General features: G+C 51.8%; 1 protein-coding gene across 1 annotated transcript; it reads left to right on the plus strand.

Annotated features, from left to right (window-relative positions):
- The first annotated feature begins 52,699 nt into the window (after positions 1-52,699).
- On the plus strand, positions 52,700-174,765 carry RBM19 (RNA binding motif protein 19). The gene is made up of 25 exons (XM_041729239.1): positions 52,700-52,849; positions 56,210-56,392; positions 57,844-57,969; positions 58,724-58,762; positions 59,064-59,259; positions 60,398-60,663; positions 62,288-62,368; positions 67,936-68,014; positions 70,095-70,166; positions 70,863-71,066; positions 72,372-72,502; positions 72,883-73,001; positions 73,422-73,518; positions 75,089-75,199; positions 77,141-77,341; positions 78,622-78,751; positions 87,037-87,206; positions 89,709-89,769; positions 92,378-92,457; positions 94,995-95,050; positions 98,040-98,156; positions 143,148-143,253; positions 154,494-154,614; positions 173,548-173,660; positions 174,222-174,765. The coding sequence occupies exons 1-25, from the start codon at positions 52,814-52,816 to the stop codon at positions 174,228-174,230; spliced, it is 2,904 nt and encodes a 967-aa protein (XP_041585173.1). The 5' UTR covers positions 52,700-52,813; the 3' UTR covers positions 174,231-174,765.
- Positions 174,766-286,023: the final 111,258 nt, after the last annotated feature.

The following is a 286,023-nucleotide window of genomic DNA, read 5'->3' on the forward strand; positions in this document are numbered from 1 at the left end:
GGTGTCCTCTGTATCCCCTAGAATGGATAGCAAGCACAGTGGCATCTTCCCCAGGTAGGAGTAACTCTTCTTGTGGGCATTTGCCTGCATTCTATGAGCTTTCAGTAGGGTGGTTTTGTTTCAGTAATTCCAGACCATCACGAGGCAGGTTCCATGCTTAGGTCTATAGGGTGACCGTACAGGAGCTGTGAAGAGCTCACGCTTAAGAATCCCATTATTTCCTCCATCTGAAAACAGAAATAGCCTCTTACTGCTAGAGTCCTAGTGGACATTAGGTAGCATCATGGTCCGTGATAAGCAGGCAAATGCCAGATCCTTTCATTAGGATGTTTGGAACATGTAGTTCATACCACCACTGCTTCAAAACCAAAAACAGGATATACTTGAGAAAGTGACCTAGCTCCAGAAGTTAAGGCATAAATGTTGAGTGTTTATAACTCAGAACTTACAGAGAAGGATTTTGAAGGGAGGGAGGGGGGAATAGGTCCAGGAGGTGGGGCAAGGGGGGAGGTGCAAGCACACATCTGGGGGAGTTACGGTTGCTGGAAGGGGCAGCTAAAAGGCCACCTTGGTTAGGTGGGGACTCGCCCCGCTGCAGTGACCCTTACATCCACACTTCCTGCTAGCCCATCAACCAGGAATACAATTTTAAATGGATAATATTCTAAACAAAGGATAAAGCAAACCCTATTACAGAGATGGATAAAACTAGAAGAGGTTAAAATAACAGAATGAGGGTAGAACAACTCTCCTGGTTAGGTTAAGACCCTAGCTGTTTGCTCCGGAAGCGGCCGGCACCCCCACTTGCTAGAACTTCTCACACTGTTAACTGATATGCAGAACCCTCCCTGGTGTGTGGGAGACAGTGACCCCTTCCTCAGGGTTCCATCGCCAGGGCCTAGCGTATCCTCACTGTGCGTTTTTCCTTTTTCCTATTTGTGGTTTTAGTGAGACCCCCTAAAAGCAAATATCTCTGAATGGGTAAGTGCATTTAGAAACCGACGTGAACCATTAGCTGGGGGTGGGATTGGGGGTGGGGGGTCAGTGGTGAACTCGTGATAGGACATAAGGAGAAGATGAGTGGGACATTTATAAAATCTAGCTGGAAACTAAACACTATCAGCTGGAGTGAAATGTGTCTGCCTGGGTCTCCCCTTCCTTTATGGTCTTCAGCTCCCATGTGACCAACCCTTAAGGCTCAGAGCCCCTGGACGTCTTCAAACTAGGGTAGGCTTGACTCCAGAAGGAAAGGATTTTTGCTCATCTGCTGTCCCAGGGTTAGAGTTGTCAGCAAAAGACTGCAAGAGAGCCGCCTTCCTAACTCCCAGCTGAGCAGGACCCTCCACCATGGTGCCCTCAGCATCCCAGAGTGAATGGGCAAGTCACCCTCTATCGAAAGTAAATAAGTGAATAAATACAGGGATCTGCCCCTAAGCAGTTTCCTTGTTGCTGCTTCCCTCCTCAAAAATCTCCTTCCTGGCTGAGATGCTGTACCTGCTGGAGTCATGCTCTATTTAAGGAATGTCTTCCACTGGGACTGGTAATGCTTCCAGGGGGAATGTGTGGGGCACCTGGACTGGTCAATGCCAAAATGCAAAGGAAGGGAAGGCGTGTTGGGCATGGTGGTCAAGAACATAGTAGGCTGTGGGGTCAGAGGGCCGATTTAAACCTGTCTCCACCAGTTCCCAACGGTTTCTGGTTGTACTTTCTATCCCTGGACCTTCATTTTTCACTTCTGCAAAATGGCAATGGTAGTACCACAAACTAGTGTTTCCTGTGGTGGTTGGATTCCATAAACTTCTCCCATGTGCTCAGACACAGGTTTTGGAATTATAGTATTAAATTATTCCTCCTGTGCTCAGCATTTGCCACTGTGAGTTGAAATTAAAGAGGAAATACTCAGAGTCCTATAAAATGGGGAGGACATGGTTCTCCCCTGAGACCATCGTGAGGATCGGGTGAGGTTTGCTAAGACCTAGTAGTGCTTTATGCAGACCTCACCATCTGCAGACCTGGACTTAAACCCTGGCTTCCCACTTGCTGTGTGGCTCTGGCCCAGGACTTCCCTGGCTATGCCTCAGTTTCTTTGCCTGTAAGATGGAGATCCTAGGACCCCAAAGTGCTGCTGTGAGGGTTTGAGGGGATGATGCTTGGCATGTGATAAGGACCTGAGAAACACGAGCTGCAGTGATATGCATTCTATGTCTTGAGGATAATACAGAACAAGGTGTTCATGAAAACAAGTTGGGCATTGTGATCATTGTGCATCTGGCTTTCTACCTTTCTCTCCAGGGCTTTCCACCCCCTCCCCGTTCTATCCTATCTTTCCTTGCTCTCCACTCCTCTCTGGAGAAGAAAGGACTCTGTCTGAGAAGGTCCCAGCCCATCTGTTTCAAAATTCAGGGAAAGATGCCAAACAGCCTCCCCAGCTGGGGCCTAGCTGCCTCTGATAAGGATGAAGAGAGGTGAATTCTGAAAATTAAACAAATCCTGGTGTCTTTGAAAGGTCACCCAGCTCTGAGGTTGGCCGTCCCGTCGGTGACAGACTACAGGGCCAGCCAGCTGGAAGAAGGGAACAGAGGTAACCTGCGTCTGGGGCAGCCAGACAGAGAGGGTCCCAGATGCTCATGCCTGCAGGTAAGCAGCCCAGGAGATGGGGGGCATCTTCTGTGAAGCTGGCTGTTTGCAGGTGCCCTCAGAGCATCTATGTGCAAGTGCCAAGATTAAAGGAATTGTCCTGGAAGAATTCACTTTCTAGTGAATTCACTTTTTCTAGTAGAAAGTTAGCATTCATCTGCTGCTGGGCAGTACTAGAAAAGTGCTATGTCCAGAGGTGGACTTCTGATTCAGCGGTAACAGGAGGGCGGTGCCAGGGGTCCCACTGACCTTGCCAGGATCTGCATGAGACACAGTAGTTGTTGATCTCTGGCATTGGAGGCGAGGCAGTTGGGGCTGTGCTGCCTGTTCCGGCAGCCTTGTCTCTGTATGGGAGGTTAGAGGATCCAGTCTATGAGCCCTGTGGTCCCAAGAGGTGAGGGGGGCAGGACGGAGGCCACACCGGGAGGGCAGAGAGTTGGGAGCCCAACTCTTGGATATGATGTATTGAAAGTGTCCCATGAATGCGGGATTATGAGACTGGAAGCGCAAAGAAACGTACCTGTCTTCTTTCATCCAATCCTCATAGCCGCCCTATGTGAGTAACAGTTACCTCTCTGATCCCCCATTTGACAGATGGCAAAGTGGAGGCTTTGGATCCTGGATCTCCCACTCCCCAGCTGTGTAAGTCACAGCTTGGTGACTTCCTCCTGAGATACACACCACTGCCTCCCCATCTCTCAGGCCTTTCCCTTAAATGTAGTGGTTGAGGGTCCCCATTCCTCTGTCATCACCACCACCCCCCTACCCCAGCATCTGGACGGAAGAGCGTCTGTTCCTGTTGTGGACTAGATACATATAGAAACTTTAACACTCAGGGTAGCTCTTCCCACCCCAGCCATGGCTTTGGGAGCTATCAGCCTCTCACCAGAAGGAAACACAAACCTTTCCCTTGGGCACCAGCCACCAGTGCAATGGGTCAGAACCACAGGGGACATGGCTCTCTGGCCATTTATTTCTTGTTTCCAAAGTTAGCCCCTTGAAAAACCACCCAGCTGAGCCCTGTCCAAGTGCCAGATCCATGGTATAATGAGAAATCAGTGGTGTTTAAAGCTATAGAGTTTAAGAATGTTCTCCAGCATTCATTGGTTTGCCATCACCAGGCTGGAAGCTCAGATGTTAGGATTTTGTTCTACTATATCCCTGGGTCTAGAGCATGGTACCTGGCACTCGGTTACTGGTTTCAACCATCTATTAAGATATTGAAGCGTTCAAGTAGGCATGGTTGTCTTCACCACATCGCCGATTCCTAGGCAACAAAATCCCTGCCCTCCTATTGACTAGCAATGACTTGTGTACGTTGTTTATCTGTAGTTACCTATTCTTAATAAGGGTGGATAAATGATCGTGGCACAAGGCAGGGTGACTTGAGAATGTCCTCACACTTATCTCAAAGGCAAGATGCTCTCCCACCTGCCCCCGGAAAAAGGGCATACTTCTCAAATTCAGGACCCAGTGGTCTCCGTTGGTGGACTGCATCCCCATTCATTTCTTACTCTGGAAGCTTTCAGCTTCCAGTCAGTACTGCACAGATATGTTCTCCATCTGTCCATCCAGCAATGGTTTCTGCTGGAGGTGGGGTTTCTGTGTTATGGCTCATCAGCTGTGGGTCCTCTTGGGAAGATCTGAAGGGCAGTGGTTTCTGCTCCCTGCCACACCCAACCCCCCCCCCCCCCACCCAACACCGCCATCTTCCACCCCATGAGTACTTTGGAGAAAGAGGCTTCTGCTTGGCTGCGAGCAAGAGGTGGGCAAGCAAAGATATGCCCAGCTTCCCCCAGCATTGCCTCACCTTTATCTGCCCCCAGCCTCGGATCCCGGCTCCAGTTCCTCGCTGGCTGCGCCTGACAAGCTTGTACGCTCGCACTTCTCAAAAGCAGTGTCCACTTTGGGAACAATGTTGGAGCCCAAGAGCAGCCACTTCCTTTGACAAATGCCAGTGCTGACAGCTAGATGCTGTTTTACAAACCCTGGCCTCCTGCGGCTCCCCGGGTGGTGCTGGGTAGAGCAAGAAGACATTCAAAAGCAAGTCACTCACCAAGGACAGCAACACTTGCTGGAAATGTGTGCACATGGGGTGGGGGGGGCAGTTAGTGCTAAGACCTGGCAGTCCTTGCTGTCCTGCCCTTGTCCCTAAGCAAGTTAGCACACTTCTCTGAATTTCCTTGTCCTCACCTAAAAAACAAAGGCCATGATCTTGCCGTGCAGTTATATTGTTGCTTAACTGATTACCGTAAACTTAGCTTCAAATGATAAATGTTTACTGGCTTCTGTGGGTCCAACCGTCAGGATATGGCAAAGCTGAGTCTGCTGGAACTGGGTCTTCTGAAAGTCGAAAGACTTTCTCCTGAAAGTCAAGTGTTGGCCAGGACTGCAGTCCCACCCTAAGGGCTCCAGTGGTATAGGATCCAATCTCAAGCTCTGGTGGTGGCAGCAAGATCCATTTCTTGCAGGTTGTAGGACTTGCTGGCAAGAAGCTGTCCTTGGTTCTTTGTCACATGGGTCTCCCCCCACCATATAGCCACTTGCTTCATCAAAGCCAGCAAGAGGGAATCTGCTAGGTTACAGGAGGTTGTAACCTTCTTTGCTATCACGGTGTGGCTTCCTATCTGCTATGCCCTGTGCTACTTGTCAGAAGCAAGTCATAGGTCCACTGGTTGGCGGGGAGGGGGAGCAGTTTTATAAGGGTATGAAAACTAAGGTAGGGTTACTGAAGACCATCTCTAGGTAAAACATGTAGTGTGGGGCCTGGATGGCCTCTTCACTACTCCTGGCATTCAGCATCCCAGCAGGACACAGATAACATGCTCAAATGAGATCCCTTCATGAAACTACCCCCCCCCCACTGTCAAAGGGCCTGGAAGAGAGCATGAAAGCACAAAATGAGGTGGTGGTGAAGTACTGTGGGACTAGCAGCACAGACCTCATTACCACCCCTATGCCTGAAGAGGCAAGGGGATACTACAGGCCCCCAAAATTCATATATTGAAACCTAATTTCCAAGGCCAGGGTGTTAGGATGTGGGACCTTTGGGAGATGATTAGGTCGGAGTCCTCATGGGTGGGATTGGTGCTCTTATAAAAAAAAAACTCCAGAGAGCCCCCTTTTTCTTCTGCCATGTGAGGACACAGAAGACAGCCTTCTGTGACACCAAATCTGCGAGGACCTTGATCTTGGATTTTCAAGCCTCCAGTGCTAAGAGGGATAAATGTGTGATGCTTAAGGTCCCTAGTCTGTAGCATTTTTTTAGAGCAGCTCAAACAGGTGAAGAGAGAAGGGGGAGCAGTCCGGAGAGGGCTGCCTGACTAACTGTAGCCTTTGGTGGAGGAGATCCCACTAGCCAATAGGCAGCCCAGCAAGGGGAGAGGGTCTGGGGGGAGAAAGCGTCTCTATTTTCCTGTTCCTCCTTCCAATAGCAGAGTCCCACGGGAGCAGGGAGCCTGGTTCATTGACCCTCACTGGTCAGCCTCCAAAGAGGTGTAGAGGGTGGCTTTTGGGGCCGACAGCATATCCTGCAGTTACCCATACATACCAGGCAATTTCCAAGGCAACTGATTGTTGAAGTTGAATGCGTGTTTTCTGCTTCCAAAGATTGGAACACCTACTCGATTCTTGGCCCTAGAAGTCCAGAGGCCAATACAGCATAGCTGATGGTCTAGTTTCAGAGGTCAGCTCAGGGCCCAGGTCTGGCCCAGCACCTGTTTCTGCAAATAAAGTTTTATTGAAATACAGCCACACTCATTTATTATCTCGTCTGATTGTTTTCACGCTGCAGTGGCAGTTGTAGTTGCAATAGAACCTGCATGGCCCTCAAATCCTAAAATATTTACTAAGTGACCCTTCACAGGGTAAAAAATGTCCACTCCTGATTCGGTGGAGAAAACATGTTATGATTAGTAAAATAAGTTTTTGGGAAGTTGGGTAGGAAGAAATTAAACACGATCCCTGTTTTTAAAGGTAAGTACGGGATTGATAGTGTCGGGTATCTTGATTAGCTAGAGCACAGCATGAAAGCCCCTAAATGGCACTATCTTTTTCAGAGAATCTCTGAAATTCCCTTTGCATTCTGCTTTATTTTTAGACTTTAGTTTTGTTGGCTGTTTCTTTTGCTTCTGCACAGCAAAAGAAGCAGCCAACCAAACTAAGACAACCTACAGAATAGAAGATATTAGCAAATGACATAGCCGATAAAGGGCTAGTATCCAAGATCTATAAAGAACTTATTAAACCCAACAGCAAAGAAACAATCCAAGTCATGAAATGGGCAAAAGACATGAACAGAAATTTCACCAAAGAAGACATAGACATGGCCAACAAGCACATGAGAAAATGTTCCTCATCACTTGCCATCAGGGAATACGAATCAAAACCATGATGAGATACCACCTCACACCAGTGAGAATGGTGAAAATTAACAAAACAGGAAACAACAAATGTTGAAGATGTGGAGGAAGGGGAACCCTCTTGCACTGTTGATGGGAATGTGAACTGTTACAGCCACTCTGAGGAACCTCCAGAGTTTTCCAAAGTTAAAAATAGAGCTACCCTACAACCCAGCAATTGCACTACTGGGGATTTACCCCAAAGATACAGATGTAGTGAAAAACCAAGACACCTGCATCCCAGTGTTTATAGCAGCAATGTTCACGGTGGCCAAACTGTGGAGGGAGCCTCGGTGTCCACCGGAAGATGAATGGATAAAGATGTAGTATATGTATACAATGGAATATTACTCAGCTGTTAGAAACGACAAATACCGTTTGTTTTGACGTGGTTGGAACTGGAGGGTATTATGCTGAATGAAGTAAATCAGTTGGAGAAAGACAATCATATGGTTTTACTTATACAGGGAATATAGTGAAAGGGATCATAGGGGAAAGGAGGGAAAATGAGTGGGGAAATATCAGAGGGGAAGACAGGATATGAGAGACTCCTAACTCTGGGAAAGGAACAAGGGGTGGTGGAAGGGGAGGTGGGTGGGGGGATGGGGTGACGGGCATTGAGGGGTCACGACGGGATGAGCACTGGGTGTTATGTTGGCAAATCGAACTCCAATAAAATACACAAAAAAGGACTTATTTTAGGGGGAGGCAGAGAATCCTAAGCAGACTCCCCACTGAGTCCAGAGCCTGACATGGGGCTTAATCACATGACCCTGAGATCATGTCCTGAGCTGAAACCAAGAATCAGACGCTCAACCAACTAATCCACCCAAGTGGCTTACATTTGTTGTAGAAGATAAACATAAAACAGGTACATAGGGAAGACACATTCAATCCTAAAAATCTACTTGGTGCATATACAGGTGCTCTCCCTGAATGCTTGGCAATAAGAATTAGAGGCCCAGCAAAATCCAAGAATGCCTTCTGAATTCAGTGAACTTCTATTACCAAAGCTTTATTCAGTGAATTCCTCTTGCCATAGCAAACTCATTCTTATCTAATTCCAATGAAGATTGTAATTATTTATTCACTCAACAAATATCTGAGCATCTTTTCCAGGCAGGTACCAAGGTTAGGTGCTGCAGATATTTGGAAGCTACAATCATTCATTCCTCTGAGTTTGGACCTTGATCTCAGAGATGACCCACTTCACAGCAGGTGGACCAGGACTGTCTCCCAGGCTCCTGACTCAGCTGAGTGCCAATTACTGACTAGGTGTGAGACCCAGGGCAAGTCACTACCAACCCTCACTTTCCTTGTCCTCCACAAGAAGACTACCATTTCTCACTTCCTTGGCTTTGGAAGACAGGAGATGGGAAGCTCCATATGAGGTCCCCAGAGTGCTCAACTTCAGAGGCAGAAAGTAGAAGCCTGGTTGCCAGGGCCTGGGTGGGGGTGGGAAATGGGGAGCTATGGTTGAATGGGTATGAAGTCTCCATTTTGCAAGGTGAAAAAGCCCTGGAGATGAATTCCATAATGGCTATGCAACAGTGTGAATGTATTTCATGCCGCTGAACTGCACATTTAAAAAGACTGAGAATGCACTGAGGGGGACACTTGACGGGATGAGCACTGGGTGTTATTCTGTATGTTGGTAAATTGAACACCAATAAAAATTAATTTATTAAAAAAAATAAGACTGAGAATGAAATAGGAAAGCTTTTATGAATGCTGCTGCACAAAGAGAGGGGTACCTTCTCGCTCATGGCTGTCGGGCTTTGCTGCCACCCACAGCGGACTCTTGAACCCTAAGCCCTTTGCTCCTCACAGCTGTCAGGCAGCCTCCCCAGCCCGGCTCATCCATCATTCGGTCCCGGCTCTCATCCATCTCCCCAAGGCCATCCCAGGGACCACATTCATCTGTCAGCTACGCCGATACCATCCACATATACTCTCCTACCTCCGTGACCCTCACTCCTGCCCTTCCTGTCCTCCAACTGAGCAAGATGCAGGAGAGCGCATTCTAGCAGGTGCCACAGCAGCAGACATGGGACCACCCTGCTTGGAGTGGATTCCACCACCCCACCCCCGTCCTGCTTCTGGAGACTGGGATTCTAAGGCAGTACAAATGATGGATGTGTATGCCAGTCTGCTGAGGGGGGGGGGGTCTTGTTCAAATGCAGAGTCTGAATTGGGAGGTGCAGAATGCCAGGCCCCATCTGGATCCCTCACAAGCTACCAGGTGATCCTGATGCTGCTGGCCAAAGGGCCACCACTTGAGAAGCCACATCTGAGACACTACCCAGTGGCCCCCTGATGCCTGGCCACAGGTGGTTGTCTGAGGACTCTGGGAGGGAACTCAGTTGGTGTTAAGGATTTTGCTTGAGAACTTTTGGTGAAAGCCCAATCAATACAACTTGAATGAAACTGGAGTGTAGGGTGGTGGTCTTCAATCCATCAAGCCTATTGTCATCCATCTTGGGGAAAGATGGGTATTTTAGTGGAATTTGAGAAATTTCTTTTTACAAAGGTAATTGACAAGGAAATTGGGAACAAGCCTTCGTTATAGAAAAAAATCCGAACGACATAAGCAGCTACTTCCCAATCCAGGATGTGGGGGCTTAATCTCCTCCTCCTTCCTCACAAATAAGAATATGGGAAGGGGTGGAGAAATCTGGTAAACACCACCTGGACCACATGATCAAGGTTAACACCATCCGTGAGGCAGGTGGCTGATGTGATGTGAAAGGTACTTCACCTCTGTGCTGTGGTCTTCCCAGTAACCCATAACGCCCATTCACATCATGAGAAAACCTCAAACTCCAGGGACATTCAACCAATCCCAGATCAGAACTCCTGAAATCAGTCAAGGTCATGACATAATAAGGAAAGACTGAGGAGCTGCCATCGATGGGAGGAGACAGGATGAGTAAATGCAATGTGGGGTCTTGGATGAGATGTTGGCACAAAAATAAGATACGACTGTGTAGAAAGTGGTGAAATCAGAATTAAGTTCAGCTGGTGGTTATAAACCAACATTGGTTTCTTAGTTTTGATGAATGTCCCCTGGTAGTGGAAGATAATATCTTCAGAGGTAGGGCATATGGGAGCTCCCTGTGTTATCTTTGCAACTGTTTTTTATAAATCTAAAATTGTGACAACATTTGAGAAGTGATTTTTTCCCCCAGATGGAAATTAGCCTCTGATACTGACAGCAGCAGTATAGCTTGGAAGCAGTGTTGAGCCAAGGAGGTGCAGTGGGCTTAGGCACAGAGGTGGAAAGGAAACATTTTATCACTTACATTGACCTCAGTTTTGCCCTCCTGCCCGCTCTTCTCCAAAATACTTCTGTGCCAATCATTGGCACTTAGTGGGGAGTGGAGTAGAGGGTTGCAGTGGGCATAGCTGCCTCAGTACAAGCAATTGCAAGGTACATTGTCTATAAAGAATGGAAAAGCAGCAGTAAAGTTGACTAGCAGGTGATCTTTATTATAGCTGCATGCTGGCCATTCTAAGCAGTCACGCTTGTTTTTTAGCTTGTTAGGAAAATATTAAATTTTTAGTTGAAATTTTAATCAACACACAACTTTTTACTAGGTTCAGGTATACAGCGTCGTGATTCGGTATTTTCGCACATGAGATGATCCTCTTGATAGGTCTAGTTACCCTTTGTCACCATACAAAGTTATATCATTGACTATATTCCCTATGCTGTACATTTTATAATTGGAAGTTTGTTCCTCTTAATCCTTTTCACCTATTTCACCTGCTCCCTCCCACCCCAACTCCCACCCCTCTGGCAACCACCAGTTTGTTCTCTATACCTGAGTCCGCTTCATTTGTTTATATTCCACACATAAGTGAAATCATATAGTAATTATTTTTCTGTCTTATTCTACTTAGCAAGGTATCCTCTAAGTCCATCCATGTTGCAAATGGTAAGATCTCCTTCTTACAGCTGGGTAATAGTCCATTGTGTACACCACATCTTCATCTATCCATGGACACTTGACTTCCATAATTTGGCTATTGTGAATAATGCCACGATGAACATAGGGGTATGTGTATCTTTTCAAATCGGTGCTTTCATTTTCTTTGAATAAATACCCAGAAGTAGAATTGCTGGATCATATCATAGTTCTACTTTTAATTTTTTTTAGGAACCTCCACACTGTTGTGGCTGTGCCAGTGTACATTCCTACTAATGATGCAGGCGGTTTCCATTTTTCTACATCTTCACCAGCACTTATTGTCTTTTTTATAATAGCCATTCTGACAGGTGTGAGAAGATCTCATTGTGGTTTTGATTTGCATTTTCCTGAGGATGAGTTATGTGGAGCATCTTTTCATGTGTCTGTGGCCATCTGTGTATCTTCTCTGGAAAAAACGTCTATTGAGGTCCTCTGCCCATGTTTTCAGTTGGGTTTTTAGTTTGTGTGTGTTGAGCTGTAGGAGTTCTAAATAGTCATACTTTTGATCCAAAAATTCATCTCGTAGATGCTGAAAATTGAAACCAACGTCAATTTCTGTCTCTGTTAATACCAAGGCCAAGTGAAAACAAAACAGACCTCAAAAAAAAAAAAAAAACTAGCTACTGGTTTGAGGACATACTTGCCCCTAGACAATGCGGCTGGACAACTGACATGACCATTTGCTCACCAAAGTTTGCACCAAATCCTTACCTTGTTGTCTCCTTGCCTGGAGACATTACATCATAGACTGTGCCTGATCCCAACCATTCCCTGCCCTACAAGACCCACCTTAAAACAATCCAGCCCAACCTTTAAAATCCTATAAATACTCCGTCCCACTTTCCATTCTGAGACACTACCAATATGGTCAGGGAGAGGTGCTCTCTTATGGCAGTGAGTCTAGTGACTCCATTCTCTTGACCTACAACTTTTTTGGGGGGGTCAACTTGGGAAGTCAACCGAGGTATCATATGGAAAGAATACCACACATGCCCAGAGATCAGTGAAGATGTTCACATGCAGAATGACTAGCAATGGGGAAAGTTGGTACCTAAGTGTCCATCAAGGAAAGAGCAGGTAAGTAATCACTCAAGGATCTGTCACAGGATGAAATGCTAACCGAGCTATACATATTGAGCTGAAAACCTTCTTCCCCATCTAGAGATGTGCTACATAAAAATCACTATCTTTCAAAATGTTATATAAAAAATATGTAGAAAGTGATCCTCTTTTCAAAACATCCAAACTATCCAGATATAGTCAAATGTTTATATTTGAAATATAAAAATGCATTGAAAAAACTGGAGAGTTAACTCCAACTCCTTGCAAGGGGGAACTCTAGGAGGGGTCAAGGGAGACTTTTGCTTTATTATATTAATTTGTATGGCTTTGGGCACCTGGTTGGCTCAGTAGCTTAAGCCTCTGCCTTTGGCTTGGGTCATGGGATTGAGCACCCATATCAGGCTCCCTGCTCCAGGTGAGTAGTCTGCTTGTCCCTCCTCCTCTGCTCTTCCCCATGTGTGCTCACTTGCACACTTTCCTCTTTCATAAGTAAAATCTTTAAAAAAAAAATTTGTATGGCTTTCTCTTTAATTATACAATAATGAAAATGTTCTTGCTGGTGGTTTTGTTTTACAGATTATCTGCTTTCTCTCCTGGTCTGACAGCTAGTGTGTCCCTAGCTTATCCTCATCCCACATGATCCCAAGTGTGAGTTATGACCTGGTTGGACACCTACCTTGAGCATGACCATGAACATGGTCCTCCACTTAATCCTCATGAGAGTCCTAGGGAAAGAAGTAGCTATCTCTACTTGAACAAGGGGAAAACTGAAATCCGGAGCTTGAATTTTTTGAAGGTCTACTACCATTTTCTGCCAAAACAAGCACTGTAGAGACAAGCGTGAACCCCCAGCTCAGACCATGGCTGAGCTCCAGCCTAAGAAGTCCCCAAGGTAATTCCAAAGTTACCCCTGTCACCTCCCCCACCCAGTTGCCTCTACAAAGAGCCCTGTCTGACCAATTATGGCACCAGCATCTTGCAGGCTTGTTAGAAATGCAATTTAATGTCCCCTGCAGCCCACTTGGGCTAGGGTCTAACTCAGCCTCTGACATTGTAGTAGCTCAGGGACAGGTAAGGAGGCTGCCAAATTCTGGGGCATTGCTGGACAGAGTTCCTGGCCAGGGCCCTAGGAACTGCACACTCTGTTCCAGGACCACTTTCTGAAAACAGTACCTGAAGGAGCCTAGGAAGGCTGGGTGCTAAGCCAGCAGAGAGAACTTGAAACTCTAGTTGATGCTTGAATGGCCAGGCCTGGGGAAGGAAGGTTGAATCTAGTAACTGGTCCCCAAGGGTGTGCCACAGCTGTCTTGTGCTTTGGCTGAGCAGTCTACAAAGCAAAGGAACCTGGTCGGGCTTATTCCTGGCCCTGAGCCCCAAAGTCTTTACGGATTTAATTCAGAGACTTCTCCTGGTTACAACCTTGGAGCATCAGCCTAGAGCCAATGGCCCTTCTGTTGGACTGGGCTAGATCCTCATTTCCCCAAGACTCAGATCGCATAGTTCATCAGCCTCAACATCAAAGACTCGGTCCCAAGTTCTGGAAATTTTCAGCCCAAGTGTCTTCAGTTTATCATGTGAGGAGGGGAGGCTTTGTGGACTGAAAGACCAGTACTTTCCAGAGTGTGTGTCCCCAAAACGACTGTTTTTTTAAACCATGAGCATCGTTTGTAGCTAAGAGAGCATGGAATCTAGAGCCAAGCGGCCAGGGTTCAAATCCCAGACCCATCATTTGCCAGTTGTGTGGCCTCAAGAAAGTTCTTGAAGCTCTCCATGCCTCCACCCCAACTTTGAAATGGGGATGATGATAGCAACCATTGCATGATGCAGTTACTAAGAGGAGATGAGCAAATATTTCCAAAGTCCCAGAACACTTACCAGGGGCCAGACCCGTATCATCACCCGGGGAACCCCTGTTGCCACTCTGTGTTTACACTTCCTGTGATGCACTTTTTGTTAAGAATATCAGTATGATAGGGAAGGCGATTCAAAGTAAAAGCTCGGACTTGTATTTCCCTGATGACAAGTGATGTGGATGTGATGAGCTCTGGATGTTATATGCAACTGCTGAATTACTGAGAACTACATCTGAAACTGATGATGTACTGTGTGTTTGGCTAATTGAGTTTAAATTAAAAAAAAAAAGAAGTAAAAGCTCTCCCTAACTACCACTGATCCTGTTTCCCCACAATAACCAATGTTAAGAGTCCTTTGTATTCTTCCAGGAAAAAATTACCATCCTTTAAGTGTGACAGTTAATGAATCCCCATGTTTTGGAAATGAAAGTATTTGCAGGGCTTTCAGTGGGATAAACAACTTCATTTACTTAGCATTTGCTCGCTACTCAGGCATTGAAACTCCTATCTTAAGCCACACGACTTTATGATCCGAGTCCTCTGATTGTTCCATTTCACAGATGAGGAAACTGTTACAGTGACCAAAATGTGCAAGATGATTCAGCGAGTAGTGCAGTAACAGCTGCCTTCCCAGGCTGTTTTCAGAGAGGTAGGGTGACAAGAGCAAGAAGTATACAGACTCTGAGCTTCCTGATTCACACGCCAAATTCTCCCTAGGAGCTGACTCTGGCTTCTCTGCAGCAGCAGGTGGGAGTTTGAGCTGCCCTGGACCCTTCTGTCATCAGTTGTGAAATGAACCCATCACCCTTGACAGAGCACTTTGAGACATTGCCATCCTCGTGGGGCCTCATGTCTGCAGACCCCAAGACAAGACTCGTGGGCATGGGATTTATTAATGGATTGTCCCCCAGAAGAGGCCTGTAAGGGAGAGGGGGGAGGCAAGAGAGGGAGGGAGAAGGTGGTCCAGCAAGAATGTGATTTCAGGCAGACTCATTCTGATCCTGTGGGGGTACTCAGCACATTACATCCCTGAATGTGTCCTGACTCCTGGCAAGGGCCTGAGCTTCTATACCTTCCATGGGTCACTCACTGCCTAAGAACTTCCTCCAGAGAACATCAAGTCCCAGACACTTCCCTCTCTGCCAACAAAGGCAGAGAAACTCCAGGCCTTGCTGCCACTCTCTTCCTGGAGTGGTGTAGACACAAGGTACCAGACGTACAAGAACACAGACGTGGGTAGATGGGGACACAGGCAGGATAAAGGTATCTAAAGGGACCAGGGTGGAGAGCCAGTAGGGTCAGCTCCACGTGGTGATTCTCCTTCCTCCCATTCTTTGGCACCCCACTCTTCCGTTTGATCATAGGTTGACCAGAACCCCCTCCCTGCAGACTGTTTCCCTTCTGGCCACAACTGCCCTGGCCTCTGGGACAAGGACCTCCCCTCCAGATCTCCCAGGCTCCTCTTTTGTGAAATGAGGTGCTAGTTCCACTGGAATACACAATTTTTTATTTACCTCTCCCTTTAAGCACAGCAGAAGAAACTTTCCTCCCAACTGCATATTACAGAGATGCTTTAACTATAAATAGAAGAGGAGACCTGACCGTTTTCACGTACAGACTCATTGATCCTTGATATCCTCCCTCCCTCCCTCACCCACACAGATAACACTCAGGCTTCATGGAAAGAGGCACCCAGGGGGCTGCTGGAGGTAGTGTGAATTGTTAGCAGCCTAATAAAATCTCCTAAGATTCCAAAATTATGTGGCCTCTGACCCTCTTCTGAAACTCTATCCTAGCTAAATAGCAGGAGCAGTCACTACTCAGAGAACATGGCAAGGATTTTGACTGTAGCACATTTTATAACCTTAAAGGAAAAAAAAAGCCCCAAACTGGTGTGACCTGCACGTCTGTCGGGGCAATGGCTAAGCGATGATGTATCCACGGCATGGAGTAGTACGCAACTCTTAAAAAGAAGGAAGTCAATTCGTGAGTCTTAACTTGAAACATGTCCAGGACACAATGTGAAAAATGTGTGTTGCAGCATAATAACATGGTGGGATCCAGCTTTTGCAGAAAGGGAACCAAGGGGCATGTATTCTCTGGAGTATGGAGGGAGTGGAGAAGTCCCCCCCGCCCCGCCTCGGATGGTTGCTCTTGGTCAGCTCTGGGTAATAGGGCACACCCCTCTGCATGTCCGTTTTCCTTAAAGACCTATCCTCCTCACTATTCAAAACTACAAAATTGGGTATTAAAACTAAAACCTGTAAGATCTGCCAGTGAAGGAGGCAGAGTGGGGAGGGGCAGCTTTGGCCTCTGGTTTGCCCCTCTGCCCTCAGCCTGTTCTCCCAGGCTGGCTGGTGCGTGGCAAAGCTTTGCCTCCCCCTCTGTCACCCCCTGGGCCCTCCCCAGCTGCCCTCCTGGGATGTCTCACGTTGACAGGGGCCATGCTGCCCCCCCAGCCCTCGGCAGGCCTGCTGCCCCGGCCCTGACCCCAGCTCTCCGAGAGGTTGAAAGGCCACAGTGAGATAACCCAGCTCTGCGCCCCCACCCTGCAGAAGGTCAGTTAAAAAGCATCGACGTGGAGGGAACCCCGTTGGCCACCTATCCAGGCTTTCTTCAGAGCCTCCGGTGGGAACAGCCCCTAGGTGCTGAGCCCTCGAATGCTTGTTAGGAGCATGGGCTCTGAGGCAAGGCACCTGGTATCCCTGGGAGTTTGCTCATCTGTGAAGTGAGGAGGATGACAACAGTACCTTCCTCAATGTTTTAATCTTCCCGATGACATGTCATGTGTAAGTGTCAGATTCTGTGTGTGCATATGTGTTCATGTATTATCTAGCCTCATATATACATACGTCCTTATATATATTCTTTCCTATAAATACTTGTCCATCTTTATGTACATATACTAATTTACGTAGATGGATGGATAGATACACGCACTCAAAGATACGTAGATTAGAGCAGGGCCAGTATTAAGTACACGCTCTTTGGGGAAGTTGTCTTCGAGGTAGATGAGAGTTCTGACGTTAGACTCAGTCTGCACCAGGCTTCAAACCCCAGCTCCACTGATGATAATAGTCTCCCAAGATGATTGCCAGGGGGTGGCTGGGAAAGCATTCCCTATTGCTACCCTTTCTGAGAGCTAGTAGTGTCAGAGGGAAAATGTCCCTGCAAAATTCAGGGCCACTTGGATAGATTTCTCCAACAAGGGAAGATGTGCACGCAGGCCTGTGTGGGGCAGGGGGTGGTTTCTGGGCCAGAGTCTGGCCTTGGTCTTCCGAGGGGATGGACAAGGAGCCGGCTCATGTCTCTGCCCACAGCACAGGGCAGGTTCGCACCGTATTCCGTGTAGTGTGAGCAGCTGCTCTCAGGGTAGCCTACCTGGTGGCCCCATCAGGGCGTCCTCGGGGGAGGACTGTAAGTGTGCTGGCAATGAGGTGGGGATGGAGCTTTGGGGGACCACGGGGAAGCTCACTGACCCTTCTGACCTCCTGGCAAACAAAGGCTTAGCCTTATCGATCTCCTACCCTTTTGCTTAAAATGAGAACATTAGCAGATCAGGACCATAGAGTAATAGAAACAACAAAATTATCCATTAATGGTTAAGTAAAAATTCAATCAACTAAAACTCTTGGCTTTGTACCTTATTGTGCATTTAATCCTGCCTGTGGCCCTCGTGACCTTTTTAATCTCCATTTTTCACGAAGGAGGGCAGCAGACCCGAGAACACTCTGAAGAGTGGCCACTTACTGAGCACCCATGGGCACCAGGCACCATGCTCTGATAATTCGATAGCAGGATCAAAGATCGGCTGTCCCCAGTGCTCAGATGGGAACACGGAGGTGCAGAGAGGTCGAATCCCCTGTCCAGTGCCTCCGGGAGAGCATGAGCTAGAGCTGGGATGCAAACCAGTTTCTCAGGCTCCAAACCCCTTTCTCCATGGGCAAAGGGCTGCTCAAGCTTGAAGGGTGTGGGGGACCCCTTGTGGCTAACTTTCGCCTCGCTTGAAAATGATTCCACTAAGGGGGACTGGTTGCCCAGCAAGGAGAAGGGGAGGTTGGCAGGAGGGGTTGCATTCCCTCTATGCGGAGGGAAAGGGAGGCTCCTGTGAAAGCAACTGAATTATTCCATCTCCGCATCAGTGAGAAGGTAAGAGATTCACAACAACACAGATGTGCAACGTTGTATACTCTTCACACGTTAAACCAATGTCATGTGGTCACACCTGGATCATAATATGAATGATATGCAATTCTTCATGTGTTTCGCTCTTATTTGCATTTTCCAAATTTGATAAGCCTAAGTGCTTTGTTTTTCTTCTGGAGGAAAACACTGTCCTATGAAAAAATTCTTTTTACTAGAACACCTGGGTGGCTCAGTGGTTGAGCGTCTGCCTTTCGCTCAGGTCATGATCCTGGGGTCCTGGGATGGGGTCCTGGGATGGAGTCCTGCATCGGGGTCCCTGCAGGGAGTCTGCTTCTCCCTCTGCCTGTGTCTCTGCCTCTCTGTCTCTCTCATGAATAAATTATATATATATTTTTAAAGTTTTTACCATACTCTTGTGGGGGAAAGCCTCAGCTTCAGGACCTCAGTCTACCTACCTGTAAAATGAGATGACTAGATACATTTTCAATAACTCCATTATGTCCCATCACTAGACATACCACTCATGTTTTGGAATGTCCTAGAAGTTGAGTACACCCAAAAAGGTCTTCCAGTGGGGGTGGTGGAGGGTCGTGCTGTCTATGGCTCATTTCAAACCCCTTCCCTCCTGCTTCTACCCCCATCTGTCAGAAGGGCAAGTCACTGGCCATGTGTGCTTCCTCAAAGTCCATCCATGAGCTGCAGCTAAAAATCCCCCAAAGTGGGGGATGTTGCAGCCCCCACAGGGATGAAATCTGGGGAGGGGGTGAGAAGTTTGAAAGCACCTCATGCATTTTAGAATGCCCCCCCATGGGGTGGTGTCACACCCACTGCCTCACATGTGGCAGGGCAAGTGCCCTTCAGAGGCTGACAGGGGTCGCTTCTGTCACCAGCCCCATCCTCAGGCTAGCAGCCAGCCCGTTGCTGTAGCCAACAAGCCCTGCTGGCTCTAGCGTCTTCCTGCCTCCTGGAGAACCAGCCTTTCTAGATCTGTAGATGGGGTTTTGGCTCCTCTAGCCTGTCGCCTCCTTCTGCGGGAGCATTCTAAGTCAATTCTGCGATCTGTGTTAGGACACACAGGAGCTGTGGTAAGGATTGTGTGTGGGTGTTGAAAGCCCGGCCCTAACCGCAGCTCTGCCGCTTGCTGTTTGTGCAATGTAGGGCACTGCCTTTTCCCTATTATACCTGGGAAGACCCCGGGGCTCAGGCAGGGCAGTGATTCACCCAAGGTCACACCGCTGCCAAGTGATGGAGTAGGGGGTTTGAATCCAGGTTGGTCTGGAGCAACTCAGATTTTTAAATGTGCACTCCTGGCTTTCCTCCCACTCTGCTACTTCTGCTCTGCATCTTCACACAGGACCCCACCTTAAATGCAAAAAAGCAGGCAGTCCAGGTTACATTAGGCCACCTGGGTGGCAAGGCCCTGGCATAATTTGAGAGGTTCAGGGAGATCCTGTCCTACGCCCTCCTTGATCTCTCTGCGGACTGATAGCTAGTCCTGGGCTTGCGAAGTAGTTTGGTTTGTGGACCACAGGGCAAAATCCTAGACACCTCTCAGCCCTCCTAAACCAAATTCTATATATATAATTATATATATAAACCCGTTATTTATATATTATATGTTAACATATATGTTAAAACATTATATTACATACATAATATATATTATATAAATTATATATTTCTATATAAATGTATTTATACATTTTATATATAAACAATATATAAAATGTATAAATATACAATAAAATGTATAAATACATTTATATATTAATATATTACAAATATTTTACATATATCTTGCATACTTAATATATAAAATATATCGCATATATAGTATTACATACATAATACATATTATCTCCTCTTTCTGTCTCTCCCAACTCTCTTCCCCTCTGTCATCCAACCATCTCTCCCTCCCCAGTCCCCCCTACACACATCTGTGCAGTGGGGGGGGGGGGCTGCTAACACTCCCTCACAGGTGTGTCTGAGAACTAAAGGAGCTGATGCAGGACGCCTGGGTGGCTCAGCGGTTGAGCATCTGCCTTTGGCTCAGGGCCTGATCCCAGGGTCCGGGGATCCAGTCCCACATCAGACTCCCTGCAGGGAGCCTGCTTCTCCCTCTGCCTGTGTCTCTGCCTCTCTCTGTGTGTCTCTCATGAATAAATAAAATCTTTTAAAAAGATTTTTAAAAAAATAAAGGAGCTGATGCATGTGAAGCACTTAGTAGGTATTCATCCATCATTAGGAGCACCTGATGGCCCTCATCACCATCACTACTGCCCCTAAACACTCAACAGTGATGCTGGCTGCCTAGGCCAGAGCTGGGCCTCGGACCCCAATCTTCTTCTGACCCTAGATACGCTGCTCTGCCCTGGGCTCCATGACTCTTCATGACATGGTTTCGAGTAGAGGGAGGGGCATCAGCACAGAGATGGGCACAGAGGAAAGAGAGCTTCCTAGAGGCCTCTGAGCCCACCTCACCCAGCCCCAGTGCCCTCTACCCACCGAGGCCTGGCCCCACATGGCTTCCTTGCCCACTGAAAGTTTCCACTGCCCTGACTCCAGGCCCAGGTGGGACTGGAGCAGCCCAGATTGGTACATGTGCATTCCTGGCTGTGTGAGGAAGAGCAGGGACACTTGGAGTTGGGGTGGGGGGTTATTGCTCCTGAAATAACTCCAGAGTGACAGCCAGGGCAACAGGCAAAAAGGAGGCTTCCAAAAGAAACTATGCCCAACTCCTCCTCTGTTCACTCGAAACTGGCAGAGGGAGACGAGCCCAGATTACTCTCTGCAGAGCCAGACAGAGGCCAGGCCCTAACCTCCGCACAATGAGGGCTTGCCACCTAGACTGTGTCAGAGAAACCCCAAGCCCCCGGATCAGCCCCAGTATACACTAAAGGGCTCAGCAGCTAGAACCCAGCATCTCTCCCCTAGCAGCTGACTCCCCAAAGAGGGAGAAGGGGGTGAGGGGCAGGCCATACAAGCAGCTTTCTGAAAGTTCAAATCTTTCTCTCACTCACTAGGGGGCCTGGGCCAGCTTGGTTTACCTCTGTGTGCCAACCAAAGGGGGGAGGGTCTTTCGGAAGGAAGGAGAGAAAAGGGCTGCTTCTTCTCTGATGGTGACTTCAAAGAGAGTATGTGGTCTAAGGTGGTGCTTATGGAAAAATGGAAGTCTCACCCTTTGGGATCCCAGAGCATAGACCTCTTGAATATCCGTGTTCCTTGGCGGGGTGGGGTGGGGGGGCTGCTGGGAATCTTCATTTTCTCAAAGTGCCCCTCTCCCCAGGTGTTTTTGAGTTACCAGGTAGTTCCCCAGCAACTCTTATAGTGGTTCCCAGAGTGTGACCCAAATGCCAACAGCAGCTCCTGAGAACTTGCTGGAAGTGCAGGTTCTTAGACTCTGTCCTAGCCCTGCCGAGTCAGAGACTCTGGGATAGTTGAGTCAGAATGTCAGTGCAGGTGGTTCCAAAACACTCCATGGGATTTCTCCATGGGCTCCAGGTGTCTTCTCTATTCTGGAACCTGGGAGGGGCTCGATCCTGCTTCTCTTCTGGGACAGAAGTTCTTAACCTGCTCCTGGGGACCCTAAGGGGATCCCCTGACCCCCGTGAAACTGCACGCAAATGTCTGTGTACACATGCCCATGAGATGCTTATCTGCTGAGAGACCCCCTGGCTGGTACTGCACACCCAAAGGGACCTGTGACTCCCTCCACTGCCAACAAATGTTTGGAACCGCTAAACCTTTTTAAGCTTGGAACTGTGGGCACTTGGAGCTGGACATTCCTTTGTGACTGGGCCGTCCCCCTCTAGATGCCAGTGGGACGTGTTTCCTAGTGATGCTGTAACAAATGATCACAAACTCAGCAGCTCAAACATCACAGATTGATGATCTCACAGTTCCGTAGGTCAGAAGTCTGACACGACTCTCCCTGGGCGAAGATGAAGAGGTCAGCAGGCTGTGTTCCCTTCTGGAAGCTTGCAGGGAGAGTCCACCATCTTTGCTCTTCCTGCTTTTAGAGGTGACACACATTCCTTGGCTCATGACCCCTTTTTCCATCTCCAAAGCCAGCAACATGGCCCTCTGAATGTCACTGGAAGCCCCACCTCTGACTCTCTTCTGCATGCCTCTCTTCCCCATTTGAGGAGCCTTGGGATTCCATTTCCTCATCCAGATAATCCAGGATAATCCCCCCATTGTAATGTAAACCGATTAGCAACCTTCACTCCATCTGCAACCTCCACCAGCCTTTACCATGTCACATACCATACTTGCAAACCTACAGGAATTAGGACATGAACATCTTTGAGGGGACCACTACTCTGCCTACCACACTAGATACCCCCCAAATTGTGACAACCCAACATGGTTCCTGATTGGCAAATGTCCCTGGGATTGGAAGCACCTGGGTGGCTCAGCAGTTGAGCTTCTGCCTTTGGCTCAGGACTTGATCCCGGGGTTCTGGGATGGAGTCCTGCATCAGGCTCCCCGCAAGGAGCCTGCTTCTCCCTGTGTGTGTCTCTATGAATAAATAAATAAAATATTTTTTTTTAATGTCCCTGGGGTTAGGAGGGGATCACCTAGGTTGAGAACCACTGATTTCAAGGTTTCTTAAGCATCTTAAAGCTTTGCTTCTGACGGTCATGCTCTCTAGTGAGTTCATTAAAGGGGCATAGAATCGGGGGCAGGGAGGGGGTGGAGCAAATAGTATCAACTCCCAGAACCTTCATGACCCTCCTGTGAGGCCAATGGCACCACATGAGCAAGCGACATAACCAGTATAACCTCCAGATCCTCATCTGTACCAGAGCTATGTCTGGGGTTGTGGAGATTAAAGCAGAAGATATAAGGAAGAGGCTCCCACACAGCGGCTGGGGAACAGTGATGCTGAATATTGGATGCTGAGGGAGATTTCCTCAAATGGACAAATAGTATTAACTGTGCTCATCTTGGGGTCCCCCGAGTCAGAGCCTAAGACAAAGGTAATTTGGGGAAGTGATCCAGGGAGCTGGAGCAGAGGGCAGTGTGGGGAGGGACCAACAGGTAAAATGAGAACCAGGGAAATCCACTTAAAGATGTGTTACTGGGGCACCTGGATGGCTCAGTTGGTGAAGCATCTGCCTTCGGCTCAGGCCATAATCCTGGGGTCCTGGGATTGAGCCCCACATGAGGCTCCCTGCTCAGTGGGTCCCCTTCCTCCCTCCCTCTCTCTCCTGGACCCTCTACAGGGTCCCCTACATGTGTTCTCTTGTACTCTCTCTGTTAAATAAAATCTGTTTTTTTTAATGTGCATTATTGATCTGGGTGCTATTAGGGACATGGGTCAGTCCTACGTGGGTACCAGTGAGGAACCGTATAGAACACGCCTCAAATGTTTCCATCTGAGACATGGGAGACAGATGTGGAGAGCATTTATCCACCAGCTCCTGACCTGATGAGTCAATGCTGGTTCCAGAGAGTGTTAACTCCTGAACTCTTCCTGGTGTGTGCAGGTGTCCAAACGGCCCAAGGGCATTTTCTGGGGGCAGAGGAGCTCAGAGCAGAGAAGGCGAGGTTCTGAGTGGCTGGTTTCCCTGGCAATGGAAGGTTGGGATAGAAAGGGAGCTGGGAAGGGAAAAAGGGCTAACAAGTTGCAGTCTTTCTTGCACAGGTTAGGGTTTCGCCTCGACTCTAGGGAAGCCTGGGTCTCAATTCCAGCTCTGCCTCTGGCAAGCCTTGTAACTTTGAGTAAGATTACACCCCCCCCCCCAACTGGCCCTAGAGCCAGTTTCATAGTGTTGTCTCAAGGGTGAGGTGAAATCACATATGTAAAGTGCCTAGTGGAAAGAATTTAGTAAGAGGAAGTTCCTACTATGGAAGCGACCCAGATATACACATTGAACCCCATTTTGGGAAAGTATCTACTTCCCCTCTCTTTTAAAAATGTCTGCAAAATAGACCAAAGTGTCCTCGCCTTAAAAATGGAACTAATAATAAAACCTAGCTCGTAGGGTATAGTGAGGCACGAGTGAGGGAAAGCAGGTAACCCTGCAGACGGGTCGGGTATCCAGCACATATCATGTGCTAAATCTCGACACTATTAGATGAAACCCTGCAAAAAAAAAAAAAAAAAAAAAAAGGGTTCGCTTCAGAGAGCTGAGGGACTGGGGCCGGGTTTTGTATGTGAGCCCAGAATGAGCCCAAATCAGAGAAGGACTTTGCGCCAGACCCTGAGGTGATGGGGACGTGTGTCAGGAAAGCCCGCGTAGAACCTCACATCCCGGGGGAAATTGGGAGCCCACGCGGTACCTACACTGGGGGTCCAGCTGTGTATAACGAAGGACATGTGGGGACACACAAGGAGGCCTCTGTCACTAGAAGGCCAGAATCCCAGTCCCTGCTCTGCTCCACCTTTGCTGTGTGACCTTGGCTGGGTTCCCTTCCCTCTCTGGTCCAGGGGGCCCATCTGAATAGTGAGACTGTAGACTACAGAACAGCCAAAGGATCTCCCAGCTGGACACTTCGGGGTCAGTTTTCTTCTCTCTCACCCCCTATCCATCTCTCCTTCCTCCTTGGATGCTACTCTGAATCCTGGAGGGTCTTGTACACCAGGAGCCTCGGGACTATCAGGATTACCTGTCCAGTGATTGTCACCTGGCTCTCTAGTCTTCACTGCTGTCTGTCCAATGGGACTTGGTGCTCTGTGGACCTGGCCTCCCTGCCTCCTTTCACACTTGATTTCCCTCCTTACCTCATCACCAGCTCTTGGCTGGTTCTGCTCTCTGGGTAATAAGATACACTTGGGGAACCTGCAGGGATGTTAACAACCTCATGACCACTTTTAAGATAGCATCTGAGCAGACCTCCACCTGGCCTGGGGGACGTCACCCTGCCTTCCCCTTTCTCTGGAAGCTTGCTGCAGGTAGGTGTATTAATCTGGCCTTTTAATTTTCTGTGTTTTCATACATCTTGACATCAGTGGGAGGCCTGGTCTGGGAGAGACTGTCCCTCTGGCCGCCACTGATTCCTAGACAAAGTAAAGGACTGGCTCATAAGTTGCCTTTGTATGCAAACCAACCAATCCAGAACTCCCCACCCTGGGATCCCATGCTCTGGGCCACTGTCCTCTTAGTGCTCTAATCACCCCGGGGCCAGGTACTAGATCTCTAGGACCAGCCACGATGCTCTAGAGCCCCTTCAAAGTATTCAAATGAGCCAATCTTACTTAAGTCGGCTTACCCTACCTCGCCTTGCCTTTCCTAGAAAAACCGTAATAAGGGTTCTTACCCCTGACTGCCCCCGCCTCCTGACCCACCCTGGTGCACCCTCTTATGGGCCCGTGTGCCACAGCACCCTTCCTGCTTCCAGTATCTGTCCGTAAAGGTTTCCTCCTTCGTGACCATCATCTCTGTGTATGTGTGTCTTAGCACCCAATTAAAACAAACCCAAGTACATTCTTAAATAGGGTGCATCAGCACCCACTGGTGATCCAGGACAGGACCTGATGAATGCACACAGCCTTCAGCAACACAGCAGAAGTCAACTCCATTCCCACTTTTATTAATTAATTATTAATATTTAATAAAAAAAATTATTCCCATTCAAACTTTTGGGTTACCTGCAGGATTAAAATCTCTCCTTGGTGCTGGTATGTTACTTTACTTCAAACCAGAAAAAGTATTATTTGAGGGAACACGCTAGTCTAAAAAAAAAGTGTTTCTTCCATTTCATAAGCAGTGAACCTGTTTATTTACCTAAATCCCTGAGGATTTAGTTAACTATTCCTAAGCGAATGGTCTCACTATGCCACGTGCTGAATGTCACGGTCCAGAAGCTTCTTCAAAATCACTTAATGAAATACATCCTGGGGGAAGGGTGGGGGAGACATGTTCATTCTCTCTAACACAATCAAACTAAAAACTCAACCACGCTAATATTGGGCAAAACGTTTCCTAGGGTTTGTAGTACAATCTCCAGGGTCAGGATCTGTTATGGGCTGAATCATGTCCCATCCCCACATCAGAATATGACTGTGTTTAAGAGCTGAAATCTTTAAAGAGGTTAAATATTAAAATGAGGCCATTCGAATGTGTGCCGATCCTGACTGGTGTCCTCATGGAAGAGGGGATTTGGATACAGACATTCACAGAGGGAAGACCATGGGAGGACACAGGGAGGAGGAGGCTGTCCACAAGCCAAGGAGAGTGGCCTCAGGAGGGACCAGCCCTGCTGACACCTTCATTGTGGGCTCCCAGGTTCCAAAACAGAGAGAAAACGAATTTCTGTGCAAGCCCCCCAGGCTGTAGTGCTTTGTTGTGGCAGTCCCAGCAAATGGATACAATATCACACACCTATTCCAAACACGGGGCATTTCAGACAACTTGGCCCTTTTTTTTTTTTAAGGTTTTATTTATTTATTCATGAGAGACACACAGAGGCAGAGACATAGGCAGAGGGAGAAGCGGGCTTCCTGCAGGGAGCCTGATGCAGGACTCGATCCCAGGATCATGCCCTGAGCCAAAGGCAGACTCAACCCCTGAGCCACCCAGGAGTCCCGGCCCTTTTTAAAACAATTTTTTTTATTTATTTTTTTGAGGCAAGGGAGGAGGGGCAAAAGGAGAGAGAATCTTAGGCAGGTTTCACACCCAGCGCAGATCTCGACATGGGGCTCGATCTCATGACCTGAGCTGAAATCGAGTCTGACATTTAACCGAACCCCACCCAGGAGCCCCACAACTTGGTCTTTTATAACCAGGGCTGCCCAATCACCAAACCAAGGCTTTGGACCCTGGAAAGGGAGGAAAAAAGCAGGGGTTCTGGAGCCGGGGGCGTGGTTCCATCTCTGACGGGCTCCTTCTTCCCTGGCTCAGTGCCCCACCCTCTGGCCCGCGCTCCTTGGCATCCCCTCCCAAACAAACTGCTTTCACTCGATTCCTAGCCTCAGGGTCAGCTTCTGGGGGAGTCCAGCCCAAGACACCTCCCCACCCAGGAATCTGTGTCTTTGATCTGTCCCGAGTTGGAGCTGAGGTCGTTTTCATGTGTGTGATGTGTTTGGCCGGGCCCACCTCAGCCACGGCTAATATTAGGAGAGGACAGTTGTCCAGGTCGCAAACCAAGCTGCCCCGTGCCCAGAGTGGCAACTTCCCTCTGCAGCAGAAGGCAGGCTGCCATCCTGGCTCCTGTCCCCTTTCAAACAGACAATGTACCTCTGGTTCTTGGCATCATGGGACCCGTGCCTGGGCAAGAGGTCGGCACAGGCTTGCCGTCTTGACACTCACCCTCAACACGTTACATTTTGTGCGGCAGATTCCTACTCAAATTCCATTCAAAAGAGGGTGACCATTAGCCTGTAGAGTCTTACGGAGGAGAGGGGATAAACTGGGATACCCCCAACATCTAGACACGTGGAGATTACGAAGGTGACACATTTCAAAAAAAAAACAAAAAAAACAAAAAACCCCTACCTAAAAGTTGAGAACAGAAAACCAAGTTGCTGTCAACTTTCTCAAAGCACCAGGCAGAAAGGGAGGGGAAAAAAAATTCATCAGCTTGCCCATGCATGGGCGGTCCTCAACCAAGATACATTTCCTTTGGCCGTAAGATTGTTTTATGGGCTGTTTTTGGAAAAGAAGTAAAAGAAGGTTTATTGAAAATCATCATCAGATGCTTCCAAGAAAAGTCAGACCTCTGACCAGAGTGGGAGGCTGTGTGGCCTTGCCTAGCCATGAGCAGCCCCGGAGCCAGGGGCGGGGAGGGGAGTCTGGCCAGCTCCGGCTGGGGCCGGCTGAGCCCAGGGCCGAGGACCACCCCGCGCAGGGCTGCCCTGCAGGACTCACAAGTGGCTCATTCTCTCTGAGACAGCCGGGCACCGGGCTTGGGAGGAAAGGTGGAGACTGTGTATCTTGGCAAAGCAGAGAGAAGGGTCTGGGAGATGGTCCTTTCAGAAGAAGGTCATCTATGCGTCCCATCCTAGGAGAAGGAGTTGATTCAGGGCGAGCTTCGAGGAGTGGAAACTTGAAATGTCGTCAGAATCTGAGTTGGCCCGACTCTCTCTCTAGAGCAGGGAGAGCCTATGGAGCAGAAAGATGGCCAGGGTGCGAAATCTGGACGCCAGGGTCCCTGTGACTTGCAGACAGGAGTTGGAGAGCAGGTCCGGGGGGACAGGGCCTTCCCCTCGTGCCCCATGTGACCCGGACACAGAAGAGGTAAGCACCAGGGAAACATCTCCCCATCTTCAAGGCTGGGGCTTGGATCAACCAGAGCCAAACTACCATTTTCTGATATATTAGGAGGGGGATTAGGTTTAGGTAATGTCTGGAAAATGCTTCCTGCTGGTCAGTTTATCACCACATAAATAGTACAAATAGACTCTGTAAAGGCATGTCACGGGCAGCCTGTAGGGAAAGCATATTTTATTAGGATCCTTATGGATTCGGTGGTTTGAGCAACAGAGTCTCAGCTTGGGGACCATCCTGGTTTGATTTTATTTTTTTAATACATTTATTTTTTATTGGTGTTCAATTTGTCAACATACAGAATAACACCCAGTGCTCATCCCGTCAAGTGCCCACCTCAGCGCCCGTCACCCAGTCACCCCCACCCCCCACCCACCTCCCCTTCTACCACCCCTAGTTCGCCTCCCAGAGTTAAGAGTCTTTCATGTTCTGTCTCCCTTTCTGATATTCCCCACTTATTTTTTCTCCTTTCCCCTTAATTCCCTTTCACTATTTTTTATATTCCCTAAATGAATGAGACCATAGCAGCAATGTCCATCCCTGTTTTAGTGCTGAAAGTCCTGTATCCCAGGAAACCCCCCAGACCTGGGAAAAGAGATTCGGCGGTTAGTCATCCCTACCACACATATGTGTGTACACACCACCTGCCCATCCCTGATCTTTTCAAGAATATCAGTGATTCAATTGCAAAAAATTTGTCCCACATTCCTTTTGATCAGCCTGGCACTGTGCTGAGCCCTGTGCCCCATAAATGTGCCATACGTGTCCATGTGCCCCTGCCCACACCCCCTTTATGCCTGATTCACCCACCCTGTAGCTGCTATAAGTCCAGCGGGTGGCTTAGTGCAACCATCCTGGAGAATTGGCCTTGACCGAGTCAAGCCACTTCACCCACAGACGGAGACCCCCCCCCCCCCGCAGGCTATACCACCCCTCACTGAGAACAGCCAATAGCTGATATGGGGGACAGCTTTGTGCTTCAGGTTATGCTCCTGAGCCCCCCTCCCCCGAGGGTCAGGCGGAAACCAGACTTCACCTGAAACCATACCCTGGCTGGGCCCCCTCCCCTGCCCATCCTGCTTCCCTCCCTCTCCACCCATCTCCCGTCTCCTATCCCATCCCCCAAACCCAGGGCCTCTGGCAGTAAATCAAGTGCTCCTGAATCCCTGCCTCAGACTCTGCTTCTACAGATCCCGACCTGCGGGGAGGCACACTGCTGGGTACACCCTCCTCTGGTAGCCTCTTGCAGCTGTGCCCTTTGTGTTGCCATCACCAGAGCCTCTCCGGGATGACACAAAGCCTGCTCCCTGCCCTCCCTGCCTCCACCCTGCCCCCTGCAGGCCACTCTCCTCTGAACAGCCAAAGCGAGCTCTGAAAGGTGGTCTGTTCAAGTTCTCCGCCACTGCTTCTGGGAACGGAACACCCTTTCATGAAACAAAAACGCTCAAGAAACTAAGGAGGGACGCCTGGGTGGCTCAGAGGTTGAGCGTCTGCCTTTGGCTCAGGGTGTGATCCGATCGAGTCCTGCATCAGGCTCCCTACAAGGAGCCTGCTTCTCCCTCTGCCTGTGTCTTTGCCTCTCTCTGTGCGTCTCTCATGAATAGATAAATAAAATCTTTATTTTTAAAAAAGGGGATTTTTTTTTTACAATTTTTTTCTTGTAATCTTCTGATTACAAGAAACCCACAGTGAGCATCAGACTTAATGACAAAAGACCAAAAGTGTGCCCCTAAAGATCAGGAGCAAGACCAAGAGGACTACTCCTGCCACTTCTGTTCACATCCTATTGGAGGTTGCAGCCAGAGAATGGGGAAGAGGAAGAGGGAGGGGGAGAAGGAGGGGTGGGCAACCAGCCTCTGCTGGGAGAGAAAATGATCTGCGGCACATGCAGGGTGAGGACCAGATTTGTTCCATTTACTGATTTCTGTAGCTGACTCAAAACATCAATATGTCATCCCCAAACGTGGAGCAGGAAAAAAATGCACAGAAGTGGCCCTGGGAACCAGGAGTGCACATAGAGGAGACCTGCCGCTGATGAAGATACTTCCTCTGAAAGCCCTTCTCTGATTTCCACTATATATGTGTCTGGCATAGAGAAGACATCTAATATATATCGAAAGGACAAAACAAAAACATTTCTGTGACTTTGCATTCCTCTTAAGTTAAAATGGAAAATCTTCGCTGTGGCCCCCGTGAGGTCTAGCTTCTGCTCATCTTCCCAGCTTCGTCTGGTACTGTTTCCCCTCTTGCTTGCAGCACTCGGCCCCATCACTCTCCCTCCAGTGCCCCACGTTCTTCCCGCCTCAGGGCCTTTGCAAGCGCTGCTTCCTCTCCAAGCATGCTGCCTCCACTGGGCTCTTACTCATTGCTCGGGCCTTGGTTTAATGCAGTGGTTCTCAACTGGGGGGCATTTGCCCATGTCTGGAGACATTGAGCGATGGTCAAGGATTCTATTCAGTGTCCTCCAATGCCCAGGACAGCCCCCACAACACGGAATCCTTCAGCCCCAAATGTCAATAAGGCCAAGATGGAGAAAATCTGGCTTAATATCAAAGTGTCTTCACTGATCACCTTATTAACTGACACTTTTCCTGTTATTCTCTCATATCTCATAATATCCCCTGCTAGTCTCTTTTTTAGGATGACTTGACACAATTTGGACCAGACCCACAGCAGACATCCCAGGATATTGGGGGAGATACTCCGGATGCTTCTAGAACAGACTAAACAGCCCCGCTTCTGTCAGATTCACAGGAGCAGGAACTGACACCGGGGTCTTATGCACATGATTTATTAAGGAAGCGCTCGGGAGGAGTCAGTAGGCGATGCGGGGGAAGCTGAAGCAGGGACAGAGAAGCAGCCAAGCCAGGATGAGGTTTCAGCAAAGCCTCGGCTTAGCCTGATCCTGTGGGGAGCTCAGGAGTGTAAATTATACTTCTGAGCTTGTCCCAATCACTCGAGACACGGAAGCTGAGCTTTCACACTCCCGCGGCAGCCAGCAGCCAGCTAAGGGTCACTCCCGAGTGGTGCTCGGGGTGTGTCCTGTCTGCTGCCACCGCCGCCCTCTGGACTTGCAGCCAGAGCAGCAGGAGCCTGGAGCAGGCTCCAGAGACAGGTGCAGCCACGGGGAGCAAAAGCCCCCAGAAGCCGGAGGATGCTCCTAGATACACAAGAGAGGGAAGCTGGACGGAGCGCTGATGGTCCAGATCTGCTGGAAACCTGGGGGATGGGGTTCAAATGAATAGCCTCTGTAACTTCTTCTGGTCGCAAGCCCCGTATCCTTTTCCCCAGGGGCCAGCATAAAGGGACAAGCATTGGTGAGCACCTCCCATGTGTCTGTCATGTGGCTGTCATGTGGCTCAGTGGGCACTATTCATAACCAATCCTCCGGGTTTTTGCTACCTGCACCTCTCTCATCATGAAAGGATACAGGCTTCTCTCCCTTTCCTGTGATTGATGTTTCTACAGAGGTTGTTCATAAAAAGAACATCTGTACATCAACCCACTTGACTTAATCAGCTCAGGGGTGCTTCTTCACTCCCGTGTGAAACTGCTCTGTGTTTCACAGAGTTAACCACTTCCAGAATGTCTCTTCAGGTGTGGACGGTTGGGGGGATGTTTGAGAACTTTCAAAAGTCGCTTCCAAAATTCTATGTGGATGTGCGCTGTCTGCAGAGAGGACCTGTTGTTTCATTTGATTGTCTCAGGACCCCAAACAAACCCGAAGATCGATGTTCTCGAGGAGAGAAGGTTCTGACTTTCTATTGTGGGAGGCTTATTCATTTGCTAAGGCTGCCATAATGCAGTGTGGGTGGCTTACACATCACAAGTTTATTGTCATGGTTCTGGAGGCTGGGAGTCTAAGATTTAGGTGTTGGCAGGAGTGCTTCCTTTGGACACTGGGAGAAAGAATCTGTGCCTTCCTTGGGTCTCCCTGGCTTCTGGTGGTTTACTGGCAGTCTCTGGCATTCCCTGTCTTATGGATGCTTCACCCCAATCTCTGCCTTCATCTTCATGTGGTGCTCACAGGTGCTTGTCTGTGTCCAAATTTCTCCGTTTTATAAGGATACCACTCAGATTGGATTGGGGGCCTGCCCTACTCTAGGGTGACCCCATCCTAACTGATTCTATCTGCAGTGACCCTATTTTCAAATAAGGTCACATCCTAAGGGACCAAGGCCAGGACTTTGACATGAGAATGAACTCCTGGGAGAGAGAACGAGGAGGTAAGAGTGGTATAGGGACTGGGGTATCCAGTCCCTGAGGGCAAGCCACTGGCCACTGCTTATCAGGAGCTCATAGGCATCAGTAGAAAAGCCCCCCGGGCCACTGGGCAGCTCTATTTTCCTAAAATCCCTGCGGACTTACACACTGTCATTTGTAACCTTGATTTCCTAACATCCTCTGCCCTCCAAAAATTAAAAATGCCCTCACCATCAAACCACTCCCAAGAGCATCATCCCTATGGTAGCGAGAGGACGCAGTCCTATGATGAGAACTTGAGACTTTGAGGCTTTAACTACCAGTGTGCAGTCCTGGGCGAGCAACTTAGACTCTTCATGCCTCAGTTTCCTCATCTGTAAAGTGGAGACCATAACAGTGCTGGCCTCGCAGCATTGTTGCAAAGTTTACATGAGTTCATACCTGCAAGCTACCTGCCTTCCTGCCTTGCCTGGTTCCTCACAAGTGTGTGATAAATAAAAACAAAGCTAAGCAGTGTCTGTGGAGGAGTCAGTAACTGGAAGGGAAGATGAGGGAAGGTCTGAGGGGCTAGGAATGCTCTGCTTCTCCACCACAGGTATGTTCCATTTGTGACAAAAATCAGGGTGCTGGTGTGTGTGCCTTCTCCTGTCTGCATGTTCTACTGTGCTAAGAGATTTAAAGCTGAATAAAGGTGAAATGACCTGCCACTGGTGGTGGTTCTTTTTTTTTTTTTAAGATTTTATTTATCCATTCATAGAGAACACACACACACACACACACAGAGAGAGAGAGAGAGAGAGAGAGAGAGAGAGAGAGAGAGAGGCAGAGACACAGGCAGAGGGAGAAGCAGGCTCCATGCAGGTAGCCAGATGTGGGACTCGATCCCAGGTCTCCAAGATCACGCCCCGGGCTGCAGGTGGCGCTAAACCGCTGCGCCACCAGGGCTGCCCCACTGGTGGTGTTTCTGAACTAAATCTGTAGGAGAAAATGGGAGAATGCCTGGTTTGAATGAAAGACCTGGTGATTTTTGCATTGGGCCCACTGAGGAGAAGCCCAGCCCTCCAATGTGGGCAACCTCCTAGGTGGGTAAAAAAAAAAAAAAAAAAAAAAAAAACCTGGCTGATTCCTGACTGCTTGACTTCCCAGCTCCAGATATCAGTTTCTCCATTGGTCAAATGGAGAGAAATAATTCTTGCCTGATCCCCAAGTCTGGTATGGTTCTCCATTTCACTGATGGGGTAACTGGCCCAAAATGGTTCATTACAAATTCACAGGCACTGAAGCTTTAGCAAAGATGCAGACTCTGTCATTCTCTCCCAGATCTGGCTCTGAGACTACGAACAGCCTTGACGGCTCAGCAACAACAGCTGGTTCTCACTGGCCACCAGGCAGTGTTCCAAGCACTTTGGGTTTCTTATCCTCCCCATTTTGCAGAAAAGGAAACTGAGGCACAGAGATCAAGGGTCACAGAAGCAGAGTTCATGCTCCTCACCCGCTGCCCTCAGGGCCTGGCCCCCTCGGTTAGGTGGGTCCCTCCCCGCTCCCCATGCACCCACCCTCCACCCCCCCCACCCGGCCCTTCCCCTCCCCCACCCGTGCGTTTAGCCAGGCTGGGTCCTTGCCAAGTCTGGGCTGTCACAGCGTTCCCACCTTTGATCACCAGTCAGCGTTCTTGAAGTGCCGAGTCTCCCAGATGTTGGCCTGATCAAAGGCAGCTGTTGCCTGGACCCTCCCGAGAGCACAGGATGGTAGAGCACGTAGGAGAGGCGAGAGGGTGGGAGGGCCAAAGACACAGTGAGGGATGGAGCCGTTCTGTGGGGGGCAGGGCCCTGGGCGCAGTGGGGACGACTCCACCCCCCCAGGGCCCTGCCCTGTCACTGAGGGTCTGGGTAGGACCCGGGTCCAGAGAAGCCGATGCCCGCACCCAGAAGCCATCGGCTTACCCTTGAAAATGCTGGTGCTAGCTACAGGGGCCCTGGCCTCAAAACCAGATCCGAAGCACATCCTCGGAGATTCATGCAGAGGTTGCCAGTAGCTTTGATAATGACAGCAATTCCCTTCTGTTACATGACTCGCCCCATTGACTCCATCTTTCTATGCAGGTCCTTAAGAGCTAAATTTTATGTTTACAATTCATTAAATAAAAGACAGAACATGAATCAGCATGTACAGGATAATCCTGTGAGTTTTTATTTTTTTTTTTAATACAGTTATAGGAACAGAAGCAAAATCTAGAGGAACCTATACTAGAAAATCGACAGGGGCTGTGAAGTGGGCTGGGAGAAAACATGCCATTTCACTTTTTTATCTTCATTCCTCGATTCCACAAAATCTGTGGGCCATTTCTCCAATAAAGGTACCTAAGATTTATTAAATGTTTGCTGGATTCCAGAAACTGGCTTATCTCTCTATCTAGCGTCATTAGTATGTGCTGTTTGTGACAGGAATAATAAGACTGAAGCAAAATATAAAATGGTGCATATATTTGGATATTCATTTTCTGAAAGATGTGATGTAACCATATAAAAGATAGATGGGGGAAACAGACAAAATATAAGGCTGCAAAACCCCCGATATACACAAGGAGCCCCCAGAACCTCTACCTTGACTGGCCTGCAGAGAACCCCACTTCCCTGTCTTGTCTCATTTCCCCAGGAGTGAAAAAGAAATGAACAGTGTGCCAGAAGGGCTTATGCCCCAACCCCCAGAAACCCCAAGGCCACGAACTCTAATGGAAGAAGAATAATGGCAGATACCTGACCCCTCCCCACCCCCCCCCCCTTTTTTTTTTGAGTGTGTGATCAGTGCCAAGCACTTTGCTGGCATGTTCTCTGACCTTCAACCACCATCGTAGCAAGTGGTATCATCCTGGTTTTACCAGGACACAGAAGGACCAGAGACAGAGGTATGAACTGATGGTTAAATTTTCAGAAATTCTGTGAATCTGCCATTACTAAAAATTATGTTGCATAAACTTAAATAAAGTATATTTTAAAACAAAGGAAATGCTCAAAACTCACCCCATCTGAACTGTCTTACACTGTTTTACTGTTATCTGTGCTCTTGGGGTGGCTTCTGGCTAAGTGGAAATACGGCATAATGGGTGCTACTATGTTATCTTTATAAATCCACATTCAGAGGCATCAAATATACATAAATCAGCCATGGTGGGAGTGTGCATGCCACGGAAATTGGTGAATGCCACATATCGGTGCTTCCCGCCCCCCCCGCCCCCCAGGGATCATTGTTCAACATTTACCGGTACACACCGTCCCTAGTGATAAAGTCAGGACTTGAAATATATGCGAACAGAACCTGTGCTCATAACACCTGCACTGGGGGCTCCATGCTGTCACTTAAGCCTGGCCCCAGAGCCACCAGGTACCAAGTCTTCCAGCTACATGAAGAGATTAAGTGCAAGTTTCGTGTAAGCACAGAGGAGACATTCTGTTGAGAAGGAAAAGCACATGAACGGAATCCTATTCTATTGATGCTACAGGCTTTGAACAAAGGTCCCATCCCTGCCTCCCGTCCTGACTGGGGGATGGATGGTGGCTTTGCTGGGCACATAGCCAAGAGCCATGCAACGCTGATGAGAATCGTGGCTTCCTTTATTGAGCACTTGCTGGATGCCAGGGCATGGACCGAGCCCCCTAAAGGACCTATCTGGTGTGTTCCCAACAACAGGTGGTTGGACATTCAAAGCTGCTTAGGAAAACACATCCACATTATTTTTCTATTTCCTCCAGGCAAGGCCCAAACACGACCTGAATCATCCGCCTCCGGAACAGAAAGGCCTAATTGTTCTTGTTCACCAGATGCACTGTCTACCCTCAGTCCCCAAACATGCTGGTTAAGACATAAGAGCAGCGACAGCAGGAGGTCACTGGTAGTGGTTTGGAGCCACATCCCCAGCTGTGTGAGCCACCAGCTTCCCAGGGTCCTGGGAACTGTGCACAGCCAAGCGGTTCAAAGTTAGATCCGCCTTGTCACTCCCCTGCCCCAGATCTTGCCGTGGCAACCCGGAGCTCTCTAGTGAATGTCCAAACGGATTCTCAGGTCGAGGTCTGACGTGGCTGGATTCATGTCTGTGTCTCTAGCTGAAACTCTCGTGGTTCCTTCTGTTGTCCTCTGTAGCCCCAGCAGACCAAACACCCTCAGGTCCTCAAGTGCCAAGCCCGCCACGCCTCTGCCCTGCACACCTAGGTTGCGCTTCCTCCCTGGAGCTGTCTGATCACTCTCCCCACTCCCTCCTTCCCCTTCTTCCAGCCTTAATTCTGGTGTCCCCCCCCCCTTCACTTCCTCTCGGTTTATCTCCACTGACCAACCTCCTCTGTGGCCTTTGGGTTCCCCTCGAGCGTCATCTCTGCTGGGCCTGCCTCACCCCTCATCACCCCAGATCACACGAGTCCCCTTTTCTGTCTTCCCCTAAAGAATATATACAATTGGGCCCTGAGCATTTGCCTTTGACTCAGGGCGTGATCCCAGGGTCCTGGGATCAAGTCCCACATCAGGCTCCCTGCATGGAGCCTGCTTCTCAATCTGCCTATCTCTCTGTTTCTCTCTCAATGTGTGTCTCTCATGAATAAATAAATAAAATCATATATATATATATATATGTGTGTATACACACACACACACACACACAATTGGAAGGTAAGGACTGCGTGCCACCATCCTGATCACCACTATTTACTTACTGCCAAGTGGAACCCAGCTTCACCACTTATGAGCTCTGTGCTCTTAGCCTCATCTGTGAAAAGATACAGGTGTAATGGTTTGGCTTAAAAGGGACAAAAGAGCTAAGCATGTAAAGTGCTAAACATGATTAACATCCTTCAATAAATGTAGTGGTGTATTTGCGTGTGTGTGTGTGTGTGTGTGTGTGTGTGTGTGTGTTGATTCTGAGGACTTGTCAGCTGAAAGGGGCATTCTCTCAAGGATGGAAGGGGAGACAAATGGGCAGCGTGGAGGTGCCAGCTGGGTAGCCCACCACTCTGCCTCAATGTTCCCAGAGCTGGAGTCTCCCCACCCCTCCATCCTGGCCCGCTAAGCACATGAGACCAAAGAGGGGCTGATCAATCACCAGGACTTTAAAGGCAGTCGGCTTCCATACCCCGTGTCCTCCGATGTTTCTCTTAGCTACATGCTAACACCCGTTTGTTTAGAACTCGCAGCAAATACATCTCGGAGAGGACTTTGATCCCTGGCAGCTGTGTACGTGTGAGTGAGGCAGAGTCCCAGGGGCAGAGAGAGCCTGGAAAGAGGGCGGGCTGGGCTTGCCTCTCTCATGCCCTCTGAGCTTGGCACTCCATCCAAGCCCCACCCCAGCACACTGCCTTTGGAGTCAGAAACAAGAGCAAAAGTTCAAGCTCGGAAGTCAGAACATCCTGGGTTCAACAGAAACTCTACATTTTCTGACTGTGTGACCTTGGGCAAGTCACTCAACCTCTCTGGGTATCACTTTCTTCATCTGTCCAATGGGCATAATAACAGCTCTTGAAGTCAGTAGTTTATGTCGAAAAAATAAGATCGTGCACAAAAAAAGCACCTGGGGTAAGTAGGAACTTAAATGTTTGAGAAAAAGGCAGCACAAGAGTGTAATTAAAAGCACAGGGTGAGGTGCCAGGTGGTGCCACTAGTGTCTGACCTTGAATAAGTCCCTTCCCCCTTTAGAACCTCAGTCTCATATATAAAATGGAAAATAGGGATCCCTGGGTGGCGCAGTGGTTTGGCGCTTGCCTTTGGCCCAGGGAGCCATCCTGGAGACCCGGGATCGAATCCCACATCAGGCTCCCGGTGCATGGAGCCTGCTTCTCCCTCTGCCTATGTCTCTGCCTCTCTCTCTCTCTCTCTCTCTGTGACTATCATAAATAAATAAAAATTTTAAAAAAATCTTAAAAAAAATAAAATGGAAAATAAATAGTACCTGCCTAATAGGGAATGTGGAAACTAAGGCAGCACCTTCAAGTGCTTAGAACAGTTCCTGGTACATTGCACACACTCAGTAAACATGACCTCTGCCATCACCGTTATCTGTGGCACCGGCGTGGTGTGATGCTGTGTCGCCACCAACATTACCCCCATCTCTGAGCAGATTCCTATCAAGAAAGGGTAGCAGGAACAACGAAGAAGCACCCAGAGCTGTCTCACTGAAGGAGACCATGTGGGGAGGAGCCCTGTGCTATGCTGATCCCATGAGGACAGATGATGGATGGGCCATGGGGTCGTTTAGCTTAACTTTTACTGTTTTCTCAACCTGGAACAGAGGAAGCTTTCCCCTCCCAATGATGCAGACGTGACATCAGGTGTGGACTTCCACGAGATAGGTAGAGAAAGCCACATCTTTTTCCAGCCTCATTAAGACGTTCCCATTTCATGGAGAATACTTCATCGTGAATATGAGAGATGGTGAGAGCAGGGAGGTCTTGATTTTGTTCCTGTCCCTCTCCTTCCAGCAGCAGAGGCAGCAAGTCAGAAGAAGGTCTTCTCAGGTGGCTCAGGGACTATTGTAAGGAAGACCTGCCATGCCCCTCTTCGTCCCCACCATCATGATCCAAGCTGCCATCACCTCTCACTGGACACCTGCAGCGGCCTCATTTATGGGCTCATTGTACAGAAAAAACCCAGCACCTACTCTTCTTCAGTAATAGGACTCTGAGTTCGTCAGGAGTGGCAACACTGCCCCCTGGAAAGACGATTTCCCAGCATCCGTTGTAGCTGGAGTGAGCCACGGGACTGAGTTCTGAATGATGGTAGGTAAGTGGAAGCTGTTGGTGGGGTGGACTTCTGGGAAGACCTGTAAAAGCACCTGATTCTGTTAGCAAGGACTTTTACTCTTCCCTCTTTCCTCTTCCTCCCTGTCTGGAATGTAGACACGTTAGCTGGAGCTGCATAGCAACTTCTTTCCGACGGCTCTTCCGTTTTCAACAAATGTCACCTCCACCTCATGGTCCCTTATGGCTTCCCTAGCTCCTGCCTTTGTGTCTCCATCCCAACCAGATGGATGTGGCAAAGGGGATCCAGGGACCATAAACAGACTGCCTGCAATCCAAAAGTAACCCAAGGACTTGACTGATTGATTCATTGACTGATGATGGACTGGCTCACAGATGGATTTGGCTCACAGAATTTTTTTTTCTTACTTGATTAGTTCCAACATTGGAAGGCTAAGACAGTTCATGTGAAAAATCTAAATTTCTGGCTTTTCTTGAAAAGTCAGAAGATCGTTCAATATTGGGGCTACATGTCCACGTGCCGACATCTGTAGGAGCCAGGTGGGAGCTGCCCCCACTGCATGACCCATTTATGCCCGTGGAACTACCTTAGCCCTTACACAAATCAGCGTGCAAATGAGTGTGCGTATGGCGGGGGCGTTGACCAATTTTATATGCTAGAAACATATAGAATTACAGCTTTTTTTAAAAAGATTTTATTTATTCAGGAGAGACAGAGAGAGAGGCAGAGACATAGGCAGAGGAAGAAGCAGGCCCCATGCAGGGAGCCCGATGTAGGACTCGATCCCGGATCTCCAGGACCACGCCCTGGGCCGAAGGCAGGCGCCAAACTGCTGAGCCACCCAGGGATCCCCATGAATGAATTTTTATATCAGACACAAACACACATTTTAGAAAATTATTATGCATCTATGCTTAAATAAGTGGTATTTGTAAAGACTAAAAAAATTTAAGGCTTCAAAAGGGTTAAGAAGAAAAAAGGATTGTCTCTCTCCCATGCAGTTCCCTTCCCAGAGAAACAATTGTGGCTTCATCTCCTAGACACAGACTACAAGACAAAGGTTTGAATGAAAGTCCTTTGTTTGGTAGTTGACCCCCAGAAGCACTGGTTGGGGGGTGGGGAAGCAGGACGGAAGAAAGAGAACAGATACCCAGATGGGAATGAGCCCATTGCTGCTGGAAGTGACTTTGCCATTTGGCACCGCAGGTAACAATGTCTGGGGCCCATGACCCCTTTAAGGGCTCATAGAAAGGTTTTAGTGTTAATTTTTTTTAAATCGGGAGGGGAAAAAATGAACATTACAATAATGAATATATAAAGTAGTGAAGATAGCCTGCATTCTGTTTATACCAACAGTCATAAAACATTACAATAATTGTATGACTACCATGTTACAACATGTGTAACTATACACTATACATATAAGTTGCATACTCTGTTATACATGGATGTATATAAATGCAACTGCATATATGTACGTGTGGTTACACAGGTACATATTACATGTATAACATAGTTATATATACATACAATATTCGCATCCTTTATGCACAGGACATATGCACATATATACACACACACACTCACAAATGCATACACACACATATATATTTTATGAGGAAAGACTCCCCAAAGACAAATGTGTCCCAGTCCTGCAGGAGTCATGGGTCCTGATATGGCCCTGCTACATCAGGACAGCTGGAGTTCAGTCGAGCTGGAAGGGTCTGGGAGACTGTAGAACACACCGGAGTTGTCCCTTTCACCGAGGGATGAAGATCTGAGCTATTTATGAAACTACTTCATCATGATCCCATGAGCCCGGCTGGTGCAAGTGTATTGGTAGGAAGCCCTTAGTGGGGGGATGAGGGTGGGGGGGACAGGAGATGTGGGGTTGCAGTAGAGGGCAGGGTGTCAGCGTCCAGGGAATGACGTGGGGCATTGACAGCCTCTCTTATAAACGTCACAGTTGCCAGTTTCTTAGACACCTTTCTGGAAGTAGTCTATGCACACATAGGCGTGTGTGTGTGTATTTTATACATCTTTACACAAGTGGTAGCTGGATAAATAATGTATACACATATGAAGCCATCATCAAGATACAGTAAAAATAAAAATGTGCTGAATGGGGTTTTAGCCAAAATGGAATCACACTCTACATAATAATTTGAAGACTGCTCTTTCTCTCCAACTAACATATATTGAACATCTCCTTATGGCATTATTTTCATGAGTTCAGTGGATTCAATTGTGTAGATAAGCCCTAGTGTTGAAAAATCTTTTTTTAAAGTTTTAAACAATTCTTGACTGTTGGACATTTCTATAGCTTTGACTTTTCACTATTATAAACAACACGTACTCAAAACTTTCATACACGTGTTAAGATTTTTTCCTTGAAATGAGCTCCAAGAAATGCAACTGCTGTGAAAAAGTCTCCTGATGTGGTTTCCAAAAAATCTTTTCAGAAAATTGTACCATTTTGTCCAACCTTTTCCAGAATATTATGAAATGCCCATTTCCCAACACCTTTGCTTAAAGATGGACTATATTTTTATAATATACATTTAATATATATTATTTAATTAAATATTTAAATATATTAAAATATAATAAAATTAATAAAAATTAAAATAATATCTATTTTAAAATATTATTATATTTTTTTTATTTTTGCCAAGTGGGAAACTATAAGGTAATCAGTAAAGATATGTTCAGGAAAGTTCCTAAAGCATCAATGTGCAGTATATATGTTGCCTTTGTAGAAGACAAGAAAATTCACCAAAATATGAGGCTGCCCTGGAAAATGGGAGATCTTGGCCAGTTAACTGCCTATGCCAGGCACAGAGAGAGGATGCTGGTTATGATCCATTGTCCCCAACCTCTGCCCAACTGAGCCTGACCTGTGTAGACCCCATCACACAAGATTCCCGCATCGATTCTTCACCTGCCAGTTGGGTTCAGCCCATGGGAGGCATCATCAGGCAACAGGCAGGAGACTAGGCAGCTAGGTGTCCCCCATAACCAGTGTGACAATGTCAGCAGACACTGGCTGTGTCTGTCTCGTGTGCTCTCAGCTCCCCTCTAAGCAGCCCTGGGCAGCATCCTTACCCTCTTAGACCTGCAGTCCGAATGGTTCTATATTATTTCCCTGTGGCTGCTTTAACACATGCCACAAATGTGATATTTACAGTTCTGGAGGCCAAAAGTTGTAAATCAGGATTGCTGGGTGGAAATTGAGGTGTCAGTGGGGCCATGCTGCCTCCGGAGGCTCTGGGGGAGGACCTGTGACTCCTCTCTTCCAGCTTCGGATGGCTGCCAGCAGTCCTTGGCTTATGGAGGCTCTCTCCAATCTTCATGGTGGGCGTCTTGAAATCTCTGCTCCATTTCATATCACTTTCTCCTCTGTTGGTGTCAGATCTCTGTCCCTCTTCTAAGGGCACATGTGACTTCATTTGGGTCCACCTAGAAAATACTGGGTAATCTCCTCATCTCAAAATCCTTAATCACACCGACAAAGGCACTTTTTTCTTTTCTTTTCTTTTCTTTCTTTTTTTTTTTTTTTTTTTTTGCCACAAAAGGTAATCTCAGGTTTAGGGATTATGGCATTCATGTGTAGTGGGGGGGGCCACTTCCCAGCCTTCCATGGGCTCCCGCTGTCACGGGTCCTGGTACCCTGGGATCCTTGGCATCTCCTTATCCTGCCCAGAACTCTGGAGATGGCCCCTACAACCAAGTGTCCTCCAAGACCACAGTGACATTGCCCCTGCTTGCTAACATGACCAGCACAGTATCCTTACCTTCCTCCCCAGACAGAACTGTCTCTCTCGCTATATGCCTTTAGACACTTCAGGCTTTCTTTAATTGCCTCTGGGTTCAAATCCACTTATCCAGAAATACTTAAGGACAAACCATAGCCAGGAGCTAAGTTCAGCAGGGTTCTATCTTCCTAATGGAGTGAAATCAGGAATAAGCCCCATCCATTGTGACCGTATCTCTGCTGGTCCTGCAGGCCTGTGGGCAGTGTCCTGGTCCTGCAGACTTCCAGCTGCAGAAGATTTTGTCCTTCCTGCCCTGCCCTGCTCTGCATGGGTTTATACGTGATCCTCGTGCGCCCCCTGCTGATCGATCTCTGGAATTGCAGGCAGCCCTCCTAACAGCACAGGACCCGCTGAGTGAGGATGGCCTCTCAGGCAAAGGACAAAGGCCTCCGAGGGCTGTGGGACACCGCCTGCACTTAGCAAGAGCTCTAGGAGACAAAAACCTAACACCAGCAAGGGGAAGCGTCAGGCTTGATCCTGGCCGTTCAAGGAGCAGCTTCTATGCCATATGCCATAGTGGATAGAACTTAGGTTCTGATTTCTTGCCTCCTACATCCTGACTCAGTGAGCTTGGCTGAGTCGCTTCTCCTCTCTATGCTTTAGTTTCCTCATCTGCAGAATGGGGATAGTAAATGTATCACATCGCTGGGTTATTGTGAGGTTTAAATGAGCCAGTTAATCTATAAAGCTCTTAGCCAGTGCCTGGCACACGGAAATATGATTTTGTTGCTATGACTGGCAGCCTGGCTATTTTGTCTCCAGTCCTCACCACCTCCCTGAAAGTGACTCCAGTTTACTGGCCCTGGTTTACAAATGAAAGACGAGATTCAAAAAGGGGTGGTTGACTTGCCCAAGATCACACAGTAAAAAGTGTCAGAGATGGAGATGGTACCCAGATGTCTCCACCTTCTATGTCCCTGCTTTTCCAGAGCTCCATGGCATCCTCTTCTTGCTCTGATTTTTCAGAGGTCTCCTCACACTGGAAAAGAAGAGGACATCTGCATAGACAGAAGCACTGTTTACTCCAAAAAAAAAAAAAAAAAAAAGATCCAGGAGGGGCAGGTGGGCACAGCATTTGGTTTGGCCGGGCAGGGCCCCTCTGCTCATCCAGAAGAAGAGAGATCAGATGGACTCTGCAGAAGGGAGTGTAAATTAGCAATGCTTCTGAGGACAACTGATGTTCTATATTAAAGCCTTAGAGGGATCCCTGGGTGGCGCAGCGGTTTAGCGCCTGCCTTTGGCCCGGGCGCAATCCTGGAGACCCGGGATCGAATCCCACGTCGGGCTCCCGGTGCATGGAGCCTGCTTCTCCCTCTGCCTGTGTCTCTGCCTCTCTCTCTCTCTCTGTGACTATCATAAATAAATAAATAAAAATAAAATAAAAAAAACAAAGCCTTAGAAATGGGGGCACCTTGGTGGCTCAGTGGTTGAGTATCTGCCCTCAGCTCAGGGCATGATCCCAGGGTCCTGAGATCAAGTTCCACATTGGGCTCCCCGCAGGGAGCCTGATTTTCCCTCTGCCTGGGTCTCTGCTTCTCTATGGGTCTCTCATGAATAAATAAAATTTTAAAAATGTCCATGCCCATGCTTGCACAAAATATTTATCTGAAGCAATTGGCAAACTGTGGCCCACAAGCCAAATATTGCCTGTGGCCTGCAAGCTAAGAATGTTTTTTATATTTTCAAATGGCTGACAAAGTGAACAGAATGGCAATGCCTTAGAACCAGTAAGATAAGTTAAGGCCAGGGGTTAGCAACCTGGCCCACAGGCTTATCAATTATATTTTATTTGGTTGTTGGTTGTTTTTGACACAGCTACACTCATTCATTTACATCTTGTCCATGACTGCTCACAATGGCAGAATTGAGTGGTTGTGACAGAGACCTTAATGGCTCTCAAAGCCCAACATGTTTACCATTTGGCTTTTTTTTTAAAGGATTTTATTTATTTATTCATGAGAGACACAGTGAGAGAGGCAGAGGGAGAGAAGCAGGCTCCCCATGGGAGCCCGATGTGGGACTCGATTCCAGGATCCCGGGATCACGACCTGAGCCACTGAGCCACCCAGGTGCCCCACCATTCAGCTTTTTAGAGTAAAAAGTGTGCCAGCTGTTCACTTAGGAAATCCTTACTGGAAAAAAAACCAAAACCAAAACCAAAATAACACCCCCCCCCAAAAAAATGGGCACACTTTCCTATGAAGACTTCTAAAGGCAGATGGAAGGTGACTGGCCTGGGATGCTATGGGCAGGGGGCAGGGGTGCGTGGACCATGGTACATTAGGGGATGCTGTTGGGATGGAGGAAAATCTGGACTAGGATGGGAAAGGAGCAAAAGAACTGTTCCAGATGAATTGCAGGGCCAAACGGGCCTTAGCCAAGCTTGTGGAGAATTTTGAAGATGGGCTGAAAGTTCAGTTGTCACTAATTAGGGCAAGGAGGCTGAGCCTTTACAATCCCTCACATCAAGCAGTCAGTGGATTGAGATCACGCAGTTCGATGCAGAATCCTGAGGCAAGGCAGCTCCCTGCAATCGGGAAGAGGCTCTGCAAACAGTCCTTCATGGCAGGGGGCTTCCCATCATCCACCATAGTGAGCAAAAGCAGACATAGTCCCTGCCCAGTGAGGCTTACCTTCTAGCAGGGCAGCGGTGTTAAATCTGTAAGCAAGCAAACACTTACGTAATTACAAACAGCTGGGAAAGGCAGAGGGCGTGCTCACAGTCAAAATTAGGGGGGACCTGATGTAGATGGAGATGTCCTCTTGGGCTGAGGTGTTTAAGCTGAGGCTGAAGGGATGAGCTGGATTGGTCAGATGAAGAGTTGAGGGGCAAGCTCAGGATGTGCAAAGGCCCTGGGGTGATATGTTAGTGTCCTTGGGCTGCTGTAATAAATGATCAAAATGGTGGTGGGGGTAGGGCACTCAGAACAACAGAAATTTATCCTCTCACATTTCTGGATACTAGAAATCCTAAACGAAGGTGTTGGCAGGGTCATGCTCCCTCTGAAGGCTGTCGGGGAGGATCCTTCCTCACCATTTCCAGCTTCTGGTGGTTGTTGGCAATTCTCAGCTTGTGACTGCATCCCCCAACCTCTGCCTCTGGCATCACAGAGTTGTCTGTGTGAGTGTGTGTGTGTGTGTGTGTGTGTTCATGTGGCCTTCTTGTAAGGAGACCAGTCATTGAGGTTAGGGCCCACCCTAAATCCAGGGTAACCTCATCTCCAGATCCTTGACCTAATTATATCTGCAAAGACCTAATTTCCAAATAAGACCACACTCACAGGTTCCAAGGCCTTCTGTATATTTTTGGGAGAGCCACAATTCAACCCCACAATAGGTGAGAACAAGGTCTGCCCATCTGAGAAGCAGAAAGTGGCCAGTGTGGCTGCAGCTGAGTGGGTGGGGAGTGGCGGTCTGTGGTTGGACCTTGTGGGACCTTGAGGCCAGTCAGGAAATGAATTCCCTTTTCAAACCAGCCTTTTGATCCTCTGTATATGAGACAGAGGCATCTGCCCATGACACAGCTAAAAAGTAAGAAAAGAAAGGATGATTCTGGACTTAGTCCCAGATCATCCTGTCTTGGGCCTGCAGGCCAGGTTTAAAGAGGCATTGGAATCTGGAGGCACCAGCACCAGGAAGAAGATCCCAAAAGGTTTTTCCTCCTAGAATGGGTTCAGTTTTTCCCCAGTCACCGACTATTTGAGGAATGATTTGTGATTTCTGTTGTGCTTCCAGGTGAATCTTTATGGTTCACTGCCAAGGGTGGCAAGGCTCAGCTGCTACCTGTCACAGGTGCGCTACCTGATGTCCACACAGGTGCAGCTGAGGGTGGCTCCCACCTGGTCTTCTGGCCATCGGCATTCCTCACAGTCACTGCGCAGCTTCCTGGGAGTAAGGGGATACTCTTCTGGGCAGGGGGTTCCGGGGTGATGGGCTGACACCCATGGAGAATGTCAGGCAGTTACACATAGGGTAATAGTCTCCAGCACCTCCCTCGCTGCCCCTATTTCCTGACCCCAGGGAAAGGGCACAGTAGGGGAGGAGCAAGAGGAGCCCAGCTTGAACCTGGCCTTGATTTCTATTAAGTGATCTTGAGCAAGTGTTTCCTTCTTTTGTGGTCTTGGTTTCCCCAAGTGTCAATGGATAGGAGAGCCATGGCCTGGGACTTGTGTGACCCTATACAAACTAAAATCAATGGCCTCTAAGCCTTTCTAAATACTGGCAAATTTTCTAAAAGCCCATGGATGATTTATTAATGACAAAGGGAAAAGCATTGCAGAGGAGGAACCTGGCACACAGCCCTTCCCCTGTGTTCCCTTCACCAGCTTTGCAACAAATCGGCAGCACAGCTCGAATTCAATCAAGGGGAAAGTGTTAGTCCAATCAACCCTGAGGGACAGTCTACACCATGACTGACCTGCAGCTTTCAAAACTATCACGGGCACCAGAGGTACAGAAAGGCTGATTAGATGCTACAGAGTGGAGGAGTTTAACATGACATGACAAAGGATGGCAACACCTAATCTTGGGCTGAGTTATGGGCCAGGGAAACAGTGGTGATTGAGACACTTGTTGCAATTTGCATATGCATTATTAGGTAAAAAGCATTGTATCAATATCGGGGCACCTGGGGGCCCAGTCGGTTGAGCCTCCAACTCTTGATTTGGGTTCAGGTCATGATCTCAGAGTCCTGGGATTGAGTCCTGCATCGGGTTCCCTGCTCAGCGTGGAGTCCTCTTGAGGATTTCTCTCTCTCCTTCTCCCTCTGCCCCTCCCCCTAATTGTGTGTGCACATTCTCTCTCTCTCTAAAATAAATCTTTTTTTAATCCTTTTTAAGATTTTATTTATTCATTAATGAAAGACACAGAGAGAGAGAGAGGCAGAGACACAGGCAGAGGGAAAAGCAAACTCCATACAGGGAGCCCGATGCAGGACTCGATCCCGGGTCTCCAGGATCAGGCCCTGAGCCAAAGGCGGCACCAAACTGCTGAGCCACCCGGGCTGCCCCGCTCTAAAATAAATCTTTAAAAAAGTATTGTATCGGGGATCCCTGGGTGGCTCAGCGGTTTGGCGCCTGCCTTTGGCCCAGGGCGCGATCCTGGAGTCCCGGGATCAAGTTCCGTATCCGGCTCCCTGTGTGGAGCCTGCTTCTCTGTCTGCTTCTCCCTCTGCCTGTGTCTCTGCCTTTCTCTCTCTCTCTCCCCCCGCCCCTGTCTCTCATGAAAAAATAAATAAATTTTTTTAAAAAATAAAAATAATAAAAATAAAAAATATTGTATCAATATTAAACGTTCTGAGTTTGACTGCACTGTGGTTATGTGTCAAATGTACGTAAAGTGTTTCAGGGTGAAGGGCCATGATGATTACAAACGGTTTTGTAATAACAAGACTATAGAGAGAGACAGAAGTCAAATGAGGTGAATGTCAATACTCAGTGAGCCTGGTGAGGATACACGGGTGTTCCTTGCACTTCTCTCAATAAAACATATTTTAAAATATAGTGAAAATGTACATTCAGGTGCTCGCAAATGCTGCTCTGTATACACATTATCATGTTTTACTTTCACCACACACCGGGTACTACCATTATCCAATTTTATAGAAAACGAACTCTGGGACCAGTAGTTTGCTGGAGACCCCCTAGCCAGTATGCGGCAAGCCATGATTTGAGTCCAGGGCCACCCTCTGGCTGAGGCTTGGGGTTTTGACACCTTCCCTGTAGCACCTGCCATGCTCAGCTCCCAGGGGCCAGGCCATGCTGTTCCCTGCCTGCAGACTTCTCACTTGCTGTTCTATGCTGTCCTCTCTGCCAGAAGGTGCTCTCTCCTTCCCACACCCTCTCGTGCCCTTTCGAGTCACCCCCAGGAGTGACTTAGATTCCCCAGCCTCAATCAGGTCCCCTGGGGACTATACTCCACTTCTTAGAGTGCTCACTGCACGTGTAATTAGTCCAACGTCAGCTCCTCCCTGAGCACAGGGAAATGCCTGTTTTATTAACTGCTGTAGCCCCAGTATTGGGCACAAAAGTCACTCAAATATTTGCTGGACTGCATTAAATTAAAAGGTGTCAGGATCCCTAGAAAAGCTGCTACTGGAAGAAACAGGAATGCTCAGAACAAAAAAAAGGGGCGGGGTATCAGGGGAAAACTGAGGAAATCCAAACAAAGCATGGACTTTAGTTAATGACAATGCGTCAATATAGGTTCAATTGTGACAAATTGTAACAAATATACCATCGCAATGCTAACCGCAGGGGAAATTGGGTGCAGGGTATATGGGGACTCTAACATTTCACAACCTTTCTATAAACCTAAAATGATTCTAAAATAGTTTATGAAATATTTTTAAAGGTATTTTGAAAATTAAAAGGATTTGGGAGGTATTTGTAGACATGAAATAATGGCTAAGACATATTCTAGAGGGCAAAAAGCAAGGTGCAGAAAAGATTTTTGTTTTGTTTTGTTTTTTTAAGAAAAGTCTCTCTAGGGCAGCCCGGGTGGCTCAATGGTTTAGTGCCGCCTTCAGCCCAGGGTGTGATCCTGGAGACCTGAGGTCGAGTGCTGCATCGGGCTCCCTGCATGGAGCCTGCTTCTCCCTCTGTCTCTGTCTCTGTCTCTCATGAACAAATAAATAAAATCTTTATTAAAAAAAAAGAAAGAAAAAGCTCTCTATGCATGCTCGCTTCTTTTTTTTTTAATTTTTATTTATTTATGATAGTCACAACAGAGAGAGAGAGAGGCAGAGACACAGGCAGAGGGAGAAGCAGGCTCCATGCACCGGGAGCCTGATGTGGGATTCGATCTCGGGTCTCCAGGATCGCGCCCTGGGCCAAAGGCAGGCGCCAAACTGCTGTGCCACCCAGGGATCCCTGCATGCTCACTTCTACATGCAGGTCAGCAAACTATGTTTTGGGCCAAATTGGCCAGCCACCCGTTACTGTATGACTTCACAGCTAAGAATGACTTTCACATTTTTAAATGGTAGAAAAAAAATATGAAAAAACGAATACCATTATGGGACCCAAGAAATGATATGGAATTCAAATTGCAGTGTCCATCAATACTGTTTTATTGGAGCACGGCCATGCACATTCATGTATGTCTTATCTGTGGCTGCTTTCCTGTGGCAACAACCACAAGCTTGGCTGTCCCCAGAGAGAGAGATGAGAAGTTCCTAACAGCGGTTTCCTGCAGGAAGAAGAACAGATTGGATGGGGAGGCAGGAGTGATGGTTGCTGGATGTATGTTTGATCTCTTAAAAATCCAATTCATTTACCAAAAGAAATTTTGAGGGCAGCCCGGGTGGCTCAGCGGTTTAGCGCCACCTTCAGCCCAGGGCCTGATCCTGGGGACCTGGGATCGAATCCCACGTCGGGCTCCCTGCATGGAGTCTGCTTCTCCCTCCGCCTGTGTCTGTGCCTCTGTGTGTGTGTGTCTCTCATGAATAAATAAATAAAAATCTTTAAAAAAAATAAATTTTGAGAAGGAAAATGGGCTTCTCAGGGCCCAGGGGATGGGGCAATGTTGAGACATTTTAAGTAGAAAGGAAGATGCCCGAAGGCATTTTGGGTATCTATTACTTTACCGTGTAGAAGCACTTTCCAAAGGTCGGTCGGATCGTGGTGGGCAGAGGGCCTTCTCCTCCGGGGAAGGGAACTCCCCCCAGGATCCAGACACGGCTTTCCACAGTCCCCAATACACTCGTGGAGGCCTCAAGTGGTGCTAGCTTTGACCTGCCTGATTGTTAATCCTTGAGGGTAATCAGAGAGGCCAGCCTGGTGGTATCCAGGTGCCCCAGGATTATATTTGCTGGGAGAGAAAAGAAAAGGCAGGAGACAAACAGGCAAGGCAGGAGAGCAGGAAGACTAATAATGTTACAAGTGACTGTTTATTAAATGCATGGGGATACATAGCCCAGGAGTGGTCCCTCTGTCCCCAACATGTGGCGACCATATTTTCCTGGCCCAGCCTTGGGACGTGCGGATTGGCAGACAGCACTCCATTTCTTTTAATACCTTTGAAAGACCTTCTGATTTGTGAATTTCTTTAGGGAAGGCTACATGTAGTTGCACATTTTAATAAAGGCAGTTCACGAAAATAATAAAATAAAAGTACATGAAACCAGGATTGGCCGGGCAACCCGCACTTGGCCCCTCATAAAAGGCTAATATCCCGGAGCTGCCTTATAAAGCCTGCTCCATCCCGTCCTGACCAGGGTCTCTGAGTGAAAAAAACAACCCCCTAATTGTCATTTAATTAAACAGCACTTTCATGAATATCAATAAATATCTGTCGAATAAATGAATGACACTGAAACACAGTGACCCCTTAAATCATCTACTCTAGGCATGAGGGTACATTTTCACGTGTGTACGTGTGCTTCCCTCGAATAGATTTTCTGCAAGAGGTGGAGAGGGTGAAATTCGATCTTCCAAGTAACCTACCATAAAGCAAGTAAATCTTGACGTAGGGGGTTGAAGAGTGTCCCCCAAAGAGATCTATACCTCCATGCCCTAACCATTGGAACCTAGGAATGTGACCTTAGCTGCAAAGGGTCCTTGCAGATAGAAAGCTGGGTCTTGATATGTGATCATCCTGGATTTGAGACGGGCTCTAAACCCGGTTAGAGAGGGGCGCCTGGGTGGCTAAGTGGTTGGGCGTCTGTCTACCTTTGGTTCAGGTTGTCATCCCAGGGTCCTGGGATAGAGTCCCACGTCGGGCTCCCTGCAAGGAGCCTGCTTCTCCCCCTGCCTGTGTCTCTGCCTCTCTCTGTGTGTCCTTTGTGAATAAATAAAGATCTTTTTTAAAAATTTCAAAAACAACAACAACAACAGAGGAGAGGGAAGCGGATTGGACTCACTCTGGGGGAGCGGCATGCGGGGGAGGGGAGGATGCAGTCACAAGTCAAGGGACACCTGGGGCCACCAGGAGGCGGGCCAGGCAAGGAAGGACCTTCCCCTACAGACTACCAGAGGAGCGCAGCCCTGCTGACACCTTGATTTGGGGTTTCTTGCCTCCAGAACTGCCAAAGAACACATTTCTGCTGTTTAAAGTCACTGTATTTCTGGTAATTTGTTGCAGCAGCTGCAGGAACCCCATGAACCTTATAACCTAGCTCTTAAAACCGCTTAATACTCCATCCGTCCCAGCCCTGTGACTTTGAGCAAGCTGGATGGGATCTGGTTCCCGGTCCACTCGCCCGGCAGACCCGATTTCCAGTGCACACATCCTGATATTTGCAAGCGATGCTCAGACGCTGCTTCCTGGCGCCTGGCTGCCGCTCCGAGGCTCAGGCCCCGCACCTGTGCAGGGGAGGCAAAAGCATCCCTAATGCATCCTCCCTTCTCAGGGCAGCTTTAGGACACACTAATAATACAGAATACAGGAGGAGGCTGAAACGTCTTCGCAGAGTTCACCGGACTCACGCCCAGCCCCCCCGCCCGTACCCCGGGCCACACGCAACCTCCCGCCAGCTTTGGGAACCACCGCCGCCCCCTGCAGACTGCAGCGCTGCACGTGTTTCCCCGGGCGCGGCCCAACAGCCCGCGCCTGCGCAGAAGGCAAGCGCTCAGGCCCGCCCCTTGGGGGGTGTGGCTTCCTAGGGTCGCTCCGGTTAGGCCACGCCTGCTTCCGGAGGGAGCGTGCTGACGTCCGGAGCACGTGATCTTGTTCCGGCTCGCCAAAGATGGCGGCGCCCAGGGCGGGAGCGTGAAAGTTGCTGGTGGAAGCCGCCGCCGGTCCGCGCTGGAATCGAAGCAGCAGGGACCGTGCGCCATGTCGCGACTGATCGTTAAAAACCTCCCGAATGGGGTGAGTGCAGAGCGCGGAATCTGGGATCGGGGCCGGCCAGGAGCTGGGGACTAGGAAAGAGATGGCTGGAGAGAATTGAGGGGCTTTGGCCCTTGGGAGGATTCCGGGCGCAGTCGAAACCCAAGAGGGGCAGGGTTCTCGGCAAATCCTTATTTGACGGTCGGGAGAGCGGGTAGTGGCCGCTCAAGGCGCCCGGAAGTACCTGGCTCCCATCGCGACAACTCTTTGGGGGGCCCCCGTGCCCCGCGTGTGCTGAATGGGATGAGAGACCTTCCGGACTCCTCAGGAGCGTCTCTCGTGGGGGGCAGTGACGACACGAAGCTGTTTCTGCCTTATCGTGGTTTTTAACTTTTCTCTCTTGTGGGAGACCTATGACGGGATCTTAAGGATTCAAACAGTACCCCCAAAAAGAGTGCAAGCCCTACGGTAGTGTACGAAATGAGAAGCGAAGCCTTCCTCCGTGCTAGCCCCGGGCTGCCCTCGGTCGGTCTCCAGGGGTACCCATCTTCAGTGACCTGCTTTTAGGACTCCTCCTCGGTACCCCTCCAGGTCTCAGCAGTGTGCTTTCTCCTCGGTTTCTTGCTCCGTTTACCCCCAATGAGTGCTGACCCTCCCCCATGAAAGATGAGGAGCCCGATCATCTATTCTTTCAGTCTACTGTATTACTGTTTTTAATTCTTCCATTATTTACCCCCAAAGAGTAGACTTTCAGAATACATTATGATCCACCCGTCTGCTTTAGGCAGTGTCTCTTGATGCCTCGCTTTGATGGATGAGGATTTTAGCATGGCTACCCTCTTCTTCCCCTTCACTTCCATCTCATTGGGCTTCCTCCCTCATTGGAATGACTCTCTTACCATTGTGCGTCTTGTCTGGTGAATGAAAGAATTAATTAAGAAAAAAAAAAAAAAGACAGTAGTAGCAGCTACCATATGAGAGCCTACTATGTGCCAGGCGCTGTACCAGTTGCTTTCTGTAAAGTAACCCAAGTAATCCTCAGCAAAACCCTACAAAGTAGGTTCCGTTTTATTTATTTAAAGATTTTACTTATTTATTCATGAGAGACGCACAGAGAGAGGCAGAGACACAGGCAGAGGGAGAGGCAGGCTCCACACAGGGAGCCCGACGTGGGACTCAGTCCCAAGACCCAGGATCACACCCTTGGCCGAAGGCAGCACCAGCCCGCTGAGCCACCTGGGCTGCCCCCAGTAGGTTCCATTTTAATGATGAAGAACCTGAGCAACAGCAAGGGAAAGTGACTTGCCTAAGGTCACACACAACTGGTAATTCGTAGAGCAGGGATTCATTGAATTGAACAGTCTATGTCTAGAATTTGCATTTCCGACCCCTACACCCTACTGTCTCTCTTGTCATGGTAGCATGCACTCTTTCTTAACTCTTTTCCGATGTGTATTTAGCAGTAAGTACTCATTATATTGCTGACATTGTAGACAGTGGGGGATAAGACTCAATCCCCACCTATATGGCATTTACAGTCTAGCAGAGGACACCAGATCACTATGATGTAAGGAGCAGGGATGGAAGCATGACCCAGTGCTGTGTGAGCACAGAGGGCTTGGTCACCTGACCCACCCAAGGAGTCCAGGAGAGGCTTCCTGGGGGAGCTGATCGAACTGAGAATGAAGAGAAGGTAGCCCGGGTCTGCTGGGAAGATTTCATATGGGGAGACAACTCATAAAGCCTCAGAGGTGAGAAGCAGGGAAGGTTGCAAGGCATTTGACAAGAGATAGTGCTCAAGGGGTCAGTCAAGATAGATCATGGAGAATCTCACATTTTACCTTAGCTGCTTATTCTTGAGCCTTTGGCATTAGGAAGTCACCAAGAGGTTCTTGACGGAGGAATAATGGGGTCAGATTTGAGTCTGGGGGCTCCCAAGTAATGGGGAAGATGAATTCACTGCCTTTTATGTATCTGAGCTGAGTCACAGATCTTGATTCTGTAGACCTTGGGTAGATCATTCATCCTGTATGAGCTTCATTTTCTCCTCTGTAAAATGCGGATAATAATTCCAGACTCATAGGGAGATACAAAGTTTTAATGAGCAGAGTTTACTAAGAACATGCCTCAGAAAATGTGTTTTCCCTTCCTACTAGGCTGCCAAGGTCTCTAGTTTCTTGAATCTTAGACTTTATTTTAGCTACTTGTGGGGTTCTTGGTGTCCACACTGCTACCCACACACAGATCTCCCAGAAACTGTTTGGAAGACTCACCGAATTGAGGAATAAGGCTGAAGTGAGGATGGGGGGATGCCAGGGGCCAATTTCCATAATGTTGGGTCCCTTGATTGAATAATAATAATAACGTTAATAAATTAGTTTTCTAGTGCTACTGTAAGAAATTACCTCAAACTTAGTGGTTTGAACAATAAACATTTATTATCTTACAGTTTAGGAGGGGAGAAATCCTAAAATGAAGGTGTTGGCAGGGCTGCCTTCATTTTGGAGACCCTGGGGAGAATCTGTTTCCTTGCCTTTTTTCAGCTTCTCGATGCTGCCTGTGCTTCTTGATTTTTGGCCATATTCTGAATGGTCAAAGCCAACAGCGAGGCATCTTGCAGTCTCTTTCGTTCTGTCTTTTAAAGTTTGTATTTATTTATTTGAGGAGAGAACATGAATGGGGGTGGGGGGGAGAGAGAGAGAGAGAAGCAGACTTGTTGCTGAGCAGGGAGCTGGACATGTGGCTCAATCCCAGGACCCTGAGATCGGGACCTGAGCCGAAGGCAGAGGCTTAACTGACAGCTCCCAGGTGTCCCCTTGCAGTCTCTTTCCGTCTTCAACATCACATTGCCTTTTCCAGTCCTGACCCTCCTGCCTCTCTTGCATAATGGGACATGGACGTTGGATCCGCCAGGATAATCCAGGATAACTTCCCCATCTCTAGATCCTTAACAAAATCACATTTGTGAAATCACTTTGGCCATGTACAGTCACATGCTCACAGGTCCCAGGGATTAGGACATGGACGTCTCTCAGGGTACTTCGCTATTCCCTCTACCACAGTGAGCAAACAAGTATAACTTACCACATTCGTTCATTTGTGCATTTATTCTGACATCATCAGGTATTGGCTCTGGGGCAGCCACGGTGCTGGCCTCCTTACATCATGGGTCTCTTTATCCTCTGAACAGCCCATACCATAGGATGATTTCATTGCAGCCATTGGTGAAGTAAGCCAGGCAGTGTCTGAGCCAGAGCTGGAGCCAGCCCCGCTGCAGAGCACACTGTGCCCCAGCCTTGTCTGACTTTGCCTTCAGGGAATCTCAGGGCCCTGGGTCTCCTTCCTGCCCCCTTGGCTCTGAGAACTCCTTGCTCCTCCCTCACTGCACCCCTTCTATTGTAGATGAAGGAGGACCGTTTCAGGCAGCTGTTTGCCTCCTTTGGCACATTGACAGACTGCAGCCTGAAGTTCACCAAAGATGGCAAGTTCCGTAAGTTTGGCTTCATTGGCTTCAAGTCAGAGGAAGAGGCCCGGTCGGCACTGAACCATTTCAACAGGAGTTTTATCGACACTTCCCGGATCACGGTGAGTCAGTCTTTGCCCACTGTGACAGGGAAGCACCAGGGACTTCTGGGGAACAAAGGAAGCCTGTGGCCTGGCTGAGGAGGTGTCAGGAGAGCTTCCTGGAGAAGGAAGTCCCATCCCTGTCGCTCATGTACATTTCTTTTTATTATTTTTTAATTTTTTCTCGCTCATGTACATTTAATGACTTGGTAAAACATCCGTAACGCTTCGTTGAGAAGAGAAAACCAGATGTTAGACAAGTATGTATCACGTGATCCCATTCACACAGAACCACATTTCTTAATTTATACGTGTGTGAAACACAGAAAGAGCCATGCAGAAGGATTTTTACCAAAACATTAATTTCTCTGTTTGGGTAATAGGAATTGGGGTAAAAACATTTTTTTTTCCCCACTTTCCTTTTACTTGTCTGTTGATTTGGGTTTTGTACTTTGGGCTCTTGTCATTGCTACAGAAACAGCAGAACTCTTTTGAAAGTCTAGAAAGGGGAGTGGCCAGAAGTGCAGCCCCTTTGGGGGGGAGGAGCGTTTTGAGGGAACATACCAGCTCAGGCTTGACCTCGAGCACTTCCAGGCTTCTGAGTTGTCACCCGCCTCTCATTGCCCTGGAGCCCGTTCTCTGGGGCTAGCTGAGCTCCATGGGGGCTAGCTGAGCTCACTCCATGGTAATTATGGTGATTCCGGAAGCTGTTAGCTTAGCCTTGCCTCGTGCCAGACCCTGTGTCAGCCACCCTAGGGGCTAGATGGCTGAGAACTCCCACTCTAGGGCCAGCCTCTCCCCCCCTGCGCGCCTCCCCCCCAGCCATCTCCACTTTGTTACCTTCTCCCAGGGTGCCTGGCTGGGGCAAGTGACTTCACATTTCCCATCTGAGAAGTGGGGAGGGTCTTGGCTGCTCCCTCCTGCTGTTTTGGAGGCTCCATGTATTCCTGCTTGCAGAGGACTCCTGACTGCCTGGTGTGTGGAATTTGTTGCTAAGTGTAGTGACTGTAATGACTTTAGGGACTGGAGGCCAGTGGAGGCCAACAATTGGACAGTTAGGGTTTGAGCTGCGCAGGCTCACCTATACATGGATTTTTTTGTAAATACATTTTCTCTTATGTTTTCCTCAACGTTCTTTTTTCTAGCCTGTTGTAACAATATAGTACATAATACATATGACACACAAAATACAAGTTAATCAATTATTATTGGTAGGGCTTCCAGTCAATAGTAGACTTCTAGTAGTTAGGTTTTGGGGGAGTTGAAAGTTATGTACAGATTTTTAATTCCACAGGGAAGAGGTCAGTGCCCCTAACCCCATGTTGTTCAAGGGTCAATTATAATTTGCTTTAACTGACTCAACTAGTAAACGACAGCTGCCTTTTTCAAAAGCCCAGCTCTGAGGTGCTGAAGGGTAGCACCTGTGCTGGGCTGGTGGCAAGTGTCCTTATCACTCTCTCTCTCCTGTGCAGGTGGAGTTCTGTAAGTCATTTGGGGACCCAACAAAGCCCCGAGCCTGGAGCAAACATGCTCAGAAAACAAGCCAGTCTAAGAATCCTTCAAAAGACAAAGACTTCGTCCCCACAGAACCTAAGAAAGTATGTACGTGGTTACTCCCACTTGCATCCCCCAGGTCAGCAAGGCAGTCACCCCTGTGGGAGGAGGGGGGAAGACAGGGCAGTGGGAACGGGAAGGACCAGAGACTCCCTCGCAGATAGTTCCTCAAAGATACAGATGCAATGAAACGCCGGGACACCTGCACCCCGATGTTTCTAGCAGCAATGTCCACAATAGCCAAACTGTGGAAGGAGCCTCAGTGTCCATCGAAAGATGAATGGATAAAGGAGATGTGGTTTATGTATACAATGGAATATTCCTCAGCCATTAGAAATGACAAATACCCACCATTTGCTTCAACATGGATGGAACTGGAGGGTATTATGATGAGTGCAGTAAGTCAGTCGGAGAAGAACAAACATTATATGTTCTCATTCATTTGGAGAATATAAATAATAGTGAAAGGAAATAGAAGGGAAGGGAGAAGAAATGGGTAGGAAATATCAGAAAGGGAGACAGAACATGAAGACTCCTAACTCTGGGAAACAAACTAGGGGTGGTGGAAGGGGAGGAGGGCGGGGGGTGGGGGTGAATTGGTGACGGGCACTGAAGGGGGCACTTGACGGGATGAGCACTGGGTGTTATTCTGTATGTTGGCAAATTGAACACCAATAAAAATTAAATTTATTAAAAAAAAAAAGATAGTTCCTCAAGATGGCCCCTCCCCAGACAATGTCTTCTGTCCCCCCTCATTGTTCATCTGTAATCCTCCCTGTCTGTGCCTTCTGTTTGCAGGATGACAAGACAAAAAAGGTAGCAAGTGAGCTGGAGAAGGTGAGCGAGTGTGTCCTGTGGACCCAGAGGGGAGGTACCCAGGATGGCACTGGGAGGGCTGTGGCAGGCTCAGATGGAGGGAGGCAGCCTGGCAAGCAGAGACATGCCTCTCGTCTTCCCTTGCCACATCTCTGGGGCTTTTTAGTCTATTTATGTGATGACGAGTGTGCCCAGCTGATCCCAGGGGTCCTCCAGAGGCTGGCAGGAGAAAGGAGCTTGGGGTAGGGGTAGTTAGAGCAGATGCCCTCGCTGAGCCTTCTCTGCCTGGTCTCCCTTCTCCCCACTTCCCCGGTGCCACCAGCTGAAGGAAGACACTGAGTTCCAGGAGTTCCTGTCAGCACACCAGAAGCGGACACAGACAGCCACTTGGGCAAATGACGCCCTGGACATTGAGCCCTTGAAAGGGAAGAGCAAGCCTCCTGCCAGTGACTACCTGAACTTTGACTCCGACTCAGGACAGGAGAGTGACGAGGAGGGGACTGGGGAGGACCCAGAAGGTGAGGGCATCCATGTGCACCCTGTCTGCCTGAGTATGTGCCCCTGTGTGTGTCCTGGCTTGTGGATGTGACCTTGGGCCCTTTGGTGACAGACCCAGGAGATGACGTGAGACACTGTCCTCTGTGGGGGCAATTATTCAACCCAAGATATGCCCTGACCCATCCTGGTTCCAGTCAGTCAGATATTTATTGAGCTCCTGAATGCCAGGTACTACTTTGGGCATTGAGGATGGAGCACAGTGAGCAAAAGACAAAAGAATCCTGCTCTGCATGGAGCTGTCATTCTAGTTGGGGGAGAGAAACAATACAAAATTAAGTCCACTATTTAGGATGATATTTAAAGATGAGCACCATGGAGAGAAAGCAAGAAAGGGGGTAGGAGGGCTCCCGGGGAAGGCCTCTGAGGTGGGGAGGAAGGGGGCCTCTGTCCTGAAAGGGGCTCACAGCATAGTGTGGGGGCAGAGAGAACCTGAGCAGTTGCAGTCCAGAGTAGGAACTGCTCTGGTTGTGGGTCACTTGTAATTTTGCTTGAAGGTGAGAGAAGGGATTTAATGTGAATTTTATGCCTGGTTAAGTTTTTGTGCAAAACTGGGGTCCAGAGGGCTCACTGGGAGTTGGTGGGGTACAGCAGGGGAGAGGCAGGAAGGGGGGCATTGCAGGCCAAGGGGAGAACATGGCCAGGACACACAGGAAAGGGCAGTGCAGGTGTCTGAGGGGGCCCTGCATGGTTTGGGGTGGCTGGAGAGGAGGCGCTGGAGCTGGGGGAGAAGCCAGTTAGCTCACACGTGCCTGGTGAGCATGGGTGTCCTGCAAGCATCTGCAAACCACTGGAAAGTTTTAGGCAAGGAGTGACAATCCTGTCTGTGCTCTCAGAATAATCACATAGGCTGCAGTGGAAAGAGCAGATTGAGGAGGGCAAGTCTGGTGCAGGGCACTAGTGGGGAGCTATGGAGCTCTCTTGACTCATGTGAAATACCAGAACTCCCAGCAGTTTCACCCTGATTAACATTACATATCGGCAGACCCACGGCGGGTGTTCGGTGCGTCATGCCACTCGCGGTGGCTCCGCCATGCTCTCTGCCTTCCAGGCCTCTGCCCTCCCCTGACTGTCACTGACCCCAGCCTCCCTTTTTTGCAGATGAGGATGGCCACAAACCCAGGGCAGCCGTGCACAAGGAGCTGTCCGACATGGATTACCTAAAATCCAAGATGGTGAAGTCCGAGTCGCTGTCATCCTTGGAAGAGGAGAGTGAAGATGAAGCTGTGAGCTGCGGGGGAGAGAGTGGGGCCGAGGAGGAGGCCCCTGGCGCTGCACCCAACCAGCAGGACAGAGGGAAGCCAGTGGCCGGCCCAGAGCAGGGTGCCCCATCTGGGAATGAGATACCAGGGGCAGCCCGAGCTGAGGTGTGTGTGGTGGGATGCACAGTGACTCTTGGGAGGTGGTGGGAGGAGGGGGGACAGCTGTCCTCATCCTCACTCACCTTTCCTGAAGGCAGCTCAGCAGCTCAGCGACCTGCCTTCAGCTCTCAGCCCTGCCCTGTGCTTGCTGTGTGACATCAGGCAAGCGCTTCTCCCCTCTGAGTTTATTTTCTATGTGGACTTGGACAAGCCACCTCCTTTCTGGAGCTGTGGGGTGTTAATGAGCTGCACAAGGGACCTGGGTGTAGGATGCTTTGTGCTTAGTAGCAGGGTAGGCAGGTGTGAGCCACAGTTGACCATAGTAGATGGAATGAATTGAGTACTTAACTATCTGCTGGGCTGTCATTTGTTATGAAATCTTATGACAGCTTTCTGGGGAGTGGGGGATTCTTGTCCCATTTTACAGGGAAGGAAACAGGCCCAGCAAAGGAAAGTGTGCCCAAGGTCACAGCTGGGAAGTATTGGGGTCAGGACTCAGACCAGGCCTGCTGGGCTCTGAAGTCTACATTACAGATGTGGGTGCTGCCTTTGGGGACAGCTATCTTTTCTCCTGCTAGGGCGTCCTCTCCCCTCAGACACGGGGCAGGTCATGTTTGGGTCCCCATCCCCTCACGTCCCTCTTCTCCACCTGGCCCTCTTCAAGGCTCCAGACATCACTGCTCTCTTTTCTCTTTCCTTGGCACCCTCCCTCCTTGATTTTCAGCCCCTTCTCTTTGCCACAACCTGTCCTTATCTCCTAAAAATATGTATTTCAGAGAGGTAGTCGAGTATATGGCGAAGTCAGAGAGCTATGGGTTCAAAATGCCAGCTCCAACACAGAGTAGCCATGGGAGCCAGGGTGAGGTGCTTTGCCTCATGCTGCTGATCCTCATCTAGGATGACAGCATGGCAATGGCCTCCGTGTCCGGTTTCTAAAACCCCTGTGCCTAACCATATGCTGGCATTCAAAATTTCAGAGTTCGGGAAGATACCTCAATGCCTCGTGCAGTGTATGTAGCACCCTCAGCGGGGTCTAGGGCAGCACCCCATGATCAAGCACATGTCTATTTCCACAGCGAAACCAGAAACAACCACTTGTGCTACAATGGGTAAAGGTAGATGTTGGTTGTCTCACATCAACTCAGCAGATTTTGCTGGTCAAGGACTCGAAGTCAGGGCAAGTTTTGTTGCCCAAGGAATTATAGAAAATTTAGATTTTTTTCAGAGCTATTTGGATTTCAGAATTATAAAGACAATCCTGAACCCATACCTCTCCAAGGTGGTTGTGAAGATTTAATAGGCTAGGAGCATTTAGAAAGTGCTTTGGACGAGTGTCTGACAGCTATCTTTTTAGGCCTTAACAGAGTTAAGGCCTAAATCAATGGTAGCAAGTATCACGATACCTCAAAGCTCCATCCGATACACCCTGCCCCTCATAGCCTGAAGCCCCTGTTAACACACTCTTACCTCCACCTCCAGCCATTGCACATCCTTGGCAGGCATAATGCTTGTCAGCATTCCCTGGTTCACGCTGGCAGCAGGTGCCTCACTGAGATATCTGGCTCTGCCTCCTCCTGCATCTGTACCAAGGAACTCACTGTGGCCATTTCTGTTCTTCACCATCATTCAGGCAGACAAACTGGCAAACCAAAAGGAACCGACCACCCCCTACACTGTGAAGCTGCGTGGTGCCCCATTCAATGTCACAGAGGTACGTACCAACAGTGCAAGAAGGGCAAGGCGATCCTGGGAGAATAGGAGGCTCTGCCGCATGGGGGTGGGGTGGGGTTTTAGGATTGTTGAGGACTTGAACTAGAAGGGATTGGAGTCAAAAAGGTGAAGTAAGATCTCAGGTGTTGTCAGGGTCAAGAAACAGGTGGCTCTACAGAGACTGAGAAAGACTGGTCCTATACATGAGGAGCAGAAGATGCTCTCTGGACAATTTCTAGGGGTGCTGGGGTGCTCAGTTGGTTAAGCATCCTGACTCCTTATCAGCTCAGGCCATGATTTGAGTCCTGAGATCAAGCCCCACGTCGGCTCTGTGCTCAGCGTGGAATCTGCTTGGAACTTTCTCCTTCTTTCGCTGCTCTTCTGATCCCCCCGCTCCATGTTCTCTCCATCGCAAAACTAAATATATCTTTAAAAAACTTTTTTTTTTTTTTAAACCTGAGCTGGTAAACACTTAGGGCTTTGTGATCAATATAGTCTCTGTTGCGACTACTCAACGCTGATGTTGTAGCATTGAGGCAGCCCTAGAAGATAGGTAGACCAATAGGCATGGTTGTGTGCCAATAAACTATTGACAAAAACAGGCCATGGGCCACATTTGGTCTGCATATTGTAGTTTGCTGACTCTGGGTTTATACAGCAGAGAACTTTTTAATTTACTTCCTTGTGAAAGTAATAAGTTCAGCCTAGAAAATTTTTTAACAGCTAAATAAAGAGAAGTGAAATTACCTATAACTAAGATGACCATATAAAATGTCTTCCAGCTGAGTTGTGAGAGGAGTGCTGACCAGATAGGGTGCCAGAATGTAGGTCTACTTCCTGCAAGTGTAATCCCTATAGCCTACTTCCTACAAGTGTACTTCCTATAAGCCTACTTCCTACAGGCAAAAGCCCTTACAGGCATACTTCCTGCAGGTTTAATCACTGTCCCAAGCAAAGTGGAGAAAATCCTCCCGCCAACCCACACACCCCCATATCCCACTAAGTGACAACCAATAATAAATTCTGAGTATATCTTCCTAGACATTTTCTTCTTTGTATATAAACACTAACTTTTGTCTTCTAGTTTTAAAAATCATTCCTGTAGGAACTCTTTTGAACCTTTTTTTCCCTCTATTATCACAATATGTTAAAAATATCTTTGAATATTGAATTTTCAGCTACAACATCTCTGTTCATGTTGTGTGTTATTTCTCGCTCTAAGCACATTGTGATATATACTCACCGGGTCCTATAAGGTGGAGCATAAGGCTTGTTTCCAATTTTATGTTAATAATAACGTTAATAATGATTAATAATTCTGCTAATAGTAATGCAGTCAGCATTCCTTGAGACGAGGTGAGAAGATTTTTATTTTTTATTTATTTTTTTCTGTGAAGGTCAGTGCAGATTTTAGGCTTTGGGCACCATTTGGGGTCGGGAGCACGTTTCTTCGTTTCTTCTTTTTTTAAATACCCTTCAAAAATGTAGAAACCATTCTTAGCTCACAGGGTCATACAAAAGCAGGCTATAGGCCGTATTTGACCTGCGGGCCACAGTTTGCCAACCCTTGCTCCAAGTAAATACTTTATGCAAGGGCACACACAAACGTTCTCAAGGCTTTGATACAGAGTGTCAGTTGCCCCCTGGAAGCATTGCTAATTTATACTCCCTTCAGCAGAGTATGAAAGTGCCCACTTCTGCGGATCCTGAGTGTTCATCTTTTGCAATATGACAGGTGTAAATGGTGTCTCATTTTAATTTATATTTTAAATTATTGGTGGCATCGATCATTCTTTCACATTTGTAAATCACATGTACATCTCTGTTTAAAGTGCGTGGCCAGGGACACCTGAGTGACTCAGCAGTTGAGTGTCTGTCTTTGACTCAGAGTGTGATCCCGGGGACCAGGATCAAGTCACGCATGGGGCTCCTGTGGGGAGCCTGCTTCTCCCTCTGCCTGTGTCTCTGCCTCTCTCTGTCTGTGTCTTTCATGAAAAAATAATAAAATCTTAAAAAAAAAGAAAAAAAAAGGTACCTAGCCATATCTTTGTCCTTTTTTCCCTCTTGAAGTGTTCATCTTTTTTGATAGTCTGTATATTTACTAATGTTTAAAAATTAAGCTAATCAGTTAATCCACATAGGCAGCATTTGGGTCACACCAAACTATCCAGTTAGCTGGTAAATTAGAGTCCTTCTGGAAAAAAAGAAATTCACCTAGCCACACTCTTCTGTACGTTGCATCTTCTACTTGATGGTACATCCTGGGGATCTTCCATATTAGGACATTCTTTTTCATGATGCATTATATTCTACTGTTTCAATGTGTTACACTTTAGTTTCAATACCAAACATGCAGAAAATCATGCTTTGTTTTTTTAGAGGTTTTATTTATTTATTTGAGAGAGAGCAAGAGCACGAGCAGAGGAAGGGGCAGAGGGAGAAGCAGGCTCCCTACAGAGTTGTGAGCCTGACGTGGAGCTCGATCCCAGGACCCTGAGATTATGACCCGAGCCGAAGGCACTTAACCAACTGAGCTACCCAGGTGCCCTGAAAATCATGCTTTAATTTAAAAAAAAATAAGTAGATACTAGGTGGCTTTTGCAAAATTAATTCATAAAAAATAGTGACTTTTTCTCTCTCCGTGAACAAAAACAAAATGAAATAGAAGAAAAAGTTTGTATATAAACCAGAAAGAAAACCTACCTTTAGATAGTTTGATGAATATTACATGTGTGTGTGTCTGTGTGTGTAGGGAGGCTTTATAGATACTCTAATAAAAATTTTATAGGTTCTGTATAAAGAAAACTTTAAACACCAGTGAGGAATTTAAAAGAATACTTACATAAAGGGAAAGCTGTACATTTTGAGAATGTAAAAGATGCTAATTCTTCTCTAATTGTGGATAAATGAAGTTCAGTTATAGTTCATTAGGATGGGGGCATGTCCTAGAGCACTGTGGAATATCGTGCAAGAAATAGAGCCTTTCCCTGCAAGGTACTACAGCAATTAATATAGTCTGGTTCAGGCAAAGTCGTGGACAGGTTGATGGAGTAGAATAGAATCCAGATATAAACTATTTTTTATTAGCATTTACATGAGGATTATGGGGAATGTTCCATATCAATGAGAAGGAGAGAGATTTTTTTTTCTTTAGTAATGGGACAACCTGTTAACCTTTTTGAAGAAAGAAAGAAAAAAAAAGATGGCTCTCTGCCTTACCCCTTATAGCAAGATAAACTTCAGATGTATCAAAAGCTTTAAAAAAATAAGACTATAAAAGTTACAAGAGAAAAGCATTGGTGAATTTACTTATAATATTAGACTGAAGCAGGGTTCCCTGAGCCGTTTGCAGAACTTGGCCATAAGGAAAAAAACGGACTGATTGATGACACAACAGTTATAACTTCTATAAGATAGCAAGTGTCATAAAGTTGAAAGACCACAGACATTTGTAACCAAACAGCAGGCAAAATCTGGTTTCTTTACAAATAGATCAATCGATATTGGGACCTGTGACCTGACAGGAAAAGGGACCACAGGTTGGAGGTCTTCTAAGGAAGACAATTCGTATGGCCAGTAAAACTGCTTGAGTTCACTCATAGTTAAAGGTCAAAACTGGAAAATTACATTTTGCAAAAATTTCAAAAGCTCAGTAATACTTTCATGCACTCTTGGCAGAAGTGTGCAGTGCAGCTTTTTGGAGGGCAATTTGGAAGCATCAGTCAAAATTTAGAATTTCCATACATTTGACCTAGCAATTCTAATGCAAGAAATTTGTTCTATAGGTGAATGAACCAAATACACCAAGATTTCAGTACAAGAATATTCACTGCTCTTGTGTTACTGTTGTATTTGTGACTTAACCTTTCAATTTGTGTCATGTCACTTATAAACACAAAAAGCAGTAAACAGCCTTTATACTTCATCACTAGAGAAGTGGCTAACTACTCTAGTAGTTAGAGAATTTGATAATTTGACATTTAAAAAAAATGGAGGTAGGAACAGGAAAAATTCACAGCTTTATTGGACTTCTTCCATTCGTTGTGTAGTTGGTGGGTCTCAGCTGGGGATGGTTGGCCCCCTCTAGAGAAAACTTGGCAATATCTGGAGGGGTTTTTGATGGTTGCAGCTGAGGAGGGGTGCTCCTGGCATCCAGGCGTGGAAAGTAGAGATGTTGCCAAATATCCTACAATACACAGGACAGCCCCTTACCACAGAGTGATCAGGCCCAAAATTTCCATAGTGCCCAGATTAGAAAACTCAAGGTTAACTCAGGTTTAGTTATCTTGAGTTAACTAAAGTGTGGCACATTGGAACAGTACAATATAATGTGCCATGAAAAAGAATGTTCTGATACGGAAGATCCTCAGGATGTTCCATCATACGTACAATGTACAGAAGAGTGTATGGATAGATGAATTTCTTTCCGGAAGAAGATGCACCTTACATCATATGCTGGATTTCTCAGTAGGCACATAAAAATGAGGAAAATATTTTTTTGGGAGAATTTGATAATTTGACATTTAAAAAAAAATGGAGGTAGGAACAGGAAAAATTCACAGCTTTATTGGACTTCTTCCATTCGTTGTGTAGTGCTTGGATTTTTATGGTTGCCTGGATAGTCTAAGCTTCCCCAAAGGACTTACGCCAGTATACAGATGAAAAGGGGCCTCCTACTTTCATTTTTAATAAAAAGCTAATAAGAGTGAACTGGGTGTTGGAATTAGGAATTTTGTTTTCTTATTTGGCATTTGCTAACATCGTATATATCTGTGTGTTTCTGCATATATAAAAAAAGTGTTTAATCACCTTCATGTCCAAAATAGAAAAGTTCAGAAAATCTGAGACCATCTACAACAGCACTTTTTTTTTAATTTCATATATTTTTTATTTAAATTCAATTAGCCAACATAGTACATCGTTAGTTTCAGATGTACTTTTTTTTTTAGTGTGGATTTTTTTTAATTATTTTTTTTAGTATGGATTTTTTTAAAATTATTTTTTTAATTATTTTTTTATTGGAGTTCAATTTGCCAACATATAGCATAACACCCAGGGCTCATCCCATCAAGGGCCCCCCTCACTGCCCGTCACCCAGTCACCCCCACCCCCCGCCCACCTCCCTTTCCACCACTCCTAGTTTGTTTCCCAGAGTTAGGAGTCTCTCATGTTCTACAACAGCACTTTTGATTGCTGTGTCTTACCTTCATGAAGTAACATGGACAAACATTCATGCATTCATGAGAAATGGCAAAAGCAGTTAACCCCAAATATATAAAAAGGTCCTTAGGAAAAAGAGATCAGAACAATGCCTGAAAATGCCAATTGGAACATTACTATTTTATATATAGATCTGTATTTTTCACTCCTCCAACTTTTAGTTCCAAACTCATCTAAGGTAGTTTTATTTCATGTTGAAGAAAAGATTTGTGTTTAGCAGTGAGAGAGAAGCTGAAGGGTGAAACGCTGTGGAGGCCTTTCTGAATTCAGAAACTCGGCCCCTATCTCTTCATTAGGTTGCACTTATATTAGTGAGTTGATAAAAGAGGGAAACTTCTCTTCTTGTAGAAGAACGTTCTAGAATTCCTGGCACCCCTGCGACCAGTGGCCATTCGGATAGTGAGAAATGCTCACGGGAACAAAACAGGTAAGGCCTGGGCTGTTTCGGGTGGGTGTGTGGAGGCAGAGAGCAAGAATGGAAGGTTGGGCAGCTGCCTCAGGGGGGATGTCATATTGGTTCAGGGCCGCTGTCATATTGGTTTTGTGTCCCCTGTTTTGTGAACCCCTGTGGAGGGGTTCAAGCACTTGGGACAAGTGTCTGCCTCTGGCAGTCTCGTATGTAGCTTTCTGCTGCTCCTCTCCTCTACCCCCCCCCCCCCCCCCCAGCCTATGCTCATGCTAGTGGATTCACCAGTTCTGTTTAAACACATGTCCCTGGGCTTGGGGCTGGCTGGGCCAAGTCTGTGGTCAGCTCTCCCAACGGGCGCACTCTGAAATGCTGCACATGGGTGGTATTGCCTCTGCTGCCCTCTCGCCCACCTTTCCCAGTTTGATGGCCAGCCTAATTCCTAGGCTTTGGAGGGGTGGGGACCATGCTGGAAGGGAAGGTCTGAGCTTGGAGCACTGGAATCCTACCTGTGCCTACTTGCTGGCCAGGTGGGAAGGCTGCAGGACATGGAGCAGCAGAACTGGTGCCCCTCTGAGAACTGCACCAAGGACCTCTGGCAGGGGGAGGCCAGGCAGCACTGGGCATGTAGGGTGTCTTTGGCAAGAAGATTCCTACATGGGCAGAGGGGTTGTAAACTGTGGAAGCTGACATCTGGGGAAGAAAGGGTGCCTACTTTAGGGGTGGTCTGGTCACCTTTGAGCATCTGCGTTTCCTTCCCAACTCCCTGAGCCTGAAGCCCAGTTTACCAGGCAGCTCCATTCAGCCAGTCCATGTGTTCTTGCATACTTACCTGAGTGCAGTAAAGGAAGGGCTCTGCATCATTCCAGCGTAGCCACTTACCGGCCCTGTGACCTTGGATGAGGGACTTGGCCTCTGTTTCTCATCTGTGCTTGGGGCAGTGCTATCTTGTTGCGTTGCGAGGATTCAGTGAGTTAATACACAGCATTTAAAGAATGCTGAATGCCTACTGCATACTCTCTGAAAGCTGCTCTTGGTGGTGGTGGTGGTAGAGGTGGTATCCCCGGTTTCCTGGTACTTTGGAGACCACAGGGTAAGCAGGGATTGGCCAAAAGGAGCAGGAAGGAGCATATTGGAGCTGTCAGGGCTAAGAAAAAAACCGTATTAGAGGCTCGGGAGCTGGAGGGAGCTTGGCATGGGAACAGAATGTTTCTGAGGAGCAACAGAATGTCCCCTTGGAAGAGCCTAGACCTGGGGCCTTTCTAATGATCATGGACTTCAGTGTGGATGTAGGAGGCACAGTTGGATATAGAACAGTCCCCTGGCTGGTGACAGAAGGTTCCTGCGGTGGGACCCACCAGGGGCAGGTGGTCTGGGTCGGACTTTTGCAGCTATCCAGGGAAGGATCGATGATGGGCTGGACTGGAGTGTGGCAGACAGGGAAGAGGATAGAGGATGTTTATGGAGATAGATGAGGTACTTACCTTTGGGAATAGAGAGGAAGGAGGAATCCTAGGAGGGAATAAATAGCCTTATGATAGAGCCCTGGCCCTGTGGGCTTTGGACCAGGTTACAGCACTGCCACCTCTTAGCCATGATGCTCTGCTGCCTGACGGGGTCGAGGGCCTGTGAGTTGAAGAATGTGAGGCCTCCTGTGCTCTAGGAAACAGTCCCATATACTTGTCTGTGTGTACACCGGGGCCATCAACAGAATCATTGTTGAGATAGCCACTCGGGTGCTGAGCTGGTCACAGTACTTCAGCCTCGGCAGGTCTCTCCAGAGAAGGCCATGGAGGGGAGGAGGTGGTTCAGGTGGGGTGAGGGTGAGGCTGGAAGGGAGCTGATGGCCTCCTGTGTTCCTGACTCCTACGGTCTGACACTTTAATCTGAAAAACCAGACTTTGGGGTCCCAACGCTCCCTGTAAAAAGTGTGGCTGGGGGGAGTCAGGGAGAGTCCACCTGTATTTTGGAGACTTGGCAAAAATAGGGGTTTTCCCGCACTTTCTGCTCAGATTCCCCCAAACACCAGCGCAGTGTGGGTGTTCCTGTGTGACTTCCACCAGTGTCTGCAGATTCTACCTTTGTCATTGTTCCTTTTCAGGGTATATCTTTGTGGACTTCCGCAGTGAAGAGGAAATAAAGCAAGCTCTGAAATGCAACAGGGAATACATGGGTAAGGAACCAGCCTCTGCCTAGTTGCAGGGCTTCATTCACTCATTCATTTACTTTGTTATGTTTTTATGGAGGGTCTGCTGTGTGCCCAACACTGGTCTAGACCCTAGGGATACAGAAAGCGTAGTGAACCAGGATCTCGGCCTCCCAGAGGTCAGAATAAGCTGAGATAGACGGGGGAGAGACAGGCAATCATCAGATGGGCCCAGACTGGAGCAGGTGCATTTTAAGACAGGATTGTGCCTACTTGGGCCTCACTAAGAAAGTAACATAGAGCAAAACCCACAAGAGTAGCAGGAGCAAGCTCTGGCTCTGGGGGCAGTGCACAGAGATAGTTCATCAACGGTATGAGGCAGGTCTCCAGGGTTGGCTGTCCTGTGAAACCTTAGCACAGGCAGAGCCAGGGAGTGTGCCCTGAGGGGTAGAGGATGCAGTACAGCATGTGGCCCAGGTAGCCAGGTAGGCTCCCCCAGGATTGAAGCTGAATGTGCAAGAGGAGTGAGATTTGGGGAGGGGGCCCTTCCCGCTCAGGCCCATCACCAGCCCTGACCTCCACCCTGGTAATAGAACTGGGTGCCAGCACTCTCACCTTGGGTGTGGCACCTGGAAGGCAGTGAAGGAGAGTTTGGACCACCACCCAGGAGTCTCTGGCGAGTTCCAGGCCTGCCCTGGAGCCCTGATTCCTCTCCTCCTGCAGGTGGACGCTACATTGAGATATTTAGGGAAAAGAATGTCCCCACAACCAAGGGGCCCCTGAAGAATAGTGCTAAACCCTGGCAAGGCCGGACCCTCAGGGAGAACGAAGAGGAGGAGGACCTGGCCGACTCCGGGAGGCTCTTCATACGAAACCTGCCCTATACCAGCACCGAGGAGGACTTGCAGCAGCTCTTCTCCAAATTCGGTAGGGACGCTGCCTCCAGCTTAACATGCATGTGCACCTGTAGCACATAGTGTGTGAGCAGGTGGCCTGGGTTCAAGTACGGTACGCCTCCCATCAGCTCCTGACCATGGGCAGATGGTTTCCTCCTCGTCTCTGTTCTGTCACCCACAGATGGGGCTGATGGCTCCTGAGCTGCTGTGAGCACTCCCATGTCATGGACATAGGGGGTTAGCAGGGCTCCCCGTGTAAGGTCGTGTCAGAGGCATCATGTGCTGTCTGAACCCATTGGCTCCTCACTCTCACTGTCTGAACTTGGAGCAGAAAAGATTTAGAGACATTCTGCTGATCTAGTTCCTGCTATCTGAACTCTTGCTGCTCAGTGTTTAAGTCCAGTGGCTAGAGGCACGAACATGACAGGGCTCCTAGGTCTGAGCTCTACCACCTGAGAGCTCCACTCTCCCAACCAAGTGTCCCAAGTGGATTTGATAGCAAGGGTCATGTTTGTCACAGTCGCTGCCATTGCCGTGTCTCAGGCGAGAATGGGAAGGCCTGAGGTTCAGCTCGGCACTCGAGGATGTGTGTGTGTGTGTGTGTGTGTGTAAGAGAGAGAGGTTGGGGCTGTTGAAAGGAGGTCTGGCAGCTTTGGGATCCCTCACTTCTGTTTAGAGGCCAGCTGTGGGTCGTGAGGATCTGAGCTTGCTTGAGTGGCTGTTGTGGGGGCAGGGAGGCCCCTCGGTAGGATTCTCCCAGCCTGTGGCTGTGGGTTTGCACAGCTGCCTGGGTGAGGGGATGAGCAGTGGCCTCCAGTTTTCAATGGGGGAGGAGAAAGACTGGGAGGGGTACGGGCGCTCCCTGGTGTTGAACACCAAGGCCAGTTCAGAAAAGCTGTACCCAGCACACACCTCTAGGGCACTAACTGTAGGACAGGCGCTGTTCAGTACGTACAGGTACTGACTCATTCATGGATGTGCTGGCACCTGCTCTGTGAGTTAGGCCCTCTTAGGATGCCATCATACAGAGGAGAAACTGAGGCACGTGGAGGCTGGTAGTCTTGTCCCCGGCCACACGTGGTGTGGTAGCTGTTGGAGGCAGGATCCAGCCCAGGCACCTATACTTTTAGGTAGACACATAAAGGATTGCGGAAGGCCACTCTTGACCTTTGAGGTAGTCTCACAGCAACTGCTTGCCACCTTGTTCCGTGGGCTAGGTGGCTGTGACCATCCTGGAAAGAGCAGCTCTTATGTGTTAAAACCCATTGCCTGATGAGTGCCCAGCACTCAGGCCCAGTCCCAGTCCCTGAGATACTGACACCTGTCCTGTTCTCAGGTCCCCTGTCTGAGCTTCATTACCCCATCGACAGCCTGACCAAGAAGCCCAAGGGCTTTGCCTTCGTCACCTTCATGTTTCCTGAGCATGCTGTGAGGGCCTACGCTGAAGTGGACGGGCAGGTGTTCCAGGTGACTGCTCAGGGTTGGCGGACCATGGCTGGTCCCAGGTGATGGGGAGAGGAAGTGAGCCTACATGTATGGGAGCCCACATTTCTAAGCAAATGCACATGGAGTGTGAAGCCACCACCTTATCGGAGCTGGTGAAGGGTAGCTCTCCGAAGGCAGGGCCCTTCAGCACCTAGGACAGCACCTGGCACATAGATGCTCAGACTCTGTCAAAAGAGCAAATAGGCTCTATGTTCCCAGAAACACCACTTGGGAGAGAAACTGGAAGGAGAGTTTGGACCTGGTCATTTTAAACAGCCATAGTAGGATATAAGAAACTCTTCTTTTTTTTCTAGTGTTACCTCCCCCTTCCTCACTACTCCCTTCTTATCATCCCGCTCCAGGGCAGGATGCTCCATGTGTTACCATCCACCATCAAGAAAGAAGCTAGTGAGGACACTGATACCCAAGGATCATCTTATAAGAAGAAGAAAGAATCTAAAGACAAAGCCAACAGCTCCAGGTCCTTACCAGCCTCTTGGCCCCACCTCTCCAGCTGACCGCATGCTCTGGTTCCTTGGGTTCACCTCTCATCCATGACCTTGCTGAGCTCCACTTTCCTTTTCTGTTTAATGGGGGAGGGATCACAGTGGTGCCTTACTTTCTTGATATTGTAAGAATTAAATGAGTTAACATAAGCAAAGTGCTTAGTGCACAAAATTAGTGCTTGTCAAATGTAAATGTCAAGGATCATATCATCATTGCTGACATCTCCAGGCCCTGGGTACTTGGCCTGCGCTAGGTAAGTTGGCAGGAGGAGAAGTCTTTGGGGGCTTAGAAGGACAGATGATGATGAGCTTATTTCTTTGATGTTTTGCATCTGAGAAAATACTCTGCTCATTCAGCCTTGGTCTGACTTCCCTGTTCTGCCTCTGCCTCTCAGCTCTCACAACTGGAACACGCTGTTCATGGGCCCAAACGCTGTGGCCGACGCCATTGCACAGAAGTATAATGCTACCAAGAGTCAAGTGTTTGACCATGTGAGTGGGCATCCCGTCTGACATGCCTGGCTCTGGGCTGATCACAAGGGGAGAAGGAGCAGGGGAGGGACCATTGTTCTGGGGTCATTTATAAGCTCTGGGCCTCAGGCTGAAGGTGTGACCATCCTTGGGGTCTTCTCTGGAAGTACCCTGTCCACACTCCAGGCCTGCTTCTACTGGGCTTGTGTGGAGCCAAGTCAGAGAGACTCACCTGGGCAGTGCTCCTCACCACAGCCCATCGAGCTAGGTCCTCTTGCTGTCCCACTTTCCAGATGAGGAAACTGAGGCCTAGGGACACACAACAACTTGCCCAGGGTGACACACCTGGAAAAAGGCAGAGATGGGATGACACCAGGTCTGACCATGGTGCCTGTGCCCTGAACCCTGTCACATACTTCTCCAAGGGTTGTTGCAGCCAGTCCCTTGCCTGGGGCAGCCACAGTCTTTGAAATGAGGAAAGAGGAGTCTGCCTCTCTTCCTGTCAAAGTTAAACTCAATTCCTGCTAACTTTTCCCATCCAGCTCTCCAGCCTCCTCAGATCACACAGCTTCTTTAAAATGCATGGGTCTTTAGTTACACCATTGCTAAGTCCATCTTAGGCAAAACCTCGGAGTATGTTTTCCATCCAGTCAGCAGAGGATAGCCATGGTTTTGGTCCATAAACTGCCGACCCATTGTCATTTACTCCTGCCCAGCACTCATAAAGTCCACATTGTTCATTAGAACTAGAATATGTGCCCCATGTGTATTTGCAGACATTGTAGTGGCCACGTTTCTTAAAAAGCAGAAAGAAACAGGCGAGATTCATTTTGTATTGTTTTATTTAATTCAGTATAGCCAAAGCATAGTCAAGATATCATTTCAATGTAATACACAACATAAAAGATGACAAGATATTTTGCTTTTTTTTTTCATCATAAAGTATTTGAAATCCAGTGCATGTTTTATACTCTGAGCACTTTTTGATTCAAGTGTGCCACATTTCATGTGTTGAGTGGCCAGATGTGGCTCATGGCTACCATGTTGGGCAGCTCAGCTCCAGGCCTTAACCAGTTAGGCAGTGTGCAGATCCCTCACATACCCCACGCAGAAAGTCTTGTTCTTTTAGAGGCTTCCAGAGAAGGAAGATCCCTCACATACCCCACGCAGAAAGTCTTGTTCTTTTAGAGGCTTCCAGAGAAGGAAGACACTGGCACGTAAACAAGCACAGCATGCCAGTGATGGCAAGGAACGTTAAGCTGAATAGCAGGCAGGGTGTGAGAATGGGGGTCACTAGTCAGAGTAACCTCTAAGCAGAAATTGAATGGAAGGGAGGGATCGTGGGGTAAGCACCAGGCAGAGGTCAATGAATGCAGAGGCCCAAGGTGGGGATGAGGTTGGCCTGTTTGGCTGGAATGGAGGGTGAGAAATGAAGTTGGAGAGGTAGATCCAGGGTTCCTGATTTACTGGGAGAGACACAAGCTGGAGCCATGAGATCACAGTAGGTCCATGAGGGGCCTTGGTGGGGGAGACAGGTGACCTGTCACCAACCTACCAACTGACAGGGCCTCTCCCCTCTCCCCTCCCACAGGAGACCAAGGGCAGTGTGGCCGTGCGTGTGGCCCTGGGAGAGACGCAGCTCGTCCAAGAAGTACGGCGCTTCCTCCTTGATAATGGGGTCAGTCTGGACTCCTTCAGCCAGGTGGGTACCAGCTCAGCAAGCCACCAGGTGCTAGAGAGCCGAAGGTAGGGCTTCTGATCCAGGACATGCTGGTGGGTTTAGGATCAGGCCTTTCAAGGATAATTATTACTAATCCCTAAATTATCTCTAGAGAAAATGTCACATGGGCTCAGATAAGGGCCCATCTGACACGGATGGTGTCTGTTGGAGGCCGTGTGCAGGCGGCTAGCTCACAACTCGCAGCTTTCGCACACAGATGACAGGGGCCCCCACACAGCCCATGCCTGCTGCCCCATGCCTTATTAAGAGCATCCATGATCTGACGGGGAGGGGGGGTTTGAACCTTCCTTGGACCAGGTAGGAGAGAGGTCAGGACTGCTCATTCTCCACCAGGTAGGAATTTTGATTAATGGATGGTTAAGTCTTAGTGGGCCTGCTGAGACCACCTCACATCCTCCCTTCTCTTTCACAGGCTGGGAAACTGAGGCCCAGAGAGAAGTTAGGGGTAGTGACTAGAGGTCTAACGCTGAGCCTGTGGCAGGAGTCTGGACTAAATTTCGGCTTCTGACTCCTGAAACTCCTCAGCTGCCAGGCCCCCGGTTTTACTGCAAGTAGGCAGTTGGGATGGAAGTGGTGGTAGATATGTTAGGTAAAGATACTGACAACTAACACTTACTGGGACTCACCAAAGTGTTCCTCTAAATTTGTGTCTCAGTATTCATTTCACTCATGTGACAACCTGGGAAAGCAGCCCTACTGTGCTCCCATTGTGGCCCATAGAGGCACAAAAGAAGCCAAGACACATGTTCTGGGTCACACAGTCGTGGATCAGAATGCAGCCCCAGAGCTCACACCCCTGACCACTGTCCTCTGTGGCCTGAGTTGCACCTGAAGCCCACTGAGGCCCAGCCCTTCCCACCTACAGATGGCTTCCACCTCACCTGCCTCACTCAGTCCTCATAGCAACAGTGAGGCCTAGAGGATGGGTATTACCTCCCATTTTGCTGCTGAGAAAACAGAGGCCAGGGTGCAAGTAGCTGAACCAGGGTTTCAGGTTGGATTCCTAGCCACGCTGAGACTTGTGCTCAGATGCTCCATATGCCTGGAGTTCTGCTGTTCTGTCTTGCCTTTTGTGTACTCCTCTGCTACATGGTTTTTCAATAATCTGTGACGTTTACAGAGTGTGTATACAATGTGCACGTGGCTCATATTGACACACATAATTAAATCCTTACTTGCAGTGATCCTGTCAAATAGGTGTTGCCCTTAGTTAGATAAAGGGCTGAGGCTGAGTTAAGTATGTGTCTCGGGGCCTTATATCTAATGTCTTGGTTGGGCTTCTCGCTAAAGCAGACCCTGAGACGGAGGTTCAAGTTCATGTAGTTTACTGGCCAGTGCGGAGAACACTGATAAGAAAGGTGTACGGGAAGGAGACTAGTGTAGGGTATACTTATTACAGTAACTGCTGATACAGTGCAGGGGCTGAGGTCTGTCTGGGGGAACACTGCAGAACTCACTCCTCATGCTTGTCCCACCCAGAGGACGGGGACGGTCCGAGTCCTGAGTGCCTAGGCTGCTCCCATGGTGTTAACTTCTCAGCCCTTCCCTCCTGCCCCATGTGTGGCAGTAAGCTCTCCCCAGTTCCAGGAAAACGCTGTTGGCACTGAGATGCATTGACAGTCTGGGTGGGTCCAGTGAGGGCTTTTCACGAGCACTGTTAGAATCTGCTGTGGCTCAGAAGTGGAGGGGCTGAGACTTGACCTAGGCTCTAGAGCTGGAGCCCTCACGCCTTGTCTCTACCCCTGGAGTGCCGTGCCTGAGAGACTGGGGTTGTGGGGGCTCCCTCCCCAAGTGCCTGGTACTTGAGAGGTTCCAGGTGTAGAGTCAACCACAGGTTGGTGCTGGGGTCAGACTGGGGATCCTCTCTCCTGTTGCCCATGTGTATTGATTCCTACCCTGCAGGCCGCGGCCGAGCGAAGCAAGACTGTGATCCTGGTTAAGAACCTCCCAGCGGGCACCCTGGTGGCTGAGCTGCAGGAGACTTTCGGCCGTTTTGGCAGCCTGGGCCGAGTGCTCCTGCCCGAAGGCGGCATCACTGCCATTGTGGAGTTCCTGGAGCCCCTGGAGGCCCGAAAGGCCTTCAGGCATCTGGCCTACTCCAAGGTAGGGCTACTGGGGCCCTGCTCAGAAGAGGGCCAAGGGGGCCGATTACCGGCAGGCAGCCTTAGTGCAGACCTGGCTGGTGCGTTGCTGTGTACAAACCAGCCTTCTCTGACATGGTCTAAGTATGACCCCACCCCTGAGAACACCTCAGGACAGGAGCACGTGAGAGGATTGCTCTAGACCTCCTCCAGGAAGCACGTTTGTCGCCTCACTATGGCTTCCCTTGGCTTTCCTTTCCTGTGTGAATTGGAACCATCATTCTTGGAGCTCCTGATATCTAGGATTTACAATAAGTACAAAGTCACTTCTGGAAGAGGGCTGTCCCCTGTTTCCTGATAAAGAGAGAAAGAAGTTATGTGTACATACACATCTATAATAGTGTGTTAGTTTGTTGTGGCTTCTCTTACAAACGGCCACAATGCAGAACTGTATTGTCTCATGGTTCTGGAGGCCCAAGGTCTGAAGCCAACTGTCACAGGGCCCTGCTCACTCTGAGGGCTCTAAGAGATCCTTCTCTGCCTCTGCCATTTTCTGGAGGCACCAGGTGTCCTTTGACTGGTGGCTGTGTCTATCCGGTCTGTGTCTCCATCTTCACATGGTCTTCTTCTTCTGTCCCCGATCTGACTCTGCCTTCCTCTTGTATGGACACTTGTCATTGGATTTGGGGCCCACCCAGATGCTCTCATCTCAAGATCCTTCACTTAATGATACTTACAAAGATCTTTTCTCCAAATAAGGTCCCATTAACAGGTTCTGGGCTTTCAGATGTGGATGTATCTTTGCAGAGGGGCACCATTTGCCCACAATGGGTAGCTTCTCTTTATCAGACACTTTAACACTCCGCAGACTATTTATCAATGTTGGTTTGTCCTGTTTTTAAAAGGAAAGACTCTGTACATGCACATGTGTGCCTGCCTTGCCTGTGGTGTAAGGGCAGGGAGGGAGAGAATGTGTGTTTCTGACAGCCCTACTACACCTCCTCCCGGACATGTACTTCATCAGTGATCCTGCTTCCCCATCCCACTCCCTTCCATTCCCCAATTGAGAAAACACAAGCAGATGCAAATGTGCCCAGTGACAACAGATGCTTAAGCCTGTCCCCTGAGCCCCAAGCTGCAGCAAGGGGGCCCCTGTGGTGGTGGTCTCTGGGATCACGCAGCACAGAGTTTGCCAGTCTGTGCTGGCTCCATTCCCTGGGGGGAGGTGCCCATACTCTCTGAGCCTCAGGCTCTTCCTCTGCAGAAGGAACTGAGAGCCCTTCCCCTGCCCGGTCTCTACAGTTTCACCACACCCCCCTGTACCTGGAGTGGGCTCCAGTGGGCGTCTTCTCCAGCTCAGCCCCGCAGACGAAGGAACCCCAAGATCCACCAGCAGGACCTGCAGAAGAAGACAGGGCGGAGCCAGAAACCTGTAAGAGCTGAGATCAGGGTGTCCTGGGGCAGCGGGCAAGCTGAGGGAGGGGGGGTGGCAGGGCTGGGTACTACACTAAAATCTATCAGATGTTTGGTTTAAAGTTCTTGATTTGTCCTGGAGATCAGCGCATCTCAAACTCTTGGACCTTATAGCCAGGTTAAATGTCCTTAAAATCGGAGCATAGAAATTATGGGCATTGCATAAAGGAGCCAACTTTTCAGTTTGTCTATTAAAGGTGGAAAAAGACCCTGAGAATCTACCAGTAGGATTTAGAACAGAGCAGGTAGGAGCCTTCTTATTTTATACATCCACCAGGATGCCTGGCCAGTGAGGGCAGCTGGCAGAGGGGAGATAACTTCTCTGGGTCCTTGGAATGGCACAATGTCCCCTGGCCACGAATGACTGCAAGGGCAGGCCAGGGCAGGGCAGGAAAGGGTCGCTGAGTCAGGGACAGGGATGACCCACCCCCAGCTAATGCTTCACATTTGGGGGCGGAGGGGGCGCCATTGGCACGGGGGCAGCACTGTTCCCCCTTGCCAGTCATTTTGCACCTCCAGCCTCTGCCCACTGAATGTTGGGGAATGCCCTCAGTGCTTACTGCAACCTGAAACACCACCCCGCACTCCCTCAGTGTTCCCCAGATGCCCCCTAGGGGGCGAGAAGCGCTCATTGTAGGGACCAGGACCATATCCTAGAATCTGAGACCTTCAGAAAAGTTTTGAAAAGCCCTGGACAGTCCTGTTGTCCAGCTGTTAGGACTCTGCTCCTCCACAGTATCCCCCACTTTCCTTCACAACCTCCCATAGGGTTACCCACATATTAAAATATAAATTGAAAAAATAAGTCTCCCATCTACCATTTCCATCCTTCCCAGAAAAGGTGTCTCACAGCAAAAATGGGGCAAGCAGAATTCTCAGATTAAAGAATAGACTTTTCATTGAACAGAACTCACTGTCTGTGAACCTCCCTGGGCTGTCTGCATGTGTCACCTTGTCGTGAGTCTGTGAAACCTTCAGGACTAGCCCAGTCAGCACAAGGCACTTGGGAGCCCCTGGTCTGGTATCTTTGTTCCAATCAGGGAGGGCAGTTCTTTCGTCTGCATCTTGCAGCTCTGGGAGCCTCCCTGGTCCTCAGGGTTACTGATTACTGGTGTGAACCTTGGAGAATCCTTCACTAGCCCCTGTTGATGAATTAGTTTTGTCCACAGATTGGATCAGGATTCCTTCAAAGCCCACTTTGGCCACCATCAAGAAGAATTGTCTTGACACAGTCATGTGTTTTTCTTAACTAGCCATCACCCCAAAATCATCAGCTGCCTTAGTGTTCGCCTCACTTGCTAATCCTGAACTTGAACAGTATCTTTTGGCCAAAGCCAGTCCTCCTTTTAGGTGCATAGATTTGCCACAAGGGAGGGCCCCTTTCCCACCTGCTTTGGCAGGACCACTAAGCCTGGTACCATGTGGCCACACTCGTTTGCACATGTCCTGGTGTGGCCCCTCGCTCTGGTCTTCTGTAACACTTGTCACGGTTTGTACTCTATTCATTTGGTTTTCTTGCTTCACATCTATCTCTGGCAGTTGACAAACCACAAGGGCAAGGAGTGGCCGCCTCGCTGGCTACTGGGTGCCCTGTCCTCTATGAGGTCCCAGGTATATAGCCTGGGCTCGACTATGTGTAGATGGAGTGGGTGAATGCAGGAAGAAGGGTTTCTGCACCTGTCTGTGCCTGCAGGAGTTGGGGCTGGGTTATCTGTCTTTGTGTCCCAAACTTCCAGCACACAGTAGGATCTTAGTGATAGGGGGCATGTGCTCCAGCGTTCATCCCTTGTCAGAGTGGAGCGGAGGTGGTACCAGCACCCATGACAGTGACAGTCACGGCTCCTGCCGTGGGTACCAATTGATGCCTACACCACGAGCTACCCCTTGCTTTGTTCTAACCCTTTCCTACTTCCTGGAACTGCGTTGTGGACAGGCTCATTTCCTTGGTGTCCATCTGCTTGACTGCCTGTTAGAAAGTCCATTCCACAAGGCAGGTACCTTGCACACTTGCTCACTGCTGAACCTCAGTACCCAGCAAAGTGCCTGGCACCTGGTAGGAGAGCAGTGCATGGTGCTAAGTGGACCCAAGGACATTTACTCCATGCCTGGCCCTGCACTAGGGACTTTGGGTTCCTCTCTGTGCAGCTCAGAGCTTCTGGGGAAGTTGCCATCTTCCTTGTTGTCATCTCAGCCCTGTGGCTGGGCAATCCACTGTCCTCTGAGGCTCAGTTTCTGCATCTGTAAAATGGGTATGATGACCATGCTGGTCACCAGGGCGTTGGTGAGAGTGTGGTGAGGTGCTGTAAGTAAAGCATCGTTACTCTGCTCCTTTTGTGCATTTGGCAGCAGAAACTGGAGTGGATAGCCTGGCATTTAGCTGTGAGCACCAGCATATGCTGAGTGGGGGTGACCCCAGTGGGTGCCAACACAGACCCTCTTCCCCTGAAGAGGCCTGGTGGGGGGACAGATAGGGTTGGGTGGAGGTGGGGCAGCTGAGATATCTCACTCCTAGTAGGAGTGGGCCCTGCGTCCAGAAATGCTCTGGAGCTCACCGAGAGGAGGCTTTGCAGAGACCACGTACCTGAGTCTGCAGTTAAGAGTGCTGTGTGCCCTGTTTCACTGGGCCTGTGTGGCCATGTTGAGAGCGTCCCAGACAGACTCCCTCTGACAGGCTCTGCCTCGCAGGGCTGATGGGATTCACACAAAGGAGGCCACGTCGCTGGGCAGAGGGGCTCGGCTGCAGGCTGGATTTCAGACGGGAAGCTGTGCGTGTCTGGACTGATTTCAAAGCCTGCTGAGTCCCCCATCACCAGGTGAATTCCCACAGAGCTCACCTCCTGGGCCTCTTTTTGCCCTTTCTGTTCCTTTTCTTCCACAGATCGCATACTTAGCCCCCGCCCCAGCCTCCTGGGGCCTTTCCTTTTCACCTGCTCCTCCCCCCACACCCAGGCTTCCACCTTGTTCCTGAAGCTTCCGGATCCCCATCGTGCATGGGGACTCAGTCAGCCCCCCAGCCCCGAGACTTTCTTCAGCCCTGAAGGAAGGGGGTGGGGAGTGGAGTGGATGGAGCTTTTATTTTTCTACCCCTCCCTTCCTTTCTGGAAAGCTCTCCGTTCTCTGTACCAGTCTCAAGGGAGGGGGACCGTGTGTTTTATCTCCCCACAACCAAGACCCTCACCTCCAGATAAAGGGCTCAGAGTCGGGGGAGGTCCTGGAAAGCTGCTTGCAACTGATAACGGTCTTCTCTGCTGTCAGCTTTCGGCGCCCAGAGCTGGGGGGGTGGGGGGGGGAGCCACAGTAAATTCTGCGGCCTGATTATAATAAAGCCCCATGTGGTGATGCGTGACTGGGTTTTATTGTGCTAACTACAGATGGAAGCACATTCTCCTCTGCCTGCCCCAGCCCCCTCCAGCCCACCTTGCTTTGAAATCCTGCCCTCCCACCCCCACCACGCACCCCCACCCTCTGGCCTAACCCTGCTCTCCTCTTTACTTCTTCCCTCTTTCTCTGATTCCTGGTGATTTTGTTGGCAAACATCTGTTTGAGTTTCAACAGGATCTCATTTTTTCTTTCTTGTCTTTGTCTCCCCACTCGGGCCAGGAGCAGAAGTGCTTTTAAAAATGACCTTTGGCTTTCGCTGCCATGGCACTTGGCCTCCATGCCACACCTCTCTGGACATGGATGTGGGCCTGGGCCCCAATAGAGCCTGGCCTGGATGCTCTGGGAGCAGGAGCCCTTCCCAGGGATGTGGCTAGCAGGGACATGGTCCCCCTAGACACTGAGGTGTGGTATGGGCAGCCCACCCTGCAGGGAGAGACCTATGGGCTTTGGATAGCCACTGCCTCCCTCTCTTGGCTGCGGGGTTAGGGGTCTGTGACATTTGCCCCCAGATTTCGCATCAAGGCCTGGCTGGGTAGCATGTGCAGTGTGGACAGTCGGGGTGATACTAAGACCAGTGAGACTATTCTAGATCACCATAGGCCCAAGCACTGTATTTTTTTTTAAGATTTCATTTATTTATTCATGAGAGAGGCAGAAACAGAGGCAGAGGGAGAAATAGGCTCCCTGCGGGGAGCCCAATGTGGTACTCGATCCCAGGATGCTGGGAGCTGAAGACAGATGCTCAACCACTTAGCCACCCAGGCACCCCCACCCCCAAGCACTGTTCTGATAGCCTTCTATGCTCTAATTATCGTGATCATCCTGCAAGGGGGCCCTCTTAAAGTTATTCCCTGTTTTAGATCACAAAAAGGAAGCACAGAAATGTTTAGTGACTTGTGAACTACAGGGAGAGCCAGATGCACCCAGAGCCACCAGCCCTGATGTCTTATACACTGAGCTATGACCCCACAGCTCCTCTTGGTCACACTAAGTGTCATTTGTGGGATGCCAGCTGTGTTCCAGTCACATGCCAAGTGCTGGACGTAGCCATCATCCACGAATATTTGGGAGTGTCTGCTCTGGGCCTGGTGTAGGGAATGCAGTGGTGACAAGTCAGAAGGGGTCCCATCCTCAAGGAGCTCCCTTGCTCATTGGGGGACACAGAGAAGTGAACAGACAAGGTGATTTCAGAATGGGATAAGGGATTTGAGTTGAGCCTAGGGGAATGTGAATGGTGAGTGGCTGGACCTGGGCTGGAGACCTCTGGAGCTGGAGTGGACAGGAAGTGCTCTGAGGGGAGGACACTGAACTGAGACCTGATGAGAAGGCAGGTCTAGAAAGAAGATGAGAGCAGAACAGGCAGAGGGGGCGGCAAGTGCAAAAGCCCCGTGGTAGGGCTAGATTTAGCGATCAGAATAGAGGCCTGTGCAGCTGTAGTGGGGGAAAGGGAACAGATGGGACAAGCTAGCAGGCCAGAGACCAGTGCTCAGGGGAGACCAGTAAGGTAGCCACTTGGTCATCCAGATGAGAGGTAGTGATGCCTTGCACTGGAGATCCTGCGTGCAGATGGAGTAGTGGACACTTGTATTTCCAGACAACCCAGCAGAGTGCAGGTATGTGCACGCATCCATGCATGAGCATGTTTAATTCCACATTCTAGATGAGCATGCTGAGGTAGGGGTCCACATAGTCACCCAAGCCCACACCACTAGTGCGTAGCATCACCGGGACTCTGACCAGGCCACTCATTCCTAAGGCTTGTTGCATTTCACAGCTCTGTGCTGTTCCTGGCTAGTCTCGGCCCCTTCTCAATTTTTCAAGCCCCTTGTTTTCAGCAGATCTCAAGACCAGCCCCCTTGTCTTGTTAGTTCTCCCAGCATCCCAAGGGCAGTTACAGGTGCAGGCAGGTGGTTGCTAGGGACACAGAGGTTTATAGAAACAACAGGCACCTCTGAGCTGTTGGAGGATGGCCAGGCCACATTTAATCATGTCTTTTATTTCAAGCTGGATGTTCCTCCCGGATATTGGGGGTCAGGGCTGTTGGTTGACCTATTAGCAGTTGGAGGAGCCAGGTGATCCAGGCCAGCCGTGCACCTGGGGAGGAAATAGGTCCCGGCCGCCCTTGTTCTTGCCCGGGCAGGGGCCAGGGGCAGCTCTCTCGCCATGATAAGGATCCATCTGCTGTTCCTGGGGTGCCAACCCTAAGTGTAAGCTCAGCTCAGCTCTGCTCTCACTAAACCCACACATCACATCTCTTGGGCAGGTGCTTCTGACCTTTTACATAGCTCTTTGAAGCAGGGCAGCCACTGCTTGTAGGGCAGGGAGGCAGGCTGGGGTTGGGTTCCCCTAAGCTGCTGTGTCCTGGTGAGGCTTTGAACCCCCAGGACACTGGGGACTGGCTGGGTTCTGGGCCCTTGGGAGGGCTGGCAACCTGGGTGTGGTGGGGAGGAGTGTGCAAAGGTCCAATGAGCTGGTTGGTTTATTGGTTGACCACTGCCTAGTACAGAAGCTGCAGGCCATTGAGTTAGTTGCTGAGATTTAAACAGCATGGGTTTTTCTGTCAAAACATGGATTTTCAGCTTCTCTTGGAAGACCTGAATGCAGGAGTGCACCAAGCTGACCTCCCATGGCAGCAGCTGGCTGGTATCAAGAAGGTGCTGCCCCCTGAAGCTAGCCATGAGCCTCCCTGATCACCATCATCCTCACCGCTGTTTTCTCTTTAAGAAGAATTTCTTTCTTTGGTCTTCCAAACCTCTCTCCCAACCTGAAGATCCTTAAGATTGATGGTGCAGATGCAGCAACCTCCAGCATTGCCCACTTTTTGTTACGTGGCTACCGTGGTCATTAATGAGACAGTCCACCTGGGGCATGGAGCCTGGTGCCTGGCGCGTGGGGGGGAGAGGGGAGTCTAATCAGCCTTCCCTCCCCCCTGCTTTCATCTCCGAATTGGCAAATGCAAGGAGTCAGTGGGGTGGAAATGTCATTCCTGGCTGAAGGTCATGGTGTTCAGCGCGATTGAAGCTCTCATTCAGAACCCGAAGTCTTAGCTACTTTGCATAGCTTTGCTTCCCCATCATTAGCAATACTTTGTCCACCCTGCTTTGCTTTGAACATTTGAGTACAAATGGCCACACCATGGAGTCCCTTGTTGGGTAAATTGTGTGAGTTTCTTGGGTGGGGGAGGAGCCTTTGTGTTGATTTCTTCTTTTTTGTCCTGGAGTGAGAGTCTGGGTTCTGGGTTCACCTCCAGGGGAGCAGGAGGGGCAAAGGCTGTCTGTTCAACTGATGTGAAACAGACAACATTATCACTGCCGCCCGTCACCATCGGGGCTTGAAAGGGTTTTTTTAATGACAAAGCGGTTGAAGCTTAATTAGGACTTGCAAGCTTTAAGCTTGCCTCAGAAGGGGCAGGGGAGACAGACATGAGACGGTTAGAGTACTCGGCATGAGGGTGGGGAGCGGGCTTGGACCCCCGGAAGCCTGAACTGTTGGAGTGCAGGTGTGCTGGAGGAGAGGGCTGTGTCTGTCAGCCTAGAGCCGGCTCGCAGAGCTGCCTCCGAGGGGCCAGTGTCGGGCAGGATGTGGCAGGTTTGGATCCGTGCAGAGGGACAGGCCCCCCGCTCAGAACCACACGGGTGCAAGGGTGCCGTCTCATGACCGCTTTGTAGAGCCTCCAGGGTGGGCTTCAGTTTCCCCAGGGTGTGGAGGAGCTTCAGAAGCTTGTATGGGGTGTTAGGATACCCTGGACCCCGATTATGTGACTTGGGGAGGTTGACCTGAACTGCACACATTTTGTCACAGCAGGACTTCTAAGAGGTCAAGATACTAGGCACAGTTTTCCGACGCTTCTGTCACCTGCAGGTCACCACGGCTGGCTTTGAGTAACAGCCACGCACACTGGCCTGCTGATGCACAATCTCCTGTTTGCTCTTCCCTCTTCCTAAGATGCTTTTCCTTCTGAATAGCCGTGGCAGGAAGGCTCTGTAATCCTGTTCTCCAGAAACACCCAGGAGCACATTCAGTGTTCCCTTCCAGCTTTTGCTCCCTGCACATATCTCTCAGAAACTGTATGGAACCTGATTGGGCTCATGCTGTTCATTGTTTCATGTCTTAACTTTTCTTGTGATTTTTATATCCTAAGTGTCGCTCTGTGTTCTCACACATTCTTTGGAAACATCATATTTAATGAACACATATCCCAACTTTTGGTGGCGCTGCATGTGTCCTAGTGTCCTTCTTATGAGTATTTACTGGGCTTTTTTTATTATTATTATTAATTTTTTACTGTCATGCACAACTCTGAATTTATGTTGTTGGGTATAGTAAGGCACGGTCTTAACGTGTATGGCTACTTGAAGTTATGTATGTTGGGAATTCTGATTGAACATAACATCGCTGAAGTTCGTGGGGTATTTAGAATGTTCTAAGTTTTGCTCCCATTCGGTAATTTTTCAAAAGTTTTGAGTCACATTTTAATTTGAGAGTTCACTCAGTCTTGTTTTTGCAGAAAAGTAACATGTTACAGAAGTTTGTGGTTCAATAAAACAGTTCACGCAGTAATTTATTTTGAAGTTCAGATTAGCTGGGTTAGTCCAAGGCTCAGACTTCTGGTCTGTCTTTCACATTTCTTTCTCTTTAAAAGAGGCTGGAGGCAGGACAGCCTTGTACCTTCCCCATTTTCCCCTGTTGCCCCCAGAGAGGGACTAGAGCCCCGCACCAGCTGGGAATCAGTACCCCTTCCCAACGTTGCCCGCACAGTGGTGGCACCACTGGTCTAGCAGGTTCTGTGCTTTAGGCCCCTGAACTTTAATGGATTTGACATTTAACAGATTTGGTTTTTTTTTGGGGGGGGGGCTGTGACAGACAATGAGACCCCAGAAGGTGAAAAGCCAGCAGAAGGAAGAGCTGAGGACTGTCCAGCAAAAGTGGAAGAAGAAGAGGAAGAAGAGGAAGAGGAGGAAGAGAGCCTCCCTGGGTGTACTCTGTTTATTAAAAATCTCAACTTCAGCACGACGGAGGAGACCCTGAAGGGAGTGAGTGATGGTTAAGAACGGAGGGTGGGTGGTGGGGCGGGGAAGCCCCTCTCCTGATGTGGTGTCTCTGCACATTCTGCCTGTAAATCTGGTTCGTGCTGATACGGGGCTTCACAACCAGCCACCAGCCACTTGACATCCCTGTTGGGCTGTCCCGTAGGCATCTCACCCAGGGGTTTGAGTCGTGGGCAGACTAGCCTGGGGGCTGGGCGGGGCAGCCACAGACATGGAAGGGGACACGTCAGGGCGACTAGGGAGGCACATGCAGTGTGAAAGCTGTAGTCTGCGTTCGTTAGCATTGTACATTCAGAAAACAAAGCTCCCCCCTCCCATTGTTTCTGTGATGTTAACTACCCAAAAGCAAATGTTAGCACAACCTTCTGGCCTGATGAGAGCGTACAGAAGACACAAGAATGAGTATGGGGCAGCGCTGCCTGTAATCCCTGGATAGGGTGTAGGTTTTGCATTCTTGGTAGAGGGAGGGCAGAGGGTAAAAAGATAGGCATCTCCAAGTAGGTATTTGGGAAATGTCAAGCGGGTCCTACACTGAGTGGGGTTGGGGGACGTTGGGAAGGAATTGGCCAGAGATAAGGAAATGAGGCCTCCAATTCCAAAGGATTAGGGTCTGTAAGCTCCCCCCGCAGGTCTGAGAACTGCTACAGGGAGACTCTTCATTTCTATGAACTGGGTTTGACACCTTTTTTTTTTAATGAGTAAATCAGCAATTATTAGCAGACTGACAGCCATGGATTGGTTCTGAAAAAACAAGATGGCCATAAGGATTGAACTAATTGATTTCTTTTTTTTTTTTTTTTTTTAATTTATTTATTCTTGAGAGATAGAAGGAGAGACAGAGCCAGAGACACAGGCAGAGACACAGGCAGAGGGAGAAGCAGGCTCCATGCACCGGGAGCCCGACGTGGGATTCGATCCCGGGTCCCCAGGATCACGCCCTGGGCCAAAGGCAGGCGCCAAACCGCTGCGCCACCCAGGGATCCCGAACTAATTGATTTCTAAAAACTCTTTGGAGTTCCAGAATCCCACAGATGGATTCAAGAGGGAGAATGGGGGTCTGCAGAATCCCAGAGGCAGGAAGGTGGTGGGTCGGTAGGCGGAAAGGAGGTCAGCCTGCAACGGGAGGGAGAGATTGAGGTGTCTCCTCTTTGGGGAGGCAAGAGGTCAGAGCCTCCACCCTGAGGCCATCTGGCTAAGTCTCTGTGATGTGACCATCCTCCTGTGGACCAGAAGAGTGGCCATGGCAGAGGGGCACCTCAGCCAACACAGCAGTATCTTAAGGGCAAAGATTCACTGTCTGGAGCAGCTGGAAACCCACCCTTGGATTTATCATTGGCTGCTTCCTGAATCTGTTTTGGTTCAGTTTGAGTTTGCTTTTGTAAAGAGGCACGCCCTAGCTGTGACGGATTGCTTCGACTAGGCGAAAGCAGCTTGTAGCTGGTGTTCATTTCCAGTGTGCTGGCTCTTCTGGGTCTGGTACGGGAATGTCATCAGGAAGATGCACCCAGGCTTCAGACTCATGAGCTGGGAGGCACAGCCAGGATGATGTTGTCCAGGTGCCTCCTGCATAGCTGTGAGGACTGAGCTTCAGGATGTCCAGTTACGGTCCCAGGGCCATAAGCCCATTGAAAGCTCTGCAGGAACAGCATCCAGCCCACAGGCCCCTACGACCTCATGGTGCCACTGGGTTAAGGTCAGACTGCCTGCGTGTGGCCAACGGTGCAACCCTGGGCAAGTCCTTTGTCCTGTCTGTGCCTTGGTCTCGTCTCCTGTAAAATAGGGATGTTAGGAGAATCTTCCCATGGAGTGATTTTAAAGATCTGTTTAGGACGAGTGAGATAGTCCAAGGGTCAGACCTTCAGATTGAGAGAGTCCCTAAGCGTCCGTATCTTTTTTTTTTTTTAAAGATTTTGTTTATTTATGAGAGACAGAGAGAGAGAGAGAGAGAGAGAGAGAGAGAGAGAGAGGGGGGGGGGGGGCAGAGGGAGAAGAAGGCTCCATGTAGGAAGCCCGATGTGGGACTCGATCCCCGGACTCCAGGATCATGCCGCAGCTGAAGGCAGCGCTAAACCACTGAGCCACCTGGGCTGCCCAAGTGTCTGTATCTTTTTTTTTTTTTTTTAGTTTTTTTTTTAAATTTTTATTTATTTATGATAGTCACACACACAGAGAGAGAGAATGGGAGAGAGAGAGAGGCAGAGACATAGGCAGAGGGAGAAGCAGGCTCCATGCACCGGGAGCCCGACGTGGGACTCGATCCCGGGTCTCCAGGATCACACCCTGGACCGAAGGCAGGCGCTTAACTGCTGAGCCACCCAGGGATCCCCAAGTGTCTGTATCTTAAGCACAGTCTGGGTATCGACTCTGCTGTTACTCCCTCCATCTTGGTGCCTGTGGTCACATACGCAGCTTCTTTCCAGATGCTCCTGTACTTGTTGCAGGATTAGCCTAGAAATACTGCTGATGCATGTTGACATTCCTTTCCAGGTGTTTTCCAAAGCAGGGATGGTGAAGAGCTGCTCCATTTCCAAGAAGAAGAACAAAGCAGGTATTCCTTAGGAAACTGCCTTCAGAAAGGATAATTCCAAAAGAACCTGTGGCTCTGGGTAGGGGTAACTCTTGCTTGCTGATTTTGAAGGCCCTCTTGGCCTGAAGCACTGTCACCCTCAGAGGCAGCCATGCACATCAGGTTCTTCTGAGTTTAGACTCTGCCACCTTGGACTGTCCCATGGTCTCCGAGCAGTACTTTTGATGTGCCACCAGTGTACAGTGACACTACCATAGCAGAAGCCTTGCCTTTCCCCTAGCACCTCTGGGCTTTGGAAGTTTCTTAGAGAAGAGCAGGAAGAGACCCATCTCAGGCCTTCCCACTTCCCTTCCGAGAGAAACAACCCAGACATAGAACCTTCTGGAACATTCCACTGAGCCATGAACCATGTATCTCCATGGCCTATGGGTGCCTACACCTTACAGATGCCACCCTCATCTCTCCGTTTGGCCTCTGGTATTATCATGAGGCCCCGGGCCCCTGCTTGTCTCTTCTCTAGCCCTGGCTCCCTACATATGATGGACGGGCCATGCGTTCTTGCTCTTTCACAGCTGTTCCATCCCATCCCTTCCACATGGCAGGATTTGCAGGGATGCCACGTGAGTCAGCCAGAGCTGTGTCCTGGCACAGAAACAAGCTGGTGGGTACAGCATTGGGTGATGAGGGACTGGAGCCCAGCACAGGCATCTCCACATAGCATAGAAGTCCAAGATCAAGGTTTTAGCAGATTGGTTCCTTGTGTGGGCTGGGAAGAGCCTGCCCCAGCCTGTCTCCTTGACTTGTGAATGGTCTCTTTACACTCATGGGGTGCTCTCTTGGCTTGTGCCTGTCCTGTGTTCAGATGCCCTCCGTCCCCCTTCTTAAAAAAACACCAGTCATATGGACTCAGGGCCCAACCCCAACAACCTCACTTTTCACTTGATCACCTCTATAAAGAGCCTTTTTCCAAAGGTCACATTCTGAGATGCTGGGGATTAGGATGTCAACATAGAAATCTAGGGGGCACTATAACATCCTGTTCTCTGGGAGCCACAGAGCTAGTTTGGGAACATAAGAAAGGCAGTTAAGTACCAAGGAAACAATTTGAGGGCTTGCTTGCAGGAGCTTCAGGAAAGGAGGTGACCCTTGACTTCCAGGCGGCCAGTCGGGCCGGCAGAAGTGCTGCCCAGCCCGGGGCTGCCCCTGTGGGTTACAGACTTGCTGGGCCCCTCTCTGCCACCAGACCTATGGAGCCTGCCTCCAGCCCTCAGGAGTGCTCTTCAGTGTACTTTAGAAAGAGTTGCCTGGTCTTTCAGTGTTGCGAGCACCTCTCTCGTGCGCTCTCTTTCTTAAGAGCTTGTGTTGGAGAGCCCTGCTCCACCAGGCTCCTCCATCAGAGTTGGAGGGGACTAAACAGCCTGTATACCTGGGAGGGTTGCTGCAGGTCACGGAAAGCACTCTTCACACGTGGTGGGTCTGCACAGCATCAGTGATTGGGTGATGAACCAGACTTTCCGTAGCTGCCTTTCACACAGTCTTACATGCTTTCTAAGTGTCCTGTGTACGCAGACACCACCCACCACCACCTTTAATCTTGACTCCTCCCAGGGAGAGCTTTCCAACATCCACTCAAGAAACCAATGGTCAGGGTTGTCACAGGGTGGCGCTGCCTGGCTGCTGACAGTTCTGTCATAGACTCTCTTCTGTGGCCCACAGAGAGAGTCACATTTGGACAGTTCATGGACTTCCTTACTGCCTCGGGGCCTCATCTGATATAGCACATTTCCATAGTGAATGGAAATGGAAGCAAGAAGCCCACTTGGTTGGGGCTTGAGTCTTAAGAACATTACAGTCGATGCAAAGATGGGGCCAGTGAGCAAGTCAAAGGTGATGAATCTTGCTTGTCATTTGGACCCATCAGACTTGAGCCAGTCTTCTGAGTTCAACTGTGAAAAGAAAACCAAAGAATAAAATAAGTATATCTGTATAATATGCAGGGAGGGGAGGAGGCGTGTGTCACCTTCTGTGACATAGGTCAAGGCGTAATCAGACAAATGCCCTCTACAATACCTGCTCCCCTGAATTATACAGTTGTACATATATACAAACCAGAGAGGTTTGCACGATGCAGCCCCCCTCCTCATCGGAACTTGGTATCTGAAATTCAGGAGCAGCTGTAATTGGATGGCCAGTGTTAACTGTAAAGAGTAAGTCTTTGGTGCATTTGGCTTTCATGCATATATTCATTTTCTGCATAATGTGTGGAAGAGGAGGACTGCCTAGGTAGACGTTGTGTCGCTTGTCATAGCGATGGTCATCCCTGTTCATTCCTTCTCCCTCCCAAAGGTGGAATTCTATTACGAAGTTAATTATCATGTCAATCATCTGTTAATTAATAGTCAACTGGGCCTCAGGTGACAGCTATATAACTTTGTTGGCTGGTTCTTCAAGATGACTGGTAATACATGTCGAGCCAGGAGTGGAAATCTTTTTGGGAATGAAGGAGAGGTGTGAGGAAGGGAGAAAAGAGTGGGCATCCAGGGGCCTGCTGAGACCCTTGCACTTGGGCTCATGCTTTCTTCACTTTCCTGTCCACCTGCCTCACCCCTCTGATTTCTGCCTCCTTCAGGAGAGCTGCTTTCCATGGGATTTGGATTTGTGGAATACAGGAAGCCAGAGCAGGCCCAGAAGGCTCTCAAGCAGCTCCAGGTAAGGTGGGGATTTCGGCTGAGGTCCCTGGAGGCACTTGGTGGTGCCTGGGGGGGGCTGACTGTCAGCACTCCTGAACTTGAACAGGAATGCGGATTAGGCCATATTTTCCTAGGCCTTTCACTTCCTCTAGTTGTCTAGGGAGGAGAGAACCGTAGCCTAAGAAAAATTGAGACCCATTCTCAGCACTCTGTCATCACTATAGTGTGTTCATTAATTTCCATCTCTGTGCCAGGTCTCAAGGAGACTGGCAGAGCAGACCTCTGAATAAATACACAAGACCAGGTCATGAGAAGCACTTGGATGGAAATAAAGAAGGCACTGTGATGGGTTGGGAGGGCTAATTTGCATTGTGTGGTCTGGGGAAGCCTCTTTGAGGAGGTAAAAATTGACAAGAAGGATTCAGCTACCTAAAGATCTAAAGGGGGAGCAGTCTAGGAGGGAGGAACAGCACGTACAAAGGGACTGAGGCAGGGCTGCTAAGGTAGGAGTAAGCTTAGTATGTTTGAGAGGCAGGAGTTGGTGTGGGGTGGTTGGTACCTAGACCTGGATCTTGTAGGCCATTTAAGGACTAGAATGCAGTATAAGGCAGTGAGATTCTGGCAGAGTGCTTGGAGCACACTGGTTTATGCTTCCGGACGGTCTCTGCAGCTGCTCTGCAGAGAGCGGATCATAGGGAGGCAGGTGAGAGAGCATTGAGTCGTCTAAGCAGGAAAGAGTGTTGCCCTGGGCAGGGGTGGAGGCAGTGGGGACAAGGGAGCCAAACTCCGAGGTGTCTGGACATGTCCTTTTCAGAAGTGCAAGATCAGACTGGGGCCCTCGGTAGCAAGAGGGAACCTGAATTGGGGCTGCAGGGAGCAGGACAGCCTGGGATTTGCACCTTCCCAAAGTGAGCCAGGCCTGTGCTTGAGATGGTGTCCTCAACAGTCTTGCCCTGGTGCCCTACATCCCGAAGGCATTGGGTGGTAAGGGACAAGGAGCATTGCCCTCCCACACACTTATCTGTCTCTCTGCAGATCCGCTTGTTCCCCTCCAGCACTTGCCTTTCCCTCGTTCTGCAGCCAGAGTGCTCATGACCAGGCTTCTAGGACAGGCTTCTAGACCCAAGTCTCTGGAAGGGCTCCAAGGGGTCCAGGGGCCCTTTAAAGCCATAGTCAGAATGTCATGTGTCTGTGTGTACTGCACAAAGGAGGACATGGTCTGCCTGGCATGAGGCCAAGCAGTGTGAAGGTAAAATAAGAGTTGAATCAGGCCAAGTTTACAAGCCAGGGCATGGCAGGCTGCACACCATACCCCTGCCCTCACTCTCTCCTTGAGGGGTGCGCCTGAGCCAGACCCAGCTGGGCTGTTTGCAGTGTGGAAAGGATGCCCAAACAGGGCCACCTCCCTATCCTAGCAGAGCTTCCTGTGCAGGGGGAAGGCTTCAGGGCTATAGGAAATGTAACCCGGCCCTTAGCCAATATGTTTTTGTAGAATTTTGATGACCTTGGCTCAAGGCAACTTCATGAGGGGCTGAGTTGGTTTTGGGTAGGATGATGGGGAGGGGACCCCTTCAGGGCTTCTGCTCTCTTCAAAAGGCTCTCTGTTCTCCACCAGGGCTTGTAGACTCATGCCCATGGGGGCCAGTGGGGGCAGGCAGTGTAAGGGGTAAAGAGGCAGGCGTCACCCAGAACAAAACCAGGTGCTTGTGCCCTGTCTAAAGGAGCAGCGACTTCTTGGCTTCAGCCATTCATTGCCTCGTGGGGAGGCAGGTTACAACAATACCAGATCTCTAGGTTTTGGTTTTGTTTATTTTTTTGTTTTGTTTTGTTTTGTTTTTTTAAGAGATGCCAGAAATGCCACTTTGTTATTAGATGCCATCGAGGCACATAACTGAATTTTAGCTCTGCACGTTTAGTGCTTCATTCTCTGCCACATGATGCTGGATTCTATAATAAAACCCCACCTCACACATGGACAGTGTTAGGTTTTGTACCTGCCTGTGTGCATATATATGTGCATATTTCCACAAAGAACTATTTACAGGAATCTACATGTGGTGTATTTTATGGGAGATTTAAAGGATTTTTTAGGGTAGTTTTGCTAATATGCCAGTTTTGCCTTAAGGGACCCACATGAGAGCCTGGCTTTCCTTGCAAGTCCTCTGTGGTTTAGAAATTTTTATTTTTTAAGCATACAGTCTAACCCGAACTCTCTCTGCAAGCCAGACCGAAGGGGCTTCCTTTGCCTGCACATCCTTACACATTATGGAAAATTCTGTGCCCCTCGAATAGCATAAAGGTCAAGGCCCACACATGGCTCGAGAGGATGTTGGAAGGCTGGGTCTCTGTGACCGCCAGCTGCTACCTGGGCTCAGCATGAGCCATTTCCAGGAGAAGCTGTTCTGTCCTTGATTCCAGCTGGTCCCTCTGCCTGGGAACATCTTCCCTCTGAAATTTCCCTGGCCCTCTAGGGAGGCCCACAGTGGTGAATGGCAAGGGGGCAAGTGCGTATTTCTGGGAGGACAGAATGACAAGCTGTGTTGTCTTATTTCTTAGGGTCACGTTGTGGACAGCCACAAGCTGGAAGTGAAGATCTCAGAACGAGCCACCAAGTAAGTCTTCAGTGTCCCATGTTTGCTTTGATCTGGGGTGGTCCCTTCTGCTCTGGTGCTGGTGCCCCAGTCCCTTAATGTGCCCTCCACCCAAACCCTCACCATCTGGGACTCTCCCTCACAAAGCTTGTGTCCTCTTTGCCAACTCCAAGGCCCATTTCTGTGATGAACTGGGACTGCTCCAGTCCTTCTGAGTTGAATATTTAATGCAGTTACTGTAAACAGAGGAGCGAGAATGGGAGAATCATCCTGCTTATCTTGGTGGTATCCGTAACCCAACAAAGAGTTGCAAGTCGTTGCGGGGGCTTTGGAGGGACCAGAGAAGTGATAAAACCTGAACATCTGCCTTTATAGACCTTTCTTTCCTGGAGCTGGATGACAGAGCCCAGAGACAGCCTCCAGTTGTTTTGAAAGAGATTCAGTAGGCATTAGTGATGGAGACAGACCTATTCTACCCAGTGACCAGTTTCCTGAAGTAGTGGGGGTTTTTTCCCCAGGAGTTTCATTTTGCTCCTACCCTTCTACCCACTTATATGTCTAAATGAGCTAATAACCCCCAAGGTGCTTTGAACAGTGCCCGGCACGAAACGTACCCTGCGTAAGGCATTATTGTCCTTGTCACGAATTGCCTCAGGTGATGAGGTGATTGCTTCTAACAGTCCTAGGGCTGGTTTAAGATATTTATTTGGTAGTTTTCAGCAGGTGGGGGTCATTTGTTGTGGTCGTTGAGCAGATTAGCTGCTGGTGACTGTTCTGGAGCCGCTGCTTTTTCTTCCATCTCTCTGTTTTCAAAGCAACTCATGAATCTAGTGCCAGGCCACCTCTGGTTTTGTTCACCCATCCCAGTCTGTGCCATGTCAGCATCCTTCAGGAGAAGAAGGCCTGGTATGGGAAGGGTTCCTGAGCTGTAACGGTACAGTGGGAGTTGAGTCCAGGCCTGGGGCTCCACAGCTTTGGGTTCTAGTCCAGGAACTGCGTGACCTTGGGTGGCTGACTTTGCCTATGGAGTAAAATGTGCTAACTGGAGGTTGTGCATGAAGCGTCTGCCACATGCCCTACACGTGAGCCCTCAGCCAGTGGTGGAGATCTTCTTTTCCATGCCCTATTTGCAGGGAGTCAAACTAAGGTCACCTTGCAGATTTCCAGTGTCCACAGTGTTGATTTAGTAATTCTTTTATTCAACAAAAAATCAGAGAAAGCCCACTGTATTCTACACACTCCGCCCAGTTGCCAGGAATGGAGTTGCCTTGTGCTCGCATTCTAGGGTAGTGTATTTGGTAGAACCTTCTTCAGTGGTGGGATTCTTCTCTAATGTTCTGCATCTGTGCTGTCCAGTATGGCAGCTGCTTGCTACATGTGGCATTTGAACACTTGAAATGTGTATTAGTTATCTGTTGCTGCATAACAGAATATCCCAAACTTAGCTTTAAATAGCAAACGTTTATTATCCCACTATCTCTTTGGGTCAGGAACTCAGGAGCAGCTTAGTTGGGTACTTCTGTCTCCAGGTCTCTCAAGAGGTTGCTATGAGGATGTGGGCCAAAGCTGCAGTTTCATCTGAAGTCTCCCTGGGGGCTAAAGGATCCACTTCCAAGATGGTGTCTTCCCATGGCTATTGGTAGGAAGCCTCTGTTCCCCACCATGGGTGCCTCTCCCTGGGATTGCATGAGGGTCTTTCCAGCCCATTTCCCACAGAGTGAGTGATCCAAGGGGGAGCAAGGAGGAGGTGACAGTGTCTTTTACGACCTCATCTCAGAAGTCACTGTTGGCATCTCTCGTCCATTGGTCACACAGATCTCCTGTCTAATGGAGCATGGGAGGGGACTCCCCAAGGGCATGAATACCATGAGGCAGAAATCACAGGGGACCATCTTGGAGGCTGGCTCTCCCAGCAGTTGAAGAGTTGAATTTTGAATTTTGTTTTCATTTAGATTTAGCTGGCCATGTGTGGCTTGTGGCTACCGTATTGGACAGCATAGCCCTAGGACACAAAGAGTAAAGGGAAATATAAACAAATACATATTATGCAGTTAGGTGGTGATGAATTCTAGGAAGGAAAATAAAGTCGGGCAGGGATAAGTTGCTGTTTTAGTGGCAAAACTTAGAGAAGGTCTTTGAGGAAGTGATGTGGAGCAGACCTGAAGGAAGCAAGTCATAATAATCGTCTTTATGACAACTGCTGCCATTTACTGAGCGTTTAGCACATGGTGGGCACCATGTAGAGTGTCTGACAGGTCCTCAAGCAGTTTGACAAGACCAGCACTATTATTAGGGCCATTCCCCAGTTGAGGAAACAGAGGCCCAGAGAGGCCAAGTTAACTTGCCCAAGATCATTCAGATCCTATGTGGCCAACTTGGCATCCATACCCCGATTATCTCAGCTCCCTGTTCACAATCCTGCCCCACTTTGATGTAGGGACTTAGGTAAGGTGGGAGTGTGTTAGAGGTAGCCCTGAGCCCCAGGATAAGATTCCTCTCTAAACCCCAGCCCATCTCCATGGCTAGAAACTGCTCTGGGGCCTCAGGACAGTGCTCTTCCAGTGAGCAGTGGAAATGTTCAAATAAGCCCTTTGGACCATCTGGGGTCTTGCTGCATCCACAAAGGGACAGTGGAGACTGGATATGGTGAGGAACTGGCCTCACCCTCATCAGGTTTCCTGTCTCCAGTCCCCGCTGGCCCCTGGGTCTCTCAGATGACAGGCAGGAGAGACCCAAGGGTGGGCAGGTGGGCCAACCAGATGTCCATGGCTGTTTTGAGAAGAAGATGGTTATGCTCTGTGTTATCCAAAGGAGACCACCTTCCTCACATTTCACCTCTTCCTCATCCACACCAACTCCTTGAATCCCTCACCTGCACAGACCAGAGCATCGGCTCTTTGTGGGGGGCAGGGGAGTGGGGGGCAGTGTGGTGCAGGCAAGGGAGTCCATATAGGGCAACAGCTGCCTATACCCCGAATAACAACCTGAACCCTTTCCCCCAATCATCCAGGCCAGCCCTGACATCCACTCGGAAGAAACAAGTACCCAGAAAGCAGACAACTTCGAAGATACTGGTGCGCAACATCCCCTTCCAGGCTGACAAACGGGAGATCCAAGAGCTCTTCAGGTGAGAAGCGCTGGTTCGGTCCAAGGGGTGGAGTGTGGGTGGGGAACGTGCTGGAGCCTTGGAGAAGGTGGCTTCAGGTCCTTGATGACTCTGCTGGCGGCCGGCCCAGTGGTCTTTCAGAGGTCATTATTTGGCTGCCTTTGATTTATCCCCCTTGAACTCACACACTGCTCTCCAGAGCACTGTGTAGAAAAGTCTCAAAACAGCCAGGCCTCTTCCTCCTGAGGTGAGACAAAAGGAAAGGGAGGCTGATCTTTTCCAGCCCCACCCACAACAGGATGAGGTGGGAGCCCACATGGCTGAAGCTCAGCTCTGTCCACGATCTGCCTGAAATTCTTCCTCCCAGGTCACTCCTGGCTTAAGCCAATGGTTCTCCACCTTCTTGGTAGTTTTGAGTCAGTTGGGGACTTTAATAAACATACCTTTGCTCAGGTCCCACCCCCACAGAGGTGGATTCTGTTAGTCAGGGGTAGAGCTCCGACATGGCTGTTTTGATCAGAGCTCCTCAGGGGCTTCTACTGACCAACAGAAGATTGGGCACCTCTGTCTACATTGCTTCTCATGGAAAGGCCATTTCAAAAGAAGGCTGAATCACCTGCATAAATAATACAGTCCATCAGCAGATGCTGGCACAGGGTCACACATTCCAGGTGGTGGGACCTGGGAGAGCAGGCCGGGAGGAGACCCAGCTGGAAGGCCGGCAGCAAGGCCCTGCAGAAAGGAAGATTTAATCAGACCAGGTTCCCCATGTTTTAAAAGAAAAACTAGCAATCCTGATTTTAAGGGGAATAAGTTGGCAACTAATTTACTTTCTGAAAACAAAAATGGTATAGGACAAAGTGTCTGCCTATGGCCAGGGGCCACCATTTTGCTGCCCCCATGCTGCTACATTACATTGTTGGGCATTTCTGGTTAGTTGGGTACCACCTAGAACCAGGCCCTGGGTTAGCCGTTTCTATGTTGGGGCATCGCAGGAAGATGTTTAAAGCCAAGGCCCTTCCCAGGCGTGATGCAGAGAGAGACCATCTAGCGCAAGGGCAGAGGGAATTAGCCCCAACTGAACAGATTGTCGGGGCCTTCAGAACCTACAGCACTCTGGTCCACAGGTTCAGGAGAGCTAGGTCCCTGTTGGAATCATCAGTTAGCATCTTACTCATTTGGTCAACTGTGGATGCAAAATATAAATCCTATATTCAGGAGACCAGAAAGAAGTGCCTTTTATGACATCTACATCTTTGCTCTCATTTGATGTAAAGACGGGGGACCCATTTGTGGGATTTGCTTCAGAACTCGCTGTCACTCTCTCCTCCGATACACTGTCCACTGGCGTGCAGTTCGTTCACAGGCGTGGCTAGCGGATAGTGATGCGGATGCCAGCCCTGCTGGTTTCCTGAGTAGCTCGGTCTTAGCTGTGATACTGGGTCCTCTGGGCAGCACCAGCAGCCTGGTGAGATGGGCTCACAACCTGGGGGATGTTTTCCATCTCCCCATACCCAGGGAGATGAGTCCCGAGGAGTTGGCCAGCAAGGTCGTTGCAGGAGAGAATGCACCCTCAGCCTCATGCGCCTGCTTATTTTAACACGAGTCTGCTTTTTAAAGAGTCCAATTTAAGAACTGCCAGATCAAAACAGGATTGCCGCAAACGGCACGTGCTGATCAGGAAATAGTATCCCGCCGAAATGACAGTTTCACTTGTGTCTGCAGCGTATGTAGGATGACACTTATCCAGGGAAACAAAAGACCAAGTCGGAAAGGGAAAAACGCTTTGTTTGATCTTCCGTTTCATATTTATTTTGAGAAGACAGGGAATTAGCATCCAACGAACGTAATTACGCGGTCTCTCTTCTCCCTGCCATTGTTCTGGTGGTAGTTTCTGGCAGCCCTTGGAGAGAGGGCGGAAAGCCCTGGCGGCTGGCTCACCTTGCTTTGTTGTGCACTCAGGCTGGGGGCCGAGGCAGTTCCAAGCGGCAGGCAGCAGGGGTCGCTGTGAGCCTTCTCCGGGGGCTAAGCTGGTCGGGATTTCAGACAAAGCCAGTGGCCGGCAAAGGTCAGAGCCAGGGGAAGATTTCAGGATTTAGGGGAACCAATCTGGTCCATTTTGAAGACAGGTTTTGTGGGCTTGTCCTGCCAGGTGTAGTCAGAATCCCAGCTCTGATGGAGCGTTCGCTCGGTGTATGCTGGGCCCCAGCTGCGTGTCTTCTTGTGCTGTGTCTTCTCTTTTAAGCTGCGTAGCCGTGTTGAGGAGGAGCAGTGCTGTTACCTGTTTTGCACCCAGAAGGATGCTGGAGACCTGGGCACACTGAAGCGTCCAGCCCAGGACCCTCAGTTGAGCCAGGAATGGGAGTTCAGTGGTGTGCCCCAGAGCCATGGCTCAGAACCACTCCTCTCTGTAGCCTGTTGTCCTTCTCTGGGCCTAGAAGGATATTACACCCTAGATCATGTCAGTGGAACCACTGTCCCACTATGTTAGGTGGGAACGTGTCGTTCATACCAGCCACGGTGTTAGGTGTTGGGCAAGCAGCTGTTTCAGGAGAGATGGGCCCCTCTCCCGAGGACTTCACTGTCTGTGGGGGACCAGGGAGCAAAACAACAGGGCAGTCAGACAATGACATTTCTGTGGTGTGCAGGAGTGAGTGTGGGACTGTGGGAAGGCACGGTCAGGTTCTCAAGAGTGCCCGCTGCGGGGTGGCAGTTCGTCTACCCTCCACGGCCTCCTGGGAACCTGCACATGAGCTGCCAGCAGCTTCCCGGCCAAGGCAGCATTTGCCTGCGCCTTCTCTGGAGGTCACCAGCCTTGCAGTCAGGCCTGCTTGCATCATACCGCAGCCCCTTGAACCCCATCTTGAGACGGGGGCCAAGAGGCACTGCAGATCCATGCCCCTACAGGATCACCATCTGGGATGATTTGAAGCTCGCCCTTTAGAAAAACCAGAATAGACACAACAGTGGATGAGGAGATCGCACTTCTCTCTGCCACCTCCTTTCTGGGCCTTAGTGTCCCCTGCCTGGCACAAGATAACAGTAGTAAGGCTACTGATCGCATATGCTGTAACCTACAGTGACGACACAGTAAGAACGTTTATCATCGAGTAAAGTTTTGAAGCCCAACCTGTGTCGGGCACTGCTTTGCATTGTCAGTATAGGTCTGTTCCCCACAACAGCCCCGCAGAGGAGTGTTGCCTCCATCTCCAGGGAGGAAGCCAGCTCCCTAGGCCAGGCTGCCGCCACTGGGCCATCCGCTGGCTCGAGCAGCACCCAACTCCCACACCATGTGGCTGCCTCAAGGAATTTTGTGTGTGGAGCATTCAGTACAGGGCTTGGTGGGGAGTAAGTAGTTGACAGACATTAGCTGTGGTTCTCAAACAGCACAAAACCGGTGGCACCAGGCTTTGAACCCCAGGCAGGCTGGCTCTCACAGAGCCTGACAGCAGAGCAGATCCTTGACAGTCTCCTGGGACATTTTCATAGTATTTCTCCTCCTTTTATGAGTATGTCTCTCCTGCACTGTGATCCTCTCCCCCTCCAGCTGGTTCCAGGCTGGAGAGGGTCAGTTCTGGAGGACACAGGCCTCTCAACCCCAAAAAGGAAACACGGAAGATGAAAGGGGGGTTCTCTGGACCATGCAAGTGTGTGTGTGCATGCAGGGGCAGCAGACTGCTCACCCCACAGCCAGAGGAGGGGTGAAAACGGCCCCCCGCTTATCCTGCACCGTGCACAGTCTTAAGCTAGTAGCTGTTCCAGAGGAAGAAGGTACTGGCTTCCCTTCCTGTCTGGGTTTGCTTTGGGGTAGGAATGCGTGTGTGGGGGCCTATGCGTGGGGGCAGGGGGGGCTTTGCCCACCTCCATTGGAAAGCCTGGATTAGAAGGTCCCTGGGACAGAGGGTGGTTCAGAGAACAGCTCCAAAGATAGGACCAAAGTCTGTACTCCCACCTGAAGCTTGCACATTCAGGACCCCTGTCCTTAACACACAAGCACATGCGCAGAGCCAAGGCATTTGATGGACAGGTCTTGTTCCCACCCAGATGTCAAGCACTGGTCCCAGGATAGCACAGATGCCTTGAGAATGGGATGACTCATGCTCACAGCACTTGGGAGGTGGTAGGCAGTAGGCTGACCCCATCCCATGCATCCATCCTATTGGTACATCCTGACAGTGGACCAGCATGCCAGAGCTGCAATGTCCACCTCCTAGAGGGGGATCCTGGGGCCCAGAGGTATGGGGGCTGTTCCCAGAAGGACCTTCAGCTTCCCTGTGTCTTCTATATCCCATGGGCAACCTCTGTCAACAGGGCTGGCTTTGTGAGTGTGTGACCCTGTAGCCCCATGAGCCCCATGCTTGGTTTAGTGTTCTCTTGTCATTATCCTGAAATTCTTAATGTTTGAACAGGAGGCCCCAAGTTTTCGTCTCACACTGGACCCTGCAAGTTATGTAGCCAGTCCTGCCTGCAAACCAGTGGGATGGGGCCCGACACAGAGTAAGCACAGTCCATGCATGCTGCAAGTAGCGATTTAAAATATGTCTTCAGCTCGCCATCAGCCAGCATGGCTTGGCCTGTCCTGTTCTCTCAAAGCTCCCAGCCCTTGGAGTGCTGTCCATGTGGTGGTTTAGTGTCTCTTACCCCTACCCCAGACTATAATCACACTTTGGTCACTGCTCTGTCCTCTGGTGCACATAGAGGGTGCTTGGTAAATGTTTGCTAAGCACATAGATCTACCCTGCACAGCTTTGCTTAGGGAATCCTGATAAAGGCAGGATGTGTGAGGCACAGAGAGGTTAGGGAGTTTGCCCAGGGCCACACAGCTCTGCAGTGGCCCCACCTGGTCATGCTCACTCTGGAGACCCACCTACCTCCTTGGAATTATCCACAAGGGTCAGGGGTGTTGGGTGAGAGCTGCTGGCAGAAAGATTGAGGCAGTAGCTGTGGGCTACAGATGGAGAGAGCTATTCATCTTTTTCATCTGATCCTTTTTTTTTTTTTTTTTTGGTTATTTTGTTCCTCAGAGGTGTGAACAACCTGCTATGGGTGTGAATGGGTGAGCTCCCAACAGGTGTCTCGAGACCTTAATTACACAGCTTGCATCTCCTGTCCCCAGTGCACCTGTTGTGCCCTCTTTGTGGACAATGTCCGTTGTCCCTGGCCTCTCTCTTCATTTCCTCTCCTCACAGTGACCGTGACTGTGTCCATGACCATGGAGGGAGGGGCTGAGGATAGCGAGCCAGCCAAGTTCCCCTCTCCCAGGTATGGGGTCACTGCCTGATTAACTCCTGGTTGTGAGCAGTACTTTTCCAAATGCTAGGAGCCCTATAACCTGTTCTCTGCGGAGCTCCCAGGACTGATGGGGCCAGGTTCTGCAGGGGAGAAGCTCTGCAAGAAGCAGCCTTGGGCAGCTACCAAGAGTCATCCCAGAAGGACCATTTGAGAAGGAGTTTGTGGGTAGGTGGGAGAAAAACCCTTCAGCCACATTCTAGAAGGGATGTAATAAGGAGACCGTCCTTACCTGCATAGGTCATCCCCCCACACGCATCCCTACAGGGAGCCCCTAGATGGAGGCCACTACACCCCAAGGCCACATCCAGCCCTACTCATTTATTCTCCTGTTGGTCGGCTGCTCTCCAACCACAGCAGCAGAGTCGAGTAGCGGTATCTGAGACCAGCTGACCCACAAGCCCATAAAATACTGTCTGACCCTTTGTGGGGTATGTTTGCTGATCCCTGGACTAAGTTAAACGTAGGGCTCCTTTGGAGCTGGGGCATGCCCTAGGGGTTTTTGGCATTGTCTTTCAGATTAATTACCGAGACGTCATTTTTTTTCTTCCCCTTTTTGTAAAACATACCTAATAGGTAAAGCTGTCGCCCCATTGACCCCCATTGAACTGTGAGATGTGAGGCCCCACTGAGAGTTGCTGTGTTCACCTCTGCAGGCCACTTCCCCACTCTGACATATTTTCTCATCAGGGACATCCTTGTTCCCCCTGCTTTGCTAAGGTCTTTTTTGTTTAAGAGCCATTTTTTTAAAGAGCAGTTTGAGGGTTATAGCACAATTGAGAGGAAGGTATGTGGTGTCCATACATCCCCTGCCTACAGCCTCCCCATTATCCACATCTCCCATCAGAGTGGGATGTTGGTTACATTCAGTGAACCTACACTGACATGTCTGTCACCGAGTCTGCAAGTTGCTTTGGGGTCCATTCTCAGTGGTGTATATTCCATGCATTTGGACAAATGTGGAATGATGTGCCCCCATCATTACAGTCTCCCATAAAGTGTTTTTGCTGCCTTGAAAGTGCTCTGTACTCTGCCCATTCACCCCTCTATTCGCCTTTGCTGAGTTTTTAAAGGACGGTATGAATGTGTTCGTTCATTCTCAGCTGAGCCGAGGAGCAGCGGTCAGTGAATTTAGGGCCCACCCAAATCCAGCGTGACCTCATCTTGCCTAGATCACATCTGCAAAGACCTCATTTCCTGGGTAGCCCCAGTGGCGTAGTGGGTTAGCGCCGCCTGCAGCCTGGGGTGTGATCCTGGAGACCCGGGATTGAGTCCCATGTCGGGCTTCCTGCATAGAGCCTCCTTCTCCCTCTGTCTGTGTCTCTGCCCCTCTCTCTGTGTGTCTCTATGAATAAATAAACAAAATATTAAAAAAAAAAAAAAAAGACCTCATTTCCAGGAAGATCCCATTCATAAGCTCTGGTGCAGGCCTAGGGGCGACGGATGCCACATCCTGAGGTGGGAATGAGCTTGGCCCTCAGGGGGAATGGGCAGGGTGAGCAGGAACAGAGGGACAGCACTGAGATGAGACCAGTGGACAGGGCTACAGTCCTGTGGGCCACGATCAGGGCTTTACATGGTTTTTAAACTTGTTATCAGGTGTGACCAGCAGCCAGCTCAAGAAACAGAACATTCCCAGCCTGCCCTTTGCCCAGTGCCTCCTTCCCTTCACTGCCCCCCACTCACTCCCTGCCCACCATTATCCTACCTTCCAGAAACGCGTATTTGCACTGCCAGTTTTGTTGTTTACATAAATGAGATCATAACATATATACTCTTTGGTGTCTGGTCTCTCTGCCCAATATTTTTTGTTGTGAGATTTTTCTGGGTTGTTAGGTTGTTGTGATTTGTTCAATCTCAGTGCTGTATAGTATTCCATTGTGTGAACATGTTGAAATACATGTATCCGTTTTACTGATGAGCGCTCGGTAGTTTTTAGATTTTGGACTATTTCGAATAAAGAATGCTTCTGTGAGTACTCTTGTGCATGTCTTTTGGTGACCGCATGCCTATGTTTCTGTAGGGTGTCCCTGTAGGAGTGGAACTGCTGGGTCATGGGATGTGCATATTTCAGCTTTAGTAAATATCACAGTCAGGTTTCTAAAGAGACTGTGTCATTTTGTACTCCCCATGGGTCTGAGTGTTCTGGTTGCCCCTGGTCCTCATCGACACTTGGTATTGTCTGTCTTTCTTTTTAGCCATTCTGGTGGGTGTATAATGGCATCATCATATTGTGGTTTTAATTTTTAAATTTGTGTTTCCCTAGTAGCTAAGGAGATCAAGTGTTTTTTCATATGCTTATGAGCATGTGTTTAGACCCTTGTGGAGTGCCTGTTCAAGTCTTCTGCCCATTCTTTTAAAAGTTGGGTTGTTTGATTTTTTTCGTATTTTTTTTTTCTAATTCCTATGTAATTTTATGTGTTCTGGTTGTCCTGTGATGGATATATGGTTGCAGTCCTTCCCTCTCCCATTCTGTGGGTATGTTAATGGCATCCTCTCAATGGTGTCCTTTAACGAACAGAGGGCTCTTAATGTCTTTTGCTTTTTCCCTTCATAGTTAGAACCTTTTGTGTCCTAGTTAAGCAATCCCTGTCTCCTCCAAGCTCATGAAGATAGTCTCCTATTTTCCTATAAAAGCTTTGACCTTTCACATTTAGGTATGAAGTCCATCTGGAATCGATTTTTGTATATGGCGTGAGGTAGAGATCAAGGTACTCCTCTCCTCCCCTCCCCCCATGGATAGTCAATTGACCCAACATCATTTATTGCGAAGGCCATTCTTTCCTCTCTGCTCTGCAGTATTGATTTTGTCATAAATCAGGTGGCTGTGTATGTGAGGGTCTGCTGCTGGACTCTCTAATCTGTTCCTTGGGTCTATTTGTCTACCCTCGTGCCAATATACACCGTCTTAATTACTGTGGCTTTGTAAGAGCTTGATATCTGGTGTCTTTGTTCTTCCCCAAGATTGCCTTGACTATTCCTGGCCCTTTGCACTTCAGGCCTTTGTGTTTTATTCTACAGCCACAAGAGGTTCTGAGCAGAAAGAGTGGTAGGTGACTTACATTCGTAAAAGATCTTGAGAGAAGAGGGTCAGAGCAGGATGTGAGGAGGCCCACAAGGAGGTGTTTGCAGCCATCTGGGCCTGAAGTGATTGTGGTTTGGACCAGGTGCGGGTGGTAGAAGTGTGTGTCAGGTCAGTCTGGGGGCACAGTCGCAGACTCCTCCAGATTGATGGCTTTAGTGAGTCTCCTGTGATGGAGACAGGAATGGAGGACAGCTCCTGTGTTTGGGGTCCTCAGCAACTAGCTGGATGATGCACCATGTTCAGGGGTGGGGCAGCACGAGGAGGCACCGGCCCCATTCTCTGTGCCCACCCTTTCCTGGCCCATGATGTATCACACGTCACCAACATCCACAGTGGTAGTGCCAGAGCTGTGCTTCTCATTTGATCTGTGCATGCGTGTTTAGGGGTGCCTGGGAGCCTTCCTTTCGGGAACAGCTCTGGATCACCCACAGATGTCAGCCGCAGCATCAGCACTGCTGTATCCACATTCCTTCTCGGCACATTCTCTGCTGTGTGAGGGAGGCGCAGTTGACGATACCCCCAGACATTTGCACAGCTCCTTACCAGAGGGTTCTGCCAGGGCCTGAAGTGCTCTGGTGCTCATGATTTCACTCATTCCTCCCCCGACAAGCCTCGGGAGCCGAAGCCGAAGCACACAAGGCAGATGGCTGCCCAGCCATAAAACCCCAAGCAAGTTGCAAAGTCGGATTCACACTCCCCATCACTCCCCTTCTGTGCAGCCTCTCCCATTGCAAATTCCAGGGATAGAGATGTGCCTTTTTAACCCTTTCCTGGACCCATTCAGCACATTTATTAAGTTTTTTTCAGTATGCCTGTCCCCAGGCATGTTGTCATGTCTGAGATTCTGCGTCCATGATGCTTATTAAGGCCAGTCTGCAAATATTTGGCATGTGCTTTGGGGAGCCAGTCCTTCCCTCAAGAGCACTCCATTTGGAAAGACGATAACAGTTACAAGGCTGTAAATAAAACATGCCAAGCAATCCGTTCTTCATTGAAGGGAGTGTCCCAAACACAGAATGTAGCAGTCCTTGCCGGACATGTTTTTATTTGGGGGGAAAAAAATCTGTCATTGCGAATGAACTCCAGGATAGCCAGCTATGGGATGCAGCTCAACAGAATCACCTGGTCCAAACCCCAGGTGTCCCATCCACCACCACCCCCCAATGGCAAGGCTATATCTTGAATCCAGCTCTTCTTTTTTTTTTAAAGATTTTTTATTTATTTAATCATGAGAGACACAGAGAGAGAGAGAGGCAGAGACACAGGCAGAGGGAGAAGCAGGCTCCATACAGGGAGCCTGACGTGGGACTCGATCCTGGGTCTCCAGTTTCATGCCCTGGGCTGAAGGCGGCGCTAAAACATTGAGCCACCAGGGCTGCCCATTGAATCCAGCTCTTAATGTGGGCCCATTTGGTTTGGAGGCAAGGGGCATGGACTAGGTTCTATCAGGTTAGAGGACCGAAGGCTGGCCAGCATACACAGGTGAGCCCAAGGGGAGACTGCTGATCATTGCAGCAGATGTTACCCAGAGTCAGACTTCAGCCGAGTAAAGACAAGTGAATATACACACCCATCAGCATGGCTAGACTAAAAAACAAGAGGAACACAGAATGCTGACGAGGATGCAGAGAAACTGGACCCATTCACACATTGCTGGTGGGAATGCGAAATCGTACAGTGACTCAGGAAGAGAATAGGCACTTTTTCCAAACTAAACCCACACTTACTGTGCAACCCAGCAGTTCTGCTCTTGTGCATCGGTATCAAAGAAATGGAAACTGAAGTTAATGTAAAAACCTGTACACGTGCACATCAGCTGATGAGTGGATAAACCTGCTGTGGTCTGTGGAGTGTAATCCTGCCACCAGGAGGAATGAGTGCACCCATACCATGGTCCATCCATACCATGGATGGACCTTGAAAACATTATGCTAGAGAAAAGAAGCCAGTCCCAAAAGAGCGCATATTATGTGATCTCAGTTATATAAAATGTCCCGAGTAGACAAATGTAGAGTGAAAGAAAGTAAATCAATGGTTACTTGGGGAACGGGGTTGGGGAGGTGATTGCTAAAGGATTTGGGGTTTCTGTCTAAGCTGATGAAAATTTTCTACAGTTGTGGTGATGAGTCACAACTCTGTGAATATACTCAACCATCTTATCATACACTGACTAGTTGGATTGCATGGTGTGTGAATTGTGTCTCACTAAAGCTACTAGAGAAGGAAGGAAGGGGGGAGGGAGAGGGGAGGAACCTGTAGATAGAGGCACATAGCAGCTTTATCCCTTGTAGCCAAAATCCAGAAACTACCCAAATATCCTTTAGTGGGCAAGTGGTTAAATGAACCATGGTTCATCTGTGCCATAGATTACTACGAAGCAATAGAAAGGGACAAACTCTCGGTACACCCAGCAACCTGGGTGAAATCTCTAGAGCATTATCATTATGCCAACTGGAAATGCAGATCTCCAAAGGGTAGACACTGTGTGATTCTATTCGTATAACATTCTTAAAATGACAAGATTAGAGAGATGGGGAGCATTGATTGGGGATCAGTTATATGGAGAGAGAGAGGATGGTTGTGTCTGTGAACAGAAGTACAGGAGATCCCTGAGGTGAATGTTCTATGTCTTGATGGCCATGAGTCTACAGGTGGTACAATTGCATAAAACTAAATACATATATTCAAATGCATTCATGTAAAACCAGTGGAATCTGAATAAGGTCGGTGATTATATTGTTGATTTTTCTGGCTGTTGATATTGTACTATTTTGAGATGTTACCACTGAGGGAGACTGATTGAAGGGCATATAGGATCTCCTTGATTATTTCTTATAATTGCCTGTGAGTCTATGATTATCTCAGAATAAAAACTTAAAAAAAAAAAAAAACAAATATCCAAATCCATAAAGGAACAATTTGGCCACACCCTGCAATAGTGAGTTGCCCATCACCATGGGCAAGCAAGTGAAGACTAAGTGTTAAAGGTGCTCTAAAAGGGATTTCTGATGGAGTAAGGCCAGGCTCACTCCCTTCAAGACACTTGCACCCCAAATATTATTAGCATTTGCAACCTGGGGAAGGGGGTGGTCAGAGAAAGGAGAATCCTCTGTCCTTTGGGTCAGCTGCAGGTGGACTGAGCCTTTGGTCAGAAGGAATTCAACAGTCAACAGACACAGACAATAGCCAGGCGTAGAGGCAGCAGGAATGAGAAGAGAAATTATCCCAACTTTTATGTGCTATATAAACAGTATTTATACTTTATCACTTAAATCGAAGCTAATTGAACCCAGGGAAATGAAGAGACTGACCTCCTATGTGTATTTGATCTCCTGGGATCTCCTCCTATGTTGTAGATTCTCACATGAACCTGGTATTGTAAAGAACATCGAAAAATATTAAGTATCTGTTGTTTGCAGTGCGAGAAAAGAATTATGTGTTGCTACCCCCTTCTCAGAGAGCTAAGAAACCAGCTCATAGGGACACCTGGGTGGTTCAGTAGTTGAGCATCTGCCTTTGGCTCAAGTCATGATCCCAGGGTCTTGGAATCGAGTCCTCCATCAGGTTCCCTGCATGGAGCCTGCTTCTCCCTCTGCTTGTGTCTCTGGCTCTCTGTGTCTCATGAATAAATAAATAAAAATCTTAAAAAAAAAAAAACCAGCTCATAACTTTCTTAGGTTCTTGTAGATCTCTGTCCCTTCAGACACTGGGTCTGGCAGGCTGGGCACAAAGCCACATTTCTCAGAGCATGCCCTTCCCCATTTAAGATCTCAGGAGCACAGCCCTGAGGCATTTGATAGGGATATGCGCTGAGTGAAACTTTCTCCATTTGAGAGGCTTGTTCTGCAGAAAATCTGTTTCAGACCCCTTGCTTTTTTTAAATTATCCTGCTCTCTGCCTACCAGTATGCCCACCAGGGGATGGTCAGAGGCTGTAAAAGTTATTGCTGTTCAGGCCGGGACGAAGCAGTGCTTGCTCTGATAAGACACTCTGGTTACCCGAGTTCTCCTTTCTCATGTCGTCCTTTATGCCGTGGTCATCAGAAGTCAGCTGTCAGCTTGGAAAGGAGCCAGTGTGATTTTCCAAGTGAGCAGAACACCGGCCAGGGAGTCAGGAGACCTGAATTCTGGCCTGGCTCTGTCTTGCACCCTTGAGGTCACCTTGGGCAGCGGTATGACTTCACAGAGTCTCCGTTTGTTGAATGAATCAGTTTAAGGGGTCGGGTGAGGCCAGCCAGAGCCGATTGCTTCCTCCTGGCAAGCCGACACAAACCCGTTGGTCACGGCTGCCTGGAGTCCTGTTCTAGAGGATGGCAAAGCTGTCTGGGCTCTGCAGGAAACGGCACTGCAGTTGATTAGCGATGTCTGCCACGGACGTGGGAACAGCCTCCGTGGTAGGTAAGCGGCTCCAGGGGTTCACCTGAGAACGCGGCTTTGATTGCCTGTCGCTGGAGCATTTACATTTCCGTCTGCCAGACTGGCTGGTTAGAGGCAGTCCCAGACCAGGGCCCGTGTGGAAGCCTGCTTCATTTTCCTCTTTCAAAAAATGGTAATAAACTCAGAGAAGGTTTTTTTTTTTTTTTTCCTTTTCCTCTTGTCTGTTCTCTTCCTTTGCAATTCCATAGATGTGGTCTTGGGTCGCAGCTGACATTTTCTCTCCCTCCCTGCCTCGCCTGATTCCAGGATAGGTGACAAAGGGCCAGACGGTAGAACGGGGCACCCTGGGGAGAAAGCGCAGGTCCCTGGAGGGGGGGGGCGGGAGGGTGGCATTGTGCGCCCTGCTTCCCTCCCTGCAGCCTGCTCTAGGCTTGCTTTCACACCTCCCCTCTCCCCCCGATTCCATTCACTGCCTTTTCAGTTACAAGGTCTCTGCGCTTTGTCTGGGCTTGTCGGGAGAGCGGCCGTCAGTGGGCTCTTTGTTGCGGCTGATAATTGTGCTCCGTGTCTCCAGCATCCTGGGTGCTGAAAGGCAGCGGGGGAGCCCCGGGATATCTTGGGAGGCTTCCGAGCAGGAACAGCTTCTGCCTGCCCACGTGACTCGGAGCCTTCCCTAGAAAAGGGAGGTCTCGACACGCTGCTTTTTAGTTAAGAAATAACTCGCCGGTTTAGCAAATATTTGCTGAGCATCTCTAATGAGGCAGGGACTGTGCCAGGTGCTGGGTTACAGAAACAAACGTGAACTCCAGGCGGGAAAGGTACTGACTGCCTTGGTTTAGGGAGAAGCGGATGCTCGGGTTTACACCGGTAAAACCCTTACAGCAGAGGCCAGGTCTTGCACGCCGCCAGTCTGGTGATGTCTCCAGGCCCCAGTTGTCTGGCTCTAGAGAAGGGTGAGGTTAATGACAGTTGTGGTTTGCTGCGAGGACAAGATCCATGGTATTGCTAAGGCACCTGGCCTTTTTCTGGCCCAGACGCGCTGTTCCGTGCGGTGCTGAGGGCTCCCAGAGCACAGGGCTCTTACCCAGCCCTGCCACCCAGCTTGGAGCTCTTCGGAAAGTTACCTTACCTCCCTGGTCTGGTCCTCCCCGAGGCCACTCCGAAGCGTGGGGGATGGTCCCTGAAAGGGTTTTCTAGTTAAAGGAATAGTCCGTAAAATCACAGGCCATGACAGCATTTCTCAACACCATCTCCTTTCTTGAGCCATGTATTAAAGGGCCCTTTTGAAGAAAAATAAAACTCTCCTGGCCTTCCCCCACAGTGGTGATGGGAATGTTTTTATCATTGTATTACTTAACTCTGTACAAACGTAACACTCGGAATAAAGTGACAGCCTATGCTTACGGTTCTCTTAGGACTATAAAACCAAGACACGTTTTCAAATTAAATACAAACAAAATTTCAAATCAATAAAATTCAAATTAACAACATTATTTTAGTGTGATGAATGATGTTGTTTTGCAGGAACTAAATGCAGAATGTGGGTTTTGATATTAGAAAGATGTAGCCTGGGGTTCAGATCTATAATCTGTTTCAGTGCTTTTACGTCAGCAAATACTAATGCAGAGAATGCCTGTTTGCATAAGTGTATGCAGAACGGGAATACGGACTCGGAGGCTTTATTTGCCAGTTCAGCAGAATCAGACCTCTGGCTTATCTCAACCCCAGCCCGTCATCAAACACCCTTCTCAGTGCAGTGTCGCTTACTGCTTCTGCAAAGCCATCTTGATACTTAAAAAATAAGAGTTAGCATTATAGTATTACTGAAATTATCAATGAGTGGATAACCACTTACTTTCATTGGTTTCATTGTTCACTGTGGCTGATCCATCTCTTGTTGCGAATTAGAACGCAGGAAGACAGGTTCCACACAATACAGGGCCCCCCATCACCCTGAGATGGGTACTGGCGGCTCCTCCATCCCAGGTCTTTGGAAGTCATTGTGCCTGTACCACTGGGTGCCAGTCTCTTTAAGCACTGTTCTGATACACATGTGTATGTATATTAAGAGTTAAGAGAGATTGTCTCAACACAAACCAAAATTTTAAATTATCCTGCAAAGTAGCTAAGTCTCCCCACACCCCTGCTTCTTCCCTCACACACACGTGTGTGCCCGCATCTGTCAGAGAGCCAGCAGACCTAATTTTGAGAAACTCTGTTCTATTAAGTAGGCTCTGACAAGAGCACACTTATAGGTCCACAATCCTTGCTGGGCCCACTTAGACTTCTAGATCTTTTTCTCTGCTGAACCTCCAACTTGTGGTTGAAATACCTACCGCCAGTTTTTGTTTGTTTGTTTTTTGCAATTCACCCTTTTGGAGCTGATCATTTTGCCGCCTGGTTACCAAGGTTAAATGAAGCTTTTGGAGTTCTTCAGCATGTCCTGCCAGTCTGAATTTGCTAGGGAAGCAATGTGGGCAGAGGCCCTTTAAGGTGATTGTAGAAGTCCTATCAAGAGGCTGCTCAGTGAAGGGGCTGTTACAGCTGGAGGCTTTGTCCTAAATCTAACACCAACTGTTAGCTTAATGATTTAGAGCATCAGCATTGTAGTTCTGTGGGAGTGGCACGCTCTAGAATTGTGTAGAGTGAGGGGTTGTTCATTGGATCCCGCATCCCTGGCTGTCAGACTCGGATATGTCACTTAAGTACTGCAAATATCAGTATCTGCATCTGTAAAATGGGGACCATAGTACGGATGTGTCAGGGTCATTGGGAAAGTTCAACGAAATAATGAAAGTAAAACAGTTAACCTGGTTTCTGGTTCCCAAACCGTGGACTAAGGCCCCTTGGGGGTGCCTCCCTGAACTCACAGGGGAACTGGGGACTATTTTAGATATTTGAGAAAAATAGAGTGACAGCCATCAGAGATGGTGCCAGCTACTACTGTTAACATTGTCACCGTAAGCTTAGACTATGAGTTGTTATAACCAGACTGCTGGGTATTCCTTTTAGCCTGGAAACACTATGAAAAAAGGATCTGAGACCCGAAGGGAACCACGCACAAACCAAGAGTGTTTGGAGAGCTGTGGGCTAGCATTTTGTGCAAACCAGCACAGCAGAGGTGGCTCTGTTGTGACCAGAATGGCAGTGCAGAATGGCGGTGCAGGATTCCATTTTGTTTCAGCTCTTCCTACATTTCAGTGTGGGGCCCGGGACTGGGATCTAGGGTCAGTAGGCTGTTCCTTCTGCCTCCTCTGTCTCCACTTCTGCTCACTTGTAAAATGCAATTTAGAACATTGATTCCCCAGCTCCAATTTTGGAAAAACCCCAGGTTGCCTGCAGTCATCTCAAAGGAGTGTCAGGAAGCATCCAAAACATAAAAGTCTTACAAGAAAATTAATTCACTTGCATGTCCATGTCTCGCAGTATTCCTGGCAAGGTCCAGTGGCCACTGTCTGGACCCAGGAGTCAGGGGGTGGGGAGGTGTGGAGGTGTCTCCTCCCATTCAAGGGGCAGACCCTGGCTGTGCAGCCTGATTTCTGCAGAGGATGGCCATGGCCTTGACTGCCATAAGCCTTTGAAGTGTACACAGCCTCCAGCTGAGAAATCCCCCTGAGCTCTCAGTAGCATCCTGTGTGTTGGAGCTGTGGCATCTGGAGAAGCGGGCTCTCGCTGCAAACCCTATACCAGGGCAAGTGAACGGTGCACATGTGCCAGCCCAAGATTTTTTGGTTTGGGTAGCTTGGGTTTTCATTCCCTTCCTCCTTCCAGCCCTCTCTGGCCAGCAGGTGAATTGGGGTGCTCTTTAGCCAGCAGGCATTAGATTCAATTTTGTAAGAATGCCAACATGGGTCCACCTTTGACCTGCAGAAATAGCGCTTTTACTTACCTAGTTCAGCCTCATAGTAATTAGTTATCTGTTATTGGACCCCTACCACACAGCTAGCTTGCTCTCACACGTGTGTGCTCTGTGTGTGTGTGTGTGTGTGTGTGTGTGTGTATATATGGTGTATATATATATATATATATACATATGTGTGTGTGGTTTATTTATGTATGGTTTATACGTACATATGGTTTCCCATTTAAAAAAATTTTTTGCTTACACAATTGACATAGGAAAGTGTTTTCCTGGCTGAGAGGCTCTTTCGCCCACTGCTGGCCCTGGTCAGTGCCATCCTCCTTCTCAAAGACATTCCTGTTAACCATTTGCTAACTCTCCTTCCAGGGCCTTTCTCTGTGCATTTCAAACATAGGTGAACCAGTAGACAGAATAGGCAATTGTGTCACATGCATTTTGACAAAAACAGTGCTATGTTTTACGTATCATTCAACCTTTTTCCCCCTTATCTGAAAGTTATCTTGACAGTCTGGTTTAGTCCGTATAGCTCCACCAGACTCTTCTTAATGCACCACATTATCTCTTCCCTCTGAGGGAGTCTTGCAGCCCATTGTACAGATGAGGAAAATGGAGTGCAGAGCAGAGAGAAAATCCCACAACGGGCAAATGGCAAGGCCACTTGTGACCCCCCCACCCACGCTGGATTTTCTCCCACCAGCTGACCCTCTGCTATTCTCAAAGCACCAGCGGCCTGCCATGGCCTTCTCTACAGACTCATGTGTAGCTCCTTCTAACCCAACCAGAGCGGAGGGATGGGGCTTTCTGGCAGACCCACCATTCAGGTTAATGGAGAGTTACCATCGATACCATGGATGGCCAATTTCCAAGGAATTAGTATAGAATAAAATATACTTAACATTGGAACTCGGTGGAGTGTAATTGAATCTTTGACGATCCAGAAGGCGATTCAGGGCCTGCAGGGCCTCGGGTCATCATCACGAATATCAGTCATCACTGTGCGCGCTGGGCAGGAGTCTCCAGTAATGGGGCTTCCTGGCTGCTGGCCTAAGTGGCTCTCATTGTGCACGGCATCCCCTGTGATGGGCCTTGTCCTCCGGCCAGAAGAGCAGGCCTGGGGAAGGGAACAGCTCTTGGCCAGTATCAGAGAGCTCGAGGCCATCTGTGGGTGGGTGGTTGTCCCACAGGAGCCTCTGTGAAGCACTTTCAGCTTGGGCTCTGCGGTCAGACAGCACCAGCTTTGAGTGCCAGCCCAGACCTTCCCCCATTAGTGGGAGCAGGTACACAGTATCGTCTTCTCTTCTCAGGAAGAGGAAGCTCTGATTTCTGAAGGAACTCGCAGGTCTCGGCACCTTACCTAGGAATCTGTGAAGCTGCCTTGTATTTGTTTTTCTTTATTTGCAAGTGGATTCCTCACCTACTTCCAGAAGGGTCGAGACCTCTTTTGATCAGGGCAGAAATTTAAGAAAAATGTCATTTGGAAGATTATATTACCACTCCCAGACTGAGGAGGACTTCAGTAAAGGGGCACTAAACTGAGGTCTGAGCTCCCTAGCAACCGGAACAAGAAGGGGGAAAAGCATGAGCATCTGCTCTTTCTGAATCTACCCCCCACCAAGCCCCCAAAGAGATAGAACTAACACTCCCCTGGAGAGTTCCCACAGTTCTGGCAGGCTGAATTTAAGCCTCGAGTTCTCAAGCTAGAGAGAGTGCACTATGCACTCTACTGCCTAAAACCACAAGATTAATAGGGATCATCCTCCTGTAGCACATTATACTCAATAATACAGAGGGGGAAAAAATCATCTTCCTATGTTTTTGCGCAGATATGGCCCTGTTGTGCAGTAGAATGCAAAGTTTACAAGAAATGTTTATAAGCATAAGATAATAGGTACATTCACTGAGTCTTTAGAAGTGGGTGTTTGTTCTCTACCATATGGGGTAAGGGGTGCTGACGGGAAGTTTTGAGCGTTTTGACTTAAGTACTAAGTGGAGAAGAAGGACAAGGAAGTAGCGGCGGGGGAAGATGACACCAGGTTGGAAGAAGAGGGAAGTGCCAGCCAGCAGTGCCATGCTCCTCCCTGTGCACTAGCCTGTGCTACGAGTGTGTGGCATGTTCCTCTAGAACTTTCTGCAGGAACGGAACTATGCCCAGCATGGTAGCCACCAAGCCCTCGAAATGCAATCTGCACAACAGAGGAGCCAAATTTCAATTTTATGTAATTTAAACGTAAATAGCAATATAAGCATTATTCCTTTTAATTTTAAATAGTCACATGTGTCAGCAGCTACCGTGTTGGACATCACAGTAGCAAAATGATCATTCTCTTCATTCTAGTTCTGGAGTTTTATCCTAAAGAAATAATTGGAAATTTCAGCAAACTTCCCACATGCAGGGGGATCATCCATGAAAGGTGGCTTATGACAGCAAAGAAAAAAAAAAAAGAAAAAGAAAAAAATTGGAAACACGGTTAATAATCAGCGATGAGAGAGGTTGGGTTCAATAAATTATGGGTGGAATACCAGAAAGACACCAACAGTGTTTATAAAGAACGTCACCTAGGGGGTAGTTGCTTTGATCCAGCAATTCAGTGAAGAAAGCAAGAGTCAAAATAGTCTAGCGTATGACTTCAGAGTAAACACGGGTATAAAAAAAGCCTGGGAGCAAATGCACCAAAGCAGTCATCATTGTTGGTGAGCTCACCGGCCTCACTATTTCCTCCTTTGTGTTACTGTGCATCTGGCAGATGGTCTACATTGAGCATGGAGATCGCCGTAGATTCAGAAGGAAAAGTATTTCTCCCAAGTAAGACAATTGCCCATTGCTCTACCAGAGCTGCCCGGGGGACAGGAGGAGGGCATGCAGAGGGCTTCATGAAGTATTCTGGGTCAGACTCAGGCCCAGCTCACCTGGAATAAATCTGAGTGGCTCAGCATTCTCTTCCCTCATGTCCGTTCAGTATGCACACCAAAAACAGCCCCTTTTGAAAATCTGATTGCACTAAACGGAGCCAGGACAAACCTGGCTCTCTTGGTGCTTTTGCCCAGCACTTTTCTGTGGCTTTGAAACTGTTCCGTGGACTGAAGTCCTTTGAATCTCTCCGCTCTTAGCAAGTCAAAGTTTTTACTCCTTTAAAATTCTTTCTTCTGATGAAAAAGAAGAACCTCATTGTGGGGACTTTGGGAAATGGAGCAGAGGCAGGAGCACAGCACCCAATCCCCACCACATGCTGCAGCAGGGCCTTTGTCATGCACCCTCCCCTACCCTGCACCCTTTTCTCCCCTCTCCCCGCCCCCCCCCCCCCCCCCAGCCACGACATCCTCCTTGCATACGCCTGTGCAGGCAGGCTGGTATGAATATCACCATTTCACAGATGAGAAGACAGCGGGTCAGAGAGGTTAAGTGCCTCGCCTGAGGTCTCGTAGCTGGTTAAGTGGCAGAACCAGCCCCAAGCCTGGGTTCCAATCTGCGTTCTCCCCCTGGCTCCAGAGGTGAGGTTGGACGTAACCCCCAAATGGGCTTCTCACCTATTCATGGGATGCTGAGAGCCTCTTGTCCTTCCGAGTGTAGCACTTAAAAGCCTTCTATAATGGCTGAGCTCACAGAGTAAGTTACACCGGGCTGATCCTTCCTTTATGGGAGTTTACAATTTAAAGTCGGCACGGGTGCCCCAGACAGGGTTATTCAGGATGTGCATTGTCACACACAAACGGAATAAGCTAAATGTTTACCCGACACGTGGACAGAGGAATAAAGGCTTTCTGCAGGAAAAAGAGTGGGAAGAAAGAGAGAGGCATGTGGAAGAGGTTTTAATCCCGGCAGTATGATTGCACTTCCCTAGGACAATTATACTCTGCCTACCTTGAATTTAAATAAAGTCCCTTTAATGGCTCGTTCGCAAAAGAGCTTTTTTTGTCCCCCCACCCCTGCCTGAGCCATCACCTCAGCTTCTCTTCATGTAGCCAGGCTCAACCCAGAACAGTTTAGCAAAGAAAAATCGTTGGGTTTTCAGAGCCTCCAAACCTCCTGGAGTGTGTACGTTGCTCTGGAATTTTCGGAAGCTTACTGCATCCTCAAGTAAATGGAAGTCACAGCCCCTGCCTTCTCTCCCGCCTGGACAGCTGCAGCCCTGCCTGGTGTTCTCAGACCCTGCCTTGACAAGCATGGAGAGCCCAGGCAAGGGCTGAGACCCTGGCGAGCGGGAAAGAAGTTTCAGATCTGCCTGCCTCTGCTCCTCTGAATCCCTCCAATCCTGAGAAAGGGGGAGAAGTGCTGACCACACACTCCTTACTCCCTGGGGCTTATTTGTGCTTTTCTAAACAAGTTGTGCTAATGTTGACTTCCCCGTGGGAGATACAGCCCAAGTTTTAGGGAAAGAGTTGGCTTGATGCATAAAAATGGAAAACCAGCCCAGCAGCCAGGCCAGGGATTACAGGAAGGGGCAGGGGACTGGTGCTGCATATCCTGGGCAGGAGTACATGGTTCTATCTGGGGCTCCCGAGGCAGCCTCCCCAGGTTGGTGGACAGATGCACCCGCCTGGGTGTTTCTGTTCCGAGGCTCCCATCAGCGTGTCCAGCTGCATCTTGGACTATGCAGCATTCCTTCGAGGGGTTGGGGAGGATTTGGGGCCTGTTCTGGAGTCCTGTGGGACCTCCTTACGGGGAACAGAATGGGCGCAGTCATCCACGTCCAGCTGGTCCGGTGGATTGTTTTAACCTGTCCCTGCACCGCAGCTGGAGCTTAGCTATAGCATCCCCGAGCGTTCCCCACCACGCCAGGGTGGGAGAGAGAGTGGTGCACGGCGCATCCCCACTCACGAGGAGCCACTCATTTGTATCTCATTTTCGAGTTATTATCGAGCTGCCGGTTGTGAGGCTGTTTTGACAGCAGCTGTCGGCAAGGTGCAAGCGGCTGCCATCACCTCCGATTGGCTGAAGACACCTATGGCAGCGCCTGAATAATATTCAGGCCCTCCCGCCCCCACCAGAGCAGGAGCCAAGGGAGGCAAAGCAAACGCAGGAGCAGAGGACAGCCCAGCCACTCCAGCCCCCCTTCCCCCCAGCCAGCCTGGCTCAGCCCGGGGCCCGGAATCATTAGCATTTTTCTGACTCCCACTAGAGAAAGGGCCGTAAAAGACTCAGATTGTGTCTCTTGTTTTATTTATTTTATTTGCGGTTTTGGGCAGTGAAGGGGGGGGGGTCATTGAGAGAGGATCCATCCAAACAACCATTTAGGCTTGTCAGAGTTCATTTATTCAATTAGTGAGGTTACCACTCCCGGGCTCCCAGCTGCCAGCCTGCGAAGCCAGGGCGGAGGCAGCCCAGGAGCAGGGAGCTGGGGAGGGCGGTGCCCATTGGGGAACGGGGTGCTCTGATCAATTACGGGTCTTCCCCCTGCCCCCCCCCCCCCCGCTTGACTAAAGTGCAGAGGGATGCCTGTGATTTCCCTCCTTCCTTGAAGAGTCTTCTCCATAATATAAATTGTGCCACGTGTGTGTCTTTGCAAGTGCTGTGCATCCAGGCAGGGGAATAAATAATGCTTTGTATTCACTGCCTTTTACCTAAGCAGTTTAAAATTCATTCTTTTCTTTTCTTCTCTCTTTTTTTAAGTATGAAAAAAAATGTCAGCAACACCAGAAAGCAGATGTTTTGTGATCAGGAAGCAAGCACACTTCTGCCTTAAATTGAGGACCCGTGGGGGTCGTCTCAAATGCATAGCGACTACAAGATAATGTAATCTTTGTGTGCCAGACAAGGGAGACCGTGTGTCATTCTTATTTCCTACCCAAAGAATTCCCAAGTCAACTCAGACTTCACGATGGGGTCTCTCACTCTGGGGTTGCTGAACCCTGCAATCAAGCATGGGGCTCAAATGACATTGGCATTCCAGATGTACACTTGCTGCGTTCCTACTGGTTTTCCTTGCCCTTTGGTGCCAGGGAGCCAAAAAAAGCCACATTCTCAGGCTGTATCTCTTTATCTACAACATTGGTGTTCAGTCAGGGGCACTTATGCCTATCAGGGGACATTTGGTGATGTCCGGAGTCATTTTTGGTTGTCATGACATGGAGGGTGCTGCTGGCACCTAGTGGATAGGGGTAGGGCCGCTGATGGGCATCCTACACGGTACAGAACAGCCCCTACCACGGGGAATCACACTCTCTGACCCCCCCCCTCCCCAGATGTCAGCGATGCTGAGGCTGGAAATCCCTGGACTGTAGGTAGAGGGACCTGTTTGCAGAGAAAACAGCAGAGGAGTTGGGAGTATCCAGTATTTCTAAATAGGGGTGCTCTGGCGTAGGGTGGGGGTGCTGTTCCGTGCCTGTGGGGCATTTCACTTCACATGTGTGGCTGCCACCTAGTAAACACTAATTGGGCTCCCCATCATTGTGACAACCAGAAGCAGCTCCTATGGATTCCTAAAGGCCCTTTGGGCACCAGTGCCCCTAAAGAACCACACGGCCTTTAATTTTGCCATGTGCTCGGTGCCAAGCTAAGATCTCATGCATCCCTTACGTTTGTCTTCCTCACCATCCCAGGAGATGTGTGTTTACCACCAGGTCAGACATAGGGAAGGCAGATGATGCCAAGAGAGCTGCCATCCCTTGCCGGCAGCCAAGATGCAGGGGGAGATGGGATAGAAGCCCAGACCTGTCAGAGGTCAAAGTCTTAACCACTCTGCTCATCCCTGAGCATCTCAAAGTCTCAGTTGGCTCATCTGCCAAATGGGAAAAATGATACCCATCTTGCACCCTCACCTCATGTTTTTCTTGGGAATCTTAAGAGAGTATGCACATAAAGTGGCTTTGAAAAAATACAGAGCACAACTGTGAGGAGATTGCAGTAATTATTGTCGCTGCCGGGAACCTAAAACCACACGGACAGTAAACAGCGTTCCTCGTGAACCAGCGCTATCCGCTGAGTCAGTGGCCGCTGGAATTTGCACTTAGAAGAGGAGGTTTAAAGCCAGACAAGGTTTGGGCTGAAATGTATAGAGTAGTTGCAAAGCAATGTCAAAAACCCTTTGAGTGATGTGAGGTTGGCTACTTCAGGATTGTTAGGTGTTTTGTCATTAAGCAGGTTATATAATGGCATTCCAAAGGGTATGTCTTTAAAGCATTGGGTTTTGCAAAAAGCAGCACGAGCAAAGGCCCCTGACTCGGAGTCTCACTAGAGCAACATTCTGTGCCCGTGTCTCCTCGGTGAATGGATGATGAGAGTGTGGGCAGCAAGTCAAGGGAACCAACCACAGGTCATACCCAGTTCACCTTGGGGGGGCTTTCAGAAAGTAAGGGAGACTGGACCAAATCCTGGCCAATGAAATCAGAACTTCTGGGTGCTTGTGCTTAAAGCCCCTCTCACCCCTCAGTGGTCTAGATCTGCAGCCAGGGGCGAGAATGGCTCACCTAGATTACGAGCTAGTGACCTTTTCATAAAGGGCCAGTTAGGAGATATTTTCGGCTTTGTGGTTAGATAGATGGTCTCTATCATTCCATCTACCCTGCCCTTGTTGGAAAACAGCTATAGACAGTAAGTAAACAAGGGGATAGGGCTGGTCTAATAAATCTTTATTATGGATGTTGAAGTTGGAATTGCACATCATTTTCTTATACCATGAAATATCATTGTTTTGGCTTTTTTTTCCTTTCTAACCATTTAAAAAATTAAAAAAGAAAAAAAACCATTTTAGTGCACAGGCAGTACAAAAAAACTGGTGACAGGCCAAGTTTGGCTATAGCTTGTCCACACCCCAGGTCTAGAGGAACACTGAATTCTCTTCCAATGCAGACTTTCTAGAAGTCTCAAAGGAAATAGGCTTTCCTCCAAATCATATGGGTTCTCCTGGCGAGACACCTCTGTCCTTGGGCATGATGGCAGGTCTCCCTGCCTCTGTTGATAATATCCTCCCCAGCCACACTGGCCCCCTGGTCTGCTCAGCACCTTTGACTTTGCTCTTCCCTCTGCTTGGACTCCTCTAACATATACCCTGACCCTTCATAGTATTCACCATCCACCCAGATGTCACCTCCCCTGAGATGCCTTCCACCTTATATATGCTTCGAAAGTTGAATGGTCAGGCTCACTATGGCCTTGAACAGTGCAGAGCATGTGGTCAGTTCTCAAGAAGCTCACGACCTTTGCCAGAGCCCTGCTGACCTGTCCTCAGACTGGACCATTTGCATGGGCCCCCCCAAGAAAGTCCCATCATCCCTGTTTTACAAATAAGGACATGGACTTGGCACTGACACATCACTTGCCTAAGGTCAGGCAGCCACCAAATGGTCACGTGAACCCTTAGAATTGTTGACTCCTCCATCCCAGAATTTCCTCTGGCAAAACCAGGCAGGAAGCTTGGTCTTCCTTCTCTGGGCCCAGGCCGTGTCCCTCTGGCTTGGGCTGGCTGTATGGGCTGGTCGGTCACTCTGGCCTGTTGGCTTGAGATGTTCCACTAAAACTTTCTGCAGCGGAGCAGATGGGCTATGTGGGAGGCGCTGTTTCTTTCCCAGCATGCGGTAAGCTCCTTCTTCTTTTTCATCACTGCTGACGGCTCAGCTGGTTAATCTCAGCAGACACCCCAGCCCGAGTCTGGCTCACCATCAAAGGGGGCTCTCTCTGCCCTGGACAGTGACCCCTCTCCTGCTGTCCTGCCAGGACCAGCCTCCCTCAGCATAGGCCTGTACTGTCCAGAACGCCACCTGCAGGGCCTCACCATTCTTGCCATTCTTACGGTCATTTTGGCAGTCACGGGCCCCTTCTTAAAAACTCCAGGGAAGAATGTTCTTAGGGAAGATGGCCTGCCTTTTGCCCTTCCTATTCCTCAAAAGCACATGTCTCTGTCTCTCTCTTCTTTTGATTTTTTCAAAAAGATATTTAGGCTCATCGTTTCTTTCAAAGGCATCCCAAGGACTTCACATTACCATCTGACTCCCTGTCCCGGGAGGAAGAGAGTGGCTTTGGTGTTGCTGCATAATCACCCAGGGGCAGAGGCCTAGGAGAAGAGCTGAGTCCCTGAACGCATGTTCTAGCACCAACCAAGTTTTGTCTGGCAACTCTTTTTAGCATGACCTTAGAGCTCCTTTAAAAATAAAACGTGCCAGTTCTTACATCTGATTAGGAGTGTTGCCAGAATGCAGAATTAGGGCAAATCGGGATGATGCTTTGCAGTTTGTGGACTCTTTCTGGGAGCCCCCGTGGAGGGGGCCGGGCCATACCTGGTGTCAGTGACTCACTTAACATAGCAGAGCCCCAAGTCCAGGTCTCTGATGGCTCCAAATACCTGGTTAAAACAAAGGGCACCATACCGTGCTACAGGCAGCTGTTAATCTGTCCATTCCAGGAGGAATGTGGTTTTCTGTCCTTTCACCTTGAGCAGGAAACCTCAGCACCCGGTCTTCTGTACCACTGCCATTCACTGTCTCGTCCACACAGCGTCCACAAACAGGTCCATGCCATGCTGCCGGGAGAACAGAGGCCCTCAGGACTCTGCCCCACCTGCAGGGACCTGGGCAGGACTCAGCTGGGAGGGGTGGGGGGGGGTCCAGTGCTGGTCAGGTGCACAGTCAGCAGCGTGCAAGTGTGCTTACACCCTGGGGGCAGACACCTGTGTGCACCCCTGTGCGTGCAGGTTTTGCTCCCAGCCAGCAGAGGAGCCAGCTTTCTAAGGAGTAGCACAAGGCAGTAACAAGTGGCTTGTAGGAGGAGGGTTTTCTCTAACCTGTAGAAGCAGATCTCGTCCCTGGGTCAGGGAGAGGAGAGGTCATGGGCCAGAGCAGTGATTTCACTTCTCCACACCCTGTCCTGCTCCCAGCTCCCTTTTCTTCCATGCCAGGAATCCCTGAAGGAGGGAGGAAGCCAGTCAGAGGCTTGGACGAGCAGTTGCTTTAAAGAAATACGCTCTAGGCTCTGGATATAAAAGGAACATAAGCAGTGGCCAGAGGAAGACACAGTTTGGAATAGATGTCCCTACGGCTTTTCTAATGCACTTGTTTGTTTCCCCTCCGATGAAGGTAGATAGGTAAGGCATTCCCACCTGCGTCCTCGTAGAAAATGTTCCCACTCTTCCATTTCTCCAGCCGGGGGCCTTCTCCGGCTACGGGAACTTAGATTATTTTTTGGAGGTGGGGACATCGAGCCACACGACACTGTCCTCCTTCCTTCCTTCCCATGACAGAGCGTTAAATTATTCCAGGGGAGCCAGAGCTCTGAGGCTAAATTACCTCAGCGACGTACCATGGCAACTGTACCTGTCTCGTGTTCTAGCACTTTCTTCTGTAGCTGCAGCCTCTGAGAAACTTGGTCGAGAAAAGTCATTATCAAGGCCAGGCCAAGAATCCAAGATAATAAGTGTCCCAGAGCCCGCCTGTCTCTGCAGACTCAGGGCAGCCCTCCAGTTGGGGCAAGCCTTGCATGTAATGAAGCCGATTAGGGATGCAGAGGGTTTAATTTGTGACATAGGTGCTTATGTTGACAGGCAAAGAGGGCCCCCCTCTTCCTGTGGTCCTGATTTTTACCCTCAAGACCAATGAGAGCCCTGCCCTAGTGGAGCTGATGTACACGTGGGGAGATGGCCCATGAACAGGTGATGTCAGAGAGTGACACGGGCAGTGCCGACTTGGTATGGGGTGATGGGGTCTGTGGTCCCTGGCAGTTTGGTACAAGCAGTCAGGGAAAGCTTCCTGGAAGTGGTGACTCTGATCTGAGACTGAGATGTCAAGCAGACCCTTGCAGGGACCACAGCAGGCAGAGCTCCAGGCCCTCCAGCTGCCCAGGCCCTGTGGCGGTGTGGCTCTAAACCAGAGTCTAACCAGGCCCAGCAGCGACATCATCCCACTCACCCAAAGAATTTGAAGCCGCTTGACAGAGGATGCAGCCTGAGCTCCCTAGCAGCATAAGGAATAAAGGAAGCAAGTGGTTCTACTGGGCACCATGCATACATAGTATAAATATATTATTGTGTTTATGCATATATAGGCATGTTTTTTAGAAAACACATAGTATAAAAGCTACAGTAAGGTATAGAATAAATGGGGAAAGGAGAGCAAGATGAGGAAGGGGCTCTGCTGCTACAAGCACCAACACCTTACCCCACAGATGGACGGAACCCCTTCTAGAGCTCCCATGAGCTCCCATGGCAGTGTTCTGGCTGGAGATGGCCTCGGGGCCACGGCCGCCCTGCCGCTCTGCCGCCCTGCTGCCTGGATTGAGTAAGCAGGGCAGAATGCATGACTGCAGGAGGGAGGGCACTGGTGGGGAGATGGAAGCCCTGCGGGTACCAGGACGGGCCAGCCCAGCCCAGCCAGCTCAGCCCGGCCCAGCAGCAGCCAGCCAGGGGAGGGGCCGGGGGAGGGGCGTGGGACGCGAGGTCCAGCTCTTTGGGCCCCTTACAGGCAGCCGCTGCAGCCAAGGTCCCATGTCTCACTCCAGAAATAACACTGTGCACATAAACCTACATACATGTCCCCTTCACCATCACCCTTTTTTTTTTTTTAACTCTTTGGCTCCTGGCTCTTTTTTCTTTCTTTCCACTTAATCACATTTCTTGGTGAGGATTTACTTTGGGGAGTGCTCTCCTAACATTGCTACCTGGATAGGCGACCTCAGCTGTCTTCCCGTTTCTGAGGTCTCTGTGTTGTGGGGTGAGGATGTGTGTGGTGGGCAGCGGGGGAGGGGGCAGCACCCACGCCTTCGAGGCACCATGCCTTGTCACGACCACGGTGGGGTGATCACGCAGGTTGCCCCTCTCCTGGCCCTATAGAGAGGAGCTGGGTGGGGGCACTACTGTGGGGATGTCAGGTTCAGTCGTCTGTGATGGCTGGCTCCCCAGAAGCAGTTCCTCTCCAGCGCCCCTCAGGTGAATGATGCACGGGAAGGGTGAGGCAGGGAGGCCTCGTGGAGCTTTGTGCAGACCTCCATAAAGACCAGTTGACTTGTCTACTAAGTGCCTCTTGATCTAATAAGTACCTGATTAAGGAAAACAACTCAGGAGTGAGGAGGTAAAGACCCTGGTTTTCAGGGGGAAAGGACTAGGGTGCAGCAGTGCAGGGAGGAGGTCCAGAGCTGGAGCACTGGTGGTGTGGAGTGAGGTTGGGGACTGGGGACGGGATTGGGCTACATCTGGGGTTGTCAGACTTCTGTGAAGGGTCTGTGGTAGTCCGTTTCACGTGTCAACTTGACAGGGCCACCAGGTGCCCAGATTGCTGGGGAAGCATTATTTATGGTGTGTCTGTAAGGGTGTTCTGGAGGATGTTAGCATTTGAATCAGTGAACTGAGTAAAGCAGATGGCCCTCCCCAGTGTAGGTGGGTACCATCCAATCTGCAGAGGGCCACAATAGAACAAAAAGATGAAGGACAGGTGGATCTGCTCTCCTCTTAAGCTGGGACATCCATCTTCTGCCCCTAGACATCGGAGCTCCTGGTTCTTAGGCCTTCAGACCAGGACTTCTACCATAGGCCCCCAGGTTCTCTGGCCTTTGGCCTGGGACTTGCACCATTGGGCCCCCTTAGTCTTAGGCCCGTGGATCTGGACTATACCACCAGCCTGCTTAGGCCTCCAGCTTGCAGACAGCAGAGCATGGAGCTCCTCGGCCCCCACAATCCTGTGAGCTAGTCCCATGTAGGAAATGTCTTTCTATATCCTGTGTATATCCTACCACTTCTGTTTCTTTGGAGACTAATGCAAAGTCAGAGAGTCCATATACAGCTTTGTGGGCTGTATGGTCTCTGCCGCAGACACAACTGTGCCACTATAGCTCCAAAGCAGTCATAGACAAGCAATGGGCATAGCTGTGTTCTAGTAAAACCTTATGTACCCAAGCAGGTAGAAGGCCATATTCGGCCCACAGGTCATGGTTTACCAACCCCTAGTCACTTTCTCCTCATTATCATTTGAAATGGGAAGAGCCATCTTCATGTGAAAGGACTTGAGAGAGCGGACAGGCACTAGGCCTCACTCTCCCATGCCTTCCAGACATCTGGCAAAGTGCCGGGCACGTGGAGGGGTGCCACACAACTGCACAGAGAAGCAAACCAAACATGGATTCTGAAGACCCATATCCTTGAGCTCCCATCCCGGGAGCTGCTGTTCTTAAGCTGATGTGCTTTACATTTCAGCTACTTTCCTTGCAGCAGGCCCACAGCCAGCTCGGTCCCTCCCCAGACACTTCTGTTTTGTACACGTATTAGGATAGACCCAGTGAGCTGCAGTAACAACCAAGCCCCCAAACCTCAGTAGCTTAACTCAATCACAGCGGGTGCGCATACCTGGTGGGGGTCAGTGGGAGGCTCTACTCTACATACTTTCCGCAGGTCCCAGGTGAAGGGAGGCCCACCTCCTCAGCACGTGGCTTTGGGCTTCTCCTTGGCAGAGGAAGAACGAGCTGGACTGCCATGCTCAGGCTTCTGTTCTGACCTCATGACCATGGCTCCATCCCTCCAGGGCCTGGGAGGTGTGGGGAGCCATCGGTGCTAGGAGAGCAGGTGGTGGCTCTGCCACGATAACTGACCCCATCCCCAGCACACCTTCAGTAAATGTTCCTAGAACCCACCAATGGTCATTGGTGTAGCAGAGAGAGGCTTTCTCCCTGCCAAGGGGAACCATGTTTCAAGTGAAATCATCCCCCAGAATCCCAAGTCTATAAACCACACCCAAGGGCACTTCTCTGTTTCCAGTTGGGGAGGATGAAACAGAGCATCCCTGTGGGCTTCCAGTCCCATCTCTGGCTTGACTTTTTGAAGGTAGGCGGGGCAGGTGCCTTCCCCTTTCCCTGTCTGTAAGATGGGATTCTGGTCTTGGCCCAGAACCCCCTGCCACTGGCTCAGAGGGCAGGAGAGATCCCAGTTATCCTTACCTTCTACACATGATCTCCCCCATTCATTCTGTCATTCACTCCTTCATTTGTTCATTTTGCTTCTTGGCGAGTGCTCATTATGGGCCCCACCCCACGTGAACTGCCTCAGACATATCTCACTCAGTCCTTACCACCACTCCGTTTGAGTAGTAGACCATTATCCCCATTTTACAGGCGAGCAAGCCAAGGCAGAGAGTTGAGGAGCCAACTTGACCCCCAGCCTGTCCTCGTCAGCCCAGTACCCCATCTATGCTTCCAGACTTCTGATATCTCCCATCTCGAATGGGGGCCAACCTGGAACACAGGGCACAAACTCATCCTGGGTGTTGGAGGTGCAGCTCCCTGCCAAGGGTAGGACACACCACATCTGATGCAGACAGGATTTCTGTCTTACTGGGGACCTGAATGCAGCCAGAGGAACCAAGTCCAGTTTTAATTACCTCCCACTATGCCCCACAAAAGCCTAAAACCACTGTTTTCACAATGCTTTCCTAGCCCATGCCCACCCAGGACCCAGGTCACTGCGGACCTGCTGCCTCAGAAAAAGCTGTGGCCACACTTGTTCGTCATCCAAATGGACTGAGGAGGGAAGGCAAGGAAGGGGAGGTGCAGCCCAGATTTGCACAGCTCCTCTCCTGAGTGCAGCAAGGGAACAGGGATAAAGTGTGTGGAGGGATTTGTGTGTCGCTAGAGACACGATCATTCACCTCTCCCTCCTTGCAACTTTGCAAATGATGCTCCTTAACTGGCTCCTGAGACCAGCATTGGTTGCTGCAGACAGGGCCTTCTTCCCTCTGGCTGCTGGTTTTTCTCCTTTCCCTGTACCTCTGCCTAGAAATTCTTGGTCGTCCTACACCCCAGATCCTATCTGGCCCTAACAGGGCATCTTATCAGGGAAGAGCCTCCCCACCTCCACACCCTCGGATGCTCTGCAGTAGGACCCACATTCACACACCCAGTTCACCGCTTCTCCTTTGCCTGCAGCCTCCAGAACGTGACAGCTCAAGGTCCAAGTTAGACCCCTGTGGCTCTTGGCTTCTGGTGACCCCCCGATTCTCAACCTCCCCTTCCCCTTCTGTGATTGAGTTGAATTCTGCATTGGTTGGTTTGCCCCAAACAAATGGGCCCCTCTCACAAATCCATTTCCTCCTCTCCCTGCCTCTCAGAACTCACCAGCCACCCCAAGCCGGAGTTGTTTTATTGTTGTTTTCTTTCCCAGACTTTTAAAAATAATATTTGTCCCAGCCAGGGTGAGTGCCTCTCCTCCCCCTCTGTGCTGGCAGGCTCAGTGGCATGAATCACTGTCCTCGCTCCCTGTCTCGTGCCGTGCCCCCGGGACGGCCTCCAGCACCTTCCATCGATTGGCCCACGCTGTGGATTTGCCTCTCTCGCCTTCTTGCAGAGCTGTCTTGCTGTCATCCCCTGTGGCTGTGGGCCTGGCTTTCTCAAAAGATCAGATGTGGAGGTGACTCAGTTATCTGAGCCACACCTCAGTCTGAACTGCAGTAGACCAGGAAAGTGGTCACCTCCCAGTGTCAACTTGTCCACCTGGGGCTTCCTGGGGAGATAGCCTCTTCCTAGCTCAGACAGATGCCTGGAACTCTCAGGGAGGCGGTAGAGGGCATCCACAGTGGGTTCTCCTAAGGCACTGGGGGTCTGGACTGTTCCCCCTAATGGCAGGTGTTAGAAGTTTCCAGAATGCCAAGCTCTTTAGAAACTACCCTCTGTATCTTTCATCATCTCCTTAGCTGCTTTTCTGCTTCCTCCATCATTTTTCTGATGGCTTCCCAGTGCTTGGCAGGCTCCAGCTAGAACTGGAGGAGTTAGTTTAAGGGCAGAAGTGGGCATAGTGGGAAGCCCCACAGGCCTGGACACAAGCTCTCAGACAGACCTCCCCTTAGTGTCTCACAGGTGCCCTGGGAATGCTGCCCCTCTTTAGGATTGCTCTGGGCCATCCAACATGGCACCAGCACATGGTATGTATCAGCCAATGCTGGTCCGCTCCCCACTCTCTGGCTTTTGTGCCTGGTGTCGAAAATCTAGGGGACCAGAAACAGAAAGGCAAGGAATAGAAGCGTCCATTCACAACTCAATCAGCAGCCACCGGATGGTCTACACGGAGCACCTACTGCATTCCAGGCACAGTTGGCCCTTCCTAGGTGCTAGGCACTTACTAGTCCAGCAGGGGAGATAGACATTTGTCCTCACCAACAGGCCAAAAGTCAAATGACATTGAGGAAGAGGAATGGGGCAAGTGACCACAGATGGAGGGCCTGTGAGGCAGGTGGGCTGGGAGGGAAGGTCTTTGAGGTGGCATCATCCACCCTGGTATTCTTTCCCTCATGCCATTTAGTAGGGCAGCAGCTGGCTTTGTGAGTCTGTCTACTTGCTTCTATGCTGAGTAGGTCTCTAGGCAGGGGAGATGCGTGACTCTCCACGCTGTGGGGCTGGACACTCACTGCTAGGCACAAACCACCAACAATGAGGATTCCCCAGTAAGTGACTTTGCCACCTTCTACCTTTGAGCATCAGTCCTCTGAAAATGTTGATCACTCAGCGGAAGTCATTCTAAAATACACAGTACCTTTTCCTGTTTGTTCGAAGGATGCTGCACCCAGGCTGCCCACTGGTGCCAATCAGAGCTGTCCAGGCATGGTTGCTGTTTGCCCCGCACCTGACATTCCCAGACTACTGCATCGTGTCAGTTAAATATCATGTTTTGGGGTTGGGGGGGCTAGTTTGGGGGTTGGCAAATAAGGCTCACGTGGTGCCACCCCCCCCCTTTTCTCTACAAATAAAGTTTCGTTGGCATACAACTGCCCCCATTCGTTTCCATATAGCCTATGGCTGCTTTCACACTACAGAGTTGAGCAGATACAAAACCAAATGTATTTACTGTGTGACTCTTTATAGAGAAACTGAGCATGCCCTGGTCCGATCCATGGCATGCGTCATCACTTCTTGAGGCCTGATAGGCACCTGCCACTATTAACCCCAGTGCCCTCCGCCTGCTGTTCTGAGATGAGAAATTAGGTAAACAAGTTTGTGAAGTAAAAGTAAATAGACTTTCAGTGGGCCAGGGGCAAGGTCAAGGGCTTTCCCATCAGTGACAGGCAGAAGCTTAGTGTCTGGGTGTTGTGGCCTCGTTGTTGGGGTGGGGGTGGGGCGGGGGCCCTTATCTAGCTTCTGGGTTCTCTGGATTCTAGATGAGTGACCAAGAACATTTGTGCAGGCTGCAGTTGCTGTGTGGCATTAACAGCACGCAGCCCCCTGGCTCTCCCAGTCTCTGTCCTGGGCCTCTAAGTAGTGGCATCGCCTCTCATCCCACTTGTGTTCCCAAGAGGGCTTGGGTTCACTGAACCCCTGCAGAAGCTCCTGCCACCGTCCCACCCCTTTTTAGAGATGCTGTCTGGGACACCATGTAGACTTGTGTGGCTACCTTGTGCTCCTCCAGAGAGGTCGGAAGAGACGGGGCCTGGAGGCCATGTGTGGTGTACCTCAATAGCTGCAGGATGTTAAGTTGTCAGGCTTCCATCTCCCCAGATGCCTGCCTCTTGATCAGTAAATAGAGGGTGGTGCTGGTTACTGGGGGCTGCTGTTTGGCACTCTTAACAGGGGGATTGTCCCAGGCAGTTTCCTAGCCCCCTAGTGACTATAACTCTCTCCTGACCCACATGTGCCCTCTGAGGACCCTCCACCGCCTGGGCACAATTTCTCCTTACTTTTGTAGGATCCTCTCTTCTTTCCCTGCACATCCTCCCCCTGCACCTGCCATGCACGCTCCCCACTTAGGAGGACCTAGAGCCTGCCCTTACCTGGGGGGATTAAAACAGTCCAAGGCTCGTTTGGGAGAACCGTGTCCAGGCCAATGGGAACCAGCTGGAGAGAATGGGGATTGGGGACATGAGGCTGTCCTCCTGAAGGTTCTGAGCACTGAAATGGATCCGAAAGAAATGTGATTGCCAGGGCCCTTTCTGAATGTGGGGGAGACATGGCAGGGGCAGGCGTGGGTATCGAGTGTGGGGAGTAGGTGCTAAGAAGTTGAGTGGCCACCCTTAATTCAGCCTTCTCGGGAGGCCTGCCATGACTTGGCAGCAGGTGGCATGAGGAGGTGTGGGCCAGTGCTATGGGGAGCCCCCTGCTCAGCCCCCTAGGCCCACCCTGACACAGGGGTCCTAATGCCTGCTCTGTTTTGCATGGGAGGTCACCCTAGTTCTCCTGCCTCACTCAGACCCCAGGGACAGACACTTAATCCAGCTTGAGAGGCTTTGAGTTTGGTGGTGGCTTGGGGCCCTGGGGTTCATCCCTTAGTGGTCCTTGCCAAGCAGATTTTGGGCAGAGCAAAAGGTGTGGAGGGGTCTGCAGATTTTCCCATGGCAGGTGACTTCCAGGTGTGCTCCACCTACTTTGATATTTTCTGGGGTTACCGTGGAGATAGCAGACGTGGTGGAGATAATAGCAAGCAAGCTACTTGGCAGATCCATTCTTTAACCAGATTTAAGCCAACAAGAAAAAGGCTGGGCTTTCTTTTTTTTCCTTTTTAATTTTTTTTCCTTTCACCTCTCCCACATTTCCTGTACTGAGGATAATGACACCAAAGGGTGTTAAATTGGTTCTGAATGTCCACCTCTGGCTGGCCACATTCTTGTAACGATTTCATTAGCCTGAATTATCCACTTTATTTTCTTGTAATGGGATTAGCTGTACTTGAGGCAGCTGAAGACCAGAGGGGGAGAAAGTAGGGGAGAGCGTCTGCTGTGGATTTCATTAACTCACCCCAGCAGAGGCGTGGAACTGACCAGAATGTGCGCCCCAGGCCAGGGGTTGCGTCTTGATCCTCTCCTTCCGAAAGGAAGAAGGAACACAAGCTGTTCCAATGGGCTAGCTCGGCCCGAGGGGAAACAGGGGTGCCGGGGTCTGGCTGAGGGATGCCTCCCTGGGGACAGTTTCTTCCAATTATCTTGTAAAGCTGATAGGTCATGTGGGTAAGACAGAGAACTGCTGCTTTTTTCAGGGCACTAAGAATCACGAGATCACATCTGGCTCTCTCAGCTCTTTGCTGAAAACCCCTGGGGTCCACCAGGAGGGGCCTGAACTGGCCCAGCCTGCCTCTTCTCGACTTCGACTTGAAACACCATAAGGGCCTGGAAGCCATCCCTTGCCTGGCACCAGTGCTGATCCCTTTAATGGTTGAGAACATCATCGTCAAGAGCTTCCTTTTCTTCATTCCCATTCTGTGTAGGGAACCCTGGATCCCGCAGCCTCATAGGGTGAGATGATCATTTTTCAGGTGACGAGAGCTTGAGTCTCAGGTGATGTCATGTGTAGGGTTAGGCTCTGAACCGCCGTCTGACTCCACACTTCTGTTCTTTCAGTGATGCTGGGCTGTCAAAACCAGCCCCCCCCCCCCCCAGCAGCTCCCCACTTTCAGAACCTTTAGAGATTATGTGTGCTTGCCTCAGTGTGTGTGCTTGGGTCTTCCATGATGGCCACCTGCCTTTTCATCTCCCAAATTTTATTCCCCAACTGTGTCCCGAGAGATGCTAATAGATTTTCTTGTTTGGGGGTAGGAGGGGTTTGGTGGCCAGGTAAGTTTGAGAAATACCTCACTCTTCCATATCCACCTTCCATGTACCTAATACCTTAAAGACACTGACAAGATCTGCAGCAGAGAAGCTTGCTGAACTCTTTTTACCCGATGGCTCTCAAAGTTATTTAATTCCAGAAGTCTTTTTACACAAAACACCTATTACCATCTTTCAGGACAAGTTTGAAAAGTACTGTCTTTAAAAAGTTACCTTTGATCTTAAAACTTTTTATGACATCTTCTGCCTAAGGATCTTAGGCAGACAGTATTCAGCCTTCAGTGGCTTCTTAAATCCTTCAGCCATGCACAGATGGCCCCCCTCTAGTGCGAGACAACAGTTAAGAGCACAGGCTTTACAATTTCCTTAGGCCTAGGGTTGAGTCCTGGCTCTACCATTCAACATAGCCTTGTGAGTTTTCCCTTAAATCCTTTAAGCAGCTGGGCCTTAATTTCTCCATATGTGAAATAGGTACATAACCCCTGTTTCACAGGACCACTAAAGATGACATAAAGTTACACATGGAATATACTTATATACAGTACTGGCCCACTGTGTGCCTTCAAAAACATGCCAATGACAGTCTGTTGGAGGAGCAGGAGAAAAACATTAGAATTTCCATTCCTATTTTGTCTTATCCTTTCAAATTTTCTAATTTTTAAATATTTAAAGATGTATGTATGCAGTGAAAGAGCAGTGCGTACGTACCCTTACAAATGAAAAGCATTCATATATATTGGAGATGAATGCTCAGAACCATTTTACTGAAAATGTGCATCAAGACCAGGATTTAAAAAAAAAAAAAAAATTGAAAACCACCAGCATATAATCTTTGAGAAACAGGCTGTGCCCTGCGGAAGGCCAGAGCATGTCTGGCCCAGTTCTTTCCCAGCACAGAGCTCAATTTCTGCATTCAGGATGCAGGAAATAGTTACCAAGTGAACAAAGGATCCGTTAAAATCCCTACCGTGCCTCACATCTAGCTCTGGGTCCTGGAGGATGATGAGCAGTGATTCTCGTGGTGCATGTGTAGCCACAAGTGGTCCACACCTGGAGTAGATCGAGTAGATGCTATAGAGCAAAACACACTGGCCCTCTCTGTCTCACGAAGCTTAGAATCCCATAGAGGCCACATCATGGGAACACAAACCAGCAAGGGGGCTGCTGGACTGCAGGGGGCCAGGTGAGACTCAAGCTTGGGTGAGAAGGAGGTAAGGAAACTTCATCATGTTGGGAGTAGACCAGCCCTTCTGATCTCTTGGAACCAAATCAAAGGGGAACCCAGATGTGGAGGTGATGCACAGGCAGCCCACAGGCTAAATCTTGTATTTGGTGACAGAGTGTCTAAAATGTTTTGACTTTGTGACCGGTATTTAGAAATGTCATTTCTCAAAAGAACCTGGTGTGTAGGCCTGTTTAGAAGAAAGAGAAGATCTGCCAGACCTGGGCCCAGGTATCCACCTGGCCATGCAGCCTGGGGCTGAGTAGCCCCTACCCCCTCTGGTGGAACAGGGGTCCTGAGTCTAGAGCAGGTTCACACTCTCCTCGTGCATGCCCACATGTGTGCTTGCTCGTGCTATCATCATCATCATCATCATCATCCAGCCTAGAAACAACTAGGCCAGGGTCACCCAGCTGGTGATGGCAGAGCCAGGCCAGAAGCTTCCATCCCTCAAGGCTACGTCCCCTCCTGGCAGGAGCCTCTCGAGGAAGTGTGGGCCCCGCCTGGAACGCAGGCCCCGACTCTGATTCAGAGATACCATTTAACTGCTCATCCCCAGGAGTTCTCATCTAGAAAACGAGAGGGTCACGCTTGCCTGGAAAGGACCCCATGAAAGGCTATTGAGAAAAGCTAAATGCTGTCCTCTGCGCTTCCTTTCTCACTTTCTTGGAAATCAGGTCATTTTTCAGCCTCCAAGAGCCCAAAGTGAAAGGAAGGATTGCTCTGATGGAGACAAGGTAACCTTTCTACATCCGGCTCTCGCCAGGATGAGTGGAGAATAATTGGAAAAGTTCAGTCTAAAAGCCACTCTTTAAAAAGAGAGTGAGAGAGAACAAAAGAAAAAACCGCATGCCTGGATCTGTCTCCGTTAAACATCTCGGAGAGCTAGTGCCCGACTAGGCTCTGGTCCGCGGTGTAGCCTTCCAGGAGAATGCACACTGCCTGCCGTAGGCAAACTGCAGCCAGACTCCCTGCTCGCGCGCGTCTGTACCTCAGCCGAGGCTGTGTAGAGGGAACCATGTCTTCTCTTACCCCACAGGGCTCGATTCTGATCCGTATTGTCTGGGTACTAGTTCCCTAGTAAAGCCAGCCCCATTCTGGCTTTCTGTAATTCATGCAATGTGATTGTAGTAAAAGGTGTGCGGGTGCCCTGGAAGGAGCACTGACCCCAGGGACCACACAGTCCAATAATAATTCATGGTAGGTGAGGATGCATCCCCAGGACAGAATGACCAGGTGTTCTGCCCCCAGATGTGACCCCAGTAGCATGCATGGTCAGGATAGGGACCTGGCACTCAGGCTGGACTCCAAAGGCTGAACGCGTGGCCCACTGAAGGGTGAGAGCGTGTGCTCTGCACAGGCTGGACTCTGCAGTCACAACAGGAACAAGAACCCGGCCTACTTGGAGTGTTCTTTCTGTTTCTGGAACAGGTAGGGGAAAGACAAGTGTAAACAAGCCATTTCCGACAAGGCTCAGATGTGACAGCATGGCTGGTGGGGTAGGGAACGACATTAAATGGAGTGGCCTCTTTGAAAAGATGGCATTTGAGCTGAGATCAAATGATAGGAAGGAGTCAGTTGTGGGAATATCTAGGTAAGGAGAGGTCCAGGAATGAGATGAGTAAGGTCAAAGGTCCTCAGGTAGGCAAAAGTTTGGTGGCTTCAGGAGCAGGGGGCCAGCCAGTGTTGTTGGTTTAATCTCCTGTCCCTGTTTGTGAGAGTGGAGGATTGGACAAGGCTGCCTTAACTGGAGGCTTTGGTTTGGATGCATTGCAGAAGTGGGAGGTTGGTGTTGGGGCCGGTGCCCAAACCTCCCTGCACCACAGAAATCACATCGTAAACAGAGGGATGGGTTTGTCTCTAGGTGTCCAGTCGGCCAGTCAGTCTCTCCTTGCCTCTGCAGGGGCCCTTACCCATATGGGGCATGTTAAGGAGGGCACAAGACAGGTCACCAGGCAAAGCAGCCACCTGCCAGCCACATTGGTTCACATCATGGAATCACTGGTGGGTCCTTGAATCCACAGGTAGACCCTTCTTTCAGATGGTGGGCACGGGGGATCCCTGAGTGGCTCAGCAGTTGAGCACCTGCCTTTGGCCCGCGTCATGATCCTGGAGTCCCAGGATCGAGTCCCACATCGGGCTCCCTGCATGGAGCCTGCTTCTCCCTCTGCCTGTGTCTCTGCCTCTCTCTCTCTCTGTGTCTCTCATGAGTCAATAAAAAAAATCTTAAAAAAAAAAAGATGGGCACAGAGAACAGAGCAGTGAGCAAAGATCAGGAGCCCTGGGCTGTGACCCTGAATCGGCTGAGATGAGAGGTTTGATTGCAAAGTCCTCCAGTGTCTACAGGGCATGGGGGAGGGGGGGTCCCTTGCCTTGCCTGGCAGCTCTTCCCAGCCAGGCGAGGGTTCCCTGAGAACAAGGGTGATGTATGACCCACTATTGACTACCTCCCAGCACCTGGCACACAGGGAGCATCGGGCTGGCTGTTGCTATACAAGACAGGGCTTGTGACCCCTGAGGGATCAGAGGCACAGGGGGACAAATGGCCCACTTTGAACCCGGCTCGGCTCATTGCCACCTGTGGGACCTCGGGCAAGACACTTCACCCCTGTGGTATGTGTGTAATAACTTGCTGAGTGACCTTGGAGAAATCACATGACTTCTCTGAGACTCGCTCTCCCCATTTATAAAAATGGGAATGGCAGTGCCTAGCTCCTGAAGCTGGTGTGAGATCATGTACAGCAGATGCTTAACATGCTGTGAGGCCTGTAGCCTGGAAGTCCCGGGAGAATGCACGGATATGCTGTGTGTTGGAAAATTGGTGCTGGTGGTGGGGATGTATTTGAAAGGCTTTTTTTGCCAAGAGATTTAGCCCTTTCTTCCTTACATCTAGAAGGAAGAGAAAGAAGCCTGGGGTTTATTCTTATCACAAACCACCCCTTCATCTTGTCGAGACCACACTGTTGTCTGACTCTGGGTCCCTTGGGTGACAGCTGATATTTTTTTTCCCCTCAGCAGTGCGTTGAGCGCAGGTGGAAGAGAAGTCATGCCAACAAACTTCCCCACGTGACTCAGCACTTCTGCTGGGGTGCTGGTTCCTCCGGCAGATCCAAATAGGGGAGCGATAAGGACTTACATCTTGGGAGCAGAGGGGCCTAGGCTCTTCAGGGTGTACCTGACTCCCACTTGGTGTCAGCATACAGGTCAGAGGGTCAGGCCAGCCTCCCAGTCAGCTCATTAAGCCCCAGGACCCAGGCACCAGAGCAGCTGCACAACTGTCAAGTTCTGCATCTCTGGAGGGTTCTCTCTGCCTCCCCCTCACCTCTCTTCTCACTCCTTCCTCCCTCACTTCCAACAAGGAGGGAAGAGAGAGGATGATTCGTCCCCTTTTTAGCAGCAGAGCCAAAACCCCAGCAGTTACCAGCCGGGGCTAGAGTCCGGTTGGGGGGATAGGTAGTGTGTGCGGAGGGAGGACGTCGCCACATGCACACACAGCACACACGCACGTACTGCATCTACGTTCAGGCCTGTGTGCAGACACGATTTGCATGCCCAGGCCTGTTTACGAGGGCTGGGCATAATTGGCTCGCCTCGCTCAACACCTCCCACCCCCTCCCCTCTCTCCCTCCCACCCCTACACACCTCGGAAGAAATTAGAAACGTGACAACAAACTCCAGTCGTGGAAAACCCACCGGCCTGCCAGCAGTCATGCGCTCTGGGTGCGGCGGAGGGGGTGGGGCTGCGGCATGGGGGAGTAATTGGTGAACCCAAGGTGAATGAAGTAATTGGAAAAGTGAGGTGTGAGTTTGTTATGAAGTGTGAGCATGGTGGGGGAGGGAAGGAGGGCCATGTTTAAAAGCCCGGTATGTCCTCTTTATTCACAGCTTCTGATACAGTAATTGCTATTTTGTGGTTTCTATTATCTACACAGTGGGGAGCGCACGCAGCTCCTTCCCGATCTGCGGGGCCTGGGGTGGGAGGGGGCTCCTGGGTGCCTCGCCGTTTCCCTCCCTCTCTGGTCCCTGGCGGCCCTGCCTGGCCTCCCCTAGGCGGCAGCCTCTGCTCCCAGGAGACGAGGGTCCTTCCAGAACTTCCTTCAAAAGCCACTCTTAAAAATGCCTCCGTGGACCTTCCTGTCAGATAAGAACCTTAATAATGGCTGGTATTTATATATCGCTTATCTCCAAGGAGCTAAAGGTACTTCATCGATTTCCCCCCCCAACCTTTTTTTTTTTTTTTTTTTTTTTTGCTTTTTTAATTCGCTTTCGATATCGCTCCAAGATCATTAGTACCAGCCTTATATTATCTGGCACAGTCACGCTAGCAGCCAGAGCCGGCCACCTTCCCGGCATTGTTCTTGGGCCGGAGGAGTGGCAGCCAGCGCTCGCCCCGGTGCCCAGGCCCGGCCAGGGGACATGGCAAGGGGATGTGGACGGGTTTTCTGGCCACTCCAGCCTCTGGCTTTCTCACCTGGGAAAATAGAGATGCTAACGCCATTGCCTCACAGTTGTTACAGCTGGAAACAGTATATTTTAAAAAGGCCTAGCACATCACAGGCACCAGGTCATTGGTTGCTGGAGTCACGGCTACAATCACGGTGTCTTGAAGCCTCGCTGGTTCATTTCAGGGCTTCCCAGATGTTGGGAAGTTCCTTCTAAGATCCAACCCTAATCTTGCAGCTGCTTCTTAAGTCCCAGCTCTCTCTTACGCTCTTCTCAGAAGGAAGGGGGAAACATGGTCATCAGGACCATTTCCCTGGTCCCTGTGAAGAATAATGGAATTTCTAAAGCTACTAGCATCTTCAGACCCAAGATTCTGTGCTGTGCAGGTGGGGCCTGTGACCCCCCCAGCCCCCCCCCCACCGCCAGATGTCTGGAACAGGAGCCCCTGATCCCTGCACACAGTCCCTCATGGATCCAGGGCCTCCCTCTGCCATAGTCCCCCTCCCTTGCCAAGCTCTGAGATGCCACTTCTCCAGGCCACATAAGCACACCGCCTTCAGCCTCTCCTCATCAGCTTTTTTCTCCACCTTTTAATTATTTTCCTTGCCTTTCTCCGGACCCTTAGCTGCTTGCCATGCACAGAGCATCCGCAGCTTGCAGTGCGCTGCAGAGGGAAGAATTAACCTCAGCTATTTCTCTCCTCCTCTCTCTGTCATGCACACACTCACAGAGGCTAACTCACCAGAAATTAGACAGGGCTATGAAGAAACCTGGGCAGAGGCCATTGGGACCATCAGGGTACAGGATCGTAATCTGTGTGGGCAGAGGCAGGTGGGAGCAAAAGGAACTGGGACCCAGTCGCCATGTCTTACCCTGGGGTCTTGGGTAAGTCCCTGGATCCCTTGGAGTCCGAGCAGGCCATTCCCAGCCACCCTGCTCCAGCTTCGTGCCAGATGGGGCCACACCTCAGAAAGTGACCCCCAGCCCAGAAAGCGGCCAGTCCCCATCCTGATAACTAAAGGACCATGAAACACTGCAGTGGAAGGAGAGCTCTGGCTTCACATCAGAGCCACCCGGACTCATGTCCTAACCCGCCACTTGCTAGCCAGAACTACTACCTCCCTGGGCTCAGTCTCCCCATTCATTAAATGGGGGTGGCAAGACTACTAATGAAAATTTGTGCTAATTTGTACATACTCCATGGCCTGTTTCATGTCCTCCTCAACACAGCTCTCTGAGTGTCAGTGGTAAAGTACCAGTGGTCTCGCGTGCAGTCTGGGGCTACTGTTTCCTTGTTTGTTCATTCCAAAAATGCTGCCAGGCATCCCCTCTGGGCCGTGCACTGGGCTCCTTGCTGCGGCTCCCCTAATGAGCAAGATAGATGTGGTTTCTGCTGTTGCAGAGCTGAGCTCCAGCCTTGAGGAAAGGCAGAGAGCACACAGGTATCCATACCACAGTGCCCTGGTGGAGAAGCCCTGACTGCTGGGGATGCCATTCAGCCAGCCCAGAGGGATGAGAAAAGGCTGCTTGGATTAAGCAGTAGTTAAACAAGGTCTGCAAGAGCCTGGAGCCTGGGGCAGGAAGGGAGAGACCAGCACAGCCACGGGACGTCTGCCCCTTGTCTGTACAGCACCGAGCATGGCCTGGGCACATGGGAGGTGCTTGCTAAGGCCTCCTCTTACCATCTGACTGCTGTCATGCTCTGGTCCTCATGGCCATCAGATGCACCATCCCTGCAGTCCCCATGTCTCTCTGAAGAACTCGGAGCCAAAGGCCCCGTTTATCTGAATAAGGATATGAGAAAACTCATCTATCCGCTGCCCTCACTAGCCACGGCTCAGGCTCCCATGGAGGCAGAGGCAGTGCCTGTCATGGGATGCTTCGGCCTTTAGATGGCAGAAGAAAGCAGGGTTTGCAGGCTTGAGTCCTCAGGCCCTCCCACCTCACCTTCTTGCTTATCCCCACCTGCCTAGAGTCTGGGCCCCAGCCGCGCCCCCTCACCCCCCTCAGAATGAGCCAGAGCCTCAGCCAGGCCGGGAAGACTGACAGGGCTCTGCGGCCTACCCCCTCCAGCCCCTCCCCTCCCCAGGAGGCCGGCCTTGTCGCTAGCCTGGGGGGAGCTGCTGGGGGAGCTCCGAGGAGACGTGCAGATTCATTTTGAGGATTCATAATGCTGCATTTACACACCATCCTGCCTTCAGAAATTGGGCTGGCAGATGCCTGGTCATGCTGGCAGGGCTGCAGGTTAACGCCTCGGATTTAGCTTATATCATTTCACGAGAGCTTACGGCCCTTACCGTGTTCTTACCCAATCGGTCTTTGGCCCTGAAGCATCCTAGGCCGTTGAGTGTATATGTGTGTGCCCAGGCACCCGCAAGTGTGTGTAGATTTTCAAATAAAATAACACCTCTTCAGATGCTGTGCACATTAAATATTTATCGGCAGCAATTTGTGCATATAGATTTGATAAATGGACATGATAGGGTTGGGGTGGGGGAGTGAGACAGGAGAGCCAGAGAGGCCTGATCCTTTTGTCCGGGAATTTCTGGAACATTTATCTGGAAGGAGGAGGTGGGGGGAGGGCAGGGGATGGTCCAAGCTATGTTTACCTGTTTGATCCCTGTCAGGGGGAGCCAAGCCATTTCCTTCTCCAGAGCTTTGCCTGACTTTGGCTTAGCAGATATCAAAACTAAAGCCCAGAGGTAGGGGCTGTGGGGTTTAGAGGGAGTAACCGTGTGTCATTCCAACACTGAGCACCAAAGAAACATCCCGGGGCCCTGGGCCTGGAGAGGAGGCTCATCCTGCTTGCTCCACACAGGCTTGCTGTGTGCTCAGCCACGCAGGCGGATTCAGGTCAGGAGACCCTGCTGACTCCGCGTCCGGATCCCTGGCTTGCACACATGAGCAGCCCCGTGCCCTGGCCATGCGTGTACAGGGCTGCATCCCCCCTGCCAGATATTCGGCCCCGTGGGCAAGGGGAGGCCAAGTGTGCCAGCCTGTCAGAGAGGAACCAGAATTTCTCCGGCAGCATCTCCAACCTGATCATCCCTCCCTGCCCAGCATGATGGCCAGGATCTAAAAGGAGAAGGCCAGTCATGCCCCACAGCAAGTGCTGGCCAGTGGGGAAGCGACACAAGTGTATGGTGTGTGTGTGTGTGTGTGTGTGTGTGTGTGTGTGTACACACGTGCACCTATGAGCACTTTTCTAACCAGAAAGGATGAGTGTGAGATTTGGTCCTGCCTTCCCACACATTCCCCAGCCCCTTTGCAGTTCTTAAACTACTGTGTTCTGCTTTGTTTCTAGCACCTTCGGGGAGCTGAAGACTGTCCGCTTGCCAAAAAAGATGACCGGGACAGGCACACATAGAGGGTTCGGCTTCGTGGACTTCCTCACAAAGCAGGATGCAAAGGTGAGACCATGCCCTCCCCCACCCACCCCACTACCCTCTGAACCCTTGGGAGGGGAAGCAGTGGAACGTCTTAAGGGATGAGGGCATGTTGCTGCCCCATGTGGTTCTGCTTTTACTCTGACCTTGCTAATTTGTAAGAAAAGGCCCTGAGTTTTATATTTGGAGGAGGGGGCAGTTCTATATCCCCTTCTCTCCCTCCCTGATGTGACATCCACAGGAACCTGGGATACAAAGTTGGGGAGGCAAATGGGTTTCTTGGGCCTCCCCGGTTCAGACAGAGTTCCCCAGTCATGAGCCCCCTGAGACGGGCAGTGTGGGAGACACTGGGCAGCATGGCAGGGGCCAGGGGCCAGCACCTTGGGAAGATGTATCCACAGGGACACACCTTTCCCCTCATCTTCCCACTTGTGGCCAGGGCCTCAGTTGTGCTCGTTATAGGCAAGGTCAGCCCAGGCGGGTGCCACCGTGTATAAGTACAGGTACAGAATTTTCCAGGCTTCTGGAGGCAGGGCATCTTTCATTTTGGAAGCAAGGCAGCCTCCTGGGGTTTGGGCTCAGTGCAGCGTGGCAGTGTTGCTCTTGTGGTGGGTGCCAGGCCCAGCCCGACAGCAGATGTGGGAGCAGAGGCAGTGTGACCAGGGCTCCTGGCTGTGTCCGCGGCCCCTGCCCTGGCAGCACCACATCAGAATCCCCAGGGGAGATGGCAGCAGACTGTCACTGTGGGCTCCCCTCTGTGGGCCCCCTCCTTCTTCAGGGGTAGAGGAGGCGACGGGCGGTCTTGCTCATGCTGGGATCCCCTCCACCTCTCACGAGGCGCCTTTTGAAAAGCAGAGGGCAATCATCAGAATCACATCCCTTGGCCTTTCGTGAGCTGGCGTTGCCAGAGGCCCAGTGGGTGGAGCCCAAGGTGACATTTCAGGGACGCAGCTGCAGCCTTTGTGGGTCCTGGGAACACGCACAGGCACAGAGGCGCTCCTGGGACCCCAGGGAGCCTTGCCAGCCACCTTTGTCTCAGCGCCTTGAACTCAAGTGCCTGTTGTGTTGACACGTGGCCGTGTTTGTCCGGACATCTGCTCCCCTTTCTTCTCGGCTGGCAGCCTTTCCCTTGCCTCCTGTCCGTGGCAGCAGGGGCAGGACCCCCTGCGTGCAACAGGCCCCGGCCCCGGTCCCCATCAGCAGGGCAGGCGCCTTTGGGGGACCGGCACTGGCTGGGAGGGAAGCTGTGGAGGGCAGCCGTCCAGCACGCCCTCCCGCCAGCCACTTGGCTTCCCAAGCCCTGCTCTACGCCCCAGGCTCCTGAGTTGTAACACAGCAGTAGGAACTGGGTCCTACCCTCATCGGGTAAAGGTGGACAGTGCCTGAAACCCAGGCCTGCCGTCCTGGAGACAAGTGAGTGTTGCCTCCCTGTTCCCACCAACCCTGTCCCCCTGAGGGCCACCATCCCAGCTAGAGGGCAGGGCAGAGCAGTGTTTTCTCCGCGGCCTTCCACTGAGCTCTGTGCTTCTGAGGGGTTGGACGGTGAGGGTACAGAGTCGTTGTTCCCTGTTTGATATCGGGGTTTTTGTGTGAAGTTGTGAGCAGGGGAGAAGGGGGGGATTCACTCCTTGCCCCCAAGTGATGCCTCTTACAAAGGGGCTCGTTAGAGCACAGACTCGGAAGCCAGACTGCCTGAGTCGGAATCCTAGCACTATGACCATCTGCCGTGTGACCCCGGGCAGGTGCCTTATTCTCTGTGTGCCTCAGTTTCCCCCCTTACGAAGCGGTAATAGGATTTTCTTCATTGAGTGATCATGAGGTTTGGATGGCGTGATGTTCTAGGATGGCGCCAGTCCTGGGAGCTCCGCTTGCTAGCTACAATGAAGAAGAAGGTGGTGACAGTCATCACAACAGAGATGATCTGAAAAGGAGGAGGAATAGGACAGAGGGGAGAGAAGAGGCGTCAGAGCCCCTTGGCTGAGAGGTGTACTCTCTTCTGCATGGGGGCCTCTCTCCGGGGCAGAGGTTGCTGTCAGAATGGACGTGGCTCTTGGGGCTGGAGGGTCAGACCAGGTGTGGGCTCCCGGCCTCCAGTTCCACGTGCTGCAAGCTCTTGGCCCCAGGGCCAGGCTGCAGAGGGTATTTGCGAAGCCAGCCAGCACAGCCCTCCGGGGATTGATGCAGGTGGCTCCTCCCCCTGCACCCCTTCCCTGCCTCCCATTCTGGGCTCCAGGAGGAGAAAGGGCAGCCGAGGACAGGGAGGACTCAACCCGCAGCCCTTCTGGGATTGACTCCTCCCGCCCCTTACATCTGATAGGCGGCCGACTGGGCTCAGGGACGGTTCTGGCCCTGGCATCCCCACCACAGCTCTTCCCTTTGGGTACGTAAGGATGAGGGCCCCTGTGCCCACCACCATGCCAGCTGGCCCTCCCCGAAGAGGGAACCCACCAGGAGTGCATCTTCCCTGCAGATAGCCCTTTGCTCTTTTTGCCTCCCGGGGAAGCTGCTTCTCTCTCTCCTCCATGTCTGAAGAACTTCACTGCCTTCCTTGTGGCACATTTAGCGTCAGCCACTGACCCAGGGAGCCATGCACACTGCAGACTGGTGAATAGAATTCTGACTGCTGTACACATCGAGCCCGCCCGAGGGTGGGTGTGAGCCTGAAGAGGGAGTACAATGCTGTAAGGAGACGCTGAGCGAAACACCCCGAGATCTCGGTTTACTTCTACAGAAGGAATTTGTGGGAATGCTAGGGGAACCTGCCCGATCCCAGTTCTTCCGGTGGCCTTCCTCTGCATGGCTCTCGTCCTTTGGAAGCACTAGAGGAAGCAGACCTCCTTTAGAAACCTTTTCAGGGCTTAGCTGATCCCTGACTCACCCAAATTCCTTACCAGGGACTTCCCTCCCATTGCCTGGCAGGATGCCCTCATGGAGATGGAAGTGGTCACTCTTGGCATCAGCAACCCTTGAACCCTTGGAGCCTCACCTGGGGTGGAGCCCGGCCAGTGCTCCGATGGGAGGAGGGAGAAGGGGAAGGAGAGGTAGAGGAGAGAGGGGAGAGACGGGAGGGGGTCACGAACAGTGGACTGTACAGCCGTGAGTCTGGAAAGCAGTGGAGGAACTGGTTTCTGGGTGGGGCCAGGGCCTGGACTCCAGGCATATCAGGTCCTAGTACAGTGCTCCTTCTCCAGCATCAACCAGCCCACTTTGCCAGCTGGCAGAGGAGAGAATTAGGTCCTGGTCAGTCCCTAGAGGCAGCCCGTTGACACCACTGTCTGCTTGGACCCCAACATGTGCCCATCTGTGCCACTCCTGCGCCAGGCACTCTTGAGTCCTCCTACCTTTCTGCACACCACCATGTCCCACCCCGCCTGTGATCAGGGACTTTGTTATCCATCAAGCCCCTCTGGGTCAAGCACACACCCTCAAACTAGAAAGAGAATCCTAGCCCGAGGCTCCGCAGAGGCTGTCATGGCAGAGCTCAGAGTAACCAGGTAACTGAAGAGAATAGCCCGAGGCTCCCGCGACCGACCATGCAGGCTCTGTATGTGACTTGTACACCACACGCACATTGTCTCCCCCCAACCTGCAGCAGCCCCGGGAATCGGACGGGAGATTTGCATAACTCCCTCCCCGTCTCTCCGCATGGCCGCTGGGCTCCCATCTGCACAGACGCTGCAGAGCCCCGTGGACCGATCCCCGTGGACTGATCCCTGTGGACCAGTGGGAAGCCCAGCCCCAGCTCCAGGGGGCCGAGGCGCCAAGCTCGCCACATTTCCCGTCCCAGGACATTGTCAGCCCTTGCTGTCCGGGGCATAAGTATCACTGCCTCCGATGGTAGTAGCATTCCCTAAAACTCCAGAGGTCATGTTTCTCAAAGAACCTTCCCCCTTGAGATGGAGGGGAGTGGACAGAGGCTGCATGGTCCCTTCCAAGGGAAGCCTGGAAGTCCAGGACTTGAACCATCCCAAATGCAGTAGTCTTCCTTGGGTGGCCTGGCTCTCCCCCTCGCTGGGGCGCCACATGGCCCTCTGGACACTGATGTTTCTAGAACAGCAACATCTTGGCATTGATCAAAACTGTCAACTTCTCAGAGCCTGTCTTTGGCAGGGAGGTGCTGGGTGTTTGATTTGTCGCTTTTAATCCTCCCAGGGCTCCAGGAGGAAAGTGGCGGGTGGCATTTGACACCTGGGGAACTGAGGCTCCAAGGGGTGAAGTCACTGGCCCGGGGTCAAGCAGCCAGGACTGGGCAGAGCCGGCCGGCCTGCCTGCCAACCAGAGACCGAAGCCCACATGTCCAAGCTCTCCCTCCTCGTTCACTTGCTTACACAGAGCGCCAGCCTCTCCTCTCTCCAGCACCCCTGCCACCGCCCCCGCCCCAGCACCCAGCAGAGAGAAGGACTTGCCAGTTAGAGACATTTTGGTGGGGGCGGGGGGCAGAGCATCTCTTGGGAGCATGCCCAGGCTGAAGTGAGCACACATACACACACACACACACACACACACACACACACACCCAAAGAAGGAGTGAGCACCCCAGATCAGCCCCACCAGCACATGTATCGACTTCCAGGCCTCCCCAGCCTGACCACAGCCTAGCCTCAGAGGGGCCACCAGTAGCCACTGGGGTTCTGTTGCACAGCCGCCACCTCCTCTCTCTTTTCCCAGAGGAGGAAAAGAAGGGTGGCCCAGAAGGGAAAGGATGGAAAGAGTAGACTTGCAGCCCGGAAACCAGAATATTAATTTTTTTTCCCATGCATGCGCCTTTAATTTTTCCTTCCCGAGCCCGCCGTGCCTTTGTACTTTTGCAGTTGCAGCTGTTTTTATTTGCCGCCACTGCTGTTGTTTTAAAAGGTCTATTTTCACATGGAATGTTATCCAATTAGCAGAGCAATGTGTTGGCTTAAATAAACACTTGGGGGGAGCCGGCAGTAGGGAGACGTGATGGCGGCTGGTGTTGGCAGGCAGAGCTGTTCTCACTGTGGTAAACAACCGCGGCTTTAATTGTGGGGTCGAACCAGCTCATGTGTCCCTTCCGTTTCTCGCTTCTGCACCATGCCAGGGATGGGGCCGGGGAGTAGGTGGTGGACACATGGCCTGAGCTCCCCCACCCCCACCCCATGGTTGGGGTGCTGCTGACGGGTTTGTAGAGGGCTCCCATGGGGCCTGGCCGCATCCAAGCTGTCACCTTGTGGGCTCTGCTGAAACCAGCACCTTGGTGGAGAGAGCAAACCATAAGGGAACCAGGGCTGCTCAATGCAGGGATGGCCACCTCCGTGCCAGGTGCCCGGTGTGGCCAGTGCAGGGCTGGGCTGTTTTGCCTGCCCTGTAAACGATGATCACCATCAGATTATCAGTGGTGTGCGCTCAACACATGTTTGCTTAATTGAGTGTAAGAAGGGAGTAGAGCACTGTCTCCATGGGGCCTGTGGGAGTGCAGCAGGATCCACAGGGGCCATCACCCCGTGGAAATGAGGAGGCCATGAGACGCAGATGAGGGGCTTTGTACCTCCAAGCCCCAGATTACTCATCCATCTCCACGTTGGAAATAATACTGCCCCATGAGGCAACTGTGAGGACGCAGGGCTAGGCCCAGGCTGTGGCACAGGCACCAGAGAAGGGGCGGCAGCTGCATGTGCTGGGGCCCCGGGGGTCAGGGCTGCCGCCTGACCATCAGATATTTTTCATCTCTAGAAATGTGAACTGGAAGCAAACTTGAAAATTGGGGTTTTGTCCCCATTTTTCTGTTCAGGCAGGTGTGTTATGTACATACACTCAGGCCTGTGTCTACCTGCTTCCCATCATTAGTACCCAGGGGTGAAAGAAAGTGTCTTGGATCCTGAGCCTTGCTTAGGGATTTGGGCTCCGCCAACACATTTAGGGGCCGAGAAGCCAGGGTCAGGACAAGCCACTCTCCTCAGACCCACAAGTGTGCATTGTTCATCATCAGGTATAAGCAGCGCCACAAGGTAGCCCTTTGCTCACCCTGTCCCTCCATCTAGGCCTCTGCCCCTGAAGGAGGGACTTAGGCTCCAGTGTCCTCACTTCAGAGTTATCAGGCAGTCAGGACACGTTACCCAGGAAAGGTGACAAGGTAGTGGAGTGGGACATCTCTCTTCCTTCCGGGACCACTCTAATAACTCTTTAAAAACTATCCTGCCTGTGGCAATAACAGGTCCCAGGATTCAGGCTCTTAGCGTGTGCCGGGCAGTGGGGGATAAATGAATCGTTGTGTCTTATTTATTCTGCCTGGCAGCCACGAGAGGTAAGAGGGCCCCCACTTGCAGAAAAGTTCCTTGTCGGATCCCAAGGCCAGAAAGCAGCAGGGCCCCACTTTGTGTCCCCCTTGGAGCCCAAAGCCGTTAAAGAAAGACTGTGCCCCTTAGCACGGGATGCTGCCCAGAGAGACACAGAGCCTCCTCCCAGAAGCACAGGCCCCACGTTTTTCAACCCCCTCAAGCAGAGAGAAGGAGCCAAGCCCCCAACAGTCCCAGCCAGGGCCCAGTGCTCCCATTCCCTTCCTTCAGCTCCCGGGCACACATGGTCATTCTTGGCCATCTTAGGTCACACTTACTTCAGGCATTGGGGGCACAGATGGCTTGGCATGGGTTGCACTTGTCCATGCTCAGGTGCACTTGATGTCTGCTGAGAGATACAGCCCTCCCACTCTGCAAGACAGTGCAGAAGGGGCCAAGAAGTGCCTGGACTTCTAAAGACAGGAGTCCTGTCCTCGGGTCCAGGCTGGGAGCCATGGCCCTTGGGATGGGAGTCCTGCCAAGGGCATTGAGTCGACTTTTGTTGCTAGGAGGAAGAGGTCTATCTCCAGGGAGAGCTGCAGAAAGGTCAGGCCAGTGCTGCGCTGGCCACCCTCCAGCACCTTCCCTGTTATGGAAAGATGACTGCCAGGCCTGGTCACAGTGTAGCCGGTGGCTGTCATTCCCTGTCTACCTTCGTAGATTGCCTTTTGGGAGGTGGGGGTTGGGGGTGGAGGAGGATTTGCGGAAGAGCAGCCAGAGGCTTGGGCTCTCCGTGCCCACAGTTGGCAGCTCAGGTCAGAGGAGGTCAAGGGGGTGTGATTCTAGGACAGCCAAGCCAGGAAACTAGATAATGGCTAGCCTGTACTCCAGCCAGACCTGCCCAAGCTCGCCTTAGTCCGCCTCAGTTCTCTGAGTGGGGCCAGGCCCTGAGACCTGCTGCCTGCAGTGAGAAGTCTGTCTATCCCAGGTCAAAGCAGAGGGACCTTGGGCAGCCATCTGGGTCAGCAAATAGCCTACTTTACTGGGGTCCTGGAACGTATCCCCCATAGGTAAGGGGGAGCTACCATATTCCCTGGGCACATTCTGTCCTGAGCAAGGTTCCACACTGAGCTGAGGGGGCCAGCACAAAAGCAGGTGCTAGTGGGACAGGTTCTGGGATGGAGGCTACATGCGTGGGCCTCAGGGAGGGCACCCGGCTGTAGTCTGTGCGAGGAGAGCAGGCTGTGCCCTGGGCCACCAGCAGGTCACCTTTTCAAGGGAGCTCTTCCAAGGCCAAAGCATGTTACAGAGGCCCAGGGATGGAACATACAAGGTCTAAAAGGAAAAGCGAGAAGTTCACATGTGTAGGGACCTTGACCAGTGCCTGTATTCCTTTCACTGAGATGAGAGAGAATAATGCTTGTTCTCTTGAGTAGGTTGGGGTCAAATGCTTAGAGTTCCAACCCAGGAGATCCATAATCTGTGGGAAGAAGAAGGCCCTTTCATTCCAAGAGAGGAAAACAGGCAGCAGAAGTAGGCTTTAGAGAGAAGCACCAGGCTAGGAACGCCTGACTCCCCGCTTCTTCTGAGATACCCACATTGCGCTGACCCCCAAACATCCCAAGATGAAACAAGGCCCTGAGAATCCATTTGGCAGAGTTAAGCTGCACCTACAGCTGAGGTTCAGAACTCTCAGGGGGAAGGTGGCATGGATCTCAGTAAGCAGAGGCCAGGGAGAAAGCTACTGGCAGGCCCCAGGCCATAGATGCCAGGGCTGCATGTTTTCTCTGCTGTGCTTGGAACTTTCTGTGTCTCCTGCGTGAGCCTGAAAGCCCCTTGAGGTCCTCCTTCTCACTCACTCACCTGCCTCTTTGGATCCCCCAAATATAACAAGCTCCCATCAGGCTCTTTTAGTAAAGTGTGATCACTCTGGATTGTCCAAGGCCAATCCTAGCCTCGAGTCACTGTCTCTGCTGTCTATGACAGTTTGAAGCCGCTCCATTGCAACTACTGAGGCAGTGGGGACTGGTCTCCTGTCACCCAGAGGGGACTGGAACTAGGGATGGTAGTCCTGCTGTCTTCGGAGAACCATGCGCTACTCTCCAACACCAAATCCACAGCAGCTTTCATGTCCCACCAAAATACTGGTCCTGCTCTTTGGTGGCATAAAGGGAACAGGTGGCATCCACAATAATAATAACAGCCAATAGTGCTGCAAGTGGCACACTTTGCAGTTCATGGGCTTCTCCCATCCATTCTTTCCACTCAAGGAAATGAGTCCCAGAAAGGTTAAGCAGCCTGCCCAAGCTCACACAGCTTGTAAGTGATACAGTAGGGGATCGAATCCTCTACTGTATTCGAACCAACGTAGCCAAGGTCCAGAGCCCCCAGTCTTTATGTCTGTGCCACTTCCAAAGCTCTTCCAAAGAGGAGATGAGAATTTGGAAGGGTTGATGTCAGAGGAATGGCAGGAGAGGGGAGTTTTTAGCAACTCCTACAGGGAACAGAGATGTCTCCAGACTTTGTGAGGCACAGCAACGGAGTACAGGGTTTCAGGAGTTGGAAGGAAATGCCAGCTTGAAGGTGCACGCAGGAGGAGGCCAGGGTCGGGGCACCTTGCCTGGGCCCACCTCCCAGGCCCACTTCCCTCACTTCTCTCTGCCGCTCAGCCACCACCAGATGCAGCCTCACAGCCGCCCCCACCCATCTGCATCCCCGGGACCGCAGCTCCTCAGGGACCCCAGCACCAGGACGGAATACCCGCCATGCCAGACTCCCGACTGGCTGTTCTCCCCCATCTTAAAACCCCAGCTCCCCCAGTCAGGCTGTTTCTCTGCCGTGCCAGCTGAGAACGCGTGTGTTTTAAAGCTCTGAATGGGCCATTTCGGCTCGGAGTCCAGATGCATTTTTATATCCGCATGGAAAAAATGCAGAGGCTCTGCTGGCAGTCAGAAAGAGTTTTTTAAATTAAAGTTAAAAAAGGGGGGGTGGGGGAGAAAAAGTTTCCTGCACCTGGCCCTTCTCAGAAAAAGCACAGCTGAGCACAAAGCATTTCTTCGATTTGGCCACAGGTCTAGTTTTTAAAGATGCATGTCCCACCTACCTCCCACCAGTGCTTTTCAGATGCAGTTGTGTATGGAACAGCAGCCATGGGCTACCCACGGGGTTTGGTGGATGTTCATCCCACAATTGGCCCCCTTTTACAGAAGAGGAGACCAAGGGTCCCAGTAGGGCACCTGGCTTACCCAGGGTCATCCCAGCTGCCGTAACAAAGTACCACAGGTTACATGGCTGAAACCAACTGTAACTGATGATTTCATGGTACTCAAGGCAAGGAGTCCAAGATCAAGGGGGTGAGAGTGTTGGGTTCCTTTCGAGGGAAGTCTGTTCCCCGCCTCTCCCAGCTTCCCGTGACAGCAGCATTCCTCTGTCTCCATGGGGCAGCCACCCTGCATCTGTCTTCACATGGCTGTCTCTTACAAGGCCACAGTCATAGTGGGTTAGGGGGCCCACCTCCTCCAGTATCCCCTCACCTTAGTTTGACTACACCTGCAAGGACCTAGTTCCAAAGAGGGTCACAACCCGAGGTACCAGGGGTGTGGATTCCAACACCCATTCTCTGGGGGCACATGGTCCTGTAATGGTCACACTGCAGCAGAGGGCCAGAAGCGGATCATTTCCAGCGTGGAGCTCTGCTGGTCCCATGGTGCCTCCTTGCAGCATGGAGGGAGCAAGAGGGACATGCCCCACGGCCCCTCTTCTCATACCGCATGGTGCTGGCTGCAGCCCAGAAGCACAGACGAAGACGCCACCATTAGCCACCTTTGCCTCCATTGCTGATGAGCATCCCTGACTAGCCCTGCCCATACCCACTGCTGACCCGAGGCCTCCCTGCTGAGAGAAAGGAACTGTCTGCAGTAACAGTACAACCAGGACGAGAGCTAGCATGTATTGGCGCTTACTATGTGCCCACACACTATCGTAGGCACATTCCGTGTTAACTCTCATCCCCTGTGAACCCTTAGATTGGAACGCCATTAACATTCCCATTTCATAAACGAGGAAACTGAGGCCAGAGAGATTCATGAACTTGCTCAAGGTCTCAAAGCGAGGATGTGCAGGGCCCACCCTGCCCAGACATGGTGGCTCCAGAGTCTAAGCACATAGTGTCTTTGTACCCCAGGGGAGCTGCAGGAAGAGCCCCTGGGCAGCACCACTTAGCTTGGACCCCAGCGATGCTGGAGAGGGAACTTGCCAGAACTGCATGGTTCCATTCACATGAAATGTCCACAACAGGCAAATCCAAAGTGACAGCAGACTAGTCCTGGTTGGGGACTGGGGCAAGGGTGTGGAGTGGCCACATCAAAGTGTGGGGTTTCCTTTGGGAGGAGGATAATGATGAAGTGCTCTGAACTTGTCCTGCTGATGGCTGCACAACTCCTAATATCCTGAAAAACCGTGCACTGTGTATTTCAAATGGATGCCCTGAATGCCTGATGGGTTCTATCTCAGCAAAGTGGCACCAAACCCCCGAGGGAGGGGTGGGAAGACCTCACCAGGCCAGGCGCTGCAGAGAGCAAGAGGAAGGAGTGTGCTAAAGGCAGAGAGGTGGGGGACAGAGCCACCAGCCAACAGTGAGGGCCCTGCGTGGCCATCACGAGCCCTGACACAGCTCAGCTTTCTCACGTGGCATTGCCCCTGATGGCACAGTGGGAGGCAAACAGACCAATGGGGTGGCCCTCCCCAGACAGGACACAGCATGGGAGAGAGGACGGCAGCTGGCCCGGGCACCAGTTACTGCAGATATATTGACAGCACGGTCACTTGCAGCTCTTTCCCTGGGAACGTAACCCACTAATTGGACAAAGTGCCCAACAGCTCCCACGCCCTCACTAGAGAGCAGGTGTCACAAGGGCCAGAGCCTGGCCTTTGAGCTTGAGGGGCCGGCAGGTGGGAGGGTGACAGAAGGCAGTGTCTGAGCAGGTCTCCACTAACTCGCACTTTTATATCCTGCCCATGCTCCCCAAGAGAGCCTTCCAGGCCCTGTGTCACAGCACCCACCTGTACGGCCGCAGACTGGTCCTGGAGTGGGCCGACTCCGAGGTGAGCCTGCAGGCCCTGCGGCGGAAGACAGCCGAGCACTTCCACGGTAAGTGCCCCAGGGCTCCCTGGAGGACTGTCCTTGTCAGGACGGGCTGCCTGATGCCCTATCTCCTCCCAGTGCGTGCCAAGTGCCCTCCATCTGCCTCCTAGATCTGTTTTCCGCTCTCCTCTCCCCACTTAACATGGAGAGGCTGGCCTGTGTGGATTACACTGGTGTAGCCTCCATGCCCTGTGGCTTCTGGCTGGACTGGGTCATTGGGAGGCCTGGCAGGAAATTGGGAAGAGGAGGAGACTGGGGTCAGGGTGTTTATCCCTTCCCCTGCTCTGTCCCTCGCCTTCCATCCCGCCAGGTGGCTGGCTAGCTGGCACTACTACCCAAGACCACAGCTCACGTCCAGTTGCCCCCTCTACCTGGCACTTTCTGTCTGGGTCGAAGTGGCCGGTCTAGGGGGTCACTTGCACTGAAACCCCATCCTCTACCACCTCTTTGCTGGACCGTCCTCGGTGACTGGGTTTGAGGGTCATCCACTCCCTGCTAGGGGCCTCATGGTCACAAGACCCGACTCCACCTCTTACACACTTTGGTGGCATCACAAGGCCTCCCCAGTTACTCAGTCCATCCCCAGAAAACTCAGTGAGCACCTGCTTGGTTCTAGCACTAGGGGTGTGGGTGGAAGAAGCTTGGTACACTCTTTGTGCTAGTGGTCTAGAAAGGCCTCCTTGCAGACATGACGTTTGTGCCCACAAAAGGGCTGCCTGAGCCATGGGGACCTTAACTGTGGCATGCGGAGAAAGGAGAAGCCAGCGTGGCTAGAACAGATAAAGTGGAGAGAGTGGGGGGCCGGCTCACAAGGAGCCTCATCCTTTCCAGCAAGTTGCTGGGAAGTCAGGTAGGTGGGGATGAGGGAAAGCCCCAAGCACAGTGGGCCACACTGAGCATGTGGAAGGTGTGACAGGTGCCCCCCCACTGCCCCTCCCTGTAGGCACCCTCGTTCTGAAGACATCGAGAGACGTTTGAACTTCAGTCCCATCTCCACACCTCTTCCATGCATCTCACAAGGCATTCAGGCCAGGCAGTAAAGGGGCAGCTGCTGGCCTCCTACCCACTTAGGATCCTGAGGGCTTAGTGACGAGTGCCCAGGAAGTAGCCTTGCCCAGCTGGGAATGTGTCCATTCCTCCTGCCTGCCTGGGAAAGCCAGGCTTGGTGAGGGGGCTCCATAGTCTCAGCCACAGCATCAGCCATGGCCGCTCTGGGGTCGTAGGTGGTAGGTGCCTTCCTCCACCCAGCGGTCCCGGGGACAACTGGAGGGTTCACAGCCCTCAGAGGATTTCCTGGATGGACCAGTTACCCCAAGCACCTGCCACTGCTGCTCTTGCCCATTGCCACTAGGTATCAGGGGACCAGCATTGTCACCTGGGGACAGTCCAGGGGTGTTGGTGACGACGCCCACCCTCCCCCCACTCGTCCGCATAGGGATGGAGCCTGGAGCCAGTACGTGATCACTTACTATCCTGCCAGTGACACCCGGTCCTCCACCACCACCACTCCATTCATGCAGCAGCTCAGGGGAACCTGTGGAGGAGGTGGCCCTATGGGGCTAGGAGTTTCCCAGTTGGGCCTCGCTGGTCTTGCTCTGGGCTAGCACATGGGGCTCCTGAGCAGTGTCTCTGGGATGCAACACTGCATCCCCCTAAGGTGTTCTAGCAGCTGCAAAGACAGGACTGCAGCCCAGCCTGACAAACTGTTCAGAACACCCCCTGGCCCACTCCAGTGGCCTGTCCCAGCATAGTCCGTCCAGACCTCTCCAAACGCCACGTGGTGTTCTGTGTCTTCCTGTGTGTACTTTCCTCTGCTCAGAATGCTCTGCCCTCCAGGTTTTTTTAACCGGGCAGTACCTATTCAGCCATGAAGGCCTAGCTCAAATGACACCTCCTCTGGGAGGCCCTCCCCTTCTCTGCCGCCTCCTTACATATCTGTAGTGGCTCATCCTCTGCTTTCCCACCTCCATCCCTCTACTTCCCTGCCATGTCCTAATTTAGTTGATTATGGTTTTATCCTCACTGGACTGATGTCTTTCCCAGCACGGAGACCATATCCGCGGGTTCCTCTCTGGGCCCCCATGCCTGGCACAGTGTCTGGCATGGCCAGGCCCTCAGTCTAAGGCTGGGGAAGATAGGAGCAAGGAAATCAGGACACAAGAAACCAGAGAAATCGGGACTGAGCACATAGTTACCAGCTTACAACTCAATAGGTCCCCGAATCCTGACATGCAGAAAGGGAACCTGTCCGTATCGACAGCCATTGACAGGCCCAAATGCACCGGTCGGCAAATGTTTATGTAAGGGACTGTGCCCACTCCTCCCCACCGCCCACCCCCGGGGCCGGCAGCGTGCAGTCTCAGCAGTTCTGCCCTGCATCGGAGAGAAGCCCCCTTCAATAAATTGAGTTCCAGAGACAGCATTATTGCTTCACCCCAGTGGGAAGACTCAGCCAGGAGTATTTCTATGGCCGTCTCCCACAGCCACAGCCCGAGGCCCACGCAGGGCAGGTGCAGTCACGGCAGTAATACAGGCACTAGCTTACTTCCACTCATCTTCCTATGAGCTCCCCACTAGCCCGACGAGATGGGCATGGTCAGCCCCCTTTCTTTTTTTTTTTTTTTTTTAAGATTTTACTTATTTGAGACAGGTCATGGGGGAGGAGGGGCAGAGGCAGAGTGAGAAGCAGACTCCCACACTGAGTGGGGAGCCCAATGTGGGCCTTGATCCCAGGACCCTGAGATCATGACCTGAGCCAAAGGCAGACACTTAACCGATTGAGCTGCCCAGGCGCCCGCGAGAAGCCTCATTTTACGGATGGAGAACTAAGGCCAAGCACTGAAGTGACATGTGACGACTACTGTTTACTAAGGATTCGCTCTGTGCCAGGGCCATCCTCAGTATATGACCTGCACTCTCTCAGCCTCAGGATAGCAGTAGTGGCTCTAAGCACTGCTGTCTCCATTCTACAGACAGAGAAACTGAGGCACTGCCCATGGTCATGTGGCTGGAAAGTGGCAGATTTGAACCCCAGGCCAGCTCAGGAGCCTCTCATCCCACCCACTGCCCTGTACTGTGTGACAGTAGGAAATGCTATTTTCCAGAAGTTTGGGACCTTTATTAGCTCTGGGGGTGTGTTTCCTGTATGATTTCCTTCGTCCTGACTCATCCAGACCCTGATGTAGACTCTCCTGGGTCCCTTCCAGAAGTGGAGGGGATGAATAATAGATGGTACTGGAAAATGTCATGTGGCCCCTTGAAACTGATGTGGTGTGTCCTCATAGAAGGCCCTGTGGTGTGCACGCTACGGTGTCCCTGCTGACAGGGAAGCTCAGGTACAAGGTGAGATGAGGGCCCCAAGGTCAGTTTTGAGGGTCAGCCCAGCTCTGTGTTTGGACTGCCTCTAAGTCCTCCTGGATGAACATTGCCTGCTCGGGTTCTAGAAGGGGTCATGAGCTCTGAGCTATAACTGAGTGTGTGGAAGCAGGTGCTACCAGACCCTCCCAGCACCAAGGGAAGATAGGCAGGGTCCCACCAGGGAACAGAATTTACCCCAGTGGTTGTCGGGAAGAGCCTGTAAATGCAGAGGGGAGGGTGGGGGCCAGAGGTGAGCAGCAGTAAGGAGCAGTCTCCCAACCCCCTCCCCAGGGCCTATAGGGGCAGCAGGGGGAGGAAATGATGTCTTTTGGGGTCCATCGAGAGCAGCGCCTGCCAACAGCTACTTAGTCCCCTGGTATAGAGGGAAACAGCAATGCCAGAGAACTCACCAAAGCAAGTGACGAGCCTGCAGCTCCCTCTCCTACCTCTGCTCTCCTCTGGGTCTCCCATTGACCCACTGAGGACCAGGTGACACCTTCCAAGGGACGGCAGGACACAGGATGGATCTGGTGGCACTAGGAAATATCCAGCACATGGTGCCTGTGAACAGCAGGATGTGTGGCTGGGATAGAGCTGGCTGGGTTTGCTGAGGGCCTAAGTATCTGGTTTGGAGGGGATGCCTCCTATCTGGAGGGGCCTCTTAGGTACCCACCCACATGTCAAACCTCTACACTGGCCTCACCTGTCTGGGTCATGAAGAGGCGACAGGCAGCCTGAGAGCAAACTAATTCCCAGTTGTGTTTCACAGCACTCTTTCCCAAAGAAACATATGATAATCCTCTGAAAACAAAAGAAAGCTCTCTCCAGAACACAGCAAGATAAGACACAGGGATTTGTACCCTAGAATATGTGAAACCTTGTCTTCGTGGATCCTAGTTTAGGACTGGCCTCAAAGGAGCTATGAACACCCAGGAATGTGTCATCCAGTGTGTGTGTGTGCACGCGGGTGCGCACACGTGTGCATTTACTTGTCTGGCAAGAGAATCTATTGTCATCAGATTTTCTGTAAGCTCCTGGTCCCCAAAAGGTTGGCTTTAGGAGAAAGCTCCTTGACCTTGTAATCAAGGAGACCTGGTTTCTGTTGTTTCCCTGCTGTCAGGGAGGAGACACTGGGCCCCTTCTGGGCCACTGTCTCCCCTTTTACAAATCAAGAAGACTCACAAAGACACTGCCTTAGAATTGTCCTGAAGATGATCTGTGCAGTAACTAAAGCAGCAGGAGCTGCTGTTTTGGTTTTTTGACCCACAGGGCACTCCCCCAGGGGGCACTCCCAGGAGGTAGAGGGTGTGTGCCTTCCCATTTTACAGATGAAGAGAGGAGGCTTATGGAGAGGAAGTAACTTGCGGGGGGTCATGCAGGCAGTGAGTAGGGGAAGCCAGTTCCAACTTGTACAGTTCTGCTAAGGCCCCCGTACTCAGGGCAACAGCTCCATCTGTCCTTCCCACCTTAGCTGGACCCTGGGGCGGGGGGTAGACAAATCAGCGCAGGACAGGTGCTCTGGAGCCAGCAGTCCCTCTGACCCACCCACCCCATTGTCTGTCAGTACTCTTCAGGAAATGGGAGGTGCCCCCACCGCCCAGAATGTTCAGGATAGGGCTGCTAGCCTTCTGCTCTCCTGGCTGGACCCTTTCCCCCCACTCTGCCCCTTCCCTGTGGTGAAAAATACCCAGTTCATTTGTGTTGAAATCTGTATTGTTCAGTGCTTCCAGGGCTCTGGCAGACTCTGAGGGCAGGTGGGACCCATGCCCAGTGGCCTCCCTCCACCCCGAGCTCTGCCAGGAAGGCACTCAGATCTCAGGTGGAGGCCCCAGCCCCATTTGCCCAGCCTGAGCCCCCGAGGCCACGACAAAGGGCCGCCTGTGGAATGTGGGAATGACAGGCAGGCGTCTCAGCCATTCAGCAGGGCCAGGCACGAAGCCTGCTGGCCAGCCCAGAGCCCACTGGCCCCTGTCTCCAGCCGTGAGTCCCTGACGAGCCTAGGTTAAGGTGGACAGCTCTGCGTACGGTTCCGGCCAGATAACACTGATTATTATTATCACCACTATAACAACTTTCATCTGTTAAACCTTACTCTGTGCCAGGTGTCATCCTCGGGCTGTCACAGCTATTAATCCTGCAGAATCCAAAGAAGTAAATACGGACGTTGTCTTCAGTTTCACAGATGAATAAATTGAGGCACAGGGAGGATAATAACTTGCCCAAAGAGGCACCCAGTTACTGGCGGCTGTGTCAGGAGTAAGGCCTGGCCTTTTCGTCATCCTGCTGGACTGAGTCTTTGTTTCAGCAGGTGTGCACCAGTGCCCTTTCCATTTACTCCAGCGTGTGTCTCTGGTGCTCTGGGACCTGGGGCAAGGTGCTCGGCCTCAGCTTTGTCATCTGTACGGTGGGACAAGGGCACTCACCTCCTCTGGGGAATCACGGGCCTTAAGGAGGCAATGCCTGTAATGCTCCTGGCACAAGTGAGGGTGCAACAGATGTTACTCATCCTGTTCTTTGGGCTGCCATGAGCACCTTGCTGACCTTCCATTCAGTCAAGCCAGGCTGAGGGAAGGTGTGCCCAGCCCAAGGAATAGAGACAAAAAAGGAGCCCTGGTTTCTATAAGCCTGCCTGGGCAATAACTGAGTGCATGTGTATGTACGTGTGCATGCATGTGTCTGTGTGTGAGAGAATGAATATGCCCACCATGTGGGCAGCGCTCAAGACTGTGCATTTGCATCTGACTCTGGATGCCAGCTCGTCTTCCCTGTCTTGAGCTCCCTTGTCTATGTCCCTGTGCCCGGCACATAGTAGGCACTTAGTACACAGTGGTAGTGAGGAAGAGGAGGATTCCTCGCTGAGAAGATGGCACTCGTGATGCCTTGCCTTCCACCTTGGGCGTGGGAGCTCAATGTGCTCAGTGCCCGGTCTGGTGCTCGCCACTCACCTAGGCTCCTGTATCGGCAGCCAGAGAAGCTTGATTTAAACCACCCAGCCTCCCCACCCTCTGGAAGCCTTCATCCTCTCCATTGTCCCTGTAAGATGGCAGGATATTACATTAGCCTACGATAGACCCATCAAATTGAACAACAAAGAGCAGGCCTCTGAAAAATCTTTGGAAAAGTTGCCCCAAGTCTAAGACCTGATGTCAGACAGAGTTACTTTGAAAGAGAGTAGCAGGATGGCCGCTTTCCCCTCACCCCTGGCCCGCCCCTGCCTCCCCTCCCGCCCAGAACCAGCTTTCCCCACTGCACCTCGAAGCCCCCGGTAGGTGAAGTGCTATTCTTCAGTGCCTCGCGTGTGGGAGGGTGAAAAGAGAGAGCAAGGAGGGAAGAAAGAGGAAAGTCGGCCACTGGCTGTGTCCTTTTCTTCCTGAGCGTGTTACAAACCAGCAGGGTCGAGGCATCGAGAAGCTTTCAGGGCCTCGGCAGGCCGCGGTACCCGCGAGTGGCACCGAAAGAATATAATGGTAGAGAAGCAATCCGCCCGCAGAACCCTCTGTTTCAGAGCCCGCACAGCCAGGGAGGCCTGGGCAAACAGGCTTTTATTTGGCCGGGAGCGCGGCTCTGCTTCCCGCCGTTGTCTTATTCCAGCTGGGAGGACTGATGGGCTGTGGTTAGCGGTTGCACCTTTCACCTCCGGAGCTGGGAACAGAGACATGACCGGCATGGCAAGCGGCTGGCAGCAGTGCCTCCCCCGCCCGAGCTGGGCCAGGCCAGGGAGGGAGATCTGCTCTGTCTGGGTGCACACGGGTGCCTGTCCGGGTCGGTCACTAGCATCGAAGCACCTGCTGCCCGCCCCCAGCCGGGCACTGGTGGGAACCAGGCAGGGAAGGGGCCTGATTGCCAGTGCCCTTGACCTGGCAGCCCGACCCCTGACCCTCCACGCCCGCAGGCCTCAGCCAGAGCATCAGAGATCGGCCCTTTCCCTCATAACCCACCCCTGTCTTCTCCATTTCCCCCTCACGCCCCTTGCTTGGTCTTCCTGCCACTTTGTTCATGTGTGCAATTGTCTGACATCTCTTCGCCCCAAAAGGCTCTACCCTCTGGGGCCTGGGGCCCTCTCCACATCCCCTGTGCAGTCTTGCGTCTGGCACAGGGTAGGCTCCTAAACTGTCTGTGTGGCAGATAGACAAACATCGGAATGGCCCATTCTGACCGAGCATCTCATCCGTACCAGCCACTATGTGAGAGCCAGTTCAGTTCCTCCTCACTGTCACCCCACAGGAGGGAAGCTGGGGCACAGGGAAGCTGGACAGCATGCCTCAGATCCCACAGTTAGCCAGACGTGCCGCCAGCCCTGGAGTCCTGCTTGGCCTAAAACCAGCTCTTACCACCTTGAGCCTAGACACACCACCAATCTGAAAGGGGCAGCCATGTGACTTCTTATTAAAAGCCAAGTCAGGGACAAGAGAAGAGGGGAGAGAGGGCTGTGTGGAGGATCTGCTCCATGCAGGGAGCACTGCCAAGGGGTTCTGAGTACACAGTCCCATTTTGGCCTCCTCGCTCCCTGGAGAAAAGTGCCATTCCTGTCTTTCTGAGGTGCAAACTGAGACCCAGAGAGGTCTAGTGAATTGCCGGAGGACACACAGCTCTGCACACTGCAGAACAGATAACCTTATCTCACCATGCACTGTATCCACAGAGGCCCCCAAATCCCAAATCATCCCCCTTTTATCGGACCTGGCCTCCCAATCCAGATGGGTCAGCAGTTGCAAACCAGAGCCAGATCCAGCCTGCAGCCTGCCTTTGTAAATAAAGGGTTTTTTGGCACACAGCCATCCCCGTTTGTTCACGTGGTCGGTACGGCTGCATGCTCACACTGCAAGGGAAGAACAGAGTGGCTGCAGCAGAGACCCTGTGGCCTGCAAAGCCAAAACTATTTACTGCCTCACCACGTACAGAAAAAGTTTACAGCCCCTGGGGCTCCTGAGATGCCTGCCTTATTTCATCTAAAAGCCATGGGGGCAGCTAATTCCTCCTACCATGACTCCTCCTTTCTCTAGAGAGTGTACAGCTCTAGAAGTATCATAGCCACACCCTCACCATCACCCCCTAGCTGTAGTGCTCAGCTCAAGAACTCCAGCTTTCCCTGGGAAGGAGGCCCTATTACTCTGCCCCTCATTTACTCGATTCATTCATTCATGTGCTTAAGTCTGCATTGACCACAAACGATCAAGCCTTACTCAGCCCTGAGGATAAAGCAGTGAACCAAAGAGAAGACCCCTGCCCTCGTGGAGCTGTTATTTGACGAGGAGAGGCAGATGACAAAGAAGAAAAAGTAAATAACAATGTTAGGATGACAGCAAGCCCTGTGGAGGAAATGGGAAAGAATGGCAAGATGTTCCTCAGGGGTGGGAGGAGTAGAGAGATTTTCCCCTACTCTTGGCACAGGCCTGACCTGGAAAAAGTGTTTCCAAGGAGTCAGTATTTTTGTGATAGGAGGAAGAAAGCCAGCCAGCCAAATAATGGGGGGGGCGGGGGGGAGGAGGTAGCATTCCCGGCACAGAGACCTGCAGGTGCAAAGGCCCTGGGGCAGGAGCGGTCATAGCAGGCCATGGTGGCTAGAGAACTGTTCAGGGTGGAGAATGCTAGGAAACAAAGCTGGAGAGGGGCCAGTAGGGCTCCTTGTGGGGCCTAGTGGCAGGGAGCCTGGCTTTTATTCAATGTAAAGCAGGAAGTTCCCTCAGAGATCAGTGTGGTGGCCTGATTTACACTGTCAGACCTCTTCCTCCCTGTTTTGTGGGGGCGTGCATTGTAGAGGGATAAGAATGGAGGTAGGAGTCCCATCGCCATCCTCCCAGCAAGCAGGGGCAGTGGCTTGGGTGGGGATAAAGACCGTGTGGGGATGGGGAGAAGCAGGTGGGTTGAGCCTATGGGCTCTACCATTAGTAGAGCCGGCCTAATTTGTTCTGGAAGGCATGAGGGAAATTAAGGCCAGTGTGGAGATTTCTGCTCAGAGCCACTCAGAGGATGGTGGTGCCTCGTGATGATGAAGCCTAGGAAGCTGGGAAAAAGCAGGTGGGGGCTGGGGTGGGGGGGCACACGGGGTTTGAGACACCTATTAGGACTCCCCGCGGGATGTCAAGCAGATAAATCTATGAGTTCGGAGCTCAGGGGCGAAGTCTGGGCTGAGATATAAATTTGGAAGTCATCAGCATACAGATGATATTTAAAGCCTGCAACAGTTCACCAACCCTCCCCCCCCCCATAACTTAATCATTCATAGGACGGCACATTTTCAAAAGATCGGGGACCAGGAGAGCCCGTTATCCCCACGCCAGCCCTTGCAAATATGCCTTCTTGATCTTGGCCATGAAAACATAATCATCGGGCTTTAAAAATCACAGTCGGGAAAGTTCAAGCAAGTATGTGAAGTCACAGAATTTATTATTCAAAATATCCCTTTGCTGTGGATCTTTCCAGCTCCCTGAAGACAGAAGGTTCCTGTAAGCTCCCCTCACCTCATTTTTATTCCTCCATTTGGGTGCCTCTCGTTCCCTCCTTAAGGCTTCGCGGAAGCCGGCAGCCCTTCCTCCAGGGGCATGGGGAACGCCCCATCAGGAGGCAGAAGGGGGCGCGGGGAGCTGTCCCAACTGCCACTGTGGGGACCGGAGGGACGGAGGAGCCGTTTTACCCCTGGCCTTCCCTGGCCGGGCTGGTGTGTTTTGTTCTTCAGCCTGCTCCCAGCCGAGTTGGTGGGTGGCACCTGGAGAGAGGTTGAAATTGGCCGGGAGACCAGCTCCTCTCTCACGTGCCCCCAGCCATCCCAGCGGGCGGAGGCAGAGTGTCGCGAAGACACACGGAGAAGCAGGAATTGTTTTGGTCAGGCAGCTCCTAGGCGGCAGCTGCCAGCAAGGGTGCAAATGGCTGGCAGGAGGGAGGGATCCACGTTCAGACAGCGAACGTCTCCCCCTGCGGAGGTGCTGGGGAGGCTGCGGGGGCCTGGGGCCGGCGGGAGCAGGTGTCTCCAGGTCACCTCCTCCTCCCTCCTTCCTGCCTCACGCCCCGAGCCTCTTGGAGTGCTGTTTTGGAAATATTTCCAAGCGCTTTAGCAATATCCTGCACACTCTCTTCCCCTTCCCCCGGGAGTGGCTGTCCGTGCGGGGAAGGTACTTGCTCCCAATCCAGCTAAATTGTTATTGACTTGTGTTCTCTGCGTTCCGCAAACATTTCACTCAGCCGTCGCCAGCGAGGCCAGGAATCCCTGCTAGGGCTAACGGGGAAACCAGCTGTGCCGGGCCATTTCTCCTGCTCTTCCTCATCGATCACAGAATTAAACTGACAGAAGGAAAATTTCAGAGCGACTTGGGAGGGGAAGGGGCTGGGCCCGGATTGGACAGGGGTTCAGGGACCTGGGGACCAGAGTGCTAGAAATAGGAGCAGGAGGAGGGTGGACTTCCCTCCAGGGTTGTGGCTGGTGGCAGGGGGTGGCCGATTTTGCTTCTGAATCGTCGGTTGGCCTAGTCTGAAGAAACCCAAGAAAAACAGAAAGACAGGGAGGTTTTTGTTACTGCTTCACGGCCACAAGTGGAACTGGTAGGGTTCTGTAGACAGAGGGGCGAGAGATAATAAATCAGAGGCTGCACAGGTGAGCCATCAACTGAGCTCAGCCACAGATCTTTATTTTGCATGGAAAATACGGACCAGTGGGGTTTGGGTTTTGTTTTTTTTTTTTTTTTCATGAGTTGCCACTCCTTTGCTATCAAAAGATTTGATCCAAAAGTCGAGCTTTTGGCCTCTGGAAAAATCAGGTTGACCACCTTGGTTCTGTGTGCCTGTCGGGCAGGTGGGGCTGAGTTGCCAGTCTGCAGCCCACCCTATAGTCTCCCTCCCGTGCCTGCCTGGCTGCTTGAGGCCCGCACACTTACAGATTGGGTACAGACTTCCCTCCACCGTGGCCCCCTGAAGGCTTCCCTTCCAGCCTCTACTCCCAACCCAGGGCTGTGTCAGGAAGAGGGGGCCAGAAGCTAATGCCCATCAAGCCACTACTAGAAATGGAAAGATCCCTCTAGGCCTGAGGCATAGGAGAGGGGGATCCCTTCCAGCAGGTCCTCTTCCTTTTCCTTTGTTTCCCTGCAATGAGTCACCTTCACCTGGCCACTCTCTGTCCTCCCCAGCCTGCACCGGCCCCTCCAGCATCTGTAACTAATGCAAACACATGCAGGACGGAGCCTGAAAGCCCCCAGGCTTAGCCCGGCCCCAGAGCCCTACGATGGGCTAAATCCACCATAATCCAGGCCCTGTGGATGGGGAGCTTCCAGGCCAGCTGCCTGGAACGCAGTGTGAGGGCCACCCACCAAGCTGCACGCAGGCTCCTGCTTCACAGCGAGCCAGAAGCCCATAGCACTGGTGATTAATAAGGGCAATAGGCATCACTCTCAGTAACCAATGCCCCACCCCAGACCATTCTCATCACCGGCTTCAGTGGTTTTCTCGATGATTCTCGTAGGCAGTTGGATAGAGAACCACTGGCCTCGAGAATGCCGCTGCTGCAGGTTGGTGGGTACCGTGGGGCCTCTGTTTCACATCTTTTCTGCTGGGAGCCATTTCCTAAAGGGGCTATGCCAGTGTCTCTACTGCAAGCCTGGCCGCTGAGCCACAGGACCCTAGGCCTCACTAGTGTATCGGGGCATGGGGAAGGGGGAAGTGTGGTCACGTGACTTCCCTAGATCCGCTGCTTATCCATCTGACAAATGGGATGATAATCTCACACAGCTCATGGGATTTCTCCCAGTACACACCCAGCCTGCTGCCCCAAGCCAGCAGGTGCCTGGGCCCTGTCCACTCTGGGGTCCTGACGTGGCCACCATGGCTGGTGGTTCAGAACATCCTTTAGAGTGTTCTTCACAGCTGCATCCCGAGCACCAGGTCTGGCACAGAGTATATGCTCACCTTCAGGTGGGGCCACGGGCTCTTTGTGGCTGGGTCATCCATTTTCTGGAGAAACTAGACATGCAGACTCTTAGGTAGCATCTCCCTTTTTTTGGCATATTAGTAACTAGCTTTTTAAATCTTAAGTCATGTCAGCAAATCCAGACACTCTACCAGGGGCCTGTCACATGTGAGGCTTCCTCCCATTTGGTCACCCATAGACATGGTTTCCTAGTGTGGTGGATTTCCCAGGGGCAGACCCCAAGACGTGGACTCGGGTACCAATCAGATCACCTAGGAGGTGAGCCCGGGAAGTGCATGAGGAACCGGAAGGAGGCGAGGGACCCAGTCCCAGGGGTCTCTGGGGCTCAGCCCACCAGGGCCCCCCAGGATCTGTGTCGTATACACCTCAGAGCTATCCCCCCGGGAGTCCAGGGGGCTGGGACATGTGTCCACCCTCACTGGTGGAGGATTCCTCTGAGGGAGCTTATGTACCCAACGCTTCCAGCTGGCCCCGTGCCAGGGCTGCACATGCCCCCGTGGCCAGGGAAAGCCATTGATGTGTCCCAGAGCCGCGCACTAATGCTGTGGGTGGCCACCAGGATGGGGCACCTGCAGCGGCTCCTGTGTTTGTCCAGGGCTGGTATTGCCACCCCCATTTTAAAGGAGAGAAAAGTGACCTGCCTGCATCCAGTGACAGCGTCCCATCAGGGGACCATAACATCCGCCAACCTTCACGGCACTTACAGTGCACCAGGCGCTGCTGGAAAAACTTAAGCACCTTTACCGTCCCGGAGCCCCCGGCGCCGTCCACGCGGGGTACTATGCAGCAGGTGCAGGGACAGAGCACAGAGAGGTGAGGCTCCTGGCCCCAGGTGGCCCAGCGGGGAGCCACGGGCTCTGATCCTGGCAGCCTGGCGCCCGCTCCCCCCCTGCCAGCGCCTGCTCCTCTCAGGTCCTCTCAGAATTCCCTTGCCCCCCGCTCTGCTCGCCCCTCCTCAGCCTTCTGCCTCTGGAACAAAACCCCACGAGGCGCGTTCTCCCGTCCTCCCGGCAGCGCCTTTCCGTCTGCCCGCTTTTGCCTTCCATGCAGGGCGACAGCGCCAGCCAGGGCCGGGAGAGAGACGCGGGCTGGCATTCTGTCAAGGAATTAATTGAAAAATAAAATCATTAGATGGGAACTCCAGAAATGCAAAATGGTGGTTGGGGGGGGGCGGGGAGGGGGGCAGGACTGGGGGGTTGTTGGGGGACGGCTGAGTTTTTTGTCAAGTTAATTTCTCGGGTATTGATGTTTGGTGACATTCACTTGTTGTTTATCTTCGGGTGCAGCTGTAATGCTGAAAGAAAATGCACAGCTTGTTTCGTTTATTTATTTTACACCTTTCTCCGGTTCTGCATTATGTTTGTTTGGTGAAAACCCACTGAGGCTTTTGATGTCGAAGAAGTGGGATTTCAGCAGCTGTTCCCTGCAAGCAGGGTGCTCCATGCGCAGACAGGGCCGGCGGGGGCTGCTGGGTGTCACGTGGTGGGGACTCGGGCCTGACGCATCCCCTGGGGGGGCGGTTGGGGGCCCGGCCTGAGCCAGGCCAACCAGAGCAGTCACGGCCCCGAGCGCCGAGCCCTTGGTGTACTGGGCTCCGAGCACAGACTCACTGATGCTCACGGCTGCCCCAGGAGACGGGTCCTGTCCTCAGCCCCCACGCACAGATGAAGCCGAGACCTGAGGAGCTGAAGTGACTTACCCAAGGTCACTGAGCCATTAGGCGGCAGAGCTGGGACCTTGAATTGTCTGATCTCCAAGGCTAGGGAGTGAGCCCCTCGCTGACCTACTTTGTGCACTCCTCACCCCGCCAGGGGTCCAGGGATCCCCCTGGGCCTCCGTTTTCCAACCTGGGGTGGGAAATGGGTACCGTACCCTTTCAGCCTTTACAAACCAAATCATTGTATTCATTTACCTAACAACTAACTGCTCATGGATCACCTACTAGGTATTGGCTATCCTCTGACAGTCCCTGCCCCAGTGGTGCCCCCTGGCCTAATAGCAAAGTGAGACATTGAGTCCACATCTCTGATGGGAGTTAGAGCGGCAGAGATGTTGGTCTGTCCACCATGGACCGGGGTCTAACCAGGTGCCAGTCATTGCTCTTTTGCCTCCATTAATTCTGCCCGTGACCCCACATTACAGGCAAGGAGACGGAGGCAGCAAGAGGCTGGCCAGCGGTGGGGCATATGTGCCCATGCCTGCGTTCCTGAGCCTGTATGCTAAGTGTTGAGGACAGGTGGGGGTCCCCCGAGAGGCTCCGCTGGGAAGAGGAGCCCGTACCTGCTCCAGGCAAAAGGAAAGGCCTCCTTACGTCTGGGCCTGCGGGTCAGCAGGTGGTGGCCACAGAGAAGGGGAAGGGTGGAGGAACAGCCCTGTCCGCCCCCCACCCCACATTTTATGCACGAGGGAGTGAGCCTCACTGGGTCCGGGCCCCACCCGAGGCTGCATACTGGGCAAGTGCCAAAGCCAAATGTGTGTGACTGTGCACTGTCACACCCGCACCCCCCACCCCGAGTCAGGGCCCCCGAGAGCCGTTGCGAGCATGTGTGGGACAACGCTGGCAAGTGAGACAGGCCAGGGCAGAAGCCGGAGGCTGCCGTGTGTTACCCGGGGCCCCTACGCCTCACCCTGTACCTCCGTGTCCCCAGCTGTGTAGTAGGGGTGGCAACGCCCCCTCCTGCAAAGGGTTCCTGAGACTCCACCCTCTGGTTTCCCCAGCCAGATGACCTCTCGGGTGCCTCCCAACCCCACCCCTGTTTGTTGTATTGTTGTCCCAACCACAGCAGTGCTGTTTCTCAAAGATTATCCACCTCAGTGCCCTAGGACTCATTCATTCATTCAGTCCTTCATTCGTTCGTTCTTACATTCAGCACAGAAGCACAGAGCTCAATCTGGCAAGCTGGGGCCAGTGCGGTCCTGGGGACATCCAGAGAGCAGAGGCATCCAGGAGCAGGCCCTCCAGGCGAGCTGGGCCCTGGAGATGCCCTGTGTGGAGAGGTGCAGGAACAGCAGCTCTGTGTCCCATCCTGTGTCCATTGCTCCGGGGCCTCCTGCTTGTCCCAGGATGGGGAGCCGAGGCTCGGAGGGGTGAAGGTCCCACCACCAGGGAGGGGAGCATAGGACTGGAACCCAGCCCTGGGTGGCTGTGTCACAGGATGTTTGGTACTCGTGACTCGGGGGAGGGCAGCCAAGGGCAGGGCTGACATTTCCAGACAAAGACGGGGAAGAGCTGGTTCACAAGTCTTTAAAACAGTGAGGCCAGCTCCCAAGCAAACTGAACGTGGCTGGTGTCCCTGGGGCCGGGGCTGAGGTTGGGAGGTGCCTACTGGTTGGGAGGGTGGGAGATGCTCTGAAGCTATGGGCACAACCACCTGCCAGTGGCAAGACTTGCACAGTGGGGTGAGAGGGCCAGAGCTGAGAGTCAGGCTGGGTTCTGGCCATGTTTACATTGTCCCCTCCTCCAGGAAGCTGCCCTGATAGCCCACATGGAGCAGGTGCCTCCCCATCACAGCGCTGATCCTGCCCTGGGTTGTGTTTGTCCGGCTTCTTCTCCATCGCCCCTCAGTGGTCCAGGAACAGCCTAGATGGGGGCTGTCCCATTCATACCAGGCCCAGCCCAGAGCGGGCACTGCCTGGCCTCTGCTGTGAGGGGTTGAAAACATGAACAAAAGTGGTTAAAGACTGCTTTTGGTCCAGTCCCTGCTTCTGTGTCCTTCAGCAACCTGAACTCTTTGATCTCATCTGTCCCTGCCATCCGTCCATTCAGTCAGCAGGTACTTACTGAGCATCTGCTGTGTGCCCCACACCATTCCAGGCCTTGGGGGGACAGCAGTGACAATGCAGACAAAAGCCCCTTCCTCCTGGAGCCAGCATTCCAGTGGGAGAGGCAAACAGGGAGCTGAACGGTCGGTCGATGCTGTAGAGGAATGTGGGCAGGGGCTCTGGGAGCCTTGTGGTCTTAAACAAGGAGAGGAGGGAGACCTCCCTGGAGAGGCGAGTCCCCCACCAGGCTCCCTGCAGGAGGAGCGCTCCAGGCAGAGGGAACAGCAAATGCAGAGGCCCGGAGGTGGGAGAGGGGGTTGCCAGGAACCAGGAAGGAGCTCACCTGGGTGGCCTGGTGGCCCTTCTGCTGGCTTCTCCTTTCCCCAGGGGAGAGGAGATGGCCCCACTGAGGGCTGAGACAAAGGAGCCACAGGTTCTGATCCCTCTGGGTGCCCCTTGAGAGCGGACTCTGGGAGGGAGGGCAGAGGAAGCTCCCACCATCCTGCAGGCCAGAGATGCCAAGGACTCAGACCAGAGGGCGGCAGTGGATGTGGGGGGTGTTCGGGGTGCAGAAGTGATGGAAAGCTCGAGCCCTAGGATGCATAGGCAGAAACCGGCTCCCGTGCTGGTGCCTCGGAGTTAGAGAAGCTCTGGAGGTGAGGCCCGCAGCTCCACTGCAGCGACCGTGCTGGCCGCCACCAGCCAGCCCTTGGAGCCTGGGCCAGCCTGGCCCAGGAGAGCGGGGGCCCGCCAGCCCAGGAGCTCACACTCCCATTGTTAGTAACTAGGAGGAGGCATCTGTGACAGGCCCACAGGCCCTATTTTGCTGTTCTTCTATTTCTCGGCTCCCATTACCTGCCCACAAATTCAATTTCCAAAGGCCATTGTGCACCTCCAGAGCCTGCGATTCTAAGGAAACCAGGAGCATCGAGGAGGCAGCAAGGAGAGGAAATTTGCGTCTGAGCCACGGGCTGCAGCCTCCACCCCCAACCCATCCCACCCTCTCTCCCTTTCCATGACTAACAATGATGGGTACAGCTGCCAGGCCCGGGGGCTCCTGGGTGGGGGGCAGCCCCCCACAGCGTCCCCAGCCTTACTGTGTCCCCCCCTTCCCGCTCCATTTGCTTCTCCCTTCATCGGGCAGACATTAGTGAGCACCCACTAGGTGCCAGGTTGTGCATTGAGGCAGGGACACGGCAGTGAACGGGACAGCTCTGTTCCCAAACAAAGAAATGACCACCGCGATGTCAGCAGTAAGAAGTGCCCCAAAGCAGGTGGCGGGGTCGTCGGAGGAGGGGGCACGGGAGCTGGGGCTTCACTACAGGGTCCTCTGGGACCTGCAGGTGCCAAGGTCCTGTGGTGTGCATGCAGTGTACCAGCCCGGAGTGGCCAGCTCAAGCAATGGCATCCCGAGGACTAGAGAATTCCCTCTCCTTGCTTGCAAAGCCGTAGGAGCCTGAGACCCCAAGCGGTAGCACTTGTTCTAGAAGGATCGCTCAGGCAGCCCTGTGGGGATGGCAGGAGCAGGAATTCAGGTGAATGTGCTTGGATCAGGCAGGTAGCCATGGAGAAGATGAGACAGGGTCAGTGCCCTGTCGCTTTGGGAGGAACAAGGTGAAGAAACAGGCCCAGAGAGTCCAAGTCACTAGCCTAGGACTTTATACAACAGGCCCAAGATTCTTCGTGTCAGGGCCAGGGGCCAGGCCAGACTCTGGAGAGACCCTCGTGAGAGACATGCCCTTGGGAGCTCCAGCCTAGTAGGGAGTTGGAGGCAAAGGATCACAGGGCAGTTGTCTCCCTGAGGACTTCACAGAGGAGGTGTTGTTTGAGGACGGGATTGGGACATCCTGTCTGCAGCTGCCTCTGAACGAGTCCGCATTCTCTGGGACTGAGAGGTTAGGCCAGGCCTGAGCCGGCCTCCCCCCACCACATCCCTCCTGGGAGGACCGAGGGCCCAGCTCACCTTCTCCTGCCACCCTCACTACCTCCCTGGCATTCTCGCGCCAGCCCTGGAGACTTTCATAGGAAGTGGGGACACTGGCTCTGGTGTTGCTTGGTTTCGAATCCTGCCTCCACGTGTGGCTGAGTAACCTTAGACCTACCTGTCTGCAGCTTGGTTCCCTCCCCTGCAGGAGGCAGTCCTAGCACGTCCCTGTGGGACTGCCGAGAGGAGGAGAGCTGTAGCACACCATGCATCCTCGGTAGTGTTTGGGGCTCAGAGCGACCGTGTATTGCTGAGCCCACCGTGCCTTCTGTTTGTGCTGTGCATCCACATCCCCGTCCCCTCTTCTCACAGAGAACTCCTATGCATCCTTCAAAGGCCAAGTCGAATAGTCCCTCCTCTCCAAAGCTACCTCTAATTGTTCTTTCCTCCATGCTTCTTTTGGAATCTTTGAGCAAGCCGCTTACTCTATTGTTAAGAATGGATAACCTCCAGGAAAGCCGGAGCGGCTTCTACTTGTTTCCCCAATGATGGCCCCCTCACTTTTGACCCATCCCCTCTGAAGGTGTTCTGCTCCCTGCAAGCCAGGCAGAGACCCGTTACCCCCTGAGCTGCCGGGAGGAGGCCTTCCTGGCTCCCTTCCTAAATGGAGCCCTGTCCTCTGCGGGTAGAAGTCGGGGAGGGGGTGGCGGGCAGAGCCGGAGAGTTCCTGGGGCGAGGAGAGGCAGCCCCATGGTGAAGCCAGAGACTAACGGGCAGTGTCTCTCTCCTCTCTCGTGTTTTCTCTCCCTGGATGGCTTCTGGTCCCTTGTGCCCCCTCTTGTGACTCCCTCCTCCCTCCCTATACCTCCTACCCTCCATTTTGCTCATCCCGGTCCCTCTCCCTTCCTGCCATTCCTCTCTTCCCACCTCCCACCCCTCTCGGCTGTTTTTTCCTCCTCTCCTGCCATCTGGGCTCCCACAGAGCCCCCGAAGAAAAAGCGGTCTGTGGTGTTGGACGAGATCCTGGAGCAGCTGGAAGACAGTGAAAGCGACAGTGAGGAGCAAACCCTTCAGCTGCGAACTGGCACCGAGAGGGTACGTGTACGTGGCTCCAGGGCCCCGGGGACTGGGGACAGCCGCTCCGGCTTCTGCGCTCCTGCCTGGTGGGCGAGGGAACGCAGGCACCCCCACTGTGCCCCAGCCTGAGGTTGACACGTTCCCGCCATCCCCGTGCATCCGCTCTGTGCCCCACACCCAAGGGCCAGGGGGCAGGGGAGACGCAGCCACGTTAGGAAGTCTCGTGGCAGCACAGGGACCCAGAACCAGCAAACACAAGCCTCACCCCACCAAGCCTGGCAGTCCACTGCTCCCAGACCGGGGCACACAGCCCCACCTTGCTGGTTGGAAGGTCAGGGCAGAGAGATTCGGGTTTGCTCATGCGCAGCTGCATAGGAGCAAGTGTGGCATCAGGGTGGGGGGGCAGGACCCTGGCGTCATGACCTAACCTCCCTTGGCCCAGTATCTGCCTCGCAAACGATTCCCACCTCGTGTGGTTTTAGTGAGAAAAACACGCCGCGTGAATCCATGAAAAACCCCCGGTGCGGCACTGAGCGTGTAAGACCGGCTCCAAAGCTTCTGTTCTTGCCCTCCTTCCAGGGCTGCTAGCTGGAGTCCCCACTACATCCATCTACGGGCGTGCTCGCAGCTTGGGACTTGACCTGTGTCCTGCCCGAGGCCCCTTGGGACTGCGGGCTCTGGTTCGACCACCAGGGCTGACCACAAGGATGCTCACGACACCCAGATGCCAGCCTCTCCGGTTGAGCCTAAGATGTGTCCCGATGGCAGCTACCCTTGGCTCGTGGACGGAGAACTCTGTGAAATGCATTCCAGCCCTGTTGAAAGGCTTATTGCAGGCTTGGGGTACCCGCCTGCACACACCTACTCCTACCTGTACCTACAACCTCTTCCCACTGGGAGCACCTGCGCCCAGCACTCGCCAGAGACTGGATGGTGTGGAGGAAAAGAGCCCCCGCCACTCGTCTGACCTGGGTTCCAGTCCCAGCCTCCTGAATCTCACCTATGCAGCCTCAGACCAGCAGGGTCCCCTCTGACCCTCACTTCTCCTTCTGTCAAGTAGGGGTGATGTGCACACTTGGGCCTTGACCACCTCAGTCAATCCAAGTAAAGCCTGGAAAAGATGCCCATCAGCACTTTTGTTTATTCCTTTATTTGGGACCTCTGGTGGGGGCTCATAAATCTTGGTCTCTGCATTTTGGAGGAAAGAGGTTTCAGTTTTTCATCCAGTTTCACAGTGGCCTAGAACCCAAGCAAAGCTCCACAGCGCCGGTCCCCCTGTGAGTCTAAGTGTACTCCCCACTCCCCGTGGGGCAGGTGCTCCCCGGCCAATCCTGGGCTCTTCCCTGAGAAGTAAGAGGCAAATGGCCCAAACCCAAAGTGGCTTGTTCCCCGACGTTTGTAGTGGGGTGCCCCACAGACACCAGGTATGACCACAGTGTGTAGGTGGGGTCAGTGTTAAGCCTCACCCAGGCCAGGCCTTCGATGACCAGGCCCTCCAGTTGCTGTGAGTCTTGGGGGTGACAAGGGCCCACCCTAGTCCTCCCCACTGCTTGTCCTGTTCAGGGACATGTGGGTCCTTCCTGATGAACACACAGTCTATACTCACACCGCCAGGGCCAGGCCAGTGGCAGCAATGTAGTCACCACATTGGAGATAATCAGACCCATGGGCCTGACACACGAAGAGGCCTCGTTGGCATCTACAAGACTGACTCGGATGACGGGACTAGAACATTCCCAAGACAGGATCCGCCAGCTCCTGCAGCCTGATGCCATGCGTCCAGCGCAGGCTATGTGTTCAGACCAGCCTGGGAGACCGGGTCGCCACCCCCCTTGCTGCTGCCCCTGGCCTCTCGGCCCCCCACCCCAGGGGCTTACTGTCTGGACAGGGAACAGCCACATAAGCAAACACCAACAGCCAATTCAACTACCCTGGAGATCTTGGGGTGCCCCATCACCTCCCCCTTCATGCCACCAAGGATGTTGATGGTGGATGCCACCCTCGTCGCCTCCCTTCCCCTAACCCAGGAGCACCTCATTCTCCACAAGCAGACAGAAGGAGCCAGTTGGATCTGTGAACTGGGTTTTGGAAGTCATAGCTTAAAACCCTTCAGGGTTCCCCACACACTTGCAATGAAGTCACACTCTTCACCCAGCAAGAAGTCCCTGCCACTTGTCCCCCACTTACTGCATGCTGGCGTTTCCAGTGTGCTCCCACCCCAGGGCCTTTGCACTTGCTCTTCTCTCTGCTTGGGACACTCCCCCTCCCCCCTCATCTGTCCTGACCATCTCTTTTTTTTTAATTTCCCTTTGAGATCTTAGTCTAAATTCTCTGGCCTCAGAAACAGTCCCTGGCCACTTTATCAGAAGCAGTCCACTCCACTCCTCCCCCACACCCAGACCCATGCCCACACCGTTCAGTCACAGCACCTAGTGCAGGGAGCAGCCCAAGCCCTGGCCCTTCTCCTCTGAAAGTGACTGTCGCCTTGGGCGGTCAGAAATTACTCTCACTGTCATAATTCTTACATAGAAGCCACCACCACGTGATGACTCTGGAACAGCTAGATAATGGTTAGGCCAAGTTAGGTAAGGTAGGCCCGGCGCAGAGGACAGGCGCCACTCTCCTCCTTGGAGGAAGCCCCTGGGAGCCCCTGGGGAGATAAACTTCCATCCAGTGTGTGCCGGGAGACTTGTGGGGACTCTGGGGCAGCCAGGACGTAGTTGTTGTTGTCACCAGGGATGCAGGGTATAGGGGAGCTTGTGGGGAGGAGTTAGAAGTGACAATAGGACATCAGTCGATCTAGGAGAGAAGTGCCAGGAATAAACCATGGCGGGGGAAGGGGGGGTGGTCGCTGAGGAAGGGGTGCAGCCCTGGGGCTCAGTGAGCCTCCTGATGCACGTGTAGACCCATCCATTTCTCACAGGGGTCCGTGGCCCTCAGATGGTCAGGGGAACTAGGAGCAGGGCTGTGCTGGAGGCTGGACCGGAACAGGCACCCCGGAGAGGGGAGGGGAGGTGGCAGGGCCAGAGACCGCAGGGTCAGAGGGGCCCCTGACCTGACGAGGCTGTGGGGCCCGCCGTATGTAGAGGCAGGAGCTGGAACCCTGCCTGAGTGCCCCATGGCCACACCCACACCCCGCGCCGGCTCTCACACTCAGGCCCTGACCCCTACAGGCCTTATTTCTCAGGCTCCCCTGGCAACAGGCTGCCAGATGGGTCTGGCCAGGGGTGGGCACCAGCAGACGTCTGGGGGCTGGTGGAGGAGAGAGGCCAGAGCGTTCCTCCCCACCCCTCACCCCCTCAGTCCTGTGCAGGTCCTCGCCGAGGGTTCCAGCCCTCGATTCTGGCAACACCACTGCCTCCCCGGAACCCTCCAGGTGGGTGTGTTGTTACCCACTGGCCTCTGGCTCTGCCTGAAATCCCGTCTGTGGAACTGCCCACCAGGCACAGCGAGGAGATGCGGGGGGCGGAGGCGGGGAGTTTAGCTGGTCTGTGCACATGGGGCTCCAGAAGGAACAGAGAGAGGCCCCGAAAACCCCTGAAGGGTGGGAGGGAATATTTGGATGTAGGGCCAGGCTTGGGGAAGGAGAGGCCACCGAGGCCTCTGGGACTGGCTGGGGGAAGGTGCTGTACAGACTGGCCTGGAGGGGTGAGGAGGCTCTGGCTCCTGCCTGCAGGTGGAGGACAGGCGAGTGGCTGGGGTCCTCGCAGAGCCGAGTGAGAGTGGGGTGCGCTGCAGCTGGAGGTGTGGGCAGGAGAGGCCTGCGTGGGATCTCAGCAGCACCCCCTACCGCCTGTGCAACCCGCACCAGGAGTCTCAGCCTCTCCCACCTCAATTAGCCTATCTTTAAAGTGGGTACGAGAAGAATTTTGGCCTCGTAGGATTTTTTTTGAAGATTAGATAAAAGATCACGGGTAGGAAGCATGTAGCAGACTGTTATATACCTCGGGGACGCTAAATAAGGGGGGGTTATCACCATGGGGCATGGCACCTGCAGATGCCCGAGGAAGCCAGAGCCCAGCGTGCACACAGCAGGCCCGTGGGGCCCACGTCGGAGGCATGGGCAGGATGGGGAGTCCCTGCATCCAGGAAGGTGGCCTGGAGAGGGTACCCTCTGCCCACAGCACCCGAGCCGGCACTTCGTCCACCCGGGCACAGTGAGCCGACGGTTACCAGGGTGCGCACTTGGGAAACCAGGGAGGGCTTCCCCTGGTCTGTTCCTAACCCTTGCGATCCTGGGGTCACCCGCAGGCAGGCCTGCCGTTGTCGCAGAAACTCCTCTTCTGAGAGCCAGGCTCGGGCCCCGGGTCAGCGCTTCTGGGCCGGTCCACAGACTTGGTGGGTAAGGAGGGTTCTTGGCCGCCAGAGGGCCCGGCCGTGGGGCTGGCCCGGGGCCCGGGGTGCGTGCTGAAGGCCTGGGGCCAGACCTGGAGGGCTGCCTCCCTCCCGGGAAATCCAGCTGGCATCTTCCGGCCGGTTGGGGGCACTGGCCAGGGGCTGGCATGACCGGAGTGAGCTTCCCTTCCCACGGACGCATCTCCGCTCCGGGAGGGCGCCGGGCAGCTGGGGGCGCCCAGAAAGGACCAGCCACGGCGGCTTCACGTGGAGCAGGAAGGGGCCCCGGCCAGAGGCAGCGGCTGGCGGAGCCAATCCTCGGAGCCCCTCGTCCCGGCCTGTGCATCCAGTCATCAAACACTCGGTGCCAGAAGCCACAGCCACATGAGGGCCTGTCTCCTGGGCTTGGAGACCCACGCGCCAAGCACAAGACGGTTTCCAGCGGCCCTACCGCCGGATTTTCCTCCTCTTTTACTGCCTCCTTGGCTTTTTTGTCTTTTGAGGCCGGGCCGGCTCCCAGCGCCTGTCTGTGCTCCGCGGCGTCTAGGAAAGGATTAGTGCAAGCTGAGCATGCAGGCTTTGGTGAACAGAGCCGAGTTTGGTTTCAACATCTAATTCAATTTGTTCTGCCGAGATTGAAATATGAAATGGTTGCCAGTCAAACGTTCAAAGGACGGGGGGAAGGGAGAGAGCTCGCCTGCTGAAATTTAAATTTTAATGAAAATGACTTTAACCCTTTGGTGCACCTTGCAGAAACAGAGCACAGTGTCCCCTCCCGCGGAGGATCCCCTTCTGGGTGCCCCCCTCCCCGCTTCTCTTTTGCAGAGCTTCACTAAGACTATGTAGCGCTCTTTTTCTTTTTTTCGGAAATAACTGTTAATAAAAGATGAATGGAGTACTTGGTTCGTTATAGGCTCCCATCTTCCCCCAGTGGTGACTTGTGCAAGTCCAGGCCCCGAGCCCATGCTGGGCACCAGTCACAGGTGTAAATGGTCACCTGTGTCTCGGTTTCCTCTGTGTTCCCTGCCCCCTCTGGAGCATAAGCCCCGGGAAGGCAGGATCCATGCCTCGTGCACACCGCGACCCCTGCCTGGCGTGGGGTCGGAGGCAGGGGGCGCTTGGCAGTATTTGATGGAGAGAACGCTCCCCACTTTAAGCCCCCGGCAGCTTTGGGAGGCGGGTTTATGGGATGTATAGAAACGGAGGCAGGCGGCATCCCCAGAGGACAAGACGCGGAGGGCGGGCACCGGGACTCGCACCCAGCTTCACATCACCAGAAGCCCGAGTTCCCAACCTGGTGGTCCCCTGCTCCTCCAGGCTGCGCGAGAGCCTGGCCCTGAGCTGGGTGGCAGCCACACTCTCCTCTCCTCGCCCCTGTGCAGTGGGCTGTGCCACTATCCCTGTTTCACAGCTGAGTTCGGGGCTCGGGAGGGCAGGCCTCACAGGTGCCACATATGGATCTCTAACTCAGGGCAGCTTGAACGAAAGGCACCTCGTCTTTTTTCCCTTGATTGGGCTTTTCCTGTTCAGCTCCTACTTGCCATGAACTGCTAATGTGCTTTTTGGGGTATGTGTATGTTTAATATCAAATGCCATCAACCCCGGGCACGTGTTGTGGCTCACAAGGCTGTGGCAAGCACCAGGCGTTGCCATGCCATCCTAAGGCTCCGGGCCAGAGAGTGGGGGTGATGGGGCGGCCCCGAGACTTCCCTCGGGGACAGTGGGCTCCCGAGGGCTAATCCCTTGGCCTCATCCCTGGGGACTCATAGAGCCACGGAGCCAAAACTTTGAACTTAAAACGCCTTGTCATGTGCCTCCAGCCTGTTTGTGGAGCCCACTGTGAACGAGGCTGGGCCATGGGTGAACTCAGCAGATGACACTCCTGGTCCCGAGGAACTGATGGCAGAAGGTGGGGAGACAGCCAGCCAGCACACGGCTCCTTCTCTAGTGCCACTGAGGCTGATGTGTGTATGGGGTGTCCACAGGGGCCGAGGGAGGGCTCCCTGAGGGGGTGGCATGTGAGCAGAGCCTGGGAAGGCAAAAGCAGCGACCTGAGTGCAGAGGCCACTGCAGTCATCTAGGGGCAGGGGGTGACTTAGACCTCGGAGGAGGAGGTGACTGGCAGCCAGGTCCTAGACGTGTTGAAGATGGACCCCATGGGATTCATGTACTAAAGTTCCAGCCCTGAGGTGTGCAAGGCCAAAGTTGACTCCATGGTTTGGGGCCTATGCAAAAGGTAGCTTCTGCTGAGGCTGGCCCCTGCAGGAGCTGGCACAGGGCATGCCAGCAGTTGGGGTGCAAAGGCGCATTATGTTGGAGATGACCATAAGCCGTCAAGTGGAGAAGAAGAGTGTCAAGTTCACAAGAGACGGCTGGACCAAAGACATGATGGGAAATCCTCTGTTTTCTTTAAGAAATCTAAGAAACAACATGGGGCACTGACAGCCCCCTGTAGGCAGAGCTAGTAAATCTTGGCTTGAAGCTCAGAACTTTCCGGTTCATTTTTAAGCTACCCATAGACAGTTCCAAACTCTTGGCCACAGGACTTTAAGAAACAAAAGTTTTACCAGAACCCCAACATAGAAAACCACGGAACTGCTCTGTTCAAAGTCGGGGTGTGCGGCCTGGCCCCCCACCCACATATTCGTCCTCCACCTCAACACCCCAGGGTTTGAAGACCTGAGGTAACATGCAAATGTGACTCCCAAACATGATGTGCAGGCTTCAGGGGTACACGGGAAGACTTTTAATGTATGAGTTTATTTGCACATGTTCGTTGCAGATACAAATGCACAGCTAGCTCATCAGACCTGCGATTTCACCAGGCTCTAAGGAGGAGGCAAAAAGAGTGTATCGAGATAAAGGAAATTATTAAGACCGTGAGTATAGTGAAACAGAAATGGTAAGGAAGAGCCGTGAGTGGTCTAAACCAGGGGTTGGCAAACGGCAGCCCGTGGGCCAGATCCAGCCGCAGCCTGTTTGTATAAAGTTTTATTGGCACACGGCCATGCCCGTTGGTTTCCATACTGCCCGTGCTGGCTTCCTGCTGCTGCTGCTGCAGAGTTGAGTTGCAACGGAGACTGTAATATTTACCGTCTGACCCTTCACATCAAGTTCGCTGAGTCCTGATCTAAAGCAAACCCCTATAATTTTATAGCTCAGAGATCTAGACCCAGAGAGGGCCAGTGGCTTCTACAAGGTCGCCCCATGCAGAACTCCCCGTTGGGCGCACTTCCCACGGCACCACGCTGCCTGTGCACAGACCAGAGCCCAGCGCTCTGGGCTCAAATCCCGGCTCTGCCCCTTACCTGCCGCGTGACCTTGAGCTAGCTCCTTGACCTCTCTGTGCCTCCGTGTCCTCATCTATGAACTGAGCGCAGCAGCAGTGCCACCTCTCTGGAGTCAGAAGGGTTAAATGAGTACAGACGCCGAGGGCTGAGACCAGTGCCCGCCACGTAGTGAACACCCTACAAGCAGTTGCTGCTGTTACCCCATCCCCCCAGTGTAAAGGAGTGTCCCCCGGGCCTGCCCCATCACCCACCACCCCGGAGGCCGTGTGCTCCAGCACAAGACCCGAGCCCAGGGCTGTCTGGCTGAGCAGCAAAATAAAAGGGGCCCTGCAATCTAATTAGAGCATCGCCAGAAGCCAGGCCTGAGTCCCCTCCAGCTTCCTTAATAAACCCCACTTCCCCTTAATTGCAGCTTTCATGAAGACGATCCACTGGGGCCTCAGCGCCCCATCCTTGGGCTCAGGCCAGCAGCAAACATTTTCCTGTTTTGCAGATTTCCGGGTGGCAGCTGCTTCTGCCTTCCCCAGGTACTGTCAGGAGCCCCCCCCCCCTCTCCTGGTCCCCAAAAGAGATTCCAGGCGATAACATCGCTGCCACCTCCTATGTCCACGTGTTACCCTGCAGTTGACAAAGCACTTGAAGCCACCAACTCGATGGATCTCAGCTGAGTCGCAAGGCAAAGACTGTCAGTCTTGTTGCACGAGTGAGGAACTGAGGAAAGTGAAGCAGCGCCTCTCCCAGGAAGGTGCCAGACGAGGGCAGGCCGCTCTCTCCCCCCATGTGTGCAGTGGCCACACACTGTGACCCGCAGCATGATCTGAGGCATCCTCTTGCTCCCCTTGGCTTCGTGGACAAAGGACGGAAGCCGGAGGCGTGGGGAGCCACAGGCACCACCACCAACAACACCGGTTCCATCCGTGGTTCTCAGACTGACCTTCCTAGAGGAGCTGGGGATGTGGCCTGGGTCCAGAGCCTGCACCCCCTGCAGCTTCCAGGGAGGTCGTGTCGGGTGGCCCAGCACCCACCACATGAGCATCTCAGTTGGGAGCTGAGAGATGTATTTGGCGGCTGCCGAGATGCAGGCCAGCTTCATCTGGGGCTCCAAAATCAATCGGCTCCAAAGCCAGGGCACCGGGCAGCTGTGTCGGCCTCGTGGAGATGACCCTTCCCACTGCTGTGACAGACCCAAGTATCAGTGGTTTAAAGAAGGTGGAGATTCTCTCCCTCGAATGACAGCGGGCAGGGCAGTAAGCTCAGTCTGCTACAGCGCCGCAGGGCGACGGGGACCAGGCTGCCCTCTCTGCCAGGACCAGGCAGCGGGGTGGGGACCAGGAGAGGCCTGCCCCGCCCTTCAGGGGCGACAGTCTCACGTGGCTTCTGGCCAGGACAGAGTCACACAGCAGAAGCCCCCTGGGGGTGAGACCGAGAAGCAGTCCCGGGGTGGGGGTGCCGTGTGCCCGAGAGCCCGGGGTCCTCGTCCTGCAGGAGGTGGGAGAGTGAGCGTGGGAACAGCCAACAGCCTCTGGCACTGAGGTCGTCGGGCTGCTGCCTGGGCTCTTCCTGGGGCGTTTTCAAGATCGATTTGTTCCTGATTTCCACCCTCTGAGCCAACTTGATTCCCGAACGCCCCAGGAGCATCCTTCGGAGGTCCGAAATGGGCTGCTGCGGATTCTTAACCCGAGAAAAGGTTAAAGCCTACTCTCCGAGACTCGAGCACCAGCTGTCCTCAAAAAAAGCCCAGACAGGGGGCCTTGCTTCCATACGGAGACATGTCTGCTGCTGCCCCACGGGGCAGGGACCGCAGTCATTGAGCGAGGAGATGGGGGAAATCGGGGTTTGGATGCAGTCCCTCCCCCACACACCTCTTAAACGTGCCTTGCTTCCGCCCCATCCCAGGGCACCATCCGATGGTCTCCCTCTCACCCCTTCCCCAGGCTTCCTCCTGCCCACCTGTCCCCACCAGCCACCCCTGGTTCGGGTGCTCTCCCTCGGGGCTTCCAGGGATGTGCTGTGGCTCCGGCACTGCCCCCACCTGGAAGCCCTTTGAGGGCGGGGCCGGGGCCTTGTGCACACAATGTCCACCAGGGGAGGCACCCACTTAGTATTCGCAGGAATCCAGGCTGTCCCTAGTCTGGCCTCTTGAGAAACAGGACGTTCAGAGGGCCTTCAATGCCAAAACCAGGGAAATCCTAGCCAGGCAGGTGAGCTGGACCTCCCCAGTTGCCTTCTCACCTCCAGAACATTCATGCCACCCACAGACCTAGATGGCACCTGTCCAGCCCTGGGGTGAGCTGACCATCGAGTTAACTCCGTCTTGCCCGAAGTTACTGTGCTCTGTCTTCTCTGCAAGGTCGGGTGGTCCTGCTTGATCGTCACAGCTAGGTGGGCCCAGCACCTGCCCCCCGGCCACGCAGCCTCCGCCCTCGTCCCCCTCAAAGCCAGCGAGCCCTCAGCGGGCCTGTGCTCCCCAGTTTGGCCTGCTCAGCTTGGCCTGGAAACAGTTCTCAGCCTTCCTTCAAAGGGTGCCCCGGGGTCCTGGAGAGCCCGAGCTGGTCCATTCTGGTTCCCCAGACTCCGTCTGTGCAAACCCCGGATCTTCTCTGGGAAGTGTTTGGGAGTTAGCCACACTTCTCCACCCTCGGGCTCCTCTGCCATCCCGGGCCTCCCGCCCTGGCTCGGTACCCCAAATCAGGGACAACGGTACGGCCCCCCTCTCCACCCAGCTGGTGCGGCCACCGTTCTGGGGTTCTAAAAGCAGGTCCTGCTTGGTTCTGGGCGCTCGCCCCTGTTCAGCCAGGCGGTGATGTCCGTGGAACACCGTTCGCATCTGTCCATTCTGCCGCCGCTCTGGGGGCAGTACTGTCAGCATTTTTACTTTCTCCGAGTCGACCGTCAAGTATTTACTTTTACTGTGTCTTGCCGGGGAGCCTTGGCCTCTGGAGAAAAAGCCACTGGACCCTCCAGATGAGAGTACTTCCCAGAAACCCAAGCCCTTGGGGGTGAGAGGTCAAGGGCCCAGAAGCACAGGCTTGAGAATCACCCAGCCTAGAGTCACGATTCCTCCCATCTCGAATCTCAGCATCTGTTTCCTCTGAAAATAGGAGGAAAGACCATCCCTTCCCGGGGGCTTCCGAGAGGTGGTGGGTGGAGGCGGGTGCTGGGCCACAGCCCAGGTGCTGGTCCGTGGGAACACTACCACTCATCTCACCGAGTCTTACAGATGTTGCCCTGCTCCAGGCCCCAGTGGGAATGGGGGTGCAAGCCCAGGTCCCCGAGGAGCTTTGCCCCAAGCACCGGAAACAATATCTTGGACTGTGGTCCTTTGCAGTTTATATGCAGGGACAGCAGGGACAGCACAGTGGCCGTGAAAACAGCATCAAGGGTCTTGCGTGGGTGAGGGCAATGGGAAGGCGGCTCTAAGAAGTGACATCCCAGCTGCAGGGGGGTAGGAGGTAACCAAGCCGTGGGGCGGGGGCTGTGCGGGGAGGCACAGCTCATGAGAAGCTGCAGTGGTGCGGACTGAGAGCCGAGCTTGGCTGCCGGTCCCTCCCACCCCAGCCCCTGGCACCCCCATCCATCGCCCATCCAGACGGGAAAGCCCGGCTGGCACCCCCCGGTCCCGGCCACCGCCGGGAGTGGACTGCCGTCAGCCAGGGGCGGCTCCCAGGGCGCCCTGCTGTCCGCAGCTGGGGGCCGCCGTGGTGTGTCAGGGCTGCTCAGGTCCCCGCGTCCCCCAAGGCAGAGAGTCATGTGACAGCTGTCTGAGGTTTCAGATGGATCCACTCATGAATATCAATCAGGCCTGGTAATTCACAGTAAGTGGGATCCAGATTGACTAATAAGGAAGGCTTTCACCCCAAACTGGGTCCAGGGAAGGAGAGTGGCGGCGGCGTGCAGCGGCAGGCAGGTGCGGGCACGATGTGACCGGAATTAGAAAGCCTGATGGCAGAACTGCAGGCAGCAGGGTGGCCGGTGGCCGCTCGCTAGCTCCAGGAGAGGGACAGCTCGGGGAGTGGGGCTCCCTCCAGGCGGCAGCCAGCACCCCCAGCGGAGTGGGGAGCAGACCCCGGGGAAGGCTGCAGCAACAGCAGGCGGGAGACGGAGGGAGAGGCGAGGCCGCCCTTCAGGGATGCTGGCGGGCATCTGGGGTGCAAGGCCCCTGCAGGTTCCCGTCCTTCCCCTGGCTCCTGACTACGGCTGTGGGGTCCAACTTGTGGGGCCCAACTGGCACCCCCTGCCGAGATGGACTGCTGGAGCCGGTTCCAGGAGGACCACGGTCCTCCTCACCAAGTGAAGAACTGGCTCCGGGGAGCAGTGCCCCCGGGAGTCCAGGGGGAGCCGAGGCCCGTTCTGAGCACTCCCTGGGTGCGGAGCTCCTGCATGCACCCCACAGCCCGAGGTCAGGGGATCAGGATTAAAGACAGCCCCCAGGAACAGGCCAGATTTGGGGGCAGACCCAGCTCTGCTCTTACAAGCTCTGCGGCCTCGGAACCGAGGCGCCTGGGCTTTCTGTTCTTCGGTCTCTAAGTGGGATGATGAGAACACCCACCTTAGAGGATTGGCTGGGCTGTGGCCTCATCTGCAGGGGGCGCCTGTGGCCTGAAAGGCACCCATGAAGCCACTGACACACTGTGGGCATCGAGTGAGGGTCACTCCCTCCCTCGCCCTCCCCATCCTGCTTTTATCCACCATCCTGATAAGTCACCATCGTCGTCATCACCGCCCTAACCACAGATGACTCCTTGAACTCACCACCCCACGAGGTGGGTGCCACCCGACCTGCAGGGAGGAAGCGGACACTCAGAGGTTAGGTGCCTCACCCAAGACCACACAGCCCCGGGGTCGAGCCGGGGTTGGTGTGGGGTCTGCACCTCCGGGCTGCACCACTCGGCCTGCCTGCCGCGTCTGCCTCTGCCTGTTGCTGTCTCTCAGCTGCCCTAACGGAAAGGCTGGCAAGGCTCTGAACCAGTTCCTCAGCCTAGAAACCCCTCCGGCCCCGCAGCTGCAGGCTGCTGGCTGCCAGGGCCTGTTCCCTTCCCTCACGGACCAGGCGGAGCTTGTGGGGGTCTGCCCAGAGCACCTGCCCAGCATGCTTGCCTTCCCGGGGCGCCTCTGTGGTTCCACGGCCCCTCAGGGCTAGGGCGAGCCGTGTCCTCCTTCCCAGCCGCACTGGGTACAGGAGCAACACCAGCCCCCCGACTCCCAGCTGGGGGGGCTGTTCCGTCTCCAGAGGCAAAGGCAGTTCCCCCAGGGCCTGTGATCGGCCCGGAGTGGGGGCTTGAGAGATTCAGGGGCCCCCTTTAGAAGCCCCACCCAGCCGGCCTCCAGGCACATCCTGGCCAGGTTCTCAGGGCTGGGCTCTGAGTCCTAATGACTCAGCATCTTTCTTTGAGAATTAAGTCCTAGGCCGGGGGATTCTGTGGTACAACGAAGTCAGATGATCGATTACTGAATCCTCGCCGCAGCCCAGTGACCCGTGTGCAGTGCTATCCCCCCACATGCCCCCATTTTTGCAGGGCAGGAAATGGAGGCTCAGGGTGGTGCTGGGGACCCCCCGCCCACCCCAGAGTCACCCGGCTGGGAAGAAGGAGGCCGCATGGTCCTGCCCGGACCCCGGGACTCCTGGACTCCCAACCCCGAGCCCCAGACGGGGGGCCGAGGCCTGTGCCAGAGCCCGGTGCATTTGTTCCTCCCAAGGGACTCCGACCAGCCCCTTCCCCGGGCCAGGCCCTGGGGTCTGTGGCAGACCCAGCCCCTGCCCCGCAGAGCCCACGGGCGGATGGGAGCAGACAGGAGACGGACATGGGCCAGGCCCTGGGAGCAGAGGAGGCTCCCGGCTCTGAGGGCACGTGGGTACCTGGCTGTGCAGTCGTGCGTGTGGAAGGACGGGGAAGCCGCGGACACGCACGGCCCCGTGGTCGTGGGAGCTCAGCCTGGCTTCAGAGGGCCGCGTGCCCGGCACAAGCCGCTGCCTCTCCTCGCCCATCAGCGGCCAGGACACGTCCTCGGTGTGCTCCGGGCATCATCCCCACCACACTGACTCTGTTTAGGACAACAAACAGGTAGTTTAAAAGCCCCGGCCTCTGTCACCCAGGGGGGTGAGGGGGTCACCTGCCTCTGTCGCAAATGAGCCTGCCTCCATCCACAACGTGTACGTGATACCCTGTGGGCAGAGAGAAGGGCCGGAGATCGGAGCCAGGTGAGGGCCCTGGAAGTGGAGGGAGCTTCCACGCGCGCTCGGGGCGGCCGCTGACCAGGTGAAAGTCTCGCTACTGCCATCACTGGGTTCTTGGGAGCCCACGATGAGATGAAGCTCGCCACGGGCCTCTGCACAGCGCCTAGTGCGCAGCAAGTGCTCAGTAAACAACAGCCACAGCGATGGTGGGTATTGTTACTTGCCAGGCTAGCCTTGGTCTCATCGACTATTCAGTGGATGGCACATCGGCACCACCTGGCCCCTGGCCCCCTCTGAACTGCAGAGCCGAGCAACACCCATGGGGGGGTCACGGGGAACAGATGAGCCAACGTGCCAGGACTGCTGCTCTGTATTTGCTCGTCAAGTGGGCCACCATGCCTCCGAGGTGTACGGGGGCCCAGTGTGGAGGCAGTGGGGGCCGTGGGTGCTGGCCCCCCAGCCTGAGGGCATCCGCCAACCTGCACGCCGGTGGCGGGGAGGGGTGGGGGGGTGAGGGTCGGCCAGCACAGCCCACCGCCTCCTGTGAAACACGGCGACTTTCTCATTTTCCCCTTGAGCGGTTTCACCTGCAGCGAAGGCTCGCTGGCTGGAGACCCAGGCCCGGGCTGGGAGGCGGGTGAGGGGACTGAGCACACCCCACACTCTGCCCTCCCCGCCACAACAAATAACCAGAAGTAACCAGAAAGGGCTTGAGGGAGAGACTGATTGATAAATACCAGCCCTGGCCCCTCCACGGACCCAGTGGGAGTCTTCACTAAATACATAAATATGCCCAGAATTTAGATTCACTTTGGACATTTGCACACCGGGCAGCAAACTGTACAAAGACACCTTGTTCCAGCTCCTTATCTTTGAATGCAGAGATGTGCCTTCAGTTCATCTCTCTAGAGGGAGGGTCAGCTTCGGATGCTTTTGCTGTGTGCGATACTCTTACGTGGCCCGTCGGAGTGCGATCATCTTTTATTTATAGGGGCTGTGTTAGTTAGAAAGGCTTCTAAGGAGAGCGTCCCTGGGCCAGTTTCTTGATACGAAATCCCAGCTGTAACCATGTGAGTGGGGCTCGAGTGCCCATTTTCCAGATGTAGAAGCCAAGGCTCTGAGGGGTGTGGTGGCTTGCTCGCAGTTACACAGTCTGGAAACGGTGGAGTGAGGCTTCAGGGCCCAGGGTCTGTCTGACAGCAAAGCTGGTGCTCTCCATAGAAAACCCCTGATGGGTGGGGGCAGCGGGAGAGAGACAGAGGCAGAGACAGAGAGAAGGCCCTTCCATGCCCATCCTCGTGGGAACGTGTCCAGCCTGGGCTCCAGGCCATCACCAGCCCGCCGGGCCACTCGCTTTAACTCAGCAAGAACAGGTGGGATGAGACCCTCTGGTAAGTGTAGGCCCAGCCCGGCAGCCAGGGCCCCGGGCCCCTCACCGCACCTCTGTGGGCTTCCTCTCCTAACAGGACTCGGGTCACATGTGACCAAGGCCAGCCGGGCCGGGCTGCACCGAGTCCTGCTTCACGGGGCCTCAGAGCATCTGAGGCCACAGGAGCTGAGCCCTGCCCCCGTACCCCTGCCCACCCTTGTCCCGCAGCTCCAGCCTCATGATGATTCCCAGAAGTGTCCAGGCCGGGCCTCGGGCCCCAGGGCTCGTCCCAACAGGTCCTCTGCTGCATATTCTCCACCCTCGTCCTCCCTCAGAGGTGACCTCACCCAGTGTGACCCCCACACACACAGCGTACACAGTAGTGTCCCCCACACGCTCTGTGCCCCGACTCTGTTTCATTTTCTCCTGAGCATTTACCACACTCTGACATGCTTGCTAGTTATTGTCTGTTCCTCCTGCCTCCCCCAGATAGAAAGTTCTACGAGGGCAAGCATGTTATTGGTCACTGCTGAGTCCTCAGGGCCCGGCACAGCTCTGGGGACAAGGGCATGTCAGCCCAAGCCAGTGACAGGTGGGTAAAGAGCTCCCTCCTTCAATCAGAACGGCCATTCTCCAGGTGAGCCTTTTTCACCCCCTTCGCAGACGAGAAGGCTGAGGCCCCTGGCCCAGCACACAGAGCCCCCGCAGTGCCCTGCGGTGGCCCGGGCCCCAGGACATTATCCCCTCCTCCAAGGGGCGACGTGCAGCTAACTCCTGGCCAGGCGCTGCTTTCGAGAAGGAGGAAGGAGGATGCAATCAAACCGGAGCCTGGACGCTTGGGTCGGCCTGCGCGGCTTGGAGCCCCGGCGGGCGGCGGGCGGCGGGCAGTGGGGTCTGGGGCGTGCTGGCAGACGGCCGGCGCAGGCCCGCTCGCCTTACTTAGAATGCAGCCGTTAGATCCTGCCCGCTCTCTGATGGCTGCGAGTGATTGACACTTACAAATTACCCAGCCGAAAGTGTCGAGTCTTTGACCCCTGAGTAACATCTTTGGCAAGCCTGAGATTTGCCAGCATTTTGTCATCTAATTACTACAAATCCCTTGAAAATTCACTGGCTGGTGAATTTTTAATGCGGGGCAATTTCAATGTGATGCATTGCCCAGATGGGTTCTTGCATTTCTCACCCCTCTCTCTCCGTCTCGGTCTCTCTCTCCCTCTCTCTCTCGCTCTCTCTCTCTCTCTGTCTCCATTCCTCTTCACTTTAACTTTAATAATAACCTCACAAACTTCTGGATGAGCCGCCGCAGGAGTCGCACCCCGAGCGTCGGGGCAGAGCCGCTGGAGGGGTGCTGTCTTCCCTCTGACAGCTGGTTGCACGGTCTGCTCCCCGGAAACGTGTGCCCAGGCCGGTCTCCAGGCAGCATGTGGGTCTGCTTCCCCCACACACACCCCAGACTTCCCCACCCAGCACGACAGCCGAGGCAGCACCCATAAACCAGCTCCCTTCACAACACACCTTGCGAGGGATGGCTTTCCCTGGGAGAGGGCTGGTGGCTGTTTGCAAGGTCGATTACTTTTTAGGCTCAGTCTTGGGCAAAGCAAGTATTTCACCCCATCATCATCATCATCATTATTATTTTATCTCACTCTTTAGATCCCGGGATGATGGCGTTCACCAGGCCCGAGGGGAGACCGCTGCCTTTTTCAGAGCAGAGGAGAGACTGTCCCTTCCACTCTGCATCCCTGGACAACCTCAGACCCCGAGGAGGAAGCCGGACTTTCTCGGCCCGAGCAGCACCCCGACCCGCTCGTGCTGCGGAATGAACCTGGGCCGTCAGCCCACGGGAAGCCGCGTGTAGGACCCGGATCCCCACGGCAGCAAAACTGTCCTCCCACCACGAGTGAGGTGCGGCCCCTGAGCAAGAAATCTGCCTCCTGTTCCCGCGCGTTTTACAAATACTCGTTATTCCTTTTCTTCCCTCACCTTTTTATATGTACATTGGAGTCTTATGTCTAAATGCAAAAACAAGATGCCATTTGAACTTCGTCCCCAGAACAGCCCTCCGGGTGGACATTTTCCTCGTTGACAACGCGGAGGGCGAGAACCGTGGCCGCAGCCGTGTTCTCGCTGTTGACCTCGCAGAGATAAGTCCCTTCCTGCCACCTCCGCCAGCCCTCTCCACCCCGCCTGCCTCCCCCCCTATTCAGGGAGACGAGGTTTTGCTTTTCAGCCCCATTTCTGGTTACATATGTACACGGCTGATAAAATATTCCACTTCACCCCTTCTCCCCATGGGACCCGCCGTCTTACGGGAAAAAGGTTTGTATGACAGCGACCGCGACAGCCCATGTGTCGCCTGGAAACGGCGGTGGGGGCCGGATGGCTCTCTTCCGGCTCGTCTTTATTCAGATTCCCTCTCCTGGTTCTGATAATGGCAACGCCAGAGAGAAGAAGCCTAGGCCTCCTCCGTGGGCTCTGGTGGAAGCCTGGGCAGCTGCCCTCATGTCCCTGACAGGGGAGATGCTACCAAGGTCCCCACTGTTTGCTGCCTGGCGACCCCCCCTCCTGCATCTCCACCTGGGGCCACCCACGTAGCAGAGTCAGTCCTGCCCCTCCACCGGGTGGGCAGTGCCGCACCCCACGCAGCAGGCTCACTCGGTTCCACACCAGACAGCCTAGCTGTGGATGCTCAGCACAGGAGCTCACCCTCCCTGGATGCCTTTGAAAGTTGGGGCCAGAGCAGCACTGGGGTGGGAGGAGGTCTCAAGCTCCCTTGGCTGGAAGGATGGACCCCAGCAGTGGGAGAAAGGGCTGGGCACCACACAGGGGGAAGGGATGTCGTGGCTGTTTGACGTTGTCCATTCCTGTTTCTGTCTCCACCCACTTGATTGTCTTATGTCTCCCTTCAAGACTCACTGATGTTCTCAGATCCAGAATATTCCAGAGGCCCAAGGCAGGGGAGGTGGAAGGCATCATCAAGCTTCTTTGCAACCTCCTTCTACAAAAGGTGACAGCTCACTTCTCTGTGAGGTCACAGCAACGGAGCCATTGCACTAGCATTGGGAAAGCCGCCCCTGAGGCAGCCCCCCCCACCCCCTTCCAGAAAGCCTCAACTCAGGGCAGCAGGTGTTGCTGAGCTCCTAGTCGCTGGGCCCGGCACCAGGGGCAAGGCCACGACCCTCGGCTGAAAAGAGCTTCCAGTCAGGTGTGGGGTTAATACGACCAGAAGGAATCGAATAAGCTGCACATGGGAGATGCAGAGTCTTCCGGAAGATGGAAGAAAGTGAGGTTTGGCATGAAAGCGACAAGCATTTACTAAGCACCCACAGGGTGCGAGGCGCTAGGGTGGTAAAGATTAAAGACGGAGCCCTGGCCTGGGAGGGTTAATGTTCGGCAGAAAGGGTTTTGCACAGAGATGACTCTGAGAAGGGGGCTTCGAGGTGGGAGGTTGCCAGGGTGAAAAAGGGGTGTGGGGATCCTCACCCTCCCTGAGGCCCCTCATGCTCTGGCTGGGTGGGCTCTGCACAGAGGCGTGCATGCACATTGTGTGTGAAATGCAGCTGGGTCCCTCCGCGCCGTGGCCCAGGGAGCATGAGTTTGCCACACGGGACCCGCGTGGGAAGAAATGCATCTGGGCCCAAAAATAAGCGAGTCACTACAATGATTAATCCCCTCATCTATCTACTGATGCTGCCCGTCCTCAACTTCGAGGTCCCGAAAAGGCCGGCAGGACAGACGAAAGCATCTTTATTATGCCTCCAAATTCCCTGTTCTCCAAGTTCAGTTTTACGTTCAAGTGTGCAGGTGTGCACATGCACGCACACGCGCGCGCACACCCACACATTTGCTTCCCAGCAACAGTGCTGTGAGGACCGTTTAAAGTCCTAGGCTTGGGATCCCTGGGTGGCGCAGCGGTTTGGCGCCTGCCTTTGGCCCAGGGTGTGATCCTGGAGACCCGGGATCGAATCCCACGTCAGGCTCCCGGTGCATGGAGCCTGCTTCTCCCTCTGCCTGTGTCTCTGCCTCTCTCTCTCTCTCTCTCTCTCTCTGACTATCATGAATAAATAAATAAAATCTTTAAAAAAAAAAATAAAGTCCTAGGCTTACTTGAGTCGTAGCCTCCACTTGCCAGTGCCTGCCAATGGTTCTGAGACTATCAACCTCTTTTTTTCCTTTCTCTTACTCCTTCAACAAATAGTCGTGGAGAGCCTGGCACTGCGCTCTGCACGGGGAAGGTACCTGCTGACGTCTCAGGGGAAAACAGACACTAAACCAGGAGCGAAGACATGCACAGTATCGAGCAGGGGTGAGGGCTAGGGAAAGGGCAGGTGGGGCCTGCAGTGGTCTAGGAAGCCCACTCTGGGGAAGCAACTTTTAAGCCAAGAACAGGAAGAAGCCAGCCGTGCATGCCGACGTTGGAGCAGGGGCTGCTGCGTCTCGTGCAGAGACAAGCAAGTCCAAAGTTCCACGGGCAGGCCTTTCCTTAAGCAGAGGTGTGCAATGAAATAGAAATCATACAGCGGCCAGTAACTCCAGGTATCCCAGCATCGAGGGAAGCCTCAGTGATTTCTACCCGATGGGATGGATGTGAGGGCCCTGGTTCTAGGCATTCAGCAGAGGGCCAGTCCCTTGACCTGTGGTCAAGAGCCAGTTGGGGCCAAGTGAAACCATCACTCCCAAGGGGAAGGTGCCAATGCCGCAGATCCTGAATCCACAGCTCTCTGCCTAAGCTTGTGGCGTGATGGCATCCAATCAACAAACATTTGTTGAAGACCTACTGTGTGCATACCGTCCCGAGCACCGGAATCATCCAAGACTGAAGGTGGATGATAAAAGATAAAAACCATTGTTAGGGGAGCTGCCTCAGAACTAAGAATCAAGAACCTCTAACCACCGCTTTCTGTGCTAGGGACTGTGCTTTTGCTGCCTCTCCACCAGGACATGGCCATTCTACGCCTGGAAAATGCCAGATGTGGCGTAAATGCTAAAGACCACACTACCGTCAGTGTTAAGCATCATCAGGAACGCTTCGAGGGTATCCCGGAGGAAGCATCCCAAGGCCTTGGCGTGATTGGAAACACAAAGACTTGCAGGAAGGAGCTAAGAGACATTGTAGAAGCCCACACAGATTGCACTTGATTGTATTTTCCGTGCAGGTCTGCAGCACGCTGGACCCCAATTGGGGAGATGCAGCCCCGTGGTCTAACTTCTCTTTCCAGGTTCAAGGGAAGCCTTGGTATTGACACCTTGACTATTAAAAGAAAAAAAAAATTGGATGTGGGGTGGAAGGGAAAAGGAGAGAGAAATAAAATGTAATTAAAATGAGACCTCGACACCAAAAGATCCGTACGCGAATGTTCGCGGCAGCTTTGTTTGCAATAGCTGGGTGCTGGAAACAACCCAAATGTCTTCCCGGCGCTAGAACGGGCAAATAAATCGTGGCGTGGCCACACCACTGAACAGTGCTCCGTGGTGAAAAAGAGCGGCTGGTATACACGGCAGCACGGATGAATCTCGCAAGGAGGGTTCACGGAGGGAAAGCAAAGCCAGGCGCAGACCCGCCGCGTGACTGCTGGGCTGAAGTTCAGGACGAGGCAAAGCGGGTGGATGGTGATAAAGGTCGGGCAGTGTTAGCCCTGGGGGGAGCCTGGCGACGGGCTGCAGGTGTCCCACGTCTTGATCTGGGGGGTGGTGACACACGTGTTTACAGAGGTAGAAATTCAAGCAGCTGTGCCTTTTATTTGCCTCAAAAAATAAACAAGAAGACGACAGATTCCCACGTGCGTGTGTAACCCAATTGTGAAGCCTGCCATGTGATTTCTCCTGTACCTGGCTGCACAGGAGGGTCACCTGGGAGAGTTTGACAAACGCACGCCTTGACCCCCCCCCCCCACCGAGATTCTGGGATGTTGGTAGGGGTTCCAAAGCTCCGGCTAGTCTTTTGCTTTGTTTTTTTTTTGTTTTGTTTTGTTTTTTATGATAGTCACAGAGAGAGAGAGAGGCAGAGACACAGGCAGAGGGAGAAACAGGCTCCATGCACCGGGAGCCCGACGCGGGACTCGATCCCGGGTCTCCAGGATCGCGCCCTGGGCCAAAGGCAGGCACCAAACCGCTGCGCCACCCAGGGATCCCCCTTTTGCTTTGTTTTTTAAGCAAAGACCCTGCAGCTGTCCCCAGGTAATTGCGATGGGTAACAGCAGCCCTGGGCCCTGGGACTTCTGCCTCAAGGGCGGCCCCGGCCTTCCTCCCTCCAGGAGTTCTCTGTCTATTACAGGAGATCAGATACCAGAAATAATTAAAAGTTGGCATCGCCTCTGCTCCGAGAAATCTCAAGGAAGAAGTTGGCATAGACCTTGTGTCAGAGAAGATAACGCTTGGTGGAGAAGATAGACTTCAAGTTGGACAGGTCAACCCCGAGCAGATGGAGAGGGCACGGATAAGCATTCGAGGGTGGAAGGGCACGAACGGGGCGTAGAGGCAGACGAGCCTTAGTAGCGTGAAGCGCCCTACCCATCTCTTCGGGGTCCAGTCCAACCAGCATCCTCTCCTGGATGCCTCACCGCCTCCTCCTCACCTCACATGACCTTCGGAGGTCCCCCCAGAGTAACCACCCGGTCTGCAAGTCTAACTCCCTATTAAACCGTAAGCTCCCCAAATACCATGACTGACATACTCACTTTTGAACCACCCAACTTCTGACCTAATTTCTCGCATAGAGGGAGGGAGGAATCCAGTTTCCAACAGAGAGCTGGAAGTCAGGCTGAAAATGGTGTCAAACAGATCCTACCCGACGTCGCTCCGCTTGCAACGGGCAGAAATTTTGTTTTGTTTTGTTTTGTTTTGCTTTTATTGGTGTTCAATTTGCCAACATATAGAATAACACCCAGTGCCCATCCCACGGCAGAAATTAACTCAGGATCAGATGCTGGACGTCATCCGTTTGCGCTCCACCCCTGATCTAGTCTCTGCTGTGCCCGGGACGCTGGCCCAGATGGATCAAGTTGTGTTTGGCCTGGGGGAGGCCCCGGGAGAAGATGGCAGGGGGAGGGGGGAGAGGTTGGGCTACTGGATGGACTGGTGCCCCCCGCCCCGGCTGCCACCAGCAGCCCCAGTGTCTGACAGGCAGCTCTTTCCACCAGCTACAGCAATGTTTCTTTGTTCTTTTTTTTTTTTTTTTTTTTTTTGTCACCATCCCCCTACAGAGACTTTTCAGACATCCTTTCCTTAATCACTGCCCCCCTCCCGCCTTACACTGCAGTATCACGGGCGCACTGGGTATCTGTTTAGGCATGTGTATTTATGCTGTATGCTTCTTACATAAAAAGGTAAGCTTGTTTCATCTCCCGAGCACCCATTTTTACCTCTTTGGGGGTGATATGGACCCCACTGAGAAGGCATGAGCTCCTGGGACACCCTGCCTCCTCTGGACAGCCTGGCAATGGCCAGTCTACACCCACTTTACAATACCTCTTAACCTTGCCCACACCTTTGTTCCTTTATTAAATCCTCCAGCCTGCCACCAGCCTGATGGATGAGGATTCAGTGTCTGAGCCCACAGCATACCCCAGGAATGTTCTGGAACATTCTGGAAGCAAGGCATGAGAGTAGAGAGTCACCCCCAGATCCGGCTCACCCCAGACCTCTATCCCTCCCACTTGGAGGCTGGCATGGTTTGTCCCTCTCACGGCTCTCTCCCCCCGAGCCCCGGGCTTACCCCTCAGCCACACAGCTATGCTTCAGAGCCTCACTGCTTCCAAGAGCATTTAGCATTTCCTCAGGTGTGCAGAAAGTGCTCCCTTTTCTTGGAAGACCAGGAACAGAGAGGAACAGAGCCACTTAGCCTCTTTCCAAGGCTGATGGATCGTCAGCCTCCAGCCTGCAAAGACAGTGGCGTCTCACACGCCTCAACCCGGAGCCCTCTGAATGTGTTCCATTAAGACAAAGGTTTCATATGGCACATGACCCATGCGGGTTGGCCAAGGAACTTTCCTACCACCGGCTTCCTTCAAGGGCCTGCTTGGGGTTATCACCTAACCTGTGGCTCCGGGGGATGCTTCTCAGCAAGCATCTTTTCCGAATGGGTGAGCCGGTGTCTGCGTGATGGACTGTGAGTCTTGCAATGGCCACAAACTCACTCTGATGGACACAGGAGCCGTTTTCTGCTCCTGAGTCCTTGACTGCCTCTTTTCTGACTCCACCCGCTTCTCTTTCTTCTCTCTTTGCAGTCAGCCCAAATCCTCTGCCCAGCGTCGCTAATAATTTGGTGCCCCATCACACTGAAACCCACTAAAGGTATTTGCTCAGCACTGTTTTAAGGATCCGCAGAGCTTCCTGAGAAAAGTGGCAAGAGTGATCGCCCCTGGTGGAGGAGCTCAGCCTCTCCTGCACCAACCACTGCAATTCCACTCTGGCCCTAACCTTGCATGTCCTCCAGCGAAGAAGTGCTGTTAGTTACTAGACACAAAGTACTAGGAAGGCAGTTTAGCAAACATATTTGTTAAGTGAAAAAATCTTGCCGGGGGTGGGGTGTCTCACACTCTGCTCCAAGTGCCTTATCAGCATCCAGACCTGTATAAGTCTCCCCTAATAAGAGTTCTAGAAAACACTCTACATTATTACATGTCCTTGCTGATTTTATAACCCTTAAGGGTGGCTGTCCCTGGCCAGTGTCCAGTGGCCTGATTCTTAATCTACTTCTTTTTTCTATGCCGTCCTGCTTTGCCTACCACATCTCGTAGGATGTTCCTTAGGCAAAGCCCCCACCATACCCTGGGTTAGAGTCAGATACTTCTCAGCTCCCTCTCTCTCAGGCAGGTAAGTTTGTAGAGCAGCAGTTCTCAAGTTTTTGTGTCTCAGCCCCTTTCCACTGTTAAAATAGTGAGGACCTCAAAGAGATGTCATTTTGTGGGTGCCATCCACCGATATTTAGAAATTAAAAATATTTATTTCACTTAACAGTACTAATAAACTCAATTACATATTAACATAACATATCTTGGGGAAAGCTCGTAGTATTTTCCAAAAAAGTATGATAAATGTAGTGATAGGGGTGGCATTGTTTTACCTTTTTGCAAATCTACAATGCCTGGCTTTATGTTCTCAAACCTGCTTCTGCACTCAACCTGACACAATCTATTGTTTTGGTTGAGGTGCAGGAAGAAAATCTGGTCCTACAAAGTACGAGGTGGAAAAAGAGGGCCCTGCAGACCCCCTGAAATGGTCTCTGGGACTCCCAGTGTCCTCAGAACACAGTCTGAGAGGGTTCAAATCCCAGCATCCCCAAGTAGAAAAACTGGTCTTCGCAGGAAGCAGAGAGCTCGTGATAAGCCTTAACTCTTGTGATCACCTTGAGTATCTGATGAAAGGGACACTGTTTTTGCCAAGAAAGAACACTGTTTTTAGTGATTGCAAAAGGAGTGCACATGTGCATTTCAGGGGCAGCACCAACCCTACAGGCCTCGTCTCTGACCTCAAAGTTACAACCGTGGGTCTAAGGAGAAGATACCAGAACACTTGCTTTGCTGGAAGGTTCCATGATCCAGGACCAGAAGAAGAACGCAGCCCCCTCCAATCCATTCAGTGCAAAGTTACATCCCAGGGCTAATCATGATGACAGTAGCAGCTGTAATTTGGGGGAGTCTTTATGCCATGCCAGCACCGTATCTGGTTGATGCACAGTATCCCACTTTCTTCTAGTGATACCCCTTGGTGCTGTGATTGTCCCCATTTTATAGATGAGGAAACGGGGACTCAGAGAGACAAAGTCACTCACCCAAGGCCACACAACAGAGCCAAAATTAGATGAGCTCACCCTGGCAACTACAGTTAGTCAGATCTCAGTGCTAGCAAGCTTACAACTGGTATGTGTGTGTGTGTGAGAGAGAGAGAGATTGAGATTGAGAGAGAGAGAGAGAGAGTTTATAATCATGCTGTTTGCAAGGAGAAGTCTGGAAAAATGGACGCCCAACACCTTTGCAGTTTTCAATTACAAGGTTGAGAAAACAGATGGACTTTTACTTGCTAAACCTTTACTGGTAACATTTGAAATTTTAAATCAGGAAAATAAAATAGAGATGTTTTGGGAAAGTCCACAATACTTTTGTTGCTGGCATGTGGAGCAGGCCCTCCCTAGGTGTGTGGCCGTGTGTGTGCATGTGTATGTGGGGTGAGGCCAAGAAAGAAACTTCCAGGAAGCCACTAGCTGGGTGGACAGTTGCCTGGGTCCTGGGCACCGTGAGGCTGGACTGTCAGATGATGTGTGGATCACAGGTGACCCACAACCAAGCTGTTTTCCCCTGAAGTCCTCGAGTTGTGCACCCACGTGTGGCACCGGGTGCCCCCAGGAAACCCACGGGGACCCCAGGCCACTGGACACCTCTGAGGCCACAGGCCCTGCCTCCCAGCATGCCCGCTGCCGTCCTGCAAGTGTGAACCATCCCTCTTGAAGTCCCCGGGGCTCACAGGACAGGAGATTCTCATTTTCACCCAGGAGACAGCCTGTCTGTCGGATAGCTAGGAGCCTCCTTCTATTTTTTTTCTGAATGATAATTTTCCCCCTTTTTTTGTAGCTAAAAATCACCCAGGCTTGTCCAGACGAGAGGGCAGAAAATTATGCCGTGAAAGAGAAGGGAAGATAATTTCTCCGGGTCACAGACGTTCTCACTTGTCATCGGTCTGCAGCAGCAAAAGTAGAGGGAATGAAAATGAAGGCTGGCCCAGATCCATCACTGTGTCGCTGTCCTCCTCGGCTCTCCCTGGCGGGGACCAACCTGGGAAGGCGGGAGGGAGGGACGGGGCTTTGGGCTCCGATCATGGGGCCTGGCAAAGGGGGGAGGTTGCGGAGCTGCTGTCCCAGCTGGACGGTGCACTCCCCACCCCCGTCCCGGGGCCTCGGTTTCCCCATTGAGCAAACAGGGATAATCACTCCGTCCTCGCTCACCACCTGCACCCCTCCCCCACACAGCAGATAACAGACGGGAGCATTCTGAGGACTCCAGGCCATGAAAGCACGAGGTACGGCAGGTGCCAACACGGAGGTACAGCCCGCAGGCCGGGGACGCAGAAGGCGGGCGGGGTCAAGGCCCAGCCCCGTCCTGATCACAGCGTGGGCACATGGCAACCCTGCCTGGGCCTCAGTTTCCCCACCTGTAACCTGGGGATGATAACATGACTTATCTCATCATTGTGCGGACAAAGCAGCAATTACACATGATGTGTCCGGCATATTGCGATCACTCAATTGTGATAATAATAGAAACAGAAAAGTGCAAGGAAACCACCCGACAGTCACCCATATCAACAATGGGGGACACCTCAGAGTCTCAATTTCTTGGATGCTTTCAAGGGGCGGGTTGTAGAAAAACACAGAATCTGGCCAAACTGGTTTGAGCCGTAGCTCTACCACCCCCTGCGTGGCCCTGGGCAAGCCACTCTCCTCTCAGGGGCCTCAGTTTCCCCATCTGCAGGGGCAGGTTGTGCTACCTCATGGGGTGGCCAGGAGGCTCAGAAACACTTCGTGGGACGGGCCTGGTCTAAGGATGATCTCGGGTCCCCCGAAGCACCAGCTCTCCGTGGAGTCATGTTTCCTCTTCCTCTCTCCTCCCTCTCCTCGGCTGTGCCACCGCCACTCCCCAGAAGCCAGGGTCTCCCTCTCTCTGCCCCCCAAGACCCAGCAGAGAGAGGAAGCCTGTGGGAGGGCCCAGCAGCCTCTGGATGGTTGGGAGTGAGTCTCTCGACTTGCATTGTGTCTCTGCAGAAGGGCATCGACGTGCTGGGTTCGACTAGTGCAGGAGGCAACAAACTCCCTCCGTAAGGGGCTCGATGGTGAATATTGTCATCTTTGGAAGGCAGACGATCTCTGTCGCAACAACCCCTCTCCTCTGCCACTGTTGCAGAGATGAGTGGACCCAAATGGTGTGACTGGACTCCAGTAACACCGCTGGATAGAAACCAGCTGCAGGCCAGCTTTGGCTCAGGGACAACCATTGGTCTATATGGTGGTGGGGTCCATTGTCTGGGTCCAGCGCTGGTTTCTCTTATGAGCAAGAAGTCTGAGATGAAAGTGAGATGAAGGGTCCATTTCATTTCTTCTAGCATATCAGGTTCCCTCCTGTCTCCAGGTCTTGGCACCTGCTGTTCCCTCTGCCTCAAACACCCTTCCTTGCCCTCTTCACCTAAAAAGTACCTACGCATCCTTCAGATCCCATTTCAGACATGCCTTTCTCAGGGAAGACTTTCTTGATGGGCTGCTTCTCCCACCCCGATCTCTCTCACAGCGTGCAGGGGTTGGGACTTGGTAGCATCACATCCTCCACTTGATGGTAAATCCCATCTGTGCAAGGAGGGGCTGTGTCTGTTCATTGTTTCATTTGTTTGTCCTACTGACATTGACCGAGATCTACCAGGTACAGACTGAATGGTTGGAAGCAAAAAAAAAAAAAAAAAAAAAAAAAAGGCAAGACTCTTACAAGGACATATGTGCAAGAAGGCAAACGTGGCTGGTGTAAAGTGAGTGAGGCGAGGAGTGAGGGATGCGACATATGGGAAGAGGTGAGGCTCGGGAGGAGGTTGGACTTAATACAAAAGCAAGGGGAAGCTGTACCAGTCAGCTTTTGCTACAGTAATGCTGTGAGACAAATCACCCCAACACTCAGAGATTAAGAATTATTTTGTGCATCTGTGGGGCACAATTTTGATTCCATCCAGGCTCCCTCAGGCACCAGCGGTCTGCTATGGGTCAGGTAGTGGCTGCAATCGAGGTGGGCCTCTCACGTGTTTGGGGGTCAGCTGGCTGACGGTTGGTTCTGCACGGCCTCTGTTGGGAGGAGCCAGCTCTCCTCCACATGGTCACTCATCCTCCAGCAGGCTTGACCAGGCCTGTTCTCGAGGTGGAGGCAGAGCTAGGAGAGAGAGAGAGAGCAGAAGCTGCAAAGTCTTTTGAGGTCTAGGCTCGGAGCTGGCACAGCATGACTTCTGCAACCCTCTATTGGCCAACCCAAGTTTGAAAGCCAGTTGGGGGCACCATCGTCCGTCGCTGCAGTAGCATGGGGCCAAGCACAGCTGAGGATCTCAGTCAGTCCTTGTGGGATGGATGTACAGGTGGAGCGATGAGGGATGGATGTTCTCCACCTTTGAGCCAGAATTAACAATGGGTCGAGGGATAGGGGGTAAAATCCCCAAGGCTGACTGATTAGGAACCCCCCTCCCCTTTCCTGAAGCTGGAATGAGGAGAGAAGAGAGTGTTCTTCCTCCCAACGTTTAATTAAGTGATCTGCCTCCATGGGGCTAATCCTGTTATCACTGCCCAGAGCTGACCACAGGGGCAGTGTAAAATGTCAGCTGTCTGGAGGGCCTGGTGGGGCCCTGAAAGCCACTGGAATTCGGGGACAGGCAGGAGGTGGAGTGGAAGCAGAGCCCCCATGGGGGCAGGACGTCCGCTCTCCAGATGGAACACAAAGGAGCTAAACTCAGTTTCAATCCCATCCCAGGAGGAGACGAGGAGCAGAAGGAGGAGGAGGAGGAGGAGGAGGAGGAGGAGGAGGAGGAGGAGGGAGTCTGCTAAGAAGCTTCTGGCTTGGATGGCCTTTGCTCCAGCCACTGCCCATCCCGGGTGCCGCATTCCAGAGGGGAGCCGTCCAGCCCCACATCCCGTCGTCTTCTGAAGAGGTGGGCACCCCCTCCGCCCGGACACACAGCCATGGGCCAGACCAGCGTGGGTTTGGGGCCTTTGCCAACCCTGCCCAGTGGCCATGGGCAGATCCTCTCATCACCCCGAGCTTCCTTCGTCCTCTGCACAGGGAGGCAGCAGTGTCCATCTTCCGGGGCCAGTGAGAACACGCGGCGAAACATCTGGAGTAGCAGGTTCTCAGAAAATGCTGCCGCGGAGCCTTCCTCCTATGACTACGATCACACTTATCACAAGGGATGATTGCCTCCTGTCGCCCCTGCCCATCCACGGACTCCTTGGGAGCAAGGCCTGTGTCTTAGACGTAGGGCCACCACCCTGCTCGTCCCAGGGGCACCTCCCACCTTGGGGCTGGTGACCAGAGCCCCCGGGACGTGTGCAGAGTGCAGGCAGCTCTGCTCGCCGCTGAATCCCAGCCCCGAGCCTGGGGCCTGGCAGGTGCTCCCTTGGCGGTTCACCTGTGACTCATTCATGCATTCATTCATGCATTCATTCATTCATTCATCTGTCCACAGGTATTCATGGATGCCATCTCACTTCCCCACCTATAAGTAGGCAGTGGAGGGGGAGGACGAGACGGCTCCGTCTTGCTCAACATGCAGTGGTTTGGGGAAGACCGACAAAAAAGTCTCCTTTTCCCTGAAGGTCATGTTCCTCTCCAGTGCCAGGGCAGAAGCCGTCTGCCAGGGCAGAGACCTCCTGAGGACCAGGCCACCTGCGGGGGCGGGGGGGCTTCTTAAGAGCCGTAGCTGTGCAGGGAGAAGAGCAAAGCCCCAGAGATGCAGAGGAGACATAGAAACAGAGCCCGGGCCGGAGGGCCATGCAGCAGTGCCCTAAACTGACCCTGGAGTCACCTCTGTAATGACCACCGGTTTGTGTGCCCTACGCTGTCCCGAAGGCTTAAATTCATCCTCCTGATGAGCCTCAGAGGCGGGTACGGTTATCACCCTCATCTGTAAGATGAGGGAACCGAGGCCCAGAGAGGTGCCCCAAGCTGGCTCGTGGGGAGCTGGGCCACCAGCCCAGTGCATAATGGCCCGTGCTTTTAACCTGTTTGCTGAATGACTTCTTCTTGCCTCAGTTTCTCCCCCTGTCAAGGGGGGGCACTCATGATCCTCCCTACAGACCTAACAAGGGGGTTGAGAGAAGTGTGGGGCTCCTCTGGATGCTGAGAGCTGTTTGGGGATGCCGAGGCCATCAGTAAAGTGGCGAGGCCCAGGATGTGACGTCAGACTTCCCAGTTGGGAGAGTGGAGGCAGCCAGTTACCCTCTGGCAACTTCCATTTGCTCATCTGGCCAAACGGGGTGACGCTTTGTGCCGATGGCCTGGGCTGTCTGGGGGCCGGCAGAGTGGTGTGTGTGCGTGTGTGAGTGCGTGTGTGCCAGCCTGTGGCCAGTGGCCGGGCCTGAGTCCCCGGGAGGCACCAGCTGGACACGTGGTAGGAGGCACGTCTGCCCCTGCCACCGTGGTCTCCAGAAGTCACGCAGAAATGGCAACCCCAAAGAACTCCATAAAATCCAAGTGGCAGTTAAGTCGGACTTCGGAGTGAACAGGAGTAATTAGCGCACTTCCCGCAGAAAGTAAAACCCAAATGTCAGACAATGCCAGTGCCATTAAAGCCGTCCTCTGCTCTGGCTCCTGCCCGCCCACCGCTGCCGACCTTCTAGAAGGCTGCAGACCGCGCAGCAGGGGGCTGCCGGGCCCGAGGACTGGACTGGGCCATGGCAGGTGGGCTGCACGTCCTGCTCAGCTCTGGGACCAACAGAGCCTCATCTTTGCCATCCGTGAAATGGGTCATATCTGCTCCAGAGGGTTGTGGGGAGAAGTAGGTTTGGCCACGGTCTAGAATGTCGGGCCCACGATGGGCACTGTCTGTGGAGTGGGTGCCGCGAGGCAAACAGCGCCCTAGACACAGCAAGTGTAGCAGATGCAGCTGGTACCCGCACCCAAGTCACCTTTGCCCAGTGCTCACCCCGCCGCCGTGGGGTGACACGCACACCGTGGGGCTGGCTGCTCGAGGCCCCGGGCCTTCCGCCTCCAGAGGCAAGCCCTCTGCCAACGGGAGCCGCCACCGAGGGAGTTCGGCCAGGCGGCCCCCAGCCCGTGCCTGCTCCATGAGGAAGTCAGCCTCTCGCTTCAAGGGCGGGGGCAACTCCAGGTACCAGCCACCTGCAGAGCCCCGGGCGGGCCGGGCCGGGCTGAGGCCGGACTCCGGTTAGAGCCCCACCTTTGGGCAGCTTCTTCCTCTGCTGCATCAGGCTTCCCTCACGTCTCATTCCTGTTTCCTGCCCACATTCCTGCAATAAAGCACTTCTGGTGACTCTCCAATCCCGGGCTCTGCCTAGAAAGGACATCCCTTGAGGTGTTCAGTCAGACTTGTTGAATCAGTAAATATTATTTTTTTATTTTTTAAAATATTTTATTTATTTATTCATGAGAGACACACACACACAGAGGCAGAGACAGAGGCAGAGGGAGAAGCAGGCCCCATGCAGGGAGCCAAAGTGGGACTCGATCCCGGGTCTCCATGATCACATCCTGGGCTGAAGGTGGCGCTAAACCACTGAGCCACCGGGGATGCCCAATATTATTATTTTAAAAACCAGGGCCAGGGGCACGGGGGTGGCTTGGTGGTTGAGCATCTGCCTTTGGCTCAGGTCCTGGGATCGAGTCCCACATCAGGTTCCCCACGGGGATCCTGCTTCTCTCTCAGCCTACGTCTCTGCCTCTCTGTGTGTCTCTCATGAATAAATAAATAAAATCTTTAAACACAGAAACCAGGACCAAGACTAGGGCGGGGCAGGTGAGGTGCCGGGGACGTGAACTATAGGCACTCCTGCCTAGCATCGTGCAGATGCCCAGTGCTGCTGAAGAGCTGGAAATCAATTAGAGTGATCAAATCAAGAACCGGCTATTTATGTCATGAGACATCCTGACATCGTGGTTGTGAAACTGATTCTCGACTCAGATGGAGATAGACCCGAGTTCAAATCCTGGCTCTGCTGCATCATTAACCGTGACTTTGGGCAAGTCACCACACCTCTCTGAGCCTCGGTTCCCTCTTCTCTAACGTGCGCATGATAATACCTCCCCCCAAAGGACTGTGGGAGGATTCGATGAGATTGTGGTTCAGGTACTTTGCATGTAGCACATGCTCAGGAAAGAGTAGACATTGTGATAAGCTTTCAAGTACTTGGAGCAGTTTCTGGAGGTGCCAGAGGTGGAATGTCTCCTTCCCACCTGTGCTCCGTGGCCCCGCCCCAGATATCTGCTGCACCTGTTGCTTCTGCTTCTCGCGAGCTGCATAGCAGAATCGACGGTTAATTGTTGATGATGTGTACTTTCCCTCTGCTTACCAGTGGGCAGCTGAATCAACGTCTCAGGGATCTTTTGATCAAAATCATGATAAAATGAAATGTGCATGAGCGTACCCCATTCCATGAACTGGACCGAGTACTTAAAAGGATGACCACAAAAGTGCCATGGAATCAGCACCCCTGCAGAGGTGTGATGACGAAGCACAGGCTTTGGGGACTCCATCTGGCCATGTGTGGGACCACCACCCGCTGTGTGGCCTGAAGCCTGCTGTGTGTCCTTTCTCAGTCTCAGTTTACATGTCTGCAAAATGGGTGTGCCCCGTGTGAAGGGAGATCCAGGGGAGGTGAAGGCCTTTTCTACTTTTTTTCTATTTTCTATTTTTCTCTTTGGGGATCCAGCTCTGGTTTATCCTGACTCAGGACGGGCCAAAGTATTCCATCCCCCCTGGCCTCGCTGATTGGTCCAGGATGAGCCTGTGGCCCAGATTTGGCCAATCAGGACATTTCAGTCCCCTAGCCATATTGATTGGTTCAGGGATGGGCACATGACCAAGTTGGTCCAGTTGGAGCTAATCCAAGGGTATTTTTCTGGAGTCTCTCATTATTCCTGGATTGTTGCTACCAGTGAAGAGGTGAGCAAGGGACTGTAGGGGACTATCATGAATGATGCCAACACCAGGAAGCCAGATCAGGGAAAGAGACACACACCAGGCTCTGATGATGTTGTTTGAGCTTCTGGGTCCAGCTGAGCCTGAAGCCATACATCTAGTCCTGGATTTTTGTTACACAAGACAAGAAATTTCCTTTTTGCTTAAGTCAGTGTGGGTTGGGTGTCTACCTTAGCAGTCTAAAAAGCTCTGTCTGACACAAACATCAGGCCTATTTGCATCATATTTCCCCAGGGGAGGGTTTCCTTCTATCACCACTTGCTGTCATTTCTAAGCAACACTGTGGAAGAGCAGCGAGCGCATCCATTGTGGCATCAGATACACTTGGATCAGTATCAAGGTCCTGCACTGAGGCAAGGCTCCCATTGTTCTAAGCCTCAGTTACTTTATCCACAAAATGGGGATATTCCCAGTGCAGATCCAGTGGGAACGTGGACGTTAAATCTTTGCCTATGCTGTTCCCTGCACCCAGAATGCCCTTCCTTTCCCTCTTTGTTGACTTGGCATCTACTTGTCTTTCAGATTTCAGCGCTAAGGTCCTTTTGTCAGGGCTACCTCTCCTAACCTTGCTGGCCAAGTCTGATTGCTCCATGAAATTGTACTCAATTCAGCAGCTCCTGGCGCAGTTTCAATGTGTCATTACAGGCACAACCGTCTGACTAACATCCACCTCCTCCACCAGGCTGTAAATAGCAGGTGAGTAGGGGAGTGTCAGGTGCTGTTCGCCACTATGTGCCCAGCGCCTGCATGTAGCAGACCCTCGAGAAATGTGTGTTGGGTTATCTGTTCTCAAACCCAGTTTCCAATCAGGACATTTGAGGCAGGTGGTGCTTCTGTGCCCTCAGCCGACATAAATTGAGTGTCTGACAGGTGCCAGGATGCCATGATTCCAGCAAGTGTCCATGTGCATTCATTTGACCTGAAACCAAGGGAGAAGTGTGTTGGTCTCTATAGGGTCAGGCTGAGCCTCGTAGATGGCAGATCTGCACCCTTTGGCCAGCTAAAGTTCACTGTCCCTGTAGGACCAGGAAGGCAGGAACAGTGGCCCGTGGAAGAAGGGGACCTCAAAGAACCCTTGGAAGTTTTGAGCTTAACAGTTAGGGAGATACGGTGCTATTGTGGGCTATGGAGCAGGTGTAGCTCTGGAGCAGAGTTTGTAACTCAACTCCGCCACTGACTAGCTGTGTGGCTTTGGACAAGCAGGATCCCTCTCTGAGCCTCACTTTCCTCCTCGGGAAAATGGAGATGGTCATCCCTGCCTCCCAGAAGCATCCGAGTCCCTGTCCTTCTTTCAGGCTCTATGACCCTGGGTCTGACTCGCCCATTGCATGCCTTGGTTTTCTTGGTAGGATGGGGTAGCAGTGGAACCTGATTCTTGGGGAGAGACAGTTTAATGACTTATCAGGAACCAAGCCTGAATTTAACAGGCTCTCAATCTATGTGGCCACTGCTCTTCTTCTGCTACTTCTGTATTAGTAATATTAGTAAGAATATTAATATAATGAATGAGCCGCCTTGCGTCAAGCACCCAACACAGTGGCTGGAGGGCCATGGGTCCCTGTCGCCTCCCCTGAGGTGCGTCCTAGCTCTGTCCATGAGCTGACCCACCCCAATTAGGTGGCCCTCATGTTAATATTGACACACAAAGGAACCAGCTGGTGACCTCTGAACCCACCTCACTTGGGATCCCAGGCTGATTTGAGCCCCAGTCCTCAGCTCTGAGAGCTGGACTCCTAATCTTCTTTGACGCCAAAAGGACATGGCCTCACCCCAACCTTTGCTCCCTGGCATCCTGATTCCCAGTGTGGCCTGGGCCTGGTGAGAGTTACACTGCCCACAGCACGGACGCGGCCTGGACCAAGGCGTGGGAAGCCTGCCTGGGCCAGCATTTGCTGCTTGGAGAAGGGAGAGGTCGAGGCATAGCAGGTGGAATCTTTTTGGCCTCTGACTTCTGGATAGAATGTAGATGAGTGCAGGCAGCTTTCCAGCCAGAGAGCCCACGCAGGAGGGCCAGGCAGGCACCCAGGAGGGAGATGCCAATGGCCAGATCTGCATGCTGCTGCAAAATGGAGCATTGATGGGGAGAAACCGGGAAGATGGAATTTTAGGGTGTGCTGAGGGTATTGGGAGGGGGTCGTCTAGGAGGGAGGCCCCCTCCCAAAGGTGAACAACACAGGGTTTTGTCCCGCATGGCTCTGGGCTCGCAAGGCGAGGCATCCAGGCACCTCACTCACTGCTCCTGTCCCTGCAGGACTGTCCAGGGAGATGATGTCTATCTTGGGTCAGGGGAGTCAGGACCAAGCCAGACACGAGTCCCAGGACCTGGTCCTGTGTTAGGACATCAGGCAAAAACTGCATGGGACTTAACATAGGGCACTGGAGGCAGAGACCAGGCTCCCATTCTGGCTCTGCTCGCTCCTGAGCTGGGTAGCCCCAGACTACTTAGTCTCTCTGGGCAGCAGACCCCTCACCCTGGAATTGGGAGAGCAACAGAGTCTCTGAGGTCAGGCATGTACAGAATCCACCAGGTTGGACATGCTTCATAGATATTAACTTTGTGATAAATAGGACATGATTTCTTTTTCTGGAAAAGTTTTGGAAGTCAAAGGACACCGGCTTGGAGGCAGGTGACAGACCTCGCTGACTGTTGGATTCTCCTTCTAGCTGTGGAATTAGAGAATTGCAAGCTCCCCAAATGAATTTCTACCTCCCAGGCCGCCAAGGCTGGGGCCTGTTAATGGAGGCAGGCAGGTTCTCCGTGGGGCCTGATGCAAAATGCAAAAGGGGGGGGGGATCCCTTGTTCCAAAATATTAGAATGTCAACAGGTGAACAGCAACTCACAGAATCAAGTGCAGGGGCCTGTGCCTCAGGGCAGGATACACGGCCATGAGGCCGGACCGGGTGAAGGAACGTGCCCTCCAAGCTGCCCCACTTTGAGCCTCTGAGCGGCCACACAGCCTCCAGCCTTGATCCTGGAGGACACTAGGGAAAAAACTGCTGCTCTGTGCACTCTGCCATGGCCTGCAATGCACAGCATCTGAACACAGCCTTGAGAGCTAGGTAATATCCTTATCCCCATATTACAGAGGGGGATACTGAGATGCAAGGGAAGGACCCGAGCTGGCCCACCTAAGGGCATGCAGCTGGGCGGCAGCTTAAAGGCAGGTGTTTGGGAAACTACAGCCCAGGAGCGGGAGGCACATTGCCCCACCAACCCACTCCTTCGGGAAGATAAGAGGTGCATTCCCTCAGTTCACCTGCCACCCGCCCCACTGCCCCAGGGTTAAATTAGTGGTTTAAGCCAAATGTGGGCAGCCATGGTCCCCCCACTTCGAATCCCAGCCCCTTGGGCAGCTCCCTCCCACCGCACCCTCTTCCTGGGGCTGGGCGCCCCCTCCCTGCAGCAGGACAGGGGCTGGCTGCAGCCACCTTGCTGCCGGGGCTGAGGCCAAGAGTTGCCGTCGGAGGAGAGCCCGGAGAGTGTGGGAGCGAAAGGACATGTCAAATCAATCATATTTAAACAAAAGCCTCTCCCGCCCAAGGGCCCTTTTAAAAGCTGCTTATTTAATTAAAAGTCCCATTTTCCATATTTATGGCCCTTATTCAGTTAAATATTAACCGCTGGGGCCAGGGCTGGTGTGTGCTTTGAGAGCGCTGTGTGGGGAGGTTCATTACCGCGGCCGGGATTTACCCGGTGGCGGCGCGGGCCGAGGATCAATGCCCCTCGCCTTGGACAAACACGCTCGCCTCCTCCTGCGTCGCGCTCCCCGCGTCCTCCCGCCGCTGCGCTCTCGCCGGGCCCGGGCCGGGATGGGACAGGGACGGGGACGGAGAGGCAGTGGGGAGCCGGCTGGGGAGCCAGAGAGCCAGCCAGGCAGAGACAGTGAGGGGCCGGCCAGAGAGACCGAGAGAGACCCAGAGACCCCTGGAGCTGTCCTCGGGCTCCCACGTCTCGGGCACCGCGCTAAGCGCTGCCCAAGGGCTAGCACAAGGTAGATATCATTTGATCTCCATTTTCCAAAAATGGGGAAACTGAGGGCCAGGCCCGGGAGGTCACGTAACAAGTCCAGGCCGGTCCCAGAGCTGGGATTGGACCCTCGTGCTCTGACTCCTGACCGCACAGTAGAAATGGCCAGAGTCCCTGAGATTGGGCAGACTCTGCCCTTTACAAGCTTCCTGACCCTCCCTGAGCCTCAGTCTGACCATCTGCAAAACAGGCATAACAACAGGAACTCCTCGAATTGCAAGGATTGAATGGTGACTCGGGGGAAGGGTCCCAGCAGCACCTGACACACAGTGAGCATCACAGCGGCGCTGGGTTGGGGTGGGGAGGCAGCCTCATCCCCCCGCAGAGTGCCGGCCATCGCTCCCAAAGGCTGCCGGAGCCCGGGCTCCCCCTGACACTTTGCCAGCCTCCCAGTGGCCCGAGCTCCAGTGCCACCTCTGACCCTGCTGTGACCTCGACCCTCGAGTGCGTCTTTCTTCTTCCTGGGCCACAGCTTACCCATCTGTGGAAAGAGGGGCCCGTTGGCGTTAGAACATCCCTCTGGGCCATGTGCGGGGCTAAGGCATCTCTCGGCGGCAGGCGGGGTGGACGATTTGACCTGGATGTGAGAGTCTTGGCAAAATGTGCCCACTTATGTTCTGGAAGGACTGGGTGGAAGGCGAGGGAGGCGCCCAGGCCCTCGGAGCTGTCTGCTAGCTGCCAAATGCAGGCTGGAGAAGGCGTCTTCTACATCGCAGACACACACATGCACACGCAACATGCGCGTGAACATGCACTTTGCACACACACGCAGGCGCATGCAGGCACATGCCACGGCGTACCTTTTGCCCTGTGCTCTACCCCTCCCGTTAGATCCTGTGGGGAGCTTGGCTGCTTCCACCGCTAACCCCCTCCCCCAAAAGAAAAAAAAATTCTGAAAAGCCAGATTAGAACTTCACACACGCATCGCCGGAAAAAATCTATGTCTCATTTTCATATCTAGCAAAATAAAATGACACCAGAACACTCCAGCAAACCCCTAGAGGGGGGAGCGTGTCTGCGGAAGAGGAAGGGTGGGTGGGTGGGGAGACACCTTTCGCAAAGAGGGGAGGCCCCAGGGCCAGGAAGACGGGAGGGGGCGTGGGCCGGTGAGGGGACGAAATCGATCAGGCCATTTTCTCCCGGGTCTGAGGAAGGCTGGGGGTCCTGGGAAGAGCCTGGGGGGGGGTGTTGAGGGGGGTAGGGAGGCTGTGAGAGAGGGAGAGAGAGGAGGAAGAAAATCCCGAGGATGGTGGTGTGAGTGAGGGAGAGAGAAAGAGAGAGAGAGAGAGAGAGACACTAGGTTATCAGAGAAGTGTGAAGACAATAATACAATCTGACATTTCTGAAACAAGACCCCCCGGTTGCCATGGCAACGTCTCATGTGGGAGCAGCTCCCAGGAGACGGCTCTGAGATGTACTATAAATGATGTTTGATTAGAATTTAAATCATTTAGGCAGAGAGAAGATAGGCCTTTTGTCAGCAAGGGGACCTGGGGGTGGGGAGGGAGGGGGCCGGGCCGGGCGGGGGAGGGGGCGCAGCCAGGGACGGGGCTCGGGCGCGGGCTCCACCAGCCGGGGCGCGGGGAGCGGATCGGAGGTCAGCCCGGGGGTTGATTACTTTTGCCCTCGGCTTCATTCCCGTTTACAGTAACCTTTCGGAGGTGGCCGGAGGGACCGGGAGGGCAGGAGGGGAGAGGCCTGGGGGACGGGGGCGTGGAGGGGAATGCGGGAGAGTAGCAGAGCCCGGAGAGATGGAGACAGCACAGAGACAGAGAGGGGGAGAGAGACAGCAGGGAGGGAGAGAGACACGCACGGAGGGGCGGAGATTGTGCGGGAGAGAGACAGAATATAGACCAAGAAATAGCCTGAGAGACACAGAAAGGAGGTACAGAGGGAGACGGGGAGAGGCTGCCAGAAGGGAAAGGAGGAGAAGCAGACCAAGAAGTGGAGACAGAGAGACCCAGACGGACAGAGCAGTCAAAGCCAGAGCATCTGTTGCTAAAAGCACCTCTCGCTCCGGTTTCCCCCACATGGGGGTTCCCTGGGCCTGGAGACGGGCAGCACAGGCTTCTGGTTCTAAGGAAAATGAGCCACGCTGGCCCTCCCTGGGAGCAAACCACTCAGAACCTCAGTTTCTCCAACTGTAACACGGGCCGTCCAAGATTACCTGTGGACAATGAGTTCAGTGCCTTTTAGTGGCCCTGGTTGCCAACATCTGAAAATTGCAAGACTTCACAGGAGTATTTGGATTTCTGGGTCCTTTAAAAAAAATCAATAAGGGGCACCTGGGTGGCTCAGCGGTTGAGCGTCTGCCTTTGGCTCAGGGTGTGATCCCAGGGTGCTGGGATCAAGTCCCACATTGGGGTCCCCACAGGGAGCCTGCTTCTCCCTCTGCCTATGTCTCTGCCTCTCTCTGGGTGTCTCTCATGAATAAATACATACAATCTTTTAAAAAATCAGGAAACCTCTTTAGGCTGGGTCTGCATGTCTGCATGGCGGTCACCTGCTGGAAAGGAGTGCCGGTCACCCCTTTTAGGCTGACCAGGAGTCTCTAGTTTGCCACAGTCCTCACCACCCCATTTTGTCTTGTATCCAGCCACATTTCACTTGTTTGTGGCTCCTGCCCGGCTACTGTGGGCCTTTGAACTTGCAAAGCCTGCAAATAACCTCCAGGATCCTTACGGCTCTGGAGATCTACAGCTTTGGGCACCCAGGACAACAGACATCATGGGCACCCACAGGTTTAGAGCACCCTACCCGGCCATCCACATCACATGGCAGGTGCTCAATTAATGTTTCATGAAGGCAGGGAGGAAGAGCTGAACTTCAGCTAATGACTAGGGAGGCTGAACAGGGGATGCTGATGGTATGCAGCTGTTTGAGAAAACGGACCAGCGCCATGAAGGATAAAATTATCTGCTCGGCCACAGCCCATGGGGTGGCTGGGAGGAGAACGTGCTTCTGAAGAAGCAGCATTGCAGCTCCCTGTCTCGACCTCTTCCTCATGCCCTTCACGGTGCTTATCACAGTCTCTGTGTTTGTTGTTCATTTATTTGTATGCACGTTTGGTCTCTCCTCCCCCAGAAGACTGTGAATTCCACAAGGATGGAGACCACAGCTGGTCCAAGCAGTGCAACAGCACATAGCAGGTGCTCAGACAATTCTTGATGAATAAAGGAATGAATGAGACTCCCTTTCTCTCATGCTCCTTACTGTTCCCCTTTTTCTGCTGGTTATGTGAGCTTATACGAGCCCTGTCCTCATACCGTATTTGTCTTATCAAATCCAAGCAATGCGGTCTTGTTTTGTGCATGTAAGGGGGCACTTCTCTTGTAAGAGGTGATAGGGATGTGACCCTAGGCAAGTAAGGCGCACTTAACATCTCTGAGTTTCAGTTTCAACATCTGCAAAGTAGAGCTAATACCTTCATCATGGGAATGCTCAGAAATGTTCCACAGAAGCATCTGACATATAGTAGGTGCTCAATAAATGGAAACAATTCTTATTTCCTTAACAAAGGAAAGCAGTAAAATTTAGGAGTGCTGGGAACATAGGGGAGAATTTGGGCCTCCTTCAGCAACATTTCCCTTGGACAAAGTTGTTTGTCCAAGAACATTTTCCCTTCTCTGTTAGGAGTTTTTGAAGGGGATGGTGGGGATCCCTGGGTGGCGCAGCGGTTTGGCGCCTGCCTTTGGCCCAGGGCTTGATCCTGGAGACCCGGGATCGAATCCCACGTCGGGCTCCCGGTGCATGGAGCCTGCTTCTCCCTCTGCCTGTGTCTCTGCCTCTCTCTCTCTCTCTCTCTCTCTGTGACTATCATGAATAAAAATTAAAAAAAAAAAAAAAGATTTGAAGGGGATGGTGAATTCATATACAAGAGGTAACCAGCAGTGACCGTGGAAGCTCTTGGCCCGTCCAGCTGCCGTGACATTGGTAGGGCCGTCTACAGTGCTGTGTTGAGAAAGAGCTTGGAAGCATGTCTGGACTAGTGAGCAAGAATGCTGTGATCAATTAGTAATGTCTGCCAGGGGCAGGGCAGCGTCCACTCGCTTGCTATCCTCGCAGGGATGTTTCCACATGCAGAGGAAGGAATGATCCTCTTCCAGGTCCTTGTGTTACTGTTACTGGATATTTTTACTACCAGAAGGTTGGACCGTGACTACATGTGGCACATCTGAAAGGTGACTCCTGGAAAGAAAACAAAGAGGCAGGCAGAGTTGACAGCCTGGGAGTGGGAGGCGGGAGGGGGTCACTTGATCACCTGTGAGAGTGGGCAGGGTATTGGATGTTGCTGATGCTTGTGAGCTGCACACCAGAGGAGTCCCTCAGACTAGAACCCTCATTAGGTGGGAGGCCCTTGGGGGACCCAAGAGGGCACACATAAGAGAAGGAGAGAAGGGGCAGCCCTGGTGGCGCAGCAGTTTGGCGCCGCCTGCAGCCTGGGGTATGATCCTGGAGACCCGGGATCGAGTCCCACATCGGGCTCCCTGCAGGGAGCCTGCTTCTCCCTCTGCCTGTGTCTCTGCCTCCCTCTCTGTGTCTATGAATAAATAAATAAAATATTTAAGAAAAAAACATTAAAAAAAAGAGGAGAGAAGCTCTTATGATTTGAGTGGAGACAGAGACAAGATGTTGCTGAGATACACAACTGTGGTGACAGCATCGTACCTCAAGCATGAGCTGTGTGTCATTCTTCCTTCTGGCCCAGGTCTGGTCTGGTGCTGTGGGAACCCACTCAACGGTACACGACGCAGCCTGAGGCTCTGGCTTGCATTAGCTTCCCATGGCTATTATATCAAATTTCCACCAAGTTAGTGGCTTGAAACCACATAGATTTATTGTCTCACCTTTTTGGGGATCAGAAATCTAACATGGGTCATAATGGATTAGCATCAAGGGCTGGGTTCCTTTCGGAGGCTCAAGAGGGGAAGCATTTCCTTGCCTTTTACGGCTTCTAGAAGCCACTCCTGTTCCTTGGCTCATGGCCCCTTCCTCCATCTACAAAGTCAGTAACATCGGACCAAGTCTTTCTCCTACTGCCGGCTTTCTGGTTGTCCCTCTTTTGCCTCCTCTTCTATTTATAAGGACTCTGATCACAGCGGGTCCACCCAGCTAAGCAGGGACAATCTCCCTACTTTATAATCATCTGATTAGCAACCTTTATTCCATCTGCAACTTTCGCCCCTCTGCTGGGGTAACCTAACATATTCACAAGTTCTGGGGATTAGGCCATGGACAGCTTTAGGGGGCTATTCTGGCTTCCACGTTGCCCCTGGGACAGCCCTTCAAATGTTGAAGGATAGCAGCCAGTGGATAATCTGCCAGCCTTCTGCTCTCTCATGGATAATTCTGGAAGGCTTTCTCTACATTCCTCAGGAGGTCCCAGAGAAACTGAGTCCCTGTAGTCTGCAGGAGCAATTTTGGCAATGACTATTGCTATTGACTCTCCCGCTTCCCTGGATCACTGCCCCTCTTTCTTCATTCCTGGCCTCCAGAGATCACCTGCCAAATAGTCTGCACCCAATCTACCTCTCAGGCTCTGCTTTCAGGGGAACCCAAATGAAGGCAGGGCTCAATAAACATTCGCTATTGCCTTGGTTACGCTGGGGGTGATACACACTCAGTTCGAAGTGGCTTAAGCAAAACCAATTTATTTTTCCATGGTCTGAAGAGTTCATAGTTAAGTCTAGGACTTCAGGCACAGCTGGATCCAGGTCCTCAAACAATGTCATAAAGCATTGTCTCTCTTTTTCAATTTGAAAATTGTGCTTTCCTCTGAGTTGGCTTCACCCTCAGGCAGCCTTTCCTCAAACATTGGTAAAGATGGTCCCTAGCTGCTCTGGACATCAACCACAGCAAAAATGAGAGTGACTTTTATCTGACAGTGCCAGTGAACGGCAGGTATCTTTGTGCCTTAGTTCTTATTGGTTCATCTTGCATCATATGCCTATGCCTGAACCAATCCCTATGGAGAGAGGAGATGTGGTACTCTCATTGGTCTGCCTCGGATCACTTGCCTGTCCCAGAATCTGAGGGTAGGGTCAGCCCCATCAAGAGAAAGCAGTAAGTTGTGGTTCCCCTAAGAAAATTGGGGTGCTTTTAACATCATGAGGGATAAAGGAAATATCACCGATGTCCTCTACAAGTAAGATCATCACATGGTGTTAATTTTAGGCAAACCTCTCCCAAGGATGGGAGACAAGATGCTGCCCAGCAGGTGGGGGTCTGGAGCTGGGAGGAAGGGTGAAGCCAGGCACCGTGCCAGTCAGTGGTGCCAACCCATCCTGGCTGGAGGGAATTCTCAGGATCAGAAATCTGCAGTCTGAGAACGTGTCTATATTTTTGCAATTTCTATTTTCTTTCTTACAGAGCTGAGGGGAAGCCAAAAGGAAATAAAGCCCCTTTCAGAACTGCCAGCCTGTCTGCGCCGAATGAAATGGCGCGGAAAAGAGCACCCGCCTTTTGTGGAGGCCTGGGGAGATGGAAGAAAGGGAGGGGCCGAGGGAAATGCACAGGGAGCCCCGCCCCCCCCCACACACCTGGGGAGGAAGCCAGCAGGGTGGGGAGGGAGGAAGGGGATCTTCCTGCAGGAGTGAGAGGAATCCAGGAAAGTGTGTGCCACTCATTGCTGCGAACCGCATAGACCTGGACATGAATCCTGGTCTTGCCACTTCCTTGGACGTGCTTTATAACTTCTCCAAGCTCAGTGTTTCCATCTGTGAGATGGGGATGAGAACACCAGTACCTCCTCTCATGGCTCGTAGGAAGATCAAATGGAAGGATACGTATGAAGCCATTGGCCTGATGAGTTTGATACCTGATAAGGGCTCAGGAAATAGTAGCTGTGTCTTTATTGCTTGTCAATTGTCATGGTCACCTGTCAAAGGAAAATGGATTCCCAGCTTTCTTTCTTTTTTTTTAATTTTTATTTATTTATGATAGTCACAGAGAGAGAGAGAGAGAGAGAGAGAGAGAGAGGCAGAGACATAGGCAGAGGGAGAAGCAGGCTCCATTCACCAGGAGCCCGACGTGGGATTCGATCCCGGGTCTCCAGGATCGCGCCCTGGGCCAAAGGCAGGCGCCAAACCGCTGCGCCACCCAGGGTTCCCTGGAGGTCAGAATTCCTAAGAGCAAGGTGATGGTAGGTCCGTGTTCCTTCCCGGGGCTCTGAGAGAAGAATGCATCTCCTTGCCTCTTCTAGATTCTAGAAGCTGCTCACGGTCCTGGGCACGTGGCCCTTCCCCCAGCCTCAAGGGCCAACATCAGAGCCAGTTTGGTTCCTCTGTGTCTGTCACCACAGCTCCTCTCTGCGACTGAGCCGCCTCCCGCCTCCCCCGTCAGGGACCCTGGAGGTTACCCTGGGCTCACTGCCCAAGTAACCCAGGATGGTCTCAAGATCTGTAACTGAGTCCCATCTGCGAAGCTCCTTTTGCCACATCAGGGAACAGATTCACTGGTTCCAGGGACGGGAGGCACTGGGAGGAGGTGGATGTGTTGGGGGCCATTGGTGTGCCTGCCACATATGCTGAGCTTGGATAACAGGGGAAATGCAAAACTCGGTGGCTGGGGGGTCAGTTAACTTTTGCTGCATAACAAACCACCCCAAAGTTTGTGCTCACAACAGCCATTGGTTTTGTCGTGACTCTGAGCTGGCCGGGTGTGTCTTGTGGTTTGGGCTGGCTCTGCTGATCTTGGCTGGGCCTGCCCCGTGTCTGCAGGCAGTGGGGGTGGTTAGGTGATGTAGGGGTGACAGGCTGTGGCTCTTGTAACTCTCCGGGCTGGCTCAGGCTCCTTCAGGTGTGGACATCAGCTGCACAGCTGCTTAGGGCTGAGGCTTAGACCTGGCGTCACGTTCCTGCCACTGCCTCGTGGGAGACAAAGCAAACCACAAGGCCAGGCCAGACTCACGTATGTTGGGGGTGGGGAACAGATGCCACCCTCAGAGGGGCAAAACCGCTAAATATTGGGGCCATTTCAGCCATCCACTGCAGGGCTGTGGGTTAGCGAGCATTTACTGAGCCCCGCTGAGGGCGGGCACTGTGCGGGCTGCTTTCATGACACCACCTCTTGGCATCCTCTCCTACCCCGCCGAGACCAGCATGTTTGGGTCCCCAACTTGGAGGGGAGATACCGAAGCCGAAGCCACCGAGGAGTAGTCGCCTGGCCGTGGTCACACAGCAGGTGCAGGGCAGCCTGCCGTGAGCCACCTATGCCCCCTGGCTTCCTGCAGACTCTTCAGCAAAGGCCATGCCCTGCGAGGTGGGGGCCAGCGAGACCTGACGCTGAGGCTAAGGTCCAGAGGAACGCATGCGTGCATGGGCACAGGGGCGGGCCTCCAAGGCCCCAACACCGAGCTCGCCAGCTCTGCCTCTAACCCAGCCGGGCCTCCCACGGCCAGACTCCCCGGGGGCTGAGCGGGCTCCCTGACAGGGCGCCCTTTTTGATGAGTCAGGAGCCCTTTCGTTACCCACCTTGGGGATCCGGGAAATGGCCCCATCCCTTCCCCTTGCTTTCCCACCAGAGAAGGAAGGGGAGGAGAGACAGCTGTGGGCCTGGAAAGGGCCTTGTGGCCCAGGGAGATTTTTTTTTTTTAAGATTTTATTTATTCATGAGAGACACAAAGAAAGAGGCAGAGACACAGGCAGAGGGAGAAGCAGGCTCCATGCGGGGAGCCCGAGGCAGGACTCGATCCCAGAACCCTGGGATCACACCCTGAGCCAAAGGCAGATGCTCAACCACTGAGCCCCTCAGGCGTCCCAGCCCAGGGAGATCTCACCTGGTTCCACAGGGGCCAGGTCCGCAGCGTGGGTCCACAGCTACACCGCCTATCCTTAGATCCTTACTCTCCCATCTGGCAGCTCACTGGTAATGACACAGGATCTGCTCTGTCTCTGGAATCGTCTCTCAAAATGGTTTCTCCGGGCTTTTAGGAGAAAAGCCTAGCAGAGGTGATGTCACAGAAGCCAGCTCTATCCCGGAGCAGGGCCCCGTCCTGAGACCCTTCGCAGCAAGACCCCCGAATCACGTGGTGGGCATAGGTGTCTGTGGCTCCTACCAAACCCACAGGACCCTCCTTCCAACAGGCATATCTCCTGACATCCTTCAGTGGGAAGCAGGAGCCCGGATGCTCAATCGTGACTTGATGGGGACATCATGAACCTTCTTTTTTTTTTTTTTTTTTTTAAGATTTTATATATTTGAGAGCATGAGAGAGAGACAGAGACACACAAGCAGGGAGAGGGGCAGAGGGATAGGGAGAAGCAGATTCCCCACTGAGCAGGGAGCCCGATGTGGGGCTCGATCCCAGCACCTGAGATCATGACCTGAGCTGAAAGCAGATGCTTGATTGAGCCACCCAGGCACCCCCAACACAAACCTTCTAACGTGGAATTGGGAACTGTGGCCAGAGTGTGGGGCTTCCTCCGCTCACCAGATCTGACCACAGCACCACCTCTGCACCAGGGGTCACGTGGCCACAAAGCTCCTGGGCTCCCAACCTGACAACGACTCACGGCTGCTGAAGAGGAGAGATAGGTGGTGGTGGGCACCCTGGGCTCCCGAGCCCACCTGAGCTGGGATCCTGGCCCTGTCAGTCCCTTACTCTGTCACCCTGGGCAAGATGCTCAGCCCTTTCATGCTTCTGTTCCCTCAACTCTAAATCGGAGACAAGAATCGCACCTCCTTCAGAGGATGAGATGAGAATTTTGGGGAAGGACTGTGCACAGGGCCTGGCACAGAGCCAGCAATGGCTGGGGGGGGGGGTCAGCAATGGGGAAGGAGGGGGGCGGGCAAGGAAGAGCGTTCTGGGCAGGGGAATAGCAAAGGCGAGGGCTAAGCTGGGGTGGGGGCTTGCTGGCACATGAGTGGCATGTTTGGGCAGCAAAGCTCAGAGGATAGTGGGTCTGAGCCCAGTCTGGGTCATTCCCAAAGTTGGGTTGACTCATCCATGATCAGAAACATGAACACAGGGGCGCTTGGGTGGCTCAGTGGTTCTGCCTCTGGCTCAGGGCGTGATCCCCAGGTCCCGGGATCGAGTCCCGCATCAGGCTCCCCACAAGGAGCCTGCTTCTCCCTCTGCCTGTGTCTCTGCCTCTCTCTGTGTGTCTCTCAGGATTAAACAAATAAAATCTTTTAAAAAAATGAACACATTCAGATTGATCCCAGTCTGATTTCAGGAGGGTCGTAGAGCAGAGTTTCTCAACTGTGACACTAGTGACATCTGGGGCCAGAGAATTCTTGGTTGGGGCTGTCCTGTACATTGGACAGCGTTAAGCAGCGTCCCCAACCTCTACACGCTCGATGCCGGTAGCACCCCCTGCCCCAGTCGTGACAACCAAAACGTCTCCAGACGTGGCCCAATGTCCCCCAAGGGCATAATTGCACTCGGCTGAGAACCAGTGCCCTAAAGCATGTCTTTCAGCTGCCATAGGCCAGCACAGCCTGGGCTGCTGGTGTCTTCTGCTCCCCTCCCCTCCTGAACTAGGGCCACGGAACGGATGCTTCCCTCATGCGAGCTGGCCTGGGGGACAGGAGTCCTGGAAAGAGTCAGGCGGAGTCTTGGCTGCCAGGCTGACCCATTCAGAGAACTTACTAAAGCAGAGGGTCTTGGATCCCTCCAGGGGGGCACAAAACTGGACGGTGCAGCGGCCATAGCCATGGGCTGCCTCCCCTTCAAGAAGAGCCTCCGTGGCAGGCTGCGGGGCCGTGGCTAGTGGGTTCTCTAGCTGCTTGCCCCCCTGAAGGTCATGCTTTGCCAGGCTGGCCTCCGGCCAGGGGCTGCACAAGGCACGGGAGTGGGATGCACCTCCGCTTAGGGCAGCCCCTGGGCAGTGAGCAAGGCGGGGGCACTAGGGCACAGTCACTCCCCCCACCTCAGGACTCCGTGGCCTGACACCAGCCCCTGCCGAGTCCTGCTTTCTCCCTCTTCCTCCCTGCCCCTCAGCCTCTGCCTTCCAGAAGGGCCAAGAGGCATGGAAGTCAGGGTGGGGCCCAGAAATGGACGTGCTACTTTGTTCCCCAGGTCAGCCCATGTGCTCGGAGAGCTTGGGGAGCCTCCAGGTAAAGAAGCCCCCGGGTTCCTGCCAGCTCTGATGTTCTGGGGTTTAGGATTTGGGGGAAACCTGATTTGACTTGAGGCGAATTTGAATGGTTGCCCTAAACCATGCTGCCTCGGGGCTCATCACCTCCTTGGGGCACAGGTTTTAAAGGCTCCGCTTGAAAGGGCACCTGGGTGGCTAAATCCGTTAGGCATCTGACTCTTGATTTCCGCTCAGGTCATGATCTCAGATCATGGGATCGAGCCCTGCATGGGGCTCCGTGCTCAGCACAGAGTCTGCTTGAGATTCTCTCCCCCCGCTTGCACTTGCTCGTGCACACATGCTTCTTCTCTCTCTCTCAGATAAATAAGTAAATCTTAAATAATTTTTTTTGTAAATAAAAGCTCTGCTTGGAGAGGGTAAAAAAGTCTGGCTCCCGACATTCTGATTCGGGCTCTAGGGTGATCAGAAGACGCATCTCCAGGTTCTGTGACTTTCTCGTTTAGAAAAGGCAGGAGTCACCATTATCCCCATTTTACAGATAAGGGTAAAAGGAAGCATCAAGGAAAAGATCAGAGTTTTGGCGTCGGCAGACCTGATCTGCTGGACTTGGAGCAAATCACCTGGCCTCACAGAGCCTGTGTCCCTACCTGCAAGATGAGGCGGTCAGCCACCATCAAACTTACAAGCGCTTTGCTGGGTCTGCCACTGTCCTCAGGACTGGGCATAGAAATGTGAAGAGAACAAGGAAGACAAGACACGTGGCACAGAGCGTACATTCTAGAAGGGGGAGATGGGCAGTGGAAGAGAAACAGTGAATACATGATTTCCAATAGGGTGAGTGCTTGCAGGTAGCAAACGGGGGATGAAGTCATGCTGGGGCTGGGGGTGAGCATGGGGGGCATGGTGTGGATAATAGAGTGATGGCGGGGAGCAACAGTGAAATGGGTGCATCAGGATGAGAAGAAATCGGCCCCTGGAGGAGGCAGGAGAACAGCTTTCTGGGCAGAGGGAACAGGGCGCAGGGACCCAGAAGGGGACAGGAGCAGCGTGGAAGGCAGTGCGGAGGGAGGGTCTTGGAGGCGGCCTTTGGCTCCTACTCTGACCTTGACCGGGTGCTTCTGGCGGTCTCCAGCAGGGGAAAGCCGTGGCCTGGCTCCCTGCGGGGATAAAAAGGAGCTATAAGATAAGGGACTTGTCCAAGGCCACCGAGCCTGCCATCCCAGCTGCCTTCGTCCCAGGGAGCCCCCTCCAGCAGAGAAGGCAAGCGAGCCGAGGACACTCAGAAGCAGAACCAATTACACAAAGGTCCCTCCAGCAGGTGGGCCGGCCACGCTGGGACAGGAAGGGTGACCCATCCACCCAGGGAGCAAAGAGATCCCAGATGCTGTCGTGGCTCTGCCACGTGACACCACAGTGTAGACAAAGCAAGGATGTGGGGAGCCCACACACATGGAGACCAGGCCTCCTGGGTACAGAAGGGAGCTGGGAGTGGCAAGAGAAGGGGGAATGGACCAGGGCCAGAGCCAGGGCAAGGAGGGGGAGGCTCTCACCTCAGGGGCCATCAAAACACCGTCATCCACATAAATGTTGTAACGCAATATGTCAAAAACTCAACGTAATGCAAAAGAAGCCACGGTACACAGACTCTCAAAGTTTTAGATGGAGACAGAAAGGATCTGTGTGGTGTGAGGCTGGGGGCCAGGGGCCAGCACACCTGGTGCCAACATACCTGAGCCCAAAACGCTCCTTGAGTCTGAGAACGCAAACCTCAGAGCTGGCTTTCCAGTTTGTTATGATGGCATATTTGTCCAGGCAGGAGGATGGAACATATTTTATTTAAGAGTTTGTTAGCTCCATTTATAACTTTTAAACACTCAGACATATGGTCTGTCGGCCTCCATCTATCTTCTCACCCCTGGGCCTGCTCATGTAAGCAGCTGGCTGCCCTCTGAGGGAAGAGCTTGAGCAGGGAGTGGGACCCCCTGCTTGGAGGCAAGGGCTCAAGAGCTGCTACGGGCACAACCAAGGGCAGGGGGCTGGGGGCAAGTGCTGGGAGGGGGGGTAGGGAAGTGGGGAGTTTGCTAAGAGGAGGGACGAGGGATGATGGGTTGAACGCTGCCCCCCACTGCTGCATCCCTGTCTACTTGGAGCCTCAGAGCATGACGTCACTGGGGAAGAGGCCTTTACAGATGTTACCAAGCTGAGTCTCTCAAGAGGAGACCATCCTGCAGGTAGGGTGGGCCCTCAAACTGATAACTGGTTTCTATAAAGAGCATTTAAACAGACACACGGAAGGGATGCTCTGACAACGGACACAGAGTAAGGCACCCACAAGCTGAGCAACACTGAGATTTGTCAGCCCCACAGAAGCCACAGAGCAGAGTCTCCCTCACAGCCTCTAGCAGGAAGCACTCAGGGAAAACACCCTGACTTTGGGTTTCTGGCCTCCTGAACTGTGAGAGAATAAGTTTCTGTTGTTTTAAACCCCCCATGGTTTGGGATACTTTGTGGTGGCAGCCCCAGGGGCCTGATAGTGGGAGAAAAGAAGTGCCAGGCAACAGACTAGCCAGCACAGAGGCCTGGGAGTGCCATGATGCCTACCCAGGCATAGACGAGGCTGGAGATGTCCGTCGGAGATGCCCAGATCCATGTGCCTATGTTTTATGCAGGGCCGGCACCTAGGACTCATTGTCTGTTTCCTAATATGTCATAACTTAGACTGTGAACCTCTAGAGGATAGCAAAGTCCTAGACTTTAATTATTCCAATGCAAGTGTTGGATTAGCAGAAACAAATGAACCCTATATTAATTACTAACAGTGTACTGCATGCCCGCTAAGCACCAAGCCTTATATACATTATCCTCACCTCTAAGGTAGGTACTGTTATTATGCCCGTTGTGCAAGTAAAGACTCAAACTTTCAAAGAATTGCTGCATCTGGGAAAATAAAACCCGTCACTCCCAAACAAAACAAAAACACCTCGTGTTTCCACGAGGCTCACACATGCCCAACAGTGGTCCAAGAGCTTTGCATACAAGTCAACTCATTTCACCCTGACAGCAACCCAGTGAGGGACTTCCTATGACTCGACCCACGTTACAAGCGAGGAGACAGAAATAAGGTCTTCGGCACTTGCTCAGGGTAGAGCTGGAACGTGCACCCTGATAGAATCATTCCAGCTAAGCTGCTTCCCATTTACTAAAGACCTGCCGTGGGCCAGGCGGCGTGCTGGGCATTCTACTATTGACTCCCCCCAGCCACCCAGAGGTGAGGCAGAAATATCAATGAGCATTGCACACATATTCCATTGTGTATTTGAACACACAGGTGATAGCAGAATGCAGAGGGATGGTTACTGTGTACAGCCTCCTGTGCTTGTCTCTGGACACATTCCTATCCTCTCCACCAGACTCTCAGGAGGCATGGAACATGCCTGAATGATCCTTGAATCCCTGACACATAGCACAGTGCCTGGCACATAGTAGGTGCGCATGTTTCCTGAACTGCCCCCACATGCCCTCCTGTGTCTGGCATGGCCCAGTGGCTCAGAGAAGCCACTGGAAGATACCCTCCTCTCTATGAATGCTGCAGCCAAGCTCACCGTCCCAGGCCCCAGGCACTGGGGGGTTGGGGAGCAGAAGGCTAGTGAAGCCCTTTGGTTGAATTTATGCCCACCTTTCCTGCCTCCCAAGGGCCCAGGGTAAGGAGGAGAAGGAGGAGGTGGTGGCAGGATCCACTTCAGTGCAGCCTTGATGGACGCGTACATCACCCAGTATAAATAGATCCACTCCGAGAAGTATCGAGCGGAGTGAGGCAGACGGTGTGAGTGTGGCAGGCCTGCTCGTCCATCAGTGCTGCTGCCCCCGAGGCCCCAGGGTGAGGGCCATGGTGGGGCCCCACACAGGTGCTCCAACTTGGACCCCTGCCCCTTCTTACACTCTTGGCAGATGGGTCAGGGGGTGGCTGCTGCGTAAGGATGGGACCTGATTGTGCAAGGCTCCTTGTGGGCCCCAGCTGTCCTAGACTCATGCTGGAGGGGTGGTGGGCAGCCAGGTAACGACAGGACATCCAGAGTTCCGCTGGGTAGACAGGGAGCCAGGCAGAGGCAGGCAGGGGCAGGAGACAGGTCCGTGCAGTTGATGGTACTTATGGCCAATGGGATCTAGATGGGTCGCAGACAGATGCCTTCAGAGACAGCCAGCCCCCATCACGGAGGGCCTGTGGGTAGGGGACCGCCAGCCTGGTCTCCATGGGTGGAAGGTGAGGCTTTCTAGAGAAGGGTGAGGGGAGGTGGGTAGGAAGGCAGCAGCGGGAAAACCTTAGGCAGTGATGGGGGCAGAGGACCAGAGATCGCCTGGACACAATTTCTCTCTTACTCTCTGTCTCTGCTTGCCTCCTGCTGCCTCCTTATCTCTGCCTCTTTCTCTTTTCTTTCTTTCTTTAGTCTGCTTCAGCTTGATCTCTCTCTGTCTCTCTCTTCCTTTCCTTTTCCCTTTCTTCCTCTTCCTCCCCACCCACCACTGACCACCAGCCCCCCAGCCTGCCTCCCCTCCTATACAGGTATGCACCATGGGTGGCATTTACCCAGCATGGGTGGTATTCAAGACACTGCTCTAAGCTCTTCAGCTATATTTGCACACATTACAGAGCTCCATCCTCCCACAGCAGGCATTGCCTGTGGCTCCCCAAGGGGCTTGCTTGCATCTAGATCCAGGATGCCCATGTGGGGTTTTCCTGGAATTCAAGCGTGTCTGTGTCTGCTAACAGCAATGACAGTGGTGGTGATAAAAAATAAGGCACTGGAGTATTTCCCCTGTGCTAGGTGCTAGGTGCCACCTCCAGAAACCCTCAGAGCACCTCCGGGAAGTAGATATTACTAGCCCCACTTTGCAGATGAGGAAACTGAGGCTCAGAGAGCTTACATGACTTGGTCATGTTCACACAGTTGGTAAGACAGGGAGCAGGGCTGGAAACAGGTCCTTCTGAACGTTGCCTGTCTAAGCCTCTAGGGAGCCTGGAGACTCGGGGCAGACTGGGGGAGGGGGGGCTGGCTTCAGAAGCCAGCTCCATGGCCATGCCTGTCCCTGTGTCATTTCTCTATATCTCTCCCCTTTTCTCTCTCTGATTCTGAAAATCTCCCTGCATGTTTTCTCTCTTACCTCTCAATCTCTCGTCTTCTCTGTTTTCCTCTTCATCACTAGTCTACTGCCCCTCCCCCATCCTGACCGGTCTGCCACCCCACACCCTGTCTTTTTTGAGGGACTCTCCTCCCCAGACAAAGATGATGCCCCTTTCCCCCAATGTGGGCAATCATGTCTATCAGCGAAAACACTTCCATCCTAAACCAACAGTCATAAAAAAAAGAAAGGTATCGTTCTTGGGAAACAAAATGGCCTCCAGGCATTCTAGAAAGTTCAGAAATTGAAAGTTCATTTCTGAAATGAGTAGCCCTATAAAATGAGGATTCGTGAAATGCTTCAGTGAGAAAGTGGAGATGCGCATGGAGAAGAGCACCATCCCCGTTTTCCTTCTGACCTCCCAGAAGGGCATCGGGGCAAGAAAGTACTGAAGCAGAAAGATGCCAGAAACCACCGCTCATCTTGGCCATGGTCTTTCACCAGCAAAAGGGCCTGAGGTCATCCATCGGTGCCCAACAAAGGGCTGAGAATTACAGCTGAGCTTTCCATCAAGATGGTGACTCTTTTTTTTTTTTTAAGATTTTATTTATTTATTCATGAGAGACACAGAGAAAGAGGCAGAGACACAGGCGGAGGGAGAAGTGGGCTCCCTGTGGGGAGCCGGATGTGGTCTTCAATCCAGGGACCCCAGGATCACAACCTGAGCCAAAGGCAGATGCTCAACCACTGAGCCACCCAGGTGCTGGTCTTGACTCAGAGTTGGTCAGAAATAAAAATAACAAATGCAAGAGTATAATACTTTGATCATCACCCATACATAATTTTTTCTGTAATAAAATACCTAATGGGGAGTAATCTATGTTTTTGAGATATCTGCCCAGTAAACACCCTTCTTTTCTGAGAACCACGCATTCACTCCCTTATCCTATAAGAGGAAAGCACTTGACAACCCTGTTGGTGTCACTGTGACTCTACCTTCCTGGCTGATTGGCCCAGTGGTGACCACATGACTCCAAAATACACCAATGAGATCTTGTCGCTGGAGTTTGGACTAGAGTATCTAATTTTTTTCATTTTTAATGTTTTAAACATAATTTGTCACATAAAATAGCATTATTATGTTTAAATTATGTGAATAATACATGCTGGTTGGGAAAAAAAAAAGATGAGTAGTGCCTAAAAATAGAATGAAGGCAATAAAAATTATCTGGGAGCCCATCATCCTGGGTTTTTGCCAATCACAGTTTTGGTGACCATCCCTTTATGCTCACTTTGTGTGTAAACTCACACACATATATCTAATTTACAGAAACCTAATTTTAAATATAGGCTCATATCTATTTAAGTATATTTTAGTATATTTAATCTTAAATATAGGCTCATTAATTCTATTTAATTTTAAATATTTATTAATTTTATCAGTATTATTTTAAAAATTAAATAATTTTATTTAATTTATTAATTTTATTTAATTTTAAATATAGGCTCATTAATTTTAAATATAGGCTATATCTATTTATTTAAGCATATTTAGCATATTCAAGTATATTTAAGTATAGGCTCTTATCATACATGCAGGTTCTAATATGCACAATTTTTTTCTTATAATGAAGATGTTTACCTTCCTTCCTCCCTTTCCTCCTCTCTCCACTTCCTTCCTGGCTTTTGCTTGCCTCCCACTCCCTCATCCCCACCCAGATCTAACCTTAGGAGCCACTTCATAATCTGCTGTGTATCCTTCTGTGGGAAACTGCATACTGGTCCCCAAAGATGCCCGCATGAAGCCCATATTACCTTGGCAAAGGGGACTTGCAGGTGTGCTGAAGTTAAGGAACTTGATTTGAGGAGATTATTTTGGATTATCTGGGTCGACCCGATATAATCACAAGGGTCATTCTGAGAGAGAAACAGAAAGGTCAGAGTTCAGGGAGAAGGCAATGTAAAAATGTAAGGAGAGATCCAGGTGATGCAGCTATGTGTCAGCAAATGTCAAGGCAGCCTCTAGAAGCTGGAAGAGACAATGAATAGACCACCCCCCTGCAGCCTCTGGAGGGGCCAGCCTTGCTGACACCTTGATTTCAGCCCCACAGGGCTGATTTTAGATATCTGATTGCCAGAGCTACAGAAGAATAAACTTCTATTGTTTTCAGTCACATCATTTGTGATAATTTTCTGCAGCAATAATAGGGAACTCATACAGTTTTGGTACCAGAAGTGAGGTGCTGCTGTAAAAAAAAAAATACCTAAAAATATGGAAGTAACTTTAAAATGGGGGATGCATAGAGGCTGGAAGAATTTTGAGGTGCATGATAGAAAAAGGCTAGATTGCCTTAAATAGAATCTTGGTAGAAATAAAAGAAACGTGCTTCTGGGGGCTCAGAAGGAAACAAGGAACATTTTTAGAAAGTAGAGGAGAGGGAATCTTTGTTATACGGTGGCAGGAAGTTTAGCCGAATTGTGTCCTATGGTCTTGTGAAAGTAAAGCTTGCAGGTGACAGATGAACTTGGATATGAAGCTGCCTGCCTACTCAGGGTGTTGAAAACACAACATGGTATCTTCTTGCTGTTATAATAAAACCCAAGAGGAAAGGGAAAAATTCAGGGAAGCCCTTATAAGCAAAAAGGAACCAGGATCTAGTGATTTGGGAAATTCTCAGCTTATCCAGATTGCAAACAACGCAAAAAATCTGGAAATTTACTATCAGGGAAGCATGTTTTGGAGAGAAAAATCAAGGGTGTGGCTGATTAACATTTTGCTAGTGCCTTAGAAGGAAGAAGGGGTCACAGAAAGCTGTCACACAGAGGGCACTTTCCAAGGATTAGGCATGTGGCTTGTTGATCCCTTTGGCCATTTGGGCAGAAGCTGGTGATAGAGATGAGATTGCATGGGGAGGACGTGCAAAGAAGCCTCTGGTCTAAAGGAGTGAATCCCTGTGACATACATGGGAAACCCACAAGGTTTTTGAGAATGTTATATTAATAGAAACCCTGCCAGCGTGGACTGAACAGGATAGAAAGGACTAAATGAAAGGAGGCAGTCAGACCTCCAAATCTACAGTAGGATATAGGCTGATAAAATTACTCAGTTGGAGAGATGCCTGGCCAGCTCAACAGTTGAGCGTCTGCCTTTGGCTCAGGGCGTGATCCTGGGATCTGGGACCAAGTCCCACATCGGGCTCCCTTCATTGAGCCTGCTTCTCCCTCTGCCTATGTCTCTGTCTCTCTCTGTGTCTCTCATGAATAAGTACATAAATATATTTTTTTAAATTACAGTTGGAGATGTGTGCCATCCTTCATTAAAAAAATAAAAAGTAAGGATGATTCATTCAGAGGACAAAACTGAGGGCTCAGATGGCAGCAACTGGAAATGAAGATACCTTTCAGACCCTGCCCCTGCTCTTACCACCACATTAAATTATCTGTCACTGACTAAGGATATGTAAACTCGGCATACTTACACCAAAAAAAAATTTTGTGTTGTTGTCTATCTGAAATTCTAACCTAAAAAAAATGAAATTCTAACTTAATTGGTTATCTTGCATTTTTATTTGCTAAATCTGGTGACTAGATACCCAGAGGATTCTGTTACCCAGTGAGATAGAGAAGCAATGGGGTGGATGATGTCCTTTCCAACCAGAAAAATCTGAAGATCTTACACTCATGTAGGGTAACCCGAGGGCTGGGGTTTCAATGGCCACACTGTGGTTTGGGCTGACTTTCTCACCACTTTTATGGGTTTATCAAGGCATGATGCACTCAGAGCGACCTAGAAGGAGTGGGGGTCTGGTATCTGCAAATGTCCTGGCTCTGATACTCAGACTGGGGTCTCCGCAGCTGCCACTCTGCGCATTACATTTTTCCACTAAATATAATGCGCTTCTGTGTGTTATAAGCATAACCACTCTTTTTACAATTTGTAGACACTTAATTTGTTTCCTTTGGGTCTAAATTCCACCAGGCCAGGGAGCAGGCCAATCTTCTACCTCAATGCAACGCTTGGGAGATGAGAAATACTCAATACATATGCACAGAATAAATGACAGTTTTGGAGGTGGTGGCAGGTCAATTTCTCAGTTTGTGTCTCTTCAATGTAGAAGTCAATACATGTTTGCTACATCAAGTGTGGCCCATGGACCCACCCCATTGACGTCACCTGGGAGCCTGTTAGAAATGCAGAGTCTCGGGCCCCGCCTTGGCCCTCTCACAGCCGCTGAATCCATCCCACCACTTCCTGGTGGGTAATTTTATTCAAGCCTCTAAGGTGCAGTTTCCTCAGCTGAAAAATAAAAGGTAATAAAGCCCTTTACTGCCCCTTTCTAGCGCTGTTGCCCATATCAGGTGCAGAATGGACTGGAAGGCACAAGCTTGAATATGCTATTTGTAGGATGGCGTTGTTCTTAAATGAGCGGCAAGGGGATTCTAAAAGAGCGCCCTGTTTGCCCACTCCCCAGCTCACCCTCTTCCATTCTGGCCCTCTGCTCCCAAGTTCCCAGCCCCTAAATTAAGCTCAGCTTCCCCTTCTGGCTCTTCTCTGAGTTTCTAATAGCAGGTAGAACTGCCCCAGGTGCTTGATAGTTGCTGTGGCTCAGAGACAAGTATTTGTGTGTGTGTGTGTGTGTGTGTGTGTGTGTGTGTGTCTGAAGGAGGTCGGGGTTGGGGGTGGCTGGGGGGTTAGTGGGACCAGTTCCAACAGGCTCAAGTCCCCTGCGCTGGGTTTTGTCTTGTTGCAAATGCAGCATTTGATGCAAGCCTGATTCAAACATGTGTCAGGAGCTGGGGGATGCAGGGTGGGCTGGGAGATGCGGGGATGGTGAGAGGAATTCACATTTTTCTCTCTACAGAGCCTGCCAGAGTCCCACCCCCTCCTGCATTTGGGCCTCATGGGGATCGCATCAATTACAGACGGACCTCCAAGTCCAGTGCCCGCTTTCACATCCCGCACCGTCACTGGAGGTGTGCAAGAGAGTGAGCTAACATCTATTAATGTTTTCAACATGCCAGGCTATGTGCTGGGTGCTTTACAAACATTTTTATGGGGTGACCAGGGGGTATAAAATGCAACTTGGGGTTAATGCATTTCCTGAAATCAAAAATCCCATCAACTGTAGCTTTGTCCACTCGATGTAATCACAGCCACATTAAACATAGCAGTCAACGGCTTCCTGGCTACTCAGAAGGTGGTTGGAGGGCTAGCAGCCTCCCCTGCCACTGAAGAACTTGGTAGAAATGCGAGCCCTACCCCAGGCCTATTGAATCAGAATCTGCCATCTAAATAATTCCCCAGGCAATGTATGCACCTTATAAAACCTATCTGGATTTCGGAATCATTCAAATATGGGTGGAAACCCTGGTGCCATCATCAAGGAGCAGGGAGATTTATCTTTCCGATGAGGAAGTGGAGGCTCAGAGAGGCGGAGTTACTTGTCCAAGGTCACACAGCTTGCAGCTGACCAAGCCCAAACGACAGCTCAGACCTCTAAGCGCCATGCTGTCAAGAGCTTGAAATGAGATTAGAATCGGCAGCAACAGAAGAGATGGGGACTCAGCCCCGTCACCCTCCCACCACACTGCACTCTACTCCATCCCTCCAAAGGCAGATGCCATTGTCACCAGTGGTAATCAATACTTGGGTTTTGATGTCAGCTCAAGATAGTTACCAAAGACCAGGTATGTTTTTCCCATCACTTTGAGAGACTGACCTTGTGAACCATTATAGGCCTGGCTGCAAATATTTCCAGGTTCACACAAAATTCTGGAGAGTTTAACGTTGAGGTTGTTGATGCATCGCATTGTAATGATCAAATATTGGGTGACTGTCTGCATAGAAGGACTTTCTGCTTCCCATCTGGGCTCCATATCCGTGTCACCCACAGGCCTTTCCAGCACACCGACAGGCCCTCATTCTAAGTGTGGCACTTGTTACTGGTTAAGATGATCTTGCTTATCTGTTGAGTTGTTTATGACCTTTACCCCACTGGCACATCAGCCCCATAAGGGATCCTGTCTGCATAGTTCAACGCTGGGTCCCCGTTGCCTGGAGAGGGCCTGGCACGTGGCAGGTGCTTAGTAGCTGTTTGGTAAGTCAGTGAATGAATGAATGCGTGCATCGCATAGATGGATGGGCGGACGGGTGGCAGAAGGATGAATAGATAGACGGATGCCCAGGTGGATTTTAGACAGCCAGAGGGCTTGAGAAGGGCTTGCTTTCCTATTCCACTCCGTGAGCCGTCAAAGGAACGTCTCCAGTGAAAACCACTTTAAAAAATCATTCCCATCAGCCATGAAAGAAGGCATAGTTCCTTATGAAAGAAGAAAATTTAAAAAGAGAGAAGGAAGCATTATTGACCTGGCAACAATGGGTCTCGTCTTCACGCAGATTGAGGATATTTAGGAAACCAAAACAAAATGATTATCACCCACCCCCCTTTCCTTGCTCTGTGTTTCTCTCTCCTGTAATTTAGTGGGGCTGAGATCCAGCCTTCTCCTTCTGATTCTTGACGGCTCAGGGGCAGCTCGCGGCTGACCCTCACGGTCATTAGGCTCCCTGCCTCTGCGCTTGCTGGCCCATATGGTGCCTTTGTGAGCAGGAGGGAAAGACTTGCCTTCTGAGTGAGCATGGCCTTGGGCCATGAGGCCCCCGGGCCTCTCCTTGGCTGGGATCTTGGCACGGGGGAGGATCTGCCCAACTCTGCGAGGTAGCCTCGTCTGATCCCCCAGGACTTGGTCTGTTCCAGTCCCAGAGGCTCTGAGCTGCCTGTGGCCTTGTCACGTGTCACGAGTCCCAACCCGATCTCTTTAGGTGATGTTTCAGCCACTTGCTGCACAGAAGCCCAGCAGCCTGGGGGGGAGTCTGTTCTCAGTCTCCCACGCTGCCAACAGAGGACACTTGCAAGGGCTCTCTCAGCCCAGACAGTTCTCTTCTGTCCTCCCCTCTCCCCGCTCCCCTCTCCGGGCTGTCTTCCTCTGTGGCTAATTGCTATAGTCCTCGGCAATAACAACACCCCAAACTCCCCGTGATGTGGGCTCCCCCAGGTGGCAGTCTGAATGATAAGATGCAGCCCCTGGCCCTCCGTACTGGAGACAGGTGTGGGCAGAGGGGCCCGTGCACATCCCCGCTCACCTGAGGGTCGTTCTAAGGACTGTGACCAGGATCCAGGCCTTTGGGGACCGGGCAGAGACTGTGAGCCAGCAGCGAGGAGCACAAACATGCAACTAGAAAGAACGGGATTCCTATCCGCTACCTCTGTCTAGGAGATGTGCCTTCAGGCAAGCGACGTGACCTCCTGGAACCTCTGTTTCTTCTTCTGTGGAACAGGTATGATGATGCCGTGTTACAGGGCTGTGAGGATGAGGTGGAAAGGCCCAGGGCTGCTATCCTGACAGGAGTGTTTTGAATAGTGGGAGGAGAGGTGAGTTGCAGGTGAGGGTGAGCAAGCAGCTGACCTCATCTGGTAACCAGGACACACATGGCCACAAGTACCAGGACACAGAGGATCCTGAAAGAGAGAGAGGCATGGCGAGGTGAGCACCCAGGCCTTTGGGGCAAGGGCATTTCCCCATCTGTGGGCAGTGGGGTTGGTCGCCTGAGGCTGGAAGTGCCTTTGGGCAGTGTGTCATCCTCCACTGTCCCCTGACAGGAAGGAGCTGGGAACCCAAATTCGGATAAAAATGTTCTGATCTCAGCAAACTCGCTGGGGCCCTGGGGCCAGCTACTTTAGACTCAGTCTGGACTGCCGAATGCGGATGAGAAATCCCCTTGGAGAGCAGCTGTAGGGATGAAAGATGACGAGCGGTCTGGAAAGTCCTCTCTGAACTGGGAAGTGCTTCAAAACGTGGGCAAGTACTTTATAAACTGTAGAGGGCTTTACAAATGGGAAGGTACATGGTCATAGTTGTCTAACTATGACCCGCCTGGCCTCAGTCACCTGGAAAGCCTCCCTCTGGGGGTGGTGTGGATAACTCTGAGGCTGGAGTACAGAGACCGGTGGCAGGGAGAGGCCGGATGCCCAGAAGATCAGGGAAAGACTGCGGGACCCGGGAGCCAGGGCTGCTAAGGGCAGGTCGGCGTCATCCCTGAGTCCCATGCATCCTCTGTCCCCGCCCAAGTCTGCCCCCTCCTCTGAACTGGTGTTTCTCAAAATCTTTGCGGGGGGGACCCCCTGTCCCAGAATCACCTGCAGGTTTTTTTCAATATGCAGATGTCCGACCCTCTCCCCAACCACATGCACCAAATCGAATCACCGTCTCTGGGAGGGACAGGGTGGGGGGGGTTGAGGCCAGGAATTCGCATTTTCAAAGGAGCTTGATGCTCCATGATGGCTGAGAAACACTGAGCCCCTGGGCCCCCGTCCACAGCAATCCTAACCCCGGGTCTGGAGGAGGGCAGGCACCCAGCATATGCTTGTTGAATGTAGTAAAACCTTTATATCCTCAAGATCCTCATCTGTGAAACGGGAGGGATGATCATCCCTGCCTCGCCCACTAGCCTTTGAGGCAATTCAGCAAACAGCCATCCTCCTGAGAACAAGGGGAAGGAAGGCATAAGAAGTCAAACACAAAAATGACATCAGAAATGGAAGGATGGAAGAGCAACACGTGTGTGTGCGTGTGTGTGTGTGTGTGCGTGTGTGTGTGTGTGTGTGTGTGAGAGAGAGAGCGAGAGAGAGAGAGAGAGAGAGCACCTCTATGTTCCATGTTTTAAGCACCAAGGAAAGCAAGCCGAGGCCCAGAGAAGCCCAGGGATGACCTCTGCTCCCTGAGCTCTGAAAGGGTGGCCATCTGCCCGCAGGAAACTTGCTACCTGCCTCGGTTTGGAGTCCTCCAGCCTTGGAGGCCAAGACTTGGGTGCAGGTCGTTCATTCGGAAGTAGGAGGAAATGGGGGAACGGGACAGAGACGTGAGAAAAACAGAGACGTCTGTGTTCAAGCACAAGGTCCTGCTGTGAGCAGCTGAGGGTCCCATGGGAGACCTTGGAGGGGCCAGGTAGCACCTGCCTCCGTACTGAGCCACCGAGGGACACAGAAGCTGGGGTCTTTCTCCACCGGCTGCCGTCCTTCATTGGTGGATGGCTGGCCCTGGAGCTGCTAGATCCCAGCATGTCCCAGCTGCCTGGGGTGCCTTGGAGAGAGGCCGCGGGCAGCAGGGCAAGGAGTCGTGGGTGCTGGGTGGGCTGCTGGCAGCTCATGGAATGTCCACAGATGCCACTGCAGGTGAGCTGAGGCCATCTGTCATTCAAAGCCACCCCCGCCCACAAGCCTCTTCTCCATTCATCCTGGCCTTCCCCATCTTCCCTTTAAAGAGAGGCAATGATTTAAATCCTTCTGATGGCTTTAGATTACATGTGCGGGACAAAACTGTAGGGAGAGGAACCGAGGAAGGAGAGGAGGGAGGGATAAATATTATTAAATATGAATGCTTTCCTGTCCATGGTCTCCTTAAAACCATCACAAGGAGTGCACGCGTAGGTAACATAATCCATGACTTTTTTTTTTAAGACAAGGAAACCAAAGCTCAGAGAGGTGAAGTCACGTACACACCATCCCACAGCTAATCAGTGGCCAACCACTGGACTCCCAAACACGAGTTCGTCCCTGCCTGTCCCACTGGGCTCTCTTGACCTTCACCTGCTCTGCGGGTGAATATCGTCAGTCCTCAACTAGATCTTCAATACTCAGCGCATGGTGTGCAGCCCCCCAGCATCGCACCTAGCACTTGTTAGAAATGCCGAGTCTCAGGGCCCTCGACGTAGAGTCAGAATCTGCATTTTAAGGAGATTCCCCCTGGGGCAATCGTGTGCCTGCTAAAGATTGCAAGTGAGGTCCTAAATAACCACTGAGGACCAGGACAGTGCCTTTTTTTTTTTTTTTTTTTTTTTTATGTTCCAGGAGAATATTTTCTAAGTCTATTGGAAACGCTAAGAGCATAAAGCAAATAGCAGGTGCCTGGTGGTCAGAGACGGATTTTGTGCAGCTGATCTGGAAGCTGTCGGGTTAGCCACGAACCAGAGAAACGTGTGCGCCTGGCCACGGCAGGCAGGGGCCGTTCGTGCGGACTTGGCCACATTATCGGCTATGTATTGAGCACCTGCGCCAGGCGATGCATTGCATGGGGTATAGATTTGTGAGTCTGCTGGGCAGTGACCCGAATTCAGTGCTGGGTAGAGTGCCGGGTGCACCGGGGAGATCAATAAGCAACTATAATTATTATTACCATTAATAATAAATGCTACACAGTTCGGACGAGGAAGCGTGATGGAATGGGTGTCTGCCTCGGAGCCCAGGTCTGGGGGTGTTGGTGCGCTGGCTCCGGGGGGCTCACTCTCAGCCCTGTGCCATTAGAGAGCACCTCTGTGCACGGAGGAGGCCGGGCTGGGGCTGTTCTGATGGTCTCTGGCCCTGCCTGCCTGCTCACAGCCTCCCCGGGTGGATGAGAGGGAGTGGGGGACCCACAAAGAAAGCAACATTCCTGGGGTGTAATGGAGGTCAGAAGAGATCCCTGGGGGTTGATTGTTTATGAGGTGACTCTAGAAGACTCTGTCAGATGGTCCAGCTCAGTGGAGTTCACTCTCACCTTGTCCAGGGCAGAGCTCATTGCTCGTTCGCCCACCATAGCCCTCCGTGTGCCCTCTCAGAGGGCACTGCTCACCTTGAATGCACATGATGGCAAAGTGGCAATGTTGTCCAGTGGTCAGGCACACAGGCTCAACAGCCAGACCGTCTGGGTTCCAATCTCAGCTTCACTTCTGATGAGCTGTGTGTCCTCAGGCAAGTCACTTAACCTCTCTGTTCACTCCTTTGTGAAATGGTGCCAACAGTAGTGCTCATCACATGAGGCTTCAGAGAAGATGAAAACCAGCGTAAAGTACCTTGCACACAGTGACCATTCCAATGTTCTTTGTTATGATTTACTTTCCTGTGACTTGGTCCCTGCTGAAAGCCCGGTGTCTGGCACAGAGAAGGTGCTCGGTACATGTGGGCTAAATCAGTGGCTCTATGAATCATCACAGCTGATGTTTAGTAACTGCTCCCTGTTGCCAAGTACTCGTCTGAGCATCTACTTGCATCTACTAACTAGTTCGTCTTTGCACCAATTCTTGGAGGGAAGGACCACTCTTGTTTCCATTCAACAGATGCAGAAGCTGGGCCAGAGAGATTACGTAACTTGCTCGGGGTCGTTCAGTTAGTAAGGGATCCAGCTCGAATTTGAACCCAGTTTAGACCTAGTTTGGGTCTAGAGCCCGTGCTCTTACCACTGGACTGGACTGCCTCTTGAATGAATGAGGGAGGAAGGAAAGGAGAGGGAAGCAGGAGTGGGAGGGAGCGGGGGAGGTATTCGGGGTCCGTAAACTCACTCACAGACAGATGACAGAGTGAGAACTGGCCTCAGACTATGAAAACTAAAGTGAGTGTAGGCAGCAGGCTGGGCACACGGAACGTGCTCCATAAACCTTAGCCATGATGACCACCACGTGGCAATGACGGCAGTGGAGGCAGAGTGGCTAAGTGTGTCCATGCACGAATGTCCGTGGAGGGGACCAGGGGGTTCACGTTTGGAGGACCTGACAGGCCAGATCTCTCGAGAAGCCAGGAAGCGAGACCTACGTACAGACACTCAGGTTTCTCCCTCTTCCCATTCCACGGGTGGGGTGATGTGAGGCACCAGGAGCGGAGAGACGTCCTGGGTTGCACCACTGATACGGGAGACATGCCACAACGACCCCCTGGGCGCAGCCTCGGTCTTCTGGGGCCCTGACCTGGCATCTGCCGGTATCAGGATGATGAGCCTGTTCTCGAGGACTGAGGCAGGAGTTCTGGGGAAATTCCTATTTTTCAGCTCAACAAGTAATTATTGGGGTGCCTGGGTGGCTCAGTCGTTTAAGCGTCTGCCTCTTGGTTTCGGCTCAGGTCCTGATCTCAGGGTTGTGAGACTGAGCCCCACATCAGGCTCTGTGCTGAGCATGGAGCTTGCTTGAGATTCTCTCTGCCTCTGTCCCTCCCCCTGCTCATGCGTGCTCTGTGCTCTCTCTCTGTCTCTTTCAAAACAAATAATAACAAAAACCCACAAGCAACTACTGTGCGCCTGGTGTGCCTGGTCCTGTTTTTGGTGGGGGTGAGTGGGGAGTAGGTTCTGATCTGCTGATCAATGTCCCGCTCACCTCCCCTCTGGTTTCTGGACCCCGGGGCCCTTCTGTAGGGCACACTCATGGTGATTAGGGCCGGAAAGAACCCAGAGGGGACCCCCGCAGAGGACAAGAGGCATCTGGTTGTATCAGTCAGGGCCATGCTGCGGTGACAAGCAGCTCTCAGAACAGCCAGCTAGAGACTCATATTTTAGTCGTGCTACGCGTCCCCTGTGCGTTGCTGAGGGCTGGACCTCATGCCGTCCTCACGCAGGGTCCCAGGCCGGTGGAGGCTGCCCCCGTGGAGCATTGCCAGTCACTCTGGCAGGGCGATGGGACAGTGGAGAATCACACATTCGTGTTTCAGGACACACTTCACTCCTGCTCACATTTCATTGGCCAGAGCAAGGCCCACGCCCAAGCCTAACGTGAAGGGGGTAGGGAAGGCACTCCTGCCATGTGGCCAGAGGAAGCGAATCAGAATCTCAGGGAAGCCCACAAAGGATCACTGCACAGACCCACAGGGAGAAGGGGCCTGTGGCTGGGGCTGTGAGCCATCTACTTGCTGCCTGTGTAGGCGACAGAAATTTCGGCAGGTGGTGGGCCAGGGGGAGGAGTCATACAAGGCTGGGGCTGGGGCTCAGCTCAGGGTTCAGAAACCAGTGTGAAGGCGACCAGAGTTGGGGGTTAGTGTGGGATTATGGTCGGTGCTCAATCTGTGACTGGGGTCAGACCGTCTGTGACAGAGTCCAAGGCTCAGTGTGAGACTGGGATCAAGGATCCAGCTAGGAGGGATGCCTGTGGGGACTCAGTGGTTGAGGACTGTCTCTGGCTCAGGTCATGATCCCGGGGTCCTGGGATCGAGTCCTGCATCAGAGTCCCCCCACCCCCAACCCCTGCATGGAGCCTGCTTCTCCCTCTGCCTGTGTCTCTGCCTCTCTCTCTCTGTGTCTCTCATGAATGAATAAATAAATAAATAAATAAAACTCTTAAAAAAAAAAAAAAAGGATCTGCTAGGATCAGGACTCGGTCTGAAACTGGGATCAAGGCTCAGTTTCGAGCCAGTCAGGTGTGGGTCTGGAGCAAGAGGCCGGGCTTCCTCTGGGGCAAGGCTGAGGGTCCAGAGCCTCAGGGTCAGGTGTCGCCCGGCCCATCAGCAGCCAGTGGCTGGGAGCTGCGCCTCCACTTGGCGGGCGTGTGGGCCTTGTCCCCAGGCGGGGGTCTCGAGCTCCGCCCGGCGCCCCCGCCTCCCCCTCTGCCGCCAGCTGCCGGCGCCGTCTGCTCGCTCGCTCGCTCGCCCCCTCTCTGCCTTGGAGACAGCTATAAGTCTCCCGTGAAATATATACAGTGTAAATATATAAAAAGCTTGTGCCTGCCTGCTGCTTATGTATTCATGAAATAGTAAATAAATTTTATGGGATAATTTGAAGGCTGCCAGGAAGCCAGGAGATGGAAACGAAGCCCTAATGAGATGAAGGATCGGGGCGGCACACACGCGCGATCGATCGCGGCGCCGGCCAGCGGGGCCCAGCTTGTGGCCACGGCCGGGGCTTGGGGGTCGCGAACCTGGGTGGCCAGGCCGGACGCAGGGCCGGGGTGCCCACGGCCACCCTGTTGGGAGCCCCAGGCAGGGGACGAGTGCGCGCGCCGTGCTCTTTCCAGCTCTGCCCGGGTCTTGCTGGGTGACCTTGAGCCAGTCCCCCGGCCCTGGGCGTGCCTCAGTTTCTCCCCGCGCAGGAGGAGGAGCTGGAAGGAGCAGCCGGGCTGGGGCAGGCAGCCGTGACAACTCCCTCCTAGGGTCCTGCTCGGCTCCTTCCTGCGACTTACTGCAGTGTGTAACGATATGTTTATTTTGTGCTTATTGGATTCATAATCTGTCTCTCCGCTGAACTTCCACTCTGTTTGGGCAGGCGCGTGGGCCTGTTTTGTTCAGTGCTTAGTACCCCCGGTGTCTGACACGGAGGAGGTTCTCAATGGGTATTTATTTACTGGTAGGATGAACAATGGAATAAATGAGGCGGGGGCAGGAATGAATGAATGAGGGTGTGAGCAAAACATCTAGAACAGATCCTGTCTCATGCACTGCCCTCCACGGCGGCCCCTGTAGCCCAAGCCTCTGTCATCTCATGCTTGGACTGGTGCAGTAGCCTCTTCTCTGGTCTTCGCTGTTTCCACCCTGCCTCCCTACAGTGCATTCTCCCTGCGGCCACCAGAGGTATCCTGCTAAACTTACTAAGTCACACCATGTCCCTCCTCTGCTCAAAATCCTCCCAGGGCTCTCATCTCACTCAGAGAAGCAGTCAGAGTCCTCCCTGTGGCCCACAAGGGGCTGTGACCTGTTGTTGGCCCCTCTGGCCCCCCTGCTACCCACCACTAGCTTCTGTCCCTCACTCCACTCCAGCCCCTGGCTGCCTCTGCTCCTGGGTCCTGCCTCAGGGCCTTTGCACTGGCTGTTCCCCCCCTCCCTAGAATATTCTTTCCCTGGACAACCTCACAACAAAACCTCTCTCACCTTTTTCGGGTCTTGACTGAAATCCTATTCTCCCTCTGAAGCCGCCCCAACCACCCTACACAAAAGTACACCCCAGCCTTCTCCTGGCATGCCCTGTTCCCTTATCCTGCTCTGTCCCCCCACAGAGCTCTTACTTCCTAACATACTATATCATTTACTCACTGTTTGCTCTTGACACTCCCTCCATGAGAATGTGAGCTCCCTGGGGGCAGAGACTTTTGTCTGGTGTGTTCACTGCCCTCTCCCAGCACCAGAACAGTGTCTGGCACACAATAGGTGCTCAGTAAGCATCAGATAGTCGAATAAATTAATATCTAAGGGGCTGTCTGAAGCTGATTTCATTCATTTCTCGAAAAATTTTTTTTTACTAAGCACTTCTCTGAGCCAGGCCTTGGCTTGGGCATCAGGAATGTTCTGAAGGGTGGGGTGGGCAGTGTCCTGGGGGAGGGAGGCGATAGGGGGACACAGAAGGAGCGGGACCTGTGACAGCTTGGATGGGAACAGAAAGAAGTGTGGTCCTAGGGATGGGCAGCAGACAGGGTAGAGGCCAGCCTGGAGCCTGGGCCTGGGAGGGGAAGAGGACCCAGATGGGGCTCTGTTTGGGGCTGAACTGTGTCCCCCCAAAAATTCATATGTAGGAGTCCTGACACCCAGAACCTCAGAATGTGTTCTTATCTGGAAATAGGGTTGTTGTAGATGTAACTAGTCAAGGTGAGGCCACTAAAGTGAGCCCCAGTCCAATAGGGCTGGTATCCTTGTAAAAAGGGAGAAATTGGGGCATAGCTGTGCACACAGGGAGAGCGCCAGGTGGACACAGATCCAGGTGATGTGCCCGGGAGCCAGGAATGCCAAAGATCGCCAGCAACAGCCCCCCACCCCCAGAAGCTAGGGGAGAAACGGGGAACACATTTTCCATTTGGAAAGGACCACATGGAAGAAGGGACCAGCCCGGCCGACACCTTGACCCTGGACTTGCAGCCTCTGGACTATGAGACACTACATTCCTGTGGCTTTAGGCCTTGCCCCCACCCCCCACCCTCCATTTGTGGCACTTGGTTACAGCAGCCCTGCAAACTCATACAACCTCTGAGAGGCAAAGGCAGAAACACGAGCCTGTAAAGTTCAGTCCGAGCTGGAAGTGACCTCAAGAGGCCACGGGAGCCATCCCCCTGCCTCCAACCAGGAGCAGAGATGACAACCTGATTTGCTCAGGACTGAAACTGTCCTCGGGGCCTATGAGATTGTTGGAAAGTCCTTCCTCGAGCTGACCTAAATCCCACATGCTGCAGCTGCTGCCCTCCCTCTTGTTCTTGCTGGAAACCTACAGAGTCCCCCCCTCGCCCCCCAGATCTGGACACGACACTTCACCTTTGAGACCTCACCTGGAACACAGGAGCCAGCACACCTGGGTTCCAGCCCTGGCTCTGCCACATGCTGGGGGGGGTGGCCTGGGGCAAGTCATTTCATACCCGAGCCTCAGTGTTCTCATCTGCAAAATGAGGCCGGGCAAAACTGCGTGCTGCATGCGGGATCACCGTAAGGATCAACGAAGTCCGCCGTGTGAGCACACCTCGCCCCGTGCCAGGTGGGCAGCACGAGTGACGTATGCATCTGGCGCTGTTATTGTTACGGGTTTGCTGTCGGGTTTCATGAGGTAACACGGGGAAGATGCTGAGGGGGCTCCTCTGGAGGACACAAGTGCCGGCAGGAGCCTCCCCAGCAGATCAAGGGTCACGTCCACGTGCCCCGGACCTACGAGAAACATAGAGCCTGTAAACACATCGATGTAGATGCATAGGAGCAGACCCACAGAGACAGGGGACGGCTGAGCACGAGGCGCTGCTTCTGAAAGTAAAGCTTCAGGCTCAAGGCCTGGCGGGTGGTGAGTGTTTGATGAACCGTGGCCAGAATCGGGTCCTAAGAATGTGGATGTAATGCTTCCCCAGTCCCTGTCCTCAGCCCACACACCTGTAAAATGAAGCTGGGGGTTACGTCTGTGGCTTCTAGCTCGGTGTCGCCGGGCCATGGGCGGTGTTTGTTGCTTGACATCGGTATGATCATGTCTGCATGTGCGCCTTGCACATCGTCCATCCTTCCTGGACACAGGTCCACTTCGGAAATCCAACATTTGCCGCAGACAGGCTTCCTGCACCGAGGGGAATGCGCTCCTCTCCCCGTGACCTCCCCCCTTCCCCTCTCCCTTCTCCCCCCCCCACCTGACCATCTCTGCCAGTTGCCCCCACCACCCCCACAGTATGTGCCTGGGGACATTGGCGTCTCTGAGCTGCCCCTGCTATTCCCCTGGCAAAACGTTTCCTGGCAAAGCCCTTAATCCACTTCCTTCCAGTAACCCAGAGGAGGAGAGCCAGCAGCCTGGGGACGGAACCCCAGGCTCTGATCACATCTCTTCCTGCCTCTCCTGCCGGGGTACTCAAATGGGGCTGGGGAGGCTGGACAGGAGGGCCCAGAAGTCCTTCCTGGCCTGGCTCTGTCCCCCTGCAGACAGGACCACAGAAGAGCCCAGAGAGAGCGAGGGAGCCCGGGGTCCACGGCCGGAGGTCCACCTCTCAGACAGTGAAGCAAAGTCCACGCTGATGGTCACTGTGCTGTTAGTGCTGGGTTCCTCCTCCTGGCGCATCCCACTACTTGTGGAGAGAACCGTGTACCCAGCGCTGCACTGAAGTATTTATGAGTGTCACCTCATCTGAGCCTCAGGACACACGGTTGGGGGTCAGAGATGGGCAGGGGGGAGTCGCCATGAGGCTTCAGAAGCATGGGCTTCAGGGCTTCTCGCTTGCATGGGCCCCTTTTAAAAAAATATTCACTTCTGTAGCTCACATTTTATTCATAATTAGACATACTTTTTCTTAATGACATCTTCCAAAATTATATAAGCTTCAGGCCCTCCAAACCTGGATCCATGTTAGGAGGAGCTAGTCTTATCATACCCATTCTACAGAGGAGGGCTTTGGGGCCCAGAGAAGGTCCCTCGGTCACCCAAGGGCACACGGCTTGGAAAAGGCAGGGTGGGGACCTGAAGCCAGAGCCCTTGGCCACCACATCGTGCAGCCTTCCTGTGGGAAAGAAAAGCTCCCAACCCATCCAGCCCCTAAATCTCCTGCTCCCCGGTGGCAGGGCTGGGGACCCAGGCACTCAGAGGAATCACTGAACATTACAGGGTGGGATGCAGATCTGAGAAGCAAGGACCAAGCATGAGAAATGGTTGCTTGGCTGGAGAGGGGTGGGTGGCCTGGACAGGGAGCCTGTGCGAATAGTCACAAGTTGTAAAGAAAATGAAGTTAAGGTTGCCAAAGAAAGTAGGATAGGAGGTCCCCCTAGGAGTTTTCCAGCCACAAGCTTATTATGTCTCTTTTAGTAAGACCTTTGCAGCAGGGGGCCCTGGGTGGCTCAGTCAGCTATGCATCTGCTTTCGGCTCTGGCCACGATCTCAGGGTCCTCGGAATCAAGCCCCATGTCAGGCTCCCTGGTCAGCGGGGAGTTCGTTTCTCCCTCTCCCTCTGCCCGTCCAATCGATAGGTGCTCTCTCTCTCTCTCACTCTCTCTCTCAAATAAATAGATAAATAAAATGTTTAAGAAAAAAAAGATGTTTGTAGCAAAATGATTGATTTTTAAGTGAAAGTTTGGAATGAATTAGTGTCAGTGCCACCTACTATGGGGACCCTGGTCCAAGCCATCAACACAGCCACCTTCTAAGTGGCTTCCCTGCCTCTGCCTTTGCCATGCTCTTCACCCACCAGCATGGAAGCCACTGTGTACATCCCATCACAATCAGAAAATGTCAATAATCATAAAGGTTCCTACACACACACACACACACACCAGATTACCTCTCTGACCCCATCTCCTGCTAATTTCCCCTCACTCATTCACTCCAACAATGCCAGCCCCCTTGCTATGCTCAAGTTCTCCTGGTATGTTCCTACCTCAGGGCCTTTGCACTGGCCGCTCCATCTTCCTGGCCCTCTCCTTCTCCAGGTAACCACAGGGCTTGTTCCTATGCCAAAGTCAAAGTCTAACACTGTAATCTCACACCCAGTATCTCTTGCCCTATTCATGATGTGTTTTCCTCCTTGGCATTTACAACCACCAAACACCCTATATTCTACTTATTTATCTTGCTCATTATCTGCCTCCCTCTCTAGAGTGCTGGTTCCACAAAGGCAGGGATTTTTGCCTGTCTTGTTCATCACTATGTCCCCAGCACCCACACACTGACATCGGCCGCTGGCGGACGTGTGCAGTGACATGGCACCTTCCTGCCTCTAATAGATACCTAAACTCTGAGCAGAGAAAAAGTGGCCTGGGAGGCACACTCAGGCATCCAGAGCTGAGCATCTCTACAAATGAGGCCCCGGGAGGGGAATCTATGCCGATGGCTCAGGGAACACGGATACAGAGGTCGGTGCGCATTGCATGCGACACTGCCAGTCAGCCCCACCACTTGTCCTTTCTGTGGCTGCCTCTTCGATGAAGTAGAGAGGGCCCTTTCTTCTTTTCCTTTCCTCCAAAGCCAATCTTTATATTGATTTCTCCACCTCCACCTCCAGCCGCAGTCACTGGGTGTGGGGAGAGGCTGAGCATGTCGGTTTTGCTTAAGATCCTCAGCCCTGAGGGGCTTGCACAGCCTCTGGCCGCCACATCAGGCTGCAGGGACCCTGGCTGGTGGGTGCGGGCACCCCTGGGGCTCTGGAGAGAAACAACCAGCACCCAGTCGGGGTGAGTCATTTACACCCTGAGCAGTATCTGGGTGCCTCGTGTGTGCTGGGCCCCGTTCCTAAGGTGGAATCACTGAGTGAGTCATTCAGCTAATAACTCAGTGAGCCCCTACTATGCACCAGGCACTCTTCTAGGTCCTGAGAAACAGCTTGGAACAACAAGGATGAAAATTCTCTATCCTTGAAGAGTGGGAAACAAGGGAAAAATGGAAAAAAAACTATATCTGTTAGATGGTGACAAATGCTAAGGGAATATGTAATGTAGACTAAGGGAGATAGTGACAGTTGAGGTGGAAAGGGCTACGATTTTAAGTGGGGCATCGGGGTCACATTTGAAGCACAGATAAGCTTTGAGCACGGACTTGGAGGAGGTGGGACCCAGGGGCTGCCTGGAGAAGGGGAGGAGGAAAACCCCATAGGGCCTTCCATGCCCTGGTGAGGACTTTGGCTTTTTCCCTGCAATGAGGTGGGAGCCACTGGAGGATTGTGAGCAGGAAGCCACAGGATCTGACCCAAACTGCAACAGGTATATCACGGTTGCTGTATGGAGAGGAGACTCAGGGAAGGAGAGTGAGGAGGCAAGGCTACATTTTGTTGACCACACTCCTTTATCCGCTGATACTCTACCTGACTTTCTAGCCATCAGGATTGTCCCTCCAGGACATGGGCTGCCTGCAGAGAAACTGAGTTCCCAGCACTGGAAGGACGCAGGCGGAGCCTGATGCTCTGAGGGATGAAGTAGATGATGTCCTGGGAAGGCTCAAGTCCTCCAACCAGATGACCCTACAGTCCCCACTAAGCCCCCTCCCTGCCCTGACATTTTAAAGACAGAGCTTAGATTTGTCTGGCTTCCTTATCCTTCTTCCGCAGCGCACCGCCCTCTGCCCCCACCTAGACCGAGAAGTCAGAACCCTGTTTAGTTGTAAGCAACAGGAACCCACATCAGCTCGGTTTAAGCACATAAGGGAACTGCTTGGATGACAAAAAGTGAAAGATTCCTGCTTCAGGCACAGCTAGATCCAGGAGCCCGATGACTTATTTGAAATCTGTCTCTCTCTAACTTTAGGCTGTACTTTCCTCAGTGTTGGCCGTGTTCTTGTTTCACATGGTATCGAGAACAGCCACCAAACAGCTCAGGCTGACATCCTTCCGGTGGAGCAAACCAAGAGAAAGAGACCACCTCTTTGCCAGCAAACGGGCCACAGTGGAATCTCATTGGGCCATGTGGGTTGAGGCACACATCCTTTAGTCGGTCATTACAGGCAGAGGTGTGACGGCTCCGGTCGGCTGGGACTGTTCTCAGGCTCACCCCGGGAGTTGAGGGTAGAGGGGCAGCCCTGCCTGAGCCGTGGGTGCGCCCTCAAAGGAAGATGGGCGGGGGAACTATGAGAAAAGTGGGAGCGGTGGGCTTCAGACCACCTCTGACCAATGGAGCTTCTACAGGGACAGCCAGCATTACCCCACTTAGCTCCGGCAATCATTTCTTTTCCCAAGTCAGAACCCGAGAGCTCACAAAACACGGTCAAGGGCAAAAACACTTGGGAGCACAGTTATAGTTGTTTGCAAACAAAGTCTGGACCATAAACATAAAGCTTTCCAATGTTTGTGCTCAGCCATCAGCCCCAAGGCCACCTGGACCCCTGCCAAGTCTGAACTCATGGAAATGACACAAAAACAATAGCAAGGCGATGCTTAGCAGGGAAGGGTGATCTGAATCCCGCAAAGCCAACAGTGTCTGGCAAAAATACCACCCCTGCCCTGCCAAGAGGAGCTCAAGAGGTCCTTGGACCCATCCTCCTGCGTCCAAGTGGGGCTGAAGACAATCCCTAAATCACATGAATCAATCATGGACAGATGTGACTCAGAAACATCAGATGCAATTGCCCTCATTGAACCGGGTTTTTGATAGCAAAACCCACTTCTATATTTGCTGTAAAAATGCCATAGAGAATAAGTGGCTCCATCAAATGCAAGCCTTCTGCTGCTTGCAGAATTCTTTCTTTCTTTCCTTTCTCTGTTTTTTCAGTGTCTTTCGGTGGTTGATATCCTGGCTGCCGGGGAGCTCAGAGCCTAAAATTTACACTTAGTTAAGTTACTCTGTGGGCCTGGATGCCTGTGTGGTCTCCCCCCGCCCTCCTTGGTTCTGATTCTGCTTATTTTTTTTTTTAATTCTAACTATCCTGTTGCAAATACCCTAAAACTCCTTTTTTGGGAAGAGTTGGTAATGTGTATAAGCAAAAATAAGATAGAAGAGCACTGGAGAGGTGCCCTGTAGTCAGAGATTCAGGGGAGAATTCACTAGAAGACCGATCCAGGACAGTTCTGTAGCTGGGAGCTGGAGTTTTAAAGTCAAGAGACATGGGTTTGAACCCTGACTCCTCAAACTGTCCAGCCTTGAGCAGATTACTTAACCTCTCTGAGCCTCTCTATATATTTTTTAATCTGCACAATGGAGTTAGCAAATGTCAGTAGGCATCAGGGAAAATGTGAATTAAAATAGCAACGAGATACCATTTCATGTGCACTAGGCTGACTAAAATAGAAACTGACATTATCAAATGCTGGCAAGAAAGTGGAGCAACCAAACGATTTGCCATTCAGTGATTGGACCACACAGTGATGTGCAAGTCTTCTTCAGTCACCCATCAAGGCTGGTGGGAATGCAGTTTGGAAGAATGTGTGGCAGTTTCTTATAAAACTAAACCTATAGGGGCGCCTGGGTGGCTCAGTTGGTTGGACATCTGGCTCTTGATTTCAGCTCAGGTCCTGATCTTAGCAGAGTCTGCTTCTCTCTCTCTCCCTCTGCCCCGTCCCTGCTCGAGCACTTTCTCTCTCCCTCTCTCTCTCTTTCATAAAACTTAAAAAAAAAAAAACTAAACCTATAATTATTATATGATCCAACAATTCCACTCTTAGGTATTTAGCCAAAATAAATAAAATAACATCGTCTGCAAAAGTATTCGTACAAAATATTCATAGCAATCCTTTTCATAATGGCCCCAAGCACGAAAACAGTTCAAATGTCCACCAACAGGTGAACAGATAAATATATTGTGGTGTGTCCAAGCAATGGAATACCACACAGCAATAAAAAGGGACAAACTACCAATGGATCTCCAAAATTTACGCTGAATGAAAGAAGCTGTATACCGGCCAGAGTACGCACTGCAGGATTCAGTTTATATGAAGTTCTGTTGTCACCAAGTGGATCTGTGGTAGGAAAAAAAAAAAAACTGGAATGATTGTGGCTTCTAGAAGGTGAGAACTAATCGGAAGGGGAATGAGGGCATTTTCTGGGTAGATGAAAATGATCTTTAAAGTTATAAGGGCTTTTGATACTGCAATGTTGGTACTTGTCAAAACTCAGCAAATGGTCTACTTAAGGTTAGGGCGCTTCACTCTTTGTCATTTTTCTTTTTAAAAAAGGTACCTAACCAAATATTGCATTCCAATTAATTATAGACATGCTGAATGAGTTGGCGGGGTGGGGGGAATAGAGAGATGTCTGCAATTTTACTCGGATTGCATTTTAAAAATGAAATGCACTGATAGATGGGGAGACAGATGGGTAAATGAAGCAGTCCTTGATAAAGCAAATATAGCAAAAAGTTAGAGGTAGAATTTATTTTTTTAAGATTTTATTTATTTATTCATGAGACACAGAGAGACAGAGAGGGAGAAGCAGGCTCCCTCCAGGGAGCCCTATGTGGGACTCCATCCCAGGACCCTGGGATCACAGCCTTAGCCAAAGGCAGCCGCTCAATCACTGAGCCACTCAGGTGCCCTAGAGGTAGAGTTCAGAGGCACCTGGGTGGCACAGTTGGTTAAGCATCAAACTCTTGGTTTTGGCTCAGGTCGTGATCTTGGCGTTGTGAGATGGAACCCCGAGTGGAGCCTGTGTAGGGCGCTCAGCACAGAGTCTGCTGGAGATTCTCTCTCGTTCTCCCTCTGCCCCTCCCATTGATTGATTCTCTCGTTCGCTCTCTCTTGCAAACAAATAAATACTTTTTTTTTTTAAATAGAATTGAGGCAGTGAATATATGGTAGTTCACTGAGAAATTCTTTCACCTTTATGTTTGAAACTTTTTGTAATAAAAAGTAGGAGGCACAAGGGTTAACTAAAGACCTGCCTCACAAGGTTGATGTAAAGACCTAGTGGGATGAAGTTTGCAGGGTGGCCAGTCCAGAGAGGACGTTGCACACATGATAACAATTACCACGATAAGCGAAGATGGTGCACAGAGCACAGGGAAGCATTTGGAAAGGACAGTGAGAGCGTACGAGGTCTTCAAGACCCAAATTGGCAAAGCTTTCCCACTATTACTAATTTTGGATCTGTTTGAATTGGTAATACTTGCACGTAGTATGAAATTCAAAAACTACCATGATGTATAAAAAATGAAAACTCTCCCCCTTCCTTCAATCCCCCAGCTACTCACCTTGTCCCTGGTACCAGTTTCTTATATTTCCTTTCAGGGATATTCTATACTATATACATAATTATGGATATATTTTTATTTTTGTCATGAGAACATGTTCTAACATTTTTTAAGACTATCTTGGTGGAGCACCTGGGTCGCTTAGTGGTTGAGCATCTGCCTTTGGCTCAGGTCATGATCCCCGGGGTCCCGGGATCTCGTCCTGCAACGGGCTCCCCACAGGGAGCCTGCTTCTCCCTCTGCCTGAGTCTCTGCCTCTCTCTGTGTGTCTCTCATGAATAAATAAATAAAATCTTTTAAAAATTGAACTATCTTGGTAATTCTTCCATAACAATACATAAAATCCATCCTTGTTCTTTTATATGACTGCATAGTATTCCACTGGGTGGATAGACCAGTGTTTATTTGCTCAATCCCATATCGATGGACTTGTGGGCTGTTTCCATTGTTCGCTAAACCTTTTAGATGGTGCCGTTGTTTTAAAGCCTTTGAAGCTGAACCTCACACCTCTCAATAAATGAGTCAAAGAATAGGGGGCTCCTCTGAGCAAAACCCACAGCGCATCATTAAGTCCTTGGGCTTCTTCACTCCAGCTTTTATTAAATTATCCCAATTTGTCCTTTCAAATAGATGTCTTTTCTTAAGTAGTGATTTACCACAATTAAGCCCCCCAAAATTAAATTAAATGAATTACGTCTCTTAGGTTGGGTGTCTGCAGGAACCAAGGTTGGGCGCAGTAATGGTCCAGATGCTATTAAAAGCAAAGGCAGGAGAATGTGCGCTGGGTTAGAAGGGAAAATTCATAGCTCCACTGATACGCCATGATAAATAATTATGAGTTATTAATTTTAAATTACATCTTTAATGCGTTGCATGATTTTAATTCCCCCTACAGTATTAATATCGGACTGGCTTTGATTAATTTAAAGCAGAACAGAAAGGTGCCAATTAAGGGGACTCGCTGGGAACTTTGAGGTGTTTATATCTGTCTTGTGATAGCCTCCATGGTGGGGGGCAAGGTCATAGCTCAAGGGAAGCTGGTGATTATCCACAGGAACCCAGGGTGGGATGTGTCAAGAAGAGTGGGAGATGGATGTTAACCCTTTTTGTGTCTTTGAGTGCGAGGGAGGAGACAGATAAGGGTAGAAAAGCAAAGGAACTGAATAAATATTTTTCATGAGCCAAAAGACAGGTCAGAGTAAGGCCAGGCATCCCACGGCCTCGGGGAGGACTCCGAGGACCAGGACTTCTGGCTTCTGGGGTTTACTGTGTCACTCCAGACAAGAGCTTTGACCTCTCTACGCCTTTATGGACCTCACGACTTGGGAAAAAAATGGCTAACAATAAATCAGAAGAGTTTCCTAACTAGCTGGATGCTTACAGGCTAACACTTGGGACAGCAGCTCACTGTCAGAATATGGCACATGTGAAGATGCTCCTGGGTGACCAAACATTGTATTTTGTTTAATAGCTAAGTGTTCACTTCCAATATATGCTAGAAAGGAATAGGTAACCAGCCCATTGAACTCATGATTTGAAAGACATCATTGCTTATGTTGAAGCTAAATTTCAGTTAAAAAAATAAATAAAGAGGAACCTCCAAACAAAATATTGAGTGATAGTAGTATTGGGCATGGAAAGAAGGGATGATGATGATGATGATGATGATGATGATGATGATGATGAGATACACAAGTAACTGAAGTTAGCACTATCAAATTAATGCCATTATAGCCACATGTGACAGCAAGCCCTCAGCTTGGAAAAGGAAGATAGGAGTTGATAACTATGAACCAATGAATCTAAGGTTCCTAGTTAACTGGATGGCCAGAGGTGATGCCTGGTAGAGCAGCCCACTGTGGGGATATGGCACCAAAAATGGTGATTTGGGGTGGCAAGCGGATGGGGTCAATTTTTTATTCCACCTAATAGCTAAGTGCTTAACATGTGCCCCTCTAACTTTCGGTTTCATGGATAGTATTGCTCAGGTTAAGGTTAAACCTGCATTCAAAAAAATGAGTGATTCAAAACACAATATTAAATAAAGCAGAGTTGTATGTGGTACGTGGCTACGGCAAATAATAGTAATTAGGATGATCATATGCAAGTAACTAAGGTTAGTGAATATCAAATTAATGTCACTACAGCCACAGATGATAGAAATCCCAGTCAAGGCTCTAAATTAATGACCCTAGATGAGAGGAAGCTGAAAGAGGAGTCACCACAAGCCACAGTGTGAATTTATCACCTCTCCTCTTCCATGACAGATTAGCCCTGATACTGCCAGAGTGCTTTCTCATTTGGTACATGTGATTCTTAAAATAGCTCTGGAGGAGGGCAGTGCCTAGAAAAGTGCCCGGCTCATGGCAGGTGCCCAACAGAGGATTGCGGCAGACAGGTTGGAGGAGGCAGGAGAGGGAGAAACCAGGAAGAAGAGGAGGAAAAGACGTGAGCAGGTGTTCCCAACACTGGCATGATTACTCCGTGCCAGGTGTGGTGTGGAGCACTCCGCGTGCATCATCTCGTTTAATGCTTGTGACAACCTATGAAGGAAGCGTTCTCAGCGGTCCTCATTCACCAGTGAGGATGCTGAGGTTCAGAGAAGCGAGTCAACCTGCTTGAGGTCATCCAGGCAGTAGGCAACAGACGTAGGCATTATGACTATAGTAATGCTCTATAGTGTCAGAGGTGAGGCAGAGAGAGGTTAGGCGGCCAACCCAAGCCCACGCAGACATTAAATGACGGGAAGCCAGGCCGTCTGCAGCCAGAGCTTCAGCTCTTCGACACCCAGCCATACTGCCTTAGACGAGAGATGCATGGTTTGGAGACAGGAAGACTGAATCCAAACGTGTGTCAGTCCTAAGGCCACTAACCCAGGGCAGGATTGAACTCAGGTATCAGGGCCCCGCTCCGTATTCTTGCATTCACAGGTGGCTATGCCTACATGACCCGTTAGCGCTGAGAAAGGGTCCCTCTGTGAAGGGAGTCTTGCCAAGCGCATAGTAGGTGCTCAGTTCATGGCTTCCCCCGGCCTGGCTCTGCTCCTTCCAGGGTCGGATCCGTGGCCTGCTGGTCTCCCCCGATCGCCCCCTCGTGCCTCCCAGGGCTCTGGGGGCCTCAGGAAGCCCCAGCCGGAAGCCCCAAGCTCAGGCTTCCCAGCAGAGTCGCAGAAGCGAGACAATCGCATTAGGTCCCCGGGGCGGATTTGGCAGCCTCGCCACGCCTTTGAAAGGCGAGGATTGGCCGTTGGACAGCGGGAGCGGCCGGAGCTGGTTCCTGTTCAAAGCTCCTTCCTCCAGCCGCATTAAAGATGGATTATAATTCAGGGGGTTAGAGAAGGGTGAGTGAAGCCAGCCCTCTTCCCAGATAAGATGGCCATGCAGGTGGGAACTCGCTGGTCAAGGGGCAGCCGAGCCGGCGACAACAGCCAGGGCCACAGCAACAACAGTGAAGACGCCTGCTGTCCTGAGCGCCTACCGGGTGCCAGGTTCTTTGCTAAATGCTTTTGGTCAACACCTTGTTTTAACTCTCACAGTCCCCAAACGAGGGGACCAAGACACAGAGACATCAGCCAACCAACCCAGGGCAACCCAGCTCGTGAACGGGTGCTGAGCTCAGATTCCAAGTCAGGTGTGACACACCTCTTGCCCTTCACCTGTTTCTCCCCAAATGTAATAAGGTACGTATTTGTACTATTAGTTAAGTCCCTGTTTTCCCTGCTGCTTCATGAGACCAAGGCCACCGTCCACATCCGTTCATCTATTTTACTCCCGTTACGTCTTCAGAGTCGAGCAGAGCACCTGGCATAGCGTGGGTGCACATCGGAGCTCACACCGCAGGGTAGTGATCACTGAGTCCTGGCCCGGAGAGCAGAGACCCCGGCTCCAGCCCTCCCTCTGTGCCTCACGAGCCATGTGACCTTAGACACATCAGTTTATGGGTTAAAGGTGATCCTCAGTTTCCCCATTTCCCTGCCTCTAGGGGCTGTTCTAAGGATCAGATGGGAATAGGTGCTGTTCGCACCCAAGGTGATCCGATGAGAATGTCAGGTCCCTCCATCAACACAGATAGAACAAAAGGACAGTGTCCTCTGGCTTGGAGATGAAAAAGCCAATAGGGTGGGTGTTAAGAACCTTAGTTCAGAGATTTGCTTGCTCTCTGTGTCTCAGTCTCCAGGCTGTAATTTGGGGATAATGGTATGAGCACCTACCTTACAGTGTCCAGCAATGATTACACGAGAGGCGGCTTGTAGCATGCTTAGTGCGGCCCCTGCCACGGCCAGTCCTGACTGTACAGTAGCTGCCCTCTGCAATACTATTACATTTTAGGAAAGTCAGCCTAAAGCCCTGTCAGGGACTGTGGAGGTAAGGAGGGGTTCCTGGAGGAGGTGGGGCTTGGAGGAACAATTGAGTGAGTTTGATTCCGAGCGAATGTCCTCAATAGACGCAATGAAGTCAGAATGGAAAAAGTCATGTAAGGGGAGCAGAAGAATGCATTTTTAGGGTCTCCTGGAGAGCAGAAACTATCTTATACATTTAAACCTTAAGTTGTGTTTTTTTTAATCTTGGAAGAGGCAAAGCATCCCCATATGCATCAGCTACCAATGGCCACCATCATGCTGCATAACAAACAATCATAAAACCTTAGTAGTGGTGGTCAGTGGCCAGGCAGCTCTGCTGACCTTGCCTGGGCTCATCCAGGTGTGGCTGCCTGTCATAGCTCGATGTGGATGACTCGGGTGGCTCAGCCCTGCTCCATGCGGCTCTCATCCTCTGGCAGGCGAGTATAGCTATGCCAGAGGGCCAGAGTAAGCCCAACTGCACAAGTGATTTTCAGGCCTCTGCTTGTGTCATATTTTCTACCATTTCATTAGCCAAAGCCAGTTAGATGAATAAACTAGAATCAGAGGGGCTGAGGGCTACAGACTACAGAAGATGTGAATGGGGAAACCGATGAACAGTGGGGCCCGATTTTGTGATCCACGCAGTTCAACATTCAACAAGTACAAAAGGTGTATGGTAAAAACCTTCCCTTCTACTTCCAACTCATGGCAGCCACTGCTACTGGGCTCTTTTATATCCATCCAGACATATTCTGTGATTTTACAACATTTTAATAATCTTTCTGCCTCAGTGGCCCCTGACCCATTCCTTATTATCCTTGTAAATTCAGCACCTGCCAATAGTGTGGAGGCTGTGATATCATGTCCCTTCAGTTCTAATTCCTGCCCTGTCACCTGCTGGCAACGTGACCTGGGGCACATCATTTCCACTCACTGAGCCTCACTCTCCTCATCCGTGAAATGGGAATAATAGCATGTCTCTTGCACGGCGTATGATGAGGTTTACACAGCATCATGCATGCAGAGTCCCCAGATACGGTAGCTGCTAAATAAATGTCTTGTCATTATCATTATTGTTCTTATTAACTCAGGAAGAACACGGTTTGCTCCACCGGTTTCAAGGCTTCTTAGATTCCCAGTGGGCAAGGGCTTTCCTTCTCACCGCTGGGCCCTGGGAGCCAGCTGACCATCTGCCAGGAGGGATTTCTGTTTAACAAGCTCTTGTAATCTTTGCTGTGATCACGACTCCCTTCCCAGTCCGGGCTCTCCTCTGGGGGCCTGCAGCCTCTTAGGCTAAGCCTCTGCTGGAGCTATGAATATCTGAGCACCTGACCCCGCATTTCAATGTACCCAGCCCATCCCTGGGCTTGTGTGCTTCCAGAAGATCTGCCCCAGGAAGGCTGTTGCACTCCCCAGCACTAGAAATGCTTAATCATTCAGGTCTTCCACTCAACAAGCATTTCTCCAACACCCCTCTGTATGCCAGACCCTGCCACAGATGTCAGTGACATCTCACCGTGGCTTCTGAATCTTCAAGAAGTCGTCAGGGCTTCTTGAGAAGAAAGCTCAAATGCTCGGCCAACAACCAGAGTGGTTAGACCCAGTTTAGGGTTAAACCATCAGCCAGTTTCCAAGAATGTGTCTCATGCCCCTATCTCAGGGAAGCTTAGGCAACCTACTTACTGAAGCCAAACACCTGGTGGAGAAGGTTCTCCGGTCAAACCTAGAAGGTGCTGAGGGAGGAAGGACAGGGCAGGGGCAGGAAAACCAAGCAAGACATGGTTGCAGGTGATGTCTCAGCCCAGCCTGGAGCTCTGGAATGTGAACAGCACCGCAGAGTGGGTCTGTCCCTCCTTGAGACAAGGGAACAGGGCTTTTGTGCCCAGACAGGAGTCAGTCGTTGGCCACAGGCCACTCCGGGGTGTTTGGGGAGGCGATGGAACTCCAAGGCACCTCTGGGAAGGCAGCTCCAATTGCTCAAGGCAATCCTGCAGGATTGAAGTTGCAGGAGTGAATGCTGAGCAGCGGCACCTGCCACAGCTGGGGCCAGGGAGGGATGGGCATGCTGAAGCGCAAAAAAAAAAAAAACTATGGAAGTGGGTGGGCGCCCTCTGTTCCTAGCATCTCCTCTAGACACAAGCCCAAGCAGTCACATTGTTGTTGATGACTGTCCCTGAGCAGTAGGGAGGCGGCTGGAAGCGTGGGCTTGGCATCAGGTCAACCCAGTTTCTAATACTGCCTCCCCTGCTCACTAGCTGTGCACTGTTGGGCAAATCACTCTGCCTCTCTGAGCTTCAAGCTGCACACAAGAAACAGATCATATCCATCTTGGAGAGGTGTTACGGGTTTCACTCTGTCTGGCCAGTGCCTGATTGCTCTTGAACACTCAATAAGGATTTGCCAAGGGCAGAGTGTGGATTCGAACTCACGATTCCTTGGATCCTAGCCCAGTGCTTAGTAATAACCAGAAAACTCTGGGGGAAACCTCACGACCTCTCTGAATCTCCATTTTCTCATTCACAAAACAGGATGATAGCTCTCCTGCCCATCTGGGGAGGAGACTTTGGGAAGGTGTAGATGCTAGTTTATAAAATAATCAACTTTCCAAAGCTGGAAGAGATGGCATTGAGCCGTCATCCTCCCTCTGCTATTTGGAGCCATTCCGCGGGTGAGTAAACTGAAGGCCCGAGCAGTCCAGCAACTTCCCTGTTGTCCCACAACCTGTGTCAGAGCTAGGAGGGGAACTCAGCTTCCTCACATCCTGGTTTCTGATTCCAGGCCCTTCCTAGAGCAAGTGTGCCTTCTAAGCCTACCCCGGGTGACCCTGACCACGCATGGTCCCTTCTGGCCTCTGCTCCTCCGTCTAGAAGTCGAAGGGGCAGAGCAGAGACTCCCACGTTCTTTTTGATTTAGAACATGTGTCCGAGTGCACTGGGTGCTCTGAAAACCCAACACACATTAAATGCCCCCCCCTTCAGGGGCACCTGGGTGACTCAGTGGTTGAGCATCTGCCTTTGGCTCAGGTAGTGATCCCAGGGTCCTGGGATCGAGTCCCACATCAGGCTTCTTGCATGGAGCCTGCTTCTCCCTCTGCCCATGTCTCTGCCTCTCTCTCTTTCTCTCATGAATAAAATAAAATCTTTAACCATACCCCCTTCAGCTACAGCCAACAGCAGGGTGTGTGTGGGGGGGGTAGGAAACCAGTTCACCATTTCATGGATGAGGAAACTGAGGCCTACAAAGACTTGCCTTCAGGAGAAAGGACCCTATGCCCACACACTTGCAGTCCCACCTGAAGGGGTGAGGAAGACCAGGAAAAGTGAGGAGGGAATCCAAGAATTGTATTTCCCCACACGATCACATTTACCTGAATTCCTCAACCCACAGCCAAGTCCTTACCTCTTAATCACTGGAAACTTCCAAAGGATGTGCCACTCGAGTCCTTACCAGAAGAAGGTACCTGCAAATCTGGTGTCAGTGGGGGAAAGCAGGGTCCAGGGTGACTGTGGGAGGTGAGGCTCCTTCAACACGGCTGTGAGGACAGGGTGGTGGGATGGGACAAAGGGGCAATCACAGAGAGTTCCGTGGGGGGAGTGTAGGGACATGGGGGTGTCCCTAATGCCATCCCACTAGCAGGAGGCCCGACCAGTCCAGCAGATACCTCTGAGGAGACAGGGCCTTGACCCCGCAGATCACACGGTCCTCTTGGGGCCTAGTGGGATGGGGATAAGACTGAAGGATGTGGTAGGAGACGGAAGACCCGCACTGCCTGGAGGTCCAGGTGTCTTTCTGGGAAGAAGGCCAATCCTCTTCATGAGAACACACTACTATTTCGAGAGATGGCCCCACCGTGGTACCCTAGGGTGGCGGGGCAGCTTCATTCCAGGTCAGGGGTGGGCAAGCTGTTGGTGTATGCAGGCCCATCTCGGGGACCTGCCCTCCTCTGGCAGGAGCTGACTCCTGGGTGGCCACGCACCCACCCTACCTGGGGGCAGCTGGCAGCCACCTGACAAAGGCGGACGGAAGCCCCACCACATTCCTTGAGGACAGACAATTTATGCTCCAGAGGGCCTACGGGAGCAAATCCCACCTCAGCCCCTTCCCCATCCTTTCCCACATCCTCCTTCCCAGTCCCACTGTAACGGCTCCTGTGACAGACGAGAGATGAGGCCACTGGCCCAGAGGCACGACACAGATGGCCAAGGAGCTCTGTCTCAGGAGCACATGGGGGCTTGGCTGGTGTGGGCAGAAGCCCATTGCAGCTGAACATCTGCCCGGGAGTGGGTGGTCAGAGCCACATGAGGCCGGGGTCACAAAGCCCTCCAGTGAGAACATATGACCTGTCCTTTGGCAAGAGGCAACTGGGGCAACGGGAGACAAGAGATGGCCGGTGGGGGCGGTGAGGAGAGGAGTGAACCAGCTCCTTTGTCTCTGCCAACGGCAGCGCCCACGCTCCCCAGGGCCCAGGCAGGGACAGAGGTGGCCGAGTCACCCAGCCCCAAGGCAGACAGGGCCCCCAGCTTTACCCTCCACTAGAGGGGCACTCGGTGTTCCAGCAGTAACAGAGGACATTGAGACCTGCCCTCTCCCAGCTTGGGGCAGCTGCAGGATGTCTGCAAACACCAAAGAACACCCAGACACTATCTGGGGCTGCTGGCTTTAAAGGTCATATCCACGTAGAGAGGCTCTTCTGCATCGTTTCATCTCCCATTGTATATGCTCTGGATTGAAGAAAAAATGCCAAAGCCCATCCTGTCTGTGCCTGCCTCCCCGAAGGCCTGTGGCCCCAAACCTGCATCAGGGAACAGCTTTGGTTTGGCTCACGTTTGTTCACCCCCCACCCTCTAGACAAAGAATCCAATCCCGACTTGCTCTGTGGACTGGGAGATCATTTTCTTTCATCACACTGTTTCCCAGTCTGCAGACATCTGGTAAATGGGTTCTTCTCCTCCTTCCTTGCATGAGTTTGTAATACGGGAGATGTCAACTCATGCATTGATGCATTCATGGGTTGAACACCTACTATGTGCCAGGTTCTGTTGGTTATCACCGTGCCTAAGGCGGACAGGTCCCCAAGTTGGACTGGGGGTGGAGGAAGACAGGCCAGAAACAGGTAAATACACAGCCGATGTGTGTCCAGTAGCCAATAATAGGATGAACCCTGAAGAGGCAGGGCACTTAATCAACTTTGGGGACAAGAGCAGCAAAAGAAAGACATGGTTCTTAAAGGGATGGGCCAAAGCATCTCACCCAGGATTCCATGAAAGACGTAAAATCTCTCATTTAGTAGTGACTGATGGAGCAGCGTGCTAGGCACTAGGCATTCAGGGATGAACAAAACATAGATCCCTACTGACATGGAGCTCTCGTGGGGGCGATGGATAAATGCCACATTGGCACATCATCAAGTGTGTGTCACTAATAATAGCTGCTGATGGGATACCTGGGTGGCTCAGCAGTTGAGCGTCTGCCTTTGGCTCAGGTCATGATCCCGGGGTCCCGGGATTGAGTCCCACATCAGGCTCCCTGCTGATTAGGAGCCTGCTTCTCCCTCTGCCTGTGTCTCTGCCTCTCTCTGTGTCTCTCATGAATAAATAAATTATCTTTAAAAATAAAATAAAATCAAGAGAAGTCAGCTTGACCCCAGTTCCCAACCTCCATTTCTACTACCTGTACAACGGAAGAGGAATGTCCCTTCCTTCTGCTCTCCTGGCTTTTTTCACTCCGCCTGGCATCCCAGAGGCCGTTTCCATAGCAACTCCAAAACCAACCCTCCCCCCGCCCCAGTCACACAGCCTACCTGCCCCCCAAAGGCCTGGCACCACTGGCTTAACCACACTATTCCCCCTCCGCCCGTCCCTGGGTTCTTGCCATTCTTCCGATGGCTCAGGGAGGCAGAGGAGATTGTGGATACCATGCCCATTTTCCAGACGAAGAAACTGAGGTTCTCCCAGCAGGAATTAGTAATGGAGTGAGGACTTGAACCTCCCGAGGAAAGTTAAGGACTCAGCACCATGCATGGCCTTTGCTCTTGCTCATTCTTTCTGTCATGATGGGTCTTTCCTTAGGTCTTCATGGCTTGTTCTGTCCCAACCTTCAGGTCTTGGTCTTAATATCATCTCCTCCAAGAGTCCTTCCTGACAACCCCGAAAATAGCAGCTCTCGTAGAATTCTGTTTTGTTGTCCTCGTAGTACCCGTGACTCAGAAGCTGTCCATCTCTCCCTGTAACTGGAATATTGTCTCAGTGAGGGCAGCAAACTGCTATCTTTTTTTTTTTTTAAGATTTTATTTATTCATGAGAGAGACACACACAAAGGCAGAGGCAGGGGGAGAAGCAGGTTCCCTGCGACATGGGACTCAATCCCAGGACCCCAGGATCATGACCTGAGCCAAAAGCTAATGCTCAACTGACTGAGCCACCCAGGTGCCCAGCAAACCTGTATCTTACTCCTTCCCACGCATCTACTGTGGAATAGAGTTCAATAAGTATTTGTCAGATGAATGAAGGAGCTCCAGAAATATGGACTTGACATTTTGTCCTCTTCCTTCTTTGAGCAAATATATCCACTGCTCAGACCGGCTAGTTCAGGGAGCCCGACTATGGTCACGGAGCTGCCAGGGGATCCCCTCCCTTGCAGAAAACAGTTTGGAGATTCCTCAAAGAGTTAAACATAGAAATATCGGATGAAAAAAAAAAAGAAATATCGGACGACATATCGATTCCACTCTAGTGTAAACCCACAGGAATTTAAACAGGTTCTCATGTACATGTACACCCATGTTCACTGCGGCACTATTCATAGCAGCCAAAAGGCAGAAACAACCCACATGTCCATCACTGAATAAGAGGATAAACAAAATGTGGCATATCCATACAACAGATTATTTTTCAGCCTTTAAAAGGAATAAAGTACAAATACATGCCATGACATGGGTGAACCTCAAAAACACAATGCTACATGAAAGAAGCCAGATGCAAAAGGTCACATATCATATGAGTCCATGTATATGAAATATCCAGAATAGGTAAATCTATGGAAACAGAGAGCAGATCAGTGTTTGCCAGGAGCAGTGGAGAGCAGACAGGTACAGGTGTCTCTTCGTGGAAGATGAAGATATTCTGGAACAGGATAGAGCTGGTGCTTGCACATTACAAATGCAGTAAATGACACTGAATTGTTCACTTTAAAGTGGTTCCTTTTACATCACGTGAATCTCACCTCAATCGAAAACAAAAACAAAAGAATTCCTTGCCATCCACTCTCCTCTCCAGACCCATGGGTGGGGTTCAGGGGGGGCAGAGCCCTGATGGAGGCTGAAGAGGCCTCCCAAACCCACCACTCCCCTTGCCAGATGAATCACCCTAAGCAAAGCTCTGGCATTCACTGAGCCTCTGTTTTCCCATCTGCCAAATGGAGACCATCAACGCCACCCTTCACCACCTCACTGGGTCCTCCGATGACTCCGACGTGGAGGCTCCTGATAGAATAAGCCAAAATACAAGAAGTGGTGTGACCGCCAAGTGGTGAACACAAAATCCGTGCAAAAGAACTTCCACCCTTCTTTACTCAGAGAAGACACAGTAAAACAGCAAAGACCTCCCTGCAATCGGCATGGAGAGTGCCTGTTTCGGTCATCTGTTGTCACACATCAAACATCTATGGTTAAATGCAGTGGCTTGAGACAATGTCAACATTTAGTTTGCTCATGAACATGCAGTTTGAGCAGGGTTTAATGAGGACAGCTCATCTCTGTTGCACTTGGCGTCAGAGAGAAGGCCCAGTGGCTGGGGCTGGAAACATCTGAAGGGTGCTAACTAGTCCACTCCGGCTGTGATAACAGATCACCATGGTTTGGGGGGCTCATAACCAAGAGAAATGTATCTCTCACAGTTCTGGAGGCTACGAGGTCCAAAATCTGCTGAGAACCCACTTCCCGGTTCAGAGACAGTCACCTTCTCACCAAGTCCTCACATGGCAGAAGAAGCAAGAGAGTTCCCTGGGGTTTCTTTTATAAGGGCACTAATCCCATTTGTGAGGACTCCAGCCTCCTGACCTAATTGTCTCCCAAAGACCCCACATACTGTCGCCTTGGGAGTTAGGCTTCAATGTATGAATTTTGAGAGCTCACAGAGATCCAGACTGTAGCAAGTGGCTCACTCACCTACCTGGCGGTTGATGCTGGCCCTTGGCTGGGACTTCAGTTGGAGCTGTCAAGCAGAACACCTATAGGTGGCCTCCCCATGTAGCCTGGGCTTCCTTACCACATGGCTTCTGGGTTCCAAGGATGAGTGTCCTGAGAGAAAGAGTCAAGTGGATGTCGTCTTAGAAGTCATGTGGTGTCATTTCTGCCTCATCCTATTTGTTGAGGCTCTCACAAAGTCACACACCATCCTTAAGGGAAGCAAAATAGACCCCACCTCTTGACTGGGCTCATGGTGAGGTTCTGAAAGAATATGTAGGGTCAGAAATATGGCCATGGCCATTTTTGGAAGCTACAATGTATCACAGTACCCATCAGAGAAGGTTCCAGCAGGAGGTGAAGGCAGAGTGTTTTGCAGTCTATGGGACCGGACTGGTTGGTAGTAGGGGGCTCTTTGCACCAATTCCCCCTCTTGAATCCCCCCACCCCCCGCCAGGAGCTTCCTCCTCTGTTTCTTCCTTGATCACTCCTAGACAGCAGCCTCAGGCCCTCCTTGCCTATCACAGGAAGGGGGCAGAATTTTCTGATTTGGAATAACAGTCTGAGTTCTGTTCAGCTCAGTTCTCCTCTTCAGCCTGTTTCTATTCTCAGGGAGAAAGAAGAGTGGGCATTGTCTCTTTCCTGGGTGGAGGAAAAGATGGTGGTGGTCGAAAGACTCCACCCCTTTCCAGGTGGCCCCCCCACCGGAGATACGTCCCCACCATCGCCAGGTGTTTCCACAGACTGAAATCAAAGATTGTCAGAAGGTCATCCTCTTAGCAGTTCCTACTGAGACTTCAGGCTTGGTCTGTCTACCGTGCCCTTCTTGCCAAGACATAAATACCTAAGTTCCTCTTGGACATATATTAGGCATCTAATTCTGAGGCTCTTTTGGTTACAAATGGCAAAAACCCAGCTCAAAAGTTCATACATAATAAAACAGGGGGAGCTTGTAGTGAAAAAGCCAGGTGACCCAGAGGGCTGCATCCAGGGCTGAGATGTGGCCAAGAATTCATCTCTTGGTGTGTTAACAGACTGCAGTCTCAGACAGCCTCACTCAAAACGGTGGCCTGGCCCTTGCAGGCTTACATCCCCTTGCATCCTTCAAGTCCCACCAAAATCTCCTGGCAATTGTCACTGAGGGCTGCATCTCATTGGCCTGGCTCAGGTCATGTGGCTGTGGTTGTCCCAGGAGCAATCAATGATCCGGAGATGGAGTGCTCTGACTGGTCAAAACCTGGGCCACCCGACCAATCATAGCACACAAAAGGGTGAGCCGCGTTGAAATCCTGAGGCTGGAGCACAGGGAAGGGAGAGCTTGAGGAAGGAAGGTCAATCCGCTGTATCTTTAGGAGGAGCCGGTGTGGCTGGGCAGATTCAAAGCAGTGGGGGTGATGTTCTAGGCTAGGATGGGTAGAAAGAGGCACAGGACACAGCCCCTCCTATCCAGGATTTTACCCTTTGGGTGCCGTGTGAAATGCTCAGGAAACAACTCAGGGGCAGGGGAAAAAAAAAAAAAAACAGGATGGGAAAAGGTGAAGATGTATTAGGTAAAACTCTACATCTGAAATGAGATAGTTCATAAATAGCACTCAGACAGGCCAAGATCCATGCTGTCCAACAGAAAGATGCCAGCCACATTTGCGACTTTAAATTTTCTACTGGCCTTACTGGAGAGAAAAGGTAAAAAGAAACAGGTGAAATTAAGTTTTTTAATATATTTTATTCAAGCCAATATATCAAGGATATTATTTCAACCTATAATCAGTTTTTAAAGAGTATTAGTGAAATGTTGTTTGGCGCTAAGCCTTTGAAACCCAGTGCATGTGGGATCCCTGGGTGGCGCAGCGGTTTAGCACCTGCCTTTGCCCCAGGGCGCGATCCTGGAGACCCAGGATCGAATCCCACGTCAGGCTCCCGGTGCATGGAGCCTGCTTCTCCCTCTGCCTATGTCTCTGCCTCTCTCTCTCTCTCTCTCTCTCTGTGACTATCATAAATAAATAAAAATTAAAAACAAAAGAAACCCAGTGCATGTTTTACTCTTACCAAACTAAACTCCATTTAGACACACTGGTGTCAGGCGCTCCGTGGCCACATGTGGTCGGTGGCTACTGTACTGGGCGGGCCAGCTCTAGACCTTCACTACTCAAAGTGTGGTACACAGACAGCAGGAGATGGAAATGCAGCGTCTCAGGCTCCAGTGCACACCTCCTAGGCCGGAGTCCGCTTTTACCCTATTTTTGCCAGGTGATTTCTGTGCATTTGAGACATGCTGGTTGAAACCCACAGTGTCCAAAAGAACTTTCTGTGGTGATGGAAATGTTCTGTATCGGCCCTGCCCTACACGGTAACCACAGCCCTCAGGTGGTTCCTGAGTCCTTGAAATGTGGCTGTGCCACAGACAACTGAGTTTTTCATTTCGTTTCATTTTAATTTAATAAGCCAATGGCTACCTCTCAGATGGCACAGATTTAAATCAATATAAGTGCTCTGAAATCCTAGCTATTTTAAGTATTATCACCCTGTTGCTTGTGCAAGAAGGGAGGGTGAGCCAAGTGAAAATGTGTTCAGCAACACGGACTCATTGTTTCCTCTGGAGTAGGTGTGTAATTATCCTCATTGGACAGATTTGGAAAGTGAGGTTGGGGACTTGTTCAGAATCACATAATAAATAATAATGATCATGCTGGGGCTCCTGGGGGGCTCAGTCGGTTAAGCATCTAACTTTGGCTCAGGTCATGACCTTGGGATCCTGGGATCGAGCCCTGCGCCGGGGTCCCTGCTCAGCAGGGAGTTTGCTAGTCCTTCTACTCTTCCCCCGCTTGTTCTCTCTCTCTCTCTCTCTCAAATAAATAAATAAAATCCTAAAAAAAAATTTTTTTAAATAATGGTCATGCTAACATACATCACTGGGCAAGCCCATCTATGTGCCAGGAACTCTATATACTTGGTTGTTATCTATCATAACTACCCAATGTGCAGAAACTATTACACTTGCCATTTTACAAATAGGGAGGTTTGGGAGGCTCAGAGAGGTGAGGTGACTTGTTCAGGGTCACACAGCATCTGAGTGACAGCATAGGGTGCGGCTCCAGGCCTGTCTGGCTCCCTGGGTTTCTCCCAAGGTTGTACCCATGATTACCCTGAGGAGTGGCGAGGCCAGACCCAGGCTCAAGGGTCAGCAGCCTGAAGCACACAGGGATACCCTTCCACCTAGAAATGCTGCTCGGAAGTGGGGGTCTGCCACAGTGACCTCCGGGGACCCTCGCTGCCCTCCAGTGGGCAGAGGCAGATGCCAGGCACACACTGCTGCCTGCATGACCCTCCGCTTGCTGTCTGGAGTGGTGCTGGGTCAGCCCAGGCCGCCAGCAGCAGGCACCGGGGAACGTGAGCGGCTTCCTGAGTAGCTGTTGCCGGCAGCTGCGGCCAGATAGGTCCAAGGGAGCCCAAAGAAGCCGGCCTTCCTCCTCAGTCTCTGCTGTTTGCTTGTATTTAAAGCCTCGCTTCATTTCCAAGCAAATGTGGGTGCTGTGCATTTGTTTGTCTAGTGACAGAAGGCGGCCTCCCAGGGAAAGGCGCACCCGCCCTCCCCCTGCATGCTCACACACCCGGCCTGATGCTGTGTGGCGGGAAGAGCCAGATGATTAGAAAGCAGGCTGCCCTCGCCTTCCCCCACAGGGCTCATCTCCAGGCCCCGTGAGCCAGGCCGAGATTCAAAATGCTGAAGGGCAGGGGCACACCATCCCCACATGGTGACCATGGCCCGAGCTGGGAACTCGGAGATGATGGGGTCCAGTCCCCACAGGTGGAGAAATAATGAAGATCACAATGATGAAACTACTCGGTGCCATTAGTGGACACCTACTGTACACCGCACACTTAACATGCATCTACTTTAATCCACGCCGGAGCCCAGTGAAGCACCTTCTGCTGTCATCCCCATTCTGCAGGGAAACAACCGAGTCTCAGAAAGGTGATTTGGCCAAGGTCACACAGCAAGGAGATGGCAGAGGCTCGACACGAATGCAGGTCTGCCTGGACATCTGCGATAGAGAGGGGCAAGGAGGGGTTTGGAAGTTTGAACCCAGTTCTGTGATGTCCTCATTGTGTGACCTTGGGGAGACAGTGGCTTGACCTTCTGAGCCTCTGTTTCCTCATATGTACAGTGGGGATATAAAGCCAACTTTGCACAAACAGTGTGGGAATTCAATGAGATGAGTCGCCTGATGTTCGGAAAGGAATCGGTGAAGGAATATGTGTCACCAAAGCAGCACAGTGCTGGTGTACAGTAGACCCTTAATAAATGATGTGAGTCCACACCCTGGAAGGCGAAGCCTCTTTCCTTTTAAACCTCTGGGATTCACCTCCCAGGAGCAACGAGGTCGTGTTCCCTATGAGAAATAAATGTTTTGCTTATATCATCTCACTTAATCCTAACCACAGCCCTCAGAGCATGATTAATCCCGTTTTATAGACCCGAAAAACTGAGGCTCAGGAAAGTTTGATCGCCCGCTGTGGAACTCAAAGCTGCTAAGTATTTGAGCTGAGAGAGCAGTCAGGCTCCAGTGGACTCACAGTGCAAACCAAATGCCCTGTGGCAGAGCAGAGCTCAGGACTCCAGCTAGGCTGCCTCTGAGCATCAAGGGTGGTGGCTTTGGGTGGCTGAGATGTCTGCCCCTCACAGGTGGAAAGCCAGAGGGAGCCGGTACAGACCGTCTTTCTCTCACACACAGCTGCCCTCGCTGCTGCTGCTGCAATGTCCTTTCCCAACTGCTGGGGACAGCCATCACCATGGCAACCGCCAAAGGCCAGCTGGCCTCAGGTGCGAGGAGGCACCACGGCCACCTCGAGCCCTGGTCCTTGTGCCCTTTGACCACTTGGTGATGTTTCCAGCCTGGCAGCCTGTGGAAGTCACCAACCCTGACAGTTGGGTGGAGAGAGAACCCCCACAAATGCCCCACTGGGCCCGCCCCAACCCCTGCATCCAGGATCCTTCTGCCCCAAGGATGCTACTGCCCTGAGGCCCGGGGTCCTTGGCCAGAGAAGGGCTAGACGCCCCAGCTCTGTGGGCGGGAGCAGCTCGGCAGTCACAGCCTGGTGCTGCAAATATTAATTATCTCCTAACGACTCCCCAGGCAGTCATTATATCTCAGCTGCTGGCAGCTGTTCCTAAAAACCTACCCAAGGCATCTCCGGGCAGACGGAACCTGCCCTGGTGGCCGGAGGGGTGAGACAGGCCCTTCGAGCATGTGGGGGCAGGATGAGGGCGAGGGAGTCTAGGAGAGAAGGGGGTCTGCTGCCCTCCGGGAGGCAGAGAATTAGGGAGCAGTAGAGGGGGGCTGGGTGAGTGGAGCAGACTGGAAAGCCAAAAATGTAAGGCTGTAGGGATGCCCAGTCTTTGCTGAGAACCATTTATGTTTATTGAGCACTTTCGATGTGCTAAGCGCTTCCATGCTTGCTACTCAGTGTGGCCCACAGACCTGCAGCCTCAGCATCTCACTTGCGAGCTGCTTAGAAATGCACGATCTATTGAATCAGAAGCTGCATTAAAAAAAAAAAATTCCCAGGTGATTCATGCAGAGGTTCAAGCTTGAGAAGCGTGGCCTAAAGGTGTGATCCCATTTAAGCCTACCCTCAAGGTGATGGGCGAGGTACTGTGATGATCTCCTCTTGCCAGAAGAGGGACTAAGGCCCAGAGAGGTGAATGACCGGCCCAAGGTCACACAGCTAGCATGGGACAGAGCCTTGACTCGTGCCTTTTTCTCACAAATCCTCTCTGAGCACCAACTACACACCAGATGCTGTACTGGGTGCGGAGCCAAGGGCTGTCTTTCTTCCATCCTCCGGGTTTAACAACACGCTGGCTCTCTGCTGGCACAACTAAACAGGGTCACCATCAGAACTCAGACCTGACCAGGACTTCCCAATTAACGTGCACAAATCTCATTTGACCCTCACAATCAATTGAGAAAGCTGCCTCCTATAATCCTCGTTTTCCAGATCAAGAAACTGGGGCTCGGAACAGGGACGTGGTGTCTCCCAACCGAAGGGCTTGTCTGGACACGTAAAGATCAGTTTTGCCTCTTCTTGAACTCAGCCAAATGGAATCATAGGGTATACGCCTTTAAAAAGAAATTTTATTGAGATACAAGTCACATACCGTACAATTCACCCATTTAAAGCGCACAATTCAGTGGTTTTTACTATATTCACAATGTTGTAAAACTATCACCACAATCGATTTTAGAATATTTTATCACCCCAAAAGGAAACCCCATATCTTTCAGCCGTCACCTCCCACCCTGGCAACCCTTCATCTGCGTTGTCTCTATGGCTCTCCCTATTCTGAACACTTTGTATAAACGGAATCATGCGACAGGTGACCTTTTGTGTCTGGCACCTTCCACTTAGCATCATGTTTCCAAAGTTTACCCATGGTATACCACGTGTCAGTACTTCGTTTGTTTTTATGGCCGAATCGTATTTTGTTGTGAGGATGGACCACATGTTACTTACCCATCCATCAGTGGGCGAACAAGCATGTGCCCTCTTGGGTCTGCTTCTTCGATTCAACACCGTGTCCGTGAAATTCATTCACGCTGCCATGTGTTCACAGCCCACTCTTCTCATTACTGGGTGATATTCGATCCCGCGAACACAACGGTGTTGATCACCCAGCGTCCTGTCGCTGGATATTTGGACAGCGTCCGCTCCGACACTGTTGGGAGTAAAGCTCCCGTGAATGCTCCTGTACGTGCCTTGTAGTGACCGTAGTTGAGCTGGCTGTATGCAAGTGTGCACTTGCTGGCCACTGGGTAGGTTGGCTTAGCGTCTTTACCAACAAAGAGAGAGAATAGGTCTCATGTTTTGATGTCAAACCATATCTTGTTAGAATGTAACAGCATTGCTTTGTTTTCACTATTTTCATTTATTACCTTTTCTAGGGCAAATGGATAGTCTACGTACAAGACTATTCCTCAGTTTCCTTTTAAAATAATGTGTTTGGGGGATACCTGGGTGGTTCAGTGGTTGAGCATCTGCCTTCGGCTCAGGTCGTGATCCTGGGGTCTCGGGATCGAGTCCCACTTCGGGCTCCCCACAGAGAGTCTGCTTCGCCCTCTGCCTGTGTCTCTGCCTTTCTCTGTGTGTCTCTCATGAATAAATAAATAAAATCTAACAATAAATAAAATAAAATAATGTATTTGGGTTTTCTTTAAGAACTTAGTTCAAAGCAAGTTTTCTTTTTTTTTTTTTTTTAAGATTTTATTTATTTATTCATGAGAGAGACACAAAGAGAGAGAGGCAGAGACACAGGCAGAGGGAGAAGCAGGGTCCATGCCGGGAGCCCGATGCGGGACTCGATCCCAGGACTCCAGGATCATGCCCGGGGCTGAAGACGGTGCTAACCCACTGAGCCACCCGGGCTGCTCTCAAAGCAAGTTTTCAGTAATAACAGTATAGGTAGTGTTTAGAGCACAAGTCATGAAGAAGATATCAGATGAGTGAGGTTCGGGAGCACTCACGTGGGAGCTTGGAAGAGGCACAGCAGTGGTGGTCAGGCAGGCCTCCTGGCTGGATCTGGAAGGATGGCAAGGGATACAAGAGGTTAGTGAAGAGGGGTCCTTGGAGGGAGTGCCACCAGGCCAATGGGACTTCCTGATGCAGGCAAGGGTTGCGGGGTTCTGGATTCAGGCTCCCCCTTCTCGAATCCCATGTGGCCTTGGGGATACCAAAGCTGCTCTCCAGCCCTCGGCCATCCTGCCTCTAAAATGCAGACACTGGGCTGGACTAGATGCTACAAACAGGATTCCCTGACCAGAAGCCAGACCGCAGATGCATTTTCCTTTGTGGTGCCTTCCAGCAGGTTGACCTCACAGATAAGAAGAGGAATATTTTCTATTGAGACCAGCATTGTTCCACAACGTGAGGTTCTGGGACCAGCAGTGGGTCAACAATTCGGGGCCAGCAGTTGGGAAGGGCTGATTTGCAACTGCTTCCACAGGCCCCTGCAGGATGCCCCAGTCCCCACCACTCCCTACCACCTGTCCCATTGCTGAAGGAGAGTGTTAGTGACAACCACCGCTGCATTTCCATCCTGCTCTTCCTCCGTAAAGGTGAAAGCACCTACTCTCATACCCAGGTCTCTATCAAGAGTGAAGAAAGCAAGCCAGGCCAAGAGGCCAGCTGATTTTCCTTACACGCAGCCCTCTTAGAGTTCTCTCATCAGCTGACTCCCTCGAGGCATCTGAGTTAGAGGTCCCCGACTTCTATGTTTTATAGAGTCCCACCCGGGTTGGAAACTCTGCATGAGGTGATGAATCTACATGCAGGATCCTCAGATAAATGCTGTTGGCTGTGCAACCATTCCATGGGAAACAACCAGGACCAAAAGCCCAGAACTGATCACCGACATTAGGTCATGGGCAAAGCCTGGGATCTGTCCCATTCACTAGCTGCATGACCTTGAACCAGTCACTTCTTCTCTCTGTGCCTCAGTTTCCTCATGGGCACCAGGAGGTACGGACTCACTCTTAATTCTCAAGATAGATCCTCCATGTGCCAGGCACACAGTAGGTCTCCCGCACAGGAAAATGGTCACTGCGATCATCATCCTGCCCCCGGCCCAGCCAGCCCCGCACGGAGCTGCGCCAAGCGGCCACCCGGGCCTCTGTCTCTTCCATCCCAGAGCGGTTGGGAGGACGTGCCAATAAGTAGCTAGTTAACTAAATAAATGAATGAGGCAGGTCTATGCTGATATAAATCTCTGGAAGAGAACATTTAGACACTCCATATTCGAGCTGGATATCATTTAAATTACCAGACTGCCTCCTCGGCCCGTATCCCCTTATTACCGTGTTTTTAAAGCTCAGAGCTTAATTGCACACTGCCACAGCCTTTACCCACGGCGCTTGTGGAAATTAGAGGCGCTTCCCTGCCCACTCATTTGCAGCCCATCACCCCCTGGCCGGCGCACGGCCTGGGGTTTGGGCACTGGAGGGATGCGTGTGCAAGAAGCAGGGTCCAACAGGATGGGGTGAGAAGTGGGCTAAAAAGGATGTTCATCAATTGCCTCCTTGCCTCTATCCTTGCCCCCAGTAAACCATTCTCCGTGTAGCAGCCAGAGTGGTCCTTCAACATAAATCAGATGGTGTTATCCACCTCAGCTTTGACTCCTGGGTTCCAGTTCACTCAGGTTAAAAGCCAAGCTCCTCATGTAGGCCCTCAGTGCTCTGTGGGATCTGAACCCTCATGACCTCTCTGATCTCTACTCCTATCGCCTCCCACCCTCCTGGCTTACTTGCCCTCGCTCTCTGGCCTCCTCATTATACCCCCAATAAGTCACTGTGCCTTAGGACCTTTGTGCCTGCTGTTTGCCCTACCCAGCTTGCTTCTCCCCAGTATTTGCATGGTGGGCCCTTCTACCTGCTTCAAGTCTTCACTCCTCCAGGCCTTAACGAAAATGTGTCTCCTCTCCCACACTGCACATTCTGCTTCATTTTCCTTCATAAAAATTCATCACTGTGTTTGTATTATTTTGCAGTTACTTGCATTTTTGTCTCTTTAATACTCTCTCCCACTAGAATGTCACTCCATGAGGGCAAAGGCTTTGGAGAAGAAGCAGGAAGCAAAGCAAGGCCTTTGTGGTGCCTCAAGGGCAGGTACGTGACCAATGGCCATTGAATGTATACACACACCATGATCATTGGGTGACATTCCTAGGTCACCTTTACCACTTTGAAACTTTAAGTTCCCGTCCCCCGTTCTGCAGAAGTAATGGGAGGGAGCAGGTGGTTTTGGACCATTTGGCATATGGGGAAATGGAGCTCAGGGGTGTGATGTGACTTTCTGGATGTCACACAGTAAGATGAGGGGCAGGTGTTCCCTTCACTCTCTGATGAAAATGTTCCATGCTCCTGCCTCTGGGTCTTTGCACAGGCTGTTCCTCCTGCCTGGATGCCCTTCCTCCAAATTTCTTTTTTTTTTTTTTTAAGATTTTATTTATTTATTCACAAGAGACACAGAGAAAGAAAGAGAGAGGCAGAGACACAGGCAGAGGGAGAAGCAGGCTCCATGTGGGGAGCCCGATGTGAGACTCAATTCTGGGACTCCAGGATCACGCCCTGAGTCAAAGGCAGATGCTCAACCGCTGAGCCACCCAGGCGTCCCTTCCTCCAGATTTCTATTCCACATCTCCATGGGGGAACCCCCCACCCCAAGACCAGGCAGATCTACTTTCTAGGAGTCCTCAGTACTCCCTTGGATTTCTTCACAGCTCTGATCAGAGTTGTAAATGTAAAAATGTGAGAAGATATTTTTTGTTAACAAGTGAACTCAGGAGCGTCAGCGGAATGCAAATGTAAGCTGCTGGCCCAGCCTGGGTTCCCGCAAAGCAGATCCTGAGACCAGGATTGGGAGCCAGGAGTTTGTAGGGGAGGTGATCCCAAGAAGCATGCGGGAGGGAGGGAGACAGCAAGGCAGGGAAGAAGGAAACGATGCGGGGTGCATTAATAAGCAGGGGACTGCTGTGGGCCACGGCGGGGGTGGGGGTGGGGGGGGTGCAGTCCCACTAAGGACACCTGGAAGTCTGCAGAACTTGCCCCGAGCAGCAAGGAAGCAGGGACATTGGTCCATTCACTCCCATCACTCATTGATGGAAGGTTGCTCCTGGGGTCACCAACCTGCTGGCCCTTCTGACCTACCCTGTGTGGGAACTGAGTTCACGTCTGTGGCCACTGGAAGCCCTCAGGCAGAGAAAGGCAGATGTTGGAGGCAGGATCCCAACATCATGTTGGAGAACCATCCTCTGAACTGCCCACATACTTATAAGTCAGTCAACAAACACTCTATTTACTAATCCTGATCACAAAGTCAGACCTGAGCCCCAAAGGATGTAAAAAAGCCCAAGATTTCAGTCCTGCTCTCCTGGAACAGAAACTCTAGTCAAGAAACCCAGACACATGCACCCAGAACAGCCCAGTGAGGCAGGTACATTTCACAGATGAGGTGCAGAGGCACAGAGGGGTGAAGTGATTTACCCAAGGTCACACAGCTAATAAGTAGCGGTGCTGGGTCTTGAACCCGAGACCACACCTTAACTCTCATCTGTAAATTGCTGGCCTGTGCACCATTAGTGGTAGCTGTGAACAGTATGCCTGCCAGTGACCCTCCCATTGTGTGAGGATAGTCTACATCTACACTAGCATCCCCCCCCCCTTTTTTTTAAAGATTTTATTTATTTATTTGAGACACAGATAGATCATGAACAAGAGGGAGCGGGAGAAGCAGACTCCTCACTGAGCAGGGAGCCCAATGCAGGGCTTGATCCTAGGACCCTGGGATCATGACTTAACAGACTGAGCCACTCAGGGGTCTCCCCTCATCATCCCATTTTACAGGTGAGGAAACTGAGGCCCACAAGATGCACAATCACAGGGCAAGTGGGAGGCAGAGCTGGTGTTAGAGACTCAAATCAGCTGCCTTCCTGTGAGTCAGCCTCAGGTACTTCCCCTCCATTAGCCCTTTGGAGGCTGGCAAACAGAAGAAAGATGGGGAAATGACGATCACTGCCATTTATTGAGCACCTACTGTTTGCCAGGGCCTTTTGCATAACCCGTCTATAGCCCCGCATCCACTTGTGCTACGAGGTGTTAGTATACCCACCTCACAAACAAGGAGCCTAACATAGGCACGTTTAAATTAAGTTTCTCCCACAAGCAGATGGCAGAGCCAGGATTGAAGCCCGGAATCGAACCCACCCTCGTGTACCATGTAGGAATTCCTTTTAGGACAGCTGAGCTGGATTGCCTCCAGCCAGTCGGGGACTCCTCACCTGGCAAAACACGCTGGTCCGCTGCAGGGCAGCCCTCGCTCTGTCCTCCCTGCCCCCAGAGGAGGGTCCCAAGCTTCGAGCCTGGGCCCCACCCAGAATTCTCACAGCCCAGCACCTGGCCAGGCTTCACGGAGGGGGTCCTTTTGAGCTGCAGTGCCTATGTTTGAAAATCCCACACCTTAGTCCTCCTCTGTCCTGTGAGACACAACTCAACCTAAGCTCTCGGGGGGTGGGGGGGGGCAGGTGGAGAGACAAGGAAGGAAATAAGCTGAAATCACATAAAGGAGCGCATGGAAAGTACAGAACAGAGTCTCCAGCACACCACACACACTCCAAAAAAAAAAAAGAAGCAGATATTATTATATTATTATTGGTATTATTATTAGCAGCAGGAGCAGCAGGAACATTGGAGCTTTTTGAGAACTCCAGGGGCCCTGAGTACACTCACAATTAGAAGCCCACCCCAGAGCATATCCAGCACATTAAGAGGCACCCACATCCCACACGAAAAACAATTTTCTGTGAAAAATAATTTGGAAGGCAATTTGCAATTTTGCCTCGGATATTACTACCAATTTTGATCCTGCCAGTTCCTCTTCATGTATCAGAACTAATCATTTGTTTTCCCTTCAGGTGTCAAGGACTCCCGTTTGAGGAGTTGGATGGGGAAACTGAGGCACCAGGAGACAAATTTAGTGGTAGCAGCTGTGTTCACACCCCACCTGGCTGCCCCCAGGCTGTGCAATAGACGTGGCTGGTGGCAAGAGAGTGAGGTGGGTGGGGGGTGGGGGGGCTGCATTTGGCAGGACTGGGGGCCCGGGAAGGGGTGAGGGGAGCCCTGGGAGCAGCAGCCAGCCCGTCGCCCTCTTGCCCCTGCCTGCTTAATTGCTCCTGCGAACGGTTCAGGGCCAAAGCTTCACAGCGGGTCTTATCTTTGTCTTCACCATTTTTCTTTCTGGGCAATGAAGTTAAAAATCCCTTCCCAGCGCTCCAATGGGGTTTTGTAAATGTGGCCTCCATATCACTATTTAACATGCACCGCTAAAAACTCGATAAATAGCGACCGTCATTTGCAGATTAGCTCTTCACATGACGAAATGATTTATTTAGAAGATGCCTCTCTGTCTTTCTTTTGCTCTCTCTCTCCCTCTCTCTCTCCTTTCCTTGGCTAAGAACATATTAATCAGAAATTAAGGCAGAGGGAGGGCTGGACGTGGCACTGGTGGGGGGGAAGGGTGTGCAGGGAGGGGAGGGGAGGGGAGGGGGGGCAGGTGGCAGGGGCCAGGGCACCCCTGCAGGGAGGGAAAGAGGAAATGGGAGAGAGGGAGGCTGGGATGGAGACAGAGGCAGAGACAGAGAGGAGAGACACAGAGAGATGGAGAAGGAGAGAACGAGAGACAAGTCGGAGAGCAGAAAGAAGCCGGGAGAAGACAGCAGCAGTGAATAAGGCAAAGTGCAGGGGAGCTCCATAAAAGCAGGAACAACTCTTCTGCCCATGGAATCGGGTCCCCAGGGAGATGCCTGTGGGTGCTGCTCCCCCCACCCCCTCACACTGACCAGGCCCGTCTGCAGGGGCGCTCACCACCCCCTGCCCCAGCCCTGCCGGCCCCCCAGCCACAGCCCCTAGAACCTTTTCGGGGCCTCCCGGGCCAGCTGTGGCAGGGCTGCCTCGCAGGGGAGAGGGAGAAAGAGCTCTGCTTCTTGCCTGGCATCTCCCTTTTATTATTTCATGCATATACATATATTTATATAAATTTCTATGAAACATAAATATATATATATGTATAAATCTCTTTCTTTCTCTCTTTTGCAAGCCCGCGAGATAACCAGGCCTGGAGCAGGGGCTACAATGATAAGAAGATTAGGGAGGATTGGTTCATTTGTTGTAAGATACTCCAGGAGGGATATTTTGCTCTCAGAAGACCCACCGGAAGGTTATCTAAATAGGCTGGGTCTGAACTCACCAGAGCCGCCCCCCATTGGGACATTAATGGTACAAAGAGCGAAAGACAGGAGGGGCGAAGATGAGTTATAATGATTATTTGATTATCTTGGGCTTTAACAAACCCAGCCAGTTCGTCTGGGTGTGAAAAATTAGCTGTTCTCACAGCGGCAAATTTCACAGCGTTTGGCGTTATATATCTTTTTCTCCGGAGAGGAGACAGGCACTACGCTCCGGCTCTGGGGTGACAAGGAAACCCCAATTTCTCTTGAGTGTGGCCCGGTGGCCTGATTCTCTGGATGAGGAAATTACCCAACTAATTCAGGGTCAGTTCAAAGAATGTTTTGGTTAACAGCTTCATTATATATATATATATATAATACACACACACACACATATATATATAAAATCTCTATATATGTATGTGAGAGAGATCTATATATGGATTTTTTTAAGAAAGCAATATGTATGTGTATATACAGAGAAAGAGATTGCTACAGAATGAAGTACAGTGCTTGCTTTCTTAAAAAAAAATTAATTTAAAAAAGAAAAAACTTGGTTGACAGTCTGGTGGGAAGAGCTTTCCTGTTCTAAGGCTGTACCCCCGATGGGGTAGTTCCTCGTGCCAGACGTGGTGACCCAGCCCGTGCCACATGGTGCCCCTGAACTGAGATGTGCCCACAGTGCAAAACACACGCAGGATTTTGAAGGCTTGGTAGGGGCAAAAAAAAAAAAAAACAGAATGCGTGTAAAATATTACATTCAAAACATTTCTATGTTAACTGCAGGTTGGAATCCCAGTATCTTGGATATCTTGGGCTAAGTGAAGCATATTATGAAATTAATGTCACCCGTCCCCTTTTCCTTTGTAAAACGTGGATGCTGGGACATGTGCAAGGATACGTGTGACTCCCGTTCTGTTTCTGCTGTGGCGGGGGGCGGGGTGTGTGGGGGGGTGGGGGTTGCTACTCCCCCCTGGGAAAGCCGCTGCACACACTCCTTTGGTTAAAAGTGCAGCAAATTGGTGGAATTTGTTTCCGACTTTGAGTGGTGGCCTGGCGCAAAGGTTAGCAAAAGGCCAGTGCGATGAGGCCTGGACTGGGAGGTGACATTCCACAGACGGTGGCTCTTCCATGCAGACCCAAATCTGGAATAGGCTTCAGAGCTCCGGGAAGATGGGGTGAGGCTCCTGGGCCTCTCAGGATGGTTTACTGCTCCAGCGGCGGATTGAGCTGGATTTTGCTGGCCAAACACTCGGGAGGATGTATTTTTCCACCTCCCCCACCCGGTCCCTGCCACGGGCTCTCTTCTGCTCAGACCCCACCGGGGATGTAACACTTGGCCGGGGTAGGAAGGTCTGAGGCAGCAGTACAAAAGAGGAGGGATTATGGGTAAGGTCAGAGGGCTCTGCGGATTAGAGATATGATGTGTTAAGGGGGCAAGACTGCCAGAAATACTTTCCATTTCCAGGCTGTGCCCTGAGCACAGTATTCCGGTGGCCTCGTTGGTTCAGCCACACAGCTACCTCGAGGGGTGGGCAGTTTTGTCCTCACGTGGCTCCCGAGGTGGCATTTACTAAGCACTTACTAGGTGCCCACTCTGGGCTGCTCGCAGTGGCGCTGGTTCCCTGACCTCATCCTCACAAGCATGGTCACTGCGGCTCTACACTCAGTCCCCGACCTTCCCCTTCTACCTCCTTGGATCATAAAATCCATTTTCTGGCCCGGCCCTACTCCAGCCCCAAAGGTCCGGATGGTGGCTTCATTTGGTGCCTCTCTGGGTGAAGGAAGAGAAAACCCAGCAGAAATCTGGGCCGGGCCGTGTTCATGGGAATGGACTTGGCCCTGGGGTGGCCCTGGGGTTGAGTGCCACCTCTGCCGTGTGGCCTGGAGCAGTCACTCCCACTCTCCGCGCCCTGGTTGTCCGCTCTGCAGAATGGATGATCCTGCGGCCTCTTTCCTAGCTGGCACGCTGCCCAGCTGCGGGGCGAGGTATCTAACAGGTGCTCAGTAAAGGCTGGCTAGGAGGCCCGGGTGAGAGGAGGCAGCAGCCCACCCAGCACCCATTTCCCCCACACTCCTTGTTAAGGAAACTGGGTTGGTTTGTTGGTTTGTTTTTTTCAAAAGATTTTATTTATTCATTCATGAGAGACACAGAGAGAAAGAGAGAAACGTAGGCAGAGGGGGAAGCAGGTGCCCCACAGGGAGCCCGATGCAGGATTGATCCCCAAACCGGGGATCACGCCCTGAGCCCAAGGCAGACGCTCAACCACTGAGCCGCCCGGGTGTCCCGTGACACTGGGGTTTTTTCAGGGTAGCGTTGGCCCTGCCAAAAGGGAGAACACGTTCCCCTGCTTTGTTTTCAGCCAGGCTGGCCAATGGGACGTGCCCCCGGGTCACCGAGTGGGGGTCTCAGGAAGCTCCCCCTTGGCTGGACACGTGCCCCTTTACCTAGGGTAAAGAGCCTGGGGTCAGGGTGGCAGGCTGGAGCCCCGCCTCCTCCTGGGGGGGTGGCAGCTGTGGCCGCCCCCACCCTGCCTCCGGAGGCCCCAGGAGAGCGGCGGGCACCCCGGCTCCCGACCGCCAGTCCGGACAGGCACGAGAATGATCCGGGCCAGACTGTCGGGGCGCAGCCCGGGGACAGCAGCCAGAGCTCGTGGCCCATCCTCCCATTACTATTACGCCGTCGGCGTCGTCACTGTTGTTGGACAGAGGCGGCCCTCCGGGTGGCTCCGGGTGGCTTTCCGCAGCCCGAGCCCAGCACCCTTCTCTCCCGAGGCATCTTGGCTTCCGTCCCTCTGTCCTCTCCGCCTTGCTCCCTCCGTCTCCCTTTCACGTCCGCCCCCCGCCGCCCGCGCCTCTCCCCTTTCTCCTTCCTCTTTATTTTATCTCAACTTGCCACAAATCTGTTCCCCTACAAAGCAGCTGCCATCTTTGTTCTGGGCCATTATCTGTGGCAGCGCGGCCCGAGCGGGCCGCCGGGCAGACAATCACCGGCTAATAGAGTGTCTGCGGGCCATTGTGGAGCGCGTCCGAGCCGATCCATCACCGCCGCCCGCCCGGCGCGGCCGCCCTCGGAGTCTCCGCGGGGCCCTCCACGCACCGGCCGGGCGGGGGTGGCCCGGCCCCTGTCGCCACCACTGGAAAGGGACGGGCTGCGGCTGGCCGGCCCGGCCTGGCTCGGCCCGTGTCCTCCCCGCCCCGCTGTACCGAGGAGGCGCAGTCCCCCGGGCTTTGGAGTGCGACACGGGCTCGGAGAGGGGAAGTCATTTGCCCCAGGTCACACAGCACAGTAGAGGCAGGGCCGGGACGCGAACCCAGGTCCGCCTGCTCCAAAGCCTGAGGTCTTCAACACCAGGTGATGCTGTTTCCCGCGACCTGCTTGGGCAGGACAGTGGAGTGGGGTCCACGTTCGGGCCATGGAATGGTGGTGCAGCCTGCAGGACCGTGTTCTAGACTCGGGGCATGGGATCCCTGGGTGGCGCAGTGGTGTGGCGCCTGCCTTTGGCCCAGGGCGCGATCCTGGAGACCCGGGATCGAATCCCACGTCGGGTTCCCGGTGCATGGAGCCTGCTTCTCCCTCTGCCTGTGTCTCTGCCTCTCTCTCTCTCTCTGTGTGACTATCATAAATAAATAAAAATTAAAAAAAAAATAGACTCGGGGCATGTGGGGTTATTACAAGAGACAGGCGCCAGCGTCCTCCCTACTCCACCTGCAATAATGGGCCAATGGGAAAGTGCGGGGCAGTAGAAAGGAAATTTATCACAGTAGGCAAGAGGGAAGAGCTTACTGCCCCCAGCTCTGCCACTGAAGCTGTGCGACTTTGGTCACGAGTTCCTCATGCTCATGACTCTGTGCTCGAGTTCCCTAATCCACAATAATGATAGCTCCTGGGCTCAGTGGCTGAGCATCAGCCTTTGGCTCAGGTCGTGATCCTGGGGTCCTGGGACCGAGTCCCACATCAGGCTGCCCACAGGGAGGCTGCTTCTCCCTCTGCCTGTGTCTCTGCCTCTCTCTCTGTGTGTGTCTCATGAATAAAGAAAATCTTTTAAAAAATAATTATAATGATCGCCCCTCCCTCCTGGGACTGCTGGGAGGATTCAGTGCTTCATCAAAGGGCCTGGCACTTAGGAAGGATCATGTAAGTATTACATACTTTTATCCACTCTGGTCCTGCTTGGGGCCTCGTGTATTCTTTCCATTTACTACATACCCCAACACCCAGCCCAACAGAGGTAGGTACAATTTTATTCCTATTTGACTGATGCAGACACTGAGAACCTTGCCCAAGATCATCCAGCTGTCAAAATAATGCGTCCTTTGGGCATTAGCTGAGCATCTACTATATCCTAGGCTTTGTCATAAGTGCTCGAAGAGCTACAGAAGGGTCGCTTTATGCAGCGACTGGCTTTGTGAAGAGACGTCGCTCTGCTAAACAGCTAAGTGTATGAAGCCAGTTAAACCTCCGGCAATCCTCAGAAGTGGGGGCCACCATCCCCATTTTACAGATGAGAAGACCGAAGTGCTAAAATGTTAAGTAACTGGTAGGTCTCAGTCCATAAAGAGGGCGTCCAGGACTATACCCCGGCAGTCTGCCTCCAGAAATGGAGAGGCACAACATCACCTTGCCTGAGAGCACTCTTGCCAGTCCAGAAGTCCCAACAAGGGGAGGTCAGCTGCAGGAGCCCCTAACTAGGGTGTGAAGAATTAGCACCGCCACCCAAATGGAAAGGCCACCCCAGCAGCCTCTGGCAGATCGGAGGAGAACTCAAGCACACACCACTGAGAGAACCAGGGAAGGCTTCCTGGAGGTGGGTGGGCGCCAAATGGGGCCCCCTGCAGACGACACCTAAGTCAGGTAGGGCACTCTAGAGCACATTTTGGCCATTAATCTGAACTCACCATGAGAGCTCCATAGGAGGCGGCCCAGAAATGTCCTCTGGGGATCAGTTGTGTGGCTAGACTTTTTCTTACTGAGCACCTGCTGTGTGCCAGACCCCTGCCATTGCTCCCTGGTCATATATTGCCTACAGTCAAGCAGGGGACAGTGCTTGGTGGAACACAGAGGGAACAGCGGAGGGTCCTGGGAGGGGCTCTGACCCTCTTTGCTTGCAGAGCCAGGAGGCTTCTGAGGAGACCCGGAGGAGGGAACCAAGCAAACCAGAGAGACAGAAGAGGGGAATGGTGTTGCAGGCAGAGGCACCAGGAAGCGTAGAGGCTGGAGCGGGGAGACGATGGAGCTGAGGCTGTTAGGCAGAGAGTGGAAGGAGACAGGGTCTCTGCAGGGTGGGATTTACAAGTCAGCTCGACAACAGACCTGTGGCCAGAAGAGGAAGCGTCCAGCTCTCCACGACGAAGCCAACACAGCCATCTCCATCATCTCAGGGGGTAGCTGGTCAGTATCAAAGTTATGATGCCCACCATCCTCGGTCCGCTTCCTGGTTTCAGACGCTGTGCTTCATGCTTTACAGGCAGGCACCGCTCCCACCAATCTCTTTCCTTCCGCCTCCTAACACAGACCTTATCATCATCCCCATTTTACAGATGCGGAAACGAGGCTCAGAGAGGTAAAATCACTTGCCAGCTGTCTGACTTTAGAACCCAAACTCTCAGCAGCTGCAAAGAGCAGAGGCCCTTCTTGCCTAGGGAGCTTCCTTAGGGAGCTGGGGCAGGGTCTTCCCCCACCCCCACCCCCTGGTAGAAGCTCCTCCCACCCGCCCTGTGGCCTCACCCTGTCCTGTCCTAGTCCCACACATCAATGAGGCTCCCTGCCTCCCTCTGTCAGCCAACTCCTGTTCATCCTGCAGACCCCAATCCAATCGGGACATGCCCACTCCTGGGAAGCTTTTATGGGCAGAATTGGCCCCCTCTGAGTCATTGCTCCCTGGGTGTGGCACCCTGTGCTGGGGCCACTTTCCTGGGTTTCTAAATTAATAGTCTGCTATTAGCTACTGTTTATTAAGCACCTAGTATATTCCTAGTAGATTCCAGGCATTGTAACATAGCAGTAGTAATAGTAGTAGGAGTATTGGTAGTAGGAGTAATCATAATAGTAACAGCAGCCACAATAGTAAGCACGCTTGCCCTGGCTAATTGCTCTCTTGAGTCTCACAGCAACCCCCAGGGTAGGTCCCAACCTGGGCCCATTGCTCAGATGAAGTAAGTGGATGCAGGGGCCTGTGGCATCAGCTGTCAGCTGCACTCCAGCCTCTGGACCAAGCCTGAGCCCTCCCGGAAGCCACACAGGATGACCTGGGATTTTGGCCACTGTGAGGGACCAACTCCAAATGCCCGAATGCCCACAACCTTGCCATCCTCTCTTTGTTTCCACTTCCCTCTCTGTCTGGGGCTCTCTGTACTTCCTGGAAGCTTTCTCCAGGGCTACTTGGGGCTATGTATTTCTCTGGCCTTCTTCCCTTTTCTCTCTTACTCTCGCCAGAGACCCCAGCCATCTCTCTCTCTCTTCTCTCCCCTTCCTGGGCACTTGGACCCTCCTGGTCCTGCGTTTGGCACTGGGGCCAGGGTGAGGTGGCCCCATGCAGCAGCCCAGAGAAAGGCAGAGAACGGGGTGGGAAGCACCACCTCTGCGGTCCTGGGCTCACTGGGAGGCCGGGAGCTCGCTGGACGTCAAGGAGGCTGCCTCGGGAGGCCTCCAGCTCTGAAGAAGCAGGAGGGGCGTGCAGGTGCAGGGAGCCTTAGGGACAGCAGGGGGGGCTGCGAGCCCGGTCGGAGGCAGTGGGGGCCGGCTGACAGCCCACGCCCTTGGGGACCAGCAACCTGGGAGGATTCCCGGGGTGGGGAGAGGCCAGGGGCCACAGGGAAGATGAGAGCTCTCTCAGTCAAAAGGCTTTACCTAAACTAGAGTTTTCATTGACTGGGGAGGGCTTGAGGGGAGGAGCAGACCATGTGCAAATGCGTGTGTGTGCACACGGGTGTGCTTGTGTGTGTGGAGATGGGGTGTGTATGGGGGAAGGGTGGGGTGGATCCCTCTGCGTATAGAGGGTGGGATGTAGGGCGGTGCTGGTCTGTGCGTGTGTAAGGGAGGCAGATATGAGAAGACCGGTCTCCTCCCGGTTGCTCAATTCCGGAAAACACAAATGCATAAGCCCTATTGCCCCAACACTGCTGAAAAGCAGATGCTGTGTGTGTGTGTGTGTGTGTGTGTGTGTGTGTGTAATGTTTTTTTTTTTTTTTTTCCCTTTAAAATCAAGAGTCACGGTGCATGTCAGGGGAAGCGGCCCCTGCGTGCCAGGGCCCGATGCGGTAATTAACAAAGGAGCCTCAATTTCCCTGCGCCTCTGTATTTACTGATCTATGCATGCACACACAAGGTGAGATAGGATGAATGGCTAATTTCCCAGCGGCTTTTGCTCCTGCTTGCTGCAAAGTTGTGAACAAAATGACTGGCCATGCATTGAACTGGCTTACACAGCTCTCCATATGGAAATTAAGATAATCCAGGGCCCAGCTTTGTGTCTCAGCGACGGCAGGGGAGCAGGGAGGAGAGGGGAGGGGGCTGGGGAGGCTCCAAAGAGACCGGGTAAGGCTCCTGGGCCTTTCAGAAGAACGGTTTACTGCGCGGGCTGGGGAATTTAGCTAGATTTTGTTGGTCAAACACTCGGGAGGATGTATTTTTCCACCTCCCCCACCCGCTCCCTGCCACCGGCTTTCTTCTGCTCAGACCCCACCGGGGATGTAACACTTGGGCCGGGGTAGGAAGGTTTTAGGCAGCAGTACAAAAGAGGAGGGATTATGGGTAAGGTCAGAGGGCTCTGCGGATTAGAGATATGATGTATTAAGAGGGCAAGACTGCCAGGAATACTTTCCGTTTCTATGAAGCCTGTGTTAATTGATGGGAAAAATCTCTCTCCAGCCATATCCCCTCCCACGATCCACTCTCCATGCTCCAGATCGGGCCTCTCTCTGTGTCCTTGCTAATTCTTTCTTGTGCCTTTCTATCTTTCCGCGTGGCCCCAATCTCTTCCTAGCCACAGCTTTTCTTATGTGTTAGGGATGTAAGGTGAAGGCGAAATGTTCGAGGTGAGGCGGGCCCGCATTAGAGTTGCGGTTTGGACACTCACTGTGGATGGCTCCCAGGTCCAGACCCCACCATGTGCAATGTGCACACACTCTATATATATGTAATTAGGGGGAACCCTTCAACCTCGCTGGACTTCAACTTTCTAATCTGTAAAATGGGAATCAGAAATAGTGATGAGGTACTCCATTCCTTTTTGTTGTTTTTTTTAATTACCTGCTATGGGCCAAGCTCTGTGCCAGGAGCTAGGGATGGACCCTCTCTCCTCTCAGAGCTTTCGGGCTAGTGGGGACATGGGAGGTCAACCAATAAACTAAATAGTGGCAGATGGTGGGACTGAGATAAAGGACATCAAGAGGGCATTTTTACCAGATCACTGGTGCTGGGTGGAGACCGGGTCACACGGGAGGCAGGAAGAACCCCAATGGTTGACATGGTGTCAGAGAGCTCAGATTCCAGAGCTATAGGACCAGGGTTTGAAGTCTTCTCTACTTCCCAGTCATGTGACCTGAGGTAAGTCACCCCACCACTTGGGGCCTCAGTGTCCTCATCTATAAAATGGATGTGATGACAATTACACTCACCTGGTAGAGTTTGTTTTGAGGCTTAAAATAATCTGCATATGTAAACAAATAAGTCAAAACCCTGCACGTTTTAAGTGCTTTATGCTCGTTCCCTATTAGCATTTTGCTAGTGATTCAAGCCAGAGATTGCCTGTACTTGCATTAGGATAAGTGACAGTGCAGAGGGAGTAGAGTGCACAGACGCTCTCTGAGAGTCTGTTGGCCCTTGGCCTGCTTGGTTTTGGGGTGGACCAGCTACTTCACAAACCTGATCTGTGGGAGAAAAAAACCAAAAGATTTTCAGTTGATGGCATACTTACCCCAAATCACAGAGCCATGTGCCTGACTGCAAGACAGATGTCACACTAGGGTGCATTGCATACAAGGTGGGACTGGGACTCTCTACTCCAGGATCTCCCAACCACAGCACTGTTGGCATTTCGGGTCAGATGATCCTTTGTGATGGGGACCTGTCCTGGTCATTGTGGGCTGTTTGGTGTCATCTTGGCCTCTATCCACAGAATACCAGTTGCATGCACTCCGTGCCCATACACATACCTATTGTGACCACCGGACGTTGACCAGTGCACCCCAAGGGCAAAATTGTCCCAGGTTTAGAACCCTACGCTCCTCTG

Source organism: Vulpes lagopus, chromosome 14, assembly GCF_018345385.1.
Source record: "Vulpes lagopus strain Blue_001 chromosome 14, ASM1834538v1, whole genome shotgun sequence".
In the NCBI taxonomy this organism is placed as follows: domain Eukaryota; kingdom Metazoa; phylum Chordata; class Mammalia; order Carnivora; family Canidae; genus Vulpes; species Vulpes lagopus.

Excerpts from the sequence above, each read along its gene's own strand:
- RBM19 (XM_041729239.1), top strand. The coding sequence starts at position 52,814 with ATGTCGCGACTGATCGTTAAAAACCTCCCGAATGGG. Across the intron at positions 62,369-67,935 it reads CCCCATTCAATGTCACAGAG|AAGAACGTTCTAGAATTCCT; the intron begins GTACGTACCAAC and ends CTCTTCTTGTAG. Across the intron at positions 72,503-72,882 it reads TGGACGGGCAGGTGTTCCAG|GGCAGGATGCTCCATGTGTT; the intron begins GTGACTGCTCAG and ends ATCCCGCTCCAG.